At 38.4% G+C, this 268783-nt stretch overlaps 2 protein-coding genes across 5 annotated transcripts; one reads left to right on the forward strand and one right to left on the reverse strand.

The window, feature by feature from the left end:
* Positions 1-33839: 33839 nt before the first annotated feature.
* Positions 33840-221246, forward strand: SYN2 (synapsin II). 4 transcript variants are annotated; one of them, XM_086618905.1, is made up of 14 exons: positions 33840-34210; positions 103131-103188; positions 105612-105703; positions 109538-109694; positions 126112-126201; positions 173543-173605; positions 176024-176166; positions 181126-181200; positions 185152-185254; positions 196868-197017; positions 214059-214119; positions 217860-218278; positions 218381-218517; positions 221111-221246. In XM_086618905.1, the coding sequence occupies exons 1-14, from the start codon at positions 33840-33842 to the stop codon at positions 221244-221246; spliced, it is 2055 nt and encodes a 684-aa protein (XP_086475031.1). The 4 variants fall into 4 exon arrangements, with proteins under 4 accessions (XP_086475031.1, XP_086475032.1, XP_086475033.1 ...); XM_086618906.1 differs by having other exon boundaries at positions 217860-218071; positions 218429-218517; XM_086618907.1 differs by having other exon boundaries at positions 217860-218071; positions 218441-218517.
* On the reverse strand, positions 132333-159009 carry TIMP4 (TIMP metallopeptidase inhibitor 4). Its single transcript, XM_086619034.1, has 5 exons — positions 158880-159009; positions 138960-139057; positions 133173-133287; positions 132704-132828; positions 132333-132530 (listed from the first exon to the last, which is right to left on the reverse strand). The coding sequence occupies exons 1-5, from the start codon at positions 159007-159009 to the stop codon at positions 132333-132335; spliced, it is 666 nt and encodes a 221-aa protein (XP_086475160.1).
* Positions 221247-268783: the final 47537 nt, after the last annotated feature.

Below are 268783 nucleotides of genomic sequence, written 5' to 3' on the forward strand. Positions count from 1 at the left end.
CACTGCAGCAAAGGCTGCCCTTGAGCTTCACATTCTCACCAACAAGGAGGGGCTGGTGGGTAACAAGGTCTTCCACTATCACTTGGAGAGGGAACTTATCATCAGCACATTCCAGGAACCTCCTGGATTGTTTATGCTGATAAAAAAACTACGCAACTCTCACAATTATTTTTTTTTTTTAGTTTTGCCTCTTGCTTGGGAGGCCACATTGTAGAAATGACAATTGTTCTGTATTAGCAAAAGCTTTTAGATTGCTGAATTTCCTCAAGTAATTTATCTAAGCATTAATATATTGCATTTTCAAGAGTAATTTTAAAGATACTGGTGAAAACAGTGCTTAGGGAATCTGCGTGATTCAGAGAAGATGAGACTGAAAGCAATCAACGTGTAGACAGGTCACCTCTCTTTTAGTTGGTTCCTTGCAACATATTTGTGACATGTGTATTGTGCCTGTATCCCAAACTGCATGGAGAACCCCACACGAGCACCACCAGACCTCAGCGCAGTGGGAGGTGTTGTCTTCTATGCGGTGGTGACTGTGACATGTGCAATCTTATGCTCCAGTGTTGTTTATATACTTGAGTTTCAGGGAAAAAGCAAATGCAAACCTATTTTTACAGTATAGATACTATATTTAAGCTGAAGCATTGTTTGTAAAACACTCTCCAAGTTTGAAAACAGTTTTGAAAGCTACTTAAGTAGCATTTGATTTTAATAACCTGCTAATTTATTGCGAATCAGTAGGACATGCTTTTTCTGCAGTTAAGACATTTGTGGTCATGGATCAGGTTAACAGAATTTTCCAGATCAGTTAAAAATTGAAATGCATTTAATTGATAATTTCTTAGAGAGGAAAGGAAATCGTGTTATCGAAGACTGTCTGGAATTCTGAATGCCCATTGAATAACCACTGTGTCCTTGGAAAATTCATTTGCTGCTTATACTTTGGCTTTCCATTTGTAAAGGGAAATACTGACTCCATTCTCTACCTCTGAATCATCTGATTGCAAGTCAGGACCTAAATTTATATTTTGGACCATGCCCAGTCCAGAAGATTCAGTACTAGCTGAAGCCACTGCATACAGTACAAGCAATCAATTTGAAAAGACATGTTTGTTCAATTGGCAGTTGTTGAGACAGGAGCTGGCAGCCAGTCTTTGGGCAGTTGTCATTAGGAGCAGACACATCGATACGGAACTGGAGACTCCTTTCTTTTCAGTATTTGAACAATGGATCAAAGCTGTAAATGCTATCAGGCTTGCAGTGGTATGGAGAGCAGACAGCATATTGCATCAATTTGGGCTTCATTATTGTTCAGCCACAAGTTACAGGTGTCCAGAAACATTCTGGAGGAGTTTTGCGGCTGTTTCTCTCAGAGACATCTGTCGATAGATAATTTAAATCTGCTCATTCTGATGTATGTTTTATGTGGGTTCATTTCTAACAGATCTTACTAAAACAAACCAAAACCAGAAGTATTTCTGCAACTAATACACTGCTTTCTTTTGCCTTGCTTTCAGGTTTTTCTATAAGTCTAGCTTAGCCCTGTTCTGCACAATAGACGTGCTGAGATTACCCACATTATGCTGTTTTAAATCCTAGTATTACTGGGTCACTTCTCTTTTGCTAATTTTTATGATGTGAAACATTCTTATCAACCCATGTATCTTTTGTTTATCAGGTCTTTGAGGTTTTTTACTGAATTATGAGGAACTATTCAGGTTTTACAGAGATACTCTGAAATTACATGGGAAAACGAAAGGAACAGCTTTAATGTACTTAGATACACGCTGCTGACAATCTTACAGAGAAAAATAATGGATGAGGAACTTCGAGAAACAGAAAAGGTGGAATACTTAGGCTAATCAGTCTGAAATGCTTAGCCTGTGGTTTTCATAATGAATTCTGTTTTATTTTAGGTGTTTGGATGACCAGGAGTATTGACCTATGGCAAATAAAATTTACCAGTCATGATACATTCTCCTTAGAAATTGCTGTCATTTCTTTCTTACAATTATTTGAATCTCCTACTTTGAGAGCAGAAAGAATTCCAGTAAAAGGATTATTACAAACCTTGTTACCTTCTACTCCAAGTATGAGGTGCAACTTCCATGTTTTCTTGACTAGCAAGAGCCCCCAACGGTGTTACCAGCCACCAGTTTTAAGCATGCAGGACTGTGTGTGGCGTGATTGTGGACAGAGGGTGAGAGAGGAAATACACTGGGTGTGACAGAGGTCAACACAGACAGTGGAGAGTGGTGAAATACATTTTACTGCCCTCCTAGCTGAACTGTTGAAAGTGGAGCAAAACATTGAGGGACATACTTGCTTTGAAGACAGAAAGCTTTGGCTGAATAAACTTTGGTTACTGGTAATATGTAAAACAGAATCTATCTAGTTTTGTAGCACTGACAGCAATGTTAAAAGATTGCTCTGTATCTTACTCCAACTCTACTCCTATCATGGCTCAGTTTCCTACAGTGATCAAGTGCTTTTCCTCTCCCGGTGCTGATACGCTAGCATAATCTTCATCTTTTTAGACACTTACTGTTGCAATATAATCTGGGTCAGGTAAGAACCTCAGGATGATGGGGTGATAAACTGTGAAAAAATGAATGTGGTAGCACTCAACAGAAGTAGTTTCATACATAACTATTGCAATCAAATATTAATAACTTTTGGATATAACTTATTTTGTTGTTTCACCTTCAGAGTACAAGGTGCCAGGTACCAAGGCACCAACATTATTAATAGTTATTATTCTTTATTTCACTGGCTAAACTCCAGGTATTTTATTCTTTTCCCTGTTGTGAGCAAGAGTGCATCTGTACAACATGCTCCGTGCTGCTGTTAAATGACTGTTATCCATCAGGGCGTTCTCTTTGTAAAACCAGTCATGACTCAGTGTTTCTAGTTCCATACAAAACAATATTCTGCTAGATCATCTTTTACTAATGAATGAGACATGTTCAAAATAATAAATGGAAGCTGTGATTCTTAAAGTGCAACACTAACCCAACTGAGGTGTGTAGTGAGCAGTGGTCACACAACGTGTTTACAAGTTCAAACAGAATAGCAGTGGTGAGCTTTTTGCTTAGTGTAATATTGATTAAAGTCAAATTGCCTCTGCTTTAGAGAAGATGAAAGCACTGTTACTAGCCTTCAAGAGAACGCTGGAACAGTGTGTGTGCTGCTCCTTTTGAGAATATTTGCTTCACAATAAGAACTAAGAATAAATATTCCAATATCTTAACTGCCTTGCTGCCTTTGCTCTGCTGGGCTTGGTTTCCATCCTGGAAGGCCATATGTGAAAGGCTTGCAGAATCAGCCCCATAGAAGGTCTGTTTTTTCTTCCTAGAAACTAAATAGTAATCACTTCTTAAAATACATATCAACCAGAAGTGCAATTCTTGTGTGGTTAGCCTTTGATAATACTAATACTGTGCAACATTAATTTGTAGCACTTGCAGCTTTTATTTATCATTAGGTAACTGTGTGTGCCTTTGGGGCTCATCTAACCTTTTAAAACTAGGTCAAAATTAGAAATCACTGGTAGAGAGCTAATCTGTTAAAAATAAAAAAAAACACACTAAACTGCTTTTGGATTTGCTAACCTTTCACTGCCAGCACTAAGAAGTGACTTTCTTACTTTACTTTTCTACCAATATAAATGCCATTTGCATTAATAATGCCCTATTCAGCCTAGTGAAGTAAAATATGCAATTAACATTCCCTCAATAAATACAGGACAGCTTGTAAAGCAGTAAAAAGGAAATCTGGCGAATAACGTGCACAGATTAGCAAACTGAACACCTCAGTAGAGAGGTGATTCCAAGCAAGAAACTTGAGTTTCACTGGTGATAATTCAACATCATCTAAGTTAGAAGATCTTTTCTATAGAATAGTTGGCAAAACTATTTTATCATATATTTCATTTTCTGACACATGTTGTTTTATAAGTGTCCTAATAGGTAACAACAAAGACAATATCATATTAAAGATTTACTGACAGCAATTCTTAAATTATTTCTTCTGCTCTGAGCCTTCCTTACCCCACTGTATCTGGATTTTCACTTTATATGCTGTCACATAAACTTTCAAGACAAAAAAAACGCACTCTAGTTTAGAAAGGATGTCTTTTTATCTAATCTACAGTAAACTGATTTTTTTAAATCGGCATATTTAAAAAATTGTAACAGAACTTTGATGTAAGCTAACGACTGTACTAGATATGCTAGTCTGAAATATTAAAACTATTATTGCGTTTCATTGAGATGCTGATTTTTTTAAGATTTCATTAATGATTTGAAGAAGTCATTAAGTCGATCTTAGAGAAAAATGTAATAGAATAGAAAAATGTGGTGTTTGTGTTTTACAGGTTTCAGTTGTTATCACTCCTAAAATTAGTCAGGATTTTACTTGATGTTGAGGTTTATTTTACTTTACTTGTAGCTAAATAAAGTAAAATCTGTCTTATACAGGAAATGAACTTAGACTATGGAAGAAAACTGTGTCTGTTGAAACCAGATACCCCCTTGAATTTTATGCCACTATTCAGGCTGGACATAGATTCAACCTTGAATGTGCAATATCTCCAAAGATAGGACTGTAATGGATCTTTAGTAGTCACATGGTAAAGCAGAATTCCCTGCTCTTCATGTTATTAAAATCCAAAGAGTCTACTTGAACGAAAATAATTTCCTTTATGTGTTTCTGGTACTCCTTCATGACCACACTGGATATACCAGAACAACCTTTCTTGGTATTGTTTGACTGTGTTTCTTCTTCAAAGTCAGGAATTCTATAGAGATGATGCTGAAGGCAAAAGTAAGCTAAGAAGTGAATGAGATTATACTGCAACAGCATTGCGTAACAGCCTTTATGTTGATCTAGAACTATACTGATGTCTGGCAGGAAGAATACCAGGCTTCCAAATCCGCTCATTCCCTCAAAGCTCATGTGCATTTAATTCCCTGCATTTAATAATAAAGATGTAAAACGTGTTTTATATCTCCTTTTGTGTACAGAACTTCTAAACTGATAATTAAGCAGCCATTTAATCTGCAATGAGTGGTTTGTCTTACCAGAAAAGACATAATGAGAGAGACTTGTTTTGTTAATGCCATGTCTCACTGTTTATTGGTTTTGGGGTTTTTTTGGTTGTTGCTTTGTTTTGTTCTAATTTTTTTAATAGGCAACAATGGGACTGAAAGTAAGTTGCTCCTGGTGTGCAGGGAGCGTTTGGGACAGGACACACCTAACTCTGCGTTTTAATGTATCTTATGTTTGCAGAAGAGACCAAAGAATTTTCTGAGACTCCGTAGTCTTTTCCATTGCTAGCATATTTTGCTGCAGCGTTTACATCTAGAACATTTTCAGACCATCTGGAGCAAAGCTGTGTGCAATAGAAAAAACTGAAATAAACTCTGTGCTCTTTATGTAAATCTATTCAGTGAGCCCCTCCTATCAGTAAAGCCGGTTTTTATCATGTTTTTCTTGGGATGGATGTAGCACTGCTGCTTATGTAACAATGCAACGAGTTTTCTCTTTTAGAATAAGGAGTAGGGTAACTAAGCAACAAAAATCAACAAAATTGCTTTCCGATAGTTGGGATACTAATGCCAATAGTTCAGAATTAATAGTTTAAGAATTAAATAGTGAAGGTTTCATTCTCATGAAGTTATTTTAGTAATGCTCAGAATGTTTTTAAACCCTTTTTTTTTTTTTGTAGAGAGAAGATGTGATCTAGCTTTACTGTGACCCACATGACTTCCAACAAAATGCTGTCGTCTTTGCCAGGATCCTGTTTTGGTATGTTTATCTACATTTGTAAATTAGAATACAGGATCAAGGCACTGAACTTCCTCTTTGAACAGAATTTCTTCCATTAATTCAGATTTTTCTGTAACATGCAAGTGCTAGCATTTATAAACTTCATGTGAAGTTTTAACACAGGGTTTGCTGATAGCTCAGCTAAACTGTGAGCTGCTTAAGCCAGTGATCACCTCTGTGCCCTCACCTCTGTGCAGTGCTGTGCACTGGGGCTGCGCTGCTGACCTTCACTGCTGAGGTGGATCCAGAGCCTCCATACATCCCACTTCAGTCCTTTGATATGAATGTGAAGAGGGTTTAAGAGTTGCCTTTGCCTGGGTTTTACTGAGGTATCTCTGTGTGACCATGCAGGATTTGCTCCTGCCTGTCAAGCCTGCAGAGTGGTGACAGCAGGGATGGGACATGGTGTTTACATTCCAGGAGCTACCCAGAGAAAACTGTTCTTTGGGGCATTAATGATGGCATGGTTCATATGAGCAACACAGAAGATAGGGAAACAATCCCATTCTGATCCCTGGCTGTATGTGCAGGAGGATTTAACACTGCCAGGCCACTGCAGAGCGTCCCATAGCCCCAGGCATCACTTGCTGCTACCATAGTGTCTCGTTCCTCCCTTCCCACTCTGCAGTGATTAGGGCCTGCGCCTGCTTTCGGGAGCTGAGTGTGTGCCTAGCACCAACCCTCCTCTCCAGATTGGAGCTGGGATCATCTCTAGGCAGGGGCTTTCAATAAGCCAAGAGCTCTGGTAAAGCTTAATATGATTATCCACACACAGAATACAGTTGCGACGCGGCAAGTCTTAGTTGGAAACTGCATACTGGGAGACACAAACATAATTATGCTTTCTTACATAGCAAAGTATAATGTATATGACAAAGGAATTCAGTTTAAAGATACCATTAAAAAACAAACAATGGTGAGGGGTTTGTGGTCAAATTTTGAACCCCAGGCTTTTTAAGTACTGCAAATGGTGAAAGGGACTTATCAACTGTGGAGGATGAGAATCTTTCAGTCTCATTTCACTGCAAACTTTTCAGGTTAATTTGTAATTCCTTTCATTTTCCGTTCATGTATTCTATACAAAAAAACAGTTACAAAAATATGGTTTACAGGTATTGTGGGAATAAGCTGAAGAGGTTGCTTGAGAATTAAAACAAGATGAAGAAAGCGATGGTTTTCAGGTTTGGACCTACTTAGTTTGACTGGAAGATAGATTTAGGGTCAAGAACCCTAAAACTCCCTATTTACAACACCACTTGCTTGTAGCTTTGTTAGTGAAAGTGGGAGACAATAAACAGCTTACTGGCACAAAAGCCAAATATGTAGTAGAGCTTCTGCCTAGTAATATTTGGAAAATTGTGTACAGCATATGTTGGATACCACGGTGAAGATGAGGGTCAACAGCCCGGTTTAGCCAGGGAAGAGGGCTACTGTGGTCGTAGGAGGCAATGGCAGGCTGAATGAAGTCAGCAAGCTCGGGATGAGTTTTGATGTAGCCTTTGTTTTCGCTGGGGACCAGAAGCATGGATGCAGAGTTTGGCAATGTGTTGGCTCCTTTCCTTTGGAATGCATGCTTTCGGGGTGGGTTTGTTTACCAGCATCATAAGCTGAGAAATCTGATGTTGCACATGCAGTTATGCACTAATATTCAAAGGACAGGGTGAAGAAGCTGCGTATTTTGATATGGAGGGAAGGTTGTCAAATAAGTAGGCACTAACTGTTCTGGAAATTGGCACTGAAGAAACTAAATGATATTAAGAATGGAAGAGAGGATGACAAAAAAACTAAGCAAAATGAGAAGATACGCTTAAAAAAGACTAGTCTGGCAAACAACCAGAAAGAGAAAGGATCTGAAACAACAAACTGCACAGAGCAACCAGAGGCAGAAGTAACCATCAGTATGGAACTAGAGTTGTTCACGTTTCACAGCATCCGGGGGATTGGGACAGAGAAGTTGAAGAATAAATGACAAATGAGGAAGACTTTAAACACAAGGAACAGGAGAAGGTCTATTGCAGTAACACAGCTGAGGGGTGAGCTATGTATGCAGACCCGAGGGAGCGTGATTTGTGTTTAGTATCCGTGCATGCTTGGACAGGATTAAAATAACATCAAAGTTAGAGCAAAGAAATAGGATTTGCAGGAAAAGTTGTACAGAGGATGAGATCCTAACCAAAATAGTCATGACTCTGCCAATTCCTGTGTTGCACAATAATGGCTACTGTTAACAGCAGGAGGGAAGGAGGGCAAAGTGCTTAGCCCAGCAAAAACCAGTGTCTGAGAGCAGAGGATGGGAGTAGGGTGATGGACGACAGAAGGTGAGGTGGATATAGAAGAGAAAGAGATTAACTCTCTTAACCCGTGCTCTCTCGTTGAATCTAATAGTTTTGTGATTTATATCTTCCTTCTGTGGGCGTTTTGTTTCAATTTGTGCTCTTTATACGTCATGAGACATAGACATGTGGGTCTGTTCCTAACCAAAGTACTTTCACTGTATCCTTTTATTTGATAAGAGCTGCAGAATCTCGCTGTGATATGGCAATTCAAAATCTTGGGAGCAGTACTAAGAAACTGTGACTCATCGGGATGGAAACAAACAGTTAAGTTGAGCTGTGTTACTACATCAATAATCCACTGAATTTGCAGTACACTGTGTTTCAAAATTAGCGTCTCTATCAATTTCGAACAAGTCCATGCAAAGCCATTAGAGGTTATTAAAGTACAATTTTCCAGACTACCAGGAAGACAGTAAAATGAAAATCCAAAGTATAATCATACTTTAACCTCTTGGTGCCTCAGTAAAATGGGTATCGGTTTCTCCTCCCAGAGATGCTGTCTTGCTTAATTAGTACTTGAAGCACTGAGAGATTTGGGTAGGCTTGTTATGCAATTGCAGAAGCAGGAATTTATTCATAATGTTGCCTTTAGAACTTTAATGTTTTTTCTAATTTTTTCTTTTACTGTTGTTTCACTATACTCTGCACTGATTTCCCTAGTTAAGCTCTGTTTTTCTGTCGTGCACCTGAAGAACTACTTGAGATCTTCCTTTGCTTTTCACTAAGAAATTGATTGCTTTACTGAGAATAACTGAAAAACATTCTTTCTAGTAGCTTGACATTAGTTCATAGTTCTCAAGTTTAACAGAATTTTAGAAAGAAAAGGCAATGGTATTTGTTGTTTCCCTGTGGTAACCCTCCATGTTTCTTTTCCATTTCCTAAATTCGTTGTGTAGAGATGTGAGGGAAGGACAGATGAGGGCCTTTATCACAGCTCTCAAGTATTTTCCCTTTCCCCCTCAGAAATAAAGTACTTTTGAGGGCTTTCCCCCACAGAGAGCTTGTTTATACAGGTCATGTTTTCTAAGAGTAAACTGAATTACTTTCAAATGCAGCATGTGGTGTAAATATTCTGAAGCTTTTGTGATTATGTTTTACAAGCTCAACAGAGACCTCAGGTTTTTGTGTCCTGTATTTATATTTAACCTGTTGTCTTTAAAGGATCCCAGATACTTACAACTTGTCTCAAAAAAAACTGCTTTTGGGATTTATTAGCCTGCCCTCGCAAGCTACCATCATACATATGGCCATCCTTGTTAAAGGCTACTGTTGGGCTCCCCTGAAACTATTTGAAAAAGGAATTTGAAGTAATTCCTAAATGTTATTTTACATATTTGTCTTACTTATTGCCTGGAAATCCACACTGCCCCCCATTTTCTTATTTTCTAAGGTACCAGTCTAGCTACTGGAGACACTTTGCTGACAGAGCATCGCTTTAAAATTAATCGCCTGTTGTCTCATTTATCTGACGTAGCCGTGTTGGGCAGAACTGGTCCTGGGTGGTGGTAAGCAAAAAGGGTCCTCAGCTGCCCAGCACCAGCCACAGCCAGTTCCAAAGGGTGCAGGAGCCAAGCATCCCCTGGTGGCTCCAGCCCATTGGAGGAGCCCAGGCACAGAGCTCCAGGTTGCCCATGAGCCCCTGCTCTGCCATCAGCCTCTAGCCTCTCCCTGTTTATTCAGGGATCTGAGTAATAACAGCAAAATCACCCAAATCTAGGAAGCATGGAGATGTTGCCTGACTTTCTGCTACTTACTGCGCAATCGGATTTTGGTGTCTTTCCTTCCCTCTCTGACTTGGCGTTTTGCCCCCCCTCCCTGGGCTATTAATGCCTTCTCCACAAAGTGCTCTGAGCTGCACGTTGCCCAGCTGTCTGCCATGAGAATATCTATTGCCTTTGTAGATAAAGGACAAACAGATGATAATTCTGTTTCCTCTGAAGTCAGGCTTTTCTTCTTTCACTGCCTTTAAAAAAATAAGGGATAAGACTATGTTGATTTGACGATGCTTTCATAGTCTAAAGTTGTTCCCAGTCTTCCCCAGGCCATTTCTGAATGTAGAACTTCTCCATGTGCAGCTTCTCCTGTGGCTCTTTGTCAGTCCTTGGTTTTTGCAGCCATCTGGGAGAGGGCTGACTCATGGCTCCACACACCTTGGCTGAGCTACACCAGCCGATCACAAATTTTGTAGTATTTCCTCTTTCATCCACTTTTTATAAATGAACTTTACGTGTTAAACACTTCTTGAGAGGAAAACTGTTATGAAATACATTGGGAGTGAAACTGGTAGATACTGAATAGGATTTAATGGAAATAAATATTTACAGAGCAGAGGCTTGAGAGCTACACAGAGTTTTTCTGAACAAGAAATCATCTTCTAGATGGCCTTGATCCAGCAAAGCGCTTACGGCACAGGGGTAGTTTCACTGAGTTAATTGAGAATATGTATGGGTGTTTAAGTGCTTTGCTGGACTTCAGCCTTGAAAACACTATGCTTTCATTTAAATTTCATTTTTAGTTTCTATTTTTATGTAGGGATGGGAATCTTAACTGATTCATTGTCTTTTGTTATGACACCAGCAAGAGACAATATCGATCTGTAGGTATCAACCAATACCTACAAATCGAAACGAAGGCTCATTAAAAAAATAATAAAAATAATTTTAAAAAGTCACAACTGTCCTTCAGAGACACCAAATCTGTTCCATTTGTAAAACACGACTTGCTAAAACCAAATTGACTTTTTGGCTAACATGAACTCGTATGTTTTGTTCTGTGATGATCGGCTTTATGGGAAAATAAAAAAACAAACAACAAAACTAAAATTTAAAAGCTTACCTGAGTTCCTTTCAACTACTGAGTTCATAGATCTGCTTCAGGGGGAAATTATTTCTCAGATGTGGTATTTTATTTTAACGACTCTACTTACAAGACAAAAAGTGTGGAGATGTAAATAAAGTATGTTGGTATCACCTGCTCTTCCTCTGTCCCTGCTTGGATGTGACTTTAAAACAGAACTTTGTTTAGCATCTTTGGTGAAGACAGTAATTCAGTATTTCAAAACATTGAATAATACTAAGTCATTCTCTATTAAAGCCTAATTGGATCAAAATAATTACCCTTGGTAAAACTGCCATTAAATTAAATTTTTATTTCAACCAAATGACCAAAATATGAATGATTAATTTACACAATTAATTGAAATCCTGAAAATGTTGATTTTAAAAAAACAAAACAAAACTCAGAAAAAAAACCTCCTTGCAGGATTATGAAAATCTGCATGTTAAAAAAGATTCGGATAGCATAAGATCATGAGACAGTTCACAGAAGGGTAACATTTACAGTCACGAAACATTGATGACAAAGATAAATAACAAATGACTATAAAAATCCATTTAGTGAGACTAAACACAGGCATGGCAATAAGTGGCTGTTCCTGGTTTCCTAAGATAAACTTACATAAAGTTTTCCTTTACTTAAAATGGAGGAAAAACCTCAACAGAATCAATCCAGGATGTTTTTGCCTTAAAGATGACATTTGGTGGTTCGGTACTCTGTCAAGAATAAGTGTTTTGGTTGTTCAGACCCAACTGAAGTATTTATTTTCACAACATGATCAAGACGACTCGTGGATGGCATCCATGGCAAAACCCCAGTGGCGCCTGCTGACATGTTTGCCTTACCTGCTTCTGGCTGAATATGGAATGTGTTTGAGACGATTCTTTTGTCATTATCTATTTCCTAGACAGTATTTTTGGTATGCTGAATGTTACCTGCAGATTCTGATAGTGGCTATTATTTGGAGAAAGTGGGTGGGGTTTTGGGTACGGTGGTTTGGGGTTTGTTGATTGGTTTGTTTGTTTATTTTTAAACTTAAGGAAACTAAAGGGTATTTTGGAAACTCAAGAAAACTGTTCAAATGTCTTGTCTTTTTTTTTTCCTCCCCTGAACAATCTGAGTGTCAGTAACCACCCTGGGTTTTTCTCCCCTGGCAGTAATGTGGGATGATGGAGTAAGGAAACGTCTTACTGACAAAACTTTCCAAACTGTTTTAAGCATAGCTTAAATTCTACAAATCTTCAATAGAACAAAGCCTTCATTCATCACGTAAGTCCTGGATAAATATTTTATACCTGCTTTAAACCACCTATGTTAAAATCAGTTTGTTTAACAAAGCAGTCACATTAGAGCTGTAACGGGAGAGCCATAAAAAGAGAGTGAAATAATAATGCAATCAGACTAGAATTTCTCCAAGGGGAGTTCTAAGAAGTTGTGAAAAGATAGAATTAATCCCTTTTGGGGTAAATGGTTGGGAGAGTGGAAAGTCTGACTACTGAGGTCACAACTGTTTTACGCTTTGATGGATGGCATGACAATTATCCCAGGTTTATTAGAACGGGGACAGGCTGAACAAGAAGTTAGATGTGTTATAATAGGCACTGGAGATCTTTTGTGGGTGGTCTTTTTTTAAATATATATATATTAATTTTTTTACCTCTTTCTGACTATCCTGAATTGAAAGATGCTCTTAGATCTTAGTGTCAGTACTGAAGCTCGTTTTGAATCAAAGCTCAAATATAAAAAGCTGACCGTAAGAACTCCCTGTCAGCCTGAATGGTTTCTTGAGTCTAAAATGAAGTTGTTACCTGACTTAATTCAGTTCTGTGTTCTCTATAGTTTTCACTTATAGTAGCAGGGTTGAAAATAAAATTATGAAACTTTTGGAGATCTGTAATTTTGTCTCACTCATCTTGACAGCAGGAAAAAAGGACATGACTGTAGACAGTGTGCAGGTTTACTCTATTGTGATTATAAAACTTTTCATTTATATTACTAAAGTGTAAAATAAATTGATTTAAACCATTCTCAGCTAAGTGACTCAAGTGAAATATCTGTAGGATATAGCTGCATTTAAGCCTTGAGCATGGGTTGGTTTCATTATACTTGCAAGTAAAATTATGAACTTTTTTCTATTGGGGAGGATCATTTCTACAGCCATAAAATATTGAAAATGGAGATGGATACAAATAAACAGGATAGGTACAAAGTTAGTTGTTCATGTTTCAAAACTTTACTTGTTTGCACTGGGAAAATATTATGAGAAGGAAAATCAGAATAAAAAACTAAAAGGCTGGAATTAACTCGCCATGGAAGAATACAGGAACTTAAAATAATTACAACAATGCTTTCTGAAAGATTAAATGAAAATATGAAAATAATCTGCAACATATTTAATCATATTAAAACCCTACATTTATTTGAAAACTAAATCCGTGAACTTTTTCCACAAAGATTACATAAGAAAAATGAATGTTAATTTACAAGATGTATCTTTAATTTAGATCTCAATATATCATTTCTTTCAGTGACCTTTCTTTTAGCAAAAGATACATCCAACAGAAATAATAAGCCCATTTAGTTATTTAGGACCTATTGTGGAAGACAGCGAGAGGAATGACTGATTGAGCATGAAGGAGCTGTCTTTGCTGTCACTGGTTCAGTGAGGGCATTTGGTTGTCCTCTACTCTGTTCCAGCTTCTCCCAGCCCTTCCTGCTGTGTGCACAAGGTGTGGGAAACCACCAATAATTCTTTGTGCTGCACAGCAGTTAGGAAGTATAAACTCCTATTTATGTGAAACCTTGTGTTATATGCATACCCCCCCAGGACTCCAAGTGATGGGGCGAAGAAAGGTCCTGTCATCTTTTGACCTGCTATGAAGATGGGTGGGAGCTGGTTTCCCCTTCTCATCCATCCGAGATTGTTTGCCTGAGGTGTACGCAATATCCCCAGGTTATAATTAAATGGATGAGGTTTTAGGACAGTCTGACACTCACATTTTCAATGCAACTTCTTTCCGTAGTGTGCATTTTTACCTGCTGTGCTATGCAATTTAAACCTCTCACTTGTCTCATTGTTTTCTAATTATGCCTATGCATTATTTACATCTGTCTGTGCAACCTACTGCCTTCTAAAGGTTTTCCCATATAAGAGCTGATGTGAAATTCCATAAACATGTCTGAAAATAATAGACGAAGGCATGGAGCATAGATTTTATAGTATTTTTATACGTAGCTCCTTTGGCTTTTGAGAGAGAGAACAGACTAGGCACTGACTACACAGTTGAAGACTCGGTGCGCTGAGAATTCCGCCGAGGAGGAAAGGTTCATTCTCAGTGCATCACTGGAGGAGAATGCTACGGCTTTTAGCAATATTGCTGGAGTTCTGTTCTGTCCCTTTATCTCAGCCAGTGACTCATACTGCAGTGCGACTAGAGACATCACATTCGTATCATCTACCAGGGTATTATTCAGGGAAAAGTAATTGTTGCTGGTATGTTAAAATACTCCACTGAGTACTTCATACTTCATTTATGAAATATTAGAATTTTCCTTTGAACCAAATCTCTTCAGCCTAAATCAGCTTAATATGTCCATGAAATCCTCCTGGCTCTCTTATTAATGTGATTTCTAATAATACATTTGTTGTGTTCTGCTGTTTCTGTAACAGCTGGCAGAGCGTGTGTTTGCAATCCCAAATCTTATCTGAAGGCGCATTTCTACAGCGTCAGAAGATAAACACCACTGGAACCTTGTAGAACTTTCCAGTCTGCCTTCAGACTGAGATTTGCTAATGGAATATATTGCCAGAAGTGGAAAAAGGTTTTCAGCAGGACTGGTAGGTTAAGAACAGAAACAGAGAGATTTGGACCAAGTGCGATAGTGAGTTTTCCTACGGAAACCAGAAAGTGCCTCTTTTCCCCTCTTGATTAGATTTTCTATGTAAAATTTATTCTTTATATGTAAGTTGAACTTCTGTTTCTGTTTTTGCTTGAAAACTAAGATTCTGGAATGTTCTGATCACTGAAAATATGAAAACTGTTTTTCTTATAAAATATATATTGTTTTTAAAGTGGCTTATGCTGGTTTTTGACAAGGTTACTCTAACTGGTTATACCAATAGTCTATTTGATGACTTTTTTTAGGCTGGTATTAGGCTGAAATAGGACATTTCAGAACTAACCATTTTCCCAGATATTTTGCTTTGTTAATAATACTACGTAATAGGAGAGCAAGACCAGCAAATGGGAGCGAGTGAGATGCAGAGCAGAAACAGTAGCAAATCTCATAACGTGTTCACACAAATAGTAATGTCCAGCATGTTTCTACATCTCAGAAGTGTTCTGCTTTCAAATAGATTCATTCATCAATATCCAGCTAAGATAAATCCACCTCTCAGGACACGCTACTGTTTTGCTGGGATGGGCTTTCGTAACGTGCAGCTTAATTACAACATTGCTGCAACATTAAGGCTTTTTTTTTATTAACTGCCACTAAACTACTGTGACTGGCCTAGTAATATTCTGTCAGTCTGCATGTTTCTACCAAGCATGTTTTATTCTTTCATCTCTTAAATTCTCTTTAATACCTATGGAATCATTGTCACAGGCCCACTCATGCTTTCATGTTAATGAAGCAAATTGGAGCAGGTTTTAATGCATTTCTTCCATAAGTTAAGCTGTATGACTGGAGAAACCTGTGAAGGCTTTCCTTTAAATCCAGAAAGTTAGCCTGTTTAACATGGTCAGAAAAAAAATCAGGCAAAACTTTTAACAAAATATTCTGCTCTTTTTTGGAAATGGTCTCTTCGTGCACCAGGTGTGCGCCAGGTGTTAACTTTGAGAAATTAACTTGAAGCAAGATAAAATGGTTGTTCAAATGGAAGTTTTCATTAAATCCTACTGATGATTCTTCTGATTTAGGCGTGAAACATCTGTGATAGTATACTGAAATTGAGGCAGAGTTTTTAGTTCACCAAGCAAGGACAGGACACGTCTAGAGTATGGAGTGAGTAGGATTTGTGTAGCCTTTGCCTTTAGCAAATGCTGGAGAATGGTTTTGTTCCATCTGTTTTTTTCCTTTATAATAGGTTTTTAATTCAGAAATTACAATTTTATTGTGTTAGATTTTTAAATGCTTTATTTATGGAAGCAACTTAACAAACAGTATTTCACATTTCTTAGAGCATCTTTGTAGGTTTATGTCTTGAATGACTGAAGTGTTTCCTCTGTTTCACTTAGTTTAGTTGCTGTAATTACAAAAAACCCCAAAATCTTATAAAATTTTATAACTTCAGACACTTATAATTTTAATTTCCTCTGTTCCTCTACACATACTGTTGTCTGTCTGTAGAAGAAAACTGAAAACTTGATACCATTCTTCTGTGCTGGGAAGACAGTCTTGGCTATGTTCGCATCAGCCTAGTTAATGCGAAGTCAAGTTTTGTCAGCACTGAAGAATAGAGCTACAAATTTAGAAATTAAGCACAACTTTTTGGATGCAAACACATTGATAGAGCTGGCAGGTATTTCCTTTGGTTACAGGCAGTCACTAAGAAGTGGTCCATCCCTAGCTAAGAACCAGAGCACTTCTGGAAAGACGGTCACAAATTTGTCTTTCTTTTCTTGGGATTTTGAATTTTCAAACAGAGCTGAGATGACTGAAGTTAGTCTCTTGCTTCAAAGCATACAGGTCACACTTGAGTGATCACTTTTTAATGACTGAGAGGTCTGTTTAGAAACCAGTAGAGGAGAATAAGCATGTACATGTGCACACCTGCACTAAAGTGACTCCCAAATCTTTATGAACCATCCCCGCAGTCTGCACCACCATCACTGTTCCATTGGGTTTTTTGGCAGGCCCTCCCCCAAGGCTGCCTCCTTGGGTTTTTTGGTCTTTTGCATGTGCCTGGATTTCTGCAGTTACATTGTAGTTTGTCCTCTCTTCTTTCCTGTTTCTCCATTTATTCCCATTTCACAGATCCACAGGACTGCTTCTCTTTCCCTATTGAGCCCACAGTCCAGGCCTAAACTGAATTTTAACACACCTTATCAGCTGGGAAATGCACTATCAATATAGAGTTAAAATAGAGAATCTTCTAGTTTCCAGCCTCTCTGTCATTAATTCTCCAACTTAGAGGTTTTATTTTGTCTTTTGTTTGTGTTTTTGTTGTTGTTGTTGTTTTTTCCCCTAGCCCCTTGTGCGAACAGGTATACTGGGGAAACCAATTACTGAGGTCAGCTTTGAGATGTTTTAAAATTGTAAAATCTATTGGAAGAATTATTTGTAATTACCTTAATGTATTTGTCATTAATGTATTTGTTTAAATTTCTTAAAATTTTTGCAATGGAGGTTTGGGATTATCAGTTTGATAATAAATTGTCACTGCATTTCCAGTTTATTATCAAACCTCTCCCAATACTTGCTTGTTTGAACATTGTTTTGGCTTTCTCTGCCACTCCCTTTCTCTCTGTGCCAAAAATACAATTGCTATGGGTTGGATAAATAAGGATGATTGTGAGTGGCACCTGGTGAAGGCAGACTGGAAAACAAAGCCATGCGGAATAGCCCACAATTGGAGCCAGGCACTCCATTGACTGCTAATTTGTTCCTTTCCTCATTTGTGATTTTTAATGAAAAGACTGATGTTTGCTTTTCTGTTTCCTATTTATAACACCAAATGCAAAAATTCAGTGTCATCCTCTTGTTTCCATGTTGGGGGGGGAGGGGAAAAGAGCCATTCTCAGAGCACTGGTGTGAACAAAATTATCTTTTTAACAAGCAGCAGCTCTGTGACTGAGCCATCTGGTTGTTAAGAATTTCAGTGGATATTTCTGACCTATGCTTTAAATTGCTTTAGTAGCTAGCACGATTAATATCATGTTACAAATGCTAGTCTACTACTGTTTTTGTAGATATATGGGAAATATCATCTGTTTCGGCTATGATAGATTAGTTGCTTAGTTAAACAGGATGGCAGTCTTGAGAAATATACAAAATAGATGACCAAAAATCGAGGCATTAATGCAGCCATGTTCAATGCAGCATTTACTAGCTGTGGAAAGCTCAACCAATTAACTGTAGTAACCTGGTAAAGACATGCCCATACATATCTTATCTTCATGATATGGATCTTATTGTATTAATTACACTTCGAAATGTACGTGTGTGTGTACGGATATCTTCATGATCCAAACGAATTAGTAGTAATGTTAACAGGGAAGGTATCACGGCTGATCTGAGTAATGTCTGTTGAAATGATGGAATACTTCTCTTTATGAGTAGTCGATTCTGGTTTTCTGAAAATGCAGGCACAGGAACAGATATATCTTTTCATTGTGTTCATGTCTTGCAGGATTCTTCACAGCCTTGGCACCCAGCAGGACTTTCTCTGAATGAAAGGAAGCCTGGGCTTCAGAATACAATTAAGGTGTATCTGTACTCTGTTTCCCAGATAAAGCTTTTCACTCCTGTCTTAGAATAACATAAAACTGTCAAATCTGTACCCATCAGCTTTATGTTACAAAATGAATGCTGTCATATTACGTTTGTCACAAATCTTAAAATCATTTCGCTAACATAAATTTAAGAATTGAGCTTTTAGCTCTAGTGTTTTACGAAAAGATTTAGTGGTTTATGTTAATTATTGACTGAAAGACCAACTTGCAGCTTGTTTGTTTGGGTATCATACTGTACTCCTATCTTCCATACCTATGTGACATTATACCTTTTTGTATAATCTACTACTGTAGTGCACGTGCCTTTTCGAGTGTTAGGTTGCATCATATCACCAAGCTGAAGCAGGTTCACAAGAAACCTTGTCTTCTGTTTTTCAACAAAACTTTTATTCTCTTGGAATTCAAAAATACTGCCAAAAATTTGTTTCTTGAGTTGATAAAGATTTGCCAAGTAACAAAACATGACTTTATGTGGTAAAAGTAGTGATATTTTTTAAGTCTTTACTTGTTTTTTTTTCAAAGGACATTGGATAGTACTGCAAAAAATAGTAAGCACTAGTATTCACGTTTTGTGTGTGTGGATACAAAGCCAAATGATCAACAGGGTAGCAGTGAAAGAGTGGGCAATGGAGCCACGGCCATCGCTGACCACTCCACTCCGCTGGATTTCCTTTGTGAGCAAGAGTAATAATAAAATAACTTTTCTGTCATCTTGTAATCATAATCCCCTCCCCTCAACAAAATACAATAAATCTTTGCAAAATTGTGATTCAAGTACAATTAGAAATCACATGTGCAGTGGCATGCCAATGTGGTGCTAACCCAGACTGGTGAATACACATTGTGCATGTCTGTCAGTCTAGCAGACAGTAATATTTTTATTTTTTTTTTTAAAAAGAGAGACTTCCCGTGTACAGTTCTGTCTAGGCACCTTTCATCCCAAAGGCCCCACACAACTTAACCTTCTTAACCTTGTGAGATAGTTGTTAAGATTTGTATTCTCTTTTCTGGTGTTTGATATGTAGCCCTGGAAATGAATTGGGAATTTAGGGAAATACAGTTTTTAGTGGCCTGAGCGAGTAAAGGGGAAACACTTCACTGTAGTATGAGTCAGGACACAAAGATCCATTTCTCTTAGCTGTTTACTTTTACCAGAGGTAAATTATTTAAAATTATAGAACCCTAAACACTGTTTAAGAGGCCCCTTTTTGAATTTGTCATCCATCTGAAAGAGCTATTTGACTGGGAGATATTGCAAGTATTGTGTGTTTAAGCACATTCAAAGTACTCCTTACGTGTTGCAGCTGACATGTGAGATCGCTTCAGCCTTAAAAATGATGCAGTACTGCAATAATGCAACCATCTAAACCATAAATGCATGTGAAAAGACAAGACATTGTCAGAGATCCAGGTCTCTGTATGAAAAACGTGAAGAAACCATAGAGAAGCAGCTGATGAAGAACACAAATATTGTTTAAGACTACTAGTGAATGACTGCTCCTGTAATAATAATATATAAAATCTTGGAAGCTTACTGCATGTTGCAAGATGCTCTCACTCAAACCAGTTAACTCAGATGACCAAACTCATAATTCTGTTTTAATTTCTCTCTCTATTTTTTTTTTAAGGGGCTATAACCAGAGCTGTTTGTGAGCCTTCAGACTCACTACTGGATAAAAGACAAAGCTGTGCTACCTCCTTAATGAACTGAGGGCTGTAAAGAATTCCTGGAGATAGAGACATCAAATTTAAGGGTTAATTTACTGCATAAATACAGCATTGACTGAAACTCTTAGTGTGCCACAAACCAGTCTATTTTAATGACTTAAACTTTCGTGCTCTGCATCTGTTCATCAGCTTTGTATTATGCAGATGCTATTTACGTTTATAATGATATAACTGAATGTCCTTGGCACTGAAGATGCAAGATTTGTGGATTCTGCTTTTAATCATATTCCTGGATGGTGATGTCTTCACCTCTTAGATGAGGTTAGCTAATCGATTTGCTTCCTACTGAGAGAGGGCTGTTGCTACAATACAGTGACTCAGCTAATCTAAATTGTTGACTGTTCTGCCTGAATTTGAATCTTTTCCCTATATATGGAACCAAAACATAGGATTTGCTATAAAAACATGCAGTCTCAAAAGAAAATTGGTATTAATTACTCATAAAACTAGATAATTAATTTCAACTACTTTGTCAAATTCTGTGATAAAGCTAAATTTCTTGCAAAATGTAAGCATCTGACTTTCCCTTGGTATGTGAAGAAGCAGCTTATGGAGAGTACCATGAGTCCTTGACAGAAAATTAAAATTGCTGTGCAAATACTAAATGCTGGACAAATACTAAATATCTTGCTATAAATAAAACTTTAGGCATTGAAATAAAAATCTCCCCATAGCTTTTATAGCTGGCAAAAATGATGCTGTCTCACAACTAATGACCATCTTTGGATTCTTACTTTAGAGGAACCCACCCTTGTATGCTATAGATACAACAGCTGTTGTGGGAGGAGACAGTTCTCCACTGCAATGTTCTCCTGGAAAATGTCCTGCCAGCTGTCAAAATTATTTATTTACTTATTTACTGGGGGAGGGAAATGAGTATAACTTGGGTGTCTCTCCTTGTCATAACAGATGGCAGAGAAAGAGATACACCCTTGGAGTGATGCCCACATTTCTTGATCAGAGCTAACATCAGTGAAATAAGTCAGCTAAATGCATTTTGAATAAGACTTAATATCTTGGTTTAAGAGAAAGTCGTCTTTAAGGGTTCTTATCTCAGCTCGAATTTCTCATCTCATGACATTTCACATATCTTTCTTCCATGCTCAGGTTTGATTTTCACTCACAAGCTGTAATAGCTACTCTGCTAAGGGACAGGTAGTTCGGTTTTTCATCCCAGACCGTTGCAAAAGGCTTTCTGTTCAAACCTAAATACAAGGTATTAAAGTGAACCGCTTAGAAGGAACCACAGCCAAGCAAAGGTCAATGGCTGATCGTGTAACTTCTAGATGTATAAGGTTGGGGAGTTCCATAGTCTATAATATTACTTAAAAACCCCTCTAATATTAATCCCTGTAAGCAAAGAAATATTGTGTAAGCAGGAACAATGTAACTTAGTTTATGTACTTTACATTAGTTTTACTTTATTCCACATTGAAAATAACAGGAATAACATTATTTTAGCATAGCACTTTTGTAAAGGATGGGAAAGGGGTTATTGTATAACTTTTTAAAAGTCTTGTAGCATTTCTGAGTGTCAAATGTCAGAGATTATTTCCTGCTCCATTTCAGTTCTGTAGAAGAAACAGAACTAACCTCTAAACCCTAAAATTGTTCTAAGAAATCAGATGTTTAGAGCGCAATTACCCTCGGAGTGATTTAAACGTATGATTAGTGTAATGCAACTGCATCATGAAATACCTATAACATAGAAGTCAGAAAGTCTTTCTGATTTGCTAAGATGTTCAGATCTTGATAGACCTCAGCCTGCACTGTCTTACATCTTCATCTTTTAGTCTATTGATTTCAAAGAGTGTATTGGAAAGGAGATTTCTTTCAATTTTCATTCATTCATGATCTCTAAAGGAGTATAGCACCTAAAAAAAAAAAGCAGATAAAATTTTAAAATTGATGTGACAGTTTTAAGAGTAGTTACAGCACATTAACAACCATTACTTTATGACTTCAATTCACAACATCATATAAACATGTCACTGTGATGCACTATTCTTCTTGACAATACAAAAATACATTGGGTATGTTGGTATGAATATTTTGTGTAGCTGTTTTCAGATATTTTTAACTAGGAATATCATGAAGATTTGCTTTTAGAAAGCATTCAGATGTGTATTTTATGTCCAACTGATCATTCATGGGTTCTACATCCAAGAGTAGAGTAGAACATATGCTTAAGATTGTGCTGCAATATTGCTTAGACTTTAGGGTTAGTCCAGCAAGTACGGACTGAAACAGAGGTCTGTTCCAGTTGTCTTGTGCAATTAGGAACATCTGAACTACTGTTTTCTCATTAGCAGGCAACTAAAGCAGCTGCAATTCTTTAGGTGGCCATATATTTATGGTGATGTGCACCATAAGAGCATTTCAGGGCCTAAATGATCATTATACAGATGGTGACAGAGTGGTTCCTTCAACACAGAACTTATGACAGAATGATTTTTACAATGTTAAACGTCCTTAGCTAGTACTAACGCTACTCTGGTTAAACACAAAATGAAAATTACCTGATAACGGCAAATACACTGGACTACCATTTATTGTACATTCTATTGGACGGATTTAATCATGAATTTAGCACAAAATTATCAGCAGATATACAGCCAACTTGAATACAAGAGAAGTGTCCTTTCTCATTTGGCCTTAATTTGTGGTTATGTATAAGGATTTTCAGGCTTTTAAGTATCTGTAAAGGACAATCTGTGTAAATTCTATATATTTGTAAAAAGAGAAGAGGATCTTTTTTTGGCCATTCATTGAACAATAGTTTGTCCAATTCGCATGATTTTAATGAACAACAAGGCAAACTGTTTCATGGTCTAATACACAACGCCAAACTTCTCGGAATTCTTCAGATCACTTGCTGCCTTTATTTTTTTTCTTTTCCTAGGCTAAAAGTTCTTAGGCAGAATTTTCATTGCACGACAAATGGATGATATTAAACTCACTACGAGCAGCAAAATGGGAGTAATTTTCTGAAGAAACCCATGAAGAGAGACATGGCAAAACCTATGTGGAATGTTGAAGAAGATCATAATAGTGTATTGAGCAGCATTAGAACTTTTGTCATCTTGATCAAGGAATGAGTAGTGTAGTGTATTTTCTTAATTAGGAGTCCCAACTCATTTATTTTTCATTTATAAACAATGACATAGTATGTGTGACCTGTGTCTTTTAGGAGATTATTTGTGACTGCAATGGTGACATCTGGTAATAATTTGAGAAAGAATTTAAAACTGAGGACTTGTGTTAGATTTGAGGCTTGTGCTGTTTTGCACACAGCATGTTAAAGGTGGTAAGTCAGAATGCAATTTTGCAGTAAACGACTACCATTTTCATCTATACTAAGGCCCTAAACGATAAAGACTGACTGTTTGTCTTCCTACATTAGACTTGCCAGAAGTTTTAAACTATCCTCTGAATACAGTTTTCTTCTACAAACTATTTCTTTAATAAGAACAGCCTTCACAGGTGCATATTACCACACTTTTCCTGAGCATCTCTGATTCTCAACCTTGCAACTGAATTCATGTCCTACCTTTAACATGCATTTGTCCGTAAACTCCATGTTTTACTGTGTTCTTTTACGTTACATAGAAATGTGGCCTTTGTGTTTTAAATGTGAATTTTAAAATAGACAAATGCCTGTCGAATAGGACGCTCTAGACTGAGTCGGCTTCCACTGTGCCAAAGGAGGTATGACAGTGTTTTGCCGGCAGAACATGGCCAGCTGATTGCTAATCATACGTTCCAGTTTTGCTATAAAAGTGAGAAACATAGTGACAGCTAAAGGGTTTGTGAACCAAGTAATCCTAAAGTAATTTTTTTATTTTTCTGTTTCTTTTTTTCCCTTTGTTTTTATTTGCAGATATTTCAGTCTTTTAGCTCTTAGGAGATGGCAGTTTGAGGGATTCTGTATGCACGCTGTTACACTGGAACGTGCCATGACTTTCGCATCATCGCTTGGCCTTTATCGGAGAACAGCATCCAATTCTGTCGTGTTCACACTTCTTCAAGAAATGTTTGGGAAAGGCCAGTCTGAAGCCATAGTTGACATGACTCAATAACTTGAGTGATTACTTCGCACCATTTTGCCTAATTTTATTGCTTACTGCACCGAGGTATGAGGTTTTAATGTTGCAGCACAGAAAACTATCCTATACAGTGTAAGCAAACTTCTAAAATAGTCAACTGCTTTTAAAATACTTGAAGTTGTGCTTGTTTTCAAACTCCTGCTGAATTGTTAACTTCCACAAGTATACATGAGGGCTAAAAGAGTATTTCTGTACTTTCTCATGTAAGCAACATAGTAGAGAAGTAGAACTGCAAGTGAAACCAAAAGACTATCTAGCTTTCTCAAGGGCCTTGAAAAATTGATAGTCTGCTCATAGCGCAACACTTCTGTGGAGTGAAACTAGTTCAGCTTTTGGTGCTAAGGAATCAGCTCCTGAGAAAACAAAGATGTGCTACAGTCTTATTAAAATGGAATAAACAATGCCATAATACCCTCAGCAAATCACACACGTTGTACAACTCTTGGGTAGGATTCAAGGTGAAAAACTGGAATTGTTGGCCAAAGAAATCTTAGCTGAACTTTCTTTAAAAAAATACATATTAAGAAGATAAGATACATTACTGCTTGGTTATCCCAGCCTGTGTATCCCTTCCATGTTTTTAGCTAATTATCTGGAGGAGAGTATTGAGAATGCATGTAATTATGTCTGCACATATATATAATATACGTTTCTATGTGTAAACATTCGTGCAATAATGTATAAGATTTACATTGTAGAGCTTACTTTTCACTTATAAAGTTGTTTTTCCTTTTCTTTGTATTGCAGCTGACTTTATGTCTTATTTTACAAACTAGATCGGCGTTCATTGACAACGGTGAGATGGAATTTTTGAATCCTACACATACTGCACAGTACTGGCTTTTAATTGATTTGAGGAAAAAAAATAGTAGCAAAACATAATTGCATTGTTTTGCTCATGCGCTGCCATCCTTTCAATTCTTTGCTCATCTTGCATGTTGCACATTAATGTCTTATCATGTTTTCACATACATGGTATTCAAAATTAATTTGTGGTGACTAAAGCAGCCAATTAATTAGGTAAACGTACATTCATCTTAGTCATTTGATAAGTCATTTAAAAAGAAAAACACAATTTTATTGTGAAGACCAGATTGGGTTAAATGCCATATTTTGCATGCCACCTTTCATCTAGAATTGTGGTTTACAGTGTTCTATTGTTTTTCACTAGAAGCCAGTCCTGGGTTTATTTTTCACTACATAACTGTGTTGCCATTGATCTCACATTTATCTGTTCAATCAATTAGAATACGATTGAATCAGAATGGTGGACGTTTTCACTCTGAATTTCATAACATAAAAAATTTGCAGAAGAAAAACCTTACAAAACAGACCCAAATATTTCCGCGTTGATTACATTGACTTTGCATATTATTTAGCTGGCAGAATTTTTGATCTTCAGAGGATGTTCATATACTGTTTAGCCTCTTATTTGGAGGATGAAAATCTTCTTTATATATCACTGGGTTTCCTTCAATTAGGAAAAGCTTTAGGTTTTAAAGGACAAAGAAGCCCACTGCTGCGGAAGCACAGTACATCCGGGTGTGTGCATACGTGCATCTAGTGTAACTCAAGCCCTTCAGCTCTATTGTTCTTAGCAGATGAACATTTTTTGTCTTCTCTACTTTTTCTACAGCATTCGTATAGTATTCTTTGTTAGTTTTATTCTTTAGCTATCAAACAAAGTCAAGGTCTAAATTATACAGCAGGCAGCAATACATTAAGTAGAGCCTAGGAGGAATTTATATTTTTCTGCTTTTTTAGAAATACGTTTATTCTTCTCTCTTGGTCAAATTCCAGTATAATATTCACTGTGACTATATATCTTCTTTTTGTTACTCAGAACATCTACTATTTGTTCCTTTTCATAATGGTGGCTCTCCTCCACACTGAGAAATGTCCAAGTTTTGCTGACAGGATTCTCCCCACATAGTAAGTGTAGTTTGTAAAAAGTTTATTTAGAAAGATCTGCCTTTACTTATCTGCAAAAATACTAACTGTCTTGTTAGTTGAGGTTTCCGTATCAGCTCATTTGCTGATTTTCTGTAATATAGAGCAATCTTCTGGATTGTAAGAGAAAACAGTGGTCACTGAGATGCAGAAGAATAAAATACCTGTTTCTGAGATTTGTAGTATAATAAAGGCTTCGGTCTCAAAACTAAAGAGTAGAAAACACAAGAAATACAGCAGGTCATATAGGCATACCACATTTATTGCTGCATTCCTCCAGAAATGCAATGCCAGTAAACAGTATTTTATATATACTTTATGTATATTATCACATAAATTTAAGGTATGTATTAAACGTGCCTCTTCTCTCTATATTTAATTTGTCAGTCCAAGTTTGTAATGGTTGAGGTTTTTACTTTAAACTGTATTTAAAAGTTAATTATTCAGACTCCTGTGGCTTGAGTTCTGAAATATTTGCAAGATTGCCTTCAGCTTTTACGAAAGTTTAGTCTGAGTAGGGCCAGCAATGTTCGAGCCTTAATTACATGGTAAAAAGTGCTTGAAGTTCCTTTTTATTCATATAAAAAAATAAAATAAAATTCAAAAAATTAAAAATCCTTAAAGTACAGGATATAGTGAATCAAAAAATCAGATAACAAATATTGTTGTTAGTAGGAAATGGAAAGATAACTGTTACTGCTATTATACATTCCAATTTTGGATATAGAGACAAACTATTTAAACAGATTTTTATCTCCTGTAATCATTTATTTCACCTATCACTACCACTCATATAGATTGTAGTCTGTCTGTTTCTATTACAGGTGGTTCTCATGTCGCATACAGAATGTTTTCTGAACTCCCTCTTACGTCTCAGCGAGCACAATTCATGAGACTACAAAGCCCTCTTCTGCAATACGAATTCATCCATCTTCGGCGCTTGCAAAGGTAAAAGTCCAGTCTAACAAATTATGATTTATTAAACAAATTGTCATGGGTTGTCTATATAAGATTTCACAGACTGTTGAGCACAGAGGATTTATAATACAGTACATATTTTTCCTTTGTTCTTTCCAGGAATGCTATGCACTTTCAAATTTAAGGAATTACTGCCATAGAGTGTTTTGCTGTTGTACTGACAAGACAACAAAATGCACCTTCTGACGTTGGCATGAGTTAGTTCAGTTCAGTCACTGAGCTCTTGAGAAATTGCAGCATTTCCTCCCATGCTCCCACTAACCTTCCTTTGGGGTAGCTGAGGGCAGGGGAGAAGCTACTACCTGCTTACAAACTGTTACAGCCATCGGGTTGTCTCTGTGAATGCTAGTAGTAGCACAGTGTATTTCTTGCCAATACAGAACTATTTGAATTGGTATGCTCATAAAATGTGAAATTACTTAAGGCCAGATACATATTTACTGAACTGACATAAAACACAGAGAGCCCTTTTGTCTTCATACATTTACTGAACAATTTTGCATAGCACCCTGCAAATATTTTCAGTTAGTATTTGAAGTTGCTGTTACATTTTTTGTGAACTTTTTGTAAATTAAAAGTCAAATTACCCAACATAATTCAAAACATACGTAGGGTAGGTATTTCAGAAGAAAAACAGAAAATTATATTAATACCAAGGGAACAGTCTAGGTAATAAAAACTTAGACGTTTAAATGATGATCTGATAAAAAACAATTCTGGTTCATTTTTGTTCTCTGATAATGTTCATAAATCACAACATGAGAGCCTGGACTTGGGAAGGGAGGATCAAGCTGATTTTGTGTCCTTTCTAAAGCCATAACCGAGGCAGTTACTGCCCAGTGTGCCTATTTCTGTCACATCTTCATATGGTTTAACTGCACTTCTGCCGCCTTGGACAACAAAATGCAAGGAAGATCAGAAATAGAAAGCTGACATGTTTTTGCTGCAAGGACATCAGAACAGCAGGAGTTCTGGCAGAATTCAGTGGAGCTGTCTAATGAAACTAAATGAAAATGTGGGACTGCTGGAATAGGCAGTCGGGCACCTTTGAGAGAAGTTGCTATGATGCGTTTGGAAAATTGCAAATTGGAAAATTTCAATATGTGTTTGATAGCAATAATACAAATGTTTGAACATAGAAAAGAATCAGCTTTTTAAGAAATGCATCACAGGTGAAATTTGAATTTGAAATGTAAATATTTAAAAATGAGTAACACCTCATGTATTCAGCAAATCCATTTCTATAAAAAACATTCCTCTCACACTGACAGAGCATCGATGCCAAGTGACTCCATTAGCGTGCATGAAGTCTTAGACTAATGTGATTACTGTAGCTATCCTGCTAGTTGGTACATGTCTTTTTTAAGGGAGAAAAATATTTAAAAAATCAGCTACAAATAAAACATGGGAAAGGGCGTATAGTGATATCATCAACATTATGTCTGTTTAGTGACTCAGATACACCATTAAAGATGGGTGACATACAATATGTCACCCTTATACACTGCATAACATCCCCGGCGTATCGCAAACATCCACTTCACCCCGTGTTTCTGTTGTAGTTTCTTTCTATGTATTTTCTTTGTCTCTGTGACAAACAAGTGTCATATTTCAATGGAGATTGTAAGAAAATTTTTGATGAACTGCTAGCATGGGTTTAAATAAATTATGAGGCTTTTAAAAAGCCTCGTAATGCTGATCTCTCCGAGGATTGCCAGGTGATACGCTGCAGTCCAGAAGAGTACTTTCTGTGTATGACTTGTTTTCAGCACAGAGATTCTGTTTAGCATTTATCATGAAAATAGGCCTAAGTGCCTGCTATTCTAGACTGGTTACACTGTCATCTGCCAACAATGTTCCTTCCCCTCAGTTCTGGCTTGGTCCCATTTTCGGCAGGTCAGCGGTTGGGAAATGTGCAAATTACTTTCTGAAGGCAACTGCTGTCACCACCGGCAGCAGCCGTGCGCTTCCCTCTGGGACAGGCAGCCAGTTGTGCCTTCCTTTGGGCTCAACTGGGCATGCAGAGCTGAACATGGTGTGTAACTGAAAGCAGGGCGTGAATAGATACACGTGAAACACAATTCACTCAAAAAATGGAACATTGTTTTCGAAGAATGTGATGTGTCTAAGTACACGTGGCTTAAAAGACGTATTAGAACATAAAATGCAAAGCAAATGCTTCCCTGGATTCTTCCCATTTCCATTCTCTATTACTATATGCATAGTGTAATGTACAGCATAGTGACTGAGAAGATTAGTCATTTTTTCTCCATTAAATTTAATTATATTTTTGTAGACTTGCATATTTCTGTAGGTGAAGAGCTGATAACAAGTGTTAAGTAGCTTTCATTTAAAATGTAATAGATTACATCTGCTCGAGTGATAGGTATCCCTAGTTTCTAGCATGCATAACTTGACTCTTTCATTTCCACCACATCCAGTTACCTGAAAGTTACTTCTTTAAAATGCTAATATAATTTTAAGAGGCATTTGACCAGCCTGAAGTTTAGTTTTACATTATAATAGCAAAAGAATGTGAAATCAAATCATACTGTCCCTAACCTGCCTGTAAATTTATCTTTTCTTTTTTAACACGAACCCTTCTGTGGTTGTTTCTGTGTTAATACTGGTATGTAGATGTGATAAATCATTATAAGGTGTGCTGGTTAGGATGCTTCATCATTCCTTTTTCTTCTTTTTCTCTCAGTTTGCCAACACTACTAATCCCCAGAATTTGATCTTTTTTTTTTGCATTGTGATTTCAATGTTAGGAAACAAAATGGGATGTTAAATTGCTATTGTACTCTCTTTTTGTCATTTAACATACTGGTGATTCAGTATTCTCGCTTCCTAACAGACATGGTCATGTTGAATTATCTCACAAATGTGTCATGAGGTGTTGAAGTATCATGAATAGTAGACTGGACAGAAACTGCTGTTTGTTCTTTTTCAGGTGTAGTTTTATGTACTATTAAATTTAGCAAGCTCCATGTAATATTCTACTAATACTCTTTGAACAAAGTAATGGTAACAACAATGCTACATGAATAACTCTGCTTTTTGTTTTGTTCTGCACTGGGGACCAAGTTCTTTGAGACTTTGACCAAATCCAGTTGCCAGTTGCCTTTAGTGCAGTTTTGGATTTATAAGGTTGTTACAATACTCTACAGTATGGCAACCAGTCATTATTACCCAGCTGGATTGAGTTGAGATAATGAACTAATTACTAATCAGCTCAAGGTACTGACCCTGCCTACAAGAGGCAGGCCATTTCCTCCTGGCTGCGGAAGATGCAACAGCGTCCTTGGTGCCGTAGTCCAGGCTGGTGAGCAACAACTGGTGACCCCGACGTGATACCTCGGTGAGACCCTGGGAAGCCCTGACTCCCTCGCCGGAGCCGAGAGCCCGAGCTGAGCCCGAGCCAAAAGAGCCAGAGCCGGGAGCCCAAGCGAGAGTCCTTCGGAGAAGAAGGTAAAGCCACAAGCCCCGATGTGGTATTCGCGGGAGGGAAGCGTGCTGGAGTTGGATGAATGGGCCGGGTCTCTGCTCACCCTAAAGCCTTCGTGAAAACAAAAAAATTGTAAAACAAAAAGGGGGAATTATGGCAACCAGTCATTATTACCCAGCTGGATTGAGTTGAGATAATGAACTAATTACTAATCAGCTCAAGGTACTGACCCTGCCTACAAGAGGCAGGCCATTTCCTCCTGGCTGCGGAAGATGCAACAGTGTCCTTGGTGCCGCAGCCCAGGCTGGTGAGCAACACTACAGGATGTTTTAAAAAAAACCTCTGAAGTCCAGGATTTGAGGATGATTGATTGATACTTTTTAAAATTTTAGTTGGTAATAGTGGTAATGTGAAGAGGTGTAAAAAAAAAAAACAAACAAAAACCCACAAACAAACGAAAAGAAAAACCCAAACAAAAAAAAAACCTACAGAAAACCAACATAAAAAAAAAAACCCACCACACAAAACCCCTCAAGTATAAATTTCTGAGAAGATTCTTATAGAGAAGAGACAATGCATTCAAAGTGAATGAAATGTGTGAAGTAGGAAACACCTTCTACTCCAGCATTCTGCACAGCCAGAACCCCCGAGTGCACAGGGTCGGTGAACAAGGCTTCTGCCACTTCTCCAAACCATAAAGGGCAGCTGTGTCAGAGAGTCTGTTGGCCATGATTACAATTAGAATCAGTCCATATAATCTTAAAGTAACTGTTTGGTTGGTCTGAGAATATACAAGAAAGTACTACAGATAGGCGTCAGATTTATCAATCAGAAAACAAAAGATTTCTACACAAATGTGTTAACAAGGGTAGATCTTGCATCACTGAAATTTGAGCAGCCTGTTCTGTTTAATGATGTTTTATTTTGTTTTACAGTAATGGATCCTGACATTCAAATTGCTCCCTATCATTTCCATTTGCTACATGTGTTTTGCCTTCATAACACGGAGTACAGCTGACACTGAAGATGGATTTCAGCCCTGTAATAGAGACCTGGTTAATACTTTTGTTAATGTGCACAGCAAAATGTAATACAGTTCCTTCTGCTGTGCTTGATTTGGCTCTGCAAGACTGAATTATTTTTGTCAGTAAAATAAGCAGGTTCTGATTATGTATAGGAAGCCGTCTGTCCAAAGCAGGGGGAAGCACTTTTATACAATCGCCCTTCAATGTAGAGCAGTAATATAAAAATATCTACATGTCATTTTTCAATATCAGACTGGTTAAGAGTGTTTTCCAGTAATCTCTTTATAGGGAAGATGAAACAGTTTGTATCGTATAAACCCTCATATATCGAAAGTATAAGCAGTTCTTTTTTCTTTACGTTGGCCTCCTGCTTTTAGATTAGAAAGGAGGGAGGATTGTTGATGCAATTATTCAAGCATGTTCCTCAGTCTTGTGATTTTTATCATCTTTGCACATGTAATATCAGTGGAAATAATCCACAATATTCTACCTCTGTCCGCAAGTGACTTGCTTGTGTCATGTGTTGTAAATTATTTCACTTGCATTATTGCGTTTTCATACAAGCTTTTTGAAATACGAATAGCCCCAAGATATCTTAGCGCTCCTGAGAGAAAATTGTTCTCTCTAGATCCCACTAGACCTAAATTTATCTAGATGTAAGTGCGGTTTCACAACTTACCTGGCAGCACAAGCCACGGATTGCTGAAGTGACAGGAACATTTTAACTGCAGATGTAGCCCAGGATTGTTCCACTTGTTTAAATTTTCCGAGCCCTAATGCAAACAGCTGTATCTGTATGTGGCCTATATTATGGCTCGGCAGAGTGGACGTTTGCCCCCAGTTTGTCTACGGTGTTTAAAATGTAAGCATCTTCTAATAGCCTTGATGTTTTACTTTATTACATAATAATATTTAATTATATATGAGCGTTTCTAAATTCAGTGATTCATTAAGGAATCCGATGCAGTTATACCTTTGAACATATGAGCTTTAAACCGTGAAACTGTTAGCATCAGGCAAGCTTTACTGAATCTCTAACTTTAAAAGAAATTGCTGCATGAAATTAGTGTGCATCATCTTGGACCACCTGTTACATGCAGCACTGCCAGTAGAGATGAATTGCAAAATGATTTGTGGTTACGTGTATCTTGGATAAATGTGTATCTTGGATAAATGTGTATGCCACACAATAAAGGCCAAGTATGTATTTTATGTTAAAACACAGAGCATTTATCCCAAAACTCAAGGGAAAGGGGAATTCAAATTACTTTTAAAGAATTCTTAAGATATGAAAATGCACCCGTAATTCTCCTGAACTATATAAATTTGCCTGATGATACACAGCCCTTCACCTTCATTAAACTTTTCTGTGGTTTTTTTTTTTTTTAAATTAAAAAAAGAACCACCCTCACCACTGTTTATTAGTAAGAGGCTCCATTACTGTTTTGGGGGCTGCCGGTGCCTCCCTTACAGATGCAGCACTGGTGTCTGCTGCTCTGCTGCTGCTCTTGCCCCCCTCGCAGCTCCGCAGTGGTTGCTCTGAGGGCAGCTGCTGGAACAAGCGATTCCCAGGCGGGAACATGTCATGGATGTTTTTCAAATTGCTGCTGTTCCCAGCAGAGTGATCTGAGCCAGTACAGGGCTGTTCCCAGCAGCTTCCTCCTCTTCACCTTCATGGCAACGCCACCCGTTGTCGTGCTGAGGAGCATCGCGCACACCAAGCCCAGCTCCGCTCCGCGGGCTGCTGGTGCTGCGGCCCCGCGCGACCTGCGGGCGAGTCGCGGCGTTTAGTGCCTCGGCTGCAAACGAAACTCAATTCGCAGCTGTAATCCGCACCTCGGCCTGCTCCGTACCCCCGGCTACGCGCCGCGGCTCTCCTCACCCTCATCCTCGTCCTCGTCCTCATCCTCCCCCGCGCGGCGCGGCGCGGCGCCGCGCGCGGCTGCCACCTAGAGGCGGGCGGGAGCGGCGCGCGCGCCGCTGAGGTGAAGGCAGCGCCTCCGCGCCGCGGCCGGCAGTGAGGCTGCGACCGAGCCCGCCTGCGGATCGCACAGCCCCGCCGCGGCGCCCGCCGCCTTCCTTCCCTCCTTCCCGCCCGGCTCCGCGTCCTCCTCACGCTCCTCGCCTTTCTCCCGCCCGGCCAGATGATGAACTTTCTGCGGCGCAGGCTCTCGGACAGCAGCTTCATCGCCAACCTGCCCAATGGCTACATGACCGACCTGCAGCGGCCGGAGCCGCAGCAGCCGCCGCCGCCGCCTCCCTCAGCCTCCTCGGTCCCTGCCTCTGCCTCCCCGGCGGCGGAGCGCCGGCAGCCGCCGCAGTCGGCGCCTCCTCAGCAGCAGCAGCCGCCGCCGCCGCAGCAGTCGACGGGCAGCAGCTTCTTCAGCTCCCTCTCTAACGCCGTGAAGCAGACGGCGGCCTCGGCCGGGCTGGTGGATGCCTCCTCCGCCGTCTCCTCGGCCGTCGGCAGAAAGTTCAAGCTGCTCCTGGTCATCGACGAGCCGCACACGGACTGGTAGGTGCCCCCGCGTGCCCTTCGGCGCCCTCCTCCTCGCTCTTCCCGCTCGTCCTCTCCCTCCGTCCCTCCCGCTGCGGTCCCTTTCCCCCGCGGGCTCCCTTCCCCGGCCGGTGTGGGCTCACCAGCGGGCGGCGAGGCGCGCCTCGGGCCCCGGGGGGGTGAGGCGGCCGGGCCGGGGCCGGGGGGGGCGGCGGGAGGGCCGCCGGGCAGTGCCGCCCCGCTGAGGCGGCAGCTGCGGGGCTGGAGCGCGGCGTTCCTGACTGGAAGATGGAGCAAAAACCGGCAGACCGTGCAGCGCCTGGCTAGGGGTGCAAGCCGTTTTCCACCGAAACACTGAATAAACCGTATTTACCGCCCCGAAAAAGCACATCCTGTGTTCTCTAGCGAGATAAAGGGCTCCTGCGTAGGTGCGGGTAGGATTTAGGTGTCTTGGGCAGGAATTTCTGCTTTGAACCGTGTGCGGTTGCGGCGTTACGTGTGTTAATCCGTATTTACGAGGGAGGTTGTTTTCCCGCAGATCCCACTGCTGCCGTTGCAGCGCCTAAAATGGGTGTTGGGGTGAAGGTCCTCCAGGATGATACCGAGGACCAGCCCTCGGTGCCGCCTCAGCCTGTGAATCGGGGCCGTTCGGTTGATGAACGGCGCAGGTTTTGTTTGGGCTGGGTGTTTTTGCGTCCGCTATCAGCATAAAAAATGTGGGGTTTATAAAAGGTAAAAAACTTGGACCTCAACTCTGTTCTCCCCGTGCCTGGCTGCCGCCGTTCGGGGAGGTTATGGCTTTTCCAGAGCCGTTCGTCACGTCTGACTCCGGTGGATGCTGTATTTTGGAGGAAGGAGATATACCTGTTAATCGTTCACCAGCTCGATTCCCTGTAGTGTGTGCTGACATGGCCAGCTGTGAATTGTCTCATTCGCTGGTGCTAATTGCGGTATATAAGGTCTTAATAGTGCCTTAAAATAATGTGGAGTAAAACAAGCATAACACTGACATCATTCAGTAATGGATTGTGGGGTTGCAGTTTTATCGTCAGGTTCTCAAATTTATCGCCTCACTGTCTAGATGGACTTGTACGGTTCTGAGATTTGATACGATTTGCTTTAAAATGGCACTATAATAAAAAACGTGAAACAAATGTAATCCTTTATCTAGAGCAAATAACACTATTAACGTTAAGATAACATTACTTGTTACTTTTTTTTTTCTCTCTGTGTTTGGTTTTGTGGTGGTTTTTTTTGTTTATTTGTGTTGTGGTTGGTTTTTTTTTTTTTTAAAAAAAGATTGTTATATCTGCCAGACTAAGACAGCCTCTGTACCTACGTCATGGAGATGCATCCATGGACACTGCTCACTGCCTTGCAGATACATCTATTTATTTAGTATTTTACGGTGCACGAATCTTTGCTGGGTAGATGAAATAACTGTATATGTCCATAAAGTTTGTTTCTGGTAGGATTTTTGTGTACCTACCAAAGCCATCCTGCATGTTATAAACATGAGATGTTTTGTACATGATAAACGCACCCCAAATTAACACAATCTGTCAGCAATAGCAAAGCATTTAAACCTCTGCATGGCGAGTGCCACCAGCAGCGTTCCACGTAGGAGACTCGGTGCAGTCACAAATACACGCAAGGTTACTCATGCCTGCTGGATTTTTCTTTTTTTCTCTTTTTTTTTATTTATCGTAGCATGTGACGTGGATATGTAGTAGTTCTAGAAGGAACAGTTTGTTGTTGTACTGGCTCTTTCTCCTTCAAAAAGCTAATAATTTTGTAATTTAAGATTTTAAAATAAATTTAGAAAGATATATGCATGTATTTAGAAATATATGTGTGTGTGTGTGTATTCTGATAATATATGCAGAAAAGTTTGTTCCGTCGCTTTGGAAGTGTGGCTATCTATATTGACACGTACTGAACTGCTGCAGAATTTGACTATATGGGCTAAAGCGGAATATGAATGATAAGTTGAAAAAAACAATAAAATTGAAAGATTGGAACTGGCAGTAGATGAATTTCCATGGTCTGATGGCCACCACGCGAGCTGCCCTGCCTGATGTGATGCATTGACGTACAGTTTAGCAAGATGAGGTATGTAGAGCTACCGTCATGTGATACACTAACCAAATCCTGTCAATAACACAAAAAACAGTACCAAATAAATCTCTTGGAGTCTCCTAAGAAACAGTTTCAGTTGATTTACATTAATCCCGAGAGGAAGATCCTATGCTGGGCATTTGTTTTCCTAATGTTTTGAGCTGCATTCTGTTTGTCTTAAATTGGAAATGTATGTATTGCTTTTGGATTGCAGTTTCAATAGAAATAAAAGAATTTCAGTCTGGATGACACTGAAATGCTGCTAATTCGGTATCTTCTTTGTAGCAAGGGCCAGAGGAAGCACGAAGCACTTTCTTCTATCAGCAAAGGATCTCACCTCTTGCACCGAAAGGACATTTTGTTTCTGAAATATTTTATTTCTATTAGGGATTGACTCATCCATGAGGTCTGAGTTTTAGCAACCCAATGTCATTATTGTCGCTAATGGAATCGTATGGGATATTTTATATCTAAATAAATGCTGAGGTGTTGCTTGCATTTTTTTAAATCTTGATCTCAGTGACTTCTTTTATAATTTTCTTCCCTTAAGAAATTTGTCCTGTTACAAGTTTTGAAATTCTCTTTTTTGTTTTCTTTATTTTTGTGGCATAGGATTGAGGAAAAATGAGAGAATTAACTTATCTGTACTAATTTGTGTATTTTTACCATGTTATATTATCTGACTTCTTAAGGAAAGAGAGCAAATGCAGTCGTCATGTCAAACCATCCTCCTTTCTCCAGTAACACTCTCGATCAAAGATGTGTTAGAGCTGTGAAAGACAATTATTTTCCCGCAGGTTCTTTGGATACTTGCAGCTACATAAATGAGAGAAACTGCTAAAGGCTTCTTCTAAAGGCAGAACTGCAAAATAATCTGCTATCAAAGAGTTTCTACCAGCTAGTGGCTTTATACGTGCCTCAGTGGCAAGCGTAGGAAAAAAAATGAAAACAGACTAAAGCTTGTACTCGACTACCAGAGGCAAATCCATGACGAGTGGTCTCCATTGGTTCTGGTGTTCGTGGAATGCTTTCTGTCAGTCACTTTATGCAATAAATGATCCTTCGATCCAAAGATGGAAGCAAATAGCTGGTGATCGTTTTCACCAGTTATCTTTGATACCTTCATCAGCATAAAGAAAGGATGACCTCTACTGCAAACACTCCTTCAAATGGAACAGTACTATTGGTTTATATAAAGGCATTGGAAAAGCTGATTTTATTTTTTGGTCTGTTCTTGATGCATTTTAATGTCATATTGTTCTCACCTGCAGCTGCATACTGAACAGAACTTTTCAATACCTTCACTGATGGCCAGAACCCTCTTCTGAATTAACTCATCTAGTTGAGATGAGAACCTGACAAAGTGTTTAAAGATGTAGTGGAGAAGTGTCCGATTCACAGATGCTTCATGGATCTGTTGAGGAAGGGAAGACTTCAAGAACCACTTGTTAGGTTTAATAACGATTTTAGGTAATAGACTTCAATGATTGTTTTACAGCTTTAGGTATCTGTGTTGGTATTCTTACAAATGGAGGAAACGAAATTGTTAAATAATTTGTGCGAGGTCATCCAAGAGACTAGTGACAGAGCCGAATTAAAACCTGGACAGCTTGTGTAACTTTTAAGTCTCCTTTCTTAGTTACTAGTCTGCATTAAATGTCCAAAATTTTCAGCTAGAGAAGTTTATCTTACAATGTATTTAATTTCTTCAGAAAGTAACCGTTTCGTTCTGTGTACAAATGTACTGAATATTCAGTGCTGAACAAGCAATTGATTAGAGGCCATACGTCGGTGGTGAGGTGCCAAAACACTGTATAGACTATTATCTTTATTAAAAGCTTATGTGCAATATTTAGAAAGTTGTTTTGATATTGAAAGCTTATTGTTGCTTTTTCTGTCTTGTGCTTTAAAGCTTGAACATAAGACTCGTTGGCAGTAATGACGAAATTATAAAAAGAATCGAGTGGAAAAAGTTTGTTCTTGAATTTTAAAGCACAGATCTCGTTATAAGTATCATTATCTTCTTTTTCCACAGAGAATTGTGCATTTCTTGTAATGTTTACTGCCTTAGTAGTTATTCGTCTTGGGATAGGCCCAAGAGAGAATATCCAAATGGCTGGGACAAATGCTATATGAAGAGCAAACTTTCTGTTTTAAAATTACTGAGTCATTTATGGGCAAACATTGCTCATCATAAATGTTTGTAATATGAACAGCGTTGTCACAGCACAGAATAACGCTGGTTTATAATACAAAAACTTACTGAAGTGAGCAGAATGGGTTTCCTGGGGGTTCTTTGCATTAACTAGAAGGTGGAAAACAGAATATGTGTGTGGTTGTTTTATGTAGGGGTAACTACCAAACAACTTGTGTACTACAACGAAAATTCATCGTGGTTTTTCTGTTCAGTAGGGATGGTTCAGTTGTACATAACTAATTGGTATTTCCTAACTCCAGTTGAACTAGAATTCTTATTTGTCTTATTTGATAGTAATATGGTGATTTAGTAACTAGTATTTATTGCATTCAGTTACCAGTCTTTGGTTAGCAAGTTTTCCAATTTTAGAGAGCGTCACTTTGGTTTTAGTAAAGCGTAAATGGGGTCTCTACTTTGCCAGAGCTCTTTCTGGTCCTCCTGGCACTGCAGAGCCCACCGCTGCTGGTATAAAGCGTGGAGCACAGTACAAAACAGGGAGGGAAATCAGGGCAGGGGCTAAGGTGGAGCTAGTAGTGATTGCACAAAGGGAGGGGCATTGAAAGGATCCCCTGGCCCTCATTTAGGGGCTGAAGGTGGGAAGTGTTGAAAGCAAGTCAAGGCAAGGGTCAGCTGTGGTGCAGAGGTGTAAGGAGATTGATTTTTAGAAAGGTCTAAGCTCTTAAGACTGACCAAATGGCTGAATGCAGGCATATGCCCTCTAGCTATGAGTGGTAGCTAAAGAAAAGGTAAATCTTATCAATGTATGTATTTTACAGAGGAAGAAAAGACAAATAAGAAGTTACTTTTATTAATTTTAAATGCTAATTAAGAACTGCTGTGCCTTTTGCAACAAGAAGCTCCTAATATTAAAGGAAAAACAACCTTGCCTTTGGTGTAACACTGTAATCTTTCAAAGAAAGATATGGATATGTTGTAGTCTAATTCTAGTTATGGCCTTTGGGCTGAGCTCCTGGTACTCCAGAAAGGAGCTGGCAAGCAGATATTCCATGAAGACAGTATGTGCTCACACAGCTGCTTGCAATCAGGTGATTAGATCCGTACTGCTTCCCAGCACACACTACAGTTTCCAGCTCTGCATTAAGGGTGCTCTATTTTTGCAATCCAAATACCACCGTAATTAAAAGAGAGATGCAGGCACAAGCAGGGGCTGCCGTGAGCACAAGCACGGTGTCTTTGTGCTGGGTGGTGGGACACTCTCAGGCACACAGGTGGAATGTTCTGCAAAGCGAGGTGAAATTTATTTTGAACTCTGTCTCCTCATCAAGGGTGAGCAACTGAATGTGTTTGTCTGAAGGGGTGGAAAAACAGCTCTCTGAGCCATGTTACTTGTTCTTTGTCCATATTTTTAAATATTAAGTCCACGCTGGGCAAGAACTTGAGAATAAGGACATGCAGCTGAACTAACTGCGGTATGTAATGTAAAGCGTGAACAAATCTGAATGCGTAGCACACAGCGATCTCATGCAAGTTGTGTTTCGTGTCTGTTCTCTGAAGTGGCCAGCTGATACAGTTCTGCACCAGACGACGTATGTGCTGGTATTTTAAGATGATCTAAGAAAAACTTGCAGGTTTTTTTCTGCTTATGTACTGTTCTGTCATGTATAATACTTGGCTATGTTAGTATAAATAGCAAAATGCAGTACGTGACAGAGTTTGCCTTTTTGATTAGATATAAACCCCCCCACGCTTTAGTGGAATATGCTTCGTCCTTCAGACTCTGTATATTGCTTTATCTAAACAAGCTCTTACATACTCTAACATTACTTTAGGCAACTTAGTATATATGGGATGCTGACTACAAATTTGGACAGATTGTATCTGGTGTCATCCCCTGTCCCATTCCTGTCCCCTGTACTCAGAATCCCAAGTGAATCTTTTTTTTTTCTCCTCCTTTATCTCTGAAGAGACCACAGAAATTCCCCTGAAGCTTAATGAAATCTATAGCAACATGTTTAGTTGAATGGGTAGTATTAAAAAAAACCAAGAAAAATATGCGTTTGCCAGTGTTTTCTTCTAAAGTTTGCCTTAATGGAAAGGAAATCGAGAAATAATTAATGAATTTTAGATAGGTGTATTTCAAAGTAATAAGACTGAAGCAAGGATAAAGGGAATAATAAATTGCTTTTATAGTCCTTAGACCTGAGTGAAATAAGAAATTCTACTTAAATTCTAGTCAGAATTTGATAATTATTCACCAGTAGCAAATGGTAATCTGTTGAAATAGAACAGTATGAAACAAAAGGTTATTGAAAAAATATACTAGTAGACTTCTTATTGTTCATCTTGAAGAAGTGTCTCTAGAGGCTGTACTGCATTTTGAGCTGTATCTGTTTTAAATGGATGTTATTTGCCATTCTGTAAACACTATAGGACACTGCAAGACTGTACATGTTTTTGCTGCAACCATTTTTCTCTGAAAGATTGGTGCTAAATATTCTCACAGTATCAATATATTCATAAAGCAGTGACTTCATTGTATGTGTTTTTAGTACCAAGTTCTTAATAGTCATCCACAAAATATTCCTGTGCAATAAATATCACAGGATTTTACCACCTTTAGCTCTTCAGCCAGCCTACCCGTTGTGAAGGCTCTAAACTACAGAAATGTGGCTTTAATATAATTGAAATAGACTTGGATTTTTTTTACATTTGTAGGTAAGATACACTGCACTAAAAATATAAGACTTTAGTGAAAAGATGTGTTTCAGTATAAAATTGTGTCTGAAGAAGAGAACAACAAATGCAGGAAGTCACATTTGCATGTGGAACATCTACAGAGGGATTCTAGACCTGGTTGGATGAACTCAGCAGCAAAGGGTAGTTACAAGTAGGTGGAAAAGTTGAAAAGAATGGAAAAAATTGGCAAAGCAAGCTATGTTGTAGATGGCAAAAAGTGAAGCAATAAATTATGAAGTAAATGTTATCTGGAATAATGATAGTGCTTCCGAGGATGAGGCTACTTACCTTGTGTGGTGAGAAAAAATGTGTAATGAGGTGATAAGACTTCACGGATGCCATGGGTGGGAGGACAGCGTCGTACCTTGGTCCAGAATGTGAAATGCTTGCTCGGTTGCACTGCTGCTTTTGCTAATTAGACAGCTTTAGCTGAGCTGAGCCAAACTTAACTTCTGGGAGAAAAGCTACTGTGCTTTTAGACAGCCAGCTGGAGGAGAGTAATGATGGGTGTTCACCGTAACAGGAGCTATAGACTAGGTCCAGCTTTTGCAAAAAGTGGAAAGGCTTTGTCAGTTCTACAGTACCCATCCCCACCACAAGCGTGTCCCTACCTGGCTGAAACAGGAAGTTTAATGAACTTGTGTTGACAGATACACCGATTCCTGACAAAAAGTCGATGACTGAAGTCAAATCCTAGTTCATGTATTTGTAAGCAAAAGCGATAGAAATGTTTAGTTCACAAGACAGTCTTAAATCTGAGGAGGCTCTTTCTGGTTTTGCTACAGACCTGTGGTGTCCCCAGCAGACCAGGGCCAGCCCTCAGCTGTAGCTCAGGCTGGGTGGCTTTTGCTTCAGCTGCATCAGGCCATAGCGTGGGGTGCCTGGGGCTTGCGTGGTGTTCTGGCTGCCCGTCAGCGAGCAAGCTGCCAGGGCAGCGCAGCTGAGCAGGGCTGCCAGAGTGCACCTGCTTACTCTGCTCCTGTTTGAATTGCAAATGTTGCTGGGATTCATTTAATTAGTGCTTGGTCCAGTAGATGCTGCTGGAGAACATGGAACTTCAGGGTCTGAAGAACCTTTCTGTTTTTTCTGCATGCTGCAGATAGCTTTGTCCTTCTTCCTCTGTAACTGTGATTGAAGTAGGTAGAAGACATGTAGGATTGTCACCATGTTGTTGCCCAGGTGCAGCTGGGAACAGCTGGGAACAATGTTCTCTGGATAATTTTCACCTCTGAACACCTGTGTTTGCTTAGTCTCAGCCCAATTTTTGTAAGTTACTGTGACCTCATTTGAGAGGTAGGGGCAGGAGAGTAGAAGTGCTTTCCTCCCTCCATGGAAATTAGGGACTTAGTCCCAGCTTGTGCAGATAGAGGCATAAATGTACTTTCCCTATTTTCATAAGGAAAAAAAACGAAGCCAAACCAACAACTGTGGGAGGCTTCGTGTTTAGTAAAGGGTGAGTACCTTTTTTTTTTGTGCCCCCCTCAAGTAGGTAGGGAGAACAAAACCACCACATGCCGCAGTCAGCCAGTCAGGTGCTGGAAGATGTTACAAAAGGCAGTTTTCGTTCTGTCTTTCAGCTTTTTGTAATGACTGTTCCATGTTTGATCTTGCTTGATTTACCATTTGATCTCCGTAGGCTTGTATCCCAATTAGATATTGGTGTTTATGGTGCATCATATACAGTCATTGCTAGTAGGAGTTATTAAAAAATATTTTCAAATACATGCATGTATTTGGATTTTTATCAGGTAATAAAAAATATTATCAGAGCCTCAGATAAAATCTTTTAAATATCTTAATTCTCTAAAGCACTCAAAGAAAATGATTTGGTATAAACTAATAGATTTTTTCAGTTTAATGAATTGTTTCTGTTTATAGGTTATACCATGTTAAAAGTATTTTTATATATGTATTACAGAAAAATAGATTAAACAAAACCAATATGACTTTTAAGAAAAAAAATGGCTATGGTTTCCTGTTCTAAACCCCATTTTTTAAAAATCTCGTCTTTACAGAAATAAACTGTGAGTGAATAAGCATTAGGGAATCTCACAATGAAGAGAAAAAAATCTAGACATTTTTCTTTAAGGAATTAATAGGTACAGTTTCCTCATAAATATGTTAAGCTGTACTAGGAAGTTGTTTCCACTGCTCAAAGTGAAGAAAAGTTGTAAAACTCATTACATATTATTTTGTTTTTATATTTCTTAATGCATTTTTAAAAAGCGAGTTGACGCATTCTGAGCAGCAGCAGAAGAAGGACGCGGCAAAGGCTGGCAGGAGCCTTGGCTGTATTTCCTTCGGCATGGCAGTACATACGTCCTCTGGAGTCAACTCTGACAGGCTATGGATACGTCTTCCTTTATCGCAATAGTGACCTTTAGGCTTCTGTATTTCGGATTTAAGGTAGCTTGTCTCATCTTGTATGCAGCGTATGTCTCTTTGTTAAAGAGGCGTCAGAAGAGGGGAGCATACTTTCCTGTGACTTCAAATTGAATATAAACAGCCATAAAACAAAATAGCGGTGACGTGTGCTGCTTAGTGGAAAGCTCCTGCAGATAATTACTCTGGTGTGTGTTGAGAAGGCGAGTGTGGAGAAGACAGAAAGCAAGCTGTGGCACAGCTAGTCATGAAACCCCAGTTATATTTGCGTGTGGATGTGTCCTCGTCTTTAGCAGTCAAAAGTGTCTGATTTCCAGTAACTTTCTAAGTAGGTATTTCGGAACTGAGTGCAAGTTTAGATGCTCTTTCCATGCACATCTGAAAATCAAGTGGTTCTCTCGTGCAAGAAGTGCCTTTCTCTCTTAATTTTGGCCTTGCAAATCTCATGCTGTTTATGAAACATTGATTTATTTATTATTTTTTTTTGCTGAACTGCCTGGTTTGTAGGGGCTGAAATCTGCTGAGTGACACTTATCGGTTTCTGTTGATCATTATGGCAGATGCCAAGATCATTTGTCGTGATAATATTGACTTTTCAGAGGAGAAACCAAGGGTGAGTGTGTGAGTGTATGTAGGGGATAAAAACATGTATGGGGGGAAAAAGCATAAATTAAAATGTCTATTCTTTTAGTTTTATGATTTCAAGTAAATTCCAGAAGATAAAAAAATTAGTGCTGATTTCTAGCATAAAAACAAGGTAGCAACATGACCTTCTTGTTGTATTTATATAATCTCTGCACCTACCTTCAATTTTGTTCTGTTTAACCTTGGTTCTTGTTTCTACTTCTGATTTCTTACTAATAAAAACTGATTATAATTCTACTGAAACAATTCAGATTTAGTAGATTAAGCTCCAGTATGAGATCGGTCGTGGTCTCCTGAGTCTCACGTTTTGTTTAAAGAAACTAGGGTGGTCCCAAAGAGGAAGTGAGGAAGTTTTAGCACTATTTCACTGCCTCTTGGTTTACTTCAATGGTTTATTTTGCTTTGAAGATAATTTCCAATGAAAGCTTTCTCTGTATATGCCTGTTTTATCATTGTTCATCATAAAAAAGCTTTAAAAAATTTCAAAGGTTTCTTTCCTTTGTAGGACTAAAAAATGGTTAACATTAGAAAAGCCATCACCTCCAATTTGGGATTCTGGAAAGGCAATAAAAAGGTTTTATCATAAAACATGATAAATAAGTCCAATTCCACTGAGTGGCAGTATGATTACATAATGTGCTGTGACTGCAGAACTTGTTTTACTTAGTAGTTGTTGTCTTAGCCATCTACTGTTTGAGGTAAACCAAAATCACTGGAATATTTTTAATGAGGAAAAATTATTTCTTTTATGAGGCCTTTGTCTTTGAAGCAATAACCAACATTAATTTTCCTGAGTCCTGTAATTGTTGCATATAATATATATTAATAAATGACAATAGTGTTTATAAGTAACACTTTTAAAATTTTAGAGTAAAATAATATTTTAAGCGTTTGGGATGAGGTTTAAATAGGCAGACATTACACTTAATGAAAAAAGTTGCTCTAGTAGTAGTGTAGTAGCATTATGAAGGATGTATTAGTGTGTATGTGTGCATTCATATCTGCATGTATAATTTTTTAAAAGAAATATTTGTAGGAATTTTCACCGATGGACATTGTTCGGATAGACAATACTTCTGCGGTCATAGTTTTCTTGCTCAGGCGCTCTTGGATTGCACTGGAATAAAAGCAGGCTCTTTCATTGTGCCACTGGAAAGCCACTCGGCTATTTTGAAGTCAGGTCACCTGGAGACTCTCTTGTCTGGATTGTACTGGTAGAAGGCGTGGGATTTAGAGATTGAGTAGTTGGGATGAGGTTCTGCCCTACCTAAATTCTGTTGGTTGGACCCATGTTCTAGAATTTTTGTGCTGATCCATTTTCTTACTGGGGAAGAAATGTCTGGTATGAACTATCAGCAGGTCAACATACAAGAAGGTAAGATGAGTTTTCTTGGCAGCAGCAATGTTTTAGAGGGGTCAAGGGAGACACTAACATAAAGTACAATTACTGTGTATTAAGGTTTACATTATTTGTATTAAAATAACTTCCACTGGAGTGGTCTTTGCTCATGAAACGCGTGTGGGTCTGTTCTTTTCAGGCTGGTGAGGGTCTTACGGCAGTCCTTTTCGATTGAAGTCTTGCAGTGGTTGTCTGGGCTTTCGTTTGCTAGAAGTCCTTTTCAAAAAGTGAGGCAGCTAATGAAATTTTTGGATTGTTTGGTTGTTTCTACTGTTTGTGGTGGGTTTTGGGTTTGGTTTTTTTTGGGTGACCAATTATGAGTATACATGTGAGATCCCCAAATCCTTGACTTTTAGGTAGTGTATTGATGATGTATCAGGTCCCAAGTAGCCTTCAGAGTAAACTGCTACTTCAGAGTACAATGAGATGCTACAGTGTAATTTGCTTTTGCAGGTGAATTGTCCAAGTCCCTTGGTGATAATGTTCATGTATTTCCCGAACAGTGCTGTGGAAAGCTTTTGATGTAGAATAAACACACCAGGTAGAGTTATTCTGCAACCCAGGCTGTGTGTGATTTTTATGTCGGAACAACTAAATCTGCATTTTCTGGTTTGATTTGCTTGAGGTAGCTTGTTATTGAGCTGATGGAGGTTTTTTTCTGAGTGTTAGTCATTTCTTGTTTGGGTAATTTAGAACAATGCATTTATGATGCTTTCTGTAGCACAGAATTCCAGGATTGTTTTCAGCCTTTGAAAAAACATATGGCAAACTGCTAGCTCTCAGTCAAGACGGTATGAAGACTTTGTGCTTATAACTGCTTAACAATCACTAGTGTAAGATTTAAAGCACATGTTACTTCATTTAAACTCTCGCTTCCAGTTCCTGAATTTTCAAACTAGCATTTGAAAGGAAGCAAACCTAATTGATATTGAGGAAACTTTTTTTTTTGAGAGGCATAGCTTTTCAAGTATGCTATCAGGGTTGTTGGTACCTAGAGCTCCTACCTAAGGCAATGATGTTTATAAATATTAAATAATTTTTAAATCTGCTTTTACTGGACTTTTTTCAATTACTTGATGAAGAACTCAAAGAATTTTAACCTTAGTGTATTTGTCAGTGCAAGGATTTTTGCTTAGAAGAGCTGAGATATTATTCTAACATTGTATCTTCCATCATCTGCACTATCCAATTGTAACCCCGACATTATTGTTTATGTAATACTCGGTGTATTGATGTCCATACATATGAAGATATACAGTGATAGATGAGTGATCTTATTGCTGGTTGTAATAAGGGTAGAGCCACATGTCAGGAAGTGACGCTGTCACCTTGTCTGGCAGCCTGTCTAGATGCTGGATTGAGGACCAATAGTTCAACCACAGTCAGTGGTACACAAGATCTCTGCACTGGATTATTTTGCTTGCAGGTTTGTCATAGCATTTTTGCAAGTAATGAAGTTGTACAAAAAGAATAATAAAGAATAGTAAAGTTTCCATATATGATTTTATCTTATTATCAGAACAAGTAAACATCAACTTTTCGTGCTGGGTTGTTGAAAAGATGCAGTTGTCTTTTGAATCTGTAGCTTGGACAGTTAGGGAGTTATATATTGTTATCATCCTATTACCATAACTAGTAGTTTTAGAATATATGATAATGTTTTTCAAAAAAAAAATATAGAAGGAAACCCGAAAATTGAGTAAGCAAAAGAGTTTTTAAAAAGCCAATATGCTTACTATATGCTGAAATATGTACACGGCAGAATATTTGATTTACTAATTGGATTCTTCAAAACTTTCTATTTTGGCAAAGTATTACAAGAATAGGAAGTATATTTTTTAATTTCTTAAATTAGTCTGTATTTTAGAATAGGTTTTTTGATAGATGATTTAGAAATTCTTTAGATCTAGATACCCTATTTCTGAAGATGAGAAGAGGATATTTTCACTTTGAGGACTTTAGCAAATAACTTTCATGGTATAAAATAGGATTATGTGTAATGTATAAATCAAAGTTAGTGATGTTAATCAGCAAAAGCAGCTTGTTATAATGTGTGGTTGATCAAAGTCAACATCTCTGCTGCATCCGTGTTTGAGTAGAGTGTTATAACTGATAATCTAGTTAGCGTACAAAACGAATTTCATTTTGTGCACTGAGAAGGGAGGGCTTGACGTGCCCTTGTGTAAAACTATGTACATATGTGTGTCTCTCTCCACAGTAAACCAGGGATATTTTCCTGAAAGGGCTGTCCAAGGTGCAAAACTATTCTGCATAACGAGGACAAACTCTTCTGTTTCGTCTGAAACATTGCCTGAAAACTCAGGAAAAATCTGTGACTGTAAGGCTAGTAGTGATTCTTCGAGTATGTAAATGGAAAATAAATTGATTAGAAACAGCTTTGATCAGATAGTTAAAATTATAAATATGCAATCATCTTTCATACACTTAGAAAAAAATATATATATTTTTAGGTACCAGTACACAGGACCTGCATATATAGGTCCTTTTATTCTATTCAAATGGAATAACTTCTTTTCCATTCAGACTAAAATTAAACTGAGATAAAGTGATGCACAGTTAGTCTTTTACAATTCTCTTTGTGAGCTGTCTCCACTAATATTGCTAAGTACATTTTGAGGTCAGTGTGCAGTCAGTTAGCTTAACTATGTTAAAAAAACCCCAGCGAACTTTTAGAACTATTTAAAAGTTGAAATTTTTATTTAATAAGACTATATCAGAACTTGCTTTTGTTTGAATCAAGCATTACTGAAATTGTTTGGAAAGGGTGAAGAGGGAAAAATCCAACTATCTGTGTTTTTCATGTTAGTGTCTTTTTTGATTAACCACTTCTTATCTGACTCTTACATTGAAACCAAAACTGAACATATAGCAGCAAATTACTGTGGAGGCTTGCAAATGATAATGAAAAATATAAAATAGTAATTAGAAATGTGCTGTCACCATACCTGTGTTTAGTTACTCTTGTGACTTTTCCACGTGAGCACTTGAGAATCTCTGTGCACTAGCAATGATGTCTTAGTGTGGTGTGGCTAGTCATGCCGTTTTCACTAGTTTCTACTTTTTAAAATAGCTATTTCAAACCATTTCTTAAGGATTAGTTGATTTTTCTGAAATGTTTATTCCTGACTTTAATTTGTCATCTTTTATTTCAAATAGGAAAAATTTTGTTACGGTTTCACTTCCTACAAGCCATTAGCAATCAGCTGTGGTGTCTGTTACCTTTCAAAACAGTACACACAAAGATGTGAAAGTCAGAGTCCATTGAGAATTTTCAGTTAGGAAATTCTTTTCCTGTTCACCTTCCTTTTTTTTTCTAGATTCCTCATATGGAAAGGTAGGAAGTTAATGGAAAATTTAGTTTAGACTTTTACATCAATAATTCATCCCAGAATGAAGAGTGACATAATTCTCATTTGAGAATTTGAATGTACATTTGAAATGATTTCCAACAAATAAAATACTTGCTGTTATTCAAACACTTTTCTGAGAAGTACCTTTCTGACTTCTAAATAAAGTATCCATGTAGATAATGCAGATAATATTTAAAAAAAAAAATTCAGTTCCCCTCTCCAATATTTTGGTGGGATAAATATGTGTTTGACTTATGCCTTTTTCACTTTGAGAAATTGTACATCTCTGTTTATAGTAGTAGCACTTGTTTGGAAAAAATTACATGCATCAAATGATTGAGACTTGCAATTTGCGTGTTACTTAGCCATTGATAGATTGCTTTGCTGGAATTCTTTTCTATTGGAATAATGGGGATTATATTTTCTTATTTCTGTAGTCTTCCAAGAGCCTGCTATGAACAGCATTATAAATACAAATGATGGTTAGACCAAAAAAAACCACAAGAAAATGGAAATTGAGCACTCTGAACAACCATAAGCCATTTCCTCTGCTCACCTTGCTCCCTCAATTCATTTTGATATGTACATTTATAGCAGAGCAAAGTTTTCCCTAATACACGTTTCTTGAGGGTTTGTTTCTGCTTTCCCCTCCTCATCTCTTCCCCTCTCTGGCTTATGTGGAGTGGTTTTTTCCTTTGGTCATTCAGCTCTTAATGATTAAAGTACTTGGCTTGCTCTAAAGGATATGTAGCTGATCTGCTTAATGAACTAGAATAAATTGTCCTCTTCCAAGCTGTAACAATGGATTTAAAAATTCCCATGACTGGTTATTGATATACTCAGTGCATCACTGGTATGTTGATATGCATTCGGTACATGAATAGATTGTCTTTTGCCATATATTTAAACAATATAATTTGCATTTAGGTTGTCATGATTAAAAGTTCTCTCCTTGTGCTCTTGCTGTTTGTGTGAAATTAGCTTTTCCTCTTTATCAAAGAAAGTTTAAAGTACTAGCACTTTGACTTCATGAAAATATTTATTTGTAAGAACGTATTATTAACTCACATTCATGTTCTGCTTTATCCCAATGTCGACTCCTCCCTTAAAGCCAAAATGACTTGCCAGATTTCCTATGACCTTCTTAGCATTCAAAAAGAATAAAATTAAGGAAATAACGTGTATAGTACTTAAATTTGACATTAGTTCACATATACTAACAAGCATCTTGTAGTTTCAGTAGTAAAGCAGACTTTGGTAGTGGTGTGGTCATAGTTTGTTCCCTGTAATTTAATAGCACTACACAGAAAGTACTGTACTATTTAACATTCTAAACTGTTATCTAGTGACTTACAAGTACAATGAGAAGAAAATTGAAACCGTATTTTCATAGGAGTGTTTGAAATTTGCATCAGCTTCCAATTTTTCCTGCCTTTTTGGTTTGCATGTTTGTAGCAGTTCAGCAGTGCATCTTTTGAGCAGACTGGTACTAGCAAGTACTAGATTTCTAAAGTATATTGCAGGAGACGCAGGCAGAAGGAACATACATTAATAATCTCAATTTTTTCATCTGGCTCCTGGTTGTGATTAAGGACGGAATCATACGCCAGAAGTAATAACACTCATAAGCAGTTTATTCTGTTTTGCAGTTAAGACCAAGAATTATTAGAGAAGCGAACCCTGATGGCAGATTGGAGAATGTGGGGAACAGTTTATTCCCCTTTTAAAAAATGACAGGGCTTTTCTGAACCAGTTATTTCTTACTAGTTTTGCTCGATTTGTAGGGCACAGTGTTAGAAATTACAAAATAATTGAGGAGCAGGATGGAATTGTGAGTTGGACAGCTTTGAGTTAAGACTTCAGTTCTGCAAGCATGAGCAGAGTTGATACAGATGATAATTATGGCCATCGGTCAGGTATTGACCCAGGAAATTACTTAGAAACACCACAAGCTCATATTTGTAATAAATACAGGCATTGTGGGTAAACCCATGTTGTCCTTTTTGGTTTTTAGTTTTCTTACAGGTCAGGAATGCTCTTGGTGTAAGGAGAATGTAAGGAACTCCCTGAAATGTCAGAATTTTTAAAATTTAGCAATAAAGAATTATCCTGTGAGTGAGAAATTCCATCATATTAAGCATATGGACTTAAATCCTAGTCAGAGGTACCTACAGAATCGAGCCATGTTTCTCTAGGATTTACGGAAGGAATAGTACAGTTCAGATCAATGTATGTATGGTGGTTTAGCTAACTTGAGTAGAAGCCACAGAGAATTAGCAGGACTGGAAATTAGCCAATTAAGGTGTAACAACCTGTGCTGAATCCTGCTCAGTTGTTTGCTGCCCGGATAGATAAAAGCCGGTGTGTGTCCGCTTCCCTGTGCATGATGGCGTTTTATTTCTGCTTGTGTGTTCTGTGGCTGTATCTTCATACTGGTGCACACCTGAGCATGGGTAATAGCTTCATTTGAAGGAAGGAGGACTGGTAACTTTCACTCAGTAATAGTAATAAAATAAAATAAAAATTAAAAAAAAAAACAGAGTAGTACTGGGAAATGTAGGAAAATTAAGAATTTGTGATCTAAAGGAGTTAAAAAATTCTAAATTGCACTCTATTTATTCCAAGACCTAGGTATGCATGTTTTATATGCCATTAAGAGCATTGTAAAAAGAAAATAACTAGTATTTTTTAAACACTTTTTAAACTTCCTGTGTGTGCACTAAGGTTGACTTTTAGTAGCTTATTTTTGGTAGATTATGTATTTGTGGAATATAGTGACATAGTACAAAGCAGTGGAATTTAAAATAAACAAAAAGAACAGTTTCTGCATTGAATTATTATTTACTGTGACTTCTTTGCTGCTTTTCAAACACTTCTAGAACGAGTAGCAAAACATACTTATCCCCACAGGAATCTAGCAAACCTGGAATTAAATACGTAAATACTACCATAGAACTTTCAGCTAAGTAATTATAATGAGGCTTCAGTCTTGCATTCCATATGTTAACTATCTTGAAACACTAAAGTTCTTTGGGTAGCAAAGAGTGTATTTTGTTCATTTGACTTCCAAAAAATAATTTTGCTATTAGTTTTTGATGATGATGCTATAATTCCTGCAATTCTGAACCTTGCCTATGGAGGTTTTTTTCTTTCCCTTTCCCTATTGTTTGGAAAACATTGCAGAAAAGGTGGCATTGACCTGACAGTTGATGGACAGCAAAGACTGAACTTTGTCCATTTTAGCAAACAATTGGAACAGATTTTCTACATTTCTGAAGTAGAGGCTTCTATTGCAAGCAATTATATCGTAAAAAGTTCAGAGTTTGGATCTCTCTTCGGAATTTCCAGGGCTGGTAAAAATTTTGAGATTAATATAACGTTGTGCATGTTTGTACTGTATCAAAACCCAACTTGAGTACAAGGCAAATACTTTGCATTTTAAATAAATATAATTGTTTGTATGAAATGAACAATCCTTCAAGTTTCCAACAGTTTTTAATGAAAATATACTTTATTTCATCCCTGGATTTCAGCAAAAATCTTAGTACAGATACTGGGGGGAAAAAGGAGAGGATAGCATTAACCATTCAGCTAGGAATAAGGATGTGTTTTTATAAATTCCTAAGTCAGACATCAAAATGCTCAAAATTCAATCCTCTGAAAATGAAAAATCGTCACAGAAATGTATCTCGGCTCAGAGAAAATCCCTCCTCCGGGTGGAAGTCAGCACTGTGACTCAGCTGCTGCTCTTTTCTGGCAAAATGGGTGTGGGTGGTTATGCTGCAGTGGTCTCTGCCGCCTTCCCCTCTCGTAGTGCCTGCAGACGTTGTTCTTGCGCCCACGCCTGTTCTCTGGTTCCATGCAGCAGATTAATCGTTGCTTTTCCACACTGGGAAGATGTATATAGGATATTCCTTTCTTTATGAGTGCAAGAGGTGTAAGTTTATTGATTTAAAGAAAGCACATTGTAGAGTAAAGCAGATTTAGTCAGGTGGAAAATGCATAAATAAAACAGTTAAATTTTTAATGTGAGCACTGGGACATCTCTATCCTCTTGTAAACCCGAGGTATTTGTCATATTTCCAAGGCGAAGGGTAGCTGTATTTTTCAGCAGGGATTTTTTTTTTGTTGTTCAGGAGTAATCAGTAGAACCACAATTAAACTTGTTTTGTCATGCTAAAATACCTTACAGGATCTTAAAAGCTATCAAACGTTTTACTGAAGCTGTATTTCTTTAAAAAGGTGATGCATAACTGTCAGAATCTTCAGGAGGTGAAAAGCGGAGAACTGACAAAGATCAGGATTGCTCGTGTTTTGGGGAAGGCACAGCAAATGTTGCACGTTACCCAGGTTCTGCATTGCTGTGTCATTCTGAACGAAATGAAGAGGAAAAATATGTATTACGTGTATGGCAGCTATTAGTTCGTGTTTTCTGCTCTCATGTTTGGGGTTTTTAAAGTTTAGACCTAAGTTATATGACAGTCCATCTATAGATGGAATGACAAAAATTGAAATTATTTACTGACCAGTGTCCCACTGTTGGGAAATCGTTGAGGATGTGTGTTTGCGCGCTCGTTCTCATCCATTCATAGTCTTCCAGGGATCTGTTGCTGTGGTATGTGTACTACAACTTTACCCTGAGTCTAACTTTGCAAATCTTGTGGTTTTTCGAATCAGTATTAGCATCTTATCAATTAGCATTGACCACGTGGAAGTGAAAAGTCTGAGTCAAATGTCACTGACTAAATCTTTTAGCCAAGTTCAGTACAAACTCTGGAAAACTTATGTATAGCCAAAGTCCCAATTTTATGCTTTATATCCATGCAGGATGTCAGGTAGCTGTTGATCAGCTTTTCTTAATGCTCCTGTTTGAAGTTGTATCCACGCTTGGCAGATTAAACTAAGATTACTGGTTGTGATTTACACGTTGTCTAATACCTGATGAGTTGTTGCTTTTATAAAAATTCCCTTTCTCGCTATACTCACTGGACAGCTTTTTTTTTAATACTCTTAAAACTTTGTTTCTTCATTGAAATCTTGTAAATTCTGAAGGTAATTATAGTGTTTTAAAAATATCTTGGAGGCGTACATATTTTAATGTTTTGTGCAAATCGGGCATGCAGCAAAAATTGTAGTTTTAAAGATGATACTAATCTGATAGGCTTTATCTAAAAAAAAAAGTGTCAATTGGAAAGATGTTTTGGGAAGCTTCGAATGAGATCCTGAAAGATGTAAAAGATTACAGCTTTAGTTTGTTTTCTATACAAGCGTTTAAATGTTCACTAACAAATTATTCTCACTCTTTCTTATAAGCTTCCTGGGCAAAACAAACCAAATTCCCCATGCTTCATACACTCTTCTAATTTAAGTAATTAATCAATTGGATCTAAGCTGGTTGTGAATAGTTTTCCCCAGTTGATTGCTCTTAGGAAATGCTTTGGTACAGTAAGATGTGAACTATGAAAGAATTGGCTAGTGTATTTAGAAGCAACTTTGATCCCAGATAAAATTTCTCTGGGAAATTATTCAGACAGGTTCTGCTGACTGATAAGACAATGCTTTTCTTTTCTGGGTCCATTTTAGATAAACAAGTGGCAGCAGATAGATAGTTTTAGCAAATGTTTTTTTTTTTTTGCAACCTGAAAGAGTAGTATTTTATGATTAGTTCTTGCCAGTAACAGCAACAATGTCGAAGTATGGATTGCAGAGAGGAATTTTCGATTGGAGAGTCACAGATTTATTTAGTTTTAGTTCAGAAAGGCAGGCATTAAGAAATTCCCTGTTGTCTACTGATGGAAGATCTCAGAGACATGAACTTCTACTCTTCTTGCAATTCTCATAGTGTATCTTTTAGTTTTGCACTTGTCTTTTCTTTGTGCTTTTTTTCAGATTTGGGAATTTTATGGATTTTCACTTTCTAAGTGGCATCCAGGTTTTTATTTTGGCAAGCTTATCTTGCTGAGTAAACCTAGTTGTCTGCTAAATTTTTCATAGAACTCCGTATTTCAAATATGTGTTTAAAATTTCAGGTTTTGGTTTCAGTCTTTCCAAACTCTGCAATGAGAGAGGTTTTGCGTGGTGTGTCATTCACTGCACTGCATCTGTAACAGTATTTCAAGGCTTAATCCTATATAATTGAGTTATGTTACAGGTATTATCATTAAAGGAGAAAACTTTGAAAAATTTATGTTCATATTTAAAATATGTTTACTGTTTGCAAAATAAAGAATCTGTACCACAATGCTGAACAACAGGCTCTTTTATCTGAGTCAAAATGATTTCTATAAGATAATTTTTGTATCTAAATTTTTTTATAGACAGAAAGGAACAAAAACTTAATAACAAAAATATCAAGGATTTAAGCTTTACATTAGATTCTGTCTGCCCATAAATCTTGCAAAGTCTTTGGAAACTTCTACAGGCAAAGTGTGCAAATTTAGTGGTTTTGATTTTTTTTTAATTGTAATAAAATTAACATTTTGTGAATTAAGCCCTTTGGGATAATTATATAATATATATATAATAGTGCCAGATAGTAACCTCAGGAGCATTCTCAAAATCTCTAGGAAGAAGTGCTCATCTATAAATTAGATAAAATCTTATTTAGTGGTAGAAATCACTTTAAATCTTGTGAGTAATGAAGGCAAATTGATGAATGTTCTGTTCTGATGAATTTGTCTACGTCCTACCTCAATTGAACCATTTCTTTCAACGTTGCAGAGTGTGTTTGTTAGAGGAAAAGTACAATTTGACACCATTAACATCAGGAGAACCGTACCACACCTTGGCACTAAGACTTCAACCAGCGTTTGTTGACTTGCCATGTAGAGCTAAGGTGTGACACTTTTCAGTATTCCTGATATCTGTCAGGAAGTGAGGGGTTTATTATCTTTATTCAGTTAAAATATTTTTATATATGTATGAATGAGATAACACACTATACTATAACATAATTGTATGTTTGTGTGTTTTGACAATTTAGTATCCTGCTCCGCACGTCCTTAACTTCTGCGACAGGTGTGCACAGTTCAGTGGTGGTGCACCCGAGCGTTGCTTGGTCGTACCTGCTCTGTAGCTTACCTACCTGTTGCTCTTCAGCAGTGCCATAATGCCTCTCCAGTTGTGGCTGCTAAAGAATTTCGATCTACATCGGCAGGAGAAAGTGAGCCAGGAAGGACTGCCAAAGCCAACATTATTAGGTTATACTTGGCCGCTGTACTGCTGGGTAGTATGTAAAATGATTTTATAAATTGTTTAATAGAGAGTAGGATATGGAAGTAGAACAGATTACAGTGAAAACGTTTTTAGCTGTACCTTCTGCAGTGTGTTTAACTCGTCAAGGAAAACTATGATTTGCTAGCAATAACAGAGTGGAGTTTATAGCATGAAAAGCACAGCACTACTGACTGCAACAGTCTTACCTTCAGTAAGAGGAGCTGCTTATTTCGGATTGTTAACATCTACAGCTGAGTGTGATAACTCAGTTTTCCTCTCTGAAGGATCAAAAAATGCAACATTTAGGTGGATTTTTGAAAAAGGCATAGCTTTAAACAGCAAAGGAATGCTGTGACCTGGTTGTGGAGTTCATGCCAATTCTTCAATAATTCCCTTTTGTAATCCCAGCCTGAGCATATTGAGGTTCGTCCTCCAGTTCAGCAGTCAGGGCTCTGCAACTTGTGTTTTGCTTCTCTCTCAACTCTTGATAAATTTCTGTTGTGTCTGTTTTGTGGTTTGATTCTATTTTCTTATCTGAGTTACAGTGATTAATATCTTTGCAACTTCATACATCAGCAAATAATCATCAGTTTGTTTATAGTTTATGTTCATTAACTTTTAGAATGACTCTGATATAACATCTGAATTAACCTTCTTCCTGGTTTGTAGAAAATTCGTCTTTCTCTTGGTACTTAAGCATAATAAGGCTAAGTACAGTATTTCTCATTGTACTCTCTTGTAATTTTTGGCGAGATGGAAAAGTAAGAATTGGCAGGCTGATAGAGTATCCTGATCAGATCACACTGTCAGCTCAGATCAGTTAACGATTTCCTATCACATAAGTGACAACTTTACCCTTCACTTTTAGTGCTTAGTTAAAATTAGATGTTAATTTTTTTTTTTTTTACAAGCATTTTATCTTTTCACATGACCTGTGCTTTTTTTGGGCTTCTGTTATTCTGAAGGTGATCCTCTGGAAAACACTGAAGCTAGAACCCCAGACTACAATTATAGAAGTGAAGAAGAGGAAAAATAGGAGAGTGCTTATTTTTGCATGGATTAAAAAGCATAGTGAAAGTCGTTTTTTCTCTTTTGGAACAAATATCTTGTAAATAGTTATCAGTCTCTTCAAAACTATAGCAAATGGGAAATTTTATTTAAAAAAAATTCAGTCCAAGGAGCATGTTTTTTTAAGAAGGAGATTATAATACCATAGACATTGGGATTATAATATGCTTATGTGTAGATATAACAGCAATTATAAGGCTAAGTCAATAGGCAATTAAAATGTAATTTAAAGTGTTGTTCCTTATCTCTGTAACTTCTGTCATTGAATTTGTGTGACCTCAGAGTCTCATCTAAAAGCATGAATTGTTTAATTTTAGATTTTGCAATCTTAGATAGCAACTATTAGTTGTTATGTACATACAGGGAACTTCTGTGAATAGAGTATCTCTGTGTAAGGCTGATATTAGAAACAAAACTAAATCATAAGAGGTTGGGTTACGAATCTATAGTAAACCAGAAAAAACAATTTAGATTTAAAAGTTTAAAAGTCCATTCAGAGAGCTCACATGTGGGGGGAAATGGGAAAATCGTTTTTGTAGGCTCATGCTGTGAGAAAGCACCTTGTTTTGTCACAGCATTGCTCACTAAGAATGACCCATAGCTGTTGTCAGCATGGCAGCTGCCTTCTCTTGATATGTTGCCTCTGCATCGTTTCTAGTTTTCCCAGTGGTAGCTCAGCACTTTGAGATAGGTCCATTGCACCTCCATTAAAGAGAAGCAGTGATGTGGATTTTTTCTGAAGGTACGTTATAATTATGGCTTTTTCCATTTGTTTTATCCTGTGAGGAATAGTAGATAGACCAAAGGGAGATTGTTTCTTTGTGTGTGCATAGGAAATCCCAGCTGATCAGTGGAGGTTCTGTCATGAAGAGACTGAAACTATTTTTCTGAATACAGGCTAAAAATTGAATTTTCATCTCATAACTGCTTTCTAGATTCTTCCTGCCGGTAACAATCATTTCCCCTAACAAAATGGCTTGCAAAACACATGTCAAATTTTATCTTGTTACTGGAAGCTTTTCTTTTCGTGTGCGTTCGGGTGGATTTACACTACATGCAAAGGTTTTTCTTAGACCATTTGCAACCAACGTTCTTGACAACAGAGTAGTTGATCAAAGTTAGTAAAATACCAAGCATTGTTGAGAGGCACTAAAATACTGTTAACTTGACTTTGTAACACTTTGGTTGTCTGCTTCTACTGGCATTCTTCATTATAAATTGCTTCCTACACTGTTAGAATGTATGAAGGTGTGTAGAGGAGATTATTCTGTAAAGGACAGTGTTAGAAGAACAAATACCAACAAATACTTTTGATTTTATGTCGAAAAGTCAGACAACAGTTTCTCCTGGTAATAGTGATGTTATTCGGGAAAGCAAAGCAAGGAGGCAAAATTACATCCACTTTTGAAACAATTTATGGTATAGTTTCCTGTGTAGTGACATGTAAATTGGAATATTTTCTTTAATCAGGTATTTTTCCTTATGTAAGCAACATATGTAAATGCTTCAAATGCTACCATAGACTGTCAGAAAAGCTCTAAATGAATGGAAAAAAATGGTTGGCCTCAAAAAAAAAAAAAAGGCTGATCTCATATTGGGCTTAAACCCGACATATTTACTTGGATTTATTTTATTGATGAAATGAACCATTCTACTTAAAGAGATAGTCTGTATAGGTGCAGAGCTCATCCTAAAGGTTTCATTGTGCATTGTGTCTGACTTAAAGGGCTGGTATCACGACTTCACGAGCTGTTTAGAAGTTCTTCTGGTGACAAATCTGAAATACAAGGTATCCTGAAACACTTACAGTAGCCCTGAAACCATAATGATTTGTTACTTTATGAAATGAGCTCATTCAAGATAGTGAAAATAGATATTTATGATTCTTTTAACTGCTTTTATTTCTCAGGCTCTGCTATGCTAGCTTGTTTTTGCACTAGCCAAGATACAATTACATTAATTATTTTTTCAGAAGACAGTTTTTGAAAGCAAAATTTGCTCACAGTGCCAGAAGGCTGTTCTTGCCTTTCTTTACTGCGTCTTCTTCTAATTAATGTCAACATTTGATTGATAATGTATTTAATAATAATGTCCAGATACTCAAAGGCAGGTTTTGATGAGATGAGTGTGATTGTTTCTGCTAACACCACATGTAATTGTATGCAATATTCGTTTCTGCCTCTGTTTGCCATGCATGTTCCAATACATTACAGCAAAAGTGTATATACACTTGAAAAAAAAATTGGTTTTGCATGAAAAATTGGATAGAACTTTGGGGAAAGGTATACAAAAGTTAAAACTCATGTTTTTCCAATGTTTCAAGAAATAAAACTCACTGAAAACTATACAGATGGAACTTGTACTGATGTTATGTGTAGTATTATGTATAAATTGATAACACAAATACTATGTGTTTGTATTTTAGTTGTGTGGTTTTTTATTTTAATATATATTTATTTATACAACTAGATAATGGGCTTTACAACACAGGCCTCTATAGAGGTTCTTATAGATGTGGAATGAGGATTGGAGCACAGAGAGGGATCAGCCGAGTAGTTGCTAATGAAGCCGTTAGAGCAGACAGGTTAATCTGGAATACACCTCGAGCAAATGGTGATTGATTTTGAAGACCAAATCGCAAAGATCAGGTGACTATTTCATTACTCAAACAAATGGTTTTTTAACTGCTGATTCGGTACCTGAAAAAAAAAAAAAATCATGAAATAATGTGTGTTTTCTATAAAGACAGTGGGAGAATAATATTCCAGGCAACAAATACAAAATGAGAGATAAGAAATATTGAGTACAGTCATTCTGTGCTTGAGAGGGAAGACTGTTGTTCAATACATTTTATTAGCAAAGCAGTAAATCCTAATGTACACCCATATGTTATTTTAGAAGTTTACTTTTTTTTATCTCCACCAATTTTTGTCTCAAAACCCACTAACTGAAAATGCATTATTTACATTACGAACTGTCAGTGATGTTCTGCTTGAGCAAATATATATCTTATTACCAGTAAATATGTTTCAGTAGGTTGCAGTTCTAGCTAAATTTGGAAGAAACAGGTGGCATTTGATGCAAGGGATTTAGAAAAGAATGTTAAGTGTATGTGAAAAAGTCTTTGTATTCATAGCTTTGAATTTAGATTGTTGCTTTTGAAATTAGGATCGTGAAAGGATTTAAAATAGATTGCAAAATCTAAGCTCCTCTATGCTTGGAAGAACAGGCTGCAATTGCTTGCTGAAGTTGTTTAGGTGGGATATGGAGCTGCTGACGGCTTTGATTGCTCACAAACTCAATTTATCTAAGATAGCAAAGTGAATGCTAAGAAGTCTCACTCTCTCATTTCCCCCAAAATAATAGAGATGCTGCTAACTTGGGGGAGCATCTACTGGTACAGAATGTGATTTTCAAAAAGCGTAAGAAATGCTTTTTTTCTTGATCAGCTGGGCAGCACCCACATGCCAGGAGAGAAAAAAAGCAAGAGGGGACTGATGCCGTGGGACGCAATAGTTCAAAAGACAGTTTTCAAACACAAGTTGCAGGTTGAGCATCAAAGGAGAAGACAAGGCCAAAATCTTTCTTCTTCAGCATTCAAAAAGAAAATTCATGTTTCTACTGTAAATAGTGTTTGGAAAGATCATATCTTCTGACTGCTTCAAAATGACAGAGAGTTGTGAAAGCAGAATTTATGAAACTGCTTGTAATTTTTAATCTGGAGTTTGGTTCAGTATCTCAGCATTAGTTGATCATGTCTTTAGCACATTTTGGTTTTAATAATTGTAACAATATCTAAAATAGATAGAAATAACAACTAAATTCTCTCGCTTGTAAACACATATGAGGTATTTTATTCACTTTTTAAAAAACTTTTTTCATTTTTATCTTCATGGATGTACTTTTTATTCCCATAGGGTTACATAAGGGAAAATATTTATTTATTTTTTTTTTAGTGAGGGCTGAAAATTAAGAAGTCTATTAATAGAACAGAATATCCCAACAGTGGAAAGTACAAGTTTAAAACTTTGTTTTCTAACATATAAACACTATATTCTCATGAAAAAGATTGTTATATGGTTTGCCAAATGATCGACAAGAATAAGACCTGAAATTATATCACCACTTAAAAGTTAAGACTTGCGCAACAAGCTGGTGATGGTAAAACCAGTACCTGGTTTTCAGAGCGGAAGGTATTATTTCTCTAACAAATTCTTTCCAGTAAAGAATTTTTTTATAACTACGTGCATTGACTGAACATTTTACAGCGGATGTAGGTTTCAGATAGTGACATCTTCGTGTCGTGGTGTTACTGGATTGTTTCGGTCTGTAGAGTTCAGTGATAACTTGGGGCGTTAGAACAAGACAAGCATGTAGGAATACAAAGCCGGAATACTTCGCTTCCAGCAGTACAATCCAGGGTTTAGGATATCGCCCTTGTTCTTCAGCAAGGTATGCAGTAGCTTAACTGTGTGCTGAGGTTGGCTTTTGTTACCATGTCAGACCAAATCAAGGTGGACCTTTGACGTCATCAAGCATGTTTGTTCTTTTCCTTATTCATCCTTATTTGCGGATCTTAATTTTTAAATTTTTTTACTCTTCTGTGGATATTTCACTGCATTTTTGAATGTCCTCACATGTTTATCTCCTTTCAGTAATGCTGTAATATAGTTTTAGTGGTTGACTGAAAGCTTATTAATGTTAGCTAAATGACAGGAAAAGGCTCTTTTGCATTTAGAGAAATTAAATCAATGGTGCTTAATGCTTATAAAGAAAGAAATATTGCATTTAATTCAGCGTGATTTCTAGTATTTTGCGTCCAGATCCTTGCTGAAAGAGGAAATTGAAGTGGTGTATTTGTCACTTTAATAATGTAAATGTTTTAGGTTGAGGTTCTTCCTTTCCTTTATTCTGCTTGTAAAGTAGGATCACTTGATTATTTGTGTTCATTTAGAACTGTTTCCTACCTAACACGCTATTTCATTACATTGCTGTTGGTGAGGTTTACGTGCGTACTTTTCAGAAAAGTGTCACGATAGTTGAAAGTTCTGAAAGTTCTCTGTGCTAAGTAACAGAAGAACAATGTTGATGCTGCAAAAACCTGACTACCATAAGTTGCCTTTCCAGCAAAACCATGGAACGCTGCCTGTTTCTTCAGTTGTTGTGATTCATCAGGCCTAACTTGGCATGGTATGTCGTGTTAAATTGATCAGATTCCAGTTCTCAGAGCAAGGTGTTCTCTGACTAGGAACCTTCGTGTTCCAGGCTGGCTGGAAGCACATCTCCAATCCTGTAACGTGGATTTTTTTTGTTGTTGTTGTTTGGTTTTTTGTTTGTTTGTTTGTTTTTTAATTTTCACGTTCACTAAGCAAATGGAAGCTCTGCTCTGCTTATTAACTCTCCCTCCAAAATCATGTTCCTTACAGTGCCTGGCAAAATAATCCTAGGTTTTCTTTAGATTTAAGATCCAACAGCATTACTGTGACCTGAAATGACTTTGCATGACATACTAAAAAGTGCCTATCTGGAGTAGCTGAAGTTGGTTCCTCTGCCAATAAGATCCATAGAGGACTGAGGGCCCTTAGGGGTGTTTGGTGAGAGTTTCATGAATTAGACTGTTAGACAGTTGATCCCTGCTGTACTGCTACTAAGATCATGAGTCGACTGAGCATGTTTTGGGGAATGTGTGTTTAGTGTGTGAATGTATATAAGGCTCCATACAATTCTTGTCTTTCCCGTTCTCACAGTGGTACCTGGATTGCTGTCTGTGCTTTGTTGTCACTGCTGTATTCCAGACGTACTGCCGCATTGTCCATGTGTTCAAAGTCAGAAGGAGTTTAATGCGTTGCCTGACTCGTTACAAACTAGTAATTTAGAAACATGCAAGATTTTACATAGCTCTACAAAGGGAAGGAGGTACCTCAGAAGAAAAGCCTCGCCTCTGATCAGCTCTTTTTTCCCCCTGCTATTTACTTTAATTAATGGCTGTGGCATTCACAGAGCTGTTTTAATAATGTGTGCAATAGGTGGAAGTTAGGTGCTTTGTTAATGATTGTACTTGATAACAGGCTTGGACAAAACAAAAATGAATCTCCAGCTATGATAATTATGTCAGTGTTGATAAGTCCTCTTTCTTTCCTGCTTTGCTTTGCTACAATATAACCACCCTGCTGCAGTTTTTGCTTTATGTTGCATTTACTCTGGTATGAATGAATCTATTCTGCATCTTCTATAGTATGTTTACTGTGTTCACTTACCTTCCTATTTAAGTGACAAAACTTAAAATGTGGGCAGCAAACTTCAGTACTGACAAATAAATATTAATTCTGCACGATGCAAAAGATAGAATTTAGGCAATTATGAACTGTGCAGAAACTTGCAGTTCCATGCATTATTATAAGATAGTAGAAATTATTCACCTCTGAAGAATGAGTTGTCTAAGTTTGACTGTCTGATAGTCTGTGACATGATTTCTTTTTTGTTGTATTGCAAAGTGCTGTGGTACTGACACAACCTGACTTTGATAACCACTTCTGCCATGCTATTTTCCATCTGCCTTGTATCAGGGAACTAAAAAAAGGTTTAAAGTTGAAAATCAGCAAATTCACATGTATTTTAGTAAATAGACAAGAGTAAGAGTATTATGTCTCAAACGTTTGCTAAACACCCGTGTATCTTTTTTACTAGTCACCATTCCAAAATCAGGAAATACAGATCTCAGTAGGAAATTTGCATGGGCTCCTTGAAGATTTATTCAGGAGATTGCTGTAGCACATCCTTTTCTTTAAAAAACAGTCAAGGCTTTGTATTTTTAAGAGAGAATTCACCTCTCATGATGATGCTGGACAAATACACAGTCAAGGTATCTTTTGTGGGGGCTAGGAGTGTGAAGGTGATGTACAATAATTATTGCATTTTTTTTCCTAGAGTTTAAAATAGAGCAGTATACCTGCTGTCATATGTATATATGAAAACAGAGTACAAACTATGAATTTTGAGCTGTTTTAGCTGATTCATATTGCTACTGTGTGCTTATCCAGACTTAAGGACATTCCAGTGCTAGTATTTCAAGTTATTCTCTCAGAGGATATTTTTTAGTTTTAAAGTTATTTCCTCTGGTGAAATATCAGGTCCTCATATAGTAAATTCTTTTGCAAAGAGGACAAAATTTTCCACTTTTAAAATATCCTAAATTTTTAACAAGACTTAAATATATTGATGTGTTAATACCTTCATTGGTAACCTGTGAAGCACATCTAATTGAAAATTGCTAAAGCTTCATGAATATTCAGTTCTGTATGGATAATCACATTTGTATCATGTGAACCTGATGTGCATTATTTGTCTACTTAGGTTCTGTAGTCTGTGTCTCACAGCTTTGCAAGCCATTTAAGCTACATGAAATTCAACTGATGTTGCTTTTAGGCACCACTTACTCAACTCCTTAGACTAGAGAAGCATGAAGGGTGAAACCTTGGCGCTCGGTGTTCCACATCAGCAGGCTGTGTCATAGGGTTTTGTCAAGAATAGGCTGGTACCTCTTCAGCTGAGGGTTTGCAAAATTAGAAGTCAAGGCACCACTGTAACTATGCTGCTAAACTGTGCAGTGTCTGTAGATACAAATGCTTTTAGAAATCAGTATTTAGATACCGATTTGTAAAGCATTGTAGAATGTGTCATGAAAGCAAAATAGGTGGGATTTATTGTTTTCTACCTCTGTGCTTTTCGCCCCGTGTTGTTATGTACTTGGGACTGGTGCTGTCCGAGGCAGACCTCTGCAGCAGGACTGTTAGTTCTTTGCAGTGGTAGTGGACAGCAAGACGGAACAAGAGGGGAAGAAAGGGTTTGTAAAAACTGGTGCTGCTGGTGGTGGGGGAGAAAAGGAAGAAAGGACCTATAGTACTGAGAGAAAACACAACTGCAGCTAGAAACAGGAGCTACTATGGCTGTGAAGCTGAGGAATGGGTTTATGTTTATTTTGTTTGGTTTGCCTATTAGGAAAAAAGACTCAATCCAAATTCAGTTTGTTATATTAGTCTTTCCATCAGGCATATGCATTTATAAATTCCTCAAAATCCATTGAAAATGCAGTGAACAAAGTAAAATAGATTGCCTTTTTAGTATGTGCCATTCTCCAGCTCAGGAAAGAGAGTCAAATGAGTAAACAGCAGGCGTGCTAATAAACTTGGAGGTTTCCAGCATAACTCTATTTACGTTACAGGAGCTGTAATGCACAAACAGGAAAGTAGGAAACTAATGTTTGAGTGACGGTTTCAAGTGAGCCTGGTTTAAACAGAACTTCAAACACTGATGGTCACATCTGCCCTTGGAAATCCTAAAAGAAATATCAGTCCAGCTGGTGCAAAGATGAGCCGTAGCTGTGACAAAAGATTTGTTAAAGTATAGAACAGGAACACATGAGAGAAATGGAAATTATTTCCTTATCCTTATGAAAGGACAGGTTGTAGCTCCCAAAGCAAATACAGTCTTTTCTATTTATAATTCTGTTGATAAGAACTGAGATTAGGAAGGGAAACAAATCCTCTGTACCAAAAACTCCACCTGTTTAAATTACTTTTTTTTTTTTTTTTTTTTTACATCTTCTCCATATACAAATTGCTTACTCGGTTGCAGCTGTTTGAGTAGAAAGGGGATGGAGCTCTCTCTGATCTACAGGAGGTCGTGTTTAGAATTGTGCTGAGTAGATGCTTGGTATATTTCCACTTTCTCCAGTTCAAAAATGGGTTCATGGCAAGAAGAATGTAAGCTGTGGTCTCAACAATTTATATATTGAAATAACTGTATTTAAAAGAAGAAATTTAAAGAAATGGTATTGAAAATACCCTCTCTTTAAAAGAAGGAAAAGCCTTTACTTTATAGTTTGTTTATGTAAGTCATTAATGAGAATAATTATTCTATTGAACTATATCTTGTGTTTTTAACTATACTGTATCTGCATAAATTACTTGTTCTGATTAATGAGGAATTATTAAAATAATACATATTCTGTATAGCTGTGCCCAAGGAGCATGAAGCTTGAAATAACCTGGAAATTATCGTGAGGGAAAGTTTTTTTAGTTAGTGCCCTAGTTGTCTTGGTGATCACAGGACTTCCTTTGGCAGAAGGGAATTTTACTTTTCTCGACCTAATTTATGTTGATAATCTGATTACAGTGAAAACCTTCTCTCTTGTACTATATTACTTTTTTTTTATGAAAGGTGATTACATTGTAACTCAAGTCAGAGGGTCAGATTGAAAATGAGGGGGTTTCTGTTTTGGGGTTTGGTTTCTTTTGTTTGTTTGTTTTTTTTTTTAACTTTATTAAGGATAAATTTAACAAAATTCACTGGTGTTATCCAGATGTGAGGCAGGAAGATGGTTATTTTGTTTACATTCCACAAAACTTCTAAATATCTTTCAGTAAACGTCTTCCGTGGACTGTCGCACAGTTTATTCCATGGGCTGCGAAGCTAATTCAGTAATGAACAATTGAGTGCTACAGGTACCTTCCAGTAGGACAATTGGATATTTGATTTTCTACAACTTACGGTGTTGCTTGGAGCAGAATTTTGCTGATAGTAACGAACCCACTAAAACTCTATTTATTTATTTAAACTGAGAATGTGTAATTAGGTCAGCTGTAATTTCCATGTGTTGTGCTCAAGGGAACTTGTAAGACATTTTTCCACCCACTGTGTAGAAGCTCAGGTTCTACATTACCAACGCATTTAAACCACAGGGGTGGACGTTTTTGCTTCTGGCCCCTCTGCAACAATACCAGTTAGTGAGAAGAGGGTACAGAATGTTCCAGTTTCCAGTAATTTATGTCTTTGTTGAGTGCCTCAAACACAGAAAATCGCCTCAGAAACATAAATAAAAGGGACTTACTAATAAGTAAATATAGTGGCGTTGAGAGATGTGTCTGTAACTCAGTGAATATTAACCACTGGCTCTACTGGAGTTTCCATGAAAGGAAAAAGAAAAAAAAATAAGATCCCAGAAAAGTTTATGGCAGGATCTACTTATGCTGCACATAATATATTTGCATATATTTTCTACACACAGCATATGGCAATTATTCAGATTGCAACAGCCAAGTGTTAGGAGCTTATGTTACTTATTTCTAAGTATAGCTGAAATATAGATTGCTGTGCTGATCAGTTTTACGAAAGTTTTCATTTCTTTTCATGCCTCAACATTTGTTATTCAAAATCCTGCCTATTTCAGTTATGGAAAGTTGAGTCATTTGCATTTGAACATTTTGCCTCCAGTAAGTACCTAAATATCTTTTTTTAAAAGGCAGAAAAAATACAAGGAAAATGCATTGTATCTCTTATAACTCAAGTGAAGCTCTATTATATTATGCAGCTGCAGTGGTAGGATGTTTGTTTTAAACCTAACAGAGTGTTTGTATTTATACCTTTAACAATGCTATACCTTTATTCGCAAACTTGTGGTTTTGATGTGCTTATCCTTCTTTTGTTTCCACAATGCTGAAATACCTAGAATTTGAGAGCTGCCTCAATAACATAAAATAATTTCTGATTCTTCTGTTGCGTTTCTAGAAGTGGAGTAGTATCTAAAAATAGAATTTTGCAGTCATGTCAATAAAATCTTTTGTTAATTTTTATGGTAGTCTATGGATTTTAGAAAGTCTGAGTCAACATTCAGCTACCAACTTCAAAGGAGAATATTCAGTTTAGATTTAAGTAGAGTGTATGAGTCAACTCACCAGCTTTCTGGAATGTGCGTTTTATCAAGGGAGAGCAATGCTGAAGCTCAGGATATATTTGAAAATATAGGTGATATGGATGAGTTATCTATGAGCAAATGATGGCCACGTTAAAGTATATGTAGTATTAGGGTAATGCAGATTTTCAGCTTCCTGTGGTAAGGTATGACTAGAATCTTCTTAGACTTATTCATAACGCAAACTCTTACCTAGTTTGCAGAAAACCATTTAACTAAGCAAGTAACAGTTGTGTACAGAAAGTTTACAGCAATGGAAGTGAGTGCAAGTCACAGAGAAGGGGAGCTATTCCATGGCAAAGAACTCCATTTGTGTCTGTAACTTAGTGATCTTTAAGATGTCAACCATCGTAAATGCGGTATTTATATGCATAGAACTTACAAAACTACATCAACGTAGAACTGATAGATATGTAAATGGTTATGTAAAATACGTATAATTCATATAGCAATTATAGCTGATATATAAAGAAAATACTACTCAATGCAGCGTGATATTTTATTTTGAATACTAATACCACATTAGAAGTCAGCTCCTGGTTTATCTTGTTCAGGCCATACCTTACGTTAGGCAGAAGACTCTGTTCCCTGGGTAAATAAAGAGATGTTCAAGCCTGTCTCTAGGTTAGTTCATAGGCAGATCAGTGTGAGACAGAATGCGATAGGATGGGTTGGAGCAGGGAAGGAGTTGACCTGTAGAACTCAAGTGGCGGAGAAGATCACAGTGCAAGGTAAGAACAGCACGTTTGGTCCAGAATAGGAGAAATGACTACATGGAACAAAGAGAAGTACTTAGGTGGAAAAAAGCATGTGTTATTACTGTATTATAGCAGTACGCTTTTCAGTCGTGTTGTATGGAAGAATGAGAAACAAATGTCTCAATGACAAATGAATCAAATTTGCAAGGAAGAAATCTTGATAGAAATCTGTCTGTGATGCCAGCCACAGCGGAGAATGAACATTTATTGGATACAGCTACGTCATGCACGTTCTGACGTACCATGTTTTCTCTTGTTATCAAAGAGAACTCTGGGTAACTGTATTAGAGAAATATGCTTTTATTGGGAGTCAGAAGATTTTTATAAAGTTTCCTTTGTTGTTTCCATCACATTGATATAAAGATTTCTGTTTGCCTGGACATCCACTTATAAAACTATTAGGTAAAGAAGTTACAGTATTTTAAAACTGAAAAACACTTAGTAAACCACCTCACCCCTCTAATTCTACCTCCTCTTTTGTAGATGTCTACAAAAAAAGGGTCTAAAAATGAGGCAGCTAAAACGTACAGAAGTTACCAGTGCTAGGCATTACGGGGTGAAAATCAGGGTGAGTCTCATAGGTGAGGTCATCAGTTTTTGGATGATGTTTCTGTCAGATGAACTAACACCTGCAGTCCATGGGCCCTGGATAAGTCTGTGTTGGAAGGTGGCATCTGTAGGTCAGCTCCAGGTCACCGTCACCGTGTTCTTAATTAACCTGTCACATAGGTTTAATTTCGTAGACAGGAGGTTCTGCTTAACGTAGTGGCTCTTTCTAACTATTTAGTTTGAAAGAAAGACCAGCACATTTGAGTTGTTCTTCATTTCCTGTCCTTATCAAAATGAATTAATATGCTGTGAATTAAGATTTTTTTCTTTTTTTCCAGTTTATATACAATTGAAACCAATTTCACCTGTGATTCTTTTTCTAGCCTTAGCTGTATCTCTGTCTAGCTAAGAATGTTTTAGAATTGTACCTACCAATAAATTACTTGATATCACCAATAGGTATGATACTACTACTTCTCTGTAGCTTTTTGCTGCTGCTGTTTAAATTCGCACTCTTGTTTTCCATGGTACTCCTCAGGGATTTCAGTTCAGGTGCTCCTTCCCTGATTTTTGTTAGTTTGATGATTTTTATTTTTTTTAATTTTTCTTTACATAATGTTCTTTTGCCAGTCCTTTTTTTTCAGTCAATTATGAAACTTATTGGGGCAGTTTTTGAGGTCCCTGTAAATTGTATACGAACCTGGCTGATATCTATATTTTACATTGGTAAGATTTTCTACAAGAGGACAATAATCATAGGAATTAAAGATAAACTTCTAAATTAATATGATAATTCTATCAGTTCTTGAGGAAACAGAGTATTCCTTTAGGACCTGAGCTGTGCATGTAACATACTAAAGCAAAGTTACACGCAGCATGAGTGATGAAATCTTTCAGAATCATTTTGCTTGTCAAGCAGCAATTCACACCTAATTAATGTTAAACATTTATTATCAAATGACATGTTGACATCTGGGCATAATCATAATAGTGTTCACAGCAAAATGGACTTAAAAGGACTTCAGGCATCTGATGCTTCTTTTCTTTGCACTTTTTGTTCCTTCAGGATTAATTTTTAGTTCATTTCTTAACTAAAAAAAGTTTGAAGCAAGTGCTTTTAATAGAGCTTTTGTAAATATGCTGTCCTTGAAGAGTGAGTAAAACCTTGGCAGCAGAGCTGGTTCAGATTTGGTGTCGTTCCTCTGTTCTTCCTTCGTAAAGGCACATACAAGTTCCAGGACATTTTTCAATTGTTTCTGCAGATTTCTGAGTTTTTTTGGTTGGTTTGTTGTGGGTGGGTTTGTTTTGTTTTTAATTATTTTTATTTGTGGTTTATTTGTTTGTTCGCTTGTTTGGGTTTTTTTTGTGTGTGTTTTTTTTTAAAAAGTGTCACTGACTTTAACTTGTGCATACAGACCAAGAGATAAGTTATGAAATAAATAATCTGCTACATGGAATTTTACTTTTTCTGGGACTTGCACAACCCCAGAGCTGAAAGGATGAAAAATGCTGCTGATACTTGATCACATTTGAGATATGTGAAGGTCAGTCCATAGTGTATTAATCTATGCTGATATCACAGTTGTCTGTTACTAGAAATCTGTACTTTCCAGAAAGGAGTTCAAACTGGAAAAATTTGAATACTTCCACGCCTTTTGTTTTTACCCTCAACCCATCTCCTGGTTTTGCAGGATATTTTTTTGTGGAATATGTGTGTCTGTGATCTGCTTGTGGTAGGTTCTTTTTTAAAATTGGTACTTCCGAGTGCCTCCTAACAGAGCTTGTTACGTCAGGCAGGAGCTGTTTTAGTGTTTAATGTCTTCCTGGTGTCACGTAAGGTGTGACTGCCTAAAGATGTGATGCAGAGTAGCTTTAATCCATGACATGATTTAATATAGCACAGGAGATTGGCAGTTGTGCTAATTTATTTAGATCTGGTAGTGTCAGAGGTACCCGCTAAAAGTTTGTTGTCATCGTCGTTTTTTAATAGAAACTTGCAAATATTAAGAGGAACAGCAAAGGTTGCATACCCTTCGGGATTCTTCCAGCAGGATATCGTGCCAGGTGATACATTAACTTCTCGAGTAGGGCAGATCCCATCTGTCATGTCTGTTTACTGAAAAACTACCCGTTTCTCAAAGCCACAGCTTAGTATCTGAAGAAATTCTGTATTCTTCCTTTATGTGATGGTAAAATCTTTGTTAACCGTTAGTTGCTATAATGTTGCAGATGTTTTCGGGTTTGTCGTGGTTTTAGGCTGATCCAGCAACTAAAACTCACACAGTCTCTCCTTCTCCAATAAAGTAGAGAGGAGAGAAAGAAAAAAAAAAAAGGACTGAGGGTTGAGGCAAGAACAGAGGGAGCACCCACCAACCATGGTCCTGGGCAAAACAGGCAGCGCTTTTCTCAAAGCAAAACAGTTTATTAATGATTACTTAGAAGGACAAAGGGAAATAAAAACCGATTACTTGAGAGGACAGAAAGAAACAAAACCAGATCTTAAAACCGACACCTTCCCCCCCACCACCTTCCTTTTCCTCCGGGCTCTACCTCCTCCCCCCAGCAGCACAGGGGGCAGGGACTGGGGGAGTGCAGGTCAGTTCATTCCGTGCTGTTACTGCTGCTTCTTTCTTAAAGGAGAAGGAGTCCTTACACCCTTTTCCCCTGCTCCAATGGATCCCCTACCCACGAGGAAAAATCCACAAATTTCTCCAACGTGAGTCCAGCCCACTGGAAACAATCCTTCCCCACAGATTGCTCCGGTGTGGGCTATACCACAGTCTCGGGTACTTAGGGAGCTGTAGCCACTCGCTCCGGCGTGGGTCGTCACGAAGACTCCAGATGCCTTTCTGCCTTGCCGTGCCCCCAACACGACCATCCTCGGGCTCAGGCATCTTCTCCCCACGGGCTGCGAGTGGATCGCTGCTCCACCGAGGCCGTCCTGGTTGCAGGGGGGCAGCCTGCTATCTCACCATCAGCCGCAGGGGAAACTCGGCTCCGGCACACCTCCTCCCGCTCCATCCTCACTGACCTGCTGTCGATGCAGCTGTTTCTCTCAGATCTCAGTCCTCTCCAGGTGAACTCAGCCCAGTGGGCACCCTGGGAGTGGGGTGCCCCCGAGTTCCCCAGCTGGCTCCGCCGCCGCCATTCTCCGTGGGCGACGCCGGCCCGACGCAGGCAGCCGCCCGGCCGGGAGCCAGGGAGCGGGGGCAGTGCCCTCCTCCCTTCTCTGGTCGATCCTGGGCGAAGCACCTTTTCCGGTTCCCTTGTCCTGACTTAAATAGGGCAATTCGCAGAGGCGCCCTATTGGCTCAACCCCGAGGGGGATGGCAATCTGATCCGGTGGCCAGAACTAAGCCTAACCCGGATCCAAAACCGGGGAGGTCGCAGGGAGCAAAATCCCTCTCCTGCCACCAGAACCACCCCCCCCTCCACATCAAACCATGACAGGGTTCTAAAATTTGTCAGCCATAAAGGCAGTGAAATGAGTTCCAAAGTACTGATGATAATGTCTGTAAACTCCTGAAAGTAATATGTTCTGCTAAAATACAAGATCGACATAATTTTGCATAAAATACCTGGTATTTTCAGACTTAAAGGCAGTGCTTATTAGACTCATTTAGTAGTGTTTCACTTATTTTTCCTCCAATAATCTAAATGTTATATTGCAACGATTTCATAGGGACTTGGATCAGCTTAGTAGTATATAAAGTACTGGAAGTTCTGATTTGACAATTATAGCTAGCTTACCAAGAGAAAGTTAAAAATAAATAACTGTTTTACTTTGAGACAAGATGTGCTGTGGATATGGGTTGTAGAACAGAAATTGAATTCACCAGTTTTGAGTAAGTGTAAAAAAAGGTATTGTTCTGACATACAGTTCTGGAGCTGAAAATGATCAGTTGCTTTCAGTTATCATTTTGGATTGGAGAAGTTCTCTGTACTGTGGAGGATCAGTCCCCTGTTTTTTTTCCTAAATAAATTTTGTACAGAATACTTGTTTGCTATTGAACAACACTTTTGGAAAACTGAACATGCTTTCAGAGATAGAAAAGGAATGTTTGGTTTTAATACAACAGCAGGTTTTTACAGGTTGGGCTAACAATTTCTTTTTGTTAGCGCTAAAAATGGAGTTGAAGTGTTAAAAAACAAACTACAAGGCACAGCCAGTTTTTCAGTATATTCAGAATGTTCTGTTACAAATGATGGGGCTTGTAATTGCTTTTAAATTAGGGTATTTGTGCCTGTGATGATTATTGCAAAGCGTCATTAAAGTCTAACAACTGGAGCAGTGTCCTAATTGGGGTTTGATTTGCAAAAAGTACTTGAGAAACATGATGCTGCGGACTGGAAGTTGTATTTTAAAACGTCCTTGTCGATGGATATCACTATGCCATTCTTCCAACAGATGTTACAAGTATTAGATGACAACACTGCATAAAAAAGCAAGGTCTGTGTTGGAGGGAATGATTGTTTCAGAAATAAAAACAATTTCTTCATCTATTTTTTTCTGTTATAATTTTTAAGAAGCTGCTTCAAGATTTTTTGAAATTTTTGCTTAGTCATTTAATAATTTTGCCCTGGATTCACCATTAACAATATTAAATTTCAAAAAGACAAAATAGCAATACAAAAAAAAAGAAAAAGCTGTTGATTTGACAAGAAGGGCTCCTATGCAATCTGCAATATTCAGGGGTGGGGGGGTGGGAAGAGAAGGATGAGAGAGTGTGTATTCTGTTTCTTTACATCATGAGATTAATATTACCCCAAAATATTGTTCCGTCATTAGAAAATGAAAACGAGAAAAATTATAGATTTTTAAACTGTCTGTTTAAAGTATCCATTTCAGATTAAAGATGCTATTACGTTCGCATACCTAAAAAGAATAGTAGCATCCTGCTATGTTTGCAACCCTACTGTGTGCAAACAGAAGAGATGGAGCAACTTCCACGCATCTTTAATACACGGTACTCAAGTGATTTTCAGAGGTACCTGTGTGTGTAGATCAGAACCTGTAGTGTAATCCTGTGACTTTTTTTTCCTTGAAGTCTTGTACCTATAATAACAGATGTTCTAGAATTAGTACTATCTCTTTTTAGAGGTTTTTCTGAGAAGTTCCTTCTTTTTTCTGTACCACATATCTGCTCTTAATTTCTCTCACACAATCAGGATTTATGAAATACAACACCTGGTATTTTAATAATCATAACGGATAGATGCTATTATAGGCCTGATTTACTTATTTACACACATTTTTTTGATGTGTGTGTGGTTTTTTTTAATGGCCAGAAGCTAAAACACAGGAAGGTCAGAGAAACTCTTTATGGACTTATTTTTAATTATTATTTTTTAAGAGTCAGATACAGTTTGTTCAATTTAAAGTTCTCTCCTGTATTTTGATCCAAATGAAGACATTCTCTGCCACACTGACTGCGAATGTTAAAGAACCGTACAGATAATATTACCCCAAACAGGCATTTTCTTTTATATCTTCAGCTGTGTCTTCATCGTATCCGGGATGTTTACAAAGGAAGAGGAAGTTTTCTGTCCTTTTTGTTTAGTTTTCTGATTTGCGGGTTCAAATTCTAGTAATGCCTCTCTGATGCCACCGTCAGAAGTAGTTCAAAGCTTACCGAAGTGAAGAAAAGGTATTAGAATCTCATCTCCGCGTTGTGACCTAATTCGGACTTTCCTGTTGCGTAGCCTTAGTTAGTCCTCTCTTCTGCTTCTCCACCTTCCTCTCTTACCCTTGAGTTGTCACAAACTTTGGGTGACCTTCCAAAAAAGGCGTATGCCCCCTAACTGGAAAACAGACGCCAAAAGAAAAGAATTAATAGAGTTGCTGATAAATTAGGCAAGTGGAGAGAGCGTTTCTAATTTACAGATAATTTAACAGTGGAGGGGAGGAGAAGTTATTTTCTGTACTGACTTATTTTTGCCTGGAAACAAAAATCTGGATAAGGAGCTGTGAAATATGTTAACTGAGGCAGTTAGATCCTCAGGAAAACTCGTGGCTGGTAGTTGAGGTTGGTTTTTTGAGTTTGTTATGTGTTTCATTATCTGTTGATTGCATGAACAGTTGCTTTCCCTGGGGTGTGGAACTACTTACTGTTTTGAATTTGAACAAAGTGGATATATATAATGTTTTACAAGCCATAATATAAATTTATCAAATCAACACCATGTATGCAATTGCTTGGCAACTGTGTTTGTTGTCTTGTTATTGGACATAATGTTGCCATTAACACTAAGAAAGCTCACCTTTTAGCTTTCCATACTAGGTCATACCAATTTAATCCAATAATTGCAATAAAAGCAGCTCCCAATACTGTAGAAAAGAACCACAACTGTCAGAAACTTTAATGCAAAAAATAAAAGGAGTGAAACATCATCTTCCTCTCTATATAAGCTATAAGATGTTCTCCTCGCAAGGTTGACTAGAGTCCTGAATTTAAAAAGTTAATATTTTTTGCAGTATGGCTTGCTGTAAATTATAGAAGCTTTGGATGTTTAATCTCTTTTCAACTTTGTTAAAATCTTGGCACTTTCTGTGGCAATGGTAGCCGCTCTTCAATAATGTTTTACTGATTCGCATGTTCCTTCCAAATGGAATTTGGATTAATTGATTCAGGTTATTTTGGGCTTAATAAAGAAACCCTTGTTCTCCTGTTATGTAGAAAGCTTGGAAGAAAGAAAGATTCCTGATCTATCTGTAATTTAAATCAATCATTATTTTATATACTTATTTGAATTTACCTTCTATTAACCTTATTTCTGAAGTAAGCAATGGTTTTCTCCTACATTTTTCCTACATTATATCCAGCCAATGTAGCAGGTACAGATATGAGACTTTTCTATAATGCTCATGAACGTCTCTTTTTATTCCTAAATATACATAGAATACTTATCCTTCACCTTCTTCTCTCACCTTACATACCAAACCCTTTGGAAGAGTGATTATTTTTAGCGGGAGATGCTTTGCCTTTTGCTAGGGACAAGTCAGTAATGTCATTTTCCATGTGTGCCGCCTGGGTCTGGTGCTTCCGTGCTGTCAGTTGGCTTCCAGTGTGTCAGAGGAAGAAAGCCTAATCCCTAGTAGCGTTGTTACTTCTAGCCTAATTTATGTGGTAGATATTTCCTACAATATTTTTTTCTCATTTTATTTGAAATTATGTTGTAAACTGTGAAATGTTAGTCTGTCCATTGCTACTGTAGTTTTTGTTTCTCTAAGTTTTTTATGCGTTCTGTATAATATTGTGCTGATTGAAATTTTTCTGTCAAAATTAAAACTCATACACTTTTTTTCTGCTTTCTAATCCTTTTCCAGAAGGAGGGAAGGTATTAAACTGAGGTAAAGCAATAGTTTTTGTTCTGTCAACCAAAGAGCTTCCATTTAATTCAGTATCAAAAATCTTGCTTGAAATACTTTTTGATTTTTATTTTGTATATCAGAAAATTAGACAGGAAACAGGAGAAAAAAAAGTATTGTTTAGAATGTTTTTTAAGTAAAACATACCTGCTTGTTTTACATCTTCTTACTCTTTGTTGCTCTGACACATCTGTATTAATCATTCCTACCGATACTGACTTAGGGTACTCAATGTTCTGAAATTCATTTACTCTTTGCACATGTGGCCAATATTGACTTTCTTCTGTAAACCTCTACTCAGAGTTTCTGAAACCATATTCTGTTCATGAGGTACCTGTGTTCACTTATCACTTACGTGATGCTTAGTCAAACACAGGGTTTTTTCTGATCTGTACTGTGATGTCATTTTAGCAGTCTGAAGTTGATAGAAAGAAAATCAAGGGACCCATAAGGATCTTTGAGAGGTGATCATTGTGCAGTGCACTGTCCTTTCTTCAGACTCCAAGGAATAAGCAGCTGGAATTTATCGGTCAATGGAAAAAGACTAAGAGAATTTGTCATGACTGGAGAACTAAGGCATAAAAACTTTAGGGGAGAAGGCTTTTGGGAAGAGGAAGATGGCACTAGAATTTCTGCAAGGCCTTTGGTACTTGTGATTTTTTTCTGTATGAGGACAGAGAAGTGAGGGAAATCAAGGAATAGAGTCAAACAGCTGAGAAGGGAATAGTTTGGTGGCCTGGCTGCCAGAAGTGAGGCATATTTTACCCAAGCCCTGTTAAGCAGATGACATGAGATACCAGCTGAAATGTAGTCTGTGAAAGCAAAGTAATTTGGATGTCACAAAGAAGAAAGCAAAAGTTTCCAGGTTTATAGCAGAGAAGCCCTTTAAGAGGTGGTGTCTCTGGCTTCTTAGCCCGTGGATTGTTTTAAAGGAGTCTGTGGAAGGTGACTGAAAAAAACAAATTCATGTGAGTTATATCACTGTCCGTATGTGTGAAAATTCTAAATAGATGGAGAATTCAAAAGTAATTTTTAAGGAGGTGGAGAGCTGCCTTCCAGAGGGACACACTGCACACACAGCCTTTCCTTACACCAGCCGTTGCTGCGTACTTCTCTGGCTACTGCTGCACAGCAGCGTTCTGCCGAAACCAGCTGGTAAACTGTTAAATGTTTCTTTTCTCCACTGAACAGCGTAGCTCGTGATACGGTGGTATCCAGCAGTGCCAGCAGCCATGGGAGTGCAGGGCAGCAGGTGCGCTCAGCTGAGCGCTTGGATGGCAGACGGGAACGGCTCAGCATGGAACTGGCAGCAGGATTTTAGGATGTACCATATGCGTACAGAGAGCCTTGCAAGGAAACAGCAGAGCACATTTAGTGTCACACCACACCGAAGACGACATTGTTTGACTATCCCTTTCCGATGCTGTTGATCATTGCTCAATAAGAAGTAAAGAGCCAGCTGGGAATTTCCCTGTCCCAACACAATATGCTTCTGGATGAAGAGATCTCATAGTACTTTTGTGGGGAATAATTTCAAGATATACATAGAGGAAACGAAGGATTTAGAGGCGTATCCAAAATTGTAATGAAGGTGCTTAACATGATTGGATGAAATTATCAATATGTCTTCTCTCCTTCAAATTTGATTGGAATTGCCCACAAGAATCAAAAATTACTAGGAGTGCAGAATGATCGTGCAAGCCTTGATTTTAACCAAACTAACTTTTTCAGTAGAAACTGTGTATATATGCGCATGAGATTTAATCAGACTGAATACACATTCTGTCTCATATTAAGATTCTTTTTTTTATCTGTGAGAAAGGCATGTGACTAGTAATTATTTTTTCGAGTATTTGTCAGGATTTCAAGTACCATGTAGCTGTTACCATATATTAGATGCCAGATGCAATTAATGATATTAGGAAATTATCACTTGAAAAACTAGAATTTGTGTTAGTCCGAAGATCCAGCAGCAGGACATGATATAAAATGTGTAATATCTTGTGTTAACGGCTTCATATTTTGTGATGCAAGAATTTTAATTCTGTGGGCCAGATGAACTATATGAGTAAGGCTTTAGCTTTTCTTCATTACAATGAATCTCTGTAGTTTCTTCGTACTTTGGTCAGTGTCAGCATATGCGTAAGATATTTTTGATTATTTATGGTGGATATCACTCAGTAGAGCTGCTTATGTGTCCTTTGATAGCTTTCCTTGCATTTAATAGTGGTAGCTGCTCCTAGGCAAATGGTGTTTTCCGAGCAGGTGAACAGGTGCTGGGAATAGCTAGCAGCACAATTCCAAGCAGGTGTTCTCAACGTAGCCCATCAGGTGGGGCTGGGCTGACTTTTGATGTGGAAGTCTGTTGTGTGGAGTACCCCGCAACACATCCAAAAGCATCAAGATTAAATCTGGATATTCTGTCCAGCACAGTGGCTACACAGTTTCCGGGAGAAATGCAGGAGCAGAATTCTGCCATTTATAGTCTACAGTTTTGTCTTCTCCCAAGTGAAATTTTAATGAGTTCCTGGATATATTTTTTTTGTTTAAATTGCCTTTCATGATTTTTCATTTGTTGTGTTTAGTTTGGTTTTTTCATCTATTTATGATATTAAAATATTTGTGATTTTTTACAATAATTAAATTCACCAGTATGTGTTTGTGCTATATCTTTGCTGCTGGGAGGAAGGTGGAAGTGAGGTGAGTATAGTTGGTGCGCAGTAAGTAGAAAGATTCAATTCTGCTCTACTAAGCATAATTTAAATGTGGTGCTTGATTTTTCTCAGCTGCTGAGTGCTACTGCTAATGGCAGCACTTGCTTTATTTTTAGGCACTTCTATGCCTAAGTGCCTAAATCGTGAACATTTAGGCACGATTACAGAGGAAATTGTGCTATAGGACTGAAGCACGGCATCAGGGAAAATAGCAGAAACACTGCAGCTCTGTACTAAATACATGTTGCACAGAAGAAAGTGCATGTAATAACCTTTTGGTGATTGATAGCTTAGAGTGTATTTTGGATATCACTCAGTATTTGTATTCATATTCTATACCTGTTCAATGAATCGACTAAATCTACTTATATCACTGACCACACAGAATCATGGCATGGGTTGGGTTGGAAGGGACCTCAAAGATCATCTAGTTCCAGCCTCTCTGCCCTGGGCAGGGACAGATTTTTTCAGATGTACGTGATAAAAGTTACAGTGTCTGTGATGACAGCGTAACGGTGGGCAGCAGCGCACCGTGCCGAAGTAACGCTCCAGAGCCACGGAGGCGTTTTGCATCCTCCTCTGCAGTTCTACTCCCGCTGAGACCGCATGAGGAAGGAGTGTGTGTGCAATAGCTCTTCGCTCTGCTGAGTTCCTGTTCTGCTTACTACGCCTGTGGTCAGCATGGGCCGTGTGGCTTGTTTCGCTTGGATGAACGGCCACAGGCCTTGGCATCAGTATTTATGTGTGGTTAGACTGTGACAGCAGTGAGAAGTACAGAAATGCTGCTGCCTTTATTGGTTATTAATTGTCAGACTTTCATTTGTATGTAGGTGATAGATCCATGTGATTCTATGCTTCAGACACAAATTATTTGCAGAAAAAGTATTATAACATCTTTGTTTTCTATGTGGCATTTGGGCAAAGTGACTCTTAATCAGATGGCAGCATCTTGAGTCAGCTGGACACCAGGAAAGTCCATTCTTCTGTAAGCTGCTTCTAGAGGGAGATCCCATGGTCAGAGTTAGTCACTTTACCATCTGTTAGAAAACAAGTCTGAGTGAGTAAGGTAATGAAGTCAACACACGTTTTATATTGAATTCACCTCAGAGAGTCTTAGATGCCAATTGTAGAGGAATATTTTGAATATAAATTCATGGTCTGTGGCTGAGTGCATTTTTAAAATTATTTTTTATTTTTTTTACTTGTGGTCGTTCTTTTTCATGTAAGAATGCACAGCTGTGACTGTTCCTTCAGGGAGCATTTAATTTCCTAGTCACTCATGAGTCAATCTGTGCACAACTAACAGTAGATCTCCCTGTCTTTGCCATGTAGGAACTTTTGGAGAAGGCCAAGTGGAATAAAATGCTTTGCACCTTTGTTTGCATCTCCCTGTGAAAAGTGTGTATGTGTCTAAGCAGGCTGTGTAAGTATGTATATAAAATAAGGTCTTCAGTTGGTTTTGTCAACTTGTGTAACTGGCCGGATGCCTTCCCATTCACTCAGAGCTGTGTAGAGCAAATTCATTTCTGCTTGCAAAAGACCATCTATTTCTAGAATCTGTGTGTGTATTTAGACCTTACTGCTGCAATAAGTAGCTTCTTCTCATACCTCTTAAAGTACATGAAAGCAAGGTGATTTTACTCGTTAGATGGATGATGTCAATACTAATATATTCTAACAGATGACAGAAAATAGCCAGTCATTTCAGAGAAGTCAGTGTGGAAGAATGTGTATGGATTGTATTTTTTTTCATAAGCACATGTGTTGGAAAGTGCTCGGTTTGGGGATATCGAAAAAGCATGGCTTTTTCTTTTGAGTAGCATACAGCAGATTTTTCCCTATGTCTTCTCATGCTAGCTTTTAAAAAATGGTAATTATTTTACAATGATGGAACAATGCTTTTGAAGAAATTGCAACATTTTCTTTAAATGGGAGATGTCTAAATTACAACGTATCCCCAATTGTAATATTTGTAAGCATTCTTGTGTAATTACAGATTCACAAAACTGACTGCCTCATACAGATAATGACTTGGTGGCGTTACAAAATATTTAAGTCAGGAATGCAAAAAGCAACAAAACAATAGTTTGGAAAATCTTGCACCTGGAAATTAGATATTGTGTCTTCTTTTCAAAATTCTCGAGAAAAAAAATCCTACTGGAGCAGTACAGTGAGAGGAAGAGAAAACGAAGAAGGCAGAATGCAGGCACAAAATACCCATTTGTAGTTCAGTTTTGTAGCGATACGGAAAAAATTGGTTATCACCAATTGTTTCAGGTTTTGCTAAATTTAAGATAAATATTATTGCGAGCCCATGTACTAGCAGATGTCAGTTTATTACATCAGTTCTTAGCAGTTTAATTCTTCTGTCATTTCTGATATGGATCCTTTTGTTACAGGGTTAGTGATACTAATGGATTCTGGATTTATCTGTGGCTTTTCATTATGTTTTTTGAGGAAAGCCCTATGTCACTGGATGCCTAAAAGTAAAAAAAAAAAAATAAAAAAAAATCATTCCTTCAGCTACCCTCCACTGTAGACACTGGTGGGTAAAAAGGCTTGGAGAGAAAGGATCAGTATACTAATAAGTTTCAAAAAATGTGTGTATATAGCCAGAATTTTAGTGTGATTGATAATTTCAAGTGTCCTGGGATATGACCTTCAGACAACCTTACTGATAAATTCCGAGTACTCTATCTTTTAAGTAGCACTTCTACAAGTATTATTGAAGAAATTGCAACATTTTCTTTTATTTTCATATTTATATTCTCTATTTGGAAACTGGGAAGGCCATTATTTAGCGAACTTTTTCTATATATTGGTCTTACAGCCATTTAAAACATTTTTTGTGATATGTGAAATAATTCCTCAGATTAGAAAGTTTATTCTTCTGCTAGAAAGAGAAGTTTAAGATATTTTAAACTTTAGTTGGCCTAAATATAGTTTTCTAAAGGGTAGAGTTTTTTCTTGTAATTCCATATGTGAAATTTCAGCTTTATTAAGATTGTGTGCCTGTAAAAGAAAGGAACTTGGTGTAACATGTACTTGGATGCATTTATCTTCACAGAGGGAAGAAAACAGTTATTCTTTCTTAAGGTGGAATAGATTTAGTGATTTCAAGTGCAGCAGCTACATCCTGTGAAACAGTCCTCTTAGGTTTTAATGCTGTTGTGAACAGGTTATTAAAGTATCTGGTATGTTTCATTGCAGCAGAGCTTTCAGTATGTCCCTGCTTTTATCAGGTTTCTTAATCAACTTGTGCCACATTCATTCTAAGAGTGAAAGGGATGTAAAAATGTAGAGACAATAATAAAAGTGAATAAGGTTTGAGAAGCATCACAGTGGATAGAAGAGAAAGAAGGTATGAGTCATCACGTTTCACAGAATCACTGGCAATCTTTTATGTTTATATTCCAAATAAATTGGCACTATCTTGAACTCCTTTCATCAGCATCCCTTTTAACTCCCCTTTCAGTACAATGCACTTTGTCATTCAGCCCACTCTTTTCTTTTTATTTTCAATTCCTTTGGGCTTTTTTCTCTGCAGGCTTTCTTACAGGGCCACCTGTACTGACTTGTTTCTAATTAAAACTGTCAAATTTAGGTACGGCCATAAGCATTAAATCACATGCAAAGGGACTTGTCTAAGAACAAGGAGACCCTCATAATTGAGTGGATTTTGCAAGCTTTTACATAGTTATGAGTGTCTTCCTATGTAAATTTTATAGACCAGAGGAGATTTTGTTACTGATAATTTTCATGTCAAGCATATTCGAAGGATTTCTTCATACTTTCAAGCACACTAAAGACATTTGTGTATTTGTGAGAGGATGAAATAATGATGCTTTTAGATTTGAACTTACGGCAAAGAAAGATGAAATTTAGAAGATGATGTGTTGTAGTGCTGGCATTGCTAAAGAATGATCAATGATACCTGAACACTCATTTAATACCTTAGTTTTAAAGCCAGTTAGTGTCTGGAGTATGCTTGCAATTTGCAGGGAATAAATCATGGTTGCATTTTGTTTTGCAGTGAGCATGGCTTTAAGAGAAGAACCAGCCTTGTCCCACACAATGTGAACAATATAAAACGAGAGCGACAGTTAAGAATAGCATCTTAGTTATATGGGATGGAGGAGGAATAAATAGCTCCCTGTCTGCTACTCTTTTAGGGTAGAGTAATATTCAAACGGATGTGTGCTCTTTGGGACAGGCTTTTTCTTTTTCACTGGAAAAGGCTGGAAGCCATATGTAGGCAGATAAGGAAGTCAGCACATTTTTAGTAACTGGGGGGGGGAGGTATAGACGTCTGCTGGTTTGCCTTCAGCTGTGGAATCTCTAAAACCAGTCTGCCTTTGAAGCCATAGTATGAATTTCGGTAGGGGAAAACATGTAGCGGGAAATGGCCAATTTGCTGTGGTAATTCCTTCTTCTCTGTTCGTGTGAAGATAAGAATAGTCCCTCAGAGTAATGAAAGGAATGAAAAATAGAGGTATTCCTTTTTGTCTGGATCAGTTTGTGCAGCCAGAACGCTGGCAAACCAGCAGTATTGGCAATCCTAAGCATTCAGAAGTAATCAAGTCCCTGAAAAACTACTACTTTATTCGAACATAGGAGGATTGAAAATATGTGGGTTATGCGAATGAAGGCACATGAAGCCAAATATTTTTTAATTTTCTTACTTCTGTTTGAGAAAATATTTTTTCTCAATTGTTACCAAGTGTAATACTTTTTCTCTTGCCCATTCTCATCTATCGTAAATTAGATTCTCATCTAATTACAGTGTCAATAATATGCCATTGAGATTTAGCGTTTGTGAAGCCCATATCAGTAACTGGGAAGTCTGTTAAGAGCACTAATGAGTCCATATATAAACTATCTATAACCAGTCTGATACCAGATTTTCATTTATCGTTTTGCCCAAATCGTCTCGAGCAATCAGGCATCTCTTTCTTATGGAATACATATCAGTTCTGTTAATGATTTCCCAGTTATTTGGAAGTTGCATAGAGTATATCTTGCGGTAAAGAACAGTGTTTTTGCCAGGCAGACATTTTTCTTGGGTTGTTGAAATTCTCGTGTGTGTTAAATCTGCCAGGCAGAAGCTGGCCTGTGATACGCAGGTGTTCGTGCATCTCTCGTACCAAACTAGCTACGCAAATTGCCCAGATAAACCATACAGCAGGCAACAACGAGTAATGCTTACGGTGCTCCCATTTTTCCTGTAGATCTGGATATTCACATCGCTCATCCTGAGAGATTTTTGCCTTCAGCTGAAATACAAAATCTTCCTCTAATCAAGGTCACCAGTATCAAAACTAATGGTGCTGTTGGGCCACAAGACACAATTGCCTTCCCTCCGCGAAGGTTTTGTGACGTGAACTCTTTTCATGTAGTGGGAAGTGCCTGTCTGTTGCTCTCGTTATTCAGAATAATATGTGAGTGTGTTCCATTCAAATTACTGGGACAGGAATGTTTGTCAGAAAAGACATTTTATTTTGCCGTAAATTATTCCATATGTATATTCTGAAATGCTTGTTGGAGCAGAGTGATAGTGATCTACTATTACTGTGCTAGATTATGAGTCAGTTATGGTTGAGTTATGCGTCCTCCTTTGAGGCACGAGTAGTGTGCAAGTGACTCAGGCACATGGTACCAACTTTTGCAGTGAGTCACGGGTTGAAACGAGAATAGAATAATTTTGGTTTAGTATTTTACAAAATCAAAACCTTGCATTGATTTTTTTTTTTTTCCCCTTCATCTGAGAAACCCTTTTTGAAGTAATGCCATTCTGTTTTAATAGGGAGAAATTTACATAGAGGGAAATAATTTCTTTTACCTAAGACTGTATGTTGGGGAGATACTCTTTGATTTTTCTTACGGGCATCATCTTGTTATTGTTCCCCTGTGCCTGTAAAACCGTGATTTTAGTTTTATTAATTTGCTCTATTAATTGAACTGTGGTTTTGCAGTGATTCTCTTGCCCTTTTTAGTTTTAATTTATGAACTCATAATATTATAAAATGCTTAAGATTAAATAAAAAAAACGTTAGCATAGGTCTTTTGCAGTCTTGACACCTTTCAGAGTAAGGAACGTGTGTATCATGTTAAGATAGGTTATGTTATCGTGTTTTTATCTGGCCTAACAATTGAAATGCTTGAAAATTTCTTGAAAAGAGAGTGAGCTCAGCTGATTTCATGAGCTTCTTAAAGCTATTTCCCCTTCCTCTTCCCCTTCCCCAACCATTTTTCTCATCTGTATTCAGCTGAGGTGTATTTCAAGGGCTCTATATAATGATATTTGGAATTTTATAATGCCGAACTTTAGATGGCAATAATGCTACTGATAATTCAGAACCTATCTTTAGCCTTCTCACCCTGTGGCATTAAAAAAAAAAAAAAAAAATCAGATTCTGCCCTTCTTCCAGTGCAACCTATTGAGTTTTGCTTTTCCATAGTTTCGTTTTAGTCTCATGTCGCAACACTGGAGTAACTAACTAGGCATTGAGAACCGATATTAATTCAGGTGACAAAGATCTTAAGAGAGTTGGTGAGTCAGACTCCGTGGGGAGTCTGGGACTTTACTGGCCTGGCGTAAATTTTGCTTCAATAAATTTTTTTCAAAAGTTCGGTTCATGTACTTAAATTCTTATTAAAAGAAGGCACTTGTTAAAAGCCTCTACACCCATTTGCTGTAGTGATCTTCTATACTGCAAGATAAGGAAATAATTTTTCCTTGATTTCTTTTTTTAAAAAATTAAAATGTGTATCATATATATATCATATATATGATATATCAAGTAATTTATTGGAGTATTTTTTATATAAAGGAATTTTAATATATAATACATAATTATATAACAATCTAAAATAAATACTTAAAATATATAAATATTTTTATGTAAAAATAGGTATTAAAAAATAAAAAGCATTACTAACAAGGTGTAGCCCTATAGAACTGTGCTATTTGTTGAGAATTGCAAATTGCACAAAGTTGGATTTTGTGGCTCCATTTCTGTGCCTCTTTAAGGTCACCTGCCGTTGCTGTCGTTGAAAGGTAAGAGGCCATTCTCATTTGTCCCTGCCTTCCTGCTGTTTCACATACAACAGGAACGTTCTTGGGACAGTGAGAAAAATCACTAGCCTTCAGCCCCGTTATGCTCCTCATGAGGTTTTCCATGCAGCTGCATGCGGGCTAGGCTGGGGTGGCAAAGCGCAGCTGTGGCCAAAGGGAAGGTCAAGGAATGTCATTGATTTTGACAGCATTGGGCTCAAGTCAGCTTTGAGTGATTGCAAAACTGTTCTGTCTCTCTGGACTGGTTCTCTGTGGCTTCCCGCTCCTCTTTCAAGTCCACTTTTCCAGCACTGTCTCCCTTCTTCATCCCCTTTCTTTGAGGAAGGGTTGATACAAAGTCATCGGTGGGTTGACCCGAGGACCAGTCCCTGTTGCTATACTGGTACTTTTCTTCCAAACTCACTCCTCCTCAGTTTACTGTAGATTACCTTCTCCTGCATCCCTGTCTTCATGCCTGTCACGGTGAACGTCGTGGACTTCCGTCTCGTATTTGTGTGGATTGTTCAACAAGTTTTCCCTAACTGCATGGTAGCACATGCCTGTGCATTCTGGGCTGAATTTCATTAGAAACGTGAAGCCCAGGAAAAATACAATTAAGCTTTGTGCAGAGAGCTGTAAATCATTGGCATAGTGGGTTAAAGAAAAAAAAAAAAAGTCTAGTTATTGAGCGTATGTTTGCTTGCCTTTATTAGGAGGTTAAACAAGAGATGATGGAATGGTTGTTAACAGGGGTTTCACTGTGTTAATTTAACTTCCGTCATCTTGGTGATGGTTTGCAAAATACCACATGATCGATGAATCTTGACTCTAATGCAATTCTTGCACTCTTTGAAAGAAAGCCATGGTTTTACGGAGTCAGTAAAGGAAATGTGGCATGCTGTCTTTTTGCAGACCTCTAAACACACGTACATGCGTATGTGTCTGTGTATATATGTACATATTATATATGTAGGTATACACAGACACACACCACTTCAATTTTATGTTAGACACCTGTTGTCAAAATAGCTAATTTAATATGAAACAAAAGCACTGTGAGTGAAGTTGAAACTGCACAAAACTATTAGCACAGGTTTTTTATTTGTCATAAAGTACTTTGCTGACCGTAAAGGAGGATGAAAGCAATAACACATTGAAACAGCTTGAAAAAAAATAAAGCAGCAGAAAGAAAATAGAACCTGAGAGGAGAAAGGAAACTGTAGAAGTAGGTGGTAGTGACTATACTGACATACTGTTAAAAAGAACGACGTGGAGAAGGAGGAGCAGTGTTTTGAGTGATGAGGAAGACAGCAGAAAGCATACGGGAAATGTTGGTTTAATCTCACTTTATAAAAAAAAAAAAAAAGCTTCACTAGCTACCTGGGGCGTGCAAGTATAACAACAAGGGTACAACTTCTGTACGACGTAGCTGATTTCGTCATTAGGAGGCTCAACTCTTTTGTACCAGCAGCAGCAAATCATTCTAAAAGATCCTTCCCACTGCTCTGGGAAAAAGAAGATATCCGTGAAAAGAGGAATAATGATAGATTTTTATCTTTTGTGCTGGTTTTATGAATTTCATGTCTCTCCTTTTTCAAGCTGTGACAATTTCAAATTAATCAGATAAATTTTGTCAATCAAAACTACATGTTTCAGCAAATGTGAAGATGAAAACAAACGTTCCCGTATCACAGAGGAAGGTGAACAGTTAATGAACGTGACGCCGGGTTCTTTGGGCCTGCTTTGTGTCCTTGCAGCTTTCAGATGAGATGGCACTGATATTTCATTAGAGCTGAGCAGTCGTTATGGCACAGCAGCTGTTCAAGTCACAGCCAAGTTCATCTGACAATTGTTTTTTCCACACCTTCAGACAAACCAGATCAGTTTCTGTCATAATAATCTGAATGCTCAGAATTTTTTATTATATTTTTTTTTTAATTATGGTTACAGCTTTTGGAATCAAGTGAGAATCTCAGCTCTCTTTTCAAATAAATAAGCTTACACTTCCTTTGAAGGGAAACAAAAGCATACATCAAATAAAAAATGACGTATACTGTTTACCTTAAAATATATGTTTCTCTTAAAATGTAGGGATCTCTTAAGCCAATCTTGTGATTTTTATCAGGCCTGTGACTCAGATATTTTTTTATTATTTTTTTAATTCAAAGTTTTTGCTCTAACAGATTTTGTCTTCCCACAGACTACCTCCCATCTGTTTAGGGTAATGGGTTTTCTGCCTGTACTCAGAAAGGAACATATTGCAGGATTTGAGTGAGAGGTTTTACCATTAGAAACCACTCGCCCTTGGAGTCTACTTAAACTTGGTTGCCAGGACTACTCCATCCTAGGCAAATAGGACAAAAAAATTGAGGTCCTCTTGCAGAAAATTGAGAACTATAGCCTGCCTACAGAAAGAGAAAAAGATATGTGTGATAATGAAATATAAACTCTGTATAAACATTGTGATTGAGAAGTGTTCCAGCTCTCAAGTCTTAAATGTGTGTAGGTGGGTGGGTGGGAAGAAGGGAAAAGGAGTAAGAAAGTGTGAATCCAGGGATGAGACAAAAAGTTGTAATGCCTTTTATAGGGGGATAGTACAAAAAGAGACTCAGTGAAGTCTAAAGGAAGTGATGCATTTGATATCGTCTCCTATTAGAACTGAGAATTAATCAAAGTATCATAGTATTGTGGTTTTGAATTAAGCCCTTAGAAGAACTACTTTCTTCAAGCTGTCAAATCCAGAAAAGATGCGCAAAATATGATGATTCGCACAAGTATCGAAAAGATGAAGTTTTAGGACTTGGCCACTATCTTTGAAGATTGTGTTTTAGAAAAGCAGTACTGTAGAAAGATTCCTATTTGCTGTTTCTGTTGCTTGGTAAATCCTTCCCTTAATTTGCTGTGAAGCACTCTGTGCTTTCATTTCCAACTTGGAAGCGGAGATGCAGAGGTCAGGAGATGCAGAGGTCAGGAGGCAGTCTTCTCAGCCTTGCTGGCTTACCTTGAGTGGTGTTGGTCTGTTGCTTGTTTGTGCTGATGGGAATGACACAGTAATTCATGTTCTTTCAAGATTTGAAGGTTCCTAGGAATAGATGCACAGCAAGGCTCTGCTTCTCGATGTTTCTGTTCTTTTCCCCACTTTGGTTATTGAAGTAGCGGCTCTTTGGCTTGTGCGTTAGTGAACAGAGGCCATGTTCGTTAGCGAGGAGGTATGAGAAGTGTGTTTTGCGAGAGAGAAAGGGAGATGAGCACGCCGTGGCCCAGCCTGAGGTATGAATTCTGTAGCAGCAGGCTCTGTTGGAACGCACAGTAATGATCTGTTTTCTGCTGGGTCTGCAGAGGAAAGAACACTGCACTGAAAGAGCTGCTCACCTTGGTTTGTTCCTTTCTGAGCACACGTGTTGGAGTACGATGTTCTGAATTGCTTGTACATACACTGCCTGCGAGAGGGAATGTGTGCTAAGGATGAAGGGATACTTCGAGAGGAAGTCAGTAAGGGGAGATGGAGAGGATTTAGTCTCTTACAAGTTAGGAAAACTGGGTAGCTTGGCTTATTTCTGTATTGTTAATATAGATACCTCATGATAAAGCGGACTCAAGGTGACCATGTGTCCTGTTCTCTCTTCCAGCTGAATGATGCAAAAAAATCAAGTCATAAACTGATACTGAGAATTTCCCAGTTTTCTTTGTCTCACATTTTTTGACATCTAGACCTGTCTTGCATTCATCTATGAGCACAAGGTTGCAACTTCTCTTTCTCTCTAACCCTACCTGTCAGGCAGTCAGCTGGATCCAGGACATGTGTACCAGCCAGAAGGGGCACAGGGATGTTACGTTCCCTAACGGGGGACCGTGAGCTAACGAGGACTCCAGCTGTAGCTGTACCAGTTTGCTCCCTTCTACATATTATGCAACTCTGAGTGAGATTTTCTGTGCTGGGAGAAATAGAACTTGAGGGAATCTAATCTAGCTGTTATTATTTTTAGTAAATAATTATGCCTTGATTTTTATTTATTTTTTTTTAATTTTTCAGTCTTTCAAACTGAGATACAATGTAAAAGAAAAAGTCAGTGGGGGCTTTTGGCCATCGCCAGTGCTGTGCCCATGTACCTTTTTAGTTTGTGAACAGCTGCACTGTAGCTCAGGTTGTGGTAAGTGATTGAAAGATTGTGATTGAAAGAGGGCAGATTTAGATTAGATCTAAGGAAGAAATTTTTCACTCTGAGGGTGGTGAGGCACTGGCACAGGTTGCCCAGAGAAGTTGTGAATGCCCCATCCCTGGAAGTGTTCAAGGCCAGGTTGGATGAGGCTTTGGGCAACCTGGTGTAGCGGAGGATTTCTTTGCCTATGGCAGGGGGGTTGGAACTGGATAATCTTTGAGTTCTCTTCCAACCCTAACCATTCTGTGATTCTATGATTCTAAGTTTGTTTGTTTTACCTTACTCTGAGATACAACTCAGAAAATGCTTCACCTGTTTCTTTTCTCTCCCAGATCCTGTAGAAGCAGTTACAATGCCCAGTAAGCAGCAGTAGTGGAGAGATGTGAAATTCCTATTCAAATTACTTTTAATTGCTGCGACGTTATTTACGATGATTAATATTTCCGTTTAAAATTAAACAACCACTACTTTTGAATTAATACTTTTGGATGGATAAAGTAATAAGTACTCCAAACTATTTTTAAATTATTTTTTTATGTATATTTCCTCTGAAGTTTGGCTTTTGTGGCCCAGCAGGTGGCAGCGCTTGACCGGCGCCGGGGTGTAAGTCTAAACCTGCTCCGCTTTTGCTCTCACTAGATGGCCCTTTCTGCAGAAGCCCCGCTTCCCTGGCAGACCTTCCTCGCTACATAAACACAGGCATCGTAGACGTTAATCTTGGTTTGCTTTCCTTTTCCAGCAAAGTGGTGAAAATGAGCGCCATAATGAGTTTAGTGAAGTCACTGAAGGTACAAAACGAACACGAAGAGAAGTAGAATTTTTGTCTTAAGTAATCCTGATTGAATGGACAGAATTCAAAATGTTTTTAGAAGAAATACCCATAATCATGACAATCTTTATTAAAATACTCTGATTTTGATTGTCCTTAAATCCTGATGAAGGAATTGGTCCTTATTTACTCCATACCGTTAGTGCATGTTATGATAATATATTATCAAAAAAATGAGATCCACTAGTAAGAAGTCTTTTTTAAAAAAAAAAAAGTAGGATTCTGTCTGTAACTCAACAGTGTGAATTTCTTTTGAATCACCTGCTGGAACGTTGCAATCAATTCATGAGATTGGAGAAACTCAGACTACAGGAGCTTAAAATGAAGTTACTGAACATAACGTGCATCAGGTTTGTTGCTGATTGCTATAGAAAATATATGTTGTTACGGAAAATAAAGTTATTAAAACTACTGGGGATAAAAACGAACCTCTGAAGTGATGTACACAGGACCAAAGGTAGAAAAAAAACTGACTTCAAGAGCAGAGAGAAATATTTTGCTAATTTGTTTTAAAAAAAATAATAGCCATGTCTGCAAATCCTGATTAATTTTCTTTTGATTGTGCCGTTAGGAGCTTAGGGATTACTTGCTCATTTTGTTTTTTTCCTAGTTCACAACTGAAAAAACAGAAGGGTTTTGAGAAGAAACTGGCAGTCTGCCACTATGTGGGAGTTTAATACGAGAGTTGTCTCAAAGCAATCGCCGATATCACTGCAGACTAATTTGTGTTGATGTGGTAGCAAACCAGAACGAGGGGAGCAGCCTGCCTTTCTTAGGCAAGTTAAACTTGCAGTATGGATATCCTGGGTCTCTGAAAGGTTTTCAATGCATCCTGAATTTTTGTCCCAACAGCCCTTATTGTAGCATAATGAAGAAAATATTCTTACTCCAAATGCTGTTATTTGTTCATGTTTTGTTTACTCACCAGGATGATCATCCTTGCCCAGTGTCATAAATTCACTAGCAAAAATATTTACCAGTAACTAGCTGCAGATTTTGGATCTTACGTAACAAGGGCTTGCACATGCCTGCTATTTCCATCTTTGCCAAATGGCAGTATCTTCATGGGAAGAGTACTCCCGTCTCTTTCTCTAACGACTCCCATCCAGATGAATCAGTGCCTTGGACTGCAGACCCGTGGTTGCCCAAGGATCCGTTAGCGGAGAGGTGACTGGTAGCATAAGCTAGCCACTTCCCATGAGGACCGAAGTGGGGGGGTGTAGCCCACAAAATGACATAGGGCTGGATTCAGTTCATCTCTTGGGCATCCTTGACTAACGTGCTGTGTGTTGCCAACTAAATTTAAAGCCGTCTTTCCACGGTATGGCTCCTAGAGAGAGGATCTGCTCAAATCTCTGAGATTTTGAAACAGCCTTTGCTATTGCGTGCAAAGGAGAACGGGGCCTGTTCTTGCCCCTATAGGCACTGGGGGAATTAATCCTATAAATGTGAATTATACAATTATGAAATTGTTACAGCTATTGCTATGTGCTAATGCATGTCAAGAGAGAATGCTTGTTTGCATCTTAGTTGTTTCGTATCTGTTACACTACCATTTTTTGGCAGTAAACCTCATATTTGACAGCATTTAGTTGTGCAAAACAAAAAGACAGTGCTCATGTGGGAAGGGGAAGAGATGTGGGAATATAGTTCCGTGTTCAGCAGTTGCCTCTGCTCCTCGCAGCTGTGAGGTGCTGCCAGGCAGCTGGGGCTGGGGCTGCTGGGGGCTTGCAGCAGCCTCATTGGGAGGCTTCTGCTCAAAAGCTTGGCACAACGCTGGATTTCAAAATCCCAAATTTGAGGTACGGTATACTATTACGTGTTGCTCCACTTTCAGAGCTGAACGTGACCTGAGTGTAATACAGACCTCGCCTAGAGTAGCCTGTACAGCAAACACTTGGAATAGTGTGGGATTCCAGTGTTTGTTAAGCACTGAAAACTCGGATCACTTTTTTTTTTATGAATAATGAAGAGGGTGTGAGCAGCTGTGGGATTTTGTGTTGTTGTACTGCATAGTTCGACCAAAATGAGTGTATCACTCTCAGAGGATTTTCTTTCTTTTTTTTTTTTTTTTTAATTCAGCTCCTGATTAGATGCACTATAGGCAAATAAAGGGTTTGCACAGCTGCCTACAAAAATCCAAACCTGTCAGAGACTATTGCCATGGAAGTTCTTGTCGTGTATCCTGGTCGTGTTTCTCATCTTTAATATCTTCCCCTTTGTCACGACATCCTTGAGACTTGCGGTACGTTTCGTGTTACAGATCCCGATAGGCTTTACCTGACTTTTAGTTTTGGGGACTGTTCCTGTGTAAAAATTTTTAAAGCCTATATTCCCAAGGTCAGCCTCACCTGGGGAAGGGGAGGGTAATGCTTCCAGACTAGTGTAATAGTTGTGGTGCCAGTTTACTGTAGAGAAAAATACAATGCACTAAATTAAGCAGTACTGGAAAATTCTATCATTCTGTAATCCATGGTGGGAAGCTGAAGGTTCTCAGGAACACGGGCTTTTAGTTATTTGGCTTTTAAGGGAATATTAAAATCAATAAACCAAACATGAATATTTTAAATACAGACAAAACTCTATCTGATTATACTTTTAAGTATAATATTAAAATACAGGGTATTTAGTTTAGTTTTATGACATACTTGGGAAGCTTAATTCTGAGCAGGAGAGACTGTTCCTTTTAGTGAAAGGAATTTAGTATTGCTAAAATATATTCCTTGGCATATTTCCAGAAGAACACTTTTATGCATGTTATGCAGGAGTTAATAAGTACTGTATTTTCAGGTCTTTGCTAATGTAGTATCCTGTTTGAAAAAGTTTCTAGTGGTGATTTGTTAGGGTAGAAGTACCAGTATGACTGAAAGCGTGACCAGACAAGGAATATGTGGACTTACCCTGAAAGCAGCAAAATGGTAATCTGCTACACCATTCCATACATTTCCCTGCAGAACATGGCGTAAAATGTGGGTTCCAAGTGAAAAAGTGATACTGGCAAAAGTCCTTTCTGTTTTCCTGGTATTGCTTATGCTAAGAATTAACAGTGTAATGTGTTTCCAATGACTATTTTAACTTGAGTATCTTGAAGCAATTGGTTTTTCATGGCAGCGTTCTGAACCTTCCTCCAAAGTTAGTGGGCAGATGAAACGCATGTTTCTGAAGCTCATTATTCCATAATAGCTGATAAATTAATATTTTTATTCTGCTGAGCACAGTGCATGAAATCCTTCTTTCCTTGGCGGGGTGTGAGCGTGGAATTTCGATGGAGGTACCACTCAGCTTTCTGGTACACTGGGTGTCTTATTTGGAGTCAGAGGAGACTGTCATGAAGCCAATGGACACTGAGTGTGTCTGTGTGCATGCATATATATGTGAGAGAGAAAAAAAAACCCACCTTAATAATATTCATTAATTCAAGTTAAAATAGGAGAGGCAAATAGAAAGCATTAGTGATTGTTAGTAATTTAATCCAAGTTGATGTCATTAATTTCCTTGTGCGTTTTTGCCAATGCTGCATCAAAGACGTAGTGAGTGTTCTTACTGTTGCTGTTAATATGCTTTTTCTTGTAGATCTAGAAACCATTTGCACGTTAGGTTCGTGCTACATGTCGTGCGTGGCATCCATCATCCAGCACAAGCATGCAGCGAACTTTATGATGGTGAAGTATTTCCTCTGTTTTCAGCCAGCTCCTGTGTGTGCCTGCTGCTTTCAAAGAGGGGTTGTACCAGTGCAGCTGCCGTAAACCCAGTAGAGCCGGAAAGACGACCATGGACCTATATTTGTCTGTGACTGGAAACAATTTTTTAGCCAATCTGATATACATTTCTTTCTACAGAAGAGGGCAGCAAAAGCCATATGCTCTTTCTTTACTGCATCTATGAAGATGCTAAACCAAGTTACTTCAGTACAGCTATGAAGACTGGGTTTGCTAATTGATCTGCTCAGAGAAACAGGGCATTACATGATCGTTTTACGCGTAAGTTTCAGTTGCATGAAAATTGAAATATCAGAGACTTTTACACTGACTATTTGGGATCTTGGTTCAACTGGGGCCTCTAGTATTCCTGTAATATGAAGCTAGTGGTAGAATTGGAAGAGACTCCAGATCTATGTGATGGAGGCGCAAGGATCTCTGAGCCAAAGGTCAAAGCAATCGCTGATCCGTGAAAAATCTTTTTATCCTTCACTCATTTAAATCTAGTTCAGAATTGGCAGGGCCACAGAAGTATTGCTGCAAGGGTGTGGAATGCCTGTAGGGTCCAGCTGGGAAAAAAAAAAATACTCAGACTTGCCTCTGCCATCACTGCAAAGGCCATTCTTAATCGATTGAGTGTGGTTTTGTGCATGTATATATCTATGTATGTATATCTCTAATAAGATACTCTGGCAATTGTGGCAATCCTTTCCTCTCACATTACCCCATGTTTCTGCTGGGTCTTGTCCCTGTGTGGGGCTGAAGATTTAAGATTTGACAGTAAGACTGAAGGTACTTAATCTGGTTTAACTACAAGCTGTGGCTGAAAGGTGTGCACTGTCTCTCCCACCTTCTGCCCAGACATGCAGGACATGCACGCTTCCCCGTCTTTCTGACTTCATGTTGACTAGTTTGCTCAGAATCTCATCTGTAGGATGAGCACAGAGGTTTTTAGGATACAATTTATATATCTCTAGATGTAATTTCTGGATGATTTAATTTTTTCTGTCAAACCAATCACCAGAGGCTGCACTGTGTGGCATTTTTGCCATTTAGAGTGCCTTACTTTCTAACCAGTAGAATTCTCATTACCAGTTTGTACTACTTTGTCTTTGTTGTGTACAGAAGGAGAAGTCGAAAAGAACAGACTTCGTAGTTGGTAGGGAGACTTGGAAATGACAAACTTAACTTTGTTATTTTAACGTGCAGTATTATTACATTGGCTATAGTAGATAAGATTAAGGAACTTAGAGCAACTGGTACAGAATATGAAGTTTGAGTGTTAGAGCACTAAGAACCATTAAAACTTGTACCAGTATTTAGAACAGCAATATTTTGTAATTTGGCTAGTGATGTTTTCCTGTATTTTGGCTAGTGATGTTTACAACAGAAAGTTGGGACTTTCTGTTCATCTCATGAGTACAAAATATTTTTATGAACTTAACCATGGGAAAGTGTAGTAATCATTCTAATGAGTCTAACAGATTGGAAAAGGTTATAATATATTGCATCATGTATGAGGTCTTCTAGTGATGAGGGAGTGAACATTTAAAAATACTTTCATTTGTCATCTAATTTAAAAAAAAAAAAGCCTGCAGAAATTACATCGTGACTATAAATCTTGCACAGAAGTAATGGGCTAATGGTAAATATTACATAATGGGAGATGTGGGATTTTGAGACATTACCAGAAAGGCAAAATAGCTTTTGGTCATGAAAGAGTACTTGTTTCACCTTTAGTGGGCAGAAAAATGAGGCATTTTCAGTAAAGCATGCTGTTCAAAGGACCCAGAAAATTTAAGCTCAAATGAGAGATTCCAGAGTAGGAGGCGTTTTCTTCTTGATTAGATCTCTAGTGAAAACACTGCGGTCAGGCACGGAACTGAGTGACGAAACACAAGGGCTCCTGATTAAAACAACAAAATGGTTCTTGGGCTGGAAGATCAGTGCTGTGAAAGAATAAAATGCTCCTGTTTTGTTTAAATAGTTAGACTAAAGGAGATAACGTTCTGATATATGCCAAGGGGATAGGATAATTTGTTGGTTTTATTTTTATTTTTTTTTAAAAAAAAGCTAGTAATAAATTAGGAGGAAAAAATAGAGATTGAATCAGTGATTGTGGAAGCCTCTAAAAGTGCCATATATAAAGATATTCTGAAAAAAAAACCCTTTCTAGCAAGGGGGATGTGCAGCACAGAAAGGGGAATGGAATAGTTGCTGCTTAATAAGCTTACATTCTGTATTTCTAGATTGTTTATGCTTTCTTTTTTAGTATGCTTTTAGAGGGGAAGCTGTTTGGGCAACTTCTCTGCTGTCAAAAGATTACTCACCTTTTTCATGAGTTTAGCTGTCACTGGTGAAGGAAATGGGGAAGGGACTGAAGGTTCAGTGCCTCTGCAGAGGAAGGGCTGCACGCAGGAGCTCTGGATTTGAAGCACGTATTTAACAAAGTTCTTTGCTCCAGGTTGCAGGAGTTGGGGAAGGAAAGCCCTGTACCAGAGGAGCAGTGTTTCCTACAGATGTTTTCCACTGCCCTGTTAAGTTTGAACTGCTCAGGTGCTTTCATGGTCCTCAATAGAACTGGGCAGACCAGCAATGAAGAAATCCTGTTAACTTGAGAGAATTAACCGTGTGATAGGATCCAATAGCAGACATTCTGGGATGACTCCATCATGTGCTAATATACACTAGGACCATAAGTACTTGGTTTTGTTCCTAGTCATTCTTTTCCTATATATTATGCTTGACAAGATTGGTATGTAAAGACGGTGATTTCAGGTCAAGATATACAGTGAAGACCGAGACGTATTTTACCAGTGGAAACAATATGATATCCAAAAAAGTATGACCATGTTGTGCCTATGGGCACAGAAGAAAATTTTCAGAAATCATTTCTATTGTGACCTTGATAGGTTAAAAAATAGGTTAAAATGCAATTGTTTATGTGCTGCCTTACTGGCAGAAGCTAGCACTATTTTAAGAACAGTATATTTTCCCCTTCAAAAGGCTAGGCTACGGCTCACGGTGAAGAACTGCGTTAATCGTGTCCTGCCTGTCATACTGGGAAAAAACGTGTATAAATCAAGTTTCAGTTAGGGTTTCTGTGGATTGTCAGATAACACAGTAACTTGGCAGTAGGAAAAGGTTCTTCACTGAGATGGTGGTTGGTCACTGGAACAGGCTTCCCCGGGAAGGGGTCACAGCACCCAGCCTGCCAGAGTTCAAGGAGCATCTGGACAGTGCTCTTAGTCATATGGTTTAGTTTTAGGTAGTCCTGCGAGGAGCAGGGAGTTGGACTCCTTATGGGTCTCTTCCAACTTGAGATTTTCTATGATTCTATGATTATGCCAGTGGTTTTTAGCATATCTTTTTAGCATTCTTACTGGATCACCTAGCAGTATGAATGGGATGCTGATGACACCTTAGATACAGTCATATTTCTATTAAATTAGTGGAAAATACTGACTGCTGGAGGTAGATTGACTATTTCTGATTCAGCCTGAGATTAGAGCAGCATATACAAACCATAGTTTTTCTGGTACAAAAACTTTGAGACTAAATCATCTTCTCTCTTCTCCTTTTTTTCTTTTTTTCAAATTGAATTAAATAATCAGTTATTTCTTAAGAAATCTGAACTTGAAGACTGGGCTTGCTTTCTATTCACCATTTCCTATTCCGTCACTGAGGTTAGCATACCACGCTTGGTAAGTTCATGGAAGTCTGGCTGATTCTGGGTCAGTAGTCTGCTAAAATGTTTACAGGCATATGGTAATTCCAGTGAACCAGTTATCTGAGACTACCACGTACATATATCTGTATATACGTGCGTTACCTTACTTCAGGTAAATTATGCACTTTATAGAATCATAGAACAGTTTGGATTGGAAGGGACCTTAACGAACATCCAGTCCCAACCCCCCTGCCATGGGCAGGGACACCCTCCACTACACCAGGTTGGCCAAAGCCTCATCCAACCTGGTCTTGAACACTTCCAGGGATGGAGCATCTACAACTTCTCTGGGCAACCTGTTCCAGTGCCTCACCACCCTCTGAGTGAAAAATTTCTTCCTTCTATCTATCTAATCTAAATCTCCCCTCTTTCAGTTTAAATCCATTGCCCCTTGTCCTGTCACTACATGCCCTTGTAGTCCCTCTCCAGCTTTCCTGTAGGTCCCCTTTAAGTACTGGAAGGGGACTGGAATGACTTTAAGTCATTTGTAGATTTACAGTCTGCAATTCGTGTACTCCAGAGGGTGCTACTGTTCTAAATGATGAACAAAGTGTTGCCCTGTTGTAGTAAACTGGCACTATAATTATGTTTGAGTGTATAATCTTCTTATCGATAGGATCAGTAATTAGTTCTCCGTTCGCTGGCAGACATACCCAGAAATCCGTGGTCAAATGGAACTGATTCCTGTGCATATTGTGTTATCGTACGGAGATCCAACTGCGAGAGCTGCGCTGAGCCGAGTGCAGATTGCAGCGTTTGAGGGTGTTCAGGGCTGTGGAAACAGGAGACTCGCACACATGAGCAGTGGTTTGCAGGACTGGACCCCACGTGTTTGCTGGGTGTGTGCTTTTGACTTCGGTAAGGGCTGTTGTTAAGCTCTGTGTCATGGTGTTAAAATTGAAATAGTAAAATTGAAGTAGTCTAAACCTGTTGCACGTTAGCAAATGATTTTCCTGTTAGTTTTGCTGCCAATTGAAAGTCGCACCTGTTTTAATGCTTTGTTCATTTATATGAAATGAAACTACATTGGTTTCATGGCATAGTAAGATACTGTGGAAATGTGTGTAGAAGTTACGTAGTTTAAGGGAAGTATTTCAGATCTTTTTTATATATTTGAAACTTTTTTAGTGGTTACTACTTCATTCGTTGTCCTTGCCAAAGTTCAGTAAGTGATGTGAGTCCGTATTAGGCTGCATCTGTGGCAACTATGTATTCTAGAGTTGTTTAATAAAGATTTCTCACGTTTTGGAACGATTCTGGCGTATTTGTTCGGTTAACTTTACTGCTGCTGACAGCTGACCTCACACTTGTCAAACTTCCCTTGCCTAGGGATCCTGACACTGAAAGCTTCCTTCCTACGGAGGTGCTCCCAGAGTTGGTTCACAGGTATTCCATGCTCAGTACTGAGAGCAAGAAAGTGTAACAGGAGTTTCAAACTACAAATCGGTGGAATTCTCTAAATCAGTAACACCAAAGAGTTTTATTCCTCATCTCTCAGTGAAAAAAATATTAATTTAAGCGTGTAATAAATGTCTTTATGATAGGATTTTGCATTTCTCATATTGTAAATAGGAAATAATTCAAGCAGTGCATGACTGCATTTCCTAAGTACAGTCAATAAAATAACTAGATTCTATTTCACAGCAAACTCATGCTAAGAATTTCTTAGAGTTTGTTCTGAAATGCCTGAGTCATGACTTCTGCTGTGAGTTATTTTTTTAGAGATATCAAGATAAATTCTTGCAGTTTGTGGCACAACATTTGGAGAATATTATTGAATATTGTACATTTTTATAGAATTTATTGGTTAAAGCCACTTTGGAGTTATGTCTCTTTAAATAATTAAATGTCACTTTTGTTTTCAAGCCCCAGATTGCTTAACTTCAGTACTTACTATTACTGTTTATTTTCAAAGCTGAAGTTGTTTGTTGAAATGTGAAACGTGCCAGAGTTTAGTTGTTTAAAGGTTGCCTTATCCAAATCATGTTTAAGTAGAAAGACTGAATTTAAAGGAATAGCATCTCACTAATTAATATTTAACAAATGTTTTGGGCACATTACAATCTGTTCGATGGACTTAGTGCTAAAGAATAGAAGAGCCTCTCTGCCTTTTTGTGGTTTCCTAGTTCCATTCCTCTCACAAAGACGTAAGGAGTTGCTGATATTTGTTAGGGTAAAGCATCGTGGGAGGTTTAATCTCTCTATATGGTGAAGTTACTGTTCACTTTTGAAGAAACTGGGTAGTACTCTAAGCTTATTTTTCAGTGTTCAAGAGGCAGCTTTGCTAAAACATTTATTGTGTTATGTAGCCAATATAATTCTATTGAAAGTAAATTTGTGTTTTGTGACGTCCGGTAATGCATTTACCTCGCCTGTTGCTATATCAGAAATAAAATCTGCGAGCTCATCCTGTTCCCAGTGAAATTCAACAATAATGTTACTGTTGAATTCGTGAGGATCAGAATTGGAGTTTAAAATGTTTTTCAAAGTGGTGAATCTTAGTTTCTCAGGGACGTTTGAGTTGTCTGTTGTTATGAATTGGTTGCTTTTCTCCTGAGGCAGATGTGGTGTTATCTTTGAACATGAGACCTTCCCCTCTGCTCTGGCTTTTGTGGACTTCTCCCAGGGTAGTACAGATATCCTTGTTTTTCCTGCACCTATTAGATTAACATGGTCCAGCTGATGCTTCAACATAAACAGCATTACAAAACTTCAGCCATGTCCAGACATCTTCAAAGATCTTGAGAGATAATTTTAATATTTCTCATGTGGAATTTCAGAACAAATTTGGAGAGAAAAATAAAGCCATTAATAATATTTCTTTAAGTTAGACTTGTGACGCAGTATATTTCACTTCAGCTTTTGTTATTGGCAAAAATATTTGATAATATTATGCTGAGTATGCACCTCCTGTAATAAAACAATGGATTTCAAACTTCATGTGTATTTATTACAAGAAAACAGTATTAACCAGTAACACGAATGCTTTCTTCATTGTTATTCTCCTTATCCATCGCCTGTTTGTACGGAATTAATTGTTGGGCAATGTTTCAGTATGCCATTTCAGTATAAACACTTTCTTTGCTTACTACCATCTGTTACCCATAATACTTAAAATATCCTTAAGAAATATGTTGCCAAAGGCAGTGTTTTCAGTTGGTTATTGTGACGTTTGGTTCTTCCACTCTTGAAACCAGAGTTTCACACTCTTGTGGACCTCAGTGGGAAAAGGATTTTCCAAAAGCAATAATGCATTGGTTTAATGTGCAGTATAAATTACTGTCACTGATGAGGTAGATTTAGTTTAACATAAAAATGGACAAAGTTACTTTTTTTAACACTCGATGATGTGTTCTGGTTTTGGATTGTGCAACAGATTTTTGCTTGCATATAATAAAAGCGGGAAAGGTACTCTAAGCTTTGGCTTGAGCAAAGAAGGTGCAGAGAGAGACTGATACCATATCCTTTTCCAACTTCGGTATTAGAGTAGTTCTCTTTTTATCAATGGATTATTATTTCTTTAAAAATTCTCATTTACTGCAAAGCAGATACATGCTGCCTAAGGCATACAACTGACAGCTTCCTAGAAGAATGTCTGCTTGGTAGGCCTGGGAGACTGGATCAGTGAATTGAGTTCTGATTTATCGCAGGAATCCTAGTGCACAATAACTGCTCATAAACTCTTCTTCAAATTAACTACAGTGTCTCAAGTTCTAGTCTAGAAAAAGCAAAACTGATTAGTAAATCAGGCACTCGCAAATTTATCAGTGCCTTGATACTTTCTTTAAAAACAGTATAAAGTTTCTAAGCATAGTGTTTCCAATAAACTAGTTTTTCTAAATGAGCTAAGTGGATACAGATTAATATGAGTGGTTGTTCAGACATTGTTCACATTGAAATGAATTTCCACTGGCGTTGTGGACTTCAGTGGGAGCAGGTTTGCATCTTTTTAGTGGTACTCATTTTATGTTAATAGTTAATTGTGAAATATGTATTTCAGTATACCTTATTATACACTTTACTGTTGAAAATCACGTTATGTATGCTTTCTTTCACAAAATACTGTGTGATGTGATGTTAAAAATACAAGGACATCAAAGGAAGAAGAATTGTGTAGATTCAACCAGTATATGCATGTATTTTCAGACACTGAAGGCCATATGGGAAGCTTTTATGTAGGTACAGATTACAGAAACATATGTCCTTGATTTTTCTCTCTCCCTTTTTTCCTGCAGGGCTAAAGCTTTTCGTGGAAAAAAGATCCATGGAGAATATGACATAAAGGTTGAACAGGTAACTAAATGACTTAATCTGAATGCTATATTTATTTTTATATTTATGTATTTATACAAATAAATATATATGTATGAATACATACCTCCGTGGAGGTATTTAAAAGATGTGTAGACGTGACGTTTAGGGGACAGGGTTTAGTAGTGAACTTGGCAGTGTCAGGTTAATGGTGGGGCTTAATGATCTTAAAGGTCTTTTCTGACCTAAATGAATCTGTGATTCTATATGCATATATGTACAGATAGATACATAGTCCTTTGTAATTCAAAAACCCCTTGACATTTAAGTAAAACACTCAAAGGTTTAATTATGTTCCATTCTAACATGGCTCTTATTAGAGGATTCTGACCATAATTTGCACATTAAAAACATGTCATATTCAAAAGTTCTTGCTTAGAGACTGTGAATTTCCCAGACACTCAGTGAATTACATGTTGCATTTGTGCATCACTAATTCCTTCACTTAAGAATATACACACACTCTGGTTGCAGTGCTAGCATGTGGGTTTTTTTAAAAAAATTGCTGAATAAATACAGAGATACAAGCCAGGGTGCATTAGAAATATGGCTATTTTATTTAAGCGAGATATCTGAAACTAGGAAGGCAAACAAGTCTTTTCACTGCTTTTCGGTATTGAATACTATGAATAGATCCTACTGTAAGAAGCTTCAGTACTTAAACTGAATTATTTTGTCATTGGAATTTCAAAGAGTGAGGGAAAATTATCACTAGCTGTGTGGATTCAGCTTATCTAAATTCACTGTCGTAGCATGGCATCTAGCTTTGCTCCATTCTTTACACCATTGAGTATCTGCTGATGTTCTTGGCTTGGAAACATGGAAGGCTTTGCCAGGGATCTTCAAGAGTATTGAGGGAGAAATGGGAAAAAGAAGACAAGCTGTTTTGTCCCCAAATGCTATTCACACCTAGATCAGACCATGCAGTTGACATCACGCACACTATCTCTTTAATATTAACAAAAGCTCTGTGTAAGCCCAGAATTTCCTTCTTGTGGTCCCTTGTAGGACCAGAGCCACTTTTAAAGATTGAAAGTTTCTGAACCCTACTGATCGCTTTGTAACACGTCAACACTGTGACAATCATATACAAATAGTTATTAATAACTTCTTCAGTGTTCTCTTGTTAATACCAGAGAGCACTGTTTTATTTTTATGCTACTTGGAGCAACCTGTCTATAACATACAATATTTTCTGTCATGTACTAAGCTTTAAACTACAAAATCTATATTATGAACCCTTGTAATTGTTTAATATGATTTATTAATTGGAGAGATCAGTTGTCAATCTCAGATTAAATAGCTTTTAAATGGTTCTTTAACACTGTCAGCACTTAGATGAATATTTCAATCTCTCTCCAATTGCAGTGCTTTTACAATAATCTTAAAACTGCCCCTTGTGTTTAGAACGTTGTAACAGTGATCCAAGAAAGTATATAAGCATATGGGGTTTAATGAGGAGACATCCACGCTTGAAATCAAGCACATACGTGAGCTATTGAGTTGGAGCGATGGTTAGAGTAGTCAACACTTGCTTTAACTGAGTACTAAATTCTGAAAGCCTTACACAGATTTTACTTAGGAAGACTTTCAGTGATACCGTTTTTCAAGAAGAGACTAATGAGAATTCTGACACTGTCTATTCTGTGTTAGTGTCTGGGATAGCAAAGGCACTTTCATTTATCCACTAGAAGACAGTTGGCTGCATTTCAATTATTCTGCTGTGTAATGTTATTGTAAAGTGCCTTGAGAGTCTAAGCTGATGAAAGACTGTGGATAAATGAAAAACATCCTGTCCTTTCCTTTCAAATAACTGTAGATTCAGAGTATGGAAGTGATTCCTTTTTAATTCCACATTTCCAGTGTGAGAAGATTCTTTGAAAAAAGTCTTTATTTGTGAATTTTGCCAGTCAGCTGTTTATTAGCTCCAGATCATTTAAAAAGTAGAGTAAATGGACATAAAGAAAATAGAAAGGGGTAAAGTATATGAAGAGACACTAAATGCTATAAGAAAATATTCTGTCATAGTTGTTTTAACATTACTTTTGTACTATTTTCTTCAAAACTTTATGCAAATGTTTGTTGAGTCTCTATTAATCTCTTTGATAACATGATACAAAACAAAAATATAATCTCTAAGCTTCTATGCAAACATGAATGAGAAAATACACTTGCTACTGCCCTGCAGTCCTTTTTCATATTACTTTTTTGCTTTCTTCTATTAGAATTTATTCAAATGTAACGTGTCATATCAGGCAAATACTGTTGGATTAATATCCTTCTAGTGCTCATCGTATTTCAGATGTATATTGTCAGCAAGTCAGATACTAATGCTTAAAAGAAAAGATTTAGGAAAATAAAGGTAAAATAAACCAGACTGACTAATGCGAGTCTTCTTTTCACAGGCAGAATTTTCAGAAATCAACTTGATAGCCCATGCTGATGGCAATTATGCAGTAGATATCCAAGTGTTTCGAAATGGCACTAAAGTTGTCAGGTAAGAAAAACCAAAGAGAATAACAGCAAAAAGCAGTAGAAGCAGTAGATGGCATAATGTATGCACGTAGAAGGCACCGAATGATTTTTTTTGCGTATGTGCTAGAGGGGTTTTGACTGATGCAACGCACCTCGGTCATTGGCCTGAAGGGCAGGAAATAAAGTATCTCATCAGTACAGTAAGTCCTGTTTGTGACAGGAAGGAAATTTCTCCACGTTTTGATCACGTGAAAGATGGATTTGATTAAGATGGCAACGAAGTCTGATATAAAGAACACGATTGGGAGTTAGGATTATTGATTTGGGTCTCGTCTTTGCTTCAGAAATAGACAGTCTTGACGATTTTGTACGTGCCAGACCTTCCCAGATGAGCAGTGTTTGTATCCAGTGTTGAATGTTTTCTGTTGAAGCAGGCCAACTCACAGCACTTCGCTCAGGATAGTTACTGGAATATCACTGTTTGAAAGATTTCAATTTAAAAGCCTGAGATTTCTGAATAGGCTGTTCTGTCCAAAAAGAATTATTCCAGCTGAAGGCAGGGTAATTTTACTGGGTTATTTCAGTGAGGACATCAACAGCTCTGTAAATACAAGGGAAGAAAACAGGGGTGTGTCTGGGCAAAGTAAAAGCTTAAGTAAGTATTAGCAAAATTATTTCAGACAGTCCTACATTTTATCAAATTTGTGTGAATTACTCCTATTTTGGCCAGTGTGGTTATGTATGAGTTAAGTGCAGCAGTTGTTTGGCTGAACAATTGCATTCAGGAAGGTAGATCAAGCCACTAACAGTGACCTGGGAGTTTACTGGTCATGTTTATCTTCAGGCAGAGTGAGAGTTCAGGGAGCTGAATAGCATAAACTACGTCTTGTGTCGTTGCGTTTTTGCACAACATCTGTCTAAATAAAAGATTTGAAAAATTCTACTCATTCATGTACCAAAAATCAAGGAAAATATATATTGAAAATAAGTGTATTTTATGCTTTAAAACTCACAACTGTTTAACCTCTTGTGTGTTCTAAAAATACCACAGCTTCATACAACAACCACTTATGCCAAATCCACAAGATTATTTCCTTAGAAGAGGAGGAGATTTTATTTTTTTATTTTTGAGGGCTTTTTTTCCCAACGATAGATGTTTTGGAGCCAGGAAATCTTGATCACTGTTCCTTAGTGGCTGTTCTGTAGAGAATTTTCCAAATGGAACAAAAATTTTGAGGCCAAGTTAGCATCAAAACATGTCCATAGTTAATGCGAGTTTGGAACCTCTAGAAACTAGCATCTCCAAGGATGTGTATTTGCAGTTTGTGAGAAAACCTGGTAAAACTGCTGCTTATGTTAAGAAACAGAGAAATCTTCTTGTGTCATCAGATAACTCTGATAATGAGATGACAAAGGATTTTACTATATTGCCAGTTTCATGGGTAATTTATTTAACCAAGTAGAACTACCTGAAGATGATAGATTTCACTCAAATCCGTGTGAGATACCTGCGTGTGTGTGCGTGCTTCTGGTGTGAGAAGGATCTGCAGACATGATGGGACAGCAGTTCTCTGTTTCTATGATAACTTATCTGGAGATACAGAGTATTTTTGAAAAACAGAAGTATTTTTCATGAATGTTCTGTATCGTCAGATAAGTGCTAGCCTTTACGTTGCTTTAAGCCTAGATGGTTTGTGAAGTTTATTGCCTGGAGCTTGGAATGTGCTGCTTGTATCCCGAAGAAGTGCAGAGATAGTGATGGATATTACTTTACATTTTCAGTTGATAAGAAACTTCATTGAAATACAGCATTAAATATGGGTCAGACAACAGGATGTGTGGCATGTTCCTTTGCTTCTGTCTGTCTCAGCTACCAAGAGAGATGGGAGGAGCTGCTGGTCCCACTGGCATCAAAGTTCATATTGAATATGGACTATGAGCATATTGCTAAAAAGGCCTGAATGCCGAGATGAAAAGTCTGATGCGTTATTAACGTGAGGTCCAAAGTGACCTTGCATCATAGGTTTATGAGCAAAATATTAGTAAAATAAGAGACATTTCAACGACAAAGTTTGGCTACTTTAGTTTAGGAGGAAAAATCTGTAAACAGGCACCTGCTTGTTTCATTTTTGTGAATGAAAATCAAACCATGAAAAATGATACCTCCTGTTACATAATGCTGAGATTTCGGATCTTACAAGTTCTTCAGCAGGATTAAAGCTTTTCTCATGACCTTCTTTTGTATACGCGGTCATTCCGTCCAGCAGTAATTACAGAACTAGAACAATTATGTAAATGTATCATGTCCCTTTGAGGAGTTTTTTAAAAGCAAAATATATCTTTTTTTAACTACATTCCCCCAATTCTTTCACTAAATCTGTATTTTAAAGGACACTTTATGTTCTTTCCTTTGAGATGATGTGTAATCCCCTTAGCAGTATTTTAAACCATAGAGGAGGTCTCTTTCTTTCGCTGAGTGGTCTGCAATTTTGATGAAGACATCATTAGTCCTCTAAGTATTACACTCATACTGCGCCAGTAAATTGAATTTCCTTGTTTCAAACACTTGGCACACCACCATGAAACCTAGACCACAAATTCTCAGAACTATGCTACAAATAGTTATTTTTTTAAAAAAAACTTGTTAAATGCAAGCATTTCTTTACAAGTTTTGGTCATCAGTCTTCCGTGTCTTTGTGATGACTCTTGCAGCAAATCTTTATAATGTTGCTTTCGCCGAATCATGCATTAGAGTTCAAAGGCAACTGAAGAATCCAGCTAATAGACTTTGCTGCATTCAGGCTGGAATCTCACAACTGTTTAAGCAATTTTAACATGAATTTTAATCGTTTTGTTTTGTTTTACTAGAGTGAGATTTCAGAATAATTTTGTAATCTTCAGAATTTTTCACTCCAGATTACAGCTTGTATTTATTCAAGGCATGTAAATAATTACACTAATTTACTATACTAATTTAATTTACCCTGTAGTTATACCTCTTTCAGAAGGTTGCTGGCTTCAGGCTAGTCAGTGGTTTTTCCACCTATAAAGTTTGAATAAGGAGAACAGTCTTTCAGTAGTCAAGTTTAGGAGTGAATTGCCCGTGTACTGTTGGCTCTGTCCTCTTGCATTGTGTCTTCTGTGTTGTGTAACCTCTTTGGGTAACTGAATGTCAGGGTTTGAGTAAGGTGAGGATGGTGTCAGACTGTTCTCAAAGGTGCATGAAAACAGGACAAGAAGCCACAGAAGCTGCAACAGGGGAAATCCTGATTAGATACAAGAGAGAAAGAGGAAAAAAAAAAGTGCAGTTGTAAATTTAGAAATTCACTTTGACAAGCGTCTTGATCAAAAGTTGAATTGTGATTATCTCCAATGGTGTGATTCCTTTTGCGAGCAGTGAGGTTGCTTCATCTCTTACCATCTTTAAAACAGTCTGACAATAGTTGTGAAAAAAAACCCCTGTTCTCAAGAAGCTTAAGTGTCTGGCAGAGACTTTGGCCTGCTTTGGTTTTGATTGTTGCTACTCAGGAACTGGTATATGTAAACTAAGAACATACTCAGGATTTATATGTATTATTTATCTTTCCGTGGGAAAACAACCTGAAAAGCCATAATTTGTCTCTCCTCTTACTGTCTGGATACTGATGTTTTCTGAACAGCAGTTAAGAAATGATACAGTATAGATTTACCTAGCACCATATTGATTCTTTCTGTCTTGTAGCATTTACTGTTGCTCTTAGGGAAGTACTAAAAGAACACTATCCATCAGCTAGGCGTTTTTCCCTTTTAAGATTTTGCTGTTGAAGGAAAAACAATTTGATCATTGACTATTAGCAATGTATCTTTTTCTTGCTAGGTCATTCAGGCCTGATTTTGTCCTCGTGCGGCAACATTCATTCAGTATGGCAGAAAACGAAGATTTCCGTAACCTGATCATTGGAATGCAGTATGCAGGCATCCCGAGCGTCAACTCCCTGGAATCAATCTATAACTTCTGTGACAAACCATGGGTGGTAAGTGATGTACTGAAAAGTTCCTCTGGTGCAAAAAACAGTTAGGCTTGGTTTTTATTTGTTTGCTTGTTTAGTTCCCTTTATGAATACTGAGTATCAAACTGCAAAGTTACTTAGCAGAGCAGGGAAGAAATAATGAAAGGAATGAAAGGTAAATGAAGATATTTAAGTCATTTTTTTTTCAAAGAGCCAGTGTAGGCAGCGTGAAGACAGAGAGAAAAAAGTATTTGTAGTACAAGTAATGAATGAGTAAACTAATGGAGAGCCTATCCGCTGCTAACATACTTCCTCAAGCGAGGAAAGTGTATTTATTCACAATTTGTCTGGGAAAAGCAAGCTGAGAATATTTTTCATACTTGTGGTTTTGAACATAATTTAAACAGACTTTTACCCAGTGTTTTCCTCATACCTGTGAAATTTTTGGGGTTATGCTTTAGCAAGGAAATCTGAAGCTATTCGTTTCTTCATTTGAAAGCTCTTTTCATAATCTTGTGCATATGGGGTAGGAGTTAGTCTTTTCCGTTACACCTAGAGTAACGAGGTACACTGGAGAATCACTGGTATTTGCTAGTTTTAGTGTAGAAGCCAGTTCAGTTTTTCGTTACATGCTTTGTAGTGATGGAGGCAGAATTTTGTGATCTTGGTTCATAGAGAACTAAACATTAGTAGTTTAACTTTAAACATAAGTTAAAATGTGATGCTGTAAGAGATGATGATCAGTTGTGCAGTCACTGTTCCTTTAATAGGTGCATTCAGTTGCCCAAGAGCTAATGAAACTTCAAAGAATACCACTTGTTATAAATAGCCACAGCTTTATAAATGTTTCCTCTGACGTCTGGCTAAGAACAGAACAGTTGTCAGTATCTTTCACACCAAAGGAAAGTTTTACCATAATACTACTTATTGCCTAGATGTTAATTTTTTTCATGCTAACTATGAAAATCCCTCTAAAAAACGTTGCCAGCAGATTTTGACATAGACCTCTTTCAGCTGATTTTATCGTGCTTTTCTGTTGCAGTACACTACAGTGGGGAATAAATAGTTGATAGAGCATTTGTAACTTCTTAGAATACATATTGTACGTTGCTGAATCCATTATTTCAATACATCACATTTTCTGTGCTATGTGGCATTTCTTAATGCTTTGATTCACTGTATGCAATAAAGCTGGGTGACGGAGCAATAACAGTAGCGTTTATATGCAATAACGATACAATAAAAAGTAAATGAATAATTCCTCCTAATATTCTCCTGGTGACATTAGTGTAAGGGCTGTTCTTCCACCAAACCAATAAAGATATCTCTTTCTTATAACTAGTCTTGTTGCACATAAAATAAATAACAAATAATAAGGTATTTTGCTTATAAGGTCTTATATTTTTGAGTTATAATAATTTTAAAATACTCTTGAATTATGGTGAAGTGTTTTTAAGGTGTGACATACAGTTCATGATGAAATGGTTCTCTTCTGAAATGCTGTATCTGTATCTTTGCTTTTTGCAAAAATTCCCTTTTTGGCTGAAATTTCTGCAGTTTGTCTCAGCCTAGATATGGGTGAAATGAAAATGTTTTTAAGCTGATCTTATTTTATTTGAATGTAGAGAAGAATGATTTTTTTTTTTGTCCTTTGAGATGTTTCTACCTTACCATTTCTACATCTGACAGCCAAAATATGTTTTGTTTGAAATAGTCAAATTTTGTACAGCCTCAGCAAGAGTCCATTTCACATCTCTTAGACGTTTCCTTTACTATAATTTCCTAATAGCTGTTCTAGAGACATTTTAAACTGTTAGACAGGTCATATGCTTCAAACTAACATCTTTCATGTTTTCATTTTCTTCTATAGTTCCCCAAAGTGCTTTTCATTAAGGTGCACAATAGAGAGAGCAGGGCCTGAGTGTATGCCTCCCACTGCAAGTCCATGGGCAGTGAGGCTGAGTAGGCAGCTTTCATGTGTTGTGTGCATGATCCTGTTTCGCTCCTCCAATGGTCTCAGTTCTGCGTTTTAACTACCTGTGACCATAGGTGAAGCCTGCAAATGTGTGTCTGCTCCCGTTCTGAATATGTGGTGGCACTGTGCTTTAGTTGGACCCTACTTAGGAGTGTGGACTATTAATTTGAGCACAAAAATAGCTTCTGTACAAACACGAAGGGGCCTGTTTGGGCATTTAACTTGGAATAGCCTGACTTCTGCTCTTTGTGGTAGTGGGAGATGTAGAGACAACTGTGTTTGTCCCAGAGCATCATGGAATCTTCATCGGATTTAGGAAAGGTAAACACTGCAAGAAGTCTTGCAAGCTTGTTTCAAGCCAAGCCCAGAAAAGCACTCAGAGAGTGAAAATCCGTTGATCCTTTGATTCAGCCCATTTCATCAATGTTCAAATAATGCAACAGAATCCAGGGACTGTTGGTTTTGCTGATATTATGTTCTAGCTTGTTCTGTTAGACCTAACTCATGAAGGCTGCCCTGCCTATGTGAAATCCCTGCTGCAGACTGTAGGCTGGGTCTAGGTGCCTTAGAGCGCACTCCTCAATCTGTTGCTGCGTGCTGGCATTAAACATAAAACCCATCGATGCCTATACTGTGCTCCTCGGTGTTCTTCAGGCCAGTGAATCAAGCAGTGTTCCCCGCTGTTAAAATGACACACGTTTTAGCTGAACTGGTACAACCTTGGTTAAACTGTAACTAGAAAAAACTAGCAGAATTATTCTGCAAGTTCCTTGATCAGAAACCAGTTCGACATTTACAGCACTGATTAAAGGTCTCGAACCACCTGCAACTCTCATGGCTCATATACCGAACTTCACGATTTGGTGAAACTGGAATTGTACCTTAGTTAAGACCATTTTCTTGTTTAAATTTCTGTCATCTTCATCATGGCTTAGATACTAGAGTTCACTCTAATTCTGATTACATTTTATGCTATTGGTAGTCTGAACATTCATGTAAAAAGACTAGTATGTTCTACTTCATACACATATGGATCTTTCCATAAAGTACCTCTTGATGTCAGAAAGAATTTCACAAGGCATATTCAGCAGTCTTGTCCATGTCAGTTCTGCAATAGGGCAAGTAAGAACTTTCTGGACAATTTCTTGGTTAAAATGGGTGACCTAATACTTTTGTGAAAACTATTTCTGTAAAAATTGCAAGTTCAAAAGCCTTATGAAAAATTAGAAATCAGAACTCTAGGTAAAGCCATAAGTAACAATCTTTATTAATTGGTGAGAAATAGATTGACTTTCCTGCAGGTGGCATTTGAGTGGCAGAAGAGAATTAACTATTTCTGTAATAGCAGGAAAAAAAAAAATAAAGTGTCCAATGGAATGGGCCTTAAAGAGATGAAAAATTATTGAATTAGTCATGAGCAATTGTTCTTACATCAGTGCAAAATCAGGAGTAGTATAGAATTGCTAGGAGGGGGAGCCAGGAAAGTTAGACGAGTTACAATAGGATTGGGGAATAAAACGAGAGTTAAAATCCAACATATGAGATCTTTGTTTTTTAAATTACTGTTCTTCGAAGTGTCAGATCTTTCCTTTTTTTAGAACACAAGCTCCAGATGCACAGCATCTCTTTTCAGCCCTGAGGGCAGATTCGCACCCTGCGCTAGAAACCGAAGCACCTGCCCTGAATTGTTCAGCAGAACTCTTTTCGTGCCGTGCCTGCAGATTGCAGGAGTTTGTTTGCCTTTGCCAATAGACAGTCAGTGAACTTGTCTTTGGTCTGAGGTGTAGTATTGAAAGATGGGGGTGTGGTGGAAGGTTGGCAGGAACATGACTACAAACGTTTCTGAAAACAAATCTTAAAACCTGTGTTTTACGGTGTCAGGACATACGTAGTTCCTCCAAATGTGTGTCAAAAGTTCAAAGCACCGTATAACCCTTTGAAACTTTAGGCTACCAGCAACCATGGCAAAGAAAATATTGAAATGCATGTGTGTGGTGAGATGTTTGCATACTGAAATATGTGAACGATTCAGGATTATTACAGTACTCCTGTTATTTCGCTTCTGTGATAATACTTACCGCCTACCTCATGAAGATTCATGATCCTGGCTTGTGAGATGGATTTCACTTAAATGCTAGGAAGAATGTTGGAAAGCTACTTGCCTAGGGGAGAAGCATGAGTTTTATAAATAAAAACTAAGTTCTTTCTTACTGAGCACATGCAGAGTGGTGGAGGAACCGTTTTAAGGTTCATACCCTCCCTTACCACGTTGGAATGTTTCATTGCGTTGTCATGTTGCAAAGTAATAGTCTTGTGCATGGCTCGTCCCGTTCAAATGGGGTAAAAATTTGACCTAGATTAATTTGCACTTACATTGAGTTAAGGCGAGGCAAAAATTTATACTTTCCTTGTTGGATTTGTGATCCATCTTATAATTTTACTCATGTCTAATAGTGTGCACAAACTGTTGTAAAGCTTTTACAAAAGTTTTACAGTAGTAAAAAGAGAAAAAAAGAGCATAATTATTTACCCAAAGTTATGATTTGCTATTGTTTGCAGTAACAATCCAGATATTTTGCTATTTGTGTTTTCCTTTAGAAAATGTCATTCAAGAAATAAGGGAGGCATTCCTTAGCTGAGGCTTATGAGATTGTATGTAATCTTTCTAACAGTACATGATGTAGGTAAGTGGAGTAAGTAATTGTGGAGGCTGGAAGTAACTGGAAAATGTGATGATAATGACAGTGCTTGTAATAATAGGGAAAATCTCATGCTTATGATTCATGCTGGAGAAATAATATTTTAAAAAAGGCCACAATGTTCCGGTGTATTAGGTTGAATTTTTAAAAAATTTCTTCTGTCCTGCATGGCTCCTTTTGCATACTTCCTGTTAAGATTTATGTGAAATCTGCATGCTAAAGGGTTTGCAGCAACTGAACCCTGCTCTTCATTTTAGCTTCGCTTGCAAATATTGGCGACAGAGATGCAGCCTTGGAATACTACAGATTCTTAGCTCTTCACCCCTGCTGTGCATAGCAGGTTGCCATTAAGGGGAATTACGTGGTGAGGTGAAGTTAACTGATGAGTAGTCTAAACATGGAGACTCTGCCTTGTCAGGAGCTGCAAGCTTCAATGTCCACGGCTGCTGTAGATACAACACTTTATTTCAGTGAAACTTGAACTGTGTTACATGCATTACAGTAGCTGCATTGCTACTTCTAGCTTCAGAGGAAGGTAAGCGTTTTGTCACTGCAGAGATTACAGAAGTGCTGCTGTTGTATAGACCACGTGTTTATGACTGAAGAGAAAGAAAATTCTCATAACGTTGGGCTGATTCCATGACAGCAGCTCTGGTTCCTTTACTGCAGAGGAAAAACATAGCAGCACCTGTAGCTGGGTGCACACCTGTCCTTTCGTTGGTGTGCCTTGGGAGGCTGCGGAACGGCGGTGGGTTTAGCAGGCGTCACGGATCTGCTGGTACATTAATTACACATTCACTCTGGTGAAGGGGACGGCACAACCTACAACATAACAACGTGGCTACAAAAATAATTTGTGAGCACCGTGACCTTAATGAGCTGTTGCCATACTGGTGGGAGAGCCTGTATTTAGCCTGTAATAGTGACTCGATGTAATCACGGAGGGGATGCAGAAAGCCCGCTGCGGCGTGTCAGGCTACTGCCTGGTTGTAACAGCTTGTGAAGAGACATCTGTCACTGCCTGGATGGGAAGGCTGGGTGCTGAGCAGGCTTGGCCTCTGCTGAAGTAAACTCTCTTGGCATAGTGACAAACTGCTGCATCAGTTCAGGAATGTGGGAAATAAAGGGGAAAAATAGGAACTGTGTTCTGGTCCAAAGCTGGCAGAGAGCAATTAAGACCCTGGAGGCAGACACATCTGTATTATTTTAAAGACAGCTGAGAGATCCTGGCATTTTTCACGCAGAGCTCCAGATGTGAGCTCATCTTGTACTGAACATCTTTAAAAAATTGCTGGGACTTCGTCTGCGCTGTTGTAGGAATTTATTGTTATTAAGGGGTTTAAATGTAAGAGAAGTGCCATAGAACACTTTGTTATGCCAAAATTTAATGCCTTGCTACTCTGCAATCATTCTGAGGGAAGGCTGGTTATAGCTTTTCCATTTGTCAAACTTGGTAGTATTGTAAATCTCACAGTTCTTGTTTGTTTCTTTTCCGACAATGTGTGAGTGGACAGCCAAATACTTTTTTGCAAGTTTGTTGGCATTTTTCTTTTTTGTTCCTTTTGCCAAGTTTACATAATTCTGTTCCTTTATGTGTTGTATTTTGCTTCGCATTTCTTTTGCAGATGATTTTCTACTTATCTGTCTTTATCTTTTCTTTCTACCCATTGAACACTTCATTTCTCTGTTCTTACCTCACTTTCTTTGGAAGCTGTTTTAACTGCCCTTTGTTGCTTTCTGATGGTATTACAGTACTCTCCCCCAGCTTCTTTTTTTCCTCCTTCATATGGTGCTGTTAGAAGTTACACTCTTGTGCTTTTCCGCTCTTCAAGCTATACTCCAGTAATCTTGAGCAACAGATTGGGGCACTGGGAGGGGACTTGTAGGCACTCTGCAGGGAGGAGCATATAAAAGAAATGAGCTCTCTTCATTCCTGTTGACACAAATTATTGCGGCTGTGCTGATAGGCAGACACAACGACACGGACGAGTTTCAGTATTGTGTCAAAGTGTCTTCCGGAGAGGAATAAAATGAATGTGTGCAAGAAGAAAAAGTCTTTTGAAAACCTATTTACTGTAAATCTATGAGACTTTTCAGTGCTATTCCATATTTGGTTTAGAGAAATAAATTATACATTTCTTACTGAATATTTATTGCACTATAAGAATATTCTGTGCTTGTTACCAAAAATAAGATTTGTACGATAATGCTGAGCAATGGGCTAGAATTTGGCTGGTTATTGCGCTTCTCTGTGTGCCAGAGGGGATCTTACTGAAGGTCAAGGCTGCTACCGAATGCATACCTGCAGTCTGGCTTCAGTTCAGATAGGGAAGACATCTAGGGACGTTCAGATTTAACATCTGTTAATGTTACAAATCTTAGAAACATTAAGACCTGTATTTTAGTCAGTGGCTATAGTTTTATATGTTTCACTAGATAAAGCATGGAGCCAGCACTGAACTTTCTTCTTGTTTCAACCGTTCTGACAACATCCACCTACTTGATAGGTAACGACAGGGACACTGGGCAGCCAGAGCCCACCCAAACAGATTGTTTAATGGCCTTTTCCTACCCTTACACTTTAGGAAGGTGCTTTAGGAAGAGCAGTTCCTTTCTTTCATGGCAGGACTGGAAGCCGGGTGCTGTCCATCTCTTTCCCAAGCCGTGCAGAGTTGGTTTCTGAGGCACTGGGCAGAATCGCGTGGGTGGTAGTTTGAACAGCTTCATGTGACAATGTGTTATCATTCTCTGTAGCGAATTCAATTTGCCTATTTGCAAAAATTTAAATGAATGGTAGAGGTCTTTCTAAAACCAGTTTTGTGGCTTTTATTCATATGAAGGGTATATGATTTACAGACATAGTGAAGGCAGACGTCTGCATATCCATAGGGCAGCCAGAGAACAAACTGTCCACATGTGCTATTCTTCCAGCACTGATCCGAGAAGAACTTTCTTAAGCATAAAAAACTGTAGTTTAATTCTTTGTCAGCCAATGAAGATTTTGGCCTCTTTGCTCAGTCTGCCAGTTAAAGCAAAACATGTTGATGGATTTGTAGTGCGAGAGCTGAAAGTAAATTCACAAAACTGTGTCAGAAGTAAGGTGAAAACATCTTAAGCTTTTTGGTCGAAAGGCAGTTTCCTAGCAAGTTTTAACATTAAATTGGAGTAAAGTTCACGAATAATTATTCATTTAAATGCACAACAAAGAAATCTAAATACATTAAACCTAGCAGTGTGTTTTCCTCTTTGCACCTCTTTATAGAGCTATTTTGTTTAATCTCTTCTTGCAATAGAAAGGGAATATTACGTTCTCTCTAAATGATTTTACTTTCCTAAAATATATAAGCTCACTTGAAATTCCTTGAAAAAAGCAGACTCTTAAGTAATGAATATACTTCAGTGGGGTGATGATTTGTTTTCTGTTCCAAACAGCAAGTAATTCTTACAGCTCTATATTCATCAATCTTTGCATGAACTGTGAAGTACTTTACATATAAACTGAGTATATGTATTTTGCTTTGAGCAGTGTTTATTGCCATGAGGCCAATTTAATGCAAAAGTAAACTCAGATTATTTTTTTTTTTACTACATTCTTGAATTTTGTGGTAGGTTGTTGTCACTGTGCCCTGTTCCTCTCCTCACTAAAGAGCAGCAGTGAGAGCTCTTGACATCCATTACAGACTTTAATTGCATTGAACGTTTTTAGTGGCAGAAAATTGAAACAGACTTTTAACCATGTCTTAACTTCTACTGAAACAAACTATATTTAAATAAAGGCTGTAAGATAAATCGGAAAACAAGGACTGTAAAGCTATGGTTCATATCCTTTGTATTATCTGCTGGCCCTGCTACAGTACTGAAACTCAAAACCCCTTTTCTGTGCTTACTTAAGTCAAATATCCATAATTGAAGGCCAGATTATGAAAATCAAGTTTGATTTCTTGTGCAATCTTAATATTTAATTGAAAAGGAAACGTGGTATATTCCCCATTAAAGTACCTAAGAAGATAATTTTTTCTAACCAAAACCAAAATCTAGGTAGAGATTACATCTCCTTCTTTTATATAGAATCGTGGTGACTCAGTGATGAGGAGAATCAGGGGGCTAGACCTGAAAAAGGAATTTGTCACTCATCCAGGAAAATCCCTCCCATTGTGCTGGCTCCCCCATCGTAATCCCCACTCCTTCCTGTCCCCTCTCTCCCTCTACACAAGTATTGTTCTCCCACATTATCTTCAGAACTCCTTCCAGTGCTGCTGTTGCTGTCCGATTTCCTTGCTGCTGTTCCTTTATGTTTAGCTTCTATTCTTAGCTCCAGTTCACATGTGAAATGGATGCAAAGTGTACTAGTCTTTGTTTCTTTTATGAGGTGTAGTAACCAATATACCTGTTCTGTGAAGTATCTTCTTTAGGTTATGGTGCAGTTTAAAATGCCATAAAGTATTGCAGTTTGGATGCTGGCTGCCTCAGAGAAGTCCTCTGATGTTCTGTGTGGGGCTTAAAAGAGAGTGTGTTGGCTGGTCTTGTCTGGGGAATGGCATTCTCCCACTGAGCTTTGCCAGTGGATCATCTGAGAACAAGTTTTTCAGATTTTTCTTATCTTGCTGAAATGAGGGAAGCGTCTCGGGACAGAAAAGTCCATGTGGGTAAGAAACCTGGTTTGACTGAGTTTGAATTCTCTGAAAAAAGTTGTAGATGCACATGATTGCATCTATATACAACGTAAGAGAGAGGGGAAAAAAAAAAGAAGGTATTTTAACCATTTGTTTAGCTTTAAAATGTGATTTACTACTTCCTTCAATGATTAAGTATGTAAATAATGCTTTGTTTCTGAAGATAACTTCATACCAACACGTCTGAACACCTGCACAAAATTTCATTAACTACAAGACTCCTTAACAGTGCCTGTGGGAGGGCTGTATCTGCAAAAACCCAGTTTGCATTAAAAGTCAGATTTCCTCTGCCACTGTGAAGTTTCATTGAATTCAGTATTTTTATAAAAAACTTACTATTTTAACTGGAAAGTCTGAGGATCTTATCTCTAAAAACGCCACAAAACAATAAAATCTCTTTTCATTGTAGTGAGCCCCAAACCCTTTTGAGAAGTGCTTAAGCACATGCCCGAGTCCCACTAAAATAAACAGGTGCACAAATGTTTCCTTGAATTTACACCGAACTCGATGTTCCCATAATAGTGGAATAAACTGCACATTCTCATTGCTGCCAAGTGCACCCAAGAAGGAGCCCTAATGGCTTTTATTTGATTGCCTCAGTTCCATAAACTTCTTTTTTCCCTTCTGTAACTTTTCATTCTGAAATAAAAAGTTCCAGAAGGCTTCTTGATCTCGGCCTCATGGTACTAATTTCCGCTGGTTCTTTTCTCACAAACACGTCTTGATTTGTTTTCTACCTCCTATGCTCATAGCTATTTTTCCTTCATTTTAATCCGCATGTCTTCCTTAAATCTCACTTTCCTCACTGTTTACATGTTTTGTCACAGCCTCTTTCGTTAGCCAAGGTGTTTCTCGTTGCCAGATGCCTTGCTACCCAATTTTGCAAGCCAGGATGAAATGTTCTTGTGCCTCTCTGATCCTCTTCTAGTGTTTGTTAGGGTTTGTGTTTGTTTTTTAATCTTGCTTTTCTAACTGCTGTAGAAAACTTCCCCCTACACCCCCCATGAATGCACTCTGGTAATTTGAGAGCTCTGCATGCAGTTCTTTCAAGGGCATGAGGATTTTATTTAAGGCTTTTTTTTGCATCCTGTGGAAATTCTTAATGACTTGTATATCTCGTCAGATGTAATTCTGATGTGAAAATATTCCAGCGGTTAATTACAGCAGTGATTAGCAATTGGAGAGATGTGCCTCTCAGGGGCGGTACAGGCTGCAGTACTCATGCTGCAGGAGAACTGCAGAAGCCAAATAAATGCCTTTGGAAATTCTGGGTGACATGGAGCAGAGAGACCTAAATGGTTCTGGAAAGGGTCAGCCCAATCCATGCAGGCTTAGTAGCTCCATCACAGTAGATGGGGACAAGCACCTCAGAGGGTAAGGAGGGAGGTGGAGATAAAGTAGTTGAGGAAATACCAGCTGCAGTCAAAGGTGGAAAGAAGAGATGCTGCTACTCCCAGAGTCATGGGTCAAGCAGCAAGACTTGAATGGAAAATGCGGTGGGGATATACAGCTCAGCTTGGTGTAGGAGATCATCACCATGTTCTTGTGTGAGGCTGGGCTGCAAAAGGGAGAGGAAACAACTTCTCCATGTTATAAAACTGCCACTGGAATTATGATGCAGGGTCCATATAAGTTATCTTTCCATTCATAGTCCAACCATGTTGTGTTTGGCTTTGCATCGTAATAATGGAAAACTACTGGAGGAACATGAAGTTCTTTTGTCACTTCCCATCTTTTCTCTATTCTGTCAATGTGCCCAAACTGATCTGTAGGCGACGTTGCATTGTTCAGTTGCCATGTCAAACTCGGAATTGACTTTGAAAGTTTGAGTACTTTCATTAAGTTGTCTGTCAGCAGGAGCTGACAGGAAGAGGTACGTAAGCTCCAGTCAGCAGTCTGTTCCCCTTGATTTTCGTATTAGTATCAAATAGCAGATCAAATGTGTATTTACTCAGCCTTCTGGAAAACTATTTAGTGTTTACTAAAGCCTAATAGAAGAAACGTAGGTCAATCGCAACAAAGAACAAATATTGTGAAGAGTAACACAGATCCTTCCCAGGTAATAGTAATTTAAAAAAAAATAATCAAAACACAAAGAGAAATACAGAAGCTGTGTTTAAAATACAGGCAAAGTGAAGAATCTTGGTTAAAGTAAATTGACTCCCACTGACTGCATGTGTCAAATGTACCTCCCACCTCCTTCCACACAACTGCTTAATTTCTTCTCACTCTGAAGGGTCTACAATGTTTGTGTCTCAATGTGTTGGCCACCAAGGACCCCGATGTGTTTGTACTAATGGTACTCAGTCTGTGCCTTTGAACACCTCTTACTTTTACAAGGCAATCACAGAATGGCACAGACTGGAAGGGACCTCAGAGATCATCTAATCCAACCTCCCTGTCATGGGCAGGGACGCGTCTCAACTAGACCAGGCTACTCAAGGCTCTGTCCAACCTGGCCTTGAACACCTCCAGGGAGGGGGCATCCACAACCTCCCTGGGCAATTTATTCCAAAGTCTCACCACCCTCGTACTGAAGAATTTCTTCCTAAGATCTAATCTAAACCTGTTCTCCTTCAACTTAAACCCATTTCCCCTTGTCCTATCAATGGACACTCTTGTAAAAAGTCCCTCCCCAGCCTTCCTGTAGGTTCTCTTCAGGTATTGGAAGGCAGCTATTAGGTCCCCCTGAAGTCTTCTCTTTTCAAAGTCTTTGCTTTTCTGAAGCAATCATGTTTTTCTGGAATGACCAGCCATATTTCCAAGCCTCAGCCTAAAAATAGAGATTTCAGCCTAAGAACGGACTTCAGGACATTTTTCACAGTGCTACCTGAAGGGAATAAAAAAGTTAATGTATTCTTTGTTAAAAAGTTCTTTATTAGTTTCCTATAATAAAAACGTAACCTTAACCAGCCTTTAATGTAAACCAGCTCATCTTCCAGCTTCATAACCTACAGACCCCACAAGAGACCACTGCAGGTCATTACAGGGAGAAAGGAGCTTCCCTTTGCATATGGAAAGAGAAAATCCAATTGCTGAGGCCCCCGTCTGCGCTCACATGTAATGATATACATATTATTCAGGCGTAATTTACTCTAGTGTGCATGTCACAGAGAAATACTGGGAACCTCTATGGCATTTCCATGGAAAGCTGTCTTTCATCAATTCTTAATCTTACAAAGGAATCATTTAAGTATACAGTAGGATGAAACTTCTACTCTGTCTAAATGTTTGATCAACGTAATGACCTGATCTTCAAACTGTTTTGCATGATCTGCTTTTAAGTAGTTCATATTCAAAGAAAGCTGGCAGCAATACCGAATGTTGAGATCATATTAGAAACGTAGAAATTTTATTTTAGTAATTTCACCCACAAACACTGATACACATCTAATACGTTTGGTAAAAGGCAAATTTGTATATGGAAATCCAGAAGTAAACTGGTATTGCATTACGTTTCTTCACTCTGTATATAAGCCCACACCTTAGAGCAGTCAAAGATAAGTTAAATCTCAGCGAAAAGCACAATTTTTTTTTACGACAGAGGGATTCAAAAGTGTTCACTCATCAAAGTTTTCCTGTTTCTCTAGTCCTAGAGAATTCCAACTCATCTGGTTTGGTGAAACAGACTATCCAGAGAATTTCGCGATCATTTTAGTTGTTCCCATGAAGTATTAGATGACTAGTTGGAGTTCTTCCACTGCCAGTAGAAGCAAGCCTGAACTTCTAAGGAGCACAGATAATGAATGCTCACAATAAGGGAAAATCTCTGACAGAAAAGGTTTTATAATTCTCAGCTCAGTGGTACTTCCCTGATAGGGAGCAACTGTACAGGCAAATGTGAAGTAGTTTGTTGCATGAAAATCTTATTCAACATACCAGGAAATTCTCCACTGGAATGGACAATGGTCTATATCCTTCAGGCTGGCAAGAGAGATGAGAAGCTTGCTGGAATTAAAGGTAACACAAAGCACCATCTGGAGTAATTCATTTTAAATAGCTTATCTAATTATCTTTGAGGCAAAAGTTTACACGGTTTGTGCAGGAAAAAGCCTGAGCGTTTCAGGGATGACGCGCGTGTAATTAGGCACGCTTTAGCTCATCTAAAGTGATAAGCAAAGTCATTATTTGAATCTTTATGAAGTTAGCAAAGTGATTTTTTGCAACTGTACGCTGCTTGATTACAGCACAGTCTATGAAGTCAAATTTATAGTGTTCCATTCCCAGTGTAATGAAACCTCGTAAAGCTTTTATATGGAATCAAAGGGAGTAAGTGTCTTTTTTGACTAAGTTTTTCTTCTTATCTGTATCACACTTTGTTAGAGAGGAGAAAAAGTACAGCTGGTGCTCTCCTTTTATGGAAAAACAATCTATAGGCATGTGAAATCTATATTAAATGTGAAAGCATTTAATCCCTAGTAGAAAAGAGAAGAGCTGACATTACAAAGAACGTTACAAAATCCCACTAATTTCCTTTTAAAACAATAATCTGAAACCATAAATATATGTACCTGAGATTATCTCTGTTCAAGCTGAAAATAAGGTGCAAAATTGGAAGAAGAGAATTAAATTCAGCTAGCTAAAATAAAAGCTAGAAGAACTTTTTCACTTTCTTATTTTTTCTTAAGATGTTGAAAAGATTCCTGCTGAAATACTAAACTCTATGAGTTTCTTTTTTAAAATAATTAAAATCTCCCAAGGTTTTCAGCATCCATATAAAATACTTTATTTAAATATAGGGTAGGTATAGCAGTATTCTCTATTTCATGAACATCCCATATGTGAAAACATTCAGCATTGGATTAGATGATAATCCAGTAGTTTATCATCTAAAAAGATGATGCTCTTGCCCAGGGAAGAAATTAATAAATTTTACTGTGATTTAAAGGTGTAATTTAAGGCCATATTAGCTAGCCCAGTAAGCCAAAACATTTTGAAACTCTAATGAAGGCAAAGCATTAATATGTGGGGTTTTTGGTGGTTTTGGGTTTTTTTTTTATTTCTTAATAATGTCTAAAAAATGTCAAATCAAACTTGGTAGTGTAGTTTCAACCAGACTTTTAAAACCTGATTTGGGTAGAAAGTTGGGCAATGTGGTATTTGATATTCAGCCTATTTGTAAACTCTGTATAGCTTCCAAACTGTACAGATACAACAGGGTTTTCAGAAGTGGTCTTTTGCTTTGGTCTGTATAGCTGTTATTTGTCTGGTTCAGCTGCTCAACAGGAAAACATAAAAAACGTATAGTCCAGATGATGCTTACAAATTGATAAAAGTTCATTAAACTGAAATTTAATTAATTTAAAGGAAATTTAGACCTTCTTTTCCTACATGTTACTTCATAGCTTAATTCCTAGGTTAGAGGGTGTTTCAGAGTGATGCGTGTGTATTATCTGTGGTTGATACTATTTTATTTTAAGTAAACAAGCATTTGCTGGTGTTAATCTGAATTACAGCTTTCTTACCTCTTGAGTGAATGGCACAACCCCTACAAATAGCATCAGTTTCTCACTGCCTTTTGCTTGCTTTCAGTGTAAATGGAAAAGAAAACGAGGCAAGAATCCCAGGAAGTACAATCATACAATTTTTTTAAAGGTTTTTACTTAAATATGGGTAAATAGATTTATTTTAACATAACAATTGTTTGGCAAAAATAATGCATTTAGTAGGCAGTATTTGCTTATGAAATTTTGAATTTGGATCTTGGATAAGAAGAGAAATAAAAGAGTCAGTTGCCAGGAATCCTGTTCACAAACCACCTTATTTTGGTAGCTGTGATAATATTTCCTTTCCTTGAGGTCTGTTTTGTACAGCACTCTAACCAACTAGAATTTCTTAAGCTTTTGGTGAAAACTACTCATCATTAAGGTATTTTCCACTGGACTTCAAAATTTAAATATGTGTTTTGCCAAACCTAAGTAAACACCACTAAATTAAACAAATTCTCTATGCCAGCTGGAAACGCAATGCAAAGCTTTCATCATTTTTTTTTTTTTCCCTTTAAACAGTTTTTACTATTGCTGCACCCTAAATTGCATTCACAGAGTAGGTATTTGATCAAACCGCATTACGGACAGAGTTCTGTTGTGCTTTGCTTTTTTCCCTGTTTGTAACCAGCAAATCTCACTATTCAGACTGTTGTGCTAAGTTGTTTGTGTCTCATGTTGGCATAATGACAATTAAACACATCACGGGCATGTACAAGCCAGAGCTTTGGAGTCCTGAAACAATAGTGGTCTTCTGGCTGCCAAAGTCGTCTTGCTCCCTAGGAACCTCACTCGCTAAACCAGGATTTCAAGAGTGATTTAGTTTTTGAACTGTTACACCAGAAGAGTTGATCTGTTCACTAAAGCGAAAGAACAGCCCTGAAATAAATTCCTATTTAATACAGAATTCTTTGTCTTCTTGTGCTTAAATGTTGTTTTGCTTTTTGCGTCGGGTTACAACAGTCCAGCATATAAGTAGGCTGGATATGTCAGAGAAAGGACCTGGAAAAAAACAATAGAAATGCCAATGTCATGTAGCTGTTTAAATTATCAACATTGTTGTTGACTGTGGAAGAACGGCCGTGGTACATGACTAGAGCCTAGGGAATTAAAATTCTCTTGTTTGTTCTTCACCTGACTTGTTACGTATGACATAGTTATTGCTTTTCTCTCTTTTCCAGTTTTGCAAAATTGCGTCTCAATGTCTGTGAGGTGCCAGAGGCTAAATTAACGTGAAATACAGCTGGGCTTTGATTAAAGATGGTAGAAAATTCAAAATTATAATGATTTTATTATCAGAAAATCAGCTTAAATACATAGACTAGGAGATATCTGAGAACCAGTATCCCAGTGTATTTCATTTTCTGCACATATGAAGGCTTAACTCTTAGAGGTATTGTTTTTTGTTGATCTGTGTGTGATATAGCCTGGATGCATAAAAAAGTTGTGCATGTGAGAGAGGAGGACAGAGCAAGTGTAAAACGTGTGTGTGTAGTCGCTGAGTTTATGAAACATGGAAGACAAGAAGCAAAATGACAGTATGAGATCGTTTTGGCAGAATGTGGTTTCTCTCCTAAGCTTTTTGGTTTCTTTTCCTTTATTTTACAGTTTGCCCAGCTGGTGTCTGTCTACAAATCTTTGGGTCCAGAGAAGTTCCCTTTAATTGAGCAAACGTTCTATCCAAATCACAAGGAAATGGTAGGTGCAAATACAATACTAAATTTATTTACCGTCTCTGTAAAATGGGAACTGTAAACACACAATTCATTTCCCCCATTTACTGTCTATTTTAAAAGCCACTTTGGAAGCTTTCAGAGGGATGAGACTGGGTGACCACTTGAAGGCATTGTGGTGGTTAAATGGAAAATGTTCAGATGTGAAGGTAGTCATTTTTCAGCCAACTAACTTCAGATCTTGAAGAGATTAAATGCTTGTAGAGACATAGAACAACTATTAAAGTGCACGAGTCACTTTTATGGATTGTTTTCAACTTAGTCCTTTGTGATATATTCAAAGTGTTTATTATCTTTGTGGATGATGCACAAGGCTATGTGCCTGTCAGTGTAGAACTTCGAACACATCTAAAATCAGGGTGTTGGTGACTTCTGATCTTCATGTACCTGAGCTCACATTGATTCCCAGTCCTTTACAGACATAAATGCATTCATAAAAATAACACAACCTTTACTCATGACATGGCTTACATTGCAGACATTTTTTTCTTACGGTTTCTAAACAGAAGTTCTTGCCCGAGTGTTTTTCTAGAGGAAATACTTTCAGCGCTGCAAGAAACTGGGGGGAAACTGTTTGCTGATTGAACGGACTAGCAGAGAAGCATCAATTATTTTTAGAATATAATCCATTCAGCACATGTCAGACAGCTGTGAATCAAGTACCATCGCAAGGTCACGATAAATAGGTTAGCTAGCTGCTTATGTAAGGTCCCCAAGCTGTAATTACTATGTGTCTGTCTTGAGACTCTGGCTAATGCTTCGTTACCATAGGTGGCATCTAAGATGAGCCTCCGTGACAGCAGTTGAGTAAGATTTCTTCTGAAGTCTTCTTTCTCTCACATCTGTCTCGTCTTTTGGTAATAAACACAGTATGGTGCAGTTCTGCTGCGCTTTTTGATGTATTGCAAGAGTGACGGGATGGTTCTTCATGCTGCTTTCCCAGTTCTCTCTGGTTTCTTTGGACTACTAACTCACAGATGTTTCCAGTTCTTTCGTTGCATATGGCACTTTTGAAAGGAGCTTTCACCACAGTTACGTATTTACTAAAATTTGCTACACAGAAATTTTGTAGAGCCAAAGGAGAATGGTACTGATCCAGAACGGCAGATCTAAATATTGTCCCACACAGTCAGGTCTTCTCAGAGTGGAAGGGGTTTTTGTTGATGGATTTATCAGGAAAATATACCACACTATAAAATTTATTATTTCTTTTAATGCAAAGGAAGTGTTTTGTGTCTTGGGGATTTGTTTGTAACAGGTGGAGAAGCAGAACCGCATCTCATGTTTTGCAACACCCTTTTTTAAATAGTAGTAAGCATCTATCTTCCATCTCTCTATTTTCCTGAGAAGGGCCAAGATTGAAGATGGTATATAATTCCCTGTGCATAATTTCTTGTTCGTTCTTCCTTATTTGATCAGCTTATTTATTCAGGCTCCCCAGGGAGGTGGTCACGGCCCCCAGCCTGTCAGAGTTTGATGCTCTCAATCATTTGGTTTAGTGTTAGGCAGTCCTGTGAGGAGCAGGGAGTTGGACTCAAGTGATCCTGATGGGTCCCTTCCAACTCGAGATATTCTGTGATGCTATGGTTTTATTGAAAAGCAGGCCTTTTTAATTCATTGCTGAATTGCTGCACCTAGAAACAAAGAAAATTTCCTATGATTTGGGGACAAGAATTAAAGTGTTAGCTTTTAATTTTTAGGTAGCGTGAACCTGTAAAAGGTCTGCCAGTTCCATTGCAAGCTGCTGTCTCGAACAACTGATTGAATTCAAATTCAGTTCTAGAACACAAACAACAAAATGTGTGTTTGTGTTCATAAGGCATATTTTGCTTAAGAATATAACACATTTGAGTGTTTTTTCCCCACTTCTTTCCTCTACATTGCTTATTAATGTCTGAACTGATAAGTATTTGTCTTTTGTTTGAACTTTTGAATGTTAATGTTCTCTGCAGCCGAGTAATTTTTTACATATTTCTACGTAATGAATATTAATCTGGAGAAATTAGTGCATTGTGGTATTATGTTGCCATGCATGGTTTAGAGATGCTGTAACAAATGATTGTGATGAAGTTCATTTGTTTGGGTTTTCCGTCTGAAGAAATTACGTGGAACTTTGTGGCTTGAAGAATAATCAGGCCACATGGTACAAGATAAGATTTTATTCAAATTTCTTGTATGGCTTGTGAAATGATCTGAGTATCAGTTTTCTAGCTGATGAATTGAAATCATATCATGCTATTTAAATATGCTGTTATTTTTCAAACACTTTATTAATATCTTGCCTCCTTGACATTCACTTTTACACAATTAAGTGTTAACAGTTTAAAATAAGTTTTTGTAGTTCCTCTTGTGTTCATTCCTTTCCTTCTTATTCTCTAAACATAACCTAGAGCTCTCTCCCTCTTCTCCAGTGCAAACCAGTTGGGTTGGGGGGAGCAGGGGAAAACTCTAAATCTCTGTGAATTGAGTTTTCTGCCAGAGGTAGGGTTGTGCTTCGATTTCTTTTGCTTCTTTCATACTGTGGTGAGCATTTGTACTGAGTCTTAGAGGGCAATAAAAGGTAAATAAACAAAGATGTCATTCTTTTGTGTAAAAATGGAGCTGCTTTAATGAAACACTTTTTGAAACAGAAACATTCATCTCAGACTGATTAAAACTATACAAAAAGCTGTAAGGCTTTTTGAACTCATTACTAGTTGAGTCATATCTACAGCCTTTCCCTCAGTAATTAGTTCCCTTTATTTCACTACATTCCCACCTCCTATGTTCTCTGTCATGAGAAAAAGCCCGGCTTTTTCAACAGAATTGTTGGACAACTTAATTAACACTTAACTGGAACATTGAGAAAAAGCCAGCAATATTCAAGGTGTTGTTTTTCGGTTTTTGTGGGGTTTTTTTCGCACTGCTCACCTGTATAGTCTCCCTTTTCTGTTATTTTCCCTGCTTGTATTATAAGTCATGTGAGTCATTTTCACATTAAAATCAAATGTACCAGACTGTATTTCTGCTCTAACCTCCCATATAACGCATACATAGTTTCAAGAAGTAAAATAAAATGTTGTAAAAATAATCAGGTGTTGATAATGTATCAATGCCACTGCAGTAAAAATCTTGATAAGAAGACAACATATTCAGAAGGCCACATTGTAATTAATTGTTTGCATAATCTTTATCCATGCTGAATCTCAGGGAAAATAAAAACTCATTCTGAGAGGGTTTTTTTTAAAGCTTTTCTTGCCATATTTATTGATACGAGGAAACAAAAGTCTGTACCATCCACTGTGGGAAGCTTGGCCAGACTTACGCTCAGACAGAAATCAAACTGGACGGCTATTAATTTTGAAACACCTCATATGGGTTTTTATGGCACGTCAAATATAAAATGTTTTTAAAACTAATTATGGCATACAGTTCATGTTACAGTTTGTTCATAAATATCAAAGAAAACGTTTTACAAGATGCATAAAGAAGTCGATCTGAGTTGGGTTACTTGAGATGAAGGTCCACTTACTGTAAAACTGAAGCAGGAAAAGAACTGAGTTGAGTTAAAAAGCAGAAAATACCTGTTTGCTGCAGAGTGCTATTCAAAAGACACCATTACATCAAAATAGATTTGGAAACAAACGCTACGCTGTACATGTATTGAATATTAATTAGCCATGTTCTTGATTCAGACTTTATATGGTTATTAAGTTCTTGCAGGCTTGTCTAGGACTTGTTTTGGTTTGACAGGAGGAGATAAGGCCTGTTTTTTAACTCCTTATGTAAATTATTGATATAAATGCACAGCACTGACAGGGAGTAGTGCTATCAATATTGTCTCTGCAATATCAGTTCCTTTTTGGAAGAAATGTAGCTTTTTTTATTTCATTTATGAAAGAGCCATAATAAGTCTATCATCCAAATTACTGTTAGGTAATTTTTTTGTTTGTCTTTAGCAAAGCAGAAAATGAGCTAGGCTTTACATTTGGCAGCAGGAATATATGGTGTTTTAATTTAGGATTGTAAATTAAAACAGCAAAACTGATTTACAGTAAATAAAAAGTGAAATATTGAATATTAAGAGGCACATATCCCTCAAAGGAATAACAGCATGCCTTCCTGTTGGCCTTGCACTATTTGCACTTCATTAGAATTGTAGAAGTTTAGCCACAAAAAAAGTAAAAGTATTTATTCTCACAAGAGTGTTTTCAAAGCTGCCGTTGCCTATCCTTTAAATACAGATTCATAAGATCGTCAAAATAAGCATTAGAAACATGAACAGAGTGTGTCACAAAGTCATTTATACAGGTTGGTTTGTAAGTAAATGTTATATATCCAATACAACGTGTCTTAGGGTGTGACAAGATCCATGGGACATGCTGAATTTTACGTCCAAACTAACTGCTTTGTTGAACTGAATGGAATTTGGGACGCCTGTACTCTTCAAGATGTGCATATCTTCTTTACAAGTTTAAGTCCCGATGCTTTTATAAGGACTCTATAGCAGTCAGTCTAAAGGAGCTATCTGGAAAGCTGGACCCTGGAACGAGCAGATGATAACAGCTCTGATTCTTAATGAGCCCACAGGTTGGAAACGTCACACCATGGTTAGCAGGAATGAGCAAGGTGTTTGTGTGGAACCTTTAGGTAGACCTGATCTAACTGCGTGAGAGCAGACCTGGCTAAATCACTGCCTCTTGTTCTAAATTCTCGTATGAGAAATATGTGAGAGTAATTTCTACCCAAAATTGGAATGAAGTGAGAGAAACCCAATGAAGAAAATTGGAGAGAGTAAATTAGGTCAGAAATGGCAGCTATTACAGATTGATATCCTGCGTGACGGTTCTCGTCCAGTCTCTAGAACACAGGCAGTTGGACAACTGTCTAAACTTTGGCATTTACTGAAATAATTTCTTAAGTTTTACCACTGTGAATTGAGTTACTTTTGTAAACTTAAAATATGTGTGAGATTAGTTACTAACTACAGTAATCACTTCGGACAAGTTAAGACACTAAAAAACTAAAAGGCAAAATATGTTGTAACACTTCTCTAGCGTAAGTTTGTGAGTTACCAAATTCATTATGACAGAGTACAATGGGTATTCATGAATGAAAAATCATAATGTGGATTCAAACTATTAAATCTGGTCAAACATGAGAGCTTTTTAGCAATCTCTTTCAGTGCAAGCTATTCAGTATCTGTTGCGTGTATTTTCCCATGAGTTTCCAAAGCCAAGGCTTTTAACAGCGCTAAAATAAAACGACTCAGACGCGTATTGAGAGAGGCAGTATCGAGTACTTCAGCTGCCCTGATGGTGGACGTAGTTTCGGTAAATATAAGCAGTTTTAGCTTGTCATTATTTGTGTCGATTCCATAAAATGCTGAAGCATTAGAACATCTGGCTTTTCTTTCACCAAGGTATAGCTAGTCTATAGGAGTGCTGAACTGGGTAAGAGGATTTGGATCATCAAGGCTGTTTTTTAGCTTAGTTATCAATGAAGGTTACGACTCTGTAGATGACGAAAGCTGTGACATAAGTAACATACAGAAGATGGAGCACAGATTGTTTAATCACCAAAGTGTTCAACTTATTTCAACAGAGAAGGAAAACCAGGGATTTTTGAATCTTTTTTTATAGAACATTGTTATAATACTTTACATATACACTGTACAATAATTCTTATGTATCAGAAGACTTTCATACAGAAAAAAATAGTTCTATAAAACATTCCGTAGTTCATCAGAAAGATTTGGAGTAAAACATGGGGCTCTCTTAACCTGTAGGTTAACAGAAATAGGGGACACAATTCTGGCAATTCATTTGTTCTTGTACATTCGTATTGGTAAAAGGGAAACCTGTTGTGCCTTAGAGGACAGAGGAGCATTCTTAGCTCGGGCCTCTGTGCAAAGCACAACTGAACAGAGTAGCTACCTCCAGGAGGTTTGCTCCTCATCTTGCGTGAGGGCCAATTCCACAGACTCGTACTTTAGCTGTACAGGACAATTTCTTTTTGTTTCTAAGCAACAGATACATTAGACGATGGCAGTTCGAAGCTGTGAGCGTGCAGTGTTTGATGGAATTAGACTCCAAGGCTTTTTAGGAAGTGATCGCTTTAAGGTTCGCTGATATCAATAAACTCTTTCTCTGGGGGAGGACCACCTCGGTACCAGCTGCAAGTGCCATCGCTTCTCTTGATACAGGCATAATGCTTGGCTTGGTGCCCATAGAGCTTTCTTTCTATCAGCCAGTCTGTCCAGAGGCACTCATTTGGTGTAGTGATTGAGCAGGGCACCATGTAGCAGGTAGTAATCTGAGTGTGAAATAGTACATTCATTCAGTATATTGCAGTTTTTTTTAAAACGGCATTTATTCTCAAGGTACATAAAATATACGGTGCATAAACCCCCCAGTTCCCATCAGGGAAAACTGCCAGAGCCTGTAAGGTGGGCTCCACCGTTAGGCAGTGTTTTGTTCTGTACTCACTTTGCAGCCACAGCCCATTTGGTATCTCTGATTAAGGCTCTTCTTTTGAGACAAGGATAAATCATCCCATGGTTCAATGTAGTTGCATAAATGGATGAGGACTTTACCGTCACTTAAAATTTGGCCTGCAGCATAGAAAATAAGAAAAACAAGGCAAGCAAATAAAACTGTTTTCCAAATACTGAAATAAATTTCAAAGTACCTGAAATTTTTAATTAATTGCACCAAATCAGTCATATTTCATGCTTTTTTCAATGGATATAACTGAGAGAACTGTTCTGCTGATTGCATGCTGAATAAACGTGAAAGATTTAAGAAGGACATTTTTCAAAAGATGCTGATAATCTGCCAGCAAGGGTTGGGGATGCAAATGCAGTAGCATGTTAAACTAGATTTCACATTTTTTTGTGAAGTCAGTCTAAGCAGTTACTTCTGGTTTTATAGGTACATTAGTTGTCTTGTATTTTACCTGTCAAAAGATACTGTTTTTTGTTGTTAGCTTCTAGTTTCACTCCACAGAGTGATGAATCAAAAGGGGTGTAGACATACTGTACATCCTTGAGCTTTTCAAATCCTTTAAACATCTGAAAATTACCAGAAACAGAAAGTCAGTAGTGGCAAAGAAACAGTTGAAAACAACAGCTGAAAGAAGTATATGGTGCATTTTTCTAAAAAAGGCTTTGACATCTTAGCTTATACGAGAAAATACCAACAATTAGACCCCTCCTCTACACTAAATGGAATGTGTTGGTTATTTTTAGAAGGGAATTAGGTCTTCATTTTTTTGAAAATTATAAACTCTGGAAAAGCACATTTTTAAATGGATCTTTAAAGCTTTCTCTTCAAGTTATGTTCTACTGGCATCTTCCATTTAAGGGGTAATGCAGACACAGCATTGATCTCAAACAAGGTGCTGCAGTGTTGAAAGATGCAGAAATTTCTCAATATATGAATACAGGGACTTTTATCTTGATCAGCGTAATGGTGTGTAATGTGCAAATAACTGTTGGCAAAAGGGATCCAGCTTTTAAAATTTATAGGCTGCAGCACCAAAATGGACAGGTTCAGAGTCAAAGCCTAGGCAGCGTTCAGACGGGCTGCTCCTGAACCAGCATTTCCAACTGCGAAAATAATTCTCCAAGTAAGCCATTAAAAGATCAAAACAAATTAAGTAGTGTCCAAACGTAAGAAGGAACCATAAGATGCTAATCAACCTCAGGGTGCCTGTCATCACCTAATGTGACATAACCAAAACCCCAGCGCTTCGGGGCCCCGTTCAGTGACATCATGCTGTGTGTTGACAGCTGCGGACAATCGCAGGGCTCACGGCTCCCGAGGGCAGGCTCTCCCAGTCGCAGCTGGCGTCACTGGAAAATGTGTGCCTGTTACTCAGTTTCTCTCAGGAGACTTAAATAGTAAAGGGCACTAGAAAAGACACTGTAATATGTTGATTTTTCTGAAGCTTTATTTAGGGAATAAAAAAAGCCAAAGTTGTTGTCACTGGGCTTCTGATCCAAAAATATTAGACGTGAATTTGAAATACTTAGTAAAAAAAACAAACACACCAAACCAAGCCAAACCAGTATCCTGTACAAAGCAGCAGTGAAAAAAACAGAAAACGTGTATAATGACGCTGAAAATGTGTCAAATTTTATCAGATAGAAGTAGTCTGGTGTGTCAGCCCCATATGGAAGTTCCCAGCACGACGGCCCAGCGAGGAGGGTACAACTTTTAATATCTCATCACTTGATTTAAATGAACTTAAGAGACATTATGCGGACAACACAAACTAATTTAGCTATTAAAAAAAAAAAAGATAACTATCCATGGCAACTTATAATGGAGATCTAGTTAATATTTAATGAGTTTGGTGTTTGTTGAGGTTTTTTTGTTTAGTTAATTGGGGCTTTTTTGTAATTATAGTCTGACCTATCTCGGGTTTTCACCTAGGTATTTGTTGAAGCATTTCTTAAGATTTTAATCTCCTGTTTTATTCAGTAGATCAGATTTGATCTTCTCAGTCATATTCTCTCATCTCCTAAAAGCGTGGATACTTTCTCTGTGAAGGAATAAGATGGCTTGGTTTGATCCAGCGTCGTGGTATGATCCATTTGCATTTGAGGTTCTGGTAAGACTTTGCGGAGGTAGGAAAAAAGGGTGAGGGACTGGGAGAACAGAGGGATGTGAGCCTGATGCTAATGTCTGTGTTGATACTGTCTCTGTCCTTCTAAGGTGTGTAGCTACACAGCCATTGCTTTAAGAATTGACAATACTTTTTAAGGCTATCTGTTTTACTTTCAGTGTCTCGGGCATGATCCTGTGATTATAATTATCATAGAATCATAGAATCATAGAATGGTTAGGGCTGGAAGGGACCTTCAAAGGTCATCTAGTCCAACCTCCCTGCAAGGAACAGGGATATCTCCAACTAGATCAGGTTGCTCAGGGCCTCGTCCAACCTGGCCTTGAACGTCTCCAGGGATGGAGCATCCACCACCTCTCTGGGCAACCTGTTCCAGTGTTCTACAACTCTCATGGTAAAAAATTTTTTCCTAATATCCAACCTGAATCTGCCTCCCTCTATTTTAAAACCATTACCCCTTGTCCTATCACAAGTGGCCCTCCTGAACAGCCTCTCCCCATCTTTCCTGTAGGCCCCCTTGAGGTACTGGAAGACCGCTATAAGGTCACCCCGGAGCCTCCTCTTCTCCAGGCTGAACAGCCCCAACTCTTTCAGCCTGTCCTCATAGGAAAGGTGCTCCAGCCCTCTTATCATCTTCGTGGCCCTCCGAAAGGGGGGGGCCTTTAATAATTACATTCTTCTTTAATAATTACATTCTTCTCTTTTTGTTTCCTCTAAGCCTTTTCAACTATGTCGTGGCTTATTTTCTTAGCTTTATGTAGTGACTACTATCTAGCTTTAAAACTGCATGCATCATCGTGAAGTGTAGATACCGTTGTGTTTAGCTTGAATATCTCCTCTTATTTCCACTAGAAGACCCTACCATCCTGTGAAAGAAGTCCAGTTCTTTCAGTGAGTTTCTCTCCATGCAGCTTGTGTGGAAAAAATTGGCCATTTTGCTCATACTAGTTTAATTTGGTAAAATGTGTTGATTTCACATATGACAGTAACACCTTGGGCCTTACTTCACTCCTCTGATAACATAGGACAAGGTGTCACAAAAGCTAATGGCACTGTTTTAATATTTAGGTGGCTCCTCAGAGTTCTAACTACGACAGCCAAGGCCATCATGTTAGGAAGACAAATGCTCAATTGCATAAAAATCACATCTTGTCTCTTTACTATAATGCCATAAATATTGCAAGAAAGGAAAATAGCAGTAGTTGAAAAAATGTATGGCTTCTTAACGTGCCAGCCCACCTATATGGAACGAATAAACCCCATCATTATTCTTTTTTGTATTTCTGAAAATGAACAACAGTCATATTTAATATTTCTGTCCAAAAATACCAATGTTCTAGTGCTAAGCCTAATGCACTGGATTTAAAATAACAGAAATGTAATTTTTGTAGGAGGAGTAACATAAACCAGTCACACTAATGTTACACGTCAGACAGCCCAGAGAGCAGCACAAAAGAGAAACAGCAGCATTTTGCTGAATTTAGAGTTGCAGTAAAATGTAACCACTAGAGGTTCTGTGTTTCTTTTCCAGTAGAAGAGAGGAATTGCTGAGGGAAGCGGGTTAGCCAGAGACACGAGGCCGGTGCCATCTGACATTAGAAGGACTGTTCAGTTTATCATAACTGCAGGTCATCAAATTTACAAAATGAGAAGTCGGTCGGTCTGTAAGCACTCCAGAGAAGAAAGACTATGATAATGAAAACAGAATATTCCACCATTTGACATACACTGTTGATTTAGATTCTTTTACGTGTTCTCATCAGAGGGAAAAGGTAAGAAGTAGTGCTAGCAAGTTACTGCTCTGGTCAACGAAGTTCATAGTTACACAGGAGACCGAGATACACAGATGAGGTGTCTGAACCATGAGGCTCACAGTTTGCAGGTCTCTGACAAGCTGTTTCTGTGATGTTATTAGTCAGTCTCTGAATTGTCCTGCTGCATTGAGGTGGCCAAATCTGGTTAGTTGTATACAACATTAAATTATTTTAATTGATTATTTTACACTTACCAAATGTTTTTATGAGTATGAACCATTTAAAATTCCTCACTCTTTTCACTTTTGTAACTTGGTGCAGACTTTACAATGCTCTCTGTAACACTTTTCTACTTAACTTCAGTTAATTTAAAAGTGAGTATTTCTCAGTTGTTTTTCAGTACGCCCAGTCCTGTTTAATTTTTACTTTTATGCCAACTCAGTTATATGTTTAGAATATAACAGGTTACATCACTCTCTGTCAGTTCCTGTACGATTTACTAGGCGCAGGCAAAGCTGCCTTTATGGATTTCTTTCAGTGCCACACTGAATTTACTAGCCATCCCACAAAAGATTTGCCATTTAGAGAAGCTCCTGGTCGCTCGCCCACTCTGTATTGCGGAGGTTTCAAACAAAAATCCTTTGATTGGGTTTGTTAGAGACGCTGAGCAGGGAGCCGGGTCCCCACGCAGCTGAGCAGCCTGTGTGCCAGGGGCAGAGCCTCAGCTCCCACCTCTTCTTAACTCTCTTCTGGCCAGAAGTGAGAATTTGAAGGGTGGGACTATTATGACCCATTTGACTTTAGCCTAACTTATATGTAATGATGTAGAGCATCTTTTGTTAGAAAATAAATCTCTCTGGCTTCTCCAGTCCTAGCTGACTTGACTTCTGAAGCTTAGTGGAATTAAACGGAGATCTCTTACTGATGCCTGAGTTTTGAATAAGCCTCCATTATGGAAATTTGGGAAAAACTCCAAAGCAGCTCCAGTATATGAATGTGTTTCAGAGATTTCAGTGTGCTGTTACTGAAGAACGGGATTATAGGCTGAAAATAGTAACACAGACTAGACTTCTCATTCTTTTTTTGTGCTGAAGTATAAGGTGATTTGCATTTCTATAAGGTTGCTCAAGTGTTGCAGGGTAGCAACAGAAAATTAAAGTACTAATGGCAGGAGAATTTCTCTGGTATTTATATACTTATTTCAGTAAAGAAACATTTGAAATATCCTTAATAGTTTAAGACAGAAAGTGGCAGATGGTGAAGAGTTTTAGGGTTTGTTTTAGCATGGTAAAGAGAATTGGCCTTTTGAAATTGCTAGAAAACCTTAAGAGTCATGTGTGATTACCATGTCTGTGAATATTTACCATAGATTTTTCTTAGTAAAACTCCTGTGAGGTGATCTACTGATACAATTTGAAGGACTGAACTTTTCTGAAAGCACGCAATTGTTCACAATGATCTACTTAAGTGTTCCCAATAAGTGCAATAATACAAATTAATATAAATAATAGAAAATAATATTCTCTGGAAAATGAGAGATAAAACCACCTAGAAAACTTAAAATAAAAAAAAAAAAAACACAACTAAACAAAAAGCCCCACCAATGCACGCTAATACCTTTTAACTGAAAGAGACTGCCTAATTTTTGTGTGTTCCAGAAACAGGTAGATCATGATCATTTTATATCAGTGAGAGTTTGATGGTGACTTGAATGGCATCAAGATGTGTCATCTTAAAGTGCTTGAATGAATATGTCTCCTTATTGGAGCTGAACAAAGAATAGAAAAATCCTGTGAGATTCTGAATGACTGTGCTTTTGGGTGCTCCAGCTTTGTGTTTGCTTTCCTAGCAACACTCATACGAACGGAGTTTTGTTTGTAGGAATATCAGGGAAGGACTCCTGTTTCTGCAGGTGCCCCTGTTCGCTTACGAACAAAGGTCCTTGCTGCTTCAGCTGGCGATGCTTTCCTCAGTTTAGGAAGTTTGCATCACCCAGTCAGAGAGCTGCGATATCATAAGGCAACATAGTTGAGCAAGTATCCGCCAGAAACGGCACGTGTAACAAACACCACTCGTAGGTTGAAGCACGTTTCCATAGTCTTCATAAAGCTATGGTGAATAACAAAAACTGTCATCAAAATATAGTTTAGCAAGTAACTCATGAATGTTGAAACAGCTTGCTTTTTTTTTTTCCTTTTCTTTTTTTAACCCTACTTTGAGTTATTCTACGTAGTTCACCTAGGTCTAACCATGGAGGAAGCTGGAGCCTATTCCAGCGTAAACCATTTAGAGCTAAGCTGTAGTCATATACATTGGTTATCAGCATTGAACTTCAAAATAGCTAAGTGATTCCATGTACCTTTATTTGTTTGATTTCATACCGGATCATTTTGTGGGTATCAAGAGGATCATCACTGGCAGGAACCACCTTCTCACTGGATATTTTTGCTCGAATCACTGTAATAGAGAAAAAGATTTAAATGCAAATAAGCATATGCCTAATTTTACAAGCAATAGTGAAAATTATATTCATCAACTTCAGCACTGTTTTTACACTTTACCTAGAAGTAGATTTTAAGGCTTGTTACTATAAGAACACTAAATGGAGTTAACTCCTGAAAATAAGTGGGCTGCCTAGGATATAAATCTGAATTTCCATGTATCTGGAAATCCAAATTAAGTTCCCACTCAGTTTCGACAAATACTATCCATCAAAATCTTTGGAAGACTTGGATCCCATAGAATTTTATAAAACACCCATCATTATAATCACTGAGCAAAGGAAAGGGACGCTTCTGTTTATGACAGAAGAATTATCGATCAATTAAATAGACTTGAAGTTTATAGTCTGAAAAACCATGCCAGGAGAGACTGTAGCATCGATTTTATGCATGACATCAGAAGACAAGAAGAGAATAGTCTTTCATTTGCTTTTGTGAGACTATAGATTTTTAGCATTTTTCCTAACATGTCATTAGTTGTGTTAGCCTATATAAATTAATTGCTCCCTCTTTGACACATTTTGTTGATTTCCTATTCTTTATACAAGGAAAATATGAGATTTTGTGAAAGAAAAATTGTTTGTTTTCCTATCTGTTTGTTTGAGGCATCTCACTTGCATATACTGTTTAAAATATGTCAGGACTATTGGACACAGAGAATAACAGGATTCTAAGAACATGGTATATGGCAAAATTTTCTCTGGAGGCTTCTACCACCCAAAAGTATTTAGTATTTTGGTTTTGCTCAGTTCTGGATGGCTGCTATTGCAGCTTCTCTGCAGATGAAGTACTTGTTAGAACAAGCAACCTGTATCTACGTGGAGAGTGAGTGGCAAAGGCTGGAGCATTCAACAGATCTGTGCAAGGACATCTGCATTTTTGGATGGGAATGGTTGGATTTGCGCTCTTGTTCACAGGTATGCCTCTTTATGCAGGTAGATAGAGACTAGAAAGTATGCTTTGGTGTGAGGGCAACTCTCAGACACTTTCTTTTTTATTTTGTTTTTATTTTTCATGATGAAAGGAACCATTCTATCAAAACTTGTATGAAACAGATGTGATATTTCATAGAATATGTTAGGCTGGAAGGAGCCTCTGGAGGTCTAGTCCAACCCCTTGCTCAACTTGGATCAGGATGCTCAGTGCTGTGTCCGGCTGGGTTTTGAGTATCTCCAAGGATGGAGATTCTGCAGCCTCCCTCAGCCCCTCTTCCAGGGTTTGACCACTCTTACACTGAAATGCTTATACTTCCTGTTCACTGGAAAAAAAAACAAACTGATACAGAGGAAAATCTTTTGGCATCAAAATAATGCTTTTCCCCAAAAAACATTTATTTGCTAGATTGACCTCTAAACATCAGATCTAAAGAAAAGGAATAAGAAACCCAGATTGTAATTTCCTTTGCAGCCAAACAGAGGTCAGTCGCATCCAATAATGGGCAATTCTCATTTCCTCACTTATTAGCAGAGCAAACCAGATGTAATATCAACACGATGCAGATACCTACAGCTTCAAAGCTTGAGTCTTCTGTCTTTTGGCACAATGCTCCCACCTCCCAAGCCTTTTAAACTCTTTCAAAGGAGCATTTTAGACTTAGGGGTTGGATTGGAAGCATTCTTTTAAGTGAACTGCAAATTCCTCATTTCGAATGGTAAGTGGCAGCATCTCTTTAATCATCTGCAGATGTGTTATGTTCCCACAAATTAACAGTGCTTCTTAAGTGCTTTGATCTAATTCCAGATAAAAAGCTTGTGGATTGTGTACTACACTACTGGAGAGGTCAAATTACAATCATGTTGTTTTGGTTTGCGTTGCTTTCCTTTGCATCATTACTTCCTACAAAAAGGTTTTCTTGTTAAAGTGTTCATTCATTATGGAAGGTAAGGGGTGAGACAACAGTTGGGAGCTAGCTCCGTTCTCTTCTTCATGCCATGGCCTGGTTTGTATGCAGGAAATCTTTTCCCGTCTACTACTATTTGTAGGATAATTAAAACTACCTTTCCCCTTGTGTTTAATGTTGAAACATCACCCTTTTTCATGTTTTTATTAAAATCTGCTTGTTAGCATCAGAGGGGAACATCACAGATGATCAATGATAGCTCAAAGGGTCTCCATGGAGTTATGTGAGGCTGAAAGCATAACATTTTGGGGTTTGTCTTTAAGAGATCTTTTTCTGTGTGTGTAGAAGAAATGAAAACTTTTTTTATAGTGTGTGTGTTTCGTTCGTTTGTTTGTTTAAGAGAAAGCTTCCAGATGGTGAAGGAAGACCAAATAGAGATCTTTCTCTTTGTTTCATGACAAGAAAGTTTTATTGTTACAGGATGTCTAAATCTTTAGTTATTTGGAGCTTACTTTTCTCTTCTCCTGAAACCAGATTCAAATGCACACAGATCTTTTTGGGCCTTTTAATCTTTCTTGGGTTTTTTTCTGTGCTTTAATATTTTTTTTTTCAATCAGCGTCGTCTAGCTGTCTCCTGAAACCTCTTATTCGTGTGATTGCTTCTGCTTTTAACCACAAGCACTTCCTGATTTAGCATTCCTGGGCCTGGCCTTCTCCCTCTTCACTCGTGGTTCAGAGGGTGGTTATAACTTCGGATTCCTCCTAGTCTGCACTTCTTTTCAAGAAATGGTTTCAAGTATACCATGGCTGGCTTGGCTTCTCCTCTGTTTGGCCAAGACCAGCCTCTGGTTGTTTAGTGTAATAGTGTCATTTTATCTGTCAGGCAGTTATTGGTTCCTTATGAGGAATTTGCATATGAAATACATATGCATAGCCTTCATATTCCAGTGCCAATAGTTCAGTCTGCCTCAAACTGATTCTGCGTTAAAAATATACAAATCTTTTCAACAGACCTTCACTCTAATGTTTCAGTAGTCGGATGTAGCATTTCTGCAGTACTCCTATTTTGTAACTCATGGTACTTTTAGAAAATTTAAACTTTTATCCCCACTTTGTAGATGAAGGTTGTCTCAGGTAACTGCCCAGAGAGGAGGTTACTGTGGTCAAAGCCGTGCAGGGGTCAGGTGGAGCCCCAGAACAGAAATCACACTGGCAATTATGGGCTCCCATGGTTATGATGAGTCAGTAGCATCAAGTTGCCACCTCTGAGCAACTGCTGCTCTGATTACCAGTGTCAAGGGAGGACGATGTTCTGGGCAGTAAACCAGCCAGGCTATTGGACATCTGTTATTAGAAATGGGTTCAGAATGGTTTTATTCCTTCTTTCCTAAATAATAACAAAAATCTCCCAACCATTCCCAAATCGACAAAAGGTAATTTTGAACTGAGTAAAGGACAGAACTTACTTAGTAGAACATCAGATATATTTGTGTTTATATAAGTTGGGGGAAAAGTGTTGGGTTTTGTACAATGCAAAAGTGTTTCTATACAATAAGGGTAGATAGTTAGGTATTAACTCTGTCTTTCCCAAATCTGTGTGGTTTCTCTCTGAAATCAGCTACACTAACTATTTACCTGTAAATAAACAGTACCTTTACCTTGTGTGTTAGAGATTTTTATGATCATGAGGAACTACTGATACTAGGGGCTTTTTTTACAAGAAATTCACTGACATTACATTAATTTTACTACACTACAGTGACACATGCAATGAAATCTGACCATATTTTTCACAGAAGAGGAGACACAAAGAATTTGAGCAGTATACTGAAGGCCCCACACCAAGTCACAGGTACAAATGGAATCAGAATGAAGTAAATCCTTGCTTTTTGTCCACTGAAATTCATGTTCCCTAAGAGTAGTGTCTTTTTAACCTCGGAGTTAATTCTAAGTCATTAACAAAGGGAAAACTGTTTAGTGAAGAATTACTCTGTTATAAATTAGTATTATTAAATAATATACTCTTCTGATACGACTTTATACAGTATTATTGTACTTATACAAGTTTTAAGATGATGCTATTTAGCCTTTTTCCTTAACCTGTTTGTCACAGTACTGTTGTTTGAAGACAGGCGACTTTACTTAACACAAGTAATGAACTTTATTACTCCTTTAAAAAAGAAAACAAATTGGAGTTTACTCTCCAGCTGAATTTTATTATTCTAAGAAACAGGACATAAGAGAGAGGGTAAAAACCGATGAATAAATGAGATTTATTTTTTTTCCCCAGAATAGTAACTATAGAATGAAAAATACTTAATAAAATATTGAAGATATTACTAGACATAACAACAAGAAATCATAATTGCTTATGTGCATTCTTATTTTAAATATATAAATGTAAAGATAAATAAAATCTAAGTAAAAATAAAAATATTGCTAAGAGCAGTATAAATTTTAAAGGTGGACAGACAGAAAGGCAGACCTGGAGCTTTGAAAATCTCTTTTCTCATCTCTTTGGACTCTAAAAATGCTCAAGCTACATCCTGAACAAAGTTGTCAAGTGTGTTAAGATCAGTACTATGAGAAACACAGACTGCTATTAAACTGTTGTTTTACATAAGTTGGGTTTAGTTCAGTATTTTTGTTTCTGGGGTATGATTTGTACTGGAAGAAAAATATTTCATTGTCTTCTAGAATTAAGAGAGATTTATAGGTTATTATCATGATGGATGCACCCAGTTTGAGTAATTAGCTGCACTGGAGTTTTCATTGTATCAATGATAAACTATGTAATACCTGCGATTCGTATATGAATATATTTTTGGTTAGGGAGTTGCAGCTTAAAGCAGAACTCCATAGTGAATGAGTCCCAGTCCTTCAGCAATTGGTAGGTTAATGAACAGAAGGGCAAGGTTGTCTAGACTGGGATGCCTTAGCTGCTTTTTTGTAAAAACAAGGGCTAAATCCTGTCCCTTGCAATAGGTTCTGAGGTCCGTGAACATCGAAGTGTGGTTCTGCGTGCAGAGGAAGCCATGCTACTGGGACTCTGCCAGCCATTTGTATTGCTGGTCTGCACTGGGTTTTATATCCTTTTTCACACTTCTAAAGCTTCTTGCAAATTTTAGAAACAGTGCCTCCATTGTTGACACTGCACCAAAAATGGGCAGCTACCAAAGCTGCCAATGAAAGTCTCTGGTGGTTCTTCATCCTTCCTGCTGAATATTCTTGCTGCTTGGGGTAGGACAGCTCTCATTGAGAAAATCAGAGCGCTGAGTCCTGACATGTCCAGTTAATTAGATCCATTTTAGATTTGAGACCAGAACTAGGAGTAGCAACATCCTCAAGTAGACATCTTGAGGAAGAACCTGGGTTTCAGCTGTAGCCTCCAGTTCACTTGAGACTAAGCTTACAGGCTGCGGCATAGCTATCTGAACAGAAATTTAATCTTTATCACTCTTAGGCAGTCTTTCTCTCAAGAAATCAGAAAATTTATTGCATGTAGTACAAGTTTGCAAACAGAATCAGCTTTGCTACAAAAACCTTGAAACGAGACTTAAAAAAACTACGCTGACAGGAAAAGAAAGATGTAAATTACTACAAAATTCCAAACAAGGTTGCGATAATGACTTATGCAGCTCTCTTTTTTCCTCATATTTTATTGCCTTCATTCAGCCCTTTCATTTAATTATCTAAAATATGAGGAGTGGTTTTCTACCTGTCTCTCTAATGTCTGACACTTCAAATAAGCTGTTGCTGGATGCTGTTGCTCTTGTATGGGCAAGGACTGAGCGGCACAAGGAGAGGGATCTGAATTAAAGAGTGCTGTTATTATCTGGATGGGTTGAGGACGGCATCCCCAGTATTTATGGGAACGGATAGAAGAAAGCATCCAAATGTGCAAAAATAGGAAACAAAAGTGTTTTTCTGACATGACGTATCAGTCAGTGTATGCAGTATGAAATAAAGTAGAACTACGGACACATAATATGTATGTACGTAGTTTTGAAGGCCCCTATATTCAAATGAACTTGTATCTATAAAATGTCCTTTCACCAAAATGAAAACATTCACCTACATGATATGCAGCTGTTTCAGCTCATCCTTCTACTGTAAGGTTCCTTAAAACTTCCATCTGTCTGAACTTCTTTTCCTCTTTGGGGTGCAGTAGCTTAAACTTGCTGTGTAAATGTCTCCAATTCCTAGAGGATCACACCTGGAATATGGATCAAGGGGAAACAGAGTGACAACTGCAGGAGCCCCAGCTGCAGAGACCTTGAGTTTTATTCAAAACTTGATGTTTCAATTCAAAAATTCTTCTTGTCCAAAAGTCTTGTTGTTTTGGTTTTTTTTTCTTTTTTTCTTGAGCGGAGGATGCGGGGGTTTTTTAGTCAAAAGCCTATATACAGACTCTTCTCAAAAGAGATAAAGGAAAGAGGTTTGCACTTCTGGATTTCGCCTCCTTGCAAATGCTTTTGTGAGATTCAAAGGAAGCAAATACCACTGCTACAGAAATTGCAGTAGTTCTTATTTGGTTGTCTCTGTTCCTGCATTTTAGCAGTTCTGTTGTTCTGATCATAGGCTGTGAAACACGGTTGGAAGATGACAGTGGCTCTAGTGCATCTTGAGTTTATATGCTTATTGAAACCCTTCATCAAGTGAACATTTGGGAAAATATAGTCCAGGTCGTTTGTTTGAAGCTGGAAAGGTCAAGTGCCTAGGTCAGCGATCTAAAATAATTGTGTAGTAAACCAGGAAACAACTAAACCAGATCTGGGCTTTGCAGGCCATATGGAGCTGCTCCGTGGAATGCCTTTCTCTGTTCCTGTGGTCGTATGCTTGTGTTACTTCCAGGCATATACCTTTTCCTCCATTCTGAGATCTCCATTCTTAGTTCTGAGTAGTGAAGAGGGGAAGGGCTTCTTATGAAACATTCATAAAACCGTATTTATGCTCGTTTGTGTTTATGCTTATTTCGTAACCCTCACTATGAAATGGGGGTTATCTTCCTACTTGGTTGGGGGTATCAAAATAGAAAGTCATAGTAAATCCTCAGTTTACCTGGTCGTAATTTTACCGGTGCTAATGCAGCTTTATACTGTCTGATAAAAGATATGCCAGTCTGTTTTTAAGAACATAGACCCCTCATTTGAATAAGTATAAAAGGCTTTCTTAATTTTATATGCGTTAATTTATTTTGCAGTATCATGAGGGAAGCTTCCAGAATTGACAGAATCATAGAATGGTTAGGGCTGGAAGGGACCTTCAAAGGTCATCTAGTCCAACCCCCCTGCAAGGAACAGGGACATCTCCAACTAGATCAGGTTGCTCAGGGCCTCATCCAACCTGGCCTTGAACGTCTCCAGGGATGGAGCATCCACCACCTCTCTGGGCAACCTGTTCCAGTGTTCTACAACTCTCATGGTAAAAAATTTTTTCCTAATATCCAACCCGAATCTACCTCCCTCTATTTTAAAACCATTACCCCTTGTCCTATCACAACTGGCCCTCCTGAACAGCCTCTCCCCATCTTTCTTGTAGGCCCCCTTGAGGTACTGGAAGACCGCTATAAGGTCTTCTGATGCATCAGCTAGTCAATGACGTAATACTAATGATTTTCACTCGAATATTGGGATCGACTATGTTGAAATAACTAGAGACAGTGTTGATAGTGCCACAGGTTGCATTACAGCAAGAACAAAACTCAGCCAAGAGTTGTCTGTTAACAGTTACAACCAAAGGATAGGTGATTATCTTCAGAGTGTTTACCTGTAGGATTAAGAAAGGGATTTATCAACACTTTGTCACTCTTTCTCTATTAGTGATCTGCGTGATCCAGCACCACCCCCTTCTTCTAGTGTACAGGTATTAAAATACTTTGTATTCTGCAAGAGAAGAACGGGGGTAAATCTGGTAGTTAGGTTCTTGGCAGTGTCTTCAAGTTTTGGAGGTGGGTTAGTTCAGCAGGTTCAGTATGAGACTGGAAAGGAGAGGAAGCTTAAAATCACAGAAGAGACTGTAATTCATTCCTCCTCATAATCAAAGAGCTGCTCCAGGTGGAATTTCATAGATTTCATAGATTTCATAGATTTCATAGATTTCTAGGTTGGAAAAGACCTTAGAGATCATCGAGTCCAACCATTTCTATGATCAGAGTAGTCTGGCCAGCATGTACAATTGCAGGTCAGATTTGCTTACGGTTAAAATCAGGCATCTATCTGTAACTGGCCAAGAATTTAAATGTGAACATCCAGAACGCAAATTAAAAGTTTGCGAGCAGAACTGGCCTCATCTACCGTATTCACCTAAACTGAAGTTATGGTAAAATAATGCTAGGAGTCCAAGATAAAGTCCAAAGATAGGATGTGGACACACCATTTCATTTACTTTTTTTGTGTCTAGATGCCAGATACTATACCCAGTATATTATGGTGCAGTCTTACAAACTCTTGGTCTCTTGAAGAAGAATACTGGCAAGTTATGCTATGGAAACTGCCAGAGGAACCCAAGAACACAGTTTTGAATACTTAGGTTCCATGAGTATAGAGATATGTTGAAAAAATATAAAATTATTCTTTAGATTGGAAACTAGGCATTTGATATGCTTACCTTGCAGAGAGGGAAGAGTCAGCAGGCAAGGAGAATAACCTTAACTTCAGAAAAGAAGAGGAATCTGCACAGAATTTGTCCCAATGGACGAAAATTAAAGAGCTCACTTTAAAGCAATACTGCACAGGATAGAAAAGATAGAATAGATAGGTTGGATAGAATTCTAAATAAAATAGTGTGCATTGGCTGCTGATTTATATTGCTTACAAAACCTCTAAAATGTACGAGAGGTTGTAAAAGTCTTGCTCCGTACTTTACAGCAACTGTCCTGTCTGTACAGCATTACCATTTGCCCTGTGGAACTCTGCCATATTTTTAACTAAATATGCTAAATTATTCAGTGATGTAATAGACTTACTTGCCACATTTGCTTATTGTAAAGCTTTGAGTTTCACCAATGAAGACAGCAAATTAACTCTCTCAAACATTCATGTAATATATATTCATATATCTGTATATGGAAAACATCATAATTTCTCAAAATATGTATGAAAGGAAGATTGTAGTGTTAGCAGTACTAAAAGAGCATCGTAACTTTGCTTTAACCTTACACGTATCGCTAATGCTGCCGAAAGAACGCAATTTGTCCAAAAGAAGGCAAAAGTTATTGATTGACATTAAATCGATGGTTTAAAACACGTAATTAAATACCTAATGTGTGGCTTTACATACACTCTGACATTTTTAAAGCAGATTATTTTAGAGACTTAGAAATAATTTTTAGGAGAATGAAAATTTTTATTTTCTTACATTTGCATTTCAGTATTTGATTTGCTTATGTCAGCTTCCAAAAGAATCAGCAGTAATGCTCTCAGTTATTTGAAATCTCTGAAAAAGGGAGGTATGAAATATGGTAGATGTGTCTGTACTGGATATTGGTACTTGAGCATTCACGTGGAAATCTTTCCTGTGTTACGTGTGTTTGGAGCAGGGATCATGCCTGCTGCGTTTTAATGAAACAAAGTAATGAGTAATACTGTCAAGTGCCAGTACCATGAGAATAATGTTACGGCTTAGTAAATTGCTCTTAACCTGAAATGTTTAAGGCCTTTTCAAAGCAAGTTCCTTAACAGCAAATATTCTGGTTTCTCTGTTCGTGCTGAAGGATTTGCCAACTATAGTCTCATAAAAATGCCATTATTTTTTATCCTCTTCCCATTTATAATTTTCTTCATTTTTCTCTGCTCTGAGTCAAAAAAAGGCTCTACTAGTGCTATAACTGCCATTTCACGTATTTTGAGTTGAGATGGTCTGTATGGCACGCAAAAAGGTCTGTACTCTGTTTTGAAAAAACACTCTACTTTTTATTGCTTCAGTTATTTGGTTTTCAACTTGGAGGAATGTAAATCCTTATCTTTATTTATGATGAGTAACCTGAGTTAAACTCACAAACAACTTGCACTTTTGCAAATTGGCTCAGATTTATTTGTGGTCTTTCTAAATCTGGTTGTTATGAATTTACTGGAACACTGAAAGGGCTTCATCTTCTGTTCTTTATTGTAGTAATTTTTACTTCTTCAAAAAAGAATTTGGCATCCATGTGGTTTAGGCTCCATCCTTTTAATGCAAAATATGTCTGTTTCATTCTGTTCTTCTATTTTGTGTATATATATGTATGTTTGTTTGTTTTTATGGTTTACAAGAGCCATAATTCTTGTATGTCAAGCACTTCCAGTCAGCTAGAGACCACTTCTGCTATGGGTGTCCAAATGCGTTACCATCAGTAGGTTTTTTCAATCAAAATTTGCTGGCCACCATCATCACCTGTGAAAAATAATTTCATCGTATGCACATATTTTTTTCTTCTTATACAGAAGATTCTAGATCTTGCAGGTGCCAGGGAGTAGACTGGAAGATGAGTCGAGGTGCTGAATGAAAACTGGTAACATTTTGTCAAAATGGTTCACGCCGTGATCGTGGGAGATCAAAGATGACTCCTAGATTCCCACAGGAGTGCTGCCAACTCCTTGACGATAACAGTGGTTTGGTGATAACATAGATAGACCAGTACTCTGCTTTGAGAATAAATCTGGCAAATCTTTCCAGTGTCTGATGTTGCCACAGCCATCCAGTGCAAGTGTTCCACACAGTTTTTTGCTTACAACATAAAGGAGACTGCAACCATTCTTTTGCAGTGGTGATTTCTGAATTATTATGCAGGCTTTTAATTTTTCCAGACTTCAATAGAGAGATAGATGATTACTTCAGGATATCTGCTGGGATGCTGGATAATCCTTACTCTTTGGGGAGTGGAAATCTAACATTAAACCCCCTCTTCTTTCTTTTCTCTTTTGAGAACCAAGCAAGATGCTATTGAATGATCTTTAGAAAGATCAAATGTGTTTAGCAAACAGCTCATCTGTCAATTTATCTTTCAACAGGACAGATCAGTATCAGCAGTTTCATTTCCTATCTGTAACCCAACTCAGATGTTTGAAGCTGTTGTACTAGTTCGATTCTAGGCACACAGAACCCGCCTGGACACGTTCTTGTGTGATCTGATCTAGGTGGTCCTGCTCCAGCAGGGGGATTGGACTAGATGATCCTTTGAGGTCCCTTCCAATCCCTGACATTCTGTGATGCTGTGATAAACAGAATGGAAACAGCAGCAAAGCTGCTCCAATACTGAGCGAATCTGAAAAAATCTTTTCCTTTGTGTTTGCAGAATGGATTTCTTAACATTAAGTCTGCGTCGTTACTATTCACGCTTGCTCCACAACTCCTAGACCCAAAGTCAGGGAATCTTTTCAACTAAAGATGTTTATGCTAGTGAGGATGTAAAGACCATTTTATTTTTCCTGCTTTGTGTTTTAGTTTTCTGATATTCCATCAATAAATGCTTATAGCCATCTGTAAAATAACTAAATCAGCAGCACAGTCGTTAACTGAAGCACACTTTCTGAAATCACGAGAAAGAAAAATAGTGGAACTTACTGGACTATTTAGACACAAGTGTTTTGGATCTGTAACCACAGAGCTTGTTGAAGAACGTAACTGTAACAATAGCAGGGTTTTTTCCTTAATTCTATGGAAAGCAATATATGAGAGCATTGCCTAGTCGTCTTGGTGCTTCCAGTTGCATGAGAAGGTAAGTATGGTGAGATAAGTCGTATCTGTAACTGAAAAATCAATCCTTATAGTAAAGATTTATCGCTTGGGCTAAACTGACTCCATGGAAACTTCTGAAGTTGAAGATTAGTTTAAAGTAAGCATTGGGCCAGACCTAAATTCTACTAACCCAACGCAAAATAGGAAACTAGTAGAAAAAGATGGTGGTAGACCTACATATTGGACGTTGAAGGGGAAAGGTCCTAAATGCTTTTGAAAATGTTTAACATATTAAATAGTATGGGTCCCTCTACCCAATTAGTACAGCCACTGTGCAAATGTTTTAGTTACAGAAGACAGGAGTGAAACACCTTACTTTTTGAGATGATAAATTAGGATAATTCATTGTTCACTGTTATTCAGGGCATTTTTATTCAGAAAAAAATTACTGCATTCCAACAACTCACCTTTTTGGAAAAGCCATGAATACTTCAGAAGTGAATAAAGCAGATACCAAGGATTATTTGTCGCCATTTCATACAGCTATTAATTAGCACTGTGTTATTTTTCAATGTAAATGCTTTGCAGAATTTGGTTACTCTTTTGTGTTTTATTAACACAAAACTGCTAGTCTGGATGCAAAAGGCATTTCCATTTGAGGCTTTCAAAATATTCAAGCTCATTAGGACTCTCAGGTAGGTCAGGATTTAGTGAATCTCTGTGTGTTTTTGGCTCGGGATGCAAAAATTCCTTGTGTTGAAAGCAAGAGTTGATTGAGTTTGGCTTCCTCGTTAAACCAGAAGATGACGCAGTTCTAATTTTTTTTTAATTAGAAGAATACATTCAATTTACAAGAGTGAGGTTTTAAAATCTAGATTTTATAAAGTTTCAAATAGAAGAGGTGAGTGTATTTTTAACAGCTGTGTGATATTCTTTTGACTTAAATATTACCTAAAAAATTGCATGATTTCCTAATGTTGTTCAAGGTCAGTTTTATTTTTCTGCACTGTTTTTACAGCTGCTACTCATGTTACCAGAAATATTTCTCTCTACTTCACAAGCCTCAAATACCACATCATTTGACTAGTAATCAACATCTGCCTAATTTCAGCTGAAGAATAACACTCTCTTTATGCTCCAAAGCCTGTAGAACAACATACATAATGTTATTGTAGATTTCCATTCATAGCCGCTTGCCCCTTCCTCCGTGCGGAAGAAACTCCACATTATTGAGCTACTTTTTAATGAGAAAGTTAGGGATTAAAGCAGGTAGATTAATAGGATTAAGAGTTTGGCAGCCTTTCATGTTCTGTGGTTTATATTATTGAATCTTTGTTTCTAAGTTTGCATTTTGTTTTCCACACAGTGAGCGTAGAGCGTTGGCTTTGAGATCACAGGGTTTTAGTTTCTTAGCACGATAATGCATGCTTTTAACTAAAAGTAACACGATTCCTGAATTTTCTTATCCTGTATTTATAACATACTCAGCAATGAGTTGGTGTTACCGAGTTACTTCTAAATCAGGCAACATGCATAATTCTGAGATTTCATTTTACTACACAATACTCAGCTCTGTTTTTTTCACTAAAGCTGAATTATTTGCAGTCGTCAACTGTGTTCTAATAGACAGGAACGTTGTGCTCAGTGGATTTGGCTCCTTAAATTTCTGTTCTGTTGTTCAGTTTCATGATGCCACCTCATTTTACAGCTACAACTTTTGAGCTGTTGGACTGCTGCCATGAAAAAGTTCAACGAGCAAAGGAAAGGAGAGTGACTGCATTTTTCCAGACTGAGCCCCGTTTTTTGCTTGAATGGCAGGGTTCTGGAGAGCAGTCATTTACAGAAGGTGGGAAATCGTTTCTTAGAGTTACATGATACTGGCAATGCGATTCAAGTCTTTAACTCAGAACTGAATTAAATTAGAGAAATGGAATTTTGAAGTAAGTTCTCAAAATGTTTGCTTCTGTCTTAAAATCTCCAGTAGATGTAGGGTTATTTGTAGATCTTACTCAGTTAATACTTCCTACTCCCAAACAGGAAATTCGGTCTTTATCCTAGGAAGCTGTTTCACTAATGTTTTGTTAAATGTTAGCTGCAAATGGATGGACTTGAACTGCTATTCCCATAGCAGCACTCCAACGATTCATTGAACAGGAATATGGAAGTGTTTTATTGGACCTTCACCGAAGACCGGTTCAAATACGTGTAGCTGTAAGTCGTCATTAACAGCACTGCATCTCTGCAGTCAGCGCAGTCCTTTTTTTGCATTTTTGAAAGTTTCTGGCTTTGATGCCAAAGAATTTCTATGTGCTGCAATTATGACTTAATTGTAATACACAGGCATTTGTGCCAGTGATGGGCCTTCGCAGAGTTGCAGGTATTTTATCTTTGGTAAGAGCTTCACTCTAAGGGCATTGGTAGCTACTTTAAACTAAGTAGCTTCCTAGGATTCATGTTGTCTAGGGTTCTTAAAATTTTATTTGAAAATGCTATTAATGGGTATAAAAGTATGCATAACAGACAAGTAAGAAAAATCGCTGTGTAATTCTTTCCTACTTACAGAAGTAAAGAAACCTGTCCCCTTTTGTGTAACTGACTTTGGCAGGACTTTGTACAGCCAAATAGGTGAAAGGTGCTTTTGATATTTCTGTCATTTACAAGTCTTGAAATGTGAGTTAAGGGCAAAATGTCTGTTTCTCAATAATTTTTGTTAATGAACTTAGACATATAACAAAAAGTGGCTGTTGGGAAGGGTATGACTGTTAGTAATTCCTACATGCCAACATTGTTTTCTGAACACTTGTGAGACTCTCTTGAGCACAGGACTGGGATTCAGCTTTTCTCAGCCACCTGGGGAGGACACGAGGGTAAGAGAATTACCTCATTTTCGGCACCTCTGCATTAAGCCTACCAAATATGAATAACTACTTTTGAGATTAGTATAATTTCTAGCTAGTATTAAGATGATTCATTGGTTAATATAATCAGGGTTCTGAAGATGTTGTTCTGGCAGCATGCTCTTTCAGTGGCACTAATACTCTTGCAGTTTCTTCATAGTAATTCTCGCAAGAAACGTGCTCAGGTGCTGCACGTTGCCTGTTGTTTGAGAGAGAACTCAAACAGCCAAAGCCCAGTACCTTATTTCTGTAATTGAATTCACAGTTCTTGGAATAAAAACTCAGCTTTTGTTTCTGTGAGGGACCCCTGAGAAGTGGTAGCTGCATAATCCTTTCCAGTCAGTGGGAAGTTACTCTAGAAACATACCCATGCATTATTGTCACTGATTTCCACTCTGGAGGAATGACATGGCTACGGAGGGGTAAGACATGCCTCGGTTTGGCAGGACAATAATACAAATGCAGATCATAGTGCCAAGTACTGTAATCTTTCTCTGCTATGGAGGAAAAGCCTGAAAGACTGTAGGCAACTCCGAGGTGTGAGCTGTGTGACCCTGTGCCTCTCAGTGAGGTGTCTGAGAGCATGGCCTGTGACCCAGGGTCCTGCCAGGGTCTGCCCACAGCCTTCTCCAGTGAGGCCATCTCACCCATTCGCTCAAGCAACAGCTTCAAGAGTTGGAATTTTTTACAGGACTCCGTTGAAACCCTCTCAGAAGTCTAAGGTATGTTTCATTGCTGTCGTTACTGGTCTCTTGTTACGTGGTGTGGTTATTGGTGTTTGTAGGAACACTGTACTCCCAAAGACATGGAGACTAATTATGTGGTGGCTTGATTGTGTGTCAAAACCCCCGCTGAAGGTGCTCATCAACCTAAACATGCAGGTAATCAGCACCTGTATGATCACACTGCTCACAGCAGTCAACTCTGGGATTAACAGTATGGGGAGTGCATATAACATCATATAGTGAGAATAAAATATAAAGTCTGCTTTAATGTCACTGTTTCTCCCCTAACTTGGAAGGAGTACATTCTACATTTCTAATACATTTTCCAGTGCTGATTTTTCCCATCAGGCAAAGTTACTTCCCACTCTAACGTACAAATTAATCCATTCCAGTACAAAACTTTGATATTATATTGCAGAGAGGCAAAATCGTGGGACACTGAGCCGTGAAAGTTTTAATATGAAATTCAGTAATAAAGAAATACCATATTGTAATTTTATCCCAGAGGAGCTGATCTTTGAAAACGTAATTCTGGTGTATTTAAATAAAATTTTTACTGTTATTTTTAAATGTGATTAAAATTTAATATATCATCTGGCACATCTTTACAATGGCTGATCTCAGTGATCTTATGAGATTTTAACAGGCTGAAAATGCTGCCAAGCTCCAGCTGTAAAGCTTCCATCATACTTCGAAATGTGCCACTCTTCTCCAAAGCAATAGAACTATTCTCTGAAGATATGTATTTATTTGTACTCAAGATCTGTTAGTCATTTGTGTTGGAGTGTGGTGTCCAATATTCAGTAAAAATATCATTTTGCATATACATTTAAAAAGAAACAATAATAAGTTTAAATCGGGAAGAATACATCTGCCTTTAAAGGTAGGGTAGTGGTGTTACATAGCTAAGAAATGCAAAGTATTTACAGATTTGTCTTACTGTCCAAAAAATAACCTTGCTTATGCCTAAGAAGGAAAACCAGCATGAATTAAAAGTGACAGACTTTAGAAAGGAATAAGTCCTCTCCACCTATACCATTTCTCTGTACAGATTGTCTAATTTGATGTGAACATTGGTTTAGAATTGAGTCCAGGATTGAAGTCTGTAGCAAAAGGGAAATCTGTTACCTTGCTGCTAGCTGGTAACCTCAATTGCATCCATGGTTCTGTCCAAAAAAAGCCAGTATCAGAGGAATTTTCTTATATTGGCTTGAAACTGTGGTAGCTCGCTACTGAACTTGAAACGTTAAAGGGCACATACTCATCACATTTTATTTCTGTGAGGAGAAAGTCTCTTGGATTCTTCTGGGGCAGGGATCTGCACTGACCATTAGCCATGCAGTGCCTGGAATTGCTATTTAATAAACCTCCTGTCTCTGTTTCCAGTGAAAGTCCTCTGGAGAAGTATAGGTGTTCACTGGGGTTTGAAAGCACTCAGCACGTTGTAGGAGGGCCTCAGCACCATTTGGAAGAACATAAGAGGAACATATCTCCCTTTTTCTTTTAGAAAAGGTGTGTGTCTTCATGGTGCTAGGCGCTTCCTACAAATGAGGGTTTACCTCTCTTTGAAATGAAATCTAAAAATACTGAGAAGGTCATGAAAACTGCTTGAATTTGTACAAAATCACCCCTCTTGAGGCTTCGAGGGAAGATTAACCAACCCCAGGTCAGATAAATGGCAGGACTGGCATGGCACTCATGATTTACTACCCATCATCACTGTTCTTCCTGCGGTGTACAACCATGTAACACCTGCAGGGCTCTTCACTCATTGCTTACCCTAGTTTTAGGCAGCACCTTGCAGGACCAGACTCTAGGTCTGGCAGAAAGCCTCTGGTTTCTATCAGGTTACTCAGGTTGTGTGGTGGCTCTGGTTTATTTAGAAAGAGGCTAAAGCCACAAAAGCCTCCTGACGGTAAAAGACAAAGTGTCACAGCACTAATCATGTGAGCAAAAGTGAAAAGAGCTTGTCCCCAGACTTAATTAATTTCTCTGCTTGTGTTTTTTCTTGGGTATCTCATGTGAACGCTGAGGTTCCTGAGTGGCTTCACGCATTCAGTTAGTGGCTCAAGTAATGTCTATTGATTCAGCCCCCTCCACTTCCATTTTCACTCCACCAAAACCACCAGTGATCCTAAAGGAAATTGAAAATGTTACAGATATCTAGTGAAACTGAGAAATAATGCAGTAACTGAAGTATATATAGTGGTTGGTAGCTCTATGAGCAAGACTGAGACTTTCAGTTTTTACTTTACTGTGAAATTTAAAGGCATGGCATGGCTTCTGTTTTTTAATAAGATGTGATAGAGTTTTATTCTGCAAGGAAATACTTGAATGTGTTTGTGGGTACAGAGACGGATGAACTTAAAAATAACTGAAAAAAAAATTGAATAGTTTCAGCAAACAGCTGGATGAGCATTTAACTCCCATAGATTTTGATAGCCGAAGAGCTGTCCCTTTCTTTGTTTATCAATATTTTGGAGGTATGGAAATGTTGAAATTGAAGTACAAATCTTCTAAAATCTTTTTAAAAAATAATCTCTAAGTATGATGATATTAACAGGAGAAGTTTGAGGGATGCTACTGCATGGGATCCTCACTAGCACGTCCAGGGTTTCACAGCCGCTCTTAAGACCCAGGTGGCCCGAAGGACACAGGTGTGGCTTCAGACCTGCTTTGCTCAAAACAGAGCAGAGCCAAGGAGGCACAGCCCTAATTCCCAGGGGCTGGTGTAGCATCCCAGGCTCCTTCCCCGGGCAGCCCCAGCCCACAGCCTTCTCGCCTGGGCACGGGGTGAAAAAACAGAGACTGTTGGCATCAGCAGTGGAGGAGGTGTCTTTGCCAATCTGGTTAGTGGAGTTTTCTCTTACACAGGGCAGAGAACTCCTCTGGTCTTCTCCAGCTCCTATAAAGTAATTTTGCTCTGCTTATGCAAGGTATTGTGGCCAAAGCAAATCAAATCAAATTCTTCCATGAATGCTTAGAGCAAGTTTTATGTCTACATATATGCAAATGCATATATAAAAATATGTATACACATATTTATATGGATGAATAGCTACATCTCTCTATCATTTTATAATATATAGAAATGCTATTTTAAAATGATAAACATTAAACAAAAGGATTCTTGATATAAACATTCCTTTGCCAAAATGTACAACTTACTTAAATAGGAATATTTATAGCAGTGAAAGCTTAAGCATCAAGTCCAAATATAAAGTGGTTTTATTCTACAGTCTTCAGTATTTAAATATAAATAAAAAGTAGCATATATCTACCATTTGTAAAATATATCTAAGAATGGAAAAAATCTCAGTATATCTAACAAGAATGGCCAGATGGCTTCCCTAAGGAAGACGGCACATAATGAGTATTTTAAGTTTTCTCTGTACTGAGAAATTGTTTATTTAGAAAAATCTCTGCATTAAGTCTGTTGAAAAAACTGTCACTTTCTTTTGTACAGGAATGCAACAGGCTAACAGAGTTAGACGTATACATTATGGTTAAGCTCCTGGTAGCACAACTTCTCTTTTCTTTCACACCTCAAACAACCCCCAGTTTGTAATGCCTGGTGTAGGTACCTTCATGAAAAAGATTGCTTAACACAACCAGATTAAAAACCAATTTAACTGATGGCCACAAACAGAGCTTAGAGTTTGTCATGGCTACAAAGATTTTCTGTCAGGGTATGAAAGCAATTAATCAGTATGCAGAAGGTATTGCCTGCCCCATAGAGATGCTAATTTTGTGACACTTTGGAAACTCATGTTCTACATTTACTGTTCACACTAGAGGGAAGCTAACCAGCCTTAGCTTGAGCTCATGAAATCAAAAGACTGCAAAATGTCACATTTTCTTATCCCCATGCAGTCTGATTTTGAGATCTTCAGGTTTTTTCTCTAAGTTGTTTGACAAGCGCTGTGCTGATTGAATATCATGAAACACAATTGTCCGAAAGACTGGGAAGTTAGATTTGTACAGAACTGCTGTAGCCACTTTATCTGCAGAAAATAAAGGGCTTATCAGTTTTCTGCTCAAGTATTTTTGGAAAATGACAAAAAAAAAAAAAACCCACAACCAGTAAAGAAATTGTAGTATAGCAGAACAAAGATCAAGTGTTTCAGCATGTTATCACTGGGGACTTTTATTTTGTTCTTTTTTTTTCCTTCCCCCCCCCCCCCCCCAAAAAAAAAATGCTATAAAAACATCTATAGACATAGTTTACATGTATCAGACATATTTAGACAGAATATCCTATTTCAGATACTGTTAACAGTAGCCATTTGAAAGTTCTGGTATTCTTCCCTGCTTACTCTAAGGCAGGACCTAATGTAGAAGCTGTTCCTATTTAAAAAAAAAAAAAAAAAAAAAAAAGAGGCACTAAATAATAGAGTAATTTCAACAGTTTGTAACCACAAAACTTTTTTTCCCGAAAAACAAGAAAAGCAGAACAGCCGCTACTATTTAATTTTTTTTCCATAGCCCTCTCTTCAAAAGGGATCTCTGCAGAGTTTGTTCTCAAACCCTTGGAGAGACGGAGCCACCTGGTTACACACATTCCCCGCGGCCGCACAGAACCATCGCAGCAGCCAGAGCAGCTCGGTCCCGTTTCCTCCCCGCGGAAGGAGCCGAAACCCCGCGGCCGCCCCGACTCACCCAGCGCCGCGTCGCAGATGAGCTGCTGCGGATGAGCCGGCGCGCAGCTGCACGCCTCCGCCTGCTCCTCGGCTCTGCGCGACAGCAGCAGGAGCGCCGAGAGCACCACGGTGCTCGGGACGGGCTTCATGGTGCCTCCAGCACAGCCGATGGCTCAGCCCAGAGGAAAGTGCGTTCTTGCTGCTGGGTTTCTGGCTGGACTTCCCGACGGCTGGGTTCTTCCGCGTGCGGTGCGATTCCAGCCGCCTGGGGTGGCTTAGGAAAGCCCTCTAATGCTCGCTCCGAGTATACGCTTATGTTAACCGACTTGTCAGTCCCCTGACATAGGACCCTCTTATTTATGGCCCTGACACTGACTCCTAACTCCGCCTTCCTTTAAGGAAAAAGCACATCATTGGTGAGAGTTACGGTACCGGCACAGAGGTTACCTTAGCCAGCGTTGCAATGTTGCTGTCGTGAGTCAGTACGACTATTCATAATCCAAAGCCTCTACAAAAACATCTTTTACAAGTCCCCGCAGCTGATCTTGGGATCTTTAGCAGAAGAAAGATTTTATCTTCTTTTAGTGAATTTCCTTCCAGTTCGAAGTTACAAACTAGTTCTGCTACCTTCTCGAGCTTGGCCAAGAAAACAAAGCTGTCCTGTTTTAAGCTGTTTTCGTTTGCGGCCCCTGATCTTCCCCGGCACTTCTGTGCGTTTTCTTGCAATGCCGGCCCTGTTTGCAGGCTGGACAGAACTTCATTCATGAAAGGGCCGTGTTTCAATGCTCTGCTTGTGAGCCTTGAACAATTGGGAGTTAGAAGGAATAATGAATTACAGATAAAAGCTGCAAGAAAAGGCATTTTTTATTATTTTGTCACAGATTTAATGTATAAAAACATGGGAAAATATACCGATGGTGTATGCTGGAGGTGCGGCTCTGCCTCTGCGTTCCTGACGAATGTAAGCCCTGATGAACACAGATCCATATCTGCATTTTCTGGCTCACATTAGACAGGGAACACAGACATCAGGACAAGAGTTCGGAAATCTTTCTCCACTTCAGATCTTTTGTTGCTGTAGCAATCAGGATGTGTGCAACATGTACACACCCTCTTTTCGTAAAGGAGTTGTTTCCCGCGGGAGCAACACAAGGTTTGATTAGAGAGTAATAATAGACAGCTATGGATCGACGTGCAGGATAGAACTGCTTCAAGGATTGCACGTTTTGTCACTTCACAAATCCAGCTTAGGAGTTGAAAATTCATTAACATGATTTTAACCATTTCAGTCCAGGCATGTGAAAATGTGTTTTCTTGAGGTTTCGGTGTACACAAAGTAGCTTGTTGTCTTTATATAGATGTGTATATGTCTCACAGCACCAGATTTATTTTATTTCATTTTTAAACAGTAAGAAGCCAGTTTTACCACTGCCAGTGCTCTGATTCTTCTTTTTTTCCCTCCCATCCACCCCCCCCCCCCCAAAAAAAATAAACCCTCTGTCTGTTAAAAAACAAACAAACAACAAATATTCAGAATTATTAGAATTGGGTCTCATTTTCAGATTTTAGATCTACTTCAAAACTGAGCCAGAAGTGCTGTACACTATGTCCTGGTTTAGTTCAAGCAGCCATACTTTGATTTTGATTTTTTTCAGTCTGAAGTTTTGGCTTCAAATCATAAGGTTGGATCCAAGTCCAGGACTAACACCTGAAAATAATTCAGACCTGTTAACATCTCTGTTCTTACCTAGAGGAAACGTACTTCTTTCAGGAAGCTTTTCATGTCAGTGAAAAGATAAAAAAGGCTGAAACCTTCCACAGGAAGTTCAAGCTACAAGAAGACCACAAAAAACACACCAAGAAGATATTTTAATGGCCTCTGTGGTCAGTTTTAGGACTATTGATTTTCAAGTCTCACTTAGGGCAGTAGGATTGGAAAGTGATGAGGGAATTAATTGAGCGCCATTGATTGGTTTCCAGATGACATCACATGGCTGCTGCTAAAGATGATCTAAATAGACCAATTTGATTACTGTTTCAATAAAATTCAAATAATAAAGAAATATGCTGGGCAAACTGTTTTCTCTAACTTTGAGCATGCAGGTCTACCTGTTTGATGGTTAACTAAGGCATGTTGTGCCTAAGATTGTCCAGAATAGCCCATCGAACGACTGTGCTCTGCACGTCTTAAAGTCCTTTATATCTAGTGCAATCAAACTAATTGTACAATCAAAATAAAAATATTGCACTCATAACAAAATTTTAAAATAATTTTGTGAAAAGTTAAAAATTAGTTCAGAACTGTGTTGTAGACATAGTTGATAATTAAACACATTCAACTGAATGTGTAGAAGTGTAAACATTTTAAAACTAAATCTCATCTGGTAGTTGTGCAAATGCCATAAAAACCACATTTTCATTGCAATCATCTATAGTATTTCCTGCAGCTACTCTTGAGATAATTTTCAAGAGTCTTTCAAAGCCATGTGTACATAGGTGGCATATTTAAAGCACTTAGAGAAGCAAATGGCCATAAGAGGGGTTCTTACTCAAGAAACACGTTCCTCATAGGTCTCTGTAGGCTCAGTCAGCGTTGGAAGGGATGAGCTTGGAACACGCTACACGCTGCAAGACCTTTCAGCAGTAACGTGGATTTTAGCAAATCTTATGGCTAGAAGGTTTCTCAACTCTAACGTGAAACAACTGGTCACAACAGCAGCAGGAGAAGCAGATACGTACACCAGTCAGTCCTGGGGTACTTGGGCTTATCCCAAGCCAGAACTTGAAACTGGCTATTCTGCTTCCCACACAAGTCTAGTGAGCAGTTCTTTGGTAGGTGTATCTCTCATTTCTTCATGACAGCAGTGATACAATCTGATCATTAAAATGTAAAAGGCCAAGAATTTTTGAAACCTCAGCAGAACTCCTGTTGTCTTCATTCTGAAACAGTAAGTTTTGTCAAATTACTGTCAGAGTTCAGACAAAGACATATTTACATCACGGCATTTGAAAGGGATTTTAATAAGTCTGGGAGTCTCTATGCTCAGGGACATGCTCTCACAAATGCATGAAAATGCATTTTTAGTTTGTTTATCAGAGGAGACAAATATTGCCTGTAGCTTCTACTGATACCAGTACAGTGGCTGAGTACCTGTTACCTCTGAACAGTATCAGCAGGCATTGGGTCTTAGCTCAAAGCTGTGTTGTCTTTTTTTTATATTGTATATTGTTAGTATTTTTCATTATATTAGGAAAATTACTTTTAGAAAGTTTGAAAGAAACCCTGAGCTCAGCACCCATTCCAAGTGACAGTTAGGTCTTGATCTTGTAAAATACAAAGATTATTCCCAAAAGATGTAGATATATTCCTTGACTAACTTTTAAGCAAAATAATCTCATAACTTAAAAAATAGCAGAGAATTGATAGCCAGCATTTTATAAATATGAGCAGACTGAAGCAGAAGAAACACTTGGTCTTTTTACAGTTTGTATAAATGAACGAACAGTCCAGGGCATCTTTCACTGTGCCAAATGTTACGATGTCAGTTTTCCTTTAGTTTGAAAAGTAAGCCATGATATCATAGCAAATGATGTCATAATACTAGTCAAGCGAGTGCCCCCTCCTTGGTTATATTCTGCCACAGCTGGTACTTGCTAATAAGAAACAGAAAGTTTCATTTTTCAAGGGATATAGTCACTGATTCCTCCATCATTGACATAGTAGAAAAAAAAAACACTTGACACTTATTTCTGTCTAGCTAAGTCTAGTGTTGAACAACTAATTTCTGTTTTCTAGTAAAATGCAAGAAAATAAAGAGGATTGGGGATAATCCACTGTGTTTGTTGATGTGTGCAGTATGAAAAAAAGGCAGGAAATCTGACTACAGTCAAATTTATGATCAGCTGCTTCTCTTCTCAATGGGAATTCTGATTTTGCACAGGACTTGTAGTTCTGGAGGGGCTTTTTCTACTGTGGGTTGTCATGATCCTTGTTAATTTTTACTACAAAGCATCAGCATCTATCAGCAGCATTCTGGTCATTAATTACCATCATTGTTTCCTTCTCTTCTGACAGTCCCCAGAGACCCCTATTAAAAACCCCAGGTCTCCTGCTGTTGGATGAGAGATCTGTGGGAACTGCTCTTTTTGATTCACTGCCGTTATACGTATTGATTTTCTTTTTAATGACAATTTCTGGTTTCATGCTCTACAGGTATTGGAAACAGAGGATTTTTCTCCCATCAGATCACTTCTGTGTTGATTTAGATAACTAGTCTTTTTTAATTTAACAGCAGTTGTGGGGACAAAAGTATTGCAGATTGTTTTCCTGGTTCAGATTTACTTGAGAGTGTCACTTTATACACCAAGATCATGTCAGGACATGTATTGATTTCAGTGAGTACCAAGAGAATTACAGAATCGTAGAATGGTTTGGGTTGGAAGGGACCTCAAAGATCATCTAGTTCCAACCCCCCTGCCATGGGCAGAGAAATCCTCCACTATACCAGGTTGCCCAAAGCCTCATCCAACCTGGCCTTGAACACTTCCAGGTATGGGGCATCTACAACTTCTCTGGGCAACCTGTGCCAGTGCCTCACCACCCTCAGAGTGAAAAATTTCTTCCTTATGTCCAATCTAAATCTGCCCTCTTTCAGTTTAAAGTCATTGCCCCTTGTCCTGTCACTACACGCCCTTGTAAAAAGTCCCTCTCCAGCTTTCCTGTAGCCCCTTTAGGTACTGGCAGGCTGCAATAAGATCACCCCGGAGCCTTCTCTTCTCCAGGCTGAACAGCCCCAACTCTCTCAGCCTGTCTCCATAGCAGAGGTGCTCCAGCCCTCGGATCATCTTCATCACCTCCTCTGGACCTGCTCCAGCAGCTCCATGTCCTTCTTGTGTTGGGGACTCCAGAGCTGAACACAGTATTCTAAGTGGGGTCTCACGAGAGCAGAGCAGAGGGGCAGAATCCCCTCCCTCGCCCTGCTGCCCACGCTGCTCTGGATGCAGCCCAGGACACGGTTGGCTTTCTGGGCTGCCAGCGCACAGTGCTGGCTCATGGTGAGCTTCTCATCCACCAGCACTCCCAAATCCTTTTCCTCAGGGCTGCTCTCAATCCATTCTCTGCCCAGCCTGTACTTGTGCTTGGGATTGCCCGACCCAATCCAGTCCTATGAGGTGGTGTTGATGGCAAGTGAAGGAACTGTGCACAAGGAGTGCTCAGAATACCCAGTTTTGCCTCAACTCCCATTCATTTCAGTGGGAACTGTGGTGGCCGAGCATTTCCCTGGGACCAGTCTATATTCCACTTATTTAGTTTATAAGCCATTTTAACCCTCTGTTTTGAATAAAGAAATCACAATCAGGGTGCGTTTGCCTCTCTCTGGTTGCCTGGCACACCAAGCAAATTAAAGCTCTATCCTTTTTATCCGCTTGAGCTTTTAGATTTCTTCAACGTTCTTCAAATTAAACTAAATTTAATTTATTGCTTAATTTCTTATTTTAATTAAAAAATTAAAATCTTTTAATTTCTAAAAAGATAATACAAAGCATATCACTGTTTCTGCTTTGCTTAATTAAGAGGAGAATATGTTGAGCTACCCCTGCTGGTAACAGGGAGCTTCTGCCTGGCTGAGCCCTGACTTTATCTGGACATTTTGCTTTCTTAAAACCAAACAGACCAGAGAAAGTCCATCTTCTGCTTGTTTATTGATTTAGGACTCTTCCTGCCTGTTTCTGGGAAAGAAAAAATGAATAAAAGGCCACCTTCATTATTTCACTTTTAATTTCCTTTCTCCAAAGTAAGCAGAGCAAAATTAGATTTAGTCTGATGCATATTCCACAAATAAATTACATGAAACTAGAGTGGTTAAATGAACTTTGCTTGGGGATTATTGGAAAGATAAATATTTAAACACTGAACTTGAGGTAAGTCATGTTTATGCAACATCTGGGGTTTTTTGTCACTACTTCTCCCTCCCCCTCCTTTTTTTTTTTTTTCCTATTGTGGCTTTTCTAGTCAGCTCAGCCATGAGGACATTAAAGCCAGGGTGAATACCACCTTCAAAAAACTGTGTTTTCTGTATTGTTGCCAGCAGAGGTTTGGGGTTTTTTTTTCCTTTTTTTTTTTTTTTAGCAGATGATCTTTGCCTAGTTTTTTTTTTATATACAACTTTGACTATATTTTACGTTATATCTTATAAGAATTCAGTGTAAATTTACAAGAATTCAAATTATAACTCTTTGAAATAATATAGCCTATATTACGTGACTAAGCGTTGTTCAAAAATACTTAAACTGCAGAAGAATTTCTAAACCTTTGAGCACTTCAGTGTATGAAGGTTAAATTTTAAGGATTTATTTTAAATTAATAGACTTACAGTGAAGAAATTGCAGGATGACACTAGTAAACCAGACACTTACAAACTCCAGAAAATTTCTGAAATAGGAAAGGATAGATATTATTTCCATTACATATGGGAAAATACCAACACGAGTACAGATGAAGACTGGGCTGGTTAACTATATAGCCATCTACTGCTGAACTAAGTAACCTTCAGATTATAGAAGATGATAAAGGTGCCTGTAGGGATTGTGTAAGTATGTCAAACTGGAATACTTCTTTCTACAGTAAAAAGCATGCTATATGCACTGTTTAGGTGGCCAGATATTAAAGATGAACACAATCAAATGATACTTCTCTTTGTAAGCTCATAGCACAAAGACTCTTCAATTTTAAAACACTGCTGCAGATGGAATGTTAACAAGCAATGATAATAATTGTCCTTGTATTGTGACGTCACTCAGAGAATGATGAAAGTAACTGGGTTGCTAGGTTTTCATGCTCATCTAATTAGACGTGTTTCTAATGGTAAGTCAGTTTTATTGCTATAAAAGAACTTGAATACATGAAATTTATACTCTCTCGAGTATATTGGTCAGGAACTGACAACTGAAATACCTGCAACAGTCAGCATTTAGCAAACAGCTTTTCATTTTGAAACTCGAACCTGGTTAGGAGTATATGAGTTTCATAGCTAGATCAAATGAAAAATGGAAGCATTTTTAGTGACTGGTCAGGGTATTATTGTGCAGAGACCTTTGGGCAGTGTTACCATCTGTAGAAATGTCCTGCAGTGCCAGAACGCAGCAGGTTTCCGAGGTGTGCGTAACCAGGGGTGGGCGGCGCGGCTCAGTCTGTGGGTGCGTGGCTGTGCTTTCAAAGGGGTGTTGAATCAGACGGTGCCTTCGAAAATTATCGTGGTAAAACCACGTCACGTGCTGCAACTAACTCGGGCTCCATTCAGGAAAAAAAAAATAAAGTAGGATTTCTGACCACGAGTCTTAGGTTTGGCTCCAGTTTGGGAAAGAATAAACTGACAGGGCCGAAGCATGTTTGTAAGAAGAGGATGTCAAACCTCTGATGGCTACACACATCCTAAAGAGTGAACTTACATTCGCCAGACTAATGGTGCTGCCAGCTGCCTCTAGTTACAATGTGTGTTTTGTTTCTTTGTAAAACACAAGTTAAGTTTATTTTGTCAGGTTCACTGGAAGGACATGACTCTTGTTGATGTGTTCAAGTAACAGGAATGTCTTTTCCCTGCTGCTGCTACACTGGAACTGCATGCACAGTGCGCGGATTTCAGTTTAAGGGAAATCATAGCGATGAATTCAGGAAGGAGAGAAGTATCAAGTACGTATTAGTAAGAAGTACTACAGCAGGTTACTGATTCCACTTTCTGTTTTCCACGTTTTTTTCAATTGAAGTGCATTGAAAATACAGGTAGCACCATAGTGTAAAAAGAGTGTGGTTCTTCACGAGCACCGCTTTAGCGGATAAGTGTTCATGAGCTTTAGAATTTTCTTGATTAGATGCTCAGAGGTCGGCGTGTAGCATCTATTTAATACCTTCCTTTCCGCAGAGCACTTTTTGTGGTGTTCATCGGTTTGGGTAATTTTTAAAATTCAACTGTGTCTTCTTGGTTCTTCCGCACATACTCTGTGGCAGTTCCAAAATGGTGATTTCAACAAAACAGGCATCACAAGCTTGGTGCCACTTGGCCTGCCAGATGCTGCAGGACGCGTGGATATACCCAGGTGTTTCGAATGATGCTAAGGAATACTTTTACAAACACTGTATGTTTGGATAACAAATGAAGTCTTCTGGAAGAATATGTTTTCCTTCCTTTTCTCGACGAGATAAAAATGCTCTAACAACTTTTGAAAGAAGAGGAAGGGGAAAATGTGTGTTTTGTCCTTAACTGTTTTTTCTCAATTTTTGGCTGGCAGGGTATGCTTAGTTTTGAAACTGAAATACGTTCTGAATGCAGCCAGTTTAGCTATTTACTACTGTCCATCTCCAGATCAGAGGTCAGGAGCTTTCAAACCTTTTTGTGTTCATTAAGTCTTCTGGAACCCATGTTTTTAAGGGTTATCTGATGTGTCAACAGCAATTTTCACAGTACTTGCTCGCTCTTTTTGAGCACCTGGATCATTTGATCAGTGTCTTTTTAAACTGTTTTATTTTGGCAAATTTTTCTTATTTTCTAGCAAAAGCAAAGACCAGTAATCACAGTGTTTTCTGAAATTGCTTGTATGTTCTGCATTTCTCTGTTCATTCAGTGTAATTATTAATATGTGGGATCAGGATGGAAGATGGGCCAGCCCTAAATCTTTTATGAAAACAACATATGCAACATATTAAAAATATCTTGACATTTCAGAAGAGTAGTACAGTATTTTTCAGATTTCAGGCATTTAAAATAGATTCTGACCAGTAACTAATGAATCTTTGAACCTAATTTGTGTTTGAATCCAATTTGCAAATCATCCTAGCAGTGTGTAAAACGAATTTTTGATGCAATAATTTACATCAACAGAAGAGTAAAAATGCAAAGCATTTCGAGCCTTAATGAGGATGATTTGATAACTTCCTGCTCCCAACACCAGCTGTTTCAAAAAGCTTTGTGGTCTCACGCTAGCTAACCCAACAGATGTCATGACCTAATTCTGAGAGACTCGATGACATGAGAAACGCGCTTCTGTGATATATTTCAAAATTATTTGCTGTGAACGCATGCTTGCCTTAATTAGTGTTTATTCAGCAACTTCAGGATATTGCGTCAAATTTCTCCCTGGATTTAGTAATTCCATCAGTATCATTCCTGTTTCAGATAGTTCTTTGTCTACTCATAAATCTAAATAGTTACATTGCAACTATAATTACTTTGCTAGTGGCCTGTCAGTAGTGTGGGAAACAAAAAGAGCAAATGGAAAATCGGAGAAATAATGTGTGTCATGAGTTCCTGCTGCACTGTCTTTGCTCTTATCGACCTAACAGGAGTAGATCTGGTGAAAAACAAACGGCGAATCCACGACAGAGAGATGTTTGTAGTATTATCAGTAATTTAAAAGAATTAAAGAATATTGCAGTTGCTGCAAGTGGTTTGGAAGTACGAGCCTTGTCCATTGGCCTCCAGTTTACCTTTGGAGGTTGTGGAGTGCAGATCCCACAGCACTTAGAAGCTCTACCAGTGAAGCTCAATTTGAGCTGGTTTGTCAGCTGATCTATTCCCATTACGAAGATATGGCTGAAAAATCAACCCTACTCATTTTGAAGGATTGCTCCTGTGAGGACTAGACCAATGAACTTCAAATGTGTTCATCTAAAGAACCATTTTGGGCCTCTTACAGATTCACTGGTAGTGACGTTCACACAACACCATTAAAAGAATTATTTTCAACTGGACTGCCTTGAAAATAATAAAATAAATGGTAGTTATGTAAAAAATAAGTGATAGTAAAGAGTTAAGTGGCATGCAAATCAGCTCTTGAATGGAAAATACTAGCATATCGTTATTTGAGTAAGGAAAAGATAGACATGTTTTTACAAACATGAAGATTTTTCAGACAGGATATTACAGTCACATTTTAAACCCATATATACTGTTGTATTTCCATTACGGATTTAATCACTTCTAATATTTAATCCCTCATTCTCCTTTGTCCTTGATCCCTTCCGCAGTGCAGTTAACCACGACAGGGTTAGACTTCTAACTCTTAGACAAGTGCCCAGGCTGCCCGGAGGATTTAAAGTATTAGTGCTCTGCTCATTAAGGCTCGTGTCAAACGTGAATGAACTCCAAGTTTGAAGGTGCCCTGTGGTAACAACCCTTAGACTTGTCTGGTTGTTAAGTATGTAAATTTAATTCATGCTATTAGAATATGACAGAAACCATGAAAACCTGTCGTTTCAGTAAAACAACTTCCATGCTAAATATTTCTCAGTTTGACACTTGGATATCTAGACAGCTGTTATCCAGGTTTTAAAAGGATTCTGCTTCAAAAGATTTTTTTACTACTGCCTTTTATCTGAAAATGTAATCTGCTTTTTGCTCTCCTAGGGAACATATTTTCGAGTTCACAGATCAAAGTAGTACCTTCTCCTAGTACCTGCTTAGTCCTAGTTATGGAATTGAGCCATACAACTTATTCTAAGTTAAGGTTCTGTTGAAATGAGACTTCATATTTATTTAAAAAAACAATGTAAGAAGTTAAAACCATAGAAATGAAAATATATAGACCAAATCCATCTTTGTAGGTTTTAGGAGCTGATAAAACTTTTTAATACTTAGTGACGTTATTTTGGTTAGTGATATCGGATTAGCAATTATCAGTAACGTATCTCAACTGGTTTTTATGTAGGTTCCTACAAAAAGCCATGACAGTTTTTCCAGTTGCTACTAATATTTATTACAACTCCAATCATATTCATGTAAATCTACGAAAAGTTGTATTGCACACTTGACGTGTTCTGTTTTCTCTCTAATTAATACTTATAATTTATTGTGTTGTTATTCAACTTATAATAGAAGTTCTGTTTATTCTAGTTTATTTTTTAATAGTCAGATGTATTTCATGTATGTTATATGAATGTGCAAGGGTTCGTGCAATGTAGTCCGTTTCCATCTCTCATACATATGACATTTCTTAATGTAATTTCTATTGTTGGTCTTTTCTCATTTTTTTCCCCTCAGTTTTAATTGTCACAGTAGAATTTACAATTTTCTAAATCTAAGGCATCCTTTCAAAAATAAATACTATTTTTGGAAAATGGCTTCCCCCCCAACAATACATTTCAAAGAAAACATGCAAACACATGGCATTAGTATCAGCTCTGTTTGTAGTGGATCCATTGATACATGCTAGATCTTCTCTCAAGTATCTCTCTACCAAGTAACTGTAACATAAATTAAAAGGAAAGCCATGGAGCTGGTAAGTTTTTGGCGTTAGGATCACCGTTGTATCGTATGTAATGTTTACCCAAATGTACGAAAAGCCTTGAGACTGCCCGTTCTGTTAGGACAGAAGTTAGCATGAAAGAGCAGACTGGGAAGAGGTGGGGGAGGACTCAAGTTTTCTATCATTTCAATAAGAATTCCAGGTTTTGCTCTTGCTTGACAGAACAACACCAGGCACAACTGGAAACAAGTTAGCGGTGGGGAAGTGACTGCCTGATGGCACTTGTCTAGTCCCCGGGTACAGAGAGAAAACCATGGTAATTAAAAATAATGGTAATTAAAGTCCGAGCAGGAAAAAAGGAAACGCTGTTCCCAAACCAAAATAACTCCCAACTTTATCAGCCTGGGCCTCATGGGCCTGTCCCAGCGATACACACAAAAGAGAGCAGCACTGGGATAACTTGGGATCTGTCTGCCCTCTATGCTCCCTAGTTTTCTCCTGTCTGATGTTTGGGATGCAGTATTCCGGGCCTTTTCCCCTGCAGCCACCTCTGCCCTTTGCCTGCGCTGGGGTGTGGCGTTGCACCACACGAAATCCTCGTACCCGACTCCACAGCAGAGTGAACTCTGTTGCCTTGAACGACGTTGGTGCAGTTTGCTGAGGGACAAAGCAGAGTTGCTTTTTGTTTCTTTTTTTGTTTTGTTTTTATTTTAAGTCAGTGTTTGTTCCTGTGGCCCACAGAGGATGCCGCAGCTCTGGAATCATGGGAAGATACGTGCTCCTCTTAATTACAGGAGGGCCATTTGTATTGCTGTAGTTAGAGGTCTGCCAGCATTTCCATTACAAACCCTGGTTCAGTGGTTTATGGCTCAGTCATAAAAATGTGATGCTGCCCTTATGAATCTTGAGTCAGGCAGCGATTTGTTCCCCCTCCTGCCCAAAAAAAAATTGAAAAAAAAAGAAAAGTGACTAGTTTTAAAATATGAAAGCAATAAATAAGTGACCAGGTGTTGACTACACAGGACTTTGCAGTCCTACAGTTTAGCAAGGATTTTATTTTTTAAATTGCAGTATAGGTTATCTTTACTGTATAATGATTTGCAAGTGCTTTTGGCTATTTTGAAACTAATAAATTTTTTTCATGCTTATGTGCCTCATATTCGTTAGACTGAAATAGCAATTAAATGTATTTTGGGCTTAAAGACCAACTCTTGAAATGGTTCCTAAGCAAGAGTTAACTGAAAGACTTTCAAAGTTTTCATAGTTACGGACTCTTGCAGTGTTAGTCTAAGTACCCAGAATTTCTGAAAAAATACAAGTTACCTTTACACAGGCACCGAAATGTGGCAGCTGCTGTTCCACATGTGTTATAAGGCACTAAGAGATGGTTTTCAGAATGGTCTGCTTGCCTGTGGTGGTAATCCTTGATTTCAGACCTTGAGGATGCACTGGCAGAAGATACGTGTATCGAAGTGTTCAAGGCCAGGTTGGATGAGGCTTTGGGCAACCTCGTGTAGTGGAGGGTGTCCCTGCCCATGGCAGGGGAGTTGGAACTGGATGATCTTTGAGGTCCCTTCCAACCCTAACCATTCTGTGATTCTATGATTCTATGATTCTATGACACCTTTACTTAACTAATGGAATAATTTAACTAGGATTGCAGTAAATTTTTCATAACTGCAAGTCTTTAAATCAAATCTGCTTTTCTTCTGAAAAGACTTACTAGCCCTAGCTTTGGGTTTGACGCAGAAATCAATGAAAAACTTCCACGGCCCGTGTTGCGTAGCTGACAACTGTAGGACTCTGTAGTTTCATCAGGCTTTGAAAATTCTGGTATGTTAAAAAAGTAGATCCAAAGATCCCTCCTTTTTCTTCTGATGAGGCAGAGCAGAAACTGAGATTCTGTCAAAAAACAAGCAACTTGGTTTCATTTGCTTAGATGTCCTTTGTATGTTTTTTAAAAAGAAGTCAGAAAAAAAAAAAAGTATTGCATCGGTATGCGTTTTAGGAAAGTCGGAAAAAGTCTATTTAAGAAAAAAAAAAAGAGATTCATGTATTGTACTGGGAATCTGCTGGTAATACAGAATATGTACCTTGCAGCGAATGCCCACTTGTTCTTGTGCAAATTTGCCTTTCAGTTAAAGCATTTTTAAAGGGCACATCCTTAAATCATCTTGAAAATAAATGTTTAAAATATAGGAAAAGCATGTGTGTCTAATTAGCTTTCTAACCCTACAAACAGGTTTGGATGTTACCAAAAGCCAAGTGACCTTCCTATTCTTTATCTCTTAATCTTAATGTCAATATTTACCATCCCATGACATTTTTTCCCTAAATATCTGTTTGTGTTTGTGTGTTCCTGTGCAATGTCGTGCAAAGCACAGTGAGATAAGTGTGAACTCCATTTAACCTCTTGACAATCCTTTGTGCGTATTTGGAAAATAAATTTCTCGTAAAATCTCTAAGAATTCTCAGTTTATTTTCTAAAGCAAAAGCTTTGCCTTTGATTGTATTTACTGTGTTAGAATTCGGTGCTCCATGAAGGTTTCAGACCGTACTGTCAGCCCTCACCGTCCTGCTGCTGCTCAGCTTAACCACATGTTGGGGGTGGTCAGTATTTTACTTCTAGTTACAATCCTGTTGTACTGAGTATTTGTACTTACACCTGGTTGGCAGAGGTTGGATATATGTACGTTTTAGGTGGAAGAAAATGAAAAAGAAGTGACTGCTGCACCCGTGACTGGGAGATCTAAAATTCCTTCAAATAACTGATGGAAAAAAGCCTGGTTATTCCCAGAACTTTCTGAGAGACAGAACCATGATCATTTGATTGAACAAGGAGTATTCATATGCCTTTGCATCTTTGATTTGCTAATCAATGGCTGAATTATTACTCACATTCTGTGCAGAAGCTGGAGCCTTCCCTAGAGAACGGTAGCAGAAGCTGGGATCTGCCTTTGGAGAAAGTTCTTCTGGTGAATTAAACATCATTGCTTTCATAAGGGGTCACAGAAGGAATTTACAGCCTTGCTAAATAAAGGAAGTCAAGGGGAAAAGGAAAAAGGTGATTAATTCGACATCACTAATGATTATAACCTTGGAGAGTGTGAGTTTATGGGTCAGAAAGCACAGTAGCAAAACGTAAAATCGGAAATAACGGAAATTCCATTTAAAAAGTGAAGTCAAAAGAAAGACATACAAAAAAGTTAGGATAGAAGTACACAATTGTATGTACTGGGAATAACACAGCACCCAGAAAACACACACAGTAATTTGTCTGAAAACAGTGTCTTACGTCGATGAATAACATCTTTGAATACCCTCGTGGCAAGAACAGCTTTGGCTGCATTATGGTCACGTCTAAATAATTTTCGTAACTGATGTAGCGTAATCATTTAACTCCTGGTTGTTCTCTCTAACATGTCGTTTTTGTTTTCCCCCTAGCTAACAATGCCAACATTTCCTGTTGTTGTGAAGATTGGACATGCTCACTCAGGCATGGGAAAGGTGCAGATGCTACTTATTGCATGTCAGGAGGCCGGGCGTGGGTCCGAAATAATGTGCATGTTCTTTTGTTTCCTGGATATTTTAACTTTTCATTGTCCATGTTCTGCCTGAGATCCCTGCCCTTGCAAATCTCTGCTTGCACATTGTTCAAAAAAGCACCTCTTTCTAGGAAAACATTAAAACACATAAAATGTTTTCACGTCGATGGCTTTTCAGTTCAGGCGTTGTCCTATATAGGACGTTCTTTGAAACGCACCGAGATGCTTTCTTGAAGCAGAACCTTACTGATTAATTTAGTTGACTGCAGTGAAACTATTTAAGAGTCAAGGTCTTTTTGCACAATCCAACTTTTTGGACCTGGGAATATAGGAAGGTGTTGCCTTGGTTCTTTATTAGTTTCAGCTTGATACTGAACTTTTCTTCATTTCCTGTCTTAATGTATTCTCTGTGGTTGTTCCATACTGCTGTATAACTGCTGCTTTCTTTCTCCAAAGTAATTGCATTTCAGTGGTGAGTACAGTTGTTTTGATATCACTTATCTCACAATGCTGGTTCAGCTGGATATGATTTAAATCCCACTTTCATTGGTAGCAGTGAAAATGTCTAGTCATTGCAGATTAACCACTTTCTCTCACTGAAGACACTTCAGTGCATTAAGTGTTTTAGATTTTAAAACAAATCACCAGAGAATAGTTACGTTTATCATCTTGAATCTCCAAAAGCTCCATGAACATAGTATTTACCGCTAGCAGTAAAAAACTGATTTAATTGTATTTTATTCAGTAATTACGCAAGTTGTACTCTATGTTATGCTCTTTTGCCTATGACTGTTTTGCTTTATTTCGTACTTCATAAGTCAGGGAAAATCCAGCAGCCGGTTTAATTAAGAGCAGAATTAACCACTAATTACTTAAACGGCCGTTTCTGTGGATTGCATATGTGAAGTATTAGAATGTTTATACTGTACTTGCAATATTCACCTCTCATTTACAGAAAAGGGAAATAATGTACAGAAATGTTCAACATATCAAATGTCGAGAAAGAAATCTAGATTTTTGTTTAAGCTATAAAATATTTTAAATCCTTAAAGATTAAACGCCAGTCTTTTGTAGTGAAATGCTTACTGTCAGAGTGCGAATAAAGGCTCTCCTGGTACCCCAGTCCTCCCTGGAGGCATTGCTAGGAGTAGTGTTCCCATAGGTAGTAATTAGACTCGCAAATGCTATGAAGTTTTCAGAAATGAAGTTGAAATCAGGCATGGTGTCTGGTTTTGTGGCTCTCAAATGGCAAATTAGTCTGTGTTGTTCTCCATCGGAGAGTTGAGAGCAAATGTCTGGGCCCGATAACTTCTCTTAGCTGCACCAGACCCATTTAATATGCAAGTGCCACCTCACTGCTGGGGCACTCTGGCCCACAGGTTCCCTTTGAAGTACCCGGTGATGATGCTGGGCTTGCAAGGAGGTGCAGACTCTCCTAATATTAGATAACATGAGAAATACTACTCCCTGCCTCCTTTCCTCACCTTTCTGAAATGTACTTTGGGTCAGTGTGTTGTTGCGGTCCCAGTTTCCCTCTCCCATTTTCCACCAGCCCTAAGACTTCTCTGAGTCACTTTTTCTCCCCACTTCACCACCTTCCTTGAAGTCAACCGCAGAGATGTGCCCTCCCTCTCCAGAAGTAATGCCTCTGTCCTCCACCTGTCCTCTAAAGTCTCCTTCTCCCTCTCCCCCTAAGTCAATATTCTCCACTTTTCCACCTCCATCTTATTTCAAGATGTTAAAGTTGATGGGTTTCCTACCATTCGCTATCTTAGCATAGTGTTCCCCAACTAGGACATTCTGCTCCTAGAAAGTCTGACTCCTTGCAGAGCAGTGGGAAAATGAGAAAAACTGATTCTGCTGTCTTGAGCCAACGCTCTGTTCTCCATGTGAATGCACACTCATGGAGATATCATGACCCTTCATCTCTTCCCTCCCGGGGAGGTATGTGATGTGCCAGGACACGGTGGGCTCCATATACATTCAGTTACATGAGCAATTTACAGAATCAGCAAGAATTCTATACAACTTAGTGTTGCATATTATTACACCTTGAAAAATTCTAAAGCCTTCAGGTCTAAAATTAACATCACCACTTAAAAAAAAACAAACTGAAAAGCAAAATAAAGTTCCACTGTCTGCAAATTGCTTTCTGGAAATGAACAGGTAATATTTTGCCTAGAAAAAGACATACTCTAATTACAAGAATGTTACAGAATCTAGAAATCAGATAAAATATCCAATTCTTTTTTTTTATAAACTAATGCTGTCAAAAAATATACTTCTTATGAATGCCATTTGCAACTGAATTCTACGTTTTATTCCTAATTGCTCTTTTTTCTTTTGTGTATGCTGTTTGCTTATGGTATGATGACGACAGATCAAGGTAGACAACCACTACGATTTTCAGGACATAGCCAGCGTGGTAGCACTTACTCAGACCTACGCCACTACTGAACCCTTCATAGACTCCAAATATGACATCAGGATCCAAAAGATAGGCAGTAACTACAAAGCATACATGTGAGCCAAAACCTTATATTCTTTCATCCTTTTGTTTCAAAATTGATAAGCACCAGTAAGATTAAGACTGTTGGATGAGTCTCTGAGCTGATGTGGTGACTCCGTGCCTCCATTGTCATACTCACTGGAAAGACAATATTTCATCTAGATTTATCAAGACTTGTTTTTTAAGTTGATTGTGACTGGGAGGAGGAGAATAAGACAACAGGTGAGCCTGCCAGAGTGGTTTTCCTGCTAATCTTTGTTTATTTTTTCGTTTAAAGAAAGGAGCACTTGGAAGGGGATTTGTTTTTCTAGAGGACTTGTTAAATCAGATTCCTTTGTATCTTTTCACCAACTTAGGGTCAAATTTTCTTCTCCTTCTAAGGGTATCTAGATGGCATTCATTCATGCAAACTTGCATCGTAACACTTCAATGGAACAAAGTACTCCTCTTTTAACATAACACATGTAAGAAAAATTCAAATCTTGCAATGGCCTTCACATATATGGATGAAAATATCTTCTAATTTTAGAATCGAGGTGTTTGTTTAAAGATCGTGACTATGCAGGGGACTAAAAAAAGGCTGTTTCAGTTTCACAGGCACCATGAAGCTAGAGTAGCAAAACAGGTTATCATGTAGTAGCTGAGCTATGGTAATTGCATTTATGTATATTTTTCCTCTATTTCAATTATGTCATCTGACAGACACTCATTTCACTCATGTTTTTGAGACAGGTTAGATCATCTCATGTATTTTTTCCCTCATGCTTACAATTCTGAAGCAGGAAAAATGTAATAAAACGTGGATAAAAATACACATATGTATTTACATCTGCACACCCACATACACATGCAAAGATATTTCTCTAGGAACTCCTGTAACATTGGAGGGATCAAAGAGTTCTTGTATGCTGACATTTGTAAGGTACAGTCAAGTTCTTTATCAGTAAAAATAATTGACTTCCAAGCAAACCATAAGTACCAAGAGAATCAAAAGTTGGAGTTGGGTTAAAGAAAATGTGTAAAATGTTTTATAATATTAAAGACAGAGTTAGCATTAAGTGTCAAGTAATTCAGGAACAGCCAACAAGCTCCATGAAAGAGTAGAACCTCTTATCCAAGGTGGGAGGAAGGGGCAGAATACAATTCCTTAGGCTGATATTGGAAGACCTCATACTCTTGACTTCTCCCCTAAGACGTACAGTCACAAGATCAAAACTGTGTGAGTAACCGCTGGCCTCTCCTGTCACAGGACTGGAAGAGGTATTTGAGAAAGAATATCAAAGACTGGGCCTTCCAAGAACAGCTCAGCAGTCCATCTGCCTCTCCCTGCACATCTGAGGGGCCTCAAGAAAGCGCAACACAGAAATGTGGGTGGAAATACTGTTCCCATAGGTCAGATCCATCCAGCAGTATGGACACTCAATCCTTCTGCTTTATTTAAAACACAGAACTACCTAAATTTTGCAAAACCAGTGTGTTGGAAATTTCAGTTGTACACAGTGACCAAGGCAGAACACTCAAATAGCTTATGAGGATTGAGAGGTTTCTGAAGTCCTTTGTTGATGACTTTCAAGTGTTTTTAGTGACGTAGGACAGAAACTCTGTAATTCAAGCTCCCTACAAAATTTTAGGTGTGTTGGGTCTACTCCACTTCTCCATATAGGCAATAAGAATCATAAACATATGCTTCTGAACGACAGAGCTTTTAGCCCCTGGCTTCTCCAGGAAAGTTAATTCCAATTTTGCTTGTTTGTCTTACATTGTTGATTTTTTGTGGCTTTAGCCCCGTATCTGAAGACACCCATCCTACTTTTTCTAATAGCACCATAATCCTACACCCTAAGGTCACCTCTCCCCTATCTCTCCAAACCATATCTTGGTTCAGTCCCACTGCATTCCCAGACCACTTCTACCTTTCTGTCTCTTAGTCCTTACTCCTTATGCCTAACCTTTTTTACTGCTCCAGGTTCTCCCTTGCCCCTTTATTCTACTCAGTGCCATTCAACAGCCTTGTTCTCCCTCTACTTCCAGCCACCAGTCTGCCTTCTTTCTCTATCCCAGACCTTTTCATACAACTACTTCTGCCTCTTCAAGGCTAGGATAGTACTTTTCTCTCTTGTTAGTGCTTTGACAGGCAGGTTTCTTGTGTTGTGCTACTCATCTCTCCCCTCCTCTGTTGTTTGTAATAAATGGAGTTGATTTGTCGGTGTCTTAAAGCTCCCAAGTGGCAGAGTCTTAGGAATACGGCCCAACTCTTGATGCTTATGACACTCCACCAGATACCAGCAGTCAGATGAAGTATTAGTAACTTGATGGTTCACTCCCTACAGTAAAAATCGGACCACTACATTTCGTAGCAGAGAGCCCTGCATTTTTTTTTTTTTTTTGATCTTGAAATTTAAATGCTGTTCAATCTCTGGAATAATTTTGGAAGAGTCACCCATGGCAAATTTATCATTTCCAAACATAAATGTTTCTTCTTCACAGAAGAAGCAGTTGGCCTAAGGGGCAGCAAAAATAAGTTAAAATGACAGCCTGTTCCTCCTACCTTTTATTTATTTTTAAGTTTCTGCTGAGAAACTATGGGTTCATCCAAATGCTAAAAGCTTTAGCAATCATTTTTTCTCTAGATTCTTTCATAGAGTTAAATGACACACAAAAATGAAATACTGATCCATTGTTACAAAGCATCATGAAAAGGAGAAGATTTACCAAACGTCTGTAAAATTCTTCATATGCATATATATACATTATGTCAGTAGAATATTGTTTTACAGCTGGTTCTCATTTTGTTCTGTGACACAGGAACAGAGTACTTAGAGAGTCACCACAAAAAATACCAGCTGAACATTTGTTTTTCTAGTTTTAAAGAGAGTTATTAAGAGCTTCAGTTTTATAATTCTGTGGGAAATTGTGGTATAAGTGGATCCATGACTCACAAAACACTGGTGCTTATCATCTGTCAGTAGAGGTTATAGCCAAAATGCAACATTGGATCCCTCCAAATACCACAGCGCCTCAAACCATTCTGTGACGCATACTTAACTGCACTTGGTACCGTTACAGAATTCATCTGACTTCAAGGAAATGGAGTTAAAAGGGTCACACACAACGAAGAAAAACAGAAATTAAAAAAACCCACTACATCTAAATGTCCTCTCCAAAAGCAATACTCTGAATCCATAACGTAATGTGCTTTGATCAGGAGGTTGATAAAACAATAGCAGAACACGCTGACCAAAGACAGTGCCACAGAGTCGACCCGCTCAGCAGGGTACCTTCGCAAGAGTCGTAGGTAGACGTTGCGACATGTTTTTCTGCTCATAAGTCCCTCTTCAGACAATTTGGATTGTGTACTTCAGGTGGTACTAAATAAAGCAGGAAGGTGTTTGAAAAGAGGAAGCTCAAGTTACTATGAATTGTTTATACTAATCATAATGCCTTTTTCCCCATTTTTAAAACCGTTCTTCCTTCTTTCCAAAGACCAAATAAGTGAAAAGATGTTAAGCTTAAGTGTAAAGCACTCAGAAGTGTTAGGAGTTGTTTTCTATATTACTCAGTATAAGTAAAAGAGGAGGAAATAACAATGTGAAAAACCCTTAGCAATTATCAGACGTGAAGAAGGGTGGGAAACCTACATATTTCAGTAGAAGAAATGATAGGCGAATTACAGAAATTATATCTGAGGTTTAAAGTGCCACATGGTCTGATCAGGTGCTTATGTATCACTTAACACTTGCTAAAAGACTTCAGGACAATTCTTTTTTTTTTTTTTTTTTCTGAATTGGTCACATCTTGCTGGCTAAGACACCTTAAATAGTACATGCTAAGAATGCCTTTGAGAAGTCTGCAGTAGAGCTGAATTGTCATTTGTGAGAAGTATTATCTCTCTGATGCAGAATATGTGTGTAGAGTAGTAATGAACTTAAAATATTTAATTTGTAAGTACACACATAGAAACAAACTTGGAAAACGAAGCAGAAATCCCAAAATAGCCTTATGACTGGGCAAAGTTACCTTACACACAGCACTCAGCACACACCTTCCCCTTTCTCTAGTTTCTTCCACATCAGCAAAGGATATGGCTTGAAAATTCAGCTAACTTTATGAGGCTCCCACAGAACAGCCAACATTCCCCCACGATTGCTACTGACCCTCGTAATTAGGTTAACAGAAAAATGGAGAGAGCGCTATAGCTGCTGCCTCATATACTTTTAATACATTACAGATGTTCCTATTATTTTACTAACTGGAAACACTTCATAATTTGTATCCATAGCCTATTCCCAGTACAGCATTTAGGTTTCAGAAAATAGTAGTCTTGTCAGCCCCGGTAGCAGTCCTAAGGTCTGAGGGGAAAAAAAACTTTGTATGATTTTTTTATTTTCTTAGAGATTAAATAAAAGATGGTATACTCAAGCCTTGACCTAAACTGTTTAGATTATATTAGTAAACTAGCAGAAACCTGGAGGAGAAACCAAAATCCAGCTCTGAAACAGATCTGAGATGACTTTGGAGATGTTAAAAAGATAGATATCTTGATTTTTGAGTATTGGGACCATACTCTGCTGTGGGATGGATTTGAAATGAGAAGCTGAAGCTTCATTTTCTTGACATTTGCAGTAGTAGTAGGTTACAGGCTATTCGATCTGTTTTTAACTGGTAGCAGCTTATTGCTAACACTTTCACTTCATCATAGTAGGTGTTTTTTTAAAAAAGTCTTGAATGAATAAATGGGGAACACAAATTTCACAGCGTTGTTGTGCTTCCTAACATGCCTACGGTGAAGTGAGTATTACTGACAGTTGTGATGCCTGCTAGAACTCTTTATGGTTTAGATGTTCTGTTATAACCTGCCAGATACGACAAAGGTGTAAATACTGCTATAGTGCTCATGTGGAAATCAGAGTAATTTAAGAGGCAGTGAAAATACAAAACCACTGGCTGTCTTTGTAATGTTTTCCCCCTTTCAGGAGAACTTCCATATCCGGAAACTGGAAGACAAACACGGGCTCTGCAATGCTGGAACAAATTGCTATGTCAGATAAGTAAGTCAAGTCTCATGTAAAAGGTAATTTAAAAAAATTAATGGAATTTTATTTTAAATGAATTTTTAAAGAAATCACATTGCTGATGTGCAATTCACAGTAAATGTATGTCTCCCCTTCATTTTGGAAAAAAGCCCTTTGAGTTAGATGAAAGCACATGAGCCAAGGGTTTCCCTGTGACTTGTCTCAGAGTTAACTACCCAAACTGAGTACCAGCTTTAGAGGCTTAAGTGCACCCTTGGGTTCCTACCTCCCTATCTGCACCTAGAAAACCACTGGAATTCCCTTCAGAAAAGTCAACTTTTCAGATTCCACCAATCAGTCATTTCCTCTGGTTCATTCGCCCTCTTTTACCTAACAGTCTGACCCCATGCCACAGTGTTTTAAACTTTTCTCCCTCTACATCATCTATTATAACCACACAATCTCGTCTTTGCCTATTTAAATCATATTTCTGTTTTCTACTTTCAATCCTGCTAAACTGCTTATTTTCTGTTTTTGAAAATTCCACTGAACTGCACTGTGAGGCTTTTTACCCCGACGCTGGGATATACTGAAGCTTATTTCCCTTGTGTCATCAGTCCAGCTCTGTACTTTGGTTTACTCTGCTTTTCCTTTCCCAGCCTTATGCTGGATACTTTTTGCAGTCCAGTCAAACACGTTCTCCTTGCAGTTCCATTGTGAAGCTCAGGTCTTCTATTGACAGAACTCTTCTCTCAGTACCACTCGTTTGCTCCAAGTTCCTCTGCAACATATAAACCTCTTTTTCCTGCAAAATAAATCTGTGAGGCTTTTTGATGGCTATGAATTTTCTTTTGTTCAGCTTCTCCAACGTTTGCTACCAGTGGAAGCTAAAATCTCCATGCAGTAAAAGCATAATTTAAAAAGTGTTTGAAAGTTCAACAGTAGTCTTTTTCTGGTGGGTTTGGTTGGGTTTTTTTTTCCCCCAAAGTCTGCAACCTACAACTTGGTCCCTCTTATGAGCTGAGGGAGGCACAGGAACTGAACCATTGCCTGCCCTGAGAAAGGTGAAAACAAGTAAGACGGGAATTACAACTCCCTGCTGCCCAAGCCCTGTCTAGACTGTGTCCTCACTGATCTCCCCTCTGGGGATGGAGCGGAGCCACATTATTTTCTCTTTCTCATTCCCCTCCCACCTTCCTTTAGAAAGTGAGGTTATGCCTTCGCTGAGAGGGAAAAGAAAGTGTGTGCTTTAGTGTGTGTAATTACAGTCCATGAGCTGTGCCTCTGAAAACACGGGCACTTCAGATCTGCCGTAAGGAAAACGAAACAATATCGAGTATGGGTAAGGAGTGGGAAGCGCTGACCTTGCCTGGCTGCCTCACTGTAAATGCTCCGTGTGCTTTGCTTCTGCTTCCAGTTTGGAATGTAAGATAATCAGATTATAATAGGTATTTTCCCGTTAGAAAAAACACTAGCCAACAAAACAGAACTTCTTTTTTGATCACTCACTGAAATACACAAAGCAGAGCAAAGAAGAGAAGGGAAAATTGAAGTTTTCTGAAGGGCTGAAGTAGTTTAATGGCATACCAAAAGCAATCAAATCTGATGCATGTGCATTTGATTTATAATGCATCTCGTGAATTGGGAAGAAGCGTTTCGAAAGCGGCGCTTGAACTGGCGTTGTTGACTGAATGCAAATCTTAGTCTGGAAATTTAGACAAGAAAGAAGAATGTGGCACAATAAGGGAGAATGATGAGGCGGAGAACAAGCACATTCCAATGTGACCCATTCTTGTTGACCGCTCCATTTCGGAGAGGCTCTGCTCCCTAAATAGGACCCGAAGAGTAGAGACCTCTGCTAAGTGCACACCTCGTCTGGCACACCGTGTTGCGTGTCAGACACCTGAGGAGCACCACTTCGTCATCCGTCAGGCCTAAGGCTGCTGCACGCTACGTTGGCCCTGGGAAAATGGAACCCGTGACCTCTTGTCAGACCTACTGGGCAAGCCTTGGGTTTAAAACACTACAGGCCAGTCCGTCCAAGACCTCTTTTTCCAAATCTAACTGTATTTTTCCAGCTCAGTGTTTGTTGGCAGAAGACAAACTATTAAAAATGCCTTCATAGATCTGATTAATGTTTTGCTATTTTAAAGAAAATGTATTCTTCTTTTTTCATGTAAGTCCAGATATTTACTGTTAAAGAGAAGTTTTGCTGTCCTCATGCCTTTCTAAGATAAACAACGGTGTTTTACAGCAAAAAAAAAGTTATTTATAAGCAAGTGCATGCAAGCAATCCAGTCAGTCAGTGCATCTACAGATGTTGAAATTATGAGGCATCCAAAAAAACATCTCATTTTGAACAAAAAACATGTTTCCCACAGGGAAAAAAATTATTTTCATTGCTAAAATATTAACATCAGGATTTTTTCAAACAGTTGTGTCAATTTCTTGTATTCTGCTTAGAAGAAAAACTTTTCCACTGGAACAGACTTGATAGAAGAAAATAAAAAGAATGTGACCTAATAAGTTTACTTGGAAGGGATGCTATTGCTGAAGGTATTTATGTCTGAATAAGACTCTCAGCCCAGCAATGAATTTCCTTTGATCCTACAGTGAAGTCAAATGCCATGTTTATTACATGGGTTTTTTTTGCAATGGAAAATACTATGATGTGGCAAATCTGTCATCGTGGCTCAAAGGCTGGAGCAGGAGAGGGTCTGTAAAAGGAAGTAGCTCTTGTTTATACTCAAATGCTGGCCAATGAAACAGAAAAAAAGTTTATGATAAATGGCTGCTTTAAACCTGTTTTTTTTAAGCAAAACATGTCCTTCAGTTGGTGGAACTGTGGCATCTGCCTGTATAACCTTTCAAAATCATATCATCACCTACGGGCACCCATGTGCAGCTCTGCTGTTAGTTAATGAAAGTTCTCAGTGCTAGTTTGTGTCCTGTGAGTAAATCCTTGCCGTTGAGTAAACACACCCAGCTTACATCACCTCAGAACGCTCTCACCAAAGTGTTATGGCTCCCCGTTACGTCACTAACCGTTCTGCACTTGATCACAGGAATTGCCTCACTCTTTTTCTCGTAAGTCCCGCTTCATTCACATGTTAGTCACATAATCTCTCTATTCACAGAATGGATAAAGCTCTTCATGCAAGAAAAATAGTTCCTGCTATTGCATGTAGAATGGGTAAACTGTCCATTCTTCAGTCTGTATTTTTTACCATGGGGTTAGAAATCAACTGGAGGAGTTATGTTTCATACTGTATGGAACACTAGCTTTTTTTCGGAGGTGTAGAATTCCTCAGAATTCTTGACATTTCTGTAGAATTTTACTGTAGTTGTCTGTAACTCTACATGAAGAACGTTATCCATGCCTGCATGCTACATAACTTCTACATACTGTCCCATGTCTTTCTCTTGCATTATCCTAAGGGTTGATTTTTCTGGATTTTTGTTTTGCCTTGTTAAGTGACGTACATGTGAAGCCATCATTGCTGCTTGGGAATACAGTTGCACCTGTGATTTAAGACAGAGACTCTTGTTCTAGTTTTCCTGATAAAAGAATAAAACCCATCCATAATTAAGTACACTACTAACTATAATAGGCAAGGGGATTGTCACACTTGAATATGGGATGTACGGATGGGATACAGCTAAACGCTGTTTGTCTTCCAGCATATCTTATCTTCAGGTTACTCACAGTTTAGAGCAGACACATGTTTGGACCAATACAAACTGGGACAGAATCCAGCATAACAGTAGGTCAGGATACAGAGCCACAGCTTTTCTGGATTCTACTGGGAAAGTAGAGTAATCAGGCCAGTATCTCTAATCTGCTATTCTGGGAAATACAAACTGACAATATAGTGAAAATTCTGAATTTAGAGCAAATGTTTTATAAAATACATGATTAGGTTAAGCCTGTAGAAAAACAAGAGCCTGATGAGATACTCACAGAAAAAAACTGTTTTTATGAAACAGGTACAAGCTTTGGGTTGACACCTGTTCTGAAATATTTGGTGGTCTGGACATCTGTGCTGTTAAAGCTGTACATGGAAAGGATGGAAAAGATTATATTTTTGAGGTAAGCAATCCCACTTTTTCCAATATATGCTTTTATATATTACAAACACTCAAGCAGAGAACATCCGTGATAGGCATTGGCTTGTTTGTGTTTCAGGAAAAGCTGTGTATTTTTGAGCAACATTTAAATCATAATTCCAAGCCACATGTCCAAGTTAGTGGCAACACTTGCTGGAAAATGTAACCATATATATGGTAATGTCTTTTAGTGTTTGAGGAAATGTACACGAACTACAAAACAAAACCAAATGTGGATGTCACATTTTCCCAACCCTTATGATTTCTTTCCTGAGCAGGCTTACCAGTTTTTCCTGGAAGGTTTATAGATAGCACTATCCCAAGGGAACCCCAACAAAATTATGTCTTTACATGAAAAGGGAGGTTAAGAATAAAGTGGAAACAACTTTACTTTTTTCTAGCCTAAATGTTACCTTTAAGATCTGATTCCTCATGAATCAGATGTTTTCTGCCATAGATGATTTTGAAAAGTTGAAGTTTCTCGTTTACCTTAAGTTTATTATGGATAAATATAACATTGTCTAGCCATAGAACAAGCTAGCATCACTTGCCTATCACACAATTCAGGATTTCTTCAGCGTCTTCCATGTTCTTAGAATTTTATTCAGGAGTTAGGCAAGGATATTCAGAATCTTCCCACTCCAAAAGAACAAAAGTAAGAGTATTTTTTTCTAAAACATGAGAGTAATCTGGAGATTATGGATTGACCCTCTCTAGTTATTTGTATCCATTTATAACATAAAATATTTGTATATGTAAAAATCTTCAATTTGTCCTGATGTTAAACAGCTCTCTGTATTTTCTTCTCTTCTACTTTTGCAAATTTATTTATCACTCTAGCAATTGCTAATAATTCCCAAATCAACCAATAGGACTGTAAAGGACTGAGCAGCTTGCAGCATTAAACCTTCAGCAAACCAAACAGAATGAATCACTACCTCCTGAGATGCTGAGGCAGATTTTAAGGAATCCTGTTTCCTTAGTCTGCCTGGCCAAATCAGAACTGACTGTGCCTTATTATAGCAAAACTCACTGTAGCATAAAATTTAATTCCATACTAAACCTCTTCTGTTACTCCTTCATATAGTGCAGTCTTTCCCCCCACACCCTCCCCAAAGTTCCTGTTAAATCTGTAATGCTCGACCCAATGAAACCTGGCTGAGGTTTGAAAGAGTGAAAAAAAAAGTATTTTCCTCTTTCTAGATACAGACCACTGTGTCTTCTGATGGTAAAATATGGAGGAAATTCCTGATTTGTCATGTGTGCCACCTTGCAGCTTGGTGTAGCCACAGGTGTATCTCAGATGTTTCTGCTTTCCTGGGAAGGTGCTGATTTCTGCTCCCAAGTAATCTCCTCTCCAGCAATGGGCCTTCGGCAGCCTCCCGTACGGCATTTACAGCTTTGTAGGATACTCTGCAGTTCCCATGCCTCCTAAATGTCTCAGAGGATGAGTCTCTGCATTTTCCACACACCCTCATTTATCTAAATTCATTACATTTGAGATATCCCGTGGTGATTTGGCTGGCTTTAATCCAATAAATTTTGACCCCAAAATTTAAACTATAAAAAAAAAGTGTAGATTATTGTAAGACGTAAGATCTTAGTTACCTTACCTCGTATGATAGTAGTTAAAAACTGAAGTATTGCATGCAAAGAGATCCAAAAGCAGCGTAGGATTGCATTTCACAAGTATGTTCTTGTAAGAACTAGAGGTTTCAGACATAAAACAATGCTGTTTCGTACACACTGTGGCTAAAGCTGGTCTGAGAAATGATTGGCATCAACCCACGCTACTTAGTCCTTTCTACCAATCTCTTTTATTCCCTACTTTCTTTTCATCCTGCTCTTTCTGTACAAATATAGTTGGATCTTATGTTCCAATGGAAGTGAAGGTCGTCTCCTTTATTTTAACGGTTGACACTCCTGTTGCATTCCTCAGCAACTTTCATTTCACTGAACTCAACTGTTTCGACATTTTTGATATTGCACAGTTTTTCAAATTTTTGAGCAAAGCCAGCAAGCATCATCAGCTGCTGCTGAAGTCAGGTACACAAAGTAATTCCTGCATCAGGCCTGGGAGGTCTGGTGGTAGGAGGAGAAGGGGGAGCAGTTTTTTGAAAATAAAATAGCCAGTGCAAATTATACATTGGGCCAACAGAGCGCCTCGCTTCCTGCTTCTGAACAAGTGCCCTGATTTTCCATGCCAGATACAGTCGTACTTTTGAGCAAACAGAATTCTAAGAACTGCAGGATACGTCAGGATCTGGGTTTATAGAGCATTTTAAGTAGTGTACCTAATGGATGTTGCAATTAAAAGGAAGAGTGGCTAGAAGCATGATAATTCTTGCTGTCCTACAGAATCAGCTGAATTGTTTGGAAGATGGTAATGCTCATCAGCACGGATATTTAGAATCTGTATAGGACATTGAAATGTAGAATTGTTTGCAAAGTTCACATCCAGCAGAACATCTGTACAACTTACCATCGTTTGCTACTAACAAGCCAGCTTACATCAACGCTTATCAGACTATAATTTTAAGTTATTGCACTATAATTCTAAGATACAATGAAGAGTAGAAGACTGTCTGCACCAGTATAGGAAAATTTTTTGCCTTTTGTGCATTTTCAACATGGGAAAATAAACACGTTATTAAAGCTAGCTTGTACGTGCTGCAGTCAAGAACCAGTAGCTGAGCAGAACAGTCAGTCTGTAAATACTGGGTTTACACTCCAGTTGCACTCCCATACTGAAACCCGTGCTCTCATGTGATCATGGTGACTGATACACCTACTGCAAAACTGAACGTTTCTGCATTACTGACACTTCAGTTCTGCAGATATGATCTGACAAGAAAAGTACCGACTTCCTAATGTATGAAATAACGTTTGTGGAAATGTTCTTCCTGATTTTTGAACATCCAGCCAGGGTAACCACCAAAAGGCAAGCAGCCGTGTATGGCATCCAGCTTCAGAGTGAAAGTGAATTAGGATGGGATTCTACTAAAGTATCCTTCATATACCCAGCATTCTAGACAGAAATGAACTTCATAGGGATTTTCTGTAATAATGTTGGGAGAGCAGCATTTTACAGGAATTAGTACTTATTACGTAGTCCATGTTTTGACAAAGGTGTTCAACAAGAGCTTTAGGACATGCATAATCCCAGGCAATAGTTTTAAAATACCCACAATGTTTAAGAATCACATGCAACAACTTACCTGCTTACAAAAATCCGTTCTAAACTAATCTTAGAACATAAAACATGTCAATGACTTTTTATATGACTGTTTCTGGAAGGTTATTAATTAATTTCATATTGTCCTTTCCTTTCCTTTTTTATCCTATATCAATAATTTTATTATTTTAACATTGCGGCCATTCAACTGCTTTGTGATGGTCATTTTGTCATTCCTTGATTTAACATTCTGCTTTCTCTTATTCCCCAAAAATTATTTATATTTATTATTATAAATCAATAATTTATTTTTATTTATTTATTTATTGATAATATCATTATGATATTAAGGAATCAGTAAAACATTGTGGCTCATGAATCTGATGTTCTAGCTGTACTTCTTAAAAAACACCACTATAGATTGATTCTTTATCTGCGACCTAGTACGGTACGCGTACATTGCAGATAAGAATGTGTTGGTTCCTAAGGTTAGATTCAGTCATCACGCCCCACTTCTTCAACGGTAAAAATATTTTTTTTCTGCTTCAGTTTCTCTAATAGTTTCTCTTCTATGCATATTTGAAATGGCAGTGTAAGTACAGCTTCTCATGTTTCATAGCCTTGGGTGCTAGATTTGGGTCCATTTTATAGATGTGGGTCAGCTCCCCAGTGCTAGTTTGTGCATCAGTATCTTTGCCTTTCTCTAGCCCCCCCTAGAGATTTCTGGTCATTTGAAGAAGCTGAAGCCAATACTACCATTGTTTCCCAAACATTTATATAAGAGATACACTTTTATCTTTCCACATCCATCTTTCCACACTGCTGTAAATGCTACTCCCAGGGGAATTTTGAAGGATGCCTGTTTGTGCCTTCTTGCTATGCAGTTGAGGGATACCTTATGCATCCCCAGGAAAAAAAAATGCAGACCAGTTTGTCTGAAGACAGGAGGGACACAATATTGAAGTCATAATATTATTCAAATACAATACAGCCTCTGTTTTCTGTGAAGCTACAAGCTGTCTACAGTTTCTTTAGATGGGGGCTGTAAGAGGTAACTTTGACTTTTAAAAGAACATTGTTTCCTAGAAGTTGTTCCTTGGAAGAAATTACCTTCTCTAGAAGAACCTTCTGGTAATTGTCTTTTACTTCAATCCTCCAAAGAACTATCTCCAAACTCCTACTAGGGAGCACTGAACTAATTAAAGAATCGCTTAACTAGAAGGAAGGGTTGTCAGGTTGATCAGGAGGAAGGCCAAGTTATTATGCTGTGTAACAATCTTATCTATTCATTTGTCCTCTATTCTTTTCACCTTCATCGGAATACTCAGCTGCCAAGCGTTGTTGTGCCAGAAACAAGCTGTAGAAACAAGGATTTTGTTAACACTACAAACACTCAAAGCGTGGCTGACTTCAACGTTGCTCAGACCCTATCCTAAAACAAAAAAAAGAGAGGGAGGAGTTTTGTGTCTTACCACGTTTGCCAATATTGTAGATACAAGTCTCCTATAATAAACAGATTTTTAAAAACTCCCTAGAAACATAACTTTATCTCTAAATCAGGTGATTGGCTCCGGCAGGGGGATTGGACTAGATGATCCTTTGAGGCCCCTTCCAATCCCTGACATTCTGTGATTCCATGATTCTCTGATTTGGCACATAAATATGTGCAGGAGTGGCAAATAATAATGACCATGATTTTTTTACATGCTTAAGTGGCTTTCCATCCTTAAAGAATACCTTCTATTCTGGTTAGTCAGGGAACTAAATCCAGCTGTAATAGTTGATGAAGTCAGAAGTCTCTCATAATTTATAATCTGGTACTATAAGAAGTTTTGAACATTTAGGATTCTAAAATTACTCTTTTGGTGATATAACTAAGTTGTAATTAAGACCACATCTGTCTGTGAAGATTCATATTTCCAAAACAAGGAGCATTCCTAAGTTTCCTAATAATATAACTTAATTATTCCTAATAGGACTTAATAAGAAATGGCTAAGAGGATACAATTCTAGAAGAAAAAAAAAAAACTTTTAAATTAAGCTTTTTGCAAGTTTCTGATGCGTTAGTGCTTAATTCATTAATATATTCCTTCATATGTGGGCTTGATGTGAAAGAAAAAATTCGGTTTATTCAATGAACTCTTCTGGACCTTTTTTTTTCTTATTTTGGAAGTAACAGATTTAATCCACTGAAATTTTCCGGACACCATTCCAGTAATAATGACATCAGCTGTTCTTTCAGACAGAAAAGTAAAAGAAGTGTATTCAGTGACATAGTTAATGAAGGGACAAATTTGTTTTGCTGGGACACCAGTTTTCATCTGAATGAGTCAATAATTATTGACCTGCGTGAGTAACATTAGTGTTTTTGTTTCCATCCTAAGAATATTTTTTTCATATAATATTTATGTTTATTGTATCCTCTGTCAAAATACCTGTGACTTTTTTAATTATAAATTAGCAACACTAACACTTCTTATATGTGATGTGTTCTTTTGTTCATAATGAACCATACTTTATTAATAGCAGGGTGAATACAGGTAAAATTAATTGTGATGTTACAGGTAAAATTAATTGTGATGTTAACTTAATTGTTATTTTATAGATTAAACCAATCTCATATTCTCTTCAAAGCACTTGAATTTTTCTCAGATATGTTAACTGCATTTTCTATATATTTTTACACTTTTTTTAAAACCTACTACGTTTACATGAGTTTGTAACATACAAATTCACCTTTTTCCATTGATTTTGGTTGGGCATAGAAGTCATTTACTGGGTTTGTTTTCATTCCAGAGTAAAACAAGACCATATAAATTTGTAGGCACTGGATCCTTCATCTGGCAGTGCTTGGTTCACTTTGCCAGCTGTTCTAACTGGTTCTGCAAATGTTGTTATTCACCCATGACAGGAGGGACTGTAAAAATTTCCTAGCAGTCACCACTGATTTTCTGCTGTACTATCCCCTACCAACTTCTCAGGTGTGGTTACGTTTCCAATTACAAATTATTCCTGCATCTGCTGTGGAGACCTCAGGGAAAGCCCCATGATTACTTCCTACCCAGTCACTCCCTCACTTCTCAGAAGTCACACTGTCTCTTCTGACATCCCATTCAGTCTTAAATGACCTCCTCAAACTTAGTTTTTCTTCATGTCGATTACTTTCCCCATATTTAGAACTCTTAAGTTAAAATCTGTATCAGCCTCTGCCTTTACAGTCAGAATTTTCACCACAACTGGAGACATCCAGGTCCCACAAAAACAACACAGAAGAATGACACACTCATAGCACAGCAACACCGCAGTCCAGCTCCCCTTATTCACAAACCAAAGTCAATGTTATTTCTCAGTCCTCACACTCTCAAGCACGGACCTTCAAAACTACCCTGACTTGCGAAGACATGAATTCCTCCTCTCTCTCTGCACTTGCCAGTTATCATATCTTCTCCTGTAATTCGTAGGTCTTTTTCCATATGAAATCCATGGATTTCATCAATATGTCGTTATTCTGTCAGACTCCTTCATATTCCTCTTGTATTTCAGCATCCTGACAAACACCTTTTTCTCCTACTGTTACCAAGAGAGTTCTTTACCTTTGCCCCTCCTTTGACCTCCACAGCTCTGCCTTTCCCAGCACCGTTTGGGCTGGGGCTTCAGAAAGCCCCAAGAGATCTTCCTTAGTCCTTTGGTGGGGAACAAGCTACGTAATGGAGAGCTGTGTCTGGACAATGGCACTCAGAGTAGTTTCTCCTTCAAACATGGTTCTTGCGTGACAAGAGAAACTCATCCCATAGAGTTGGTTACTGAAATACATTTAAATTGAAGATGGAAGCGATACAAATGAAGTGACCGTAATTCGTAGTGACCCACGTTTTACTGGCATCTGCAAAAGAAACATATTTGACTTCACAAATTGCAGAGATGTCTTTTTTTTCTATGAAATCGTCTTACTGGGAAACTCCAGTATTTTAAATAGCTGAACTAGGTACTGAAAAAAAACAACTGGCTGTGTTTAAATGATATTTTAAAACTAGTACAGACTGTAAATAGACTATTTATAAACAGGATGCTTTGTGTATGTTTAAACTTTGTCAAGTCCTCCAAAGTGGGGGAAATGCCAGCATGACATTCCTGTTAGCCACTCTCAGGTTTTAAAAACTGTTAGAGCTACCCAAAATATTTTTAGTTCTTAAGATACATTTAAATAAAACATTACTGATTTCTGATAACTGTGATTAATTATTTTACTAGGAAGGAAAATAGACTGCATTCTCTTAAAGGAAAAAAAAAAAAAAGACAACAAAACCCTCGCTGTAAAGTATTCACCTTGATCTTAGCTTCTTAGCCAAGGAAGAGCAGAAGCAAAGTGAACTTCCATCCTGGAGAGGCACAGCAGCAGTGGCAGGGAGGGAAGCTAAGCGACCTGCAGGCTGGGTGTCCGCGCTGCGCTAGGATCCCCTCCGGCCACCCGTGACTTCTGCCCACCCGCACGGAGCCGCTCGACTCCAGTCAGGTGTTAAACTGGAGAGTGTCCTGCAACTGAACTGCTGTTAAGCCTCGGTAATCTTTTACTTACTCAGCTGTTTAGTGACATTTCACGTCGGGATCAGTAGTTTTCCTGATAATCTGCTGCCTTACCTTCTCTTGTCACCACTTTGGCCACTACCTTTGTACTTCAGGGAAGCACCGGAACACCTTGTAGCTTATCACCGTTCAAGACACAGCATCTGACTCGGAACTTGTTCAGTGTTAGGTTCAGCATGTCTTTGGCCAACAACATTTGTGCAAGTGTGGCACAAGCAACAGGGTTTTTAACAACATCAGAACCTGTCCAAGCGACAAAACATTCTCCAGGGCAAATAGTTGTGGGTTTTAATGTCGTATGCGTTTGAATCTGCCTCAGTATGTGAATAGGGCAGCTATGCTTGAGAATACTGTCTTCAGGGATCGTAACATTTTCTCTACTGAAGTGGACATGAAGTTTTGAGCAACGCTTCAAAGCTTCTTTTTTTATCCTTAGCCATAGGACTACACTTTTCCCCATGTTCTGGTAAACAGCATGGCAATATCTCCTCGAGAAAGTTGATACGTGAACTTGCAGTTATGGAAGTGTTTAAAAATAGAAATTCAGTTGGAACCCAGTCCTCCGGATCTTAATCCTGGCTAATCCTTTGGCAGGGTCTTATTTTAGGCAATTTGTTTCACAGTCACTCCAAAGAATTTTTTTAATGCCAGTGGATGGTAAACAAAGAGTTTTCTTTGCACACTCGTGAAACCTGTAACTGTTGCTTCTGCTGTTGGGTAAAAGGGGGTTAATACACACCTGATAGTGAGCAGGGCAAGGTTTTCAAAACTAACCGTTGTTAATGCCTGCCTTAAGGGGGGCAGATTTTGAGACTGCAGACATTACTCCCTCTCTGAAAATCAGATGTTTTGCAGCAGAGAGTCAAACATCCAATGTCCTTCACACTGACATCAAGACATTCTAACATTCAGTCATTATTAACACTTTAAAGTCCTGGCCAGAGTATCTGGCATATATGGTTGCCTCCTCCCTCCAGGCATTGTGCATATTACTCTTGCAAGAAGAAGTTCATGATGAAATGAAGTGGATCTTTCAGCATTAAAACAGTTTTAAGAAATAGCAATAATTCAGCAGATTTAATACTAAAGTAAATCCACAAAAATTTTACATTTCAAGAGCCATACAACCAGCAAGACTACGTTTTACCCATTCAGAAATATCAACTCGTATTGATTCGATATCTTTCTCTCAATTAATTAAAAACTTTTTTTTATGTTCCACTCAAAAATATGTATAGAAAAAATACGGTAAATTTTATAGAAACTTTCTGTGTCATTATTAAGCATTTCGGCAACACGGTTGATGTGGCCCAAGAGTGGAAAAACATTCATTCATTTCTTAGGAAACATTTGCTCTGGACTTCGCTTAGTGTTTCATTGTTGACTTGGGGTTTAAATCATTGACTTGATTTTAAATCGTTTTGGCTGTGAGGAAGCTTAGAGGAGCCATCCTAGAGCTGAAAATCCCAGAGCAAGTGTTGCCAGCATTTTGGTTGCCAATACACGATGCCAGTGTCTCTGGTAAATGAGCAAACAGAAGAATGATGTAAATGCTTTTGGGCTTCAAACTAATCTCATTATTAGAACAAAGTAGTCTCTGTCAGCCTCTGTAAGAATTTCTGTAGCACTTAAGCATTTTGAAAATCCTCAAGCTTAGGTAATGTTATTTATATTGCGGCTCATTCCCAGCTACTGTGCAAGACGAGAGATAACATCGCAGTGTTACAGTGAAAATGCGTGTTCTTTGAAATCCAAATGTCTCTTCAAGTACCCAATTCGTGTGTCTAATTCCTAGAAGCATTTGCATATCGAAAAGAAGGAAGGTGAAACTGTGCTCTTTGTTTATAAAGTAGATAAAGTGTTCAGTGTAGATCGATGGATTGAGAAGAGTTTTGTTGTCCCCACTATGTCCCTTCCACCTCAGGAGGGATCCGTACAAGGCACATGCACTAACTTCATGCTCTTCGGTCTGATCCCTGTGTCCCCCTTACAGACAACAAAATCCTTCCACCTGGTAAATATTTGCAGAATCAGGTCTTATCACAAAATTTCAATATTTTCCCTTCAACTACACAAGCTGGACAACTAACAAAAATAGCTCAAGGCAACAACTTACAGCAGAATGCCCACCTGAAGAGACAGAAATCAACCTCTCTAGCCAAAACAGCCCTGCCTCCCAATAGCGGAGCGCTCTTTCTCCTCCTTTTGCTGGAGACTAGAGAAGAGAGAGGGAAGTTTAAGGTGTTTCTCTGACCATTAGCATTTACAGTTGCCTGTGGCAGCAAGAGTCCTCCAGCACTCTTTTGACTCTGTTGAACCTTTTCAGTCTTGTTCCATTTACCTGCAGTTGAGAAGGAACCTCAGAAGCCAAAAAGATTCAGGAAGGTGCACTTTTGTACGTACTAAAACACCCCATAAACCCCACTGACCCTTCCGCCGCTGTGCAAAACCCACGAGGATTCCTTACTGAGGATTCTTTCCTTCGTCACCCACCACCACCTCCTCTCTTACCAGCACAACTTGTTGTGTCTGCTGCCTGATGTGCCTGCACTAGTGAGAAACCTTGGGCGAGATGTGGCAGCTGGACAGCTTTGCACAGACTGGAAATTAGATGGGCACAACTCAGTTTGTACACAGAGTCTAACCAGGTCAGATATAATGACGTCCATGCAGTATATATTTATATATAATATAATAATATATATTGCTGCTAATGTAGCCTAACTGCTTTATCCCTGACAGCCTCTTTATTAATTATTAATACCACTGTTTATATTGTAGGCCTCAGTCACTTGTGATCCATGTCTATGAGAGACACCAGAAAGCAGAGCTGCAGGTGACACGCCTTCACCTTTTTCTGAGTAGCCTTGATACGTATTGGAAAAGGATTGCAGTTTCTCAAAAGTGAATTAAATCCTTTTATTGTTGAAAAAAAGAATATCCAGTGCTGTCGTGAATAATAGTTGGGATTGTTGTGTTACACTTTTATCTCCCCTGGAACAAACACAGACGCGCCAAAAGTAGATGCACTGTAGAAATAACAAATACTCTGTAGAAATAACAAATACTTAAAACCACTGAAGTGAACTGAATTTAGTATTAGTTTTATTCATCTGAATAGCTGAATTAAATAGTTGCTGAACACTATTAACCTGCCACATTTGGAATGGAAATGTGTACATTTTTATTTGCCTCTCTGATATCCTGCTTTCTTTGTAGAAATTCTTACCTCTTTTTTGCATCAGCTGCACTGCAGCCACACTACTTTTCAAAAAAGCATATCAATATCATAAAGGTCTTATTTAAATTTTCTCATGATTCAATAAGGATCCAGCCTTCCCTAGAAGAAATCCAGCAAATACCTAGGAAGGTGAAGTATTAGTTTGCATTTCGATGTTCTGATTCAGCTGATGAACATGGCATGAGCCAGAAAATCACAGAAGAGAGAAAATCTTCAGAAACGTAGCTTAGACAGAAGCGCAGACAATTACTTCAGATTTTTGGCAGACCACTGAATAGCATAAGAAACTTCATTTTCCGTATCTGCTGTGCTTCCCACAGGAGTCGTGTTCCCCGGAGAGTGGATGCCCAAGTGTCATACTGTAGATTGCCTGACGATTGGAAAGAGACAACCTTGTGAAATTCCTGCTCTCTTGCTCAGCTGACCCATACCCTGCACTGTGAATTTTTTTTTTTTCAGAGATAACATATGTCACTCCTACAGACCTTGTTTGACTTGTTAAAAACAATTAAGTAAACAGATGACTGGACATTCTACACAGATGTGGAACGAGTGTCCTTTGGTGCCATCTCAATAGCTGATGTCTTATTTTACAGGTCATGGACTGTTCAATGCCTCTGATTGGTGAGCATCAGACTGAAGACAGGCAACATATAACTGATCTAGTCGTAAGCAAAATGAACCAAATGTTGTCCAAAACTCCTATACCATCTCCTCAGAGACCCACTGCCACTCAGCAGCCTCAGGTAGGAAACTTTTGGTTTTAAAATAGAGCATCCTATTCTACAATTTTAAACTCAAAATTCTCCTCAAAGAATTTGGCTGGAAAACTATGCAGATACGCCCAGAACTACAAGGATTCAAGAACTTGTCAATATGTTTTATAGGGTTGTCATATTTAAATGAGATTACTCCCACGTATAATCAAGGAGTGCAAGTGTTGGTGTGGTTCTGTCAGTAAACTGAAAACTGGGTTGAGTGGATTACCAGTCTTTCTATTGTTTCCTTTCAGTTACATCTGTATAAAATATCATGGAAATAAGAAGGAGCACTGTCATAGACAAGCTTTGCCCTGAGGATGTCAGAAAGGATTCTAAGACAGTAGTTCTTGTGAGAAACGAATTACATGATAATCTTTTTTTATGTGCTGCAATTCATGAAAATACCTTTCAAATCTAGGAAACTCCTGAAATATGTTTAGCGTGCTAGAAAACTGCTGTCAAAGGTGGCAACTGGATGCATTTCACTGGTTTTATCTTACATGGCCTGACAGTTGCAGTGTGGGGATGCTGAATTCTGCCCTGGCCTTGCTAACAGCTGGCTTTCAGACTTGGGAAATAATCTTTGTCTTTCCATTTCCATGCTTACAATATGTGAAGTTTATTTTATTGATCCTTTAAATAACGTCTGAGAGTGTGTTATTTTTGTAAAAGGCTCTAACAACATTAAGTTTTGCCTCTAAATTGGAGAGATATGGATTCGATGGGTGGACTGTTAGATAAGGGATTGGCTGTATGGCTGCATCCAGAGTTACAGCCTACAGCTCAATGTCCAAATGGAAACCAGTAGCAAGTGGTGTCCCTCAAGGGTCCGTAGTGAGACCGATACTGTTTAATATCTTCCTAATGACATACATAGTGGCACTGAGGGTACCCTCAGCAAGTTTGCACCAAGCTGAGTGGTGCAGTCATTAAGCTAGAGGGAAGGGATGCTCTCCAGAAGGACCTGGATGGCAGTTGGGTCATGGCAGCTTCCCAGTATCACTACAGACCGGGTAATTAACTGATTGAGAGCAACCCTGCAGAGAGGACTTGGGGATATGAGTAGATGACAAATTGGATAAGAGTTGGCAGTGTGCACTGGCAGCCCAGAAAGCCAGCCGTGTCCTGGGCTGCATCCAAAGCAGCGTGGCCAGCAGGTACGAGAGAGGCGATTCACCCCCTCCACTCTGCTCTGCAGAGCTGCATCCAGCTCTGGGGTCCCCAGTGCAAGATAGACATGGAGCTGTTAGATCAGGTCCAGAGGAGCGCCACGAAAATGACCAAACAGTTGGAACACCTCTCCTGTGAAGAAAGGCTGAGACACTTGGGATTGTTCAGCCTGGAAAAGAGAAGGCTCCAGGGAGACCTTAATTGCGTCCTTTCAATACTTAAAAGGGACTTGTAAGAAAAAGACTTTTTACCAAGGCCTGTAGTGACAGGACAAGGGGTAATGGTTTTAAACTGAAAAAGGTAGATGGAGGTTGGATATAAGGAAGAAATTCTTGATGATGAGGATGGTAAGACACTGGAACAAGTTGTCCCGAGAAGTTGTGTATGCCTCATCCCTGGAAGTGTCCAAGGTCAGGTTGGACAGGGCTTTGAGCAACCTGGTGTAGTGAAAGACATCCCTGTCCATGGCAGGAGGGGTCGGACTAGATGAGCTCTAAAAGGTCTATTCTAACCCAAAACATTCTACGATTCTATGATTCTTTGCAAAGTGCTACAGAGTGCTAATACCATCTTTTATGTCTTCATAGCTAGGCAGCAGGTCTGATCAAGAGCAGCATTATCAGCTACAACTTTCACAAACTCGTATTACTATACTGAAGGAAAAAAACAAGAAAATCCGTTCTGAGATGAACTATTAAGGACTGTTATTGCTGCTCTGTACCAGCACAGCTCCGTGGTAATCAGTTAAGCAACAGAATAAGCCAAACTGTACTACAGGAATTACCAAGCCTAAATCGAGAATCTATTTTTGCTCTCAGTAGGCTCCACACCAGGTAAACAATTTGAAAACAATTTTGTGGCATACCTCAGACAGAATAGTTCTTGAGGCAGAATGACTAATTTGTTCTTCAAATATATCATCATGCTTTAAGTTATAAAAATACACCATCCCACATAAAAAAGTGGTGTGGCTTCTATTTATATTACAGCCACTTGAAACTAAGCACAAAATTGTTTCAACCACGGAACCACGTACAATGGAGAAGTTTCCATCCAACATGACTCAAGTCCATTGTAAAGAGCACTGAAAAAGAAAGACAAGGAGGGGAAAAAATAAATCGCCTTATGCCAAAATACAGTGTCTTTTAGGACTAGTAAATTAGCCATATATTCAAATGAAGCAAAGTGTCAAATTTAGAGTTGCCCAGAGCGTACAAGTCAACAGAAATAAAAATTTAGAACAGTAATAGACATTAGTGTAACATGAACAGATTCACAGACATCTAGAGCATTTGATATTTCATGTTTTGGGGAAAAAAATAAAAGGTCTTGGGTAGGCGTGTTTCCCTGGCTTTAAAGAAGCCAAGGGAAGAGAAAGGTTTATGGTTACTGGTGTCATTCAGAGAAACTGCTTGTCTGTTGTATGTAGATAAAGTTTTTACTCATTTCCAAAGAAACCTGCCTGCGTAAGCCCAGAGTGAAAATAGGACACAAGGAACATTTTAAGAAAGTTCCTAAATTCCTCAGTCATTGCTGTCACTCATCGTGTCTGTGAAAAGTTTTTTCCTCTTAAACAAACAAAGCTTTGGATGAATCCAAAGATAATATTTGCTAGCTAGCTGCTGAACTTCTGTTAGATTTCGACTTAGCTTAGGTTGCTGAAGGATAGCCTTTGCCATTATCCTTTGCTAACAGCCACAGGATGTTACTCAACATTAATCCTCTTTTCCTTATCCTATCCTTAAATTATGGATTGCAATTAACCAAAATGAGAGATATCCCTTTGGAATCTTTGCAATATTTGTTAGTTTTTATCTCAAATAATCAGACTCTGCTTCCTTAAAATTTGCCTTGTCATATTATCCACCAGTTTTGAACAGACAAAGGGGATCTGAATTTCCATGGAAGATACTATTTGCAAATACCCGTTAATCTTCCCAGCTTTAAGGGAAAATCCTGAAACAGACCTATGGTATTTAAAACAGATACCTCAGCATACGTGGTCAATTTTTAGCTAGGTTGTTTTCCTAAGAGTAGAATCAGTCTGTTAAAACACGCTGTCCCTTTCATCTATGAACAGTCTTCTCGTTTTCTAATCTGAGAAATGATTTCCCAATCTTGATAAATACAACCCGTTCGTTTGTGGGGCAGGAGCATACTGCATATTTCTGCAGGTCACCTAAAATGCAAAGCCAGTAATTTTTCCCAAATCAAGTCTGTGCATATGTATGTGTGGTCTTAGAAACCAAAGTAATACAAACATCAAAGAGTAATTTGTGTGTTTTGCTACTTCTGCTTTTAAATGAACAGTTTCTAGTCAATAGTACAGCTACAGATGTGCCATGTTTTGGATTCCCTGATTATCTGCATGGGTTTTTAAAAATTACTTATAATCTACCCACTACTGTGACATTGGGTTCATCGTACATAAAAGAATGCTTCAGTTTATAAATGCCTGCAATGGTCAGTAGGATTCCAATTAACTATCCATCAAAAAACAAATCAATGATTAGGAAAATAAGTCTTTGTTTAGAGCAATGAAGCCAAATCTTGGTGGAAATGATTGGCCTTGCCATATGTTCTGAAGGCCAACAAAGTGCTCTCTGTCAGAGTGCCAGAAGGAGCAAATTCAAAGGCAGGGACCTCAGACAACTGTCCTGCTTATGTTGAAACCTCAGAGGTGCAGATCCTGTCCTTCTTAAACCCATTAAATCTATAATCCGAGATATCAGATATATTGAGCTTATTTGAATGTATATTTTGTGTATTACGTATTTTTTTATCTATAACCACTTGCGCAGGCTCTATAACAAGCTCTGCTGTTCCACAGGATGGCGGAGAAGGGGTGAAGGAGAAAAGCTCCCGTTTGCAGTTCTGTGTGTTGCACCTCGTGCCACTTAACTCTGGCTGCAGCGAACAAACTGTCTCATGGTGACCCCTCTCCTGTGGGCCCGGGCTACAGTGTAGTGCAAACCTTTGACAGCATGATCGAACTGGACTGGGATAGAAAATATGCTTGACTACAGGATTCAAAGCTTCCCAGTTTTGCTCTTAGCAGCTGCTTTATGAGTCTTCCCACTGCAAAGAAAAGCAACAACCCTTGGACTCAGAGAAGTTCTGCCTGATGTAACTACGTATGGTCAAAAAACTCTTTCCAAAAATTAAGCTGTTTCTATTTAATTTGAGAACGTGACAGCTTGTTTTACTCATAACCATGATGAAAATATAAAATAGAATTTTATCTAGGAATACGATTTTGATAAAAAGTTTTCCATGAGACAAATCTGCTCTACTTGCAGGCAATAAAATGATGGAAATCTAAATTTCCACCTTCTGTAACTCCTTTGAATACTTTTGACAGATCTGTTGAGAAGCCTGTTTCAAATCTTTCCTAAAATACTAAGCAGTAGGTTAAACTGCCTAGTGAAGTGCTCTAGCCAGTGAAATCACTTATCTCTGTCTCCATCTGTTGATAGGAAAGATCACTGCCGAAACTTCTGCTGCCTGGATTGGCAAAACTCTTCAGGTGGTTGCTGAGTGCAGGCTCTTTTGTGCTTATTTCTGTAGCAGCATTTGTATATAAAACAGTAACAGTAGAACACCTACTCAAAGCTGCATATCAAGTCATGATATGAATTGTGGTGAACTAAATTCTGCGTAGAATATTGCATTGTGCGTGAGTATTACCCTAAAATGGGAATGATTACCGTCATGCTAGCAGTGGAAGCTAAGGAAAATCGTATTAGGGAAATCATATTTCTGTCCAGCAATGTCGAGACCATGTTGCATTATCCGCAAAAGAACAAAGAATTTCTTATCCTTAATGGAAAGAAGGAATTTATACACCAGAGACATAATATCCATCACGACGTAACATCACAAAGAGCACAACATTCAGCTGCATCCTGGCTCTGTTCGACTTAAGAGGAAGGAGTAGCACAACAGTAATAAGGCAAAAAATGAGGCAGAAGTAAAGAGGACGGTACTTTAATTTAATTTTGAGAATAGAATGGCAGAACCTGAAGTGTTTTATTTCGTAACACTTTTTTCCTAAAATGCTTTAATACCTTTTTCACTCTTCGCTCACACTGAAGTTCAGTGCAATACATGAAGTTCAGTAGTGACTGGGTCGAGGAGCCCTTACTCAGCTGTCTTCAGCTATTTAGAGATCTGGTTTAATTTATTATCATTTTTCTTATTTTTCTCTATATCTTACTCATTCTTCATTCCCTGACCCCTTACACAATTTAACTAGAGCCAAGCACTTTTCTCCACTTTTATTTTTCTATGTTCAGAGAGAAAATTGAACCAATGTGAACAGTGTAAATAACAGAAAGTATTACCTCCAGAGAGAAAAGGAAATCATTATCAAATTACCTGTTCTTGAGCTTCCAGAAGAGTAGTCACAGTTCTATTACATTCCATCTGTGGGATTTAGGTTTTTTTTAAAGCAAACTACTTCTGATGAGCAGCAATTTGTTTCAAATCACTGAAGCTTTTATGATGGCCAGGTAATACGGTTACTTGATTTGATCTTATCTGAAGGACAATGCGCTTAATTGGGAGGGATCCCACCCTGGAGTTGCATGGAAATCTAGAATTCAGTATGAGTCTGCTTATTAGGAGAAGTAAACTTCTCTGCACTAAATTTGAGGTGTGGACCTAATTTTTAATGACTTTCTGCTTTGCACAGTCTCGCAGTATATTGGTTAGAGGAAGAGGAACAGGGCCATGACTTGTAACAGGTTTGCTACAGCTTTGTATCATCCTTCAGACCCCTAATGCTCAATTAACCAATTCACATCACCAGCAAGAATTTTCTTTCTGTCACAATCCCTTGGCATCTTTCTTCTTCTGTCTGGAAGGAAGGACTGCCTCACGAACAAACAAATGCAGAGACCGCACTAAATCATCCTGCGTGAACGAGGGTAAATACCGAGTACAAATACAAATACAAACACAAATACAAATACAAATGCAAATACAAATACAAATACAAATACAAATACAAATACAAATACAAATACAAATACAAATCCTGCTGGACTGGTGCAAAGCAGATCACTCCCTGGCGTGGTTAGATCTATACTAACAGACAGCAGCAGTAACTTAAGAACAGCCTTAAGAAGGCTGCTAAGTGATCTAATGGCCCCTGAAACCATACGTGCAGTAGTTCTTTCTCTTAGGAAGACATTTAAATAGGGGATAAACGGCAGCTACAGCATCATATGACCATAAAGCTGGTGTACCCAGATTTGTGGAATTACGTCTGATGGAAGCCCAGATCCTAAATATATTCCAGAGATGAGCCTGACTTTCTCTCTGCTCAGGGCAAGAGAGCACAGAGACCCCGGGAAAAGCCTGGACAGGATTTTGCTATATTCACCTTTCCCAACTCTTGCGTGACGTTACTCTCGATAAACAGAGCCGTATAGCTTGTCAGTAAACAAGTGTATCTGTGTAGATACTAGTTGAGCAGCCTCGTAGCCTACGGAAGCGATGGAAAAGGTTTTTTCTGTGCAGCATTTACCTCAGACGGTTTGTGTGTGCTTTGGCAGCCAAACGAAATCGAAGTAGTTATTCTTTACCACTTGCACTGGCAAAAAAGTGAAAGTCATATCAGTCATTAGACTTTCATTTAAATCGTAGTCCCTAGTAAGGAAATGACTCTTCCTATGAAAATGCTTATTGAGTTATTGTTGTGAATTAACGCCAAATTAGTCAAGCAGCGGCAAGACGCCTTCCTGAAAATACGGGCAGAGAATCTAAAACATGGAACGTGTCAAAACTCCTGAGGAGCGATGGCAGATGTTGCCGGGGCTGCGTCCATCACAGAGCCCCACACACAGTGCCCTGGAAAGGCCGGGGGAGCCCAGAGCCCTTCGGAAAACGGACAGGGAAGCCCTAAATGGTTACAAGGCGTCCTGGAAGGGCTGCGGGTCCCCCCGAGCCGGTCCCCCCGGGGCTGCGGGTCCCCCCGGGGCTGCGGGTCCCCCCGGAGCTGCGGGTCCCCCCGAGCCGGTCGCCCCGGGGCTGCGGGTCCCCCGGGGCTGCGGGTCCCCCCGGGCCGGTCCCCCCGGGGCTGCGGGTCCCCCCGGGGCTGCGGGTCCCCCCGAGCCGGTCGCCCCGGGGCTGCGGGAGTGGCGGCACCGGGCGGGCTCACAGCGGCACCGTGTGGCCGCTGCTCGGGGCGGGGGAGGCACCGCGGAACGCCAAATGCCCCCTATTCCCGAATTTCTCATCATGCTGTTGGGATGTGTTTATTTGCATTATTTTAATATGCAGTATATTGTAATGTGCTGCCTCAATGGGTACATAGATATAAATGTATATATACACACAATGTTTAGCTGTGGATATTTGGAAGAGGGGATGCTTATTTTAGTCAAAGGGGTTTTTAACCTTCGAGTTATTTTATGTTTGTGAAAACAGAAGAACAGTAGCTGTTACCCTTTTAGATCCATATATGAATGTGTGGAAGTAAGAAATGCAGAAGAAAACAGTCATGTGTGAACCCTGAGCTCACCACGTCCTGGGAAAAGGCCACATTTGAGGCACACTTCATTCCAGGGAAATTTCTGACAGCCAGGTTTATTTATCACAAGTATAAAATGAGAGCATATATTTTTTTGTACACTAAGAACGTTTTGTCTGTCTTTGAATAAGACACCTATCCAGGGCAGGTCCCGTGTTCTCATGTGAGTGACAGGGATCAGGATCACATCAGGGGCAGAGTGTCCGACTGCTGGATGAAGGACATCCATCTATTTAAAACAGTCACTGTTGCATTAAAGCCTGATTTATTTTAAGCATTCGAACTTGACATTCAGCTATTGTAATATATTAAAAACAAAGTTCATGCAGGAAAACAAATCCTAAGATTTTTAATATTGACAGTAATTAAAAAACAGTGGGACACAATGTACAAACGTGGAACAGAGATTGTACTAACAGATTGATCCTGGAAGTCAAGGTAACCTATTTTAAAATACTTACTGAGATCCTGTACCAGTAGATGGAGTAATTACTGAGGGAGGTACGTACGTGTTGCTCAGTTCTGTTGCTTATTTAGTCTCACTGGTGAGAAGAAGTAACAGGTAAACAGCTTGCTGGGTATTTGCTAGTGATAAATGTCTACATAAATGCTTTTAGTGGTTCGCTGCCAACGTGGCCATTAAATGAGGGTGATTAAATCAAAGCACTAATAAGTGCTTGTCTTTCTAAGCTTGTTTTGAAATAAAGTGCCAGCAACAAAACAAGTGTGCCTTTACAATGCCCTTTTTAAAGGATTCGATGGCAGTTAGGCCATCTGTGAGAGAGAGTTCAGTGAGGGCATTTATTAAAGGTGGGATGATTCGGTCAAAATTTCTACTGACGTCAACAAAAATTTGTCCAAATGAAATGAAAGCTTTTAGGATGTGGCCTGATAATTTTTTTTCATTTCTGAATACTCTATATTGAATGCTCATCACCAACAGTGTACCTGGAGACACACAGGAGCCCTGCAGACAAGCTGAGCAAAGCTTGGTAAGTGAAGAGCTGCTCACGCAAATACTCCTTAGAAGAGCCCAAAGGAAAGAGCCCCACAGGCAACCTGACAGAGCCAAGCCTCAGGGCCAGGATGATTAGATTGACTTCAGTCATCTGAATTCTGAAAGTCCATGATGACTACCCTCAAGAACAAAGAAAATAGTGAATTTTTTAATAATCATGTGCCCATCACTTAATTTTTTAATAATCATGAGCCCATCATTATAGAGTAGCCTGTATGTTCTTAGTAGACTTCTGTGAGAAATAGCTTTCTCGTCCCACAGGCATTTTGGGGGAGACTTCAAAATACGTCCTAATTCCATTTTAGAGCAAAACCCAGCCTTTTCAAAATTAAAACAAGGAAAATAGTAATCACATCAGTATATCTCTGTTTTGTCTTAGTGCTATAATTACTATCACATAGGATCCTTTTGTGGTTTTTTTATTTTATCTAATTTTTCATCTATTTTCACTCTCTCATTTTGTTTATTTAAGCTGAATGTAACAGGAATTTCTTTGTTTTGGAGGCTTTTCCTTAGTCTCCTTTCCTTTCCCCACTGTGGTGGGTGTTTCCCCTCTACTTTTTTTGTTATCATTCTCTGCCTCCACTTGACTTTTTTATTTGATTTCTCTGACCTTTAAATCTTAACCTGTTAAGTGAAGCTATTTGGCTTTACTCCATGTTTGACTTGCGAGGATTCTGTCCCTCTTCCCAGCAGTCATTGCCACAGTTGATTTTGAATAAGGACCATGTGCTAAATATGCGTTAAAATTTTTTAAATAAGGATAAGCACGGAGAGAAATTACAGAAAAATCCCAAACGGAGCAGCTCGTTTGCACATACTCTTGATTCCTCCATAGAAAAAGGAAGCAACCTCCCTCCCACACCACGACTTCACACTGCTCCAGGGGTGGATCGGTGCTCCATCTGGGCAGCTGCCAGTAGAGCGAGCTGGTGTTCAGCTGCTTGTGTATCAAGACTGTTCTCCAGTCTCTCTCAGCTCCGAGGAAAGACTCGGGAAGCTCGTCAGGGTTCAGAGCAGCCACCACAAGCTGTGGTGGCTGTGTCCTTGTGCTGCACCAGGAGAAGCAAGAAGAGAAGCGCATGCGACCATTGACGGACAGGTCCCGTGCTCTGTTCATACACCAGAGTTCTGAACTTTGCTATTGTTTGGGGGAGAGCTCAAGTGTTTCCCTCCCTGCGCTGCTGCTTCTCCATGCGTCCTCCCACTCCACTGTTCTGTAACTCTGATGCAATACTATTAAGATAAAATGTGGGTATGTGGGTTATAAGACTGGACTTGGGTTAGCTCCACCATCTTCTTCCAGACCCTCTTGTTTCAAAGCATAAACTTCAATTCTGAATGGATCCAGCAATGACGGATCTTTGTGGCTTAAGATGAAGTTCTGCAGATCTTAATCTCTTCCTGTTTGTGCAAGGATCATTTGCCATCCCATATTTAAAAAAAAAAAATCTGCTTTTTTTTTTTTTTAAAGACTGGAGGAGCAGATAGAGCATAGCATCACCCTGGGTTCAAGGGTCAAAGCCTTCCTTAAAACTTCCAAGAACAGCGTAGGATTTTGACACTATCAAGCCCCAAGGGGTACTTCATCCTCTATGTACGTAGAAGTGCCTGTGTGCACTGGGAAAGGTGTAAGCTTAACTTTCCACTAGCTGGACAGTCTTCCAGATACTTTGTACCCCTTTCACTTGCCTGTCCAGCTGTCTCTCTGGTACGAACCCGCATGCATCCCTAGTTCAGTCTCAGCTGCTTTAGCACACAGAGGGAGCTCTCTCCTATCACATAGCCCACATTCCTTCCTTGTCTGTGGGGAGCAGCTCTTTCCCTGGAAAGAACTGCCTGAAATCTGCTGTGCAACCACATGCTTTTAATGTTTCCTTTTCAAAACCAGACTTTTTTTTGAACAGCCAGTTGAAATCTGGCTTCTTTAAGCAAGAGCTACAGAAAAAAGACTGTCCTTGTCCGTCAGAACTATTGATCGGCTACAGAGGGGGGCCATCTAGCTTCAACATCTGATGCTACTTAAGAAATTCTTTTTCCCTAATAAGTCAGCATCCTACTTTTTCTCTAGAAACCTCATCTCTTTAGGGGGTGGGATTATTTTTGTTCGGCAGAATAACAGAAAATAGGGCTGGAATGGGCAATGGGAGGTCACCTGTTTCAGTATCCCAGGGAAAATACTGGAGTGTCCCTTTTAACAGCAGTGAGCCCATGTTAGTGTACTCATTTTTAAGACTGTGTATAAAAATATTGAAGAAGGAAACCATTCTCTAGGAAGTAATTAGTTATCTAGCAATGGAAAACACTTAGTCTATAAAATCTGAGTTAGAAAACTTTTTGATGTTAAAAAAGCCTTTTTCAGTGCATTTTGTAAATACTATTCCAAATGAATATTATGCTGTATAGCTCTTAGCAGTCATTTCCTTTCCCATTCAGAGGAAGATCTTAACAGGTTTTACACAGGTAGTTTGGAAAGTTGGTTGAGCAATAGCAAAAGCTGCTCCAAAATTTTTGAATTCTTTACTACAACTTCAACATGAAGAAGCTTTAGGCTGGCATCAGTTTTGCTGAGAGTATTGTTTCCATGCAGATTTCTGCAGCGAACTGAACACTGGCACTCAAAAAAAAAACGGTAAAAAGCAGGAGCCAACTCTCCTCTACCTGCCCCTCTTTGCACTAGACAAAGTGGAGGTGGCTTCTTTTTAGGATGGGCCTTACCACATCTCTCCACTGTGACTGGAACCAGGCCTGCTTCACTGCCTTTCTCAGCCCACAGGGAAGATAGAATACAATAAATCACAAAACCTTTGTGGTCCTGTTCAGTACTACTGGCAACACTGTGAAGCAGATACATCACCTATGCCAGGTCCACCCGAAACAGGGTAAGGTGTGAACCAGCAACTGGTAAGTATCCCTGCCATGCTTATTTCCAGCCCAGTTTTACTCAGTTTATTCCCTTTTCTTCTTGGTTTGCATTGTCCTTCAGTCTAGCTTGTTTTCTGCTTAGTTCTTTACCAGTACAGTATAGAATCATAGAATCATAGAATGGTTTGGGTTGGAAGGGACCTCAAAGATCATCTAGTTCCAACCCCCCTGCCATGGGCAGGGACATCCTCCACTACACCAGGTTGCTCAAAGCCTCGTCCAACCTGGCCTTGAACACTTCCAGGGATGGGGCAGCCACAACTTCTGTGGGCAACCTGTGCCAGTGCCTCACCACGCTCAATGTAAGAAATTTCTTCCTTATATCTAATCGAAATCTCAAAATCAGTTTAAAGTATATTTATAAAAAGCAACTGTACTGCATTCAAGCTTTCATTTTGCTAAACAAAGCAAGACCTGCGCTTCCAAATGCTGTAGGTAGAGACTCTTCCATCTGCCTGCTCAGTTTAATAGCACTTTTCTGCACCAGATCAGCTTACAGTCATCTCTCTGGAGCAGGGGTGATGTAAACGATGCACAGCATCGTGCCTAACGCCTCCTGCAAATACTTCACTGAATGTGTGATAGGATTTGGGATTTTTCACTGCGCAAACCTCTCCCATTAGATTTCAGTTAGCGAACTCTGCGTTTCTGACTGATGCATATTATTAGTCCATAAAGAAATTATCTTGGACATTGCATTTAAGTTTCTTTTCTCTTTTTCATTTTCTGTAACTCCACTCATCAATTCCATTCTTTCTTAGGATATTTTGGTCCTGTAGTCTTCCAGCTCTGTATCATTTACAGGTTTTAGTAGCACACACCTACTTTTTTGTGCCAACTTAATTAATGAAAAATCTACTGGAGTTCCACATCCCATTTATATCCTTCCCATTAGTTTTTCTTCAGTAACTGCCTATGTCTTCAGTAGTCACCTCGTTACCCACAATGTAATTCCTGTAGTATTAGTGCTTAACTTTCTCCAGTGTAACTCGTACATTTCCAATTGTTAGAGATATCTGGTATGGAATTCTCTATCTCGTGAGTCAGCTGGTTTTGGTTTCCAAGATGAAGAATATCTGGTCTGACCAATATGAGCCCAGGAAGATCTTTGATTCTTACCTTCATCTCATTTTTAGCTTTTGTCCCACCTGCCATTTTGCCCTTGCTCCTGTATTTCTCATAATCTATGACACTTCAAACATTAATTTACTATTGACACCTTCCTTAAATTATCTAAATTACCTATCTCCTTAGCAATCACATTTTTTCTTAGTTCTCCTGTTACTTATTTGGTTTACTATTTATTCTTGATGCCTTATGAGATCTAACTGGGCTCGTTTTTTGTCAGTTCTCACTTGATCCCTCTACTTCTTGACCTGAAAACATGGCTTTCCCTTCAAATATTGAAATACCTGTGAAAAGCTTCTATTGTTGCATTACAAAGAAAACCAAACGAAACCCAAAAACAACTATACGTGCTCCAACTATAGTTCACAAAATGTTCAAACTCAGCCAAATCAAAATCAATTTTTGCTGGGACTCAGTTTAGCATCTCTTTTGCCCAAGGGCTATTTCTCTGCCAAGTTGCTGCTTTTGCTCCCACCCATTTTGACATTCTTCAGACTATTCAAAATTCAAGTACATAGGAATCCAATCTGCATTTATATAAATCTACAGGGTAGAAAAAGAAGTAATACCACTGATCAAATTCTAATACAGCATGCTTTGAAGAACAAACAGTTCTTTCCGCCAGTTCTACCCCCAGAATTCTAAGGAGGCTGTTTCAGGTAAGTGTGGAAAGGAAGCAAGTGCCACAGAAACATGTAGAGACATCTGTCTTCTGGACAAGCAGAGGGGTTTCTGCTCTGGCTGTAGTTAATTTACTTAGCTGATATTCTTAAAGACCATTATGCAACCAAAGCATCAATTGTTATGCCCAGAGCTGAGAAATCACTGCAGTATGCTCACAGCATGCATGTGGCTTAGAGTTTTTCACAAGTAAAGTTGTATTTTTTAGAATAGTTATATAAACAGTAAATCCCCTTTGAACAGGAGAGATTCCATAAACAGTTCTATATAATGTTACTATCATCAGCAACAATCCCTTCTCTTTGGGGAATTTGGATGTAATTTGAAAGTTATGTTCCATAAAATGAAAACCAAAAGGGCTCCTTAAGACAGCAGTTTCGACACCTCACTTAGGTAATCCTAAACCCTACTAAACACTGTAATTTCTAGCTTCTGTGCTGCTAATTTTACTCTTTAGCCCTGAGTATCCAAATACGGATCTGTTCAGAGTCATTTTCCGTGATATATGCTGCATTCTAATCCTTGCTCCGTGCAATGTTTGAACTAAGGAATAGGCAAGTTTGTAGATCAGAATGGCAGTACGGGAAAACATGTTTGTACTAAAAGAAAGTGGTAGGAGGGTGAGCTTCTAGGCTGGGCAACAAAGGAAAAAAGAGAAAAAAAAAAACAAGAGGAGTGAGTACATCTGCAGGACAGGTCTAGTCCAGCATCGCTGTTCAGAGAGATTGTGTTGCCTATAAGGAGTTAGCAGCTCCTACAATTACATTGGCACACCACCTTGGAGAGGTGAGAAGGAACAGTCTGCAGTTAATTTGCCAACAACTGGTGTTTTAGAAGAAGCCTGGGTTTTATTAAAGGCCTTGGCTCAGGACAGCAAACAAGACTGGTTCAAAGCCTGTCTGTAATACCAAGTATCGAGGTTTCTGACTCTGAAAGAAAAGACTCTTGAAAAGGACTGGGTTACTACAGACCATTGAAAAACCATGAGTAAGATTTCTCAATTAGGAATGAATGCTAATTAGTCTTTTTGGGTCAGCCTGGGTGGGTTGGCTAATTAGCAAAAGTAATATACCCATGTGATTGGCCTGGAGTGTGGGTGAGGTTCCTGGAAGCACCAGGTGATATCTGGTGAAAAAAAAGGATGCGTGGGTGGTAAAATCAGGACAGCTGCAGTCAGTGACTAGAGAGGGGGAAACACATCTCCAACAGAAAACGCACAAAGGCTCTGAACCTTCAGAACAGCAGAGGTGAAGATCAGCCAGCTTCTGTAGGGTTTATCAAAAGCTTAATTTAGGATAAAATAATTTCTTTGTAAGATGGAGAGATAGGCGGATTGCATAAGTACGGATGTTGTCATGTCAAGTCAGTCGGGCGGCGTGTGCGATAAAACCCGAGAAAGTTTCAGTGCCAGAACAAATGACAGATTTGCTTCGGCCTCCGGGCGTGGAGGAGACGGAGGCCCTGCAGATGTTGTTTTAACGTTAAAGTAGATGTGAATTTAAACTGCCAGCCTGTGTTTTCAGTGTCTAAATAAAAGATGAGTTTTACCTACGTAACCTTTTTGTTTCAGTAGAAAAATAGCAACACTCATATCCTCCCTAGTCATCCTCTGCCACCACAGAGGACCATACGTGTTGGTTTGTGGCCCTTGGTAAGGCTGGGAAGTCTGTCACACAGTGATCGTAGTAATATTCCTTATCAAATATTACTGCTTGCTAACAAAAGTCACGTGATCCGTTTGGTCCTCCAGAAGGAGACTCTTGGAGGTCCTCAAGCCCAAGTAGTTAGACTTTCCCTTTAAGGGCACGCTCCGTGCGTCACGCTGCACCACCAAAGGAGACGGAGGCGCTCTCTGGAAGCCAGAGCACCCAAACGCCCTACAGGCATCCCGAGGAGGGTGCCAGGTGCATCAGAACAATGGTACGAGGATATGAAAGGAGTTAGCTCCTCGAGGGCAACTTTTCAAGGTTTCCGCTCTGGGCTAATTTCCCGTATCCAAGGAGTTACTGATGCAGATGCATATTGTTTCAGTGAGCTCCAACGCATTATACCGGGTGGATACCACAGATACTTAACGTTGGTGAAACATGCATGGGATAGAATGTCAACTTCTACATGTGGTTCAGAAAATTAGAGAAAGGAGAGAAACAAAACAGCAGACTTTAACCCACACTAAAGCACTGTAAAATCTTTGGGTGGCTGTGTCTTTCCTTACAAAATTCTCTTCTTTTCTACGTGTCCTCATCCTTACAATGGCGCTTACCGAGAGCTGTGTAACTGAGTCAGTTGATATAAGGATCACATTTTGCCTCATTCATTTTGTATGTATCATTTTTACTCCTCATTTGGTCTTCTGAAGGTTGGTATCTCTGAATAGTTAGAGTTTTGGACCTGCTCTATATCCTTTTATTTATGTAAGTAAAGCAGAGAAAGCAATTTGCAACAGCTGCATACGATAAGAGTGGCGTTGTCTTGCAACATTTAAAAAGTGTGACTTGTAGATTGCTGTGCAGGAGTTTACATCGCTGTGAGTAAGATTTATTTCTATAGGTCGAAGACCAAATACAAATCTATCAGAAAAAAACAGTAAGCTTTGCAAGAAACATGTTTAATTAATTTTACATTTACTATTTAATACGTTCTGGGGTTTTTCCCTCTTGACAGATGGCAATTTAGTTTTCTGGATCCCTAAAAAAAACCTACCCCAAAGCTATTATGTCCAGTGCTTTAACATATTTCACTTTTCAAAATATTAGACATGGGCCTAAGACAAAGTTTGGATTCACATACTAACATTCCCAGAGGGTGTTCTTCTCCCAAGTTTTGGTTCAGGCCCATCTTTCCCTCTCAACAAGTATACATTTGAAAAGGATACTGCCAAATAAATCTCCTGTTTTGAAAAGTTAAGTATTACATGTGTTTCTAATAACGTGTCAGATGGAGTAGCATGAAGTAATTTTAATTATTTTTATTATTTGTCTGTGGTTTTTGCTTCCTTCTTTCATTTTGCTTAGCAAAACAGCTAACTTAGAGCAGTCCATCTCCCTTCCCATTTACAGTCAGCGAATCAAAGTGAAACTACCCCTAGCAAAAAATCCTGCTGCGCTAGTGCTTCCAGATGCAAGTGCCTGTCATTAAAAATAAATTATTTCGTAAATTACACAAAGTTATCTGTTGAAGTCCTTTTTCTATTCAGTCTATCCTAAAAAAAAGAAAAATAAAAGAGCAGAAGCAATGAGATACAGAAAAGTCATTCAAGGTGCTAGGAACTGAAGGAGGAAGACTGTTCACAAATAGAGGTACGATTTGAGAAGGCACACCTTATATCACGATCACAGGCTGCAAAGGGAAAGCAGTTTTTTTAAGAACTCAGTTTTGGGTTAGTCCAGGATTCATATATCATGTCGGACAGCAACTAAATTAGAAAATGTTATCTGGAATAAATTAAATTTATGTGTTCAGCCCCAACCAATAAAGAGATTTCTAATGAAAATAAAGAAAAATTACTGGAAAATTGGAACTAAGCTACTCTAATTTTTTTCTCTTCTGTTTTCAAATGTATTTTCCAGAGTGGATCACTAAAGGAGCCAGAGCCAAACAAAATCCCACCTCAGCGACCACCACCTCAAGGTTGTTTACAGTACATTCTCGACTGTAATGGCGTTGCAGTAGGACCAAAACAAGTCCAGGCTACTTAGATAATTGAGACTAAAAGCAAAAATGACAAAAAGAAAAGAAACAAACACACGATCTTAAAAGCAAACATACCAGTTTTGTTCAATTTTTGCATTGTTTCAGTGCTGACCTGGACTGTGTTTTTTCTATGCAGTGTCAACTATACCGTCTGGTTGTTTACTTGTTCATGTCTGTGCGTGTAATGCTTACCTACCTTTCTCTGTAAAATTCGTGATTTCAGGGCTGTTGTCAACAGTGTACAAAGAATGTGCCTCTTTAGAGCCCAGTGCAACTGTACATTATGGATGGTTAGACAGTATTTTTTCAGTATTCTATATCGTTAAGTAAAAAAACCACCAAGGTGCAAACCTAAATCCTTTTGCTTACTCGGTGAGTGTGTGCACACTGTGCTCATAGCCTTTATTTTTTCGTGCGTGTGCATGACTAATAGGTAGGTGATCCAGATATATTTTTAAAAGTCTAGATTAGAATTTGCTAGTGAGGCTTTTTATTTATAATTTTATAACGTTTGTTAACATTTGAGTTTTACTTATACGCAAGTGGAAGTCTAATATTTTAGTGACTCCATAAGATACAGTTCTTCCCAAGGAATATTTTAAATATCTTCTATTTTACATACTGGTATTCATATTTTTAGTAATTCTGCATTAAATTATTAGCTACAAAGCTATGTAAATGGGCCACCTATGTGCAATATCTCAGTGAAAGTGTGAGTATTTAATGTATCCTATTTCAATTAAGTAGTACCTTTTGTTGTCGTTCCGAATTAGTAATCTATGGAGATTTTTAATGAAAACTAGTGCAAATACTTCCAAAAATCTTATACCTACCTAAGAGTTAAATCCCAGGTTATTTGGTGAGAAGTACCTCAAGGACTGTTAAACTTCCTGTAAGAGCTCATTTTTTTCCAATACCGAGACGTTAGGAGATGGTAGACCAAGGTACCTCTAACCAGCTAGGGATCTTGCCCTTTGGTTAGAACGCAAGGCAAAAATGTCAGCGGTTTCCTTTACCGACTCAGGTCTACTGTTTTAAACCTACAAATTTCCAGATAGCTATAAAGAAAATTCAGTCCCAGCGTTATCCACATAAATAGGGTTTACAATAATTGCTCGAAATCAAACATGCAAGAAGACTTGAGATGCCTGACAGCTGCTAGATTTTCTGTAGGTAAATTATTTGTGATTTTCGCATAACCGATATACAACGTGAGATTACGAGAAACACACGGTCAGGCAGGTAATCTGTTGTGCGAAATCTAGCCTAGAATCACAAGCTACACACTGCTAGCATACCAGAAAGCTTAGTTGCAAGTAAGCCACAAAACTGTAATTTTCATCTTGACTATGTACAAAGATGAGTAGTGGCCATTAGTTTAGTGCAAACAATTTTGTTTAAAGGGAAAACAGCCTTATGTTCTGCTTCTGTTTTCCCTACAAACACTGGAAAAAAATTATCAGTGAGAATCATCATTCTTAGTGTTTCTTTTATTTGTACAAGCTGGCTGGTAAGATGAGAATTAAGGTATGCATTATTAGCTATTTAAATGTTTGTGGTAAGTGCTACTGTTTACTACCTATCAGTAAATTACATGAATATTTTGCTTCAGTGATCAGCATTTGTCTGGGTCAGTGATCATTCCAACGATGGCATTGGCTGTTTTGTTCCACATTGAGAAAATTCCACTTAGAATCAGGTTCACCAGTCCTTACCTCCAGACACCATACAAGTGAAGAAACCGCACTGCCCTGGGGTGGAAAAATGAATCTGATGACTGATTTTCATTTAAAGCAGTTGGTATTTCTTTGCATGTAGTTGTGCAAGCATTCACAAGTGCTTTTCACACGACATTAGTGAGTTGTGTGTGCAAAGAAGGTGTTTCAGATAGGATCTCAGCTTGTCGACTGCAAAGGACTGACAAGGGCACACACTATTCCTACATACCACAGACAAGAAGCAAGCCAAAATGTCTCTCTGCATGTAAGCATGCTTAGGTGCAATATTGTGGGTAACAGGGAACAGATGTTTTACAGTGTAGGCTTAATGCTCAGTTTTGTTGAGTTATTTTTGGTAAAAGTTTCTTTCATGATTGTTGCCTTTTGTACAACCCAGCTGCAAGAAAGTGAGCAAATGCTGGAAGTGTGACAGCAGTATATCTTTTCTGTGAAATATCTTGTACAGCTTAATGTGCAATAAAAGAAAGTTATATCTGTCTTCAGTGTAAAGTTTCTGGCATTCAAGCCTGTACGTACAAGTGGGGGAAAGAAACCTTTCTGTTTTTCAGTATTGAGTGAAAGGAGACTAATAAGCAAACGATCCTTATTAAGATGTTGCAAGACCTTGTTATCACCTTCAAATATTTCCTACAAAAGTGGTTCAAATTAATAAACAATGAAGGCATATTCCTTAACATACAGTACGTGCTATTTATCTTTCTACACCACAACACACTGCTACAACTGTATTAAAACTTACTGAAGCATTAGTACGTGCTGTTCTCAGACACATACACTGCAATCTCGTATAGTAAGTGGAAAGCTAACTATAATAGCAATTAAAAAAAAAAATAAAATCATGTATCGCAGCAATACTTCCAGATATGAAAGTTTTCTTTTAGAGACCTGAACAGATTACGTCTTTTACTTCACTAAATATCTGTCTTAAGACCAAAAATTCCCAAGTGTTCAGAACATCTAGATCAGTTGTCTTCTATAATATTTACTGTTCAGCAATGCTCTTACCCTGACTGAAACATTACACAAACAAATCGCTCAGAATTTCATCTTGTCCTTCCTTCCCCTTAACTCAGATGTCCTGTGTGCCTTGTCACGTGCAAGAATAAAGATTCAGTTACACCAACTGTCAGCCCAGAAACCGCACTCAGACATCAGATCTGAGATAAAAGCAGCGTGCCACTGATATCTGACACAGCACTATTTCAGTCAGAAAGCAGAAAAGAAGAACCCTGTATGATGATGTAGCATCTTTCAGCCTTGGATTTCACAACCTAAGTCTCTGCCACACACTGTAGTTTCACACTTAATACAGTATTTTGCCAGTATACTTCCTTCTCAGTGGAAAGATCTCCTTGGTAAAGAACTAGTAGTGACTTCCTTGTGTTTTCTTGTATTGCTCTTGACAGATTTCACTAAAGTGTTAAATAAGTTATCAAAAGATTTTAAATTAGCCGGGAAATGTCAGTATAAAGTTGTTTGACTGCTATAAGAGTTAATCTAAGAGAAATATTACAGAAATAATTTTAAAACTTTGGAGGAGCCAAACTGCAATAACTACACAGAAAATGGTAGCTGTGTTGCTGAAATAGATATTATGGGTATATTGAGTTATTTCGCAGCCTCTCCTTGAGCTGGGCCAAAATTATACTGGATGTAACTCCACTGATTTGATTTGAAGTCAGTACCACTACTGCTGGGATAAATTTGGTACTCCTTGGCAATTTTAAGGATGAGTCATTGGGGCTCCAAGCAAGTTATTAATGTACCAGCTGTGATTAGTAGTATTGACTACATGAAACTGCAGTCCATATTATTAGAATTTTGCCTCCAAAGTAGAATTAATCACATTCAAGGATTATTTTAAAGTGTTGGATATGAAATCTAGTAAGAATTCTTTGATACTATAACGTTATGAAGTTTTTCTTGTACTGAACCTAGGGGGCCCAGTGCAACCCCAAGGAATGCAATCACAAAGCCAGGAGCCATTGCAGCCACAGCGCATGTACCCCCCTGGGCAGTCAGCAAAGCCCTCGACTTCCCAGCCACAGCGTCCACCTGGACCTACAACCCAGCAACCACGTCCCCAGGCTCAAGGTCCTCCCAGCACCAGATTATTGAGGGAAGCAGAGCCGCAGCCGCAGCCACAGCCTGCTCCGAAGCCTACTCCACAGCCTGCTCCGAAGCCTACGGCACAGCCTGCTCCGAAGCCTACGGCACAGCCTGCTCCGAAGCCTACTCCACAGCCTGCTCCGAAGCCTACGGCACAGCCTGCTCCGAAGCCTACAGCACAGCCTGCTCCAAAGCCTACAGCACAGCCTGCTCCGAAGCCTACTCCACAGCCTGCTCCGAAGCCTACGGCACAGCCTGCTCCGAAGCCTACGGCACAGCCTGCTCTGAAGCCTACTCCACAGCCTGCTCTGAAGCCTACTCCACAGCCTGCTCTGAAGCCTACGGCACAGCCTGCTCCAAAGCCAGCTGCAAAGCCAGCTCCACAGCCAGCTCCACAGCCAGCGCCGCAGCCAGCTCCGCAGCCAGCTCCACAGCCTGCTCCACAGCCTGCTCCACAACAGAAGCCTCAGTCTCACCCACAACTTAAGTAAGATTTGCTTTATCCATTTTCTTTTCTCCTCATAACGCCAATTTTGTTGTCCTGACGATACTCTGGGAGTTGGTCTAACATTCAGAAAAAAAGTGTACATATGTTCCCAAGTCTAAAATGAGGTTAAAACATTTCCAAAAGCTTATTCTCTGTTTAGGATTAGTAAGACAGTATCAGTTATACCCTAAGCACAACACAAAATTTCATTTGTTAGTTGTGCAATTTCTGCCCCAGCTAGGTCTGAAAACTCATCATCTTTCTCGTATTTGTTTTCTCGTTTTTATGTCACTGACTCATGATCTGGGTGTGCTGTAAGCCTGCACAGAAAAGGGGAAGTCTTATCTATTTAAACTTTTAACCTTGCAGTCACTCGGAGAACAGATTGGAGTTTCAAAAGGCCTATCTCAGAAGCAGCCCAAGAGAACGTGTTACCAGTGGCTGCCAAACTGGGTTTCTTCACGGCGGCGCTGCGTTCAGGGTTGTGCGTTGCTCCTGACTGTAGGGCACAAGCGATTCGCACGGGCCCATTCCGGAGGAGAAACACACAGAGAACTGTCTGTAGCTATCTCAGTGGTGGCGGGGTCCCTGCTGCACAGCACCCCGCTGCTACCATATCTAGCCAGCCACGTGCTGCCGTCACGAATGCGGAAAGGATCCGTGGCTGTGCTGGCTGTATCCCCCCCCCAGCTTAAACCCAGTGAACAGGGAACACGGGGAGGGTATCAGCGATGATTTGCTGGTGTTCAGCGTAGGGCTCCTGACACACACTATTGCTGGTCCAGTCCCAGGCATTTTCCTCCTTTTGGTGAGTACAAAGACTGGCGTGTAGTCTTTGTGCTACCCAAGTAACACAGAGCCCCTTTTTCCACCCGCTCGTATGCTAATACTGGTGTGAACCAATTCTGAGGCCTCACCCAAGCACCGTTCAGTGCAAGAGATGTGTTAGGTGACACCATGCGAAGATGACAACATTTTCCTTGCCTTCCTACAACAGTGTATTTCTTTGTTCTGTTCTATAATCATAACACTCACATTGATTCGTCCATTATTTAAGTATGTGTAGAGAACAGGGAGGTCGATTTTCTTAAGCAAGATGGAAACTAGTTTATAGTTTGAAATTTAACTTGTGAAATTCTGACATTTAAGAAAAACAGTGAAGAACAGGTCCACAGGAGAACTATAACATATACTGTTTCCCAGCTTTCTCCCTTTCCTTTAGTTCCCTGTTCAGATCTAGATTCATTTTTCTTTTCTTCAAATGGAAGAGAATAGGCTCTATTTAAAACAAACTAAAAAAGGAGAAATTAAAGTTTTTAAGATGTAAGCCATAATAATGGTAGTTTTTCTAACTTTCTAGAAACAATTTCAGGTCCACACCAAGACTCAGATCTCCTGCCTGTAGGATTAGCTCTGTCTATTTGCATGTGTATGCTTTGTATTCACCCACATGCTGTTGCCTAACCTGTATGTACATGTTATTAATCTGTGAATAAATATTTAATTAGGCTACTTATTGTGTTACTAATCAAGTCAAGTGCTGCTTCCCACCCTCCCTCTTTCAGTGAGTACAAACAAACATTTATCAGTCTATTCTCATTAACACAACTATAATTTATGAAAAACCTAAAACGCCTGTAGCACTGTTTGCTGTACATTATTAGTTTAGAGGTAGAGGAATTGCAAACCATGGAGAATATGAGACAATCTGAATAAGAAAAGTGTTTCAGTTTTACTGTAGCCAAAACTGAAATCCTGTTATTGTACTGAGATAAAACTGGAACCAGTTAACTAGTTTTACGAATGGATGGGTCTCTTAGTAAAAGCGTTTAGTAACTAATGTTTTCTATTTGAAGTCAAGCCTACTTTTAAAATATTTTATCTGACCAGTCACAAGTTCAAGTTTTAAACTTCAGACATTTCCTTTCTTGCAAGTTGCTTACAGAGACTTACACCGTAGTTATATGATAGCACTAAAACCAGAATAGCATTGCTAGACTCACTGCTTATAGACAAGAAAAATTATATCTGATTCTGGGATTTTTTTTTTTTTTAAGATATAAAGTGTCATTAAGCGTCCATTAAGGATCAAATGTCCAAGAGAGAGGGAGAGGGAGAGAGAGCACATTTCGAAATTTAGGATTCGTTCTTCAAACTCTTGCTGATACAACTAATTTTTCTTTGTGTTTAACTGTTTGCAGCCTTAACAAACACAGTTATTAATCATCCCGTGTTGGGTGGTGGTTTGGATTTAGCAGTCAGGCCCGCTTGTTCCACAAGTTCTAATTTACATCGTCCAATTTACTGGAATATGATGTTTCAGATCTGTAAAAATAAGCAGTGTGTTCTCTAAAGAAAAAGATTATCCTACTTCTCGAACCAAAGTACAGAAGGAACTTGCTGCATTGCGGGAGCCCTGTATGCTCCATCTAACTGTATGGCTTGTGCTGAACGTCTAGTTTGTTCACACGCAAACTAACTGCCTACATCTCATGGACATTTTTCCTTCTCTCATAATTTACACAAGTTGTATGTGGACGGAAGCTGGTAGACAATATGACCATACCAAACATGTTGCTTTTTTGTCTTGCAGCAAGTCGCAGTCTTTGACAAATGCCTTCAGTTTCACAGAATCGTCCTTCTTCCGATCATCTGTGAATGAAGATGAAGCAAAAGCTGAAACTATCCGAAACTTGAGGAAATCCTTTGCTAGTCTTTTTTCTGATTAGCCAGCTTCATCTAAATGCACCTAGCATATAGTCTAAAAACTACGTGAATGTTACATAGGTTTTGTTTTCCCTGTGACAGTACCCTTCTCTACTGTGCTAACTGTTGTATTAAGCAATATGTTAAACTTATTAAAAAAAAAAACAAAAAAAAGAAGGACTTTGATGAGATACCATTCAGGAACATGTATAAAAATCTGTAAAGAAGGAAGGATTCTATGACTAGCACAGAATGCCGAATTCTAAGGTCCTTATCCATTGTAATATTGTGGCCTTACTGTGACTGAACTATATAATCCTATTTGAGACTCCTTTGTAGAACCGTGTTATTAAAGCATTGAGTAATGGGTTTCTCCTTGCTTTACCCATTTCCAATGCATTGCAATGCATGTGTATTTTGTGTGTAAATGTTTTGTACTGCGGAAGTATAGTCTTGACTTGTTCTTGTCTCCGAAATTTAGGAGGCAATTCACACTGACGTTCTTGTCAAGCCACATAAATAATGTGAGAAGTTGAAGCAGTTTTTCCTCCTTATACAATCTTTCCATCGGCTGGTCGTAGACTTCTGATGTATTGCTGAGAGTTGTCAGTACACTAACTTAATGTCATAAATAGAGTGTATACGTACTACTGTATCTCCATATGTCTATTTAAATTTATTTCCAAATTGTAACCATAACTGGATTTAGTTGCAAAGAATATGCATGATGTTACCCTTATTTTTGTGAACACCTTCTAATAAATGTAAAGTCCCATGCCTGATTTAAAACAATGTCTTCTACAAAGCTTGTTTCAACATCAACATAGTGTCTATTTTGACTGATATCAAAAGGGTAGCTTTATGATTATAAAATATTTGGACACAAACCACAACTGTGAGAAAATAAACTATCGCAGATAATTTCCTTTTTGAATCAGCATCATTAAAAATTATGATTTCTAGGAATCACATTTACATTTTCTAATAAGTTACGTATTTTAAAAATACTTCTCTAACTTGTGAAAACAGAATTGATCCCAGACTTTGAGGTAATAGCAGCATTTTTTTAAAAACTATGTTAATCAAACTGAAGTTCATTAGTAATCTCTAGACTATCCATTTCCAAATGATTATGATGTCATTCTGCCTATTGTGAATTACATGCAGCAGTATTCCTTGCCAGGAAACAGTGCTAACAGGGGAAACAAGAAAAAATATCTGCAATATTAGCATGTCTGAGGGAGAAAATGAGCAACATAACGTTAACTTAAAAACCCTATGAGATTTGTAATGGGTTTGTAGAGACATATCCATTTCCCTCAGAAACGCTACCTCTTGCGGCTCTAGTTTATGAAGTCTAGGTAAATCACAATCACCATGTGATGACATAAGTCCTTTCAGCAGTTTTGGATTCCTTTGGGTGAAGAAGAGCCTGGCTTGGGGCAGGAGGTTGGCAATGAAGTATGGAAACTTTAATCTGCAGTGATGTCAGAATTCAGTGTGTACATTAGCATCTGATAGCGCTCTGTTCGCCGACACGGTCTCTGTTTATGATCTTAGCATACATATTTCCTGAAAAGCAGGCACGTCCAATTCACTCACAGGCAACTCAACTGACACCCTTTTTGGACTGACAATGAGGACTGACCCAATATCTCAGCAGAACACTCGTGCCTAGAACGCTTTCCTCCAGGTTAAGACTAAAATGAATTTATGGGTAAGTTTGCACTGCAACACGACAAACAAACAGGTAGCATAGCCCTCTATAGGATGGAACCTCAGTCTCCCTCTTCGGCATGTAACCTTCATCTTTGTGGAACAGCCCTCCGAGAAGCCCTCTTACTGAATTAATGACAATTCTCTTTTATTTCAGGAGGAACGTACTGTGTACAGAAGCTTGTAGTTTAGATGATGAATTCTGTGGCAAAACAGAATGTTTCAACTGTTAATAGTTTTTATTAGTTCATAAATATCAGCTATACTTTGATTTTTCTTTAAGTTTTGTCCCCCTCCCACCCGCCACTGGATTGAAACACCCTTCACTGGGCTGCAACAACAACCTTGAGCAGTTACAGAGCCTTTCATGTCTGAGAAGCACTTTACTTTTAGATTAGAAAGATTAATCAAAGTTGCTAACGCAAATTAATTACTGCTACAGAGAAAGCATAGTAATTATGCATAGTTTGGCATGGTTCATGATTAGTACATGCCTAGTTTCAGCAATATTTAGTACAATGTGAATTACAGGTAGTTCATTAGTCTAGGCCCCAGATTTCGACTCGAGGCAAAGTTTCTCGCTCATATAAAATTCCCTCCCACTTCTTCCTGGGAGAAAACGGGTTTCACTACAGCCTTTGTTTTACCATCTGGAACAAAAAAAAGAAAGAAAAGGAAAGAAAAAAGAGAGCAAGATGATGCAATCAAATCTGCATGGTGTATCCTCCCACACAATGTACATAACACATTGCCTCTCCACAATGCCAAAACTTCTGTATACCTCCGAGCGTGCTAAAGCGTGTCACATGCAAGCTGATGCATGCTTCTGTTCCTTGTGCAGTGTTTCATGGTTAAGGCATTTTGAAGCAATCTATTGCACATCTCCAAAATACTAACCAGAAAAAATGAGTTTTTATAAAAAGTCTATCCAAACAGTTACTGTCCGTTTTGTCTCACTCCATTAAACAGATGGGGATTTGAATCCATGTGCGCGCTCTAAATGCCCAGTTATCCAATATAATGCTATCTCGGGTTGCATAAATGCCAACGCAGAAATAATCTGAGTGTCTGGTTGTTCATCTTTACGAACGTTAGCCTGGGAACATAAGGTCTGCGCTTCATTTGCACCTTTTCCATGCAGATGCAACTTTTGATGCCACAGGTTTCTATGTACAGCACTCCATCTTCTTTTCATCTTTCACTTATTAATCAGGGTGATATGAAATCTACACAGCTACTAATCAAGTTTAGTCTTAAGATTGAGATGGAGCCATTTTCTGGCCATTGGGCCCGAAGCCAATTGAAAACACTGAAGCAGATTTCAAGAGACTGTAATTATGGACAAAGTGACTAATCTAGCTTTGAAACAACCACTAACTCTCCAGTAAAAATTAGTCAAAATAGTACTAAGGTACTTTGTAAACATTGTGTGTACTTTGTATACTTCCTACTCCGCAAGAACAAAGTCCCTTCTCTGAGCCAACGTTGTCTCAATGAACAGATCACGTACAAAAAAGCTCCTGTTTACAAAATTGAAAAAGTCAGTGCTTGGTGTCTGTGCATTGACATGGTTGTTGCCAGTATTCGGTTGAATACCACAAATGCATTTCCTAGCAAGTTGTCCACCAACAGCAGCTTCCAGCGAGGCTGGGTAGGATGCAGGCGGCCGAGTAGGTCCAACACAGCTACCTAGTGCCTTTTTAGATCTCATCCCGTGATGCCTATCTTGGTAACCAAGGCAGCCAGGCAGGGGCTGGCAGGTGTGACACAGGATCTGCGGGATCTGGGCTGTGCTAACACGGCAGTCGGAGGCCACGCAGATGCACGGCGGTGATCTGAAAGGCGCTAGCTGCAATGTTTGGGACGGAGTTTCCTCTTACGTCTGGACGCTCAGCGCTCTTATCCCTTGTAGCCGTTCAGGCATGGAGTAAGAGGCAACTTAATTGAGCTCTGCCGTTCTCCTTCCCCTGGCGAAATACAGCCATCTAGCAAGACAGTGCTGCGCACAAAGCGGCGTTTGCAAATTTCTATCACTAGTAGTTTATTTCTCCGTACCAAAAATAACTATTGACTCAGAGTAATTTAAGAAAGATGATCGAAACTGTCACATACGCCAGCACAAATTAAGTTCTGAATGACAATACATGTCTCCAACATGGAAATGCTTTTTATTAGATGTACATTTCTAAACAACCAATTTTTCTTCTTTTTTTTTTAAAGATGTTTTCAAAATCTCCTATCAGAATTTTCAAAATAGGTACCTAAAATTAGTAATTAGTTTTCCAAATGCATATTTAGTTATATAAATAAGCAGCCAAATTTGCAAAATCCTGTTTTCCTCATTTCCTCTACTTCTTCCTCATTTTCTAAGGATGAATATTCCACCTCCAGATGATAGTTTGCATTAGGTTTTATAAAACATTGATTTGCTCATCTGTAGTTAGATTCTTGCAGCTTAAAAATTAATTCAAGAAAGAATGCAAATAAAATTTAACTTTTTTTAAAAAGAGTTCAAATAACATCTAGTGTATCAAGTGAGTTCTTTAAATTTAAAATAAGCCAAGAACAACAGAAAGACTATCCCCCCGTTTCAATTTAAGATAGCCCAGGAGTAAAAGACATGTTATTTTTCCCCACAGATTATGTTACAAAGAATTAGAAAGAGGATCAATTTAAAAAAAAAAAAAAAGCCAGATTTTGTATTTTTTACTGAGACTGGAGTTCTGGAGTTTTGACTTCTCTTAGCAGTGGCATTGTTCAGAACTTCCAAGGGTGGATGTGGTGTTTAAAAACTGATCCACTTCTCATTACTTGGCATTTAAGTTTCCCATACAGGATATGTATTGTGGAGGAGAAGGTACTTGGCTTTATGGCTAAATCTTTGTTCCATAAAAATGATGGGTGACAACAAGGTAACAGATACCGGGGAAAATGTAAGCTATCCTGACAAGACCAAGAATGGATTAATTGGAAGCTTAACTCTTTACACCTGTTTTTTGTTAGCATTTGTCTCTCCTCCTAATCATTTCTACTTTACTCACATGTGCCTGTTTTCTGACCAATCCCATCAGCCAAATTCTACTTGAAGGATTTATAAGGTCTGAGGAGTAGTTGAATCTTTGTTTAAAGGCAAGGTTTGGAAATATCATTGCTGTCTTGCACTCATCTATGCTCCCTAATACTATGAAGATAGCTAGGGTAAGTAGTAAAAAATTAAAGCTGACTGACTGTTCATGTTCCTCTCTTGCTTGCTTAATGAAGAATGAAATTTTGGGAAAAGATTATGTAGGTTTTAAGAGCATCTAGACAGGTAATACAAAAAAACCTTTTGCCTATCCAGATGAGAAACAAAAAGAAAATAAAGAAGTGCATAGGGGCTGGTACTTAACCATTTTTTAATTTAGGAGCTACTTCTCAGAAGTCTGTTGCTAGTGTTTGAGTGACAACCATTTTTAAGAGATTCTCTAGTATAAGGACTTAAAATTATACAGCTAGATCTGCTCCATCACTTATGGAATTACTGCAGTACTGAAGAAAGTGCTAAGCAGTGCTTCAGGTGCCTGAAACTAAAATTAGCAAGAGCTGTGCTTCATCAGCATGCCACGTGCCCTTCTGAGGCACCTGGCTTAGGTTTTTAGGTTTAGCAAAACCTGAAGTGTGGTTTTGATTTTACTGTAACTCAGAACAGTGAAGATGATCACCCAAAGAATTAACATAGTCCATGGATGTTAGATTTTTCAGTAGTTATGCTGTTAAGGAAAAACAGGATAAACTATGCTGCTTTTCTCCTACCCCTCAGGCATTTCACATAAAATTCTGTCATTTAAGTCTCTTGAAATGTCGTTTGTGGGTACTGGAGCTATTGGGCAAAAATCTTTCAGATAATTGGAAGATGTCAATGTGAGAGAAGAATATATTTATGTAATTCCCACTCACTGTAATAAAATGTGAGTATCTCGGAGCCTCACTCAAATATGCCTCTTCCCCTAAAGTCAGCAGGAGCTTTATCATACAAAGAAGAGGGGCAAAGCATCCTTTTGTGAAGTGCAGAATGCCAGAAGTTAACACCTCACTCGCCAAGTGTGCTCAAACCTGTACAGATCTCTCCAACTGATGATTATGTAAATCTTCCAGATGGGCCCTTCAAACAGTAGATAACTATCCTGCCTGTATCTATCATCGCTGAATACTTCATACTTCTGGCTGGTTCAAGCCAACCTCCTGTAGTCTCAGCTTTTTGCACGTTTTTCTTTCTTTGCAGCCCGCATTAACAATAGTGTCATGGGCATGGACGTATCTTTAGGCATGTTTTCCCCACATACACTTTTTTCTTCAATCATGTATCCCTTGAGACCATGTACTCCATGAAATGCAGTGTGCTGCTAAAGAGACTGTTTCCTCGATATATTTCAGTGGCAAACTCTGCTGCCAAGGTGCCAGATCAGCTTGAAGCCTAAGTATGATTTGTCTCGCACAACAGATCCACCAAACAGCTGTAAGTGCCAGATACTCTAGCTTAAGAAAAAGGAAATGCTCCTTTTTTCCTCTCTCCTCGTGGGGAAATGGAAATTAGTCGCTCCCTCTCTCCTAGCTGAACCAGGCCTAATTATGATATAGAAATGACAGTAAATCAGAACTGGGCTGAGCTGCATTAGTTAACTCTTTGTCTTGGTGACAATTTCAGTGTATGTATGCTTCATCCTAAGACTCCTAGGAAACTGGGCTGTGTTTTCATATAGAACAGATTCTACCTCTGATATTGTTACTACACAATCCCAACCAAACATTCTGCTTTTAACAGTCTTGAAAATGGGTGTTGCTAGCTGCATCCACTCTATTTACTGTAAAAATATCTTTTCTCGTTGCTTGATGGAATTGTAACAAATTTGAGTATATGGAGACCTGTAATTTAAAGGGCTCTGCCCCACCTGTTATGGGAATGTCTCTGAACTAGGATCAAGGAAGCATTCTTTTTCTTATTTAGATGGTTTTTGTCTGTTTGCAAGTCATGACTTAATCTATTAAAAACCCGAAATGGTTGTTTTAAAAGTGCAATGTCTCAATCTCTTCTCCCGTTAAACTCAAGTTCACTTACAGGTGAACACCACGCTATAATATACATTCGTTTACTCAGCTTTGTTCTGCAGTACATTTTTCAAGACATTAGCATTTTTCACACCTTTTTTTACTAGAAAGGGAAAGCGTGTGTGTTGATTCTGGGCCATAGAGAGCTGATGTAATTTCATGGCAAGAAGACTCCTGCTGCCCTTAAGAATGTTGGTACAAGTTCTGAACTGACTTACCCTCCTCTGGAATAATTATGCATTCCACTCTGGCACATTTTATCATGTAATTCTCCTGCTTTGTAGATTACATGTCTTGAGGAGGTACAAAAGGGAAGAGCAAAGACTGTTTTATTTCTGTACATGCATCTAACAAAATTATATATACACACACACACCTCAAATAGTACTTTTAAATGTAAAATTATGTGAGAATTTACTTTACAGACTTATTTAATATGTACATTAAATACAGGTATCCTTTCATGCATCAAGGAGATGCAAGCATCTTTTGGGAGGAACACAGCAAGTACGGGGAAAATATATTGTTAAATTATAATTGAACAAGCTGGAACTTGTTCAGGTTAAACAGCCCACCCTCAAACTGCAAAAAGCCGAATTACGCCCTCAGCAACTTCTGAAAAGCAAACTGCCTTCAGTGAATTTCTGTAAATTTAACTGTCTAGAGTCTACAGCCACATCAGAATAAGTCTCCCTGATCTCAGAGATTAAGCAGTCCCCAGCCTAGCAAGTACTTGGATAAGAGGCCATTTGGCAAGTCCATATAGCATGAGACATCAGCACAGGATGCGTTCGTAGTTGAGAGCTTGGATGTGAGGGGTGTTCACAACATCAGATAGTTATAGTAAACGTATTTTTCAAAGAGGTATTAGGATGAGTTTATTAGCCTACCTCTCTGAGTACCTACAAGCCTAAAATAGTTTTAAAAAAAACCCAAAAACCCAAACAAACCAAAGCCCAAAAAAACAAACTGGAGGCTTATCTTAAGCAGCAGATCTTTACAAATAGCAGATAATAAAAGCTGAATGAATGAGAAGATTGAATTCAACCATCCACTCTGAAAAATGGGGAAAAATATAATTATGCCCAAGAAAGACTACAAACCAGGTCACTTTTTAGACTAAGGGCATAAAAATTTATGTTATAGAGTCAGCAGAAGCATACTAAGAAATAGACCTGCTGGATAAAGTTACTTAGACACTTGTTCTTCAGGATAAAACCATGAGGAGGAGATTTTACTATCTTTCCAGTAACTTTCAGATATGTTTTACTACATCTTCTTGAGGTGTAGGTATTTCAAATCAGAATTTCTTTTTGACCTTCAGTAGGTCATGCGTAAAACTCAGGAGGGGAGCAAGTACACTGATCAGCTATGAACTCTATGTAGTGACCCATAAGGGACATCGTTTCCTTTTGAACACTCCCAGAACGCTAATTCACCTGTTAAACAAAACATTTCACACTAAAAATGTCTTTAGACTGGTCAGCCATACTGAGTTGTAAAGTCTCTGTGTTTCTCTGGGATACAGGCAGGTGGGGGATGAGCGGTGTGTGGGGAAAATTCGTAGCTAAAAAGGTTACAAAAAGACACACCATTGTTTTTAATTCGCATCTAATTCTGAACTTCAGAAAAACTAACAAGCCCGAATAGTAGCAGGTGGGTAAGTAGGACTCCCATACCTATCTATATGTCTGAACTGCTGTGTTTAGAACTTACAATCCTTCCTATTCTCTACACAAAAGTCTTCCTTTTTAGCTGCCTGCTTCCTGTTCAAACCAGAAGTCCAATTTTCTACAAATGGGTCAGATTTATGATGAGGTGAGTGGGATGGGAGGACTATATAGGGACAGCACAAAAATGCAGATCATCATTAATTTTATGTGTATTCTCCCCGCTAACAAACTGAAGCCCTCGTAATGATAACCTTTTTTTTTCCACATTTTTTAAAGAAAAGCCTAAATTTCCATTAAATTGAAAAATAGTGTGTTAAGTTGCTAAATAGTACTGATGGGTTTTGTGCTCCCTCACACATATGGCTAGCTGAGAATGCACAGCAAGTTCAAGCTTGAAATGAATTTTTTTTTTTAAGCAACCAGTATATAACACTAAACATGATTTAATAATGGAAAGACTGGCACAACCTTAAAGGATTATCATCAAGTAGGCAAGGTATGCTTGTGACTTATTATAAAACAGCTAAATCAAGTCGGAAGCATAATCCAGATTCTTTACATAATTACGGCAGAAGGGTGTGGAAGAAGGAATATCAATTATTTTTTAAACTGGAGATCTTCTAACAGTAAAACAAGTAATACATTGATCTCTCATTTTTCTCAACTCTCTTGAAAATGCATGTAAAATTTCATTTATACTTGAGGTCATAGCCAACTTAAACACCAGCTAAACGTTTTGCTAACGTTGGGCTTATTCCTTTGACGCAGAGGCTAGTAAAGCTTTTATTACAATTCTTACCAGGATAAGCATAACATTCTTAGGACAGTGTCATCTCTCCTTAACCGAGCTGATCACAGAAAGCAAATGAAACAGCATTGCTGGTCCTCGTTCTATTGGTAACAAAATATTATTAACATATTAAAACATTATTAATTAGTCACAGAAATTGCTTAGTTATGATGCTGGAATGATACCATCTGATATTCAGAACAGCATTATAGAAGTGACTGCAAATGGAGGATTTTATAGTGCTTGTACTTACACTTAGTTAAAGCTCAAATCATTTCTGCTACAATTAAAACCAAACTATTGTGGCAAACAGCACAAAACGAAGACTTTTAACTAGTATTGAGAATGAAATACACATCGAAACTTTAGAATAGTGTTGCGTATTTTAGAAGTGCTTTTTGTCTGGGTTTCTGTGCAATTCCTTGGCAAAAGACTGAAACGTCCTTAGATGTGTGCTCCCTGCAGCCTCTCAAGTTTTAAACCTTTATTCTTAGAGACCGGAACTAGAAAATAAAAATGTGATTTGAACACACCGGGTTAGTGCGTTAGGTCTGAGGAATCAGGAGCCCTTTACCAAAGCTATTGAACTAAGAGGTGTGTCTGTGATTACCAAAGAGATCTTCCGGTGATAAAAGAAGAATTGCATCAGCTTTTGGCTCAGAGTGTCAGAGTGACTCAGCAATTCAGAAGAATGTGTTTCCATTTGTTTTCCGGTTGGAAGATGGTGAACCTTCACTAATACTTTCTCTTAAAATGCCACGAAATGGGCAAAATGGCCATCTTAGATTTCTCAGAAATAGCTTGACAGCCTTTAATCGGAGCCGTATAAGAGCCATACAAAGTTCCCTGATACCATTCTAGCAGATGCTTTCTTTGCAGTAGCAGCAGGAAATTTGTTTCAACAGCCCAGCAGCTGTTCCCTAGTGAGTTAAAAGCTCATTTCTGCAAGTCAGTACAACACATAGTGCAGGAAATTCTAATTTGGAATTAAAATTTAATTGCGAGAGCAAACATTCCTGGTAATTCTGATGATTAATTAGTCCTTTTTTTCCCTATTATTTTGGCCCTCTCAAACCAGAATTCTGTCCGTTCCGTAGAAGTTCAAGGAAAAAAAAAGAACATATCGGGAAATTGTCGTTAAACAGTGGTCTATATTTTGGGTACTACATCGAAGTACCAGAATTATCAAAAATAGCTATGTAAAATATCTTTTTCTTATTATGCTCTTATAGTCAGAGATGGAATACTGAATTATATTGACTATTGGTTCGACCCAGCAGGATAACTCTCGTGGTCTTTCTCTTCTTCCCTGTAAGTAATGAGTTTGCACTCATTACATTAAGCCAGCCCAAGTTAAAGTTGATTTGGCAGGATTGCCAGAATTTCTCCTGAACCAGGATTGTAACTGTGCAAGTTGCTTGTGAAAGATGCATGTTTATGTTCCTTTCCTCACAAGAAAGGCTTGTGAAAACTGAGTAAATCTACGTGGATAATTTGATTTTAGTCTGCACAGAATCAGTCAGTTTGCTTTAGAAACAGTAGAATCAGGAAAACTTATACTTGTTCCTGAAAACTTCTATTTGTTTGGCCTGTCCTTGAGTGCTAGAGTTAACATCATACTTGTATCTGGCCGTTTATCTACATTTCGGCCTCACCACTCAGCTGAGGCTGGCACCTCTGCTCTCAAAACTCCAGCACTCTGTGACTAAAACTGAGACCATCACACCTTACTTTCCATTCTGTCCCTGCTTTCTAATAGTTAAATCGCTTCCCTGACCTCTGTCAGGAAGCAAGTACGATCTGTGCATACTTGAACAAGATATCACAAGACCTTAACTGATTAAATTTCATCATCAGACAATGACAGGCCAAACACTTCCTTCGGGCTATGCTACATTTAAAAAGTGGTCTTCAAGAACTGGAAAAATCTAAAAGCTACATTTCCAGTTAGCCTTGTTCTTAGAAAAGGACTCTAAAAACATCCCTAACAATTACAAACATATGGGGAAAAAACTGACACAGACAAGAAAATAAAACATTCATTTAAATCAATCAATCATTGTCAAATATTATACTGTGTTCCAGAAAGTATGTTCACTCTCCTGAAATAAGAACTTGCATATTCTAGGTTATATTCATGAATTTTGAAAGGGACTTTAAAAACAATTTTTGAAGTCTGCCATTTCCTTAGCATCAAGTTCAATAAGCCTGAAATGGGCGATGAAATAATGATGAAGTCAAGACCAACTTTTGTGCCCCATTTGCACAATACAGTTCTAAAACACAATCCATCATCTAATCTAGAGAAGTATCTTAATGCCAGCTGCGGTTTTCAGCAACGTTCCCTTTTGAATTGGCATCGAAAGTGATTTAAGAGCACAACTGATCAAAACCCCCAGTTGCTTAGCTTCTGACACACACAAAATAGGCTCAGTGATTTTTTTCTGCTTGTTTAGCGGATCTTGCTGCAGCAGCGTTGTTTTACAATAATTAAACTAATTTATGTTGGTTTTGTAGGAACTGGTCACTTTGCTGGAACAGACTGGGCTTTGAGGACACTGGTTTTCTATGTGGAATATTGGCACCCAATCTGCTGCTACGGTAAGCACACTCTATTCATGAAACCCACACCGAAAGGAATCCAATGCATTTATGAGCCAATTACACTCACTTTAACATCAATGCAGGCTAAAAATCAGGTGTGTACTATAAGAAGAATTAAAGCCAGAAAAGGACATAATGATGTTGCAAAATTGATGGCTACTTAGCACACCGACCATTTACATTTTAAACAAATGGAAGCGTGGGTTAGTATTTCACAAGGTATATTCTTAACGGAGGAAATACTTGTTTCCCAAATGCAAACACTGTGTTCCGTAATTTTCAAGAGACCAATAAAAATTTCAGGGCTAAAGAGGGGTAGAAACATGCTGCTTAAAAAATCAGAAGCCTCCTTTCTGTCCAAAGCATCAGCTATCTTCTCAAAGTGTTATTTTACCAAAAAATCCCGAAAAGCCGGTAGCTGCCAGCTATGACCAATTATGCTGCCTTACAGGAAAAGTGGCAACGAAATGAACGGCATACCACAATAGTAATATACCTGTTCCGTTGTGAAAAATGAACTACAGGGACCAAATGTTGGTCAACAGAGATCAAGAGGCTGTAGGACCCTTCCAAGAAAACCTCTGAAGAGCAGTAGGTGTGCTGTTCCATGATAGAGCCCTTAGGTACGGCGGGTACTGCCGTGTCAGTGCAGTGACGGAAGCCCAGATGGACATCCGAGTGTAGTTGCCCTGAATCCCCGTGTACCGTCTTCCACCTAGGAGAACAGCACCGGGCCTCAAGTCTTAGTAAGTCTTTCCTTGGGGAGGAAGAGGATTTTCCCAAAAGCAGAGTAAATTAAAAAAAAAAAAAAAGAAATCAGTATGAGGTTCTCTCTGAGCAATGAAATATTTTTCAAACTTACGTATGTATGTTTACTAGCTCTGTGCATCTTGCTCCAAAAGCTTGCTTTTCAATTGCCAGGAGAAAAGCCAGTTCACATCAGCCTCTTGCTTCACAACACACACAATACACGTAATTCACATGTGATTGCACTCAGTGACCTGCGTTATTTCTTACTCCGAGCACATAAGCTTTTGTAACAGTGTACAGAAACTGTATGCCAAAAACTCCCTTCAACACAAAAGGTCTATCCTCTCTCTTCTCTTCAGCAGATTTGGTTCAAATGGAATTTCCAAGTCTATTGCCATCTTCTCACTCAAGATAACTCTGTACCTGTTCTTTGGCTGTTGGCTTCCTGGTATTAATATAATTACCACATATTTAGGAAGAAAAAAACCTCACAGGGAAAATCTCTCTATAGATATTGAATCACAATATTGGCAAAGGAAAAAAAAAAAAGAAAATTAGCAGAGAACTTCATGTATCCTCTCATCTTATCCCTTCTGCAATACACAGAGATCCTGAAAGTAGCAGTGCTTATGTGTTGAATTAATGATTTGTCATTCAGTGACCGTTTTGGTCATTACACTGTTGTCTGAGCTGCTGTTAATACAACGTTCATGTGTTGTAAGTTCCTCGCTTTTACATCAATGACTAAAAGCTAGGGCATTGCACCAGTTCAACAACTGCTGCCACACCCAGTTCCACCAACGTCAGACTTTAACATCTGATATGATTTCTGTCTGATGCAAACACTGAGGAGATCAATCTTATTGATTTTATGAGATGGCTACTAACTAATCTCAGTTCATTTGGAACTGTTCGTAAGAGTTTTACACCTTTACACCTACGTTTGGAATTTGAACTTACATTGTTCTGATAGAGTGACTGCTTATTATTATGCCAAAATGAAAAATATTAAAGAAAAGACCAAATAAATGCTGCTTAGAAGATCAACACTGTGGATACATGAAACGAATCTTGATCAGGCAGCTTTCAGTTCTCTTTTAGTTTTAAAATAAAGCTTCCTCTGCCTTAATACCACAACACATTTTGAGACGCTGCTATTAAATATATTTACTAAGTTCTATTTGAGTGTTGAAAGCTGAAGCCGTTCATCAGTTTGGAAGGAATAACGTGTCTACCATGACATTAATTCCTGAATAACTAAGAAAAAAAAAAAAAAGGACAAGATTCTCACTGTGTTTTACCTAGAAATAAGTATTTCACATGCTTCCCAGCAGGGGGCAATGGCATATATAATAGCTCAAGCACAGGCCAGGAACCCTATACATCGCAGCAAATAGGGGAGTCACTCCTCACCAAGTGTACGCTTTTCGATCGGACAAATTCTACTGTCCATAGCCGCAGGGAAATTTGAGGTTATTACTGAATGTGGTACAGCAACAAACCTGTATTAGTTTTTCTTCCAAACTACTTATATGGCAGTTAAGAGTGCCAATGCTATTAAAACTGAAAGCATGATAAAATTCAAATACATATAATCATTTCCTCATTTTTACTCTTTTGTTAAACTCAGCTTGGGCAGCATTAGCTTGGAAACTTCCGCCTCCAGACAATAAGAAATCATATGAAAAGGGTTTGCAAAAAGAGGAAATAATATGAGTAACAGAGAGACAGTGGGCTACAAATAACTGAACGATCTACAAAAATATAGCCAAATCATGTCCTATATTTTACCTGTGATAGCGAAATCCTTTTGAAAATTAATGCATGATTTTAAAAGCTTGCTGTAAAGGAAAAACCTTAGATAGTCTCTAAAAAAAAAAAACCCAAAAGAAAAAAAAATACCCCTACAATTGAAACTTTTGCGTCAAGTTCTTTGGCTAAGTATACGCACCCACTACATTTCACTTTCTTGTTTATTGCAGCTGCAGGAAGGAGGCTTTTGGGGTTGTTCCTCTGGCCCTATACCAAGCACACGCACTTACCACCTCATTGCCAATTTCCCCCAGTTGACAATAGGGAGATGGGAGGGAAATGAGGGAACAGAAAAAGAAGAGAAACAGGGCTTGGTTTTTTTCCACCCATGGGCTCTGAAACTGATCTTGGCTGCACTACCTACAGGAAAGATACAATTGCAATTAAACTCATAACATTATGGCATCCCAGTTAAAAAATCAAAACACATTTTCATCGTTTTTTATGCTGTAGTTTTGTACAGAGATTCTGGAATCCCTATTCTAAAAGGGTAAACACCTTCGATGTGGAGCCTTGTGTTAGAAGAATAACTGACCCTTGGGATGCAAGACAATTCAGACAGCATATGCCAGATCAGTCCTGGGATTATTTTATACACACAAAAATACTCCTGCCAACAGCGTCACATTGTGCTGATTTATTTTCTGTGTTTTTTTCATAGATTCATAGATTCATAGATTTCTAGGTTGGAAAAGACCTTAGAGATCATTGAGTCCAACCATCCCTAACCCATTAAACCATATCCCCAAGTAGATCATCCACCCTATTCTTAAACACATCCAGGGATGGGGACTCAACCACCTCCCTGGGCAGCCTAATGCCACTGCAGCACTGTTCATTAGGGACTGGGCTTAAAAAGATAATACCTCAGTAATGCGAGTTCTTATTTTAAATTAATATCCAGATTTAGGGTTTTGGGGGCATATAGATCTTAAATGTCATTTTATGCTTTCCTCTCCCTTTCAAAACTGAAATATAGCTGCATATACGCAGTGATAAAATATTTTCATCTCCCACGTCTTAAAAAGAACAGCATAATCTAGCAAATCCCATCACTGACGTAGAAAATGGTAAGAAAAAACTGTTTCACTCTTTCCTGAAGAACTAAAATGCTTTTCTTCTGGACTTCAATACACACTGGGTTGTCAGAAAACCCGTATCGCATTTGTAGCACAGAACAGTGACTGTGTTGGAAGCCACTGATGCTTACTGCCACCCATGAATAAAGAATTAAATCGTACGATCCATTTCTAAGATTTTTCCCCAAAAGTTCATATAAAGAAATTAAGATATAAATATTTGATTTCAAAGTCTGGTATTCCTTCCCTTCCTCCTTCAAACAGGAGTAAAAGCGATCATCAGAAACTGAAAAGCAGTTTGATCTTTGTCACATTGGGACTATGGAATCTGAGCAACTATTTTACAAGGCATTGTAATTGTTTGTACTTGCAAAACTGGATTAAGAAATCACTGCTATTCTTAAAACACATTTATCACATATATACAAAAGTCAGCATATTTCTACTTAGAGCGGAGCCTTCAGCCAACCAGAGTGAATTCCCGCGTACCGCCCACGCTCATTCTCTCATCCTCCCCTTCCCCTGAGCAATCACTGCATCTGGCCAGTACAAGGCGAAAAAGTTTCCAGCAAGCCTTACCAGGGTACACCTGCCCTATGGATGACCCATGGATATCTCACCTATCCGCTATTGATGTTGTCGCAATTTCCAGCACCCTCGGTGTAATTACTGAAACGCAGATGTTAGAGGTCCTGAATAGAGAAGGTGAGATTAGAGAAAGATTTAGATGTGTTTAAGGCACAAGCCTGATTTTATTTCAAAGGCATTGGGAACTAAAGCAGTGGCACTGAAGTCCTTCACAGGGTAGCTGAGAAAAAGAGGCTATAGTATGAGGAGTTTCATCAGACATACAGAATTTATAAGTTTGGGGCTTTACTGAATTTTTCAAAGTTTTATGAAACGTTTTTTTTCCTGTAATTTAAATCCATTTGTTCTTTGGTTGAAGCTTAATTTAAAAAACATGTCTTTTGAGTCGACTGGAACTCTGACTAATTCCGTTGTAAATGCTGCTGAAGATGAACAAAACTAACACTATAATCGAAAAAAAAAAAAAAAGCCTCATGCATAGACCACAGCCACAGTCAGGCTAGTGCCTGAGTTATGAGACTGCAGCGCTCATTTTTGTTAGCTGACTCAAAACCAGCACCCATACTGCTAACATCTTTGACAGTCTGCACGGAAATCTTAATGACTGGGAATTCAGAAGCTGAAGTTTCTCTACTCATTTATTTTCTCTTCCTATTTCTTCTTTTAGCATATGTTGATCTCTCCTGTTTCCCTTCCCCAATAAAGTATTCTCATTTAGATGTTATCCTTCCAGCCCTTTACTGATGCACCCCCTTACAGCACAAACCAAAGAGCATTCCCAGTCCTTCAGCACCATTACCTCTGCCATGTGCCTTCTAGCAGTTATGGCTGGTCTCCAGCCCAGCCTCAGTGGCAGCTGTACTGTACCATTCATTCTGCACTCTCCAGGGAAGATTAGAAAAAAGTAGCATGGATATCCTCCTTCCTTCTTACCTCAACCCCTCGGTCCTTCTTTCATATAAAAAAAAAAGGTCTTGGGAACTAGATCAATCAGCAGCCTACCTGACGAGGAGTAGTAGTCCTGTACATTCTGGTTCATTCTTTGACCATGCCTATGCTCCCAGAAACATCTCACAGGTACTGACGATATAAAAGTCTATTTTTCATATTAGAATGTCTCTGAATTATATTAAATAGGCAGTTGTGGTACCTTGCCTCTAAACAGGATGTCCTAATGTTTTTCATAGGCAGCCATGGCATCCTCTATTTTAAATGATTTTTCTTGCTAGCTACGCTCTGTAGCAGGTTGAGAACTACGAGATGTCCGTAGTTTCCCTTCTCCTTAAACGTTTAAATTCCATACTCCTTTCCTCTATCCTCTATATCCAATCTTCTTCAACAAGAAAAGTCATTCTAGACTGCCCTTGTCTTAGAAAAATGCATTTTCTCAAACGAAAATTCATTTGAGCTATTGGAGCCAATATTGTTATGCCCTTCTTGCTGGCTAAGAACGCTGCTTAGCCTTACCTATATTCTACCACTGCCAAAGAAGGAAGTCTATTTTTTTTTCCTCTTGGCAACTCTTTTGGAGGTACACTATTGTGTTCTCAGAGTACTCATTCTCAAAGGCTATTGTGAAAACTGTAGTAAACAGAACTCTCAGCATCAGGATACAAGAAACAGGATCCAAGGCTGAAACTATTTGCCAAGAGTGGATGTGACCGCTGCCCCATTCAATCCTGGATGGTACAACAGTTCATCTTAGCTGCTAGATATAGCACATTCTGTAACGAGGAGGACAAAGGTGGCAATTACTGAGAAACCATGTTGCTGGAGAAAACAGCATCAGGATGTAAAAAAAAATTTCCTTCCCATCAGGCAACTAAGCAACGGATCTCAATTACAGATAGTAGGCTATAGCCTCAATTTGTATCGGCATATTTCCACGTACTGTTGTGGAGCTCCGTGATTACAACAACTGAGTTGATGACAAGTGAGAATTTGGCCCACAGGTTGAAATTGAAACACTCAAGAGTATTTCAATTAGCTTCTCTGCTGTTTGGCAGAATATGTGATGTCAGCCATGCCGAGTGGTTCATATTTATATAAAACTAGAGAAGAATCAGAAAGTGGTAAATCTAAACGTTTAGGAAGCTAAGATTAAACGCAGAACTTCACATAATTAAACTATAAAACAGTAGTAGTATTGCATAGGGAATAAAATACTGTGAACAGCTATGGAGGCATTGACGGTCTTTCATTCTGATTATGGAAGGAATGAAGGAAATGTACGGGGCGGGGAAAGCAAACCAGCAGATGATAAATCTGATGTTAAGAGAAAGGTTACATGGATTTTACTATTCATTAAATTATTTACCATATTGGAAAGAATGCATCAAAGCAACTCCAAAGGCGAAAAATTGCTTGATAGAACCAATCTTCAAAATTCAGGCACATAAAGAAAGACATTGTGGATAATAAAGACGGAAAAGATTATTATCTGATTTGATCTCCCACGTAACAACACAAAGACATAGAAACCTCCCCAGAAATTGCTCTAGCAAGACTTTAACTAATTTTTGATAGTCAATCGTGTCTTCCAGAGACACAGTAAAATTTGGTTTGTAGGCTCTGCGTGGTAACGCATCACTTTCTATGTGACTTGTTTCAATTATATTCTTAATCTGAATCTGTGTAGTTGAAATCATGAGTATTACATCTTTTACCTCTTTCTCCAGTTTTCGCTGCTAGAAGAGCCCTCCCCACATAGATAGTTACTGAGTCAATTGTTGACCCTTAACTTCCATAGGTTGGTCCAAGTCCCTGACGTCTACAACTCGTAACAATGCTGTGAAGTGCAGTGCAGCTCTTACTTTCTTCTAGTACAGCTTCCCACACACTACTACACTCCAGTTGCATCACTAGTCCTCCAATGGTCTTTGCAATGTAGATGTCCATTACCTTCAGAAAACATCACCTATTTTTACTAATATTCCCTTACTTCTTATCTCATTGGTGAATGGATTCTTTAGTGTTGTTGAAATCAAACCTAAAGATGCTCCTTGCCATATCTGTAAATCCATTCTGGCACATACAGCCAAAATAGAATCCTACATCAGTCAAAAACTTTCTGATAATGCGAAGTTTCTGTGCAGAAAGATGTCAGGACCTTGGCTCAGTCTTAACACTTTGTCATGAGCCACCAACAAAGCCGGGCAGAGATACCTGGCACAAAATTATCCAGGGAGAAAAGATGAAAGAGCATCTCAGTGTCCACAGAAAAAGAGAAGATTCAGGGAAAGTTTGTCCATAAGCAGGACAAGTTGAGGGTCATTTTCAGGCACAAATTAACACTTAAACAAAGCAAGTGTGTATAGAACATCTTTTAGAACTTAACATCTCCATAGAAGCTACTTCTCTCACCCTCATGAGTTTGCCACTTTCTAGCACTTCATCTCCCTCACGGTTAGGAAGCATGTGCTTAGAAATCCAAACAAAAGCTGTCACTCACAGTTTCCATTTTTAAAGATTTTTTTTTTCTGTACAAGAGGTATGTTTTGGTTTTTAGTAGGAATGGATATTTCTGTCTACTTACTAGCTTTCATCCATGCAACTATAGTTGCATATCAGTCTGAAACAGCTTTTCAGAGCTGGGAAACAAAGTTCCAGACAATAATGTTCTTTTTTTCTTCAGTTCCCAAACGTCTATTATCCATAACGGACCGCAGACCACTAACCAAAACAAAGAGTTGAGGCAAAGCACCCCCTCAGAGACTACCCATAGTTATGAGGAAAGGAGCAAGAGGTTATATTCTGCTCATCTTACTGTCAGACATAAATTGAAGTCTTGATTTCTGCAGTCTCTGACACACAAATAACTACATTAATGTAAGTTGCTCCATGGTAGTGGCAGGAGACACGAGTAAACATGTAGGATAGTGGTCTAAGTGCTAGTACTACAGTGCTACTTTTAAAATTGACAGAGAATACACGAGATCTTTGGTGACACAGAAAACTTTCTCAACTTTTGGATCATTCAGAGTACAGCTCTTTCCTTCAGCTCTGTCCTTTAAGGAAGTCCACAAACAGGTCAAATCACCTCACTGGTTTAAGCAGCTCAAAAAACATTAAAAAGAATAACTTATGGAAACATTTTTATTCACTTATATTCCAGGAATAACTAAAGTCACTTTGTAAAAGGAATTTCCCAAATTTTACTTTGAGCAGAGAACATTCTGGAAACTATCACTACACATTACTACAACTATTACTCACAGCCTAATTAACATCTGCTTTAAGAGTTTAACTTATTACAGGGTCATTTATCTGCTCAAAGAATCTCGTATATAACCGAGCAGATTTTTAATGTTTAACGTTTCTGCCCATAAACTACCAGTGACAGACATTCACCTACGGGAACACGATAGGTAATTCGGGTCTGTGTTTCTCTTCAACAGGTCTCACTGATGCCAGTTTTTTCTGATCACGGGATAGGTAACATCACATATAAAAGAAATTCAGTCCTTTTTAGAAAGCTCAAAGCAGACTTAAAAAATTTAGCATCAAAAGACAAAAAAAAAAGCAAACAAAAAACCTTTAAAAACGAACTGGAGATTCTATAGCTGGAAAAACTGTTTTCCGAAAGATCTGATGTGAATGGTCTTAGATGCACATTACTAGGAAACAAAGTTAGAGACATGCAGGTCTTGGAAAGGTCCTCTGTAAAACACAGTTTTCCCCGCCTGCAGTCTGTCTTTTCTGAAACATTGCTGGCCAGAAGGTGATTAATCAAACTATAGCTATCCTTCTTCCACCAACTGCTGTCCTGATTTTTTTTTTAGGGGGAATCATTCCTCTGAATTTCAGTTCCCACTGTTAGATTGCCCAGTTTCTTACTAGGACAAATGGGATGTTGGGGAACATATGTCACAGGATGCACCATTCAGGCAGTGGAAGAAAGTTCCAGGACTCCAGAAGTTTCTCCCAGCTCAGGCAAACTGCAGCTCATATGTAGGTGTCGTTCTACTGTGTCTCCAGGGCTCAGAAAGTACTGGCTTTTCTAAGGGACAATTGGAAACTTGAGAAGAGAGCTGTGTTTAAAAACAAGTAGAACCCAGACCTAGAAGTCAACCCTTCTTAAATTTAATTTTGGTTTTGCTTAATGTTTTTTATTACGTGAATCGATCTAAAAACTCTGGAAAGTGTTTTTAATCGTGATTCTGACGGTTATTTTACTTTTGGTTTGATATTTGGGATTTCTGTTGTTGTTATTGTCCAGCCCTATATAAAGAGCATAAATTTCTAGATTAACAGAGTATTGCCTTTAACTAGCTTGTGTTAGTCTGTAATCCCTTAGCAATGGCTGAGAACAGAAAAGGTGTCTGACTGAAACAACGGAGAGAATCAGCAAGGGAAAGAGACAACTGGTTCTTGTTAATGCCCTTTTTTCTAAAAGATGTGTTTTGAAGCATACACCTGGAATCATTGCCGCAAAGTACCCAGGAGAGATCAAAAAGCCCTCCTAGCGCCTTGCTTCCCCAAGCACAAAAAGAAAATCAAGACAGTGTTTCAGTTAATGTAACAACGAGGTCAGAAGAACACAGAAAATCTGCTCCTTGTTATAAGAAACCTCAGAAAGCTGCCTTCTCCCTTGGTCTGTGACCCCACCCCTACCTTACACACAATTTATCAGCCACATTAGAAAGTTTCCCTCCTTCCCCTTTTCTCACTCTCCCATCAGGAGGCCAGCTTGCCGAGGGCTCCGGCCGGACCCCGGGGACCCCGGCTGCACGCTTGCAGGTCACGATGCACTCGCTCGTCTTTTGGACACTGGCTGAAGTTCTCCGCTGCTGCACAGCAGAAGGGGATGCTAATTCAGGCAGAGCATGCATTGGACCAAACTCTGAGCGCAGACACCCACACAATTCCTGTTGTAAGTCACATGCGTGCACATTTCTGGCAGCAGGATATGCCCACTTGTGCTCTGTCTTAATGCCTCAGCAAGAGTGCTGTGGCTGCCCTTTTAATAGGAACAAAAGCGTAAAAAAATGATTTTTAAAAGCTTGGGGGCTTAGGCAGACTGATAACGTTTCTCCAACTGCAACCCAATGGTTAAAAAAAGACAGCTGAGTTTAAAGATATTAAAACAATTTTAGTCCTTTCTCACTTGAAAGGGATTTTAAAAGACTGGGTTACATCCAGGGCAACTCTCTACTTTTAGGATGGGTTGAGGGACATATTTCAATTTGAAATTAGTTATGGGGAAGTTTTGTAATTTATTTAAATGGTCATACGGAAGAGCTTCAGCACCAGCTCAATTGCTACTATTTAAGCTTAAGGGTAATAGATAATTGGCATATGGAAAAGCAGTACAGTGTAAAAAGCATAAAGTCAAAGTGTAGCTGGAAGTCGACACTACTCAAAATGTTGAGAAGAAATATCTATAAAATTGGTTTTGGATGTGTGAAGGAATATACAAGTTTGGTCTTATAAATAGCTTTACCAGATCTTTGAGAAATATGAATATAAAACACCTAGATAATCATGCTTAAAGGACAGAATGATAATGCAATCAGAAAGATGACTTTAGCATTCGGCTTTGCTGTCATACCCTCAGATCTCATAGCTGGTTGGCTTATTTTCTTTCCACATTCCTAGTTTCACCTGGCTACTAGAAATCATTATTTATTTTCCCAATTCAAGTGGTTTCAGAGTGTTAGGGAAGCAAATTAATGTAACTGAGCAATAAGATATACTGTTTCAACAAGTACTGCCAGTAAAAGTAATGCATATATTTTTACAAGGACTTTTTCTCAAGTATATAAACATTAACTCTCAGAAAGGTTTGAGAGTATTTAAAAACCTGAGCTGGTAAACAGGTCAGACTGTAAGAGATCACATCATAGAATTAAAAAAAAAGGGAACATTGTATGAAAAAAAAGCTGAGGTAAAAACCTGTACAAATGGAGCCGAGGTTTCCAACTAAAAAATTCAAACAAATGAAAAAAGGTACACTCATGAATAAAGAACTCCAGAGAAAAAGAGGCTGAAGCTGTGTGATGAGTAAACAGGAAACTGGAGACAGAAAAGACAGAATGGAAGGAGTTTGCTGCCATATGAGAGAGCCGCTACCTTAAAGCACTTCTTTGTTCTGAGCTAAGATTAGCAGTTTTAATAACTTAATTCTGAGGAATAGGCTCAATTCTTAAAGCCAATAACATTTTTTCCCATTCTTAGTAATCTTCTGGACATATATTTAGAGACAAAAGTCATTTTGCTATCATTTTTTCTCCCAATAATCACAATGACAATTAAAATCTTACAATACTCCTCCTCTGCATCTAGCATTACAATATGGAATTTGAAATTTGAAATTTTGCTTTTCACATCTTGGGCATTTGTTGTTATGCTTTCACTCCACTATATACTACTGTAATTTAGATGAGAAGTTGTTCTATCCTGCCTGCAAAAATGCCCTTGAAGAACAAAGCTGTCCAAGTCACCGTCTACAAACTTGCCATTTTTTCCCCAAAAGCTTTTTTGTTGTAATTTCCATATTCTCTCAGTAGTAATCCATTTATTTCTAGGAGAGAAAGAGCTATTCCCCAGTGAGCTGAAACTTTTGTAGTCTATCTGGAAGAAATAGCTGTACCGTTTTTTCACTCACATTTAAAATGATGTTTTGCTTACTCTGTGTTCATTTGAAGCAGGTGTAAATGATTATTGAAAAAACAAATTATGGAAAACCAGCTGTTACTGAAAATGTAACTTCAATTGTTGATCCAGTTTGTAGTGTTATACTCTGAGCAGAGAGGCGATGGTAAGAAAATCCTGCTTTCTGATACACTTTATTATCTGTATGTTATTATACATTATCATTACAAATTTTGGGTTTTTTTCAGTGATCTATAATATAAGATGAATTATCTATAATACCTATTTAGAGAAAAAAAAATAGCAAAGGGTCTAACTCCACACAATACAAATTACCTTTTATATGTGGACACTTTGACACTAAGCATATTTGCGCTGGAATAAATTAAATTCAAAATAAATTTCAATTATAATTTCCCAATCTAATCCGATTTTCTGTCCTACCATTCTACCCCTATTTTTTACACTTCGGTAACCTAGTACTACTTCAGGTTCCACTGCTGGACCAAAGAACTGGACACAGTACAATGGAAGGTCCACAGAGACAAATAAACACACGGGTGATCCGGCCCAAATGTCAGAAATCTTCAAATGAAAGTAGGAGAGTTCAGACTCAATTTACTTTAGTTCACTGAAACAACAGTGGGTTGCCAGGTTCTAGTTCACAGTGTACTCAACTGCTACATTTTCTTATTTATTAGTATTTACAAAACTCAAATACCAGAAATCAAGACAATGTCTTTTATGTATTCCCAAGATTGCATTTTCTTTGCTAACATAACATATATAGGGTAAGAAAATACTAATAATTAGGTTCACAGAGTAAAATCTTATGTGGACAAATTAGTTTGATGGCATCTGATGCACGTCACATTGAAGGGATGATTCTATATTAACTTAGACTGATGCAAATACGAGTAAGCATACCACAGTATGCAAATGTGCTATTAATAAAACATTGCCATACTCTTTCAGTTCTGCTCTGCTAATACTGAGGACTCAAAGCCATAAATAGGCATCACAAGTGCTATTACAACACAAATAACAAAGATTTCATTCCGAAAAACAATTCGCAAAAAATGTTAGTTGCACATCACCTAGTTACAATCTGAGTAATAAAAAGTCTCAGCTCTGTTGAAATAATTTTAATTAGTCTTTGAAGCATATTAAAGCTTCAACCAACAACAGCGCCTGAAACTGCCTTTTTTTAATCAATTACATTTTGTAACAAAGAATTTTTTTGCAGCAAGTATTTATATCCTAAATGAGAAATACAAGGTTTCTGGCTGCTTTGTGTTTTGTTCCTGACCCAATGTTATTTTTCCTCCATTTCTGATCCAACCAGCTATTTAAATTCACCAGGATGTTTGCACATGTTTCCTAATTCGCTTTATATGTTAGCTAGTACATTCTTTTTTATTATTACTATTATTTGTTTTTTGGCGTTAAACACTTCACACTAAAAAGCAAATTCTATACTGTACATGTTGAGTCATCAGTGGTGAGTAGAAGTCCTGTTGCCATTCTATGGAATGGCAAAGAATCTTCGCCGAAGGCATCACGTGTCCTGCCATGAGAGGCTGCAATATGACAAAAATGAGAGCGCTTCTGTATTGATAATGAAGGGTTTCAAGCACACAGTGGGCAGAAGTCCTAACGTACTTGAAAAATATTTAACTGAACAATAATGGAGCAATGCCAAATACTAAAAGTTACCAAAGATAATTTTAATTGTTGTAGATATAATAGTGTTCGATGACAGCTGTTTTGGAACAAAAAGGTTATTTCCTGCAAATTATTGTAATATTTTTCTCCCAAAATAGCCCCTGATTCACTGCTAAAGTTACCTGGCATCCTCTAATGGTTAGCACAGATTAAAAACCAGTTATTAATTTTATTTTTTAAGAGTCTTAAGATCGTAAATGAAAATAATGATTTATTTAAAAGACTAACAAAAGTCAGTTCAGAAGAGCAGCTGACAAACCAATGGAACTATTTGCATGAATGGAACATGATGACTTTAATATGATAGCTATTTCAAGCTGCACTGCCTGACCGTATTTTATTTTCTTGTACTTCTGCAAAACAAAATTCAGGATTAAAGCTACTGCCTCTCTGCCCAGCAAAATTCCATGCATGTTGGCAGCACATTTTTATGATGAAGATTTAATCACAGATTAAGTAGTTATTCTTTACACAGTAGAAACTGTCATCTGAGGCCTTTGAGTTTAGCATCTGTGCACATTTACAAAATATTATGCCCTAATGCTACAAATTATGTACTTTTTCACTATGCTGCTGTCAGTAGTCTCACACTACTGCCTGTGAATCCATGTGTAAAAGTTAGAAGTCAGAGTTTTTGTGTATTTTGTTGTTGACCTCAGTGGTCACAACTTCTGTGGAAAAAAAAAAGCGCCTCTGCAATACAATTTGTGAGATGTCAGAAAAGGATGATTCTTGTTATGCCACTCCTCCTGGTGATTCTTTCAGAAATAACATTACCAAAATGACGTAATTTTGGAATGTTTAGCGTTGTAAAAATATATATTAATTCCAAAGACAGACAAGAAATTGCTTTATTTAGTCTTTGGTCTTATTGAAAGCCATGCACTCATTTGCTGTAAAGACTAACGAAGGTATTTCAGTTAACTAAATCTACAGGATAGACCGAATGCCATCTATTTCTCTTTCAGTCTTTACTGTCTATATCTGTCGTAAAGAATTGCAAAATGTTTAAAGTGTTTGGAAGTATCTAAGTATATAAACCTAATTTACCAGACATTTGAAAGATGCACCAGTCTCCTTGGTTTAAAACCCTCCAGAGTTTCCCTCTGCAACAGAAATAAAAGTTGTGGTGTCATGAACGTGAGCAACATGCCACTGTGACTGACACGCTGAGAAAATAATCCTTAAGGCTAGGCAGTATACCAGGAGATGCTCTTGATTCCATGACTTTTGCTGGCATTTAGTAGCTGCAGTGTCTAATGTTTTTCTAGAGAATCATCATTTAGTTGACCGATGTTATTTCCTACATCTATCTGGAGCACCCTAGAGATTAGGGTAAAATACGTAAAAACCAGGGATTTTAAAAATAGAATTTCAGATTAATACCATCACAACAATGTATAAAAACTATAAAACAGGACAAAGGTTATAGGAAATGGAAGTACCAAGAGATCTTCACACAATCCTCCAAAAGAAACAATGGGGCTGGGGGGGGGAAATTATTTCTTCTTTAACAATCATGAGGGAGTAAATACCACAAAACTACCTTTCTCACACTCTAACAAAGAAAACTCGATTCTCTTCATGGACAAATGTTTAATTGGAACCTGGAAGCAAAGTTCTCTTAGATGCTTAAAATTTAAATTCAAATTTTAATTTAAAAAAGTTAAAATTTGCACTTTTGAGTTTTTAGTCTTCTTTAGTGGAATCAATGAATTGCTGTATGAGAAAGACACGGCAGGTTCCATGAAAGGAATTACATTAGGAATATAGATTTCGACCCGCTGATAGTTACACACAAAGTCCTTCTGTGAGCATAAAACAGTTGTATAAACACTAATGATTTCAGTCTCACCGTGCTTTGGCAATGTAAGCATTATGCCCATTTTATGGATGAGTAAAACGGGGCAGAGCTGAGTGACTTAGTGACCCACCGGAAGTCGCTGACACAACCAGGAATAGAACCGAGACCTCTCAGCAGCCAGTCCCATGCTCTAACCACAAGACAGCCGCCTCCTTCCCATCTCATATCAGCACAACTCAAAGTCTTGGTTGCATCAGTTACTAATTTAAGATGCCTAAGAATGTATAATTGTAGAAATCTGAATTTCTGAAGTTGAATAAGTTGTGTTCATAAATCTGTCTTAATCACCCAAGAAATTAGGATAAACTGTTTTTAAATGAGACATAAACTTTTGGTTGCTTTAAAATGATTCATTCAGAAGTAAATTTTTGATGGATTGACAAGTCTGGTGGATAGCAGTACGTGCTTGAGCTCTTTATTCCTATATATTCTTTTGCCTGCTATCTCTGTGTGACACGCAATTTGGACCTGTTTGATCAGAACGGGACTAGAACATGAAGATAATATCCACTTACAGAAGAACCAGACAATCCTGGAGAGAAAGTTATTCTCTTCAAGACAGAATGAAATCAGAGAAGTCAAGGGTTGGGGAGAGACCAAAGATCATGAAAAAAACATTATAATCAGAGGTAGGCAACCTGGTGTGATCTTGGCTTTACTGAATTTTAAAGCAGGCATGGTTTGGATTTTGTTCTCTTTTTATCTAAGCCTCAAAGTTCAGAAGAAGGAGGATAATTTTTCGTTTAAAGGGTTCTTGTTTTGACCCGCTCTACAGTTATCTGTGAAAAATCTGCATTATGCTTAGTCCTATGACTTTTGCTGGATCAGAGGCACAGCATGCTGAACGCGGTACAACAATACTGGAGTGCGGTCTCCAAAGAGTTTGGAATCATACCAAGGGGTAGTCCTCCACTATCACTTAAATGCAGTTTATATGATAGCTTTTGCCATATATCCATATAAAACGCCACTGGCAGCAGTTGAAACTTCTGATCTCCTTCAAATAAAAGCTCGTGTATATATAGAATATGAAAATTGAAGATAGGAGTGTGGTGGAATATTATGAAAGACTTTTTACAAACATATCTTTCCAGACCAAAAACTGCCAATAAAGACAGAATAAGATGTGCTAAGGCAAAGTCCTTGTTATCAATAAAAGAACACCAGATACAAAAATTAAAAAATTACATAACCCAAGAGAAAGTACACAGGGTAACTTTAAAAAGGCAGCAATACAATTTTTATTTTTAGCTTCCTCAAGCTCCGTTAATTTAAACCAATGCAATTTCCACAATCAGAACTTGTTCTTCTGACTGCTAGATTTATAGTCACACTGCTAGTGTATGAGATTGCCCTCTAGATGTTAAAAGTTTGGCTAGATAATTTTTCATTCTGTCCAGAATACTGAGATGGGACACACTGTTGTGATTTGTGATTTTAAACTTCTGTAATGCACCTAGAGACTTAAAGCACAGACACAATGGAAATATCAAAATCATTAAGTAAAAGTTGGAACTAGCATATTTGCAGGGAGGGGAAGAGGTATAAACCTTTCACCTCTATATTCTTGTAAGATTTCTACCCTTTTCAAGCCAATCATAAAAATCACAGTATCAGAGACAGAGTCTCTTTAACGTACTCATTGTTCTAATCTGGATCAAACCATAAAACCCTACATGGCAGACATTAGAACCTGTTGCACAAAAATTCATTCATTAAGATGGAAAAGAGAAATAAAAAATGTGTAAGGGAGGTTATTTGGTCCATACTAATACCTTTATCCATCTCGAGATTCCACAAAGTACTTTCTCATTTCAATGGGACTGTTTTTGCCATACGATTCAATTTAATCTGCTTCAAGTTTTCTTAATAATTAAAATTAGTAATATATACTCGGTAATAAGTGTAGTCAGAAATAAGATTCTTTTTCAGATGCATCAAACTCTTCAAAAAGACTTACCATGAAAAACTGAAAGATTAAAAGTAATACAAAATGCAATTCTCTTACATGAAAAGAACCAACTAAAGCTTTTATATGCAGTAAGAAAAACAGAGTATAACTGATCTTTTATGAAGACAAGTTATCATCTAATTTTAAAACTAGAACAGAACTGATGCTGAGAGGCCCTTTTCTGCTTCTCTTTGAACTCAGAGAAGAATTGCCCATGATTCAGGAAGGCCTGAGCCCGACGTTTCGTTCTTCTTTCACAACACTTAAAGGCCCCAGCCAAACTTAGGAATTCTCTCAGATAAGCAGGGGAGAAAGTCCGCATAATCAAAAACCGTGCAGGCAAATAATGCAAACAAAAGCTGTATGAGAAATTGATAACTTCTTTATTATGACCATTTCATTACTGTAAAAAGAAACTCTAGAATTAATTAAAGAATATGTAATATATTTGTAGCCTATTTTATTTCTTTACCAATATGAAAATGATTGGCTTTGTATGTTCCATGTGTGAAAAAACCCCACTCTTTGTTGATAAAGAGATTAATTCAAATTACAAATAAGGCATATTTTTAACTACCAAAGAAAATTTATGGGTTCTTAATCTCTTGATTCTTCAAATTAAGATTAGCTGTCATTCTAAAAGAAACATTTAATGAGGTACCAAATACTACCTCAAAATTTATGTTAAGCAGGAAATCAAAGTAACTTTATTCCTTTCCTGCCTCCATCTGTTAAAATGTATATTTACAAAACCTGAGTAATTTGTACATAAGTCAATATTACTGTTTCTGCTTTACACTTTACAAGTTCTGTTCAAAGGATGAACTTGCTAAAAGAAAATAGTGCTTATAACAGAAATAAAATTATATGATATTTGTGATACTCCTCTGACAGCTGTTTGGTTGATTTCTCTGGACCAGGTTAGATATGCCCATTTCATCCATGCAATTTAATGAAAATCTAAACTATACTTTCTTTGTATTTCTGCTTTACTTATGAACTTATTAAAAGTCTAGGCTCAAAGTACGAGTTTATATTCACAATCAGATGTTCGTTAATACCTGCCAATTTTTGGAAGGTTCCCAATATGGAGTTTTAAAAAATTTCCATGTTAAAGCCTCCATTTTTGGGAGGACTTCTCTATTATTCAGACACTTAAACTAATTGGGTGTATTCTCCAGCAGTTTGCACAGAGAAAAGTGTTATTTCTGTTCTCAACGGAGCTAAATCTGAACTCTGTGGAGGTGTCCAGCTAAGATCCTTCTTCTTTTAACTTTCTATTGAAACTTTACCTGAGACATTGCTGTGAAATGGTTAGAAATAATAATAATTTAGGTATTTAAGCCTCTGATCTTATTAAATTATTTTACTCACATTTGCCTGTTTATTCATCCATGACATCTTGAGCTAATTCTGAGGTGGTGTTTTACTTGTTTTCAGTACCTGGCTCCTGATTCTGAGTCAGAGTATTATCGAATAGATATTACTGCAATATGTTAAAAAAAAAATCCATAAGAAGAAGTAAACAACAAAAAAGAGCCACCCAACCTTACAAACAAAAGACTTTAATGTTTCTAGGGCTAAAAAATTCAGATGGAGGGAAAAGCATGGATTGAAGAAAATTCCTTGATCTGTCAAGGCAGAAGTAACACTTACTTCAAGCCTGTACAAATAGACATAATTCTCATAAAAATTAGCACAAGGCTTCAAGCCTCCACAGACAGAAGGGTTGTTCTCACAAACACAAAGCTGTAGGCGATGTTTGTATCTACAACCAGGTATTTTGACATAATCAACTCTAATCTATAAATTACCTTCAGTATACAAATACTAAAGCAAATGTAGGCTCTCCTTCAAAACTCTGGATGACTAACCATACTGAGGCAAATTTCGGATCCTCTGGATCTTCTAATGATGTCCAAGAGAGGATGTTTTTAAAGATAAACTGTGGTATCCTGGGGCATCTTGACTTACAAGATGACTCTCCAAAGCCTGTTGATCTCATGACTTTTTTTTTTTCACATCTACCTTCTTTTTAAAAGAATCGGAGGGTGAACAGAAGGAGGTGACATGCTTGTTTGAACTTGCTCTCTCTTGAGACTTAGGGAACACAGCCTATACCATTTTTCTCTGCATTCCTAGGAAAGGGGGTGGGGGGGTGGGGGGGGGGGAAGGGGAGAGAGATAATCTGTAGTTTAAAAAAAAAAAAAAGTGAGGGGGAAAAAAGAATTTCATTTACCTCCGTTACTCCTAAGAATCTTTTCAGAAAAGCCTTTACTCCTGTCACAGCAGGACACAAACTGCCGTGAGGTGCCCGAACCGACTACAGGCAGCGCGGAGAGGAGCGAGCTGGAGGATGGGAATGCAAAAGAGAAAGCAGTCAGCAGCCGGAAAAACTGAATTTTCGGTTACGGGAGATTACAGAGAGCAGAGATCAAATTCCAGAGGCACTCCAGGGCCCGCGGTCTGCCTGCCCTCAGGTACGCGCGTGTGATTTCGCTCCCCGGGCACGGGCACGCACCCGGAGGGAACCGGCTCGGGGTCTAAAGGGGAGAGGAAGGAGGAGCGGCGGCTCCTCCTCGCCGACCCGCTCCCTCTCCGCGCCCGACTCCCGCCGCGCTGCCCCCGTACCTCAGCCCCGCTTCCCGCCGCCGCCGCGCCCCCGCCCCGCCCCCGCCGCCCGCCAGTGGCCGCGGCGCGAGCCCCGACCCGCGCACCGCCGCGCGCCCCGCTGCCGCCGGCGGCTCCCCCTCGGCGGCCGCCGGGTGGGCCGGCGGGGAGGCGGCGCCCGGGCGAGAGGAGGCGGTGCCTGGTCGGTAGGACGGGCCGAGCCGGGGAGTTTATCCCGCTGGAAGGGAACAGTTTCCCCGCTGAGACTTGACAGCAGCAGGTCAGTGCGGGCTACGGGGGACCTTCCCCCGGGGTGAGGGGCGGCGGGGGCCGGAGGAGGCGTGAGGAGAGCTCCGGGCTGAGGGAGGCGCGGGGGTGGGGGGGCTCGCAAGGCGCGCCTCAGCCGGCGGAGGGGCCGGCGGGGGCTCGGGGGCGACAAGGGGCTGCTGGGGGCGAGGGGAAGCGTGCGCGGCCAGGGGCTGCGCCCCGGGGTGGGGAGAGGGCTGAGCGCCGGGCCGTGGCGGGAGGCTGCGGTGCCGGGGATGCTGAGGTGGGGTGGCGGGGAGGGAAGGTGGCTCTGCGGGGGCGGGGTTAGAGGGCTTTTCCTGAAGCGGAGGGGAGAAGCGGAGCGTTTGGGGAGGACGAGGCAGGGCCCTGAGGGGAGAAGGTCTGTCAGGACCGGCTGCCGCTGCCCGTGGGGGCTGCGTGGGCGGGGAGAGGGGGTGAGGCTGCTGCGCGGCGGGAGAGGAGAGGCGGGCGGGAGCGAGCGAGGCGTCGGGAAAGAGCCCCCCTCCGTGAGGGCTCCAGGTGCGCTGCGCGCCCCGCCGGCCAGCGCCGGGCTGCGGCCGGGGAGCGTGGGCGCCGTGTCCGTGGTGCTGTGCTCGGGGCAGGGGCTGGGGAGGAGGGCCGGAGGGCCGTGACTCGCGTGGGCTTCCTGCAGTCTTGAGAGGAGGATGCGCGGGGGAGCGCGGAGGGCTGGTGTCATGCCCCGCGGAGGCGATGGGGAGTCGCGGGGCGGCCGTTCGCGCTGTGTTCGGGGAAAGGAGCGGACAGGGAAGCGGTGGTGCTCACCTGGCTCAGTCGCTTCATGAATGAACAGACTTTTTTTTTTTTTTCCCACCCTAAAAAAAAAAAAAAAAAAAAAAAAAAAAAAAAAAAATCTCAACCGCAGAAAGTCGGGGAGCCTTTCTGAGCCTGCAACAACTGAGATGCTATGTTGAAATAGATCATGTCTTGATGGCCTGCCTCAGGTTTGCAGGAGCGTTTTGTAATCTTCCTAGTGTCATTTCTCTCTAGGGTGTTCTACAACTGAAGAGTGCAAGTTCCTGTGGTGTTGTAACTTTATGGCACTGTGTACACATGACACTACAATGCTGACTTAACAGTGATGTATTTATTCCTATCGGTGACGTAAGACTGGCGTTTATTCTGACTAAAAGCTCATGAAATTGTCAATTTCTCCATACTGTGGGCTCTAGGTTCCTTTAAATCAGAAGGATCAGTTATAATTATTCTTGAAGTAACTAGGGCTGTGGGCTAGCCTTTTATTTGTGACTTGCTGCCCCATCTCTGAACAAGCTTTCGCTGTGGAACATGATTGTAATGCTCCACTTAAAAATGAGTATTCGAAACAATACAAAAATGTTTTTCTGGTACCAATTGGTCCATAATTTAATCAGTAATTTACCTTTTAAAAGGTTACTTTGATTTGTTACTAGTTAACTAACAATTCCCAGTGTACACTAAGTAACTATAACGTACAATACTCAGCGCTCTCCTTTGAAAAGAAGTTTCTTATGTTGTGCCCGCGTTAATATCAGGATTTGTTGGATGAAGTCGTGTGTTTGACATCATTATTCTCTTTGGCTGTCACAAAAGAAAATTGCTGTAAAAATTGCTTAGAGATTTAATTATGAGATTATAAGAGATCACTCTCAGCAGTGTGTTAAGGCATGTGGTACAATATGAGCATGGACTTGTCAAGGGGAGAGAGTTGAAAAAATTGTTGGCATGGGCTTTGAACGATAACCAATCAGAAATATAATTTAAAGGTATTTTTACACAGACAGCCTTTGAATTTGAATGTTCTTAGGCATCAGTTTTGTAAATATCTCATTAACTGTTGGTGGTGCAGAGATTATATATCTGTAAACATATCTTTATTTCTTAGAAATGCCTCAATGTCAAATTCTTGGATAGTACGATTTATTAAATATCAACATTCAATGGAATTTCCATTACAATATAGAATATACAAATATTTATTTTTGTCCTGATATAAATTTATATTTCATAGATTAAATTATCACAAAAATGAAGGTGGCAAAATCTTAGAATTTAATTGAAGAGCATAGAAGCTATGCCTTTAAACCTTCCTTATGATATGGATAAAAATACCCACTATCAACACTGCTTCTAAATCTGACTCTTCTGTGAATTTTTCAAATAACCCTAAGTCCATTTCTACATCAATAAAATAAATTTAGGCCCAGCTTCAATTATTATCAGTATAATTTTCTACTTATAGCAATGGCTAATAAAATGAATTTTGCAAAAAGTTACTTTGTAAAAATAAGGAAATGTTTAAAAGTGGAACAAAGCTGTCTTGTACAAAGCTGTACTAAATAATGAAAAGTGTACTTAATGATTTTTTTCATCTTGATTTCTGAGGCCCTCTTTTGGTTTGTTTGGTTTGTTGTTTTTTTTTACAAATAATCTGTTCAGAATGGTGCTGAATATATTTACTAGCCATTTTTTGTAGCCTAATTGTGAATCGCTAGTTATGCATGTTTGATATTCAGAATTTGAGTTTCTTTTACTAGTTTTTGTCACAAGGATTATTTCTGTATTCTCCTCTGGCATGCAGTGAAACAGTTTCCAGTGCATTTACTCAAGAGAAATTAAAATACAATGTTAAATTCTCCATGCTAGTTTCTTTTGAAGTCATGGATACAATACTTTCCATTAGTTGTTGCTACTAGTTTCATTTTTTAATCACTGATAGACTTATTGAATTTAGCATGATATTAGATGATGAGTGCTAATCATTCCGTGCCATATTTCCATAACGATGTATGGGTTTTTAACAGCAGGGATCTATTTTTCAGGTACTTCATACCAAATGCTTTCAGCGTGTAAGTTAACTTTTTGTGAACTAACAAAAGAAAAAATTAGAAATAATCCAAAGCAAGAGAACATTGTTAGACTCAAGTCCTACATACTCATTTCACAAACAGAAGTTGGGGTTTGCCATTAGCAGGTCAGTTCTTAAGGATCTCATTTAACTGTTACAGAGTACTTGGAAAAAATTCCCCCATCCCCTCTCCCCCCCTACCCCCCCCAGGGAGGCCTTTCCAAGGCTGAATGAAAGATGAAAGAGCCACAAGATTTGTCTTCAGATATTTAGATTCCCAGGAATATGAAATGCGACTTGATTCCTACATTAAATGATAAACCTCCCACATTTCTTTTGCCTGCTCCTCCCCACCCCCCTGCTTTTTCTTCATGAAGGATAGTCTGTCTTTTCTCAGTTGTGCTTTCTTGCAGGTTCCAGTGACAAAGTGTGTAGAAAACGCAGTTGCTAGGCAAATTGTCACCCTAGTACTAGCACCTGTGGTGAGTGGGGCTTGGGATACTGTCAGATCTTGCAGTGTAAGGAGATAGGAAGGAGAACATATGCGTGGTAACCGTAGGAAAGACTAAGTTTCTACCTCAGCATCAGGTCTTCCACTGCAACATGGACTTCTCTTTTGCCTCTTGCTACAAAGATGTCAGCTCTTCTCACACCTCAAGGCAAACACACAACTAAATCTTTTGTAGGCTTTTATCCTTTTAATTTAAGGAGGGGGAAAAAAAAAAAGCAGCAAGGCCTAATCTGCGGTCTTCATATCTGAAAACTTTCACAGAACTTAAGTCAATTTGATCAAGCTCACATTTTTCTCCCACTCCACCCACACCTTCCATTATATCATTTGGCTTGTTTGTCCTCTCCTAAACCACTTTATAGAATTGTACTGAACAGTTACATCATTCTCCAATTAAAATTCATGATACATGAACTATATAGATATTTTTAATTACCTGTGTTGCCGTAGTACCTTGCAGCCTAGCGAAGATTGGAGCCATCTTGTTACTCACTCAAATGAAAAGGTTGTCCCTACTTGTAAAAGTATATGATTGATGACATAAGAATGGAACTTCTAAGCAGTGCTCTGTCGTCTAAATGCAGCTGGTTTTACTTTGTAGTTTCACTAGATTTCAGTGCAAATAGAAAAGATATCCTGCTTAGGAAGGGGAAGATAAGTAAGTACCTCAGAAGCTGGGTTGCGAATTTCTGGAATGAACTAGCAGATGATGCTTTGTGAACTTGCACAAGCCACCCCGTTCCCTCATGACTAAGCAGATCACCTCCATGCCATGCAGTCAGCACATTCAGGACAAAGTCTATGAATTCAAGTCTATGAATCCCAAAGTCTACTCTGCTGGTTGATAATTAGCAATTTAAAAAACACAAAGCTTACGCAGCTTTGTGTATGTATGTGCGGGCACAAGTATGCTTGATGAAAGCTAAGATGAGCATATGTGTATGGTTATGTACCTACTTGTAGGGGATACGTGAGTGTAGGTAACGTGTTAACCCTGTGTTATAGAATGACTTCTTTCTTATCTCAGTAATGCTGAAAGGCTATATGCAACATCTGATCGAACAGTATAAGGAATATCGGATAATATCCCAACAGAGAAATGTACCGCGCATTCCACGGTATCAGAAAAAGGTGATGTTGGTTTATTGGAAGATGCACAAAACCTAGGAAAAAAAAAAAAGCAGCCCCACTTCACTCAGGTCGGTGACAGTTCTGCTGTTTCAGTAGGGTCAGATTTGCAATCTGTGTGCAGTGACAGGAATTTTGTCCTATATACGGCTTGCTTCCATGCAGTTGCTATTGAAGTCAGACTGTGGTTTTACTGTACTGAAAACATAGGGTCTGACGCTAAATGAGTTGCTGTTTGCTCTGCGAGACTAAATATCTGAAATTAAATAACCGTGAACATATATTATAGCAAAAGTCCCACGTATTTTTCTTTAAATTATTTAAAAATGCCAATGTAACAGGAGTATGGCGTTTATCTGCCTTTTGTTCTGGAATTTATATGAAATTCTTAACGTATTTTAACTCTAAATGAAATACTGTCATTTTGATACAAACATTGCAGTTGGTAATAGTTTATTCTAGACCTTCAAATTAGACATGAGTTCTAGTTTTGGTCTTATAACAGCTATTATGGGAAGAAAATACTATACTTAATGTTGTTTTACAGGTTATTGGAATTTCATGAGCTCCATGGGGACTCATGTCTTTCCTCTTTATCACAAATCTGATTGTGACATATTTTAGATTTCTTTTTGCCAGAATCCTATACTTTTTAATAGGAGATCTCCAGCTATGGTTCCTCTGACTTACTCGTATGTATGTATAAAATTCTAAATATGTTCTTTTCATATAAATGCTTTCAGCTGTCATGGAATAGGCATACAGAATAAGTGACAGTGGTGGAAGTTTTCTTATTGTGTCTTGTGTTTTTCCGCTGAGTTTAAGCAAACCAATTTTCAGAGAATTTCCTATTTGCACAAAGTAGCCCTGCCCAGAATTATGATCTTGTCTTAAACTTTTTACACAATATGTGATTACACTGCATTGCATAAAATAGGAATTTATGCTATAATATTGCATTATAAGTCCATAGTACTTGTGTGTTTGTTTAGATTTGTTGAACAGAGTTGTTGTGTAACTGCTGCAGCTATTCATGGTTGTGGAGCAGCAATTTTGAAGTTTGAGAGGTGTTGAACTTAGGTTGCTATCTATATACAAGTAGTATGATGCATATTTTCAATATTTATACTAGGGGAATATTTTAATATTGCTGTGAAATAAGTTCTCAGCCATGGTGGCTTGAAACATATGTCAGATTACCAAAAGAATCACTCTGTTACGCCAAAAAAAAGGAACTATGAAAAGAAAAATGTTAATTACAGGCTTTAACACTCACACCAAGATCTTCTAGTAGGGGTGGTCAGAAAAACAGGTTTTACTACCTAGACCTGGTGCTTTGTGGTGCTATCTAATATGGGGGCTTATGGAAAAATGCGGCCACTTGTATCTGCTGCCATTCCTAATGTACATATTTCCTCACCATAGGTTTAGGTACTGACTTTTTATGTCTGCAGTAAATAAAACTGAAGAGCTTATCTTTTCATCTTGAATATGTTTTACTTGGAGTCACTGGTCACTGTTCCCTGCAGTGGCATTTCAGCTACAAAATTTTTATGCTGAATCTCAGTTTTTAAGCTTAATAGAAGCATGTTATAATGTGGTATAAAATTGATTTTTAATCCTACCTAAGAATGTAAAATAAAATATAAAGCCAAATTTTATTTTCAGTTACACCCAGAGAAATCTTTAAATAAGCAAGTACAGAAGTATGTGAGAGCGCAAGGTTGTTTTATTTACACAGAATTTTGTCTGTATTCTCTAACCCTGTTCAGGACCATATTTAATAGAATCATGAGAAATTTTGAAGAGGCCACAGGCTGAGGTTCTCGTTCCCTCCAGGATGAGTGAAAATCATTTTATCTATTTACTTTCTAGGTTGTAGTATGTCTGAAACGAAGTTCTTGCAGTGACCTAGTGATGTAGGTATTCCTCCAATTCTGCTAAAGTTAGCCCCTGATAGTGGATGGGTTCATTGAGTCACTAAAGTTCAGTGAGGATGTTACTGTAAATCTTCTCTATCATCACTCCTGGGTGCCATAATTTGCACTTAAACTGCACATCTGACATACCTTATTTGTACGTCAAGGCATGTTAGTGTATTTGATTTTTTAAAAATTATTAGAAATATTAAGAAAAACAGGCTAGTGTTTTGTTTCTTTGAAATATCCTATAGTAATTGTCAACATAAAAAGAGTTTGGCAAATGACTGTATACTGCAAGACACTCATATAAAGGTGTAGATTTTTTGAGTTTTGCCTAGAACATAATTAAAGAGTGTGGAAACAACAGTTCTGCAAATATGCTTTCACTTTCAGAATTTCCAGCTGTTGCTGAAGATGGCTTGAGATGATAAACAAGATGAAACTTTAAGCTTAGAGCAAAAGGAGTTTAAAAATTAAATTAGTTCTCTGAATGAAATAAGCACCATTAAAAAGTTTTATTTTCCTGGATCTTGTTTTTTTTTTTACATTTACACTGGAGCTATTGCAAGAATTGCTAAATTGCCCTGGAGTAGGTTATTTGGTAAAGATCTCAGCTAAATATGCGTCGTTACAATTAACTACAGAATAAGTTTCAAAATCAGTATTACAAAAGTTTATTATGACGGGTCCTGAATTTAAAATAGGAAATAAGCAAACATTGAAGAATTTCTTTGAAAGGTTCAGGTTTTTAACAGTGGTTTTAAAGTATTGTTCGTTATCGAGGTAATGCAAAATAACTTCCAAAAATCCTATGGAAGCTTAATTAGTAGTTCCTAGCTTGCTCTTTTTAAAAAAAAAAAATATTTGGATGTTTGCACTGAAGAAATGTTATCGCATGCAAGTTCCATGCTTGCTTTCCATGATTAGCTTGCCAATTGATGTTGGTTCGGTTTTGCAGGCTTCTTGGAGTGTTAGCTGTGATGTGAGCTTGCCAATTGTCTTGAACTGGTTAATTGTTTTTGTGATGCAGAGAAGAACATTATGGCACGCTGAATACGAGACCCAAGAGGGTTCCTTACACAGTTTCCTTTGGGCACTGCCCAAAGACGTGTTCTTTGGGTCTGCCTCATGTGATCAGGCTGGCTAACTTTACCCAGTTAAACTGGGTGCGGCAGATATTTATTATGTTCACAATATCTTGTTTAGTTCGAGTTTTTTACAGCCATCCAATACCTTGTATAAAATAGACACTTGAAATAATCGCACTGCTTCATGTTTTACTTGAGCTAGATAGGCTAAAACATCAGAGTAAGCAGGCTACTGTCTCACAGAGGTAATTACATTTGAGGAATTATTTTCTTAGACCAGGATTATTAGTTTATTAAGGAGCAGTTATTACAGCATGGTTGGCGTAGGCAAGAATTCTTGACAGTGCTTGAAGAAGTACCGGAAAACCCTTCCGTTTCAAGAACCCATTTTTCGTCCAATGAAGATATTTCCTTGTAGACATGTCGTCTTGAAAATTTTTGGCAATGACAATCTCAATCCCAAAATAGAATGTTAAATATATATTTTCCAAGCAAACATACCTTCACGTTTTAATGTATATATATATATAAATCCCAGTTAGCATGCTACTGTCATAGCTCACAGTAGCTTATCACATTATGAAATAAGTCCGTGTCTGCCATTGTTTTCCTAGTTCTGTGCACTGGAATATGGTATCTGTCAGATTTTTCATGAGTCACATTTTGTTCAGAAGGGCATTTTTTAGTGCAAGAAGAGTTACATATAGTACAGTGGCCTTCTGAGCTGTACATAATATGCTGTTTCATCTTTCATGATGTAATACTGAGGTTGTGGAAGTCATGTGCATTTCTTTCCATTTTTTTGGGGTCAACAGGGTGCCAATTTTGAGTAGGTGAGAGATCAAATGAAAACCCAGAAAGCTGCTTTCTGTATGTTTTATCAATTCTGTTTTTAAAAGATAAAAATATTCTCAACAGTGTTCTGGCTCTTTACAAACAAAAATATCCATAAAACAAAATTAGTGCAGAATAAGTGGAGTAATGTGCAACATTAAGATAGGCTTTGGCTTTAAAATATTGTGAAATAGCTAGACTATTTTTAATCTTAGTAGAGACTACTGGTGTTCAGTATGATTACATTAATTAGTGGCAGATTAATACAGGGATCAAAGGCAAACATGAGACTTTGGAGGCCCAGCAGAGAAGAGAGTTGGGGAAAAGTGAAAAAGCTGTCCGTAATGAGTATCAGGAAAGGAAATGAATTAATTAATTAAAGGAAATTTCGAAGGAAGGCAGTGGGAGGATTGGCTAAGGCTCTGCTGTTTTTCTTTATTTATTTAGCCCTTTAAATGTTTGCCAAAGACAATATTAAAAAGTAGGGAAATTCTTTAAAAATACAGATGCTTGAATTTCTTTCTCGAAGTTTAAAGTTTATTGTTGAAACCTTCTTGATTTTGAATTATTCTCTCTGGTCTCTTATGAGATTTTCAGCTTTTCTGGGTTTAAGACATGCTGACAATGCCATAATGTGGTCTTTCACTGTATTTTGGCATTCCTACTCATTGTTCTTTTTCTGCCCAAGTTTGCTCTGTTTTTTAAATCTAGCCTTATTTATTACTCCTTTGAGAACAGGAACTGTCTGATATGCTAACAACAAGTGACAGCTTTCCTGTCACTACGGGCAGGAGAACAGGCAGTGAATATTGCTGAAGTCTGAGGTAAGTTTAGAATAACAATAACTCGTACCTACACTAAATTTGATGTACTGTAGTGTGACTACGTTCTCTGACGCAGGCTGTGCAACAGATTCCTGTCTCCTCCCCTGTCCACTAACAGGAAGGCACAGCACAATGTTATACAGCATGTGGCAATTTTAAATTTCTGCTGAAGCCCAACCCTGAGACAGGAGTGTAACTCTTTTGTTGTCACTGATGAAATAACTATGCTATGAATTTCCTTATAATGTCAGAATGAATAGATTCAAATTAAAAACCAAAACAAAACCACAACAAATTGGTAGATATGAAAACAGTGAAAGACAGTAGGACCATCTTTCCCTTTCCTCCCCAAATCTGCATTTTTGAAGGGAAGAATAAAGGGAGGAAAAGGTTTGAGATGAATAAGGTGAGAGACCCAGTGTAGGAGGGAGAGACAAAGTAGAGAGAAACTGTAGTTGTCTTGGAAGGAAAGCAGAAAAAAAAGCAAGGAGGAAGAAGAAATTGCTGCAGATATGGTTGCCACTTCCCTGACAATTACTCCTGGAAGGGCTAATGAATGTAGTAATTACATTTGGCAGTTACTCTGTGGGAGAAAGGAATTCTTTGGAGTTCAGAATGGTAAGAGTGACAGAGTGCTCATTTAGCTATGAATATGGAAATTAAATAAAGACACTGTAAGCTAAACACTAAATAGCACTGTTTTCCAATTCCAATACGTCATATAAACTGTTGTATAGCTCCTCAAAGAAAGCATCGTCTCAATAAGAATTTCTGAAATTAAATTGGAGAAAAAAAATTGGAAAATCCACTGCAGAGATGAGTGTTGCATTGGGAAGAGGCACTGACAGACCCCATAGGATTTCCCTCCATCTTCTGTGAGCCATTATTCATAACAGGTTCTCTTATGCCCTTTGATGCTGTACAGTCCATCTGAAGAATAGTCAGTTTTCTTTGACAACCGTAGGGCATGTGGATTATTTTAGCTCCTAGAACCTAGGGGTGATTTTGAGGTGCCTGTTGCATCCAGTGTGTTGTTAGATATTCTCAGAGCAAGAGATGAGATAAATAGTAAGCAGTTTCCAGTGTGCTGTAGTATTGCCATTTTCATATTGTGGCCCTTCGAAGCAGCAAAATATTTCTTCTGTTTTCATGTGACACAAAGATAGATAGGTAAATGCCTCTGTTAGATGTCAATTACAGGAATTTGTTAATTTTACTTGCTTTGTCTGTCTGAGCAACAAGAGTGTAATTTGTATCTTAGAATTTTCCATTTTCTTTTTGCACAGATATAATATTTCACTGAAATGAAGTGTGAGTTTAGGAAAAATAGTTGAGTACATTTCATATTAGTGCTGAATAAAAAGGTGTACAAAGGAAATGGGTGTTCGGTGAGATTTTTGAGAGTCCTAGGGTCTTATCCACATTCACACTGATGCTGAACACCTTCATAGTTGTATGCTTCCCCTTCCTGAAAATTGAGAGTGCCTACTACATGTATTGCCAACTTGCAGGCAGAAAGTGGGACTACATTTAAGAAAGAGAAGCCGATACAAAATTAAATAACTCCATGAATTTGAGGAAAAACGAAACCAAACCCAAAACCAATTATATTCCCTAGTCTCAGAGAAGTCTGATTGAACTCAAAGGTCGGATCCACTCCTAGTAAATTAAAAAGTGCTGTAAATTGGATGCAGGCTCAGGAACTGGGTTGTTAAATCGATAAATTCTCAGAATTATCCCTGGTCCAGTTTTAGCTCAGCCAACTAAGAGCCATTCCAATGCTTTCCAGAAATACTTTGGGAGTTAGCATGGGCCATGGACCTTTTGCAACAGGCCATTTAGGCACTGCCACCCAGTTTTGACAACTAAGAGAGTTTGATAATGTGAGTGGAAGAAGAGAGTCCTGGCACTCTTTAGCTTACCAGTATGGCTGAAACTGAATTAGCTTAAATGCCTCTCAGATTTGTTATCATTTCAAGTTTCTTCCTGCCTGTGGACCAAGATGAGCTGTTCTTAATGTTCCATTCGTAGGTTTTTAGCTCTAAAAAATCAATGATTTATGACTTCGAGATCTTTGTAAGTTTGAAGGCTCATGGCACGCAAGAAAGAAATGGCAGTCGTATATCTGGTAAAGAAGAGGCTGTAGATGTTTGGCATTTTCTGAAAAGAAAAAAATCTATATAAGTCGTTTTAGTCTTTGTTGTCTGTCCACCTGCATGTCACATAACTAAATAAAAGGACATGTAATATAAAGCCCAACGTTTTTAAAAATGCTTCTAAAATTTTTTTTCTAACCCTCAATGAAGTATCAGGTTGTTATTGGAGCTTGTGTTGCATGATGGAAAATTCTCCATGTATACATCTGTCCTGAGCAGATGTTAGTAAAATGCTTGTATATGACAGTCATTCTTCAGAAAAATATGAAAAATGGTTTGAAATTTTTATTGTGCTACTGTCTGTTCCAAGAGCTATAGATAACTAACATTGTAACTCACCTTTAAAGAATACATTACAACTTGTTTGCTCTGAAAATTCCTTTTGGCTCGAGTGAAAGTACACAGTGCAAACCAGGTTCTGAAATGTGTACACAAGGTGTGAGAGTAGATGGTTGTACTCGTGTATAACTTTATGGCTCTGATCCTTCAGGGCAGCCAGTGCAATCTGACCTTTACGCTCGCCATCTCATTGATTGGATGGGATTACAAATGAGTATGAGGGCCAAATCAGGCCGACTGATTTTCCCCAACTAGTGTCAACAAATAAGTCATTGATTTTTAATTTTTTTTAATTAAACAGAAAGAACGAAATTGCAAAATCTAAACAGATGAACATGTATTTTAAGACTTAAAGATTTGAGAGCTAAATATTTGACATGGCCACTATTTTAAACCTCATTTCTGTTGTAAAAGTTGATAAATATTTTGACTGTTAAAATCCTTTCAGTTGTGTCACTATCGATTCATTTAAAGGAGCAGAAAATACCATGTTTTGTTAAGGCTTGGCAAAGATACGGCAAGGACCTACTGTAGGTGATTAAAGAGATGAAGCGTTTAAGAAGAAATATAGAGTTATAACACTTTTCAAGAGGATGAAGCATTAACTTACTAATAAAAATATGACAAATCAGAGACCCAAAGCACAATGTAAGACAAAAATGGTAATATTTTAACTTCAAATAACTGACTGGTAATCCCAGAAACAGCATGTAGAGAAGGAAGTTCTGTTTACCTTTGCAAGGACATTGTCTTGAATATGAGAAACTAGAGATGAGGAAAAACACTGCACAAAAATTATTTATTTAGGAAAAATACCCTAGGGCTCCTCAATCCTTTTTGTTGTTATCAATTAAAGAGTAATTTTTAAAGTCATTTAAAAAAAAAAAACAAAACCAAAGCACAACAACAAACCAGTGTTATTTTTAACCCATCCCAAACCGGATTAAGCCAGCACCTTGTTACAGGCAGTGTACTCAGCAACATGACCATGGCTGATCTAAACTGGATCAGGAAGAGCAATCTAGAAACGCAAAGTTCCGTGAGATCATTTCCTGCTTTCTGAATCTTGATGTCATATTTTTTCAAATTGCTCTACCTTGGAAAATCTTAGCTAAAACAGGAACTAAATCATAAAAAATGGATATCTGGTGTGTTTATATAAAATCAAATTTATCAAACTTAAATTATTTGTAATGAAGCTAAAAGTAGCACAGAGGACAAATAAAGGAAATAGTGTGTGTATTATCCTGGCTGTCAAAAAATGTTAGTCTATCCTTGTGCAAGTTGATCTTTGAACAGTAGAACCAATTAAGTTAGTTTCCTATCGCTGTGTCTTTTAGGAATTTTTCATTTGAATTTTCTGATATTTACTACCAGGTGAGCTCAAACTGTTGCTCTTTCAGTGGTGACACTAACAACAATTTGGGTGTATTGTGTTAAGTCTCCTCTATGTTTTTGTCAGTTCTGGCTAAAATAAGCTGAAGTTTTCCAACAATTAGGGTTGAAGAGATCAACAAAGACGTGCAATAGAAACAGTGAATATTATAAGCCTTGTTTCTTTAGGATTACATTTATGAAACGAAAAATTAGGATTTTAATGGTCATTATTTGAATCAATCTGTTAAACAAATATTGATGTTTCTATAATATGGTTCGGACTGCACTTGAATCTAAATGTTCAAGTATTCTGCATACCTGTGGGATGTGCTGGCTGTCTTTAGGAGCCACTGAAACATGGAACCTGTTAGAAAGACCTTTCAGAATGAAGCTGTATCTTAGTTAATATCACTACAAGGAACCGGAAGCACCAGAAATCCCACAGGCAAATATGTTCCCTTTTGGTAAATTAATCATGGCTTCCAGAGCAGAAGGCACAGAAAAGCTTCTAAACGTTTTCAGTTTATTCTAAAGTACTTTGTCAATCTTTTTGAAGTTTCCTTTCCTCTGGATTTGAACCACCGTTTTTCAAAATTGTTCCAAATCATAAATTCATATAGCGTGAAACTTTTTCAAGATAATAAAAAAGCAGTTTGTGGCCTCTGGGAGAGTAAATTCCAGGGTTAATTTATAACTTAAGCAAATGTATCTATAAAAAGAAGAAAAGCTCCATAAGAAATATGTTAACAAATGACAAGAAAAAAAAAGAGGCTTGATAAAAGATATCAGAACTTGTTTGGCACCAGTGATTTTATGACTGAGGAATTCAATTATAGGTGTGTTGGGAGTACCAAATCACAATTCTTTAAATTACTAATGGGAGACAAAGCTCTTTATCATGGTCTGAATGTGTTCACATGAAACGTTCAGTCCTGCCCTCTGTAAATAAACTTTTAGTGCTTACACTATGCATCTGCATGGAGAGTCCGTGTCACCAGGGCAGAAAAAGATACAGGATTTCTGTTGAATCACTTTTCAAACATGCCCGCGGATACACTCTTCTCGAATAAATTATGTTAGCCAACAGGTTTCTTCCATAACTTTGTAGTATTCAGCTTGTGTTTTTTCCCTTCTATATTATTAACATTTTTCTAGGATCTTGGTAGAGTTGTTTGCAGAAAATTTAAGTATATATGACATCGGTGTACTCCACAGCGATACGCAGTCAATCGTATGGGTTTGGATTTGTTTACTCCGTTGTTAGACACAGGAGTTTCATAGAGGTCTTTTACCAGTGATGTAGATAATGACTTTGTACTTACCCAAGAGAGACAGATTAGCCTCGGATCAATTGCAGATTAACTCCTACAGTCTGCCTATAATCTAAATTAGTTTTAAGGCCGTCTGCTACTTGCTTGTTAGAGTAATAAACCCGTATCTCTTGTCAGTCATTGAAAGGGGAAGGGCTGTTTGTGGAAATGCAAATTTAACTAATGGGACATCCCCTGTTAACAGCTGTTGCAGGAAAATTTAAAGGGCTACGTTTTCTTTGCATGGCCAAATTACAGCAGACAGCATGCATCACTGCTGTGAGAAGAACTGCAGACCGATTCATAAAGCTGGCTGAAGTTGTTTCAGGAACCATTTGAAACTTCGTATCGTTTTGTTGGATGTGCCATTGCTATGCCATTCAGATATGATAATGCTGAATTTGTATTATACTGCATCACTTTATATTATAATGTTTCATCATTATAAGAACATTATACGCACAATGCCTATCCAAAGTACCAAGTCAGCAGACTACTTATATGAAAAGCTAAAAAAAAAAAAAAAATTTATTTAATTTCATCATCAGTTTCTTTCCTTCTTTTGGTATCAGTGGTTGAGTAAAAATGTTGTTTGCATAGCGAAGGCTTAATGCATACAACTTTTACCCTGAATATCCAAAAAGCAAAATGTTTAATTCTTTTTAGCTGTCTATTTATTGACCCACTGATTTTATTTTCAGTGTGAAAATTATTCTCTCCTGAATAAAAACTTACTAAAAGTTATTTTTTGCAATATTGGCTATTAGAAAATTTTCAAATGTAAGCAGCATCATTCAGCTACAAATTAACTCTGTTTACTATAGAAGTTTACTATATATAAGTATTTAAACACTGTTATTGGTAGTTTATAATCAGCCCCTATAACAGAGAGAGATGTCTTCTCTACAGAATAGTGTAGAGCAAGAGGCTACTTTGGCTGTTCTGAACCAGCCTCTAGAGGAACTTCTCTCACTGACCACCAAGGTACTTGAGATACTCTTCTTGTTGACCGTTCTGAATACCTGCCACTTGGCAAAATTCCGAGAACTGGTTTTTCGGCCTCCTGCTCTTAGATCAGCTTCATGAGGTCCTAGGAAA

This window comes from Tauraco erythrolophus, chromosome 12 (assembly GCF_009769465.1).
Source record: "Tauraco erythrolophus isolate bTauEry1 chromosome 12, bTauEry1.pri, whole genome shotgun sequence".
Classification (NCBI taxonomy): Eukaryota; Metazoa; Chordata; class Aves; order Musophagiformes; family Musophagidae; genus Tauraco; species Tauraco erythrolophus.

Coding starts and splice junctions, on each gene's coding strand:
- SYN2 (XM_086618905.1), top strand. CDS start 33,840: ATGATGAACTTTCTGCGGCGCAGGCTCTCGGACAGCAGCTTCATCGCC. Junction 197,018..214,058: donor CTGCCACTCAGCAGCCTCAG/GTAGGAAACTTT, acceptor TGTATTTTCCAG/AGTGGATCACTAAAGGAGCC. Junction 218,518..221,110: donor CAGTCTCACCCACAACTTAA/GTAAGATTTGCT, acceptor TTTGTCTTGCAG/CAAGTCGCAGTCTTTGACAA.
- TIMP4 (XM_086619034.1), bottom strand. CDS start 159,009: ATGAAGCCCGTCCCGAGCACCGTGGTGCTCTCGGCGCTCCTGCTGCTG. Junction 139,058..158,879: donor CATCTGCGACGCGGCGCTGG/GTGAGTCGGGGC, acceptor TCTCTATTACAG/TGATTCGAGCAAAAATATCC. Junction 132,829..133,172: donor AAAACAGTATCTTTTGACAG/GTAAAATACAAG, acceptor TCTATGCTGCAG/GCCAAATTTTAAGTGACGGT.